At 39.7% G+C, this 288,358-nt stretch overlaps 1 protein-coding gene and 1 non-coding gene across 5 annotated transcripts; both read right to left on the bottom strand.

Annotated features, from left to right (window-relative positions):
* Positions 1-54,920: 54,920 nt before the first annotated feature.
* On the bottom strand, positions 54,921-233,496 carry SATB2 (SATB homeobox 2). 4 transcript variants are annotated; one of them, XM_031678076.2, is made up of 12 exons: positions 230,504-230,618; positions 230,154-230,306; positions 228,696-228,923; positions 207,369-207,545; positions 159,588-159,714; positions 158,354-158,477; positions 146,833-146,935; positions 126,079-126,551; positions 107,777-107,989; positions 103,507-103,662; positions 88,548-88,745; positions 54,921-56,130 (listed from the first exon to the last, which is right to left on the bottom strand). In XM_031678076.2, the coding sequence occupies exons 3-12, from the start codon at positions 228,862-228,864 to the stop codon at positions 55,669-55,671; spliced, it is 2,202 nt and encodes a 733-aa protein (XP_031533936.1). In that variant the 5' UTR covers positions 228,865-228,923; positions 230,154-230,306; positions 230,504-230,618; the 3' UTR covers positions 54,921-55,668. The 4 variants fall into 4 exon arrangements, with proteins under 4 accessions (XP_031533936.1, XP_072817626.1, XP_015095485.1 ...); XM_072961525.1 differs by lacking the exon at positions 230,504-230,618 and adding an exon at positions 229,085-229,266 and having other exon boundaries at positions 230,154-230,342; XM_015239999.3 differs by lacking the exon at positions 230,504-230,618 and adding an exon at positions 229,090-229,266 and having other exon boundaries at positions 230,154-230,342.
* A 34,157-nt stretch (positions 233,497-267,653) lies between these two features.
* LOC116280736 (U6 spliceosomal RNA) lies at positions 267,654-267,760 on the bottom strand. The gene has a single exon (XR_004190220.2). It is a non-coding gene; the product is annotated as a U6 spliceosomal RNA (small nuclear RNA).
* Between the last annotated feature and the right edge of the window lie 20,598 nt (positions 267,761-288,358).

Genomic DNA, 288,358 nt, shown 5'->3' with positions numbered 1-288,358 from the left:
AAATAAAAATCACGGTAAGAGAAAAAGAATACCTTCAGTCAGCTCTTCAGAGGCAGATTCCGAACCGCTGAGCATAGGAAAAAAGTGACTGCACTTAGATTAATAGAAATTACCCAACCTGAAACATTCAAGCAAAAAAATAATGAAAACACAGAGCAAAGAACCTAAGACCTGCAGGACAATGTTGAGAGGTCTAACACATATGCAATTGGAATCCCAGTGTAAGCAAAAAGAATGGGGTATGAGAAACATTTAATAAATAATGGCCAAGAATTTTCCCAAAATAATGAAAAACATCAAATCACAGAGCCAAGCTCAGAGAATACACTAAGTATGATATACACCACCTGCAATCCTAAAACAACAGCACACACCTGGACAAATCATATTCAGACAGCTCAAAAAAAAAGACAAAGAGAAAATCTTGAAATCAGTCAGAAAAAAAAAAAGATACACTACATACAAAATAAAGATAATAATTACAAAATATTTCCTGGCAGAAACTATGCAAGCTTCATAGAATGAGTTGGAAAGCATTCCCACCTCTTGCATGTTGTGGAAAGGTTTGTGTAGGAGTGGTATTACTTTTTTAAATGTTTGGCAGAATTCACCAGTGAAGCCATCTGGGCCAGGAGGATCTTTAGATAAAAGGCTTTCAGTGAGTGGGTACAACTCAGTGGTGGAGCACATGCAAAGTCCTGGGTTCAGTCCTCAGGACCTCCATTAAAAACAAACAAATAAACAAACAAAAACAGCCTCCCATCAAATTAAGATTTTTTTTAAGGTTTTTAACTATGAACTCTATTTTTTAAAAATACATAGGGCTATTCACATTACCTATTTCTTCTTGAGTGAGCTTTGGTAATGTTTATCTATCAACAAATTTGTGCATTTTAGCTAATTTGTCCAATTTATGTCCATAAAATTCCTCATAAAATTTCTTTTTCTCCTTTAACATCTTCAAGAGCTGTAGTGTTCTTTCATTTCTGGTATTGATAATTTGGTTCTTTTCTCGTTGTTCATGGTCTGTCTTACTGCTTTTATTAATCTTCTCAAAACCCAGGTTTTAGATTTACTGAACTAGGATGTGTAGAAGGGAGGGTGGAAAACGAAAGTCTACCCTGAAGAAATAACAATGAAGCTGAGACTTGAAAGAGACAGTGAATACGAGTGTCTGAAAGTAAACAGGACATAGGTGAGTTCTAGGAATAACAAAAAAAACAAAACAGTGTGATTGGAGTGTGGAAGACAGAGAGGAGGAGCCTGCTGCAATATGAAGTCTGAGAGAAAAACAGGCTGAACAACACAAAGCCAAATAGTCATAGTAAGAATTCATAGGAGGACTTCAGCTAAAAGCAAATGGAAGCCGCTGGAGGCTGTTTCATCACAGAGCGACGTGGTCAGTTTGTTCTGAAAAACTCCATCTGGCTGTATTATGGAGAATAAATTGGGTCAGGGAGTCGAATCAAGAGAACAACTAGGTGGTTATTACAGCAGCTCAGGTGGCAGTGAGGGCTTAGACTGGAAGATGGCAGAGAAGTGGAAAGACTAAATGATAAGTAATGAACGATTTAGAATCGATCTGTTGATTGATGAATTTTTTTCTTGCTGGTAGTAAATAACACATTTATTTAGCACTTACTATGTGCCAGGAACTAGTCTAAGCATTTTAAGAGACTTAACACAAGATCATGCAACTACTAAGAGAAAGAACAGGGTTTAAAAGCCAGACACGGGCTGTTTTCTGTCTTTGTTGTTACTGCATCTTGGATGATAAGATTAAAGAAAAGAGAGGATACAAGGATAAATTCTCGATTTCTGGGTTAAACAACTGGGTACTATTTACTGAAATAAAAACATTAGAGGAAGCGTTTTGGAGAAAAATAGTGAATTCAGCTGTAGACAAAACAAAGAGAAACATATTTATCACAATCTTAGAAAGAAATCTAACTGCAGGAATAAATTAAGGAAGTCCTGTTATGGTATAATGGTAAAGGGCCCCTCCAAATTTAAAGCACATTTAGTTCTGAATATATATATATATTTTTTAATTTCCAAGGGTAAACTGAAGACACAAGCAAAATACTTCTTTTAAGTTCCAGTTCTGGTAGTTTGTATAGAACTAACCCTCTGCAGATAACAATGACCTCTGAACAAGATCTTAAAACTTTTTTGAAGGTAGTGGAGAGTGGCCAAAAGAAAACATAAACTGGAGAGAGCTTGACCCTTGAAAAAAGTGGAACCACACTGAGGGGAATATATACTTATTAGATTTATCATCTCAGGGCACTCCTCAGTTTATGCTACATGAGGGCTAGAAATAAAGCAGAGATATTCAGTTTTTTAAATATGAAGAAGTCAAGAAAAGGTGAATGGTTGGTGCTTCAAGAGCAGCTGTAAAAGATATAGGAAATCCTATAAATAAGAGATAAACAGAAAGGGGAAATTTAAAAATCTGCCTATAAATTTTCCTCAAATCTTGGCTGACCCCTAATCTATGCATGCTTAGTTAAAACTCTGAGGAGTTCAAGCGGGAAACAATATCTGGAAGACTGAAAGATATGAGCAGGATTTTCACATGCTGCCCAACACAGGGGAGACAAGGCTTAGATTCACATCCTTCTAAGTGAGAGGGGCTTGGTAAACATTTCAGTCTTTCTATGGAAACCCCAGAAGGACCATGTCTTGGAATAAAAACTACTTCCCAAACTGAGATTCATTGTAAGACTAAAAAATACCAAAAGCAGACCCACTTTAAATAAAGAAAATCCTAACCTCCAAGGTAAGCTGCCAATAATTTAACTGCATACTACACCTTAACACTCTTCAGAGAATGATAGCAGCAAACAAAATCTGAATAACCCATCACCCAGAATAACCAAAAGAAAAATTGTTAAGCAGGATGATGTGCTGTAGTCCAGGGAAAAGTCAGTCAAAAGAAATTTACCAATAAATGCACAAGGAAGTTAAAATAATTATGATTAATATGTTAAAGAATGCACAGAGTATTATATAATGGGTGAAACTGTGGACATTTTCAGGAGTGATTTGAAAGTAAAACATAGGATTATAACTGAAAAGTACAGTATCTGAAATAAAATAATTTTAAGTGGGATTAATAGCTGAACAGGATAAAAGAATGCATTAATGAACTTGAAGACAAAGCACAGAGAAAAACAAATTAGAAAAAAAAATATTGTATCAAAAGCCAATGAGAAAGTTTCAGGGAGTCTTATACATGTTATTGGAGCCAGAAAAGGAGAGGTGAGAGAGAGTCTGGGGAAGAAAAAAAAAGGAAATAATGGCAAAAAATTTGTCCACATTTGATTCATGCAAAATATCAACATACAGATTCAAAAAGCTCAAGAAATTCTAAGTGGTAAACCTCTAGCTTGAGTGCTCAAAAAAAAAAAAAGACATATCAATATCAGCAATAATAAAGATCCACCAGGTAGTAAAAAGATATTGAATAAATGCTATAAACAATTTTTTGCCAATAAACTGAGTAATCTAGATGAATGGAATATTTCCTGAAAAGATAAAAATTATCAAAATTGAGACAAGAAAATTCAAAATATGTATTCGTTTTATAATGAATAAAGATATCAAATATATAACTAAAAACTTTTTAACAGAGAAAACTAAAGGCTCAGATGGCCTCACTCATGAATTCTAATGATTAAGGAAGAAATAATACCAACGTCACACAAACTCTTTCAAAAATGAGAGAATAAGCGACCAGTTCTAAACTCATTTTATAAAGCTGCCATAATCCTTATATCAAAACTGGACAAGGACATTACTAGAAAAGAAATTACAGACCAATACCTCTCATGAAAATTGATGCAAAAATTATTTTAAATATTATAAAATTAAATACATAAAATACACATGTGTATTGGTAGAATATTTTAAAACACTTATATGCATGTATGTTATATTTATATACAATGTAATAGATAATATTTATTAAGTATATATATGATAATACATAATAACTGAGTAATTTAATCTGAGTGCAAGGTTGATGCAAAATTCAAAATAATTAATTAATCATCTCAATAGATAAAAGAAAACTAATCCCAATTTTAATGCCCTTTTGTTATTAAAACTCTCAGCTAACTAGTTATAAAAGGAATTTCCTCAATCTGATAAAGGGTGTCTGTGAAAAACGTACAGCTAACCCTATACTTGATGATTAAAGACTGAATACTTTTCCCCTTCTAAGATCAGAAACAAAGTAAGAATGTTCGCTTTCACTATTTCTATTCAACATTGCACTGGAGGTCACTGATAACACAATAAGGCAAGAGAAACAAATAAAATGCATAAACACTGGAATGGAAAAGGTAAAATTATCCTTATTTTGTAGGCAACATAATTGTGCATATAAGAGTTTCTAATAATAATCTAAAGAAACCTAGAAATATACTAAGAAAATGTTTATTTTCAGGATATAAAAGCAATATATAAAAATCTATTGTATTTCTATATACTAATTACAGATTAATAAAAAATGTTTACTTGATGCTACAATAGCATCAAAAAAACAAAATAACATAAAACACAAAATGTAAAACACTTAGAGATAAATTGAATGACAGCTGTCTATGACATTTACATTGAAAACTACCAAACAATTATGAGAGAAAATAAATAAGTGGAGAGAGGAACCATTTCAGTAGGTATAAACAGTATTATTAAGATGTAATTTCTCCCCAAATTGATCTTTAGATTCATACAGTTCCAATCAAAATCCTAACAGACCTCATCACTCCTTTTTCAACATCATACTGGAAGCTCTAGCTAATACAGTAAGATAAGAAAAGGAAATAAAAGTTACATAATTTAAGGAAAAAAAAACTGTCTTTATTTGCAGATGGCATGATCATCTATATAAAAAATCTGAAAGAACCAACAACAAAAATTCCTGGATCTAATAAGCAATTATAGCAAGTTTGCAGGATACAAAATCAATATACAAAAGTCCATTGCTTTCCTACATACCAATAATAAATAAGTGGAATTTGAAATTAAAAACACACTACCATTCATTAAACACACCCCAATAATTGAAATATTTAGGTATAAATCTAACAAAACAGGTTCAAGATCTATTTGAGGGAAACTGCAAAATTGACAAATGAAATCAAATAAGAACTAAATAAATGGAGAGACATTCCTTGTTCATGGAGAAGACGAATACTCAGTATTGACAAGATGTCAGTTCTTCTCAAGATGATCTATAGATCCAATGCAATCCCACTCAGAATTCCAGAAGGTTATTTTGTGGATATTAACAAACGGATTCTAAAGTTTATATGGAAGGCAAAGACCCAGAACTGCCAATGCAATATTGACAAGAACCAAGTTGGAGGACCAACAGTACCTGACTTCAAGATTTACTATAAAGTTACAGTAATCAAGACAGTGCAGTAGTAGTGAAGCAACAGACAAATAGATCAATGAAATAGAATAGAGAGTCCAGAAATAGACTCATATAAATATAGTCAACTGAGTTTTGATGAAGGAGCAAAGACAGTCTTTTGAACAAATGATGCTAGGACAACTGACCGTCTATATGCAGGAAAAAAAAAAATCCAAACACAGACCTTATACCTGCCAAAAAAATTAACTCAAAATGTATCAAAGATCTAAATGCAAAACATATAGCTATAAAACTCCTAGAAGAAAACATAGGGAAAAATTTATGTGACTGTGGATATTTATTTTATGATCCAATGAAAGAATCCAATGAAAGAAATAATCAATAATGTGGACTTAAAGTTTAAAAACTTCTGCTCTGCGAGAAACAATGTCAAGAGAATGAGAACACAAGCCACAGATTGGGAGAAAATACCTACAAAAGACACATCAATTAAGGGCTGCTATCCAAAACATACAAAGAACTCTTGAAACTCAACAATAAGAAAATAAACTACCTGATTAAAAAATGGAGGAAGAGCCTTAACAGACACCTCACCAAAGAAGACAGACAGATGGCAAATCAACATGAAAAGATGCTCCACATCATGTCATCAGAGAAATGTATATTTAAACGAGGTACCACTACATACCTATTAGAATGGCCAAAATTTAGAACACCAACAACATCAAATTCTGGTGGATGTGGATTACATACAGAAAGCCTCGTTCATTGCTGGTGGGAATACAAATAGCCACTTTGGAAGACGGTTTGGCGGTTTCTTACAAAACTAAATATACACTTAAAATATAATCCAGCAATTGTGCTCCTTGGTATTTAAGGACCTGAAAACGTATATCTACACAAAAATGTGCACACAGATGTTTATAGCAGCTTTAATTATAATTGCCAAAATTTACTGAAGGACATCTTTGAATATTTGGCACAGAAAAAAGTTGGGGTGGGTGGCTATCAAGCCATGAAAAGACATGGAGGAACCTTAAATGCATGTTGCTAAATAGAAGAAGCTAGTCTGAAAAGGCCGCACACTGTATGATTCCAACTATATGACATTCTGGAAAAGACAGAACTATAGAGACAGTAAAATATAGTTGCCAGGGATTGGAGAGGAGGAAGAGATGAATATGCACAGCACAGGATTTTTAAGGCAGAGGAAATACTCTCTATGATTCCATAGTGATGGATATAGCCATACATTTGTCCAAACCATGTAATGTACACCAAGAGTGAACTCCAATGTAAATTATGATTTGGGGTGAATATAATGTGTCAATGTAGGTTCATCAACTGTAATAAATTACCACTCTGATAGGGGGTATTGATAATGGAGGAGCCTGCATGTGTGAAGACAGGAGTTATTGGGAAATCCCTCAATTTTTGCTGTGAATTTTAAACCACTCTTCTTACTTTTTAAAAAATCTTATGAGGTTTTTATAGAAATTGACAAGCTGATTTTTTAAATTTATATGAAAATGACTAGAATAGGCAAAATAGTCTTGAAAAAGTAGAATAAAATTGGAGAGCTTATACTTCCTGATTTCAAGACTGACTATAAAACTATAATATCAAGTTAGTGTGGCATAAAAATAAGAATACATAATGAAACATAATATATAGTAGACAAATAGATAAGAATACATAATGGAACAGAAAACCAAATCCAAAAATAGTCTCACAATTATACAGTAAATTGCTTTTTACAAATGTACCAAAGCAATCTATTGGACAAACACAGGAAAGTCTTCCCTATGAATAGTGCTGAAACAACTGGATATCGGATGGGAAAAATAATTGAACCTTAACTCTTACCCCAAATTATACGCACAAATTAATTTGAGATGAATCACTGACCTAACATAAAAGGTAAAACCATAGTACTTCTAGAAAGGAAATCGCAGTATATCTTCACAAACTTAAGGCAGACAAATTTTGCCCAGGACTCAGAAACTATGAATCATAAAACAGAAAACTGATAAATAAGACATCATCAAAACTCAAACCTGCTCATCAAAAAACACCACTCATAATATAAAGAGGCCAACCATTGAAGACATTCACAATATATATGTCTATAAAGGACCATATCCAGAATACTTAAAGAACTTCTATAACTCAGTGATAAAATGGACAACCAAATAAAAATAGTAGGAAAAAGACACTTCATGTAAAAAATATAAAAATGACCAATATACACAAAGAATGCTCAATATTATTAGTTTTCAGGGAAATGCAAATTGAAACTGTAAAAAGATACTACTACTCACATGCTACAATGTCTAAAATTAAAAAAGAGTTCATCCATCAAGTGTTGGTGATGATGTGGGACACTCGATACTCATGTATTGTAGGTAGGAGTGTGAAATGGTACAGCCACTTTGCAAAACTCTTTAGTATTTTCTTATAATGTCAAACATCTACAACTCTGTGACCCAGCAATATCACTTCTAGGTATTTACCCAAAGGAAATAAAAACTTATTTCTACAAAAGATTGTAATAGAATGTTTACAGCAACTTTATTTATAATAACCCAAACTAGAAACAACCCAAATGTCCATCAGCAAGTAAATGGTTAAACAAATTAATAAAATTCATGCAATAGAATACCACTCAGCAATGAAAAGAAACAAGTCACTGATGTGTGCAACATAGATGACTCTCAAAATCATGTTGAAAGAAAAAAGTCAAACACAAAGTAATCCCATTTATCTAAAGTTCTAGAAGAGGTAATACAAAAGTCTGGTGATAGAATTCAGAATAATGGTTGCATGGGGTGGTTGGAAAGGAGAATGGAGAATGATGGGAAAAGGTCGTGGTGATGGAAATATTCTAGATCATAATAGGGTTTTTTTTTGTGAGTATACATTTGTCAAATTCTTCAAACTCTACAATTAATATCTGTACATTTTACTGTACGTTAAGTTATAAAAATCATGAACAACTAACATCTCTTTAGGTCGCCACTAAACCAGGCCATTTTAGCCATGTTTGTAATAAGTTCTGGTAACTTCTGCTAAATCTATCAGGGGTTTACAAAAAATGTCTAGAATTTGCTGAACCTATCTAGACTTTTCTCTACAGTTTCAACAGAGAAAAGTAATAGATGGTAGAATATAAACTTTAACTAAACAGAAGCGGCAGGACTTCAATTATGATGAGGAAGTACTTCCAGTAAATAACTTCAGTAGAACTAAATGATTCGGGTATATTCAGAAAAAAAGAAAAAGACTGAGATGAGTGCATCAGTTAAACAATGGCCTTTCTAATCTGTCCATCAATTCTGTTAGCATTTATTTATAGTATATCATGCTTTCTGTATTAATACTGTAAGAAGATTAAAATGATATGACTAGATCATTTAAATTTCTAGAAAAGCAGTTTGCTAATGAACTCTAGATGATTTGGCCAAGAGATCACTCTGCCTGTAGTTATATCTGGACAATCCAAAGAACCAATTACACCATATTTTCTTGGGTTTGCATAAAGCTGGGTTTATTTGCAACCCTCCTCCCCTCCTTCTGGGAGGTAAAGGCCAGGAAATGAAAGGTTATTTTCTGCTTGGAAGGTCTTGTAAGAAGAACTTGATAGTTTCACACAGAGGTGCCCCATTCATAATCACAACACCTAACAATGAACTGGCTGTTCAGAGCTGCTTTAAATTCAAATGGGAAGACTACCGAACATCTCCAAAGCATTTCTAACCCCCAATCTCTTTTAAAAATCAATTGTTTTCAAAACCCCTACTTATGTTTCTATAGCAAACAGCTGCACAAGATAAACAAAGTGAAAGATCATACTGTATAGAAGCTCTGTGCGGAGCCTAGATAAAGGAAGCTACAAAATTAAAGAATTCTTTCACAAACAATTTCTAACACACAATGCAGGACAAGAGATTACACCACAAGGTCTCCTATCTGTGCAAATCATTAAAATTTGACTATAATTCCAAGGTCTTCCAGATCTTGTGATACAGGTATACCGCCATATCACTCAAAGTATCCTTATATATCCTATATATAAATTTTACACCATGTCCTCTTTGACAACTCATGCAAGGTATACTACAATAAATTCGAGGAACTGAATTGCAATTGAACATAATTGATACACAATTTCCTAATAAACTCAACTGAAGAGGTAATTTCCTGATATATTCTTTCTTTCTAAATCAGCAGTAAGAGAAGTCAATTTCTAATACATTCTAAATGAGGCATGTTATTACAGCTGAATTATTACGAAAGGCTTCTTTTCATGTAGTCATACTGGCTTGAGACAGCAAGGAATCTGTGGCTCACTAAGAAATGCATGGTAATCGCATGTTTTCTTATTTTCTAGATGACTTCATGGATTATTTAATTTTAAATGTCTTCTACACTTAAAGGTGATTGAAAGCCAAATACTGCAACAACCATGGAACAATGCATTCTATGGTTAATGTGCTGCAGTGACTTATAGAGGGATGTTTTGAAAGATCTGAGAAATCTAGAAAAAAGGAAATCTTACTGAAACTATGACTTCCTTAGTCTTGAAATAATCTGACCACAAAACCCAGTGCTATTTGAGGTAGTATAAGCTTAAATTGCCTTTCCCATCTCTAGTCATATAATGCCTACTTTTCTTTTTTCTTATTATTCTTTTTAACTTTTCATCTTCTACTTAATTTTGTTTAGATTTTTTAATTCATTTTTTTCCTCTTTTGTGTGTTTTAAGATTGCCTGCCTGAGAATTCTTTAGCATCATGTTCTCCCTTGTGACCATCTCAACTAGAGAAGACGGTGAACTTCAAATATTTTGATCTTCTGCATCCTGATTCATTAATTCTTTTAATTCAAGTTTTCCAGCAAAACTCCACAATGACATAACAGTCATATAAAATGTAACTATTATCAGATAAATAAAATGACCTCAGTGATCTTACACAACTGGCTGTCTAGAAGGTCCAAAGGTCTAGTTGCTTGTCGATGGTCGTCATCTTGTGTCTTCATGTGATCTTTCCTCTGTGCATCTTTAAGACGGGTTAGGTGCGTGATTCAACTTTGTATTCTCCATATACCTCATGTGGTGCCTAGCATACAGCTGTGGCAAACAAATTTATGTTAAATAAATAGATTTACACTTGTCTTGGATGCTTTTAATTTGACAGGCTCAGTAAAACCTAATAATTATTGTATCTTCCTCTTCCAGATGTTTTGTCTTTTAATTTAAAAAAATCTTCAGTTTTACCACATTATACTTCATTGTAATTGTTAATTTGAGCTCCTTTTATATCCTATATTGACAAATTAGTATCCACATTTTGCAAAGTCTGACGAAATTTTAAAACCTTTTCTTCTTTTTTACACACAAGTCAAATCTTTGTGTTTTTTACTGGTGCTTTTATGTTGTTCTATTTTAGTGAGGACTCTATGTTTTCATTTTTACCAAATATATACATATATTCAGCCAAATATATACATATATGTATTTACCAAATATACAGATGTATGTCTAGGTATATATATGAATATTTAAAGATTGGAAGCAGTATGTAAATCTTCCTTTTCAGCATATATTGTAAATATTTGGCAGACAATATCCCAATCAAAATTCTTACATGAATTCAATAGCCATTGACAATTATAAATCCAGGAAAATCATATTGTTCTATGTGCAGGTTGTTAGAAAGAGAGCTTTAACTAAGGGGCCAGGGACATTACTATGCATTTGTCTATTTAACCTTGATTCAAGCAATAAGAGCATTGTGAGCATTTCTATGGAAGCTCAACTACCCAACATAAAGCCTAGAAAGATAATAATAAAAATCCTCATCCACCTCTACAGGCCTCTTAACACCTGCCACCCAGTGAAGATTCCCGTGGAACCCTACTCCCAGCTCCATCCTCACACGCCTATTGTTACTTACGACAAGGTCCATGAACCATTCTGAAGATGCTGTCCACCCTTTAATATCCTGCACAACCCTAAATTATGCACAGCTGAGCCATCAGCAGCTAAGGGAAAGGTTCAGAGAATAGCTATTCACGGTATAGCTCAAGATGCAACATGAAGACCAAAGGGCATCAAAAGAATGAAAACTCAAAGAACAGAATGTTGGAGTGAGAAAAAGAGGCTCTTGAGAGAAAAGGAAACTTTGAGACAGCACTGTCACAAGAGGTTGAGACAAGTGACCCTGTTTACCTACACAGAGCGTGGCGTCCTTTAATTAGTGTCTTGGCAGGAAGAATTTATGATTCTGAGGACATCACAAAGGGCAGGTAATATTCAGATACATCTCTTGAGCATCCTGAAAACCTTGGAGTATCCAACTAGAGAAGCAACTTAAAAAAAAAAGAAAGAAAGAGAAAAAAAAAAAAAGAAAACCCTGACAGTTTGTCAGAGACTGACTTTCTGGCTGTTTGCATTCACTCAGAGGCAGCTGAAGTGTATTTAGGTCGTATTTTACCACATCTAGTCTGTTCCTGTATTGAATACTAGGTAATATTTTGTTTTGGAGGGATACAAAGTAGTTTAATGATAGTAGTATTAGAATTACACTCATCCTTCAAAAAATGTGCATGTTACACAAAACCTGAGTCTAAGTCAAGCACAGACCTAAATGTTTATGACTTGGCATGCAGTCCAATGAACACACAACTAATTGTCCCAGTGACAATAATAGGAATCTCTTTAATTCTTGTTATATTTTACAATTTAAAAAGCACTTTGAGTTTCATTTAAGCCACAATATTTGAAGAAATTTCACAAAATCTTACAATGATTACCTCTGAAGATAAAAACACTTTGTAAAAAAAAAAGAACATGGATACATTTAAATAAGATAATTAAAAGCGCTTTAATACCACACACGCAAACTGACAAAACCACTTGCTAAATTTCTTTTCAGATGTTCTTATAATATAAATAAGATACATGTATTATAAAACATACAGTATATACTTCGATTACCTAGTAATCCATAGTAGTGAGAATTTAGACTCAATTATTTGCTACTTAGATAATACTGGGATAAACACATACTATATATGTAACTATATACCTGTCTCTGATTATTTCTTTAGGAGTAATTTCTAGAAGTGGAAATGGGAGACTGAAAACTATGAATATGTTTAAGTCTCTCCCAATATATTGCTGAAACAGTTGCCAAGAAATAATGGTATCAACGTACGCTTTCATCACTAGGCTATGAGCATATTCAACTTCATAGCTTCCTCAGTCTTACCAGTTTTTAAAATTTCTGCCGAGACAAGGAGCCAAAACACAACACAACAACAACAACAACAAAATAGCTTGTTGTTCTCTTTGGCTTATCAGTTAAAAACTTAACAGATGTGAAAAATAAATTATATTTGTAATTAATTTATGATGAGGTTTTTCATTTTGTTTTGTTTCATTTTGGTTTTGTGGTCTGTTTTCTCCTGTAGACTCTCAATTCTATACGGGCAGGCCATCAAGCCTGTTGGAGCTTAGCACAGGGCCTGGTACATAATCGGTGGTCAAATGGTCCTTTAGATGCGTGAATGATTATATTTTTATTTACAGCCACTTTTGTACATCAGCATTTTTGCTTGACTTGAAATGACGAAGCTTCACTCCTTGACCGGACTCCAGCGGGGCTCCTCTGAGCCCTCTTCTTGACTAGGCCTCAACTTTGAGAATTGGGACTCTCAACACAAATGATTTCATCCATCCCTCTCCACTGACATCAAGTGACTTAAACAAACACTAAAACAGTTTCTAACAGTTCAAGGCTGCGTCCCTAGAACAATCCCCCCTCCGACCCCACAAAGTACCTGCCTCAGAAAGTGCAAGGCTACCAACAGAATTTAGTTTGTTCCAGCCAACACCTTATGGTGGGCCTCTAGCCACTTTTTCTTAGAACATTTTCCAAAAAGGGGCTTATAATTCTTAATTCTTCCTCTGTCACTTTCAGATGTGTACGTTTCTCCTGTAACTCAGGAGTGTCTTTCTCAAGGATCTGAAAGCCATTCCTGTAAAATGTGATCATCAGGAAGGGCAGGGCCTGTGTGTCGCAGCCTCTGTGGCAGGATGGACTCCTAGCTTTAGTAGTTGCCAGCTAATACACAACTGGCCCAGTCAGCATTGACACTGGCCAACCCTCTGTAACTTTTCACTTCCCCTGCTCTGCAGGGCTCCCACTCACCCCTCTCCCTGCTCCATCATTCTCTCTCTAAAATACCCAGTCACCTCTGTACAGATCGAGTTCAGTTCCGTCTGGACCCTCCTGCCGGTTGTGATAGTATATTACTGATTAAACTCTGTTCTTACCAATTTAACTAGTCTCCAGCTTCACTTATCTTTGAAGGAAGCTTATCTTTGTCTTCTCTACCATTTGATCTAATATTAGTGAACCAAATATTCTAAGAAAATTAGTTGCAACATGTTTCTGCAGGGAGTTTTATGACAATGGTACTAATCAACTGGCATTTTCTGTGTGGTTAGACACTTTTTTTTTTTTGCTTCCATCCTACCAGAAGCATTGGGCTTATATATGATTATAATCTGAATAACATGTTAGACAACTATTTCCAAGCACAAAATTCCATAGGCCATTAAAAGCTACAAAAATCTTTTAGCATGTGCCTAAAACTTTACTATCAGTCTTTTGGTTTATGCCCCAAAATGTATTATCTGTTCCAACTGAAAAAGTACCAAATCTCATGACCACATTTTTTAAAGGTTTTCCGTATTATAAATGTTTATTGTTTTCTACATCTGCCTCTGTGTTTCAGCAGTCCACGAGTAAAGAGTAATAATGGCCACCATCAGTGGGTGCTGATGGAGCATGAGGCCCTGCTCCAGATACCCTGCGGGCTTCCCCTCAAGACCTACCCACAGCATAAGGCTGACATTCTTACAGGTGAGGAAACCGAGACTCAAAGAGGTCCAACAAAGTACCAAAGATCACAGAGCCTGTAAATAATGGAGCCATGATTTGAACCATAGACTGTTTGGCTTCAAAGTCTTCTTTCTAACACACTTTACAACTTAAGCATGTATAGTCCTACATGGATTTCTTTCATATTTCTCATTTTTAATAACGACATGTAGTCAAAACAAAAATAAGCATGTGGGAAAATTATATCCAGAATAAATATTGTATTTATAAAGAAAGGAGAAAGAAAAAGAAGACAGTCAGGCTGTGGCAAAGCAAATTCCGAGGCAATCAAGGGGCTTCTAAACCCCTCGTTTTCTTTAAAGGAGCTATATTCATTACTCTGAAAACTCTAGCTTTGGAATGAAGGTGGCATACTGTGGGAAGACCAAGGAAATTAAACTTTTTTCATCTTATTGATTCCTATTTCTTTCATTCCATCTGTCTCCTTGGCATGGTGACGGGGGTGACGATCAACGCAGAGTAAGCTGGCTCTGTCAGTCAGAAGATGGGAACTGACAAACCAGACCCAGGCTTGGGAAGGCCTTCCATGAGGGAAGGAGTCTGTGCCAGATGACAGGACTCAACGGAGAGTCTGACAAAATGTTGCAGACAATCAGAAAGCGTCTGATCCAGATTTCATAGATAATAAGCAGGCTCTTTCCCGTGTTCATGCGCATAGATTTGAATATTTCTGGTCAAGTGTTTCATTTTTGCATAGGACAGGAAGTACATCACAGTGAAAAATAAAATGAAAGAAGGCAAGAAGGGGGATCAAACATAAAGGAAACGCGAACAACCGAGTCAGTAGTGCAGAAACCCTGAGAATTCTGAGTCCATGGAGTATAATACAGTGCTGCGAGGGGAAAACGCTTCACAAGTCAATGTTTCTGATAGCATTACTAGAGTGCAAATACACTGGAATTCTAGGATTTTCTATAGGTTAGAACCTTCGTTAAATCACACAGCATTCAGTTGCCGTTCCGCTGTAAAGAGGCCTATTTTGCAGTTTCTTTAAGGTTGTCTCCAACATAAATAAACTCCAAAATAGCCATAAAAATGATAATGTTTGTACGTGGAAGAATCTGAAGCAGATCACTAGACAGTCTTGTGATTAAATTCTATTAAGAGATATGAATCCTATCGTCCTTATTAAGAGATTTTTGCAGGAGAGGTTTCTACTCTGGCAGGGAAAAGACTAAGAGGGAAAAGCGGTTCATCAAAGGAAGCTCATTTTGTTGGGAGCCAAGAGACCCATATATGGCAAGGCTGGAAAATGAATCAATTTTACCATTTCATTGCTCTCCCCACCCCCTGCCATTAAGCTCCTATCATTCAGCAAAAAGCAAATATTTATGTCTTCATCTGCTTCTTTCTCCTGGACCTGAAGTTCTCACCAAAACCTTAGAAACTGACACATTGTAAACTGACTACAATTAAAAAAACCCAAAAACCAGCAGTTGAGAAATGTCAAAAACTATAATCTTCTGAAAACACAAGACTGAGTTAGAAAATCCACATGTGAAAAATTTGGTTGTAAAACCCTCTTGATTCAACCCTCAAAATTCAACTTGTATGGGTTGAGTTGTGTTCCTAAAAAAAAAAAAAAGAAAAAGAAAAAGAAAAAAAAAGTTGGCATCTCAACCCCCAGTACCTTAGAATGTAACCTTACTTGGAGATAGGGTTTTTACAAAAGTAATCAAAACGAGGTCCTCAGGGTGGGTCCTAATCTGGCATGACTGGTGTCCTTATAAAAAGGAGAAACTGGGGCACAGAGAGAGGAGTCACATAGAGAAGATGCTGTATGAAGAGACACAGAGAGTACACCAAGGAGACAGGCTTAGGAGAGCTCTTTCCCTCACAGCCCTGAAGAATCAATACTGCCAGACACCTCAGTTTCAGGTTTCTGACCTTCAGAACAGTAAGAAAATAAATTTCTATTGTGTAAGCCGCCTAGTTTGTGGTACTTTGATATGACAACCCTAACAAATTAATACAGATGTTGGTATTGGGAAATGGGGTGCTGCTATAACAAATACCTTAAAATGTGGAAGTGCTTTGGAATTGGGTGTGGATGGAAGCTAGAAGACTTCTGAGGTACATGATAGAAAAAGCCAAAAATGCCTTGAAGAGAATGTTGCTAGAAATGTGATTTTTAAGAGTGCCTTTGGTGAAATCTCAGGTGGAAATGAAGAACATGTTATTGGAAACTGGAGGAAAGATGGCCCTTATTATAAAGCAGTAGCAGAATTGGCCGAATTGTATTCTGTGCAATGGAAAGTAGAACTTAGAAGCGATGCACTTGGATATTTAGTCAGAGGTTTCCAGCCCAGCCTGGTTTCTCCTTACTGCTCTTAGTAAAATGCAAGTGGAGAGAGAGAAATTAAAGAGGCAGAAGAAACCACGACCTGAAGATTTGGAAAACACTCAGTCCATCCATGTTGCAAAAAATGAGAGCACACTCTAGAGAAAACTCCAAAGGTGTAGCTGGACAACCATTTGCTAAAGCAATTAGGCATGTGACTTGTGGATCTAGTCAACATCTCAGCAGAAACTGCCAATCTGGGCTGAAGGGGACAGAGCCATGCAAAATAAAGGAAGGCTATCAAACTTCTGGGACTCTACAGGCAGGAATCGGGCTGATAGGGTTATGTGGCTGCAAATGTGGGTTAATGTTCAAGCAAAAGAAGAATGGCTGCAAAGACTGTTCAGATGCTAGTGGCCATTGCCCCCATAGGCCCAGAGGACAGGCTCGGGGGGAGGGCCGTCTCGTCCTCAGTTCCGGAGGGCAGGGCCACCTCTTCCATTCAGCACGGCCTCACTGTCATTCTCAGCTCCCCACTCCTGGTTTCTCTGTTTCTATGGTCTCACTTCTAGTAACCCAAGTTCAAAATGTGTCATCAGTGACTCCTTTCCTTTTACTCATATTTAATTAAGACCTGGTTCTGTTGATTCTCCCACTCTTCACAATCATTGCTGTGGCTAAGGTACGTTTTTGTACTTTTAGTAACAAAAAGCATTCTTCACTAGTTTTATGATGTTATACTAAGAACTTTACATGGTTTTGCTTTTTAATATTTATAACAGTGCAATAGGATGGCATGCTATTCATATTCATTTTACAGGTCAGGAAATTGAGGCTCAGAGAGGTACTGAATGACTATGTTTGCTCGAGGTCACATAGTGATGAAGTGTTAGAGCAGGGAGTAGAACCAGATCTTCCTGAGCCCTAAACCACATTCTTCCCTGACATGCTCCTTCCTTCAAAACATCCCGGTTTTGTTTCCTCCTTTCCATTCCCACTGTTACCAACCTAGGTTTCCTAATCCCTTGCTCTTTTATTATTGCAAAAATCTCCTGGCATTTCTCCCCAACTCCTCTCTCCCCTTCCAACCTTTTTCATCTCATCTAAAAACATAAAAATTGTCTAAAAGTCACTCCTCAACTCAAAAACTTTTCTGCGATTTCTCATTGCCTGTAGGATAAAGACAAACTATGATAAATTGGCATTTCACAGTATCTTGACTCATGCTACGTGTTAAAATCTCGCCCATCCTAAATGCCCCATCTCTTTGTGAAAAATGTATCTGTTAAACTTTTATCTGAGCCTTTCATTTAGAAAAATGTTTTCCCTCCTTAAAATTCTGTCTGTGATGTTCATCTAAACTGACCCCAGGCTTGGTATGTCAACTACTGAGACTGGAATCATCATCTTGCCTCAAAAATTCCTCTCCCAGAGTCTGGCATTCTTTTTAAATTACACTTTGACTGTTATCACTGCTTCATTGGCATAGCTGTCTTCTCTGAACCCAGGTGGATATCTTTTTCAGCACTATATTCTGTACAATTTAGTTCTCAAATGGCTACTAACACTACTTCTGTCTGACAGCGGCTCTGAAACAGTGGCTCCAGCCCATCATTCCTGGCTGCCCTCTGCCTCCCAGGCCCCCTCACTGGGCACCTCCAATAGCTTCTTTCTCCACATGTGTCCAACCATGCTCTTCTCCCTCTGAAGCTGCCTACCTCCCACCTCTCAGAATCCTCTCTGTTCCTCAGAGTCTAACGGAAAGTGCCACTTTCTGATTCCCTCATCTGGAAGTGCTCTTGTTCCTTCCTTTGAACACAAACAATTCTTTTAAAAAAAATCTTTTTAACCCTGTTTCTTTTCTAATCCTCCTTGTCTCAAGCTGGAATATTCATCTGTCTTAACTTCTTACTAGAATGCACACAGCCCTGAAGATAAGGACCTAGGTTTGCTTATCTTGATACATCTAACCAATTATCTCACACAAGGTAGATACTCCATACATATTCACCAAAGCAAATGGCATTTATTTCCAATGGCCTTCCTTATTTTTGCCCTCAGTAGGCACTGAGATGAGTTGTCCACAAGGTTTTTGCATGAGAAAGCTTCTCATGGAAAATCTTAGCCTCTTTGTTATAGATGAAGCATCAGTTAAAAAGCACAAAGTGACACAGTCTGAACCTAGAATATATCCTGAGGCCCAGACCAAAGAAAGAGACAAATTTAAAGTTGTACAAACCAACAGTGGGAGGACCATCTATACTTAGTGACTAGTCTGTCAGAGTGAAAAACCTCAAGTGGGTTGTAAATATAGGGTTGATTCCTGGGGAGACTTTTCTTCTATTTGCTGATTCAGCTCCTACAATCAAGAGATTTTGTTGTTGTTCAGTTTTACTTAAGGCAGACTAAATCAACTGATTTCATGTTTATTCCTGATTTTTTGTTTTTCTTACCTTGGCTAAACTCTGTGTTTTACAAGGCCCTTTCAGTTTCAGTGATCAGAAATATCCTTTTATCCTTTTTATTTTTTTTTAAACCATTTATTTCTTTGCTTGGGTCTTCTATGGAAAGCCAACTAACTCGCTACAAAATGTGAATTTTTTTTAAATTTGTAGAAATCTACAGGACCCTTGCCTTCCAATGTCATGGCTGAGGATACTGATGGACTTTCTTCCAGCATTCATTAGGGCCCATTGTGAATTCATGTCTGCACAACATGTAGATCAAGGTAATTCACTACTGGGTACAAAATGGTTGTTTAACATTTTGCATTCCCAAATATACCAGTGTAACTCCTTTTGTGATTCTCATTCTCTAGAAAAAGAAGATAACATTGAAAGCATATCTTTCAAAGGACTGCTTATTTCAGAAAATCCAGACAACCCAGTGTTTACTTACTTATGATGACCTTAAATGGGGAAATTAGCAAAACAACAATGATTAAAGTTTCCCAAGCATTGATTGGGCAGAGGTTTTAAAAGGCTTTCTCCTAGAGCTACATGATATGGTCATTAGGCATTTAGGGGAATAACTAGAAGATTAGACAAAGCAGACCAGCACTACCCCACCACTCCCCACCCCCGCCAAAGTCCTCGGCAAAAAAAAGAAAGAAAAAGAAAGAGCCCTTTTGGACCCATTCTATATTAATTATCAGCAACTATGTTCTTCTTGAACAATTGCTGACTTCCCCACCTTTCACCCATCTTTCCAAATAACAGTCTTCCAAACCCAAGACTCTGGGGTTTGATAATTCATCTCCATTGTAGGCACTCACATATGGACACACATTCTCTCTCTCTCTGTCTCTCTCTCTCTGTCTCTCTCACACACACACACACACACACACACAGACTTTTTCTTTCATATTTGGATTTGCAGAAGGGTCTAAGGCAAAGGGGAGGAAAGCATTGGAAAAAAAAAAAAGAAAACCGCCAGTAAGTTTGATCTAAACAAAATGGTTATTCAAATGGGTCTCCGACTAATTTCACAAAGATGCGTGATAATATCCAACATATGGCTTTAACTACGTTTTTTTTTAATATTAGAAATTGAATGCACATTTTAAGACACAAGTTTTGCTGATATGCTGTTGATAATATAGGAGAACTATTTTCCATTTGTTTCTAATTATCTTAAAGACAGCCTGGGGATCATTTACCCACGGTTTAAGAGCACTCAGATAAGTCCACAGATGCGACAGGCGGGCATGTATGTCAGCTACTGCAGTGGGGCTACGTGAGGGTGGCTTACCCAAGACTATCCTCTTATGTCTGAAACCACTAGATACGGTTCCTAAGGTCAACCAGTGCTAAAAAATAAAATCCTTTCTTTGTCAACATTCTTAGGATGTGGGCTCTGGAGCCAGACTGCCTGGCTCCACCATTTAACTAGCTAGATGATATTGGGCAAGTTAGTTAACCTCTCCTTGCCTCAGTTTCCTCATCTGAGAAGTGGGGATGTGCCTACATCATATGGCCATCATGAAAATAAAAACATCCGGAATGGTACCCAAAACAAAGAAAGTGCCTGATAATTGATCTGGCCCCAGCTTAACTCTCTGCTTCATCTCCCTCTCTGCCTTCCCAGCCCCAACTCTTTTCCCTGAATCTTGCCAGCTAGATTTCTTCTAATTCTTCCAACATGAGCTCCTTTACCACTCTGGGAACTTTTCCTCCTCTTCTGGCTCACTAATGCTCTTCCTCCAGGTCTAGTGCAGACAGCACTCCCTCCAGTCTGAGTCACAGGGTCCTCACCTGTGTGCCCGCAGCTCCCTGGGTTTCCTGTTACAGGGTGAATAACATACCATTTTCATATTCATTGGTCTACCCCGACTGGACTCTAAGCTCTGAGGCAGGGACTGAATCTGTCTTGTTCATTGTTGCAATCTCACCTTGTGAAAAAAATACTTTGCCCTGGAATTAACTGGATTTTTTTCTTCGCAAAACAAACAAAAAAATCTTCCTCCTTCAGTGTTCTCGTGTAAAATAGATAATAATGCAGAGCAGGTAGGGAGAATGATATGCTTACTTGACAGCATTTTTAAATTTTAACCTATCTTGAGATCTGATGAGCCCTTTCAATCTGAAAATTCAAGTGTTCTTCGGCTCAGGGATTCATTCATACACATACACACATGTATGGTCATGTACATGCACACACTACCGTTCCTGCTTCACTTCTGTTTCTTCCTTTCTCTCCTTAGTGAATGGTTATTATTTGTTTATTAGATCTCCTGGAATTGTCTTCCTTGTTCCTTATCCCGTCTTTTCACTTGAGATTTTCATTTCTTTCACTTCACTTCTTTGCTATGTGTTTGAAATCGTTCTTCCATTTGATCTTATCGGTCACTAATTTTGTTTTCAGTGGTATGGATTCTCTTTTTTCTTCCACTAATGAATTATTTCTTTTTTGAAAAGTATGATTTTACTCTTCTCATCATTTCCTAAAGCATTGCTGAAGCATTCTCAATTCTTTGTTTGTTTTTCAAGTTCTCTTCCACTTCTTTCTCTACCTCTTCCTCCATAGAGAAATCTCTTCTTCAAGTAATTGAGATCCCTTTGCTTGCTCCTGTCATGCTAATGTCACGGAGTGGGTCCATGAGTACCGCGCAGCTCAGGCTTCTCGAGTCTGGGGCAGTGCTTGACTGGCCGGCTGTGAGCGAAAAGGTAGGGGTTCAGGGATTGGTCATGAAGTGCCAGCAGCCAGCTAGGGCCTCTGCACCCAGAGCAGGGACCCAGCCCAGCAGCTGCAGGACCCTTTCTCCTCTCCCCAGCCTCCAGCAGCAACGTGCCCCTCACCCCCTACGCGCCAGTGGCACGGGAGACATCAGCGCTCTGCACCTGCAGCCTCTCTCTGCCCTCCCTGAGGTCCTGACCTTCTTAGAGATCCCAGATCTGGGGAGATGGAGTTTCTTTCAACTTGAGTATATCCTGCAGGGTCCCCAGAGGTAGAAGGCAGTCATGGGCATGTGATCAGGCAACCATTTCCCAGTTTTCATTTTAAAATTATCTCAGGGGATGAGGGTAGTGGAAGGCTATGACAAAGCATTTTATATTAAAGAAAAAAATTTACACTCAAAAAAGTTGAAATGCTCAAAGATAAAACAACCAATTAGTAGCAATTTCCAATTTTCGAGGGAAAACTACAAAATTAAAACTTCTCTGAAGTTTAGTAAGATATCCTGTAGGACACCCCTGTTCATATGGGAAAAATTAGCCTCAAAGCTTGATGTACCCTTTGAAATACAGCATGGCTGTCCCCGAAGCACTGATAGAGTGGCAGCGCAGTGATTAAGAACATAAACTCAGGGTATGTTCCTTATCCTCATCGCCTCAGTTTCATGATCCGTAAGGGGCTTAAAATAGTAATTGCCCCATAAAATAAAGTAAAATAAGATAAAATATAATAAGTACAAGATTAGTATTTAAAGCTGTGAACACTGTAGGAAATGTCTGGTACCCAGGATGTCATTAATTTTTTTTGGTCTTTTAAAAATATCTTTGCCACCAAACTGGGTTCACTGCTGCCTATTCAAAAATGATCCTCTGATAGATACAGTAAGGACTATGGCACAGACAGTCCTGAAATGCCGAGTCTCCAGTGAGAGGAAAGAAGTGGAAATTTTTATTTTACAATGTTTCCTCAAGGCGTATGTTCTGATTACTGTCCATTCTCAGCTTTATGGTAGAATAACAGTATCTCTATTATTTAGGTAACATTAGAAATGGCCTTAAGTTTCACAGTTTTAAAGATCACTCTTGAGACGCGGTGTATCTCTCAGGGTACCCATTTTTAAGCACGCTCCACACATCCATTCAGTTGTCCGTTAAACTCTAACAGAAATGTGTATGCAAATGAACCATCCGCTGTCCCTTTCCTGCTTCTATAGCCACCAGGATGAGAGGAAAATGTCAGAATACTAACCAAAACACCAAAGGTCCTGGTGATTAAGTCATCATCTAATAATAAATAATAAAAGCTTAGATTTGTCAAGGCATCTTGATTAAGCATGTTACATGTGTTATTTCCCTTGATTTTCTATTAGTTGGGGTTTAACATTTTACTTCTCTGTTTATTGCTCGGCTCTTTATTGTCTCAGGGTATCTGTATCTTTCCCATTTCTGAAAGCCAGGAAACAAAACAACTAAATCAAATTAATTTAGTTTGAATAATTTTGGTGACCTAAATAACAACAAAGTTTTGGGATAAAAATGTGATTTTGATCTGTGCAGAGACGGGATGTTAAATGGCACGGCATAAATGATCGACTATGAACCACTGAATAAGCTTCAATCAGCTGTGTAATTCACGCAAAATATTCAGCTTGCTCCAGACAACCAAGGACAATGTGGGATTTATTCTCCTTGAGCCGGGGTGGAAGCACTGACTCACGACATTTATTGTCAGCCTTCTATGTTACTTAATGTCATATGGAACCCAGTTCAAAGATAGTCTTTTGGTAACATTTTTCTAAGAGCAGCTGAGGCTTATGCATTCGAGAGAAAACAAATGTATGTGACAAGCAGAGCCAGGGAGGAGGTCGAGTCAACCGCAAATTTGGATTTTCAAATCTACACCATTGCCCAGGTCTTGACCCTAACCTCCTGTCTCCCACTGGCAAAACCCAGAGTGTTCTGCCTCACGTAACATGAGAAGCCACTCTTCTGTGTGAAATCCCCCATCAATTTTGCAGAGGTTTTCTGCCATTATCATAGTCCAGGTAGGCAGTTGTCATGAAGCATTAGAGCTGAAAGAGGATGACAGCATAACTGCGGGCGAGCTCGGGGCTCAGCCCGGTCCAGCACCTGCCGCCTGCTCAGGCAGGAGTGTCCTCTGTCAAGACACTGCCTGGCAAGAGGCTTCAGGAATCACTTTGTATCAGTGCCCTTCATTGACAGCACGCTGGAGGGCAGCCTGTCTAGCAAAAGCAGGACAGAAACCTTTGCCAGCCACCTGCCTGCCCCCATATGGTGGCCATTTAAAAACCCGTCACTTTTATAAAGAAGCTCTCGAATTATTCATTCATCAAGTACAGTTTTGACTGGCCCAACTGCTTCACTGTATGATCACCTAATTGTGTGACTTGAAAAACTTTATTTTCATGGGACTTCATTCGGGTGAAGGAAGAGAATTATGTAAATCCTCTCAGGAGGGGATTGTTTAAATACACCTGGGTGAGCAAGTCAAGTCTATTCCCAGTGCTCTGAGGAGGGCATTCCTGGAGAGCAAGAGTGCTTTCACACCCTGGGATTCCAAAGACAGCCCGGGAGCCCCCCTCCCCGCTCACAGAAGGAGGGTCTGAGCAGTCTTATAATGTAATACCTGGTTTCCTCACTCTCCAGATCCAGAGGCAGACAGTTCATAGTGGAGGAGAGATGGGAGGGGGATCTGTTCAGAAACCGTAACAAAAAATGAAATGTACCTGAGTGTTCATCTTAGGGAATCAACAGATTCTAGAAAATTTAACCATAGAAATACACCATTAAGGGACTCAGAAATCCATTACTACTTACATGTCAAAATTCTACCAGCATTTTTTCTCTTTTAAATTAGATTCATGAGATAATAATGGCAATGTTTCAATGGGCATGCTAAAATTTTCTTCCTAATTTGTCTCTGTGTTTTCTGATGATCTCCCTTCACTAACATGTACACACCATGAGATTAGAGGGCCTTGCCAGTCTTATATACCACTAAAACTCCAGGGCCCAAACAGCGCTTCACACATGGGAGATGCTTAATTATATTTACTGGAAAAATGGACAAATAAATGCAAAACAGAATGAATGAGTGAATGAATGAATGGCATCTGGAGAAAGCACCAAATGTCTTATGACATGGCTTCCCAAATATTTTGCAGGGGTTGTGATAGAAGAGATCGAGTTGAGTGATGAGAGTAATTAAGATTTTTTGAAAAATTTTAATTAGTTTGGTACATTTTGGTTGAAGATTTAAATTTTTTTAAAAAATTGCTGGGGGAGGGTATAGCTCAGTGGTAGAGTGCATGCTTAGCGTGTACAAGGTCTTGAGTTCAACACCTGGTACCTCTATTAAAATAAATAAATAAATAAAAACCTAACTACCCACCCCCCCAATTTTTTATAAAAATTGCAGTAATAAGGAATAAATGAACCAATCACCTGAGGGTTAGGTGAAATTCTCTGCTGTTGAACATAAGTCTGGTTGTGCATGCCCCATCCAACAAAGGAGCAGTTTGAAGAAGGCAGGTAGGTCAGGATTTACATCCTTTTTTCTAAAACCAGCCATTAATCACCAGGTTCTTTCTCCTCACTCTCTTCCTGCCAGTCTCACCATCTATTCCTCTTTCTTCACCTGACACCTGTGCTCAGAGGATCTCCATCCTGGGGCTGTCTTGTGAGAGAGGGCTCTTCTAGCTAACTGTTTCCTGGACCACTAGCTCCATCTGGGGGTCCCACAGACCCTCAGATGCAACTACCCCAAACTGAACTCCTGAGCGCCCTCCCACACAAGCTCTTCCTCCCCTGTCTTCTATCTCAGTGAAGAAGCACCAACATCAGCCACTCCAGAAATCCGGAGATATCCAGGATCGCTCTCAGACTCCACCTCCCACACCAGATCCAGTCAGCCACCAAGCCCAGTAGATTCTAAACCCTTCACCTCTCCCACTTCCATTCTCTCCTCTCCTTTGCTACAACCACTCACTTACTTCATGCTTTCCTTATCTTCACTAGGATTACTACATACTCTCTCACTAGTTTCCCTGCCTCCAGTTTTGCCTGGGTGCACTTTATAAAATGACAATATGCACATTACCTTGCCTCTCCACACAGCTTGGCTTCAAACCTCCCCATTGTCTCAGGAGATATGACTGAGCCTCTGTAGTACCGAGCTTTCATGATCTAGACATGGTCCTACTTCTCAGCGAGAACATTGCTTCCTCCCCTTCAGCCATTTGAGCGACACAGAGTTTCTCAGTGGGTGGAGCTGTTTCATCCATGGGGACCCGGTGCTCCCGGATGCATCTCACTGTAACCCAAAATTCCACCTCTGCCCCCAACACCAAATGAGTTAGGCTTTGTAAAGGGAAGGTGGCACCCCAGAACTAAATCATCTCCTCCCCTAAGGTGTTGGGATAGGAGAGGTCCTAAAAGAGAAACTTGGCCAGAATTGGGACCACTTACTAAGAAACCCCATCTGGTACACTAATTCACAGAAGATCTAAGTTATTCTCCTAAAATTTTTCTGTGAGAAAGTATCTGTCAGACCCTCATGGCTTCTTGTTTGGACCAGCAAAATGCCTTTGAAATGTCTTCCCTTCACTCCTTCTCCTAATCCACTCTCCATACTGCTGTCAACCATCTTCCCAAACCTCAGATAAGTTCAAGTTCACATCACACCCCTGCTTAATGGGATATTAGCAGCTCCTAAGCTTCTAGCTGGTTCCTGAGAATGTCTTCCACATCTTTTCCCAGGGTGATACATGGCATACTCTACAACCTCCTGTTGAATGTAAGTAAGTAAGTAAGCCATTTTCAGACTGGTCCAACCAAATGTTTAATGTTCAAGGGAGGACAGACAGGCTTGAAACAAACAGTGAACATCAGTGAACATCAGCCTGTCAGAGCCATCACTCTGCTGCTGGGTGTTTGGAACCTGTGGTTAAGGTCGCAAGCCTTGCTTCTTTGTCTCTCCCAACTGTAAACAGCAGGAGATAGCTGGAAAACTATAGGTTTTCAATGCTATGGACCTTGGTTCAAATCCTGGCCCCACCTACGTGAGATCACGTACAAGTGCCTTCCTCTTTGTGGGTCGTGGCTGCTCGTCTGTTGGTGGAGATCATAATTCCCGTATCATGGTAATTGTGAGGATGAGTGGTAGGTATTCCCTTTTCAAAAGAGACCTACCTCATCTTCTTTAGTAATTCAATATGCCCACGTGTTCTGCTTGCTTACCACAAATTTAAAAGGAATTCTAGTTTCTTTCTATTAGAAACTATTGTTAAAATGAAACAAATAAGCAAAAATAACAACAAAAATGTTTAGTCCACAACCTGAGGGAAGATTTTGAGGCTTTGAAGGATAGGCTGAGTTTTTTTTTTTTTTAATTTGTTTGTGTTTCCCTCTCTTGTACAGATGTTGCGTTGTGAGAGATTGGCTGAAATGGATGCTAGAAAGAGATCACATGACAGAAGGAGTGGACTCCAAGGGAAGGAAACCCTGTTTTTAATTCTTTTAAATCCTTAAGGTCAGCTTCAAATAGGGATTCGGGATAACCTAGCCAAATTGGCAGTGACTAGGAAGTGACCCAAGCCAGGTAGCAAATTACTGGCTGATAGAACCAAGTCACCTTTATTGCGACCCCCAGCTGAGCTCCAAGTTTGTCTGCCTGCCATGGATGCATGGTGGAGAGTCTGTCCTCAGAGGGACCACCTCCCACAGAGGCCGGCTCCAGTTTAGAGTTTGAATGGAAGGTATTTAGATAAACTAATAATTGCACAGGGATGTGGTTTGCTCTGGAGAAGTCAAGACTGTGTTTAAATGTCTGAAATTCCTGGTGTCGCTAATAATTGTAACCTCTGCTTCAATAAAACACACAAATAATGTTACTGAAACGTTTCCAATCACAAGGTATTATTTTTGGTCTAAAACAGATGCAGCCCTCGGTACTTAAAAGGAGGATGTCTGGATGGATTTACCTCTGCTTGAAGGGAAACAAAACTCCTGGAACTTTGGCCAAGGCCCTAAATCTGAGAAGCATCTATTGGAGTGATGGCCGGTTAGCAGCGTGACCATGGTGCCATTCCCAGCACAACAAGTAAGGACCACATTGTGAGACCCATTTAAGGTGCTGGAACCAGTAGAGCCAGTAGCTTGAAAGGAAATGAGCTGGCATTTCTGAACACTTAATAACTGTCAGGCTGGGTATTAATATAGATGATCTCATTCAGTCATCACAGCAACCCCATTTTACAGATGATGAAACTAAATCCCAGAAAGGTTAAATGATGGTCCCAAAGACACCCACCTATTAAGAGCAGAATTGGGATTTGAACCCAGGACACACAAGGCCCATGCCTTTGCATTCTATCTTACAGCCTGCTTAGTGAATCATAAAGAGCTAACTCCAAACAAAGGGGTACCTGGAATCAAACTGCCAGGGTTCAGATCTCTGCTCCATCACTTGCTATCTCTGTGACCAAGAAGGAGAAGGCATTTAACCTCACTTTCCTCAGAATAAAATGGGAGCAAATACTAGTATCCACCTAGTAGCGCTATGAGGCAAATGAAAAGAGGTGGCACCATATAAGGCTCAGGACTGTGCCTTGAGCATCATGCCCAATCCAGACTCTCAGACATCGAGCCAGCAGGCAAGCAAACTGGCTTCTGTCTTCAGCCCAGCCTGTTAGGCAGGACTTCTGAGTTAGCCCAGACACCACTCTCCCGAGCCTAACAGAGGACCTACCCCCCCACTAAACACCCTGCTGATGCTTCATCCACCACAGGGTAATAAGTCACCTCCCACAATTCACATTGGGTTGTCCACCTCAGCATAGCCTGAAGATGCTGCAAACTCTTAGCCCAGTCGCAGTAATTCACGTTATTTCTTTGTATTTCACATTGTGTTGGAGTACACCAATAAAGATTTGCTGGGCACATGTGGAAAACATTAGTTATTATGTGGAGTCAGGCAAAAGGTAGTTAGTATCCAAATAAATCAGATTGATGTTTTATCTAACCACCGTTAAAGCAAAGCCTGAGTGCAACGTGTTCTGGCTGCGGGCAAGGCTTAATATAAAAAAATAATTAACCCAACTGGAAAGAACTGAAGTCTTTAGGTACGGCAGTGCTTCCTTCTTAGCCAAAAATACATGTCACTAGTGTTGTAGAAGTTAATATCTTGCATGGGTTATATTAAACAAAGATAAGGTATATAGCAATTGTATGGAATTATGAAAAATTAGGCAGTGGAGTAAAAGAAATTCTTCCTTTTCCAAGTTAATCATTAACATTTCTCCAGGAAACAAACAACTGAGACTATTGTCTTATTTCCAAAGGTTGCCCAGGGGTGAGCAAAAAAGCTAATTTCATTAGACGCAATACATAATCCAAGGGTGGTCATACAATCATTGCATGCATATGTGCCTGACCATAAAAATACCTCAAGGACTAGGAAGTTTCAAAGTAAATGTAAAAATAAGATACACGAGGACATTTTCACACAGTGTTTGAATATGTATATGTTTCAATCAAATGCACAAATAATGTGTTCATTGTTTAAAGACACCAATTTGCCATTATTCAATGCATGTCAGGTGTCATGAGGGCAGAAACTGACTTCCTTTTCAATGCTGTTTTTGGATTCTTAAAACAAGAAGTAAAGAAACTATACAAAAAATACATCAGACAAAGGAATTTTGAAGAAAGCAGCAAAGGGGGGGAATCAAAATAAGTTTTTAAGTAAACAAGAATTTAAAAAGGGAGATCTCTCTATATTTATTCTCAAAGTTACACAGTCAATAAAGTTATGAGTTATACGTTTTCCACCACTAAATGTTATTAGATTCCATTAAATTTAACAACTCTCAGTAGAGAGCTTTTTAAGAACACTTAGCACAGTGCCTGGCACACGTAAGAACTTGTAATTATTATTAACTATTTTTCCGTTTTCCTGAAATTGATCTTAACAATAGAGTAGGTCGCAGATTTTCCTGTTCTGAATGTCTCTTCAGTGGAAAGCAAATATTAAAGGAAGATAGTTGCCTCCTTGGGCTAAATCCTAGAAAAAGAGATTCAAATCATGTGACATCATCAAGATACAGTTGACTCATGCTCAAAGGCCTTCTCTACTTTTATTTGTTGAGGTTACCAATGAAATAGAAATGCTACAACCAGATTACAAAACTTACAGTGAATTCTAAGTATTTACCTTCTGCAAATTTACTTTTTTAATACACACACACACACACACACACACACAAACAATGCAGTGTGCCATTCACAACATAATGACAAGATTTACTTTTAAAAAATTGAAATGTATGGCCCTATGGTTGGAGAGAGATTTAAATTTGCCTGATAACTGTTGTCCTCCCTCACTTGCCATAACTTGATGTGTTCCTCAGAGACCCATCTAGTCTAAATAAGAGGATCCCTGGTGGTATGGGGTAAATGATATCCCCTCATAAAAATCATTTTACAAAAGAGATGTTTCCATGTCTTGTCTATTGTAAATAATGCTGCTATGAACACTGGGGGCATGTATCTTTTTGGACTAGAGTTCCCTCTGCTTATATGCCCAGGAGTGGGATTGCTGGATCATATGGGAAGTCTATTTTTACTTTTTTAAGGAATCTCCATACTGCTTTCAATAATGGCTGCACCAAACTACATTCCCATCAACAGTGTAGGCGAGTTTCCTTTTCTCCACACCCTCTCCAACATGCACACCAGAAACTTGCATAACATTGTAAACTGACTATACTGCACTTAATAAAAAGAAATTTAAAAGATTCACGAACTTAAAAAAAAAAAAGAGAGAGACAGTGAGAGATGTTGAAGCCCTCAGAATGTGACCTTATTTAGAAACAGGGCCTTTCCAGAGTAATCAGGTTAAAACAAAGTCTCATTTGTGGGCCCCAACCCAGTATGACGGTGTCCCTGCAAAAGGGGCAAATTTGGACCTAGATACACACAGAAGGGAGACAATATGAAAAGACACAGGGAGAACATTCTGTGGAGACAGAGAGTTAGACAATGTATCTACAAGACAAGGGACACCAAAGATTGCTGGCAAACCACCAAAAGCTAGGTGGAGGCGAGTTTCAGAGGGAGAATGGCCCTGCTGACCCCTTGGGTTCAGAGCCCCGACCTCCAGAACTGTAAGACAACACACTCTGCTGTCTTAAGCCACTCAGTTTGTGGTACTTGTTACGCAGCCCTTGAAAACGAATACAATAAGGAGTAGGAGGTGTTCCTGGCGACTGGCATGGTCTCCCGCCCCTGCTTCATTACTGACCTCAGGATTCCGCCCCTTAGACATGTGAGGTAGCACGTAAGAATTCCAGGCAATAGCCAGCCTGACTTCAGCAACTAGACTGGAATTTGTCTGCAGTGTTATAATGGTTTCTTCAGATGTGCTGTGCAGCTAAGTAGAAAGACTCTCATGAGTGCATTCTTGCGCGTCACAAAATAAAGATCCAAAAGGAAAGCAAGGAAAGGCAACAACCTGTTGCATGGTCATTTTAGTTACAGGGTTAAAAGTCATTCAGCTTTCTGTGATGATGAAACTTAACATAGTTTTCTAAGGTGACAGTAGTTGCTGGGGAAAAAAATGGCAAATGGAGAGTGTGGTCAAAATGTACAAAGGCACACATCCACGTCACAACCTGTACCAAACTAATATGCTAAGCGGGTTGGAGTATATTTTAGTATATGTTCAGCTCAGTTTTCTTCTTTTTGAATAATGTTTACATTTCCTTTTCCCTGAACGTCCTCTGCTCTAGAAAGAGTCCCTGGATCTAATCATAATAATGATTGTAACAACAATGATAATAGCTAACATGTATCCTCTGCCACCCATCGTGCCAGACCTTTAATGTACTTCACTTCATTTAAGCCTCATCCCGGTCTGTTAAAGCAGGTACTATTATTTTGGGAGAGGAATAAGAAGAATCAAAAGATATAAATAAGTCGCTCAAGATAAGAGGGTGAGAAAGAGGAACAGAGCTTGGGCCCTGGTTTGCAGACCCCAAAGCCCCATATTCTTCAGCACTGCACCATTCCCTCTCTGCTAGATGTTTCCACCTCTGGTGTAATTTTGGATAAGGCTGAATGCTGTGACAAAGATGCCTGGATACCTCCTGATTAGACTGACTGCTGTCATTCTCAAGTCAGCCTTGAGCTCTGTGGGGTGACTAGTCAGTCCACACACATAAATACCAACAAAAATCTTGATCGTCATTTGGTGGTGTTCATATTCTCTGCCTTGATTTGAAGTACTTCATTTTTAAACTCTTAGTGAGCCATACAGAAGTTATTTTCAACATCATTTGATAATTTATACATACTTAAAAGCACCCAGATTTTGACTTCAGGCCAGCTATAGTTACTAGTCAGACTACTATTCTCCTTACGATAAAGGGCTCAAAATGAAACTTAGAACAAAAGCACATTTGCACAACAAATATCTTACGGTTCCAGGTCCCTGGTGAGTCAAGACATCAGGTCAAATCTGGGTCTATTTAACTCTGTCACACAAATACTACGTCTGTTGGCAGTACAGCTTGATAAAAGATTCTTTAAATAGGAAGAAACAATTCAATAAAACAGCAGGGACACCTGGCATTCGTTGAGCAGACACTCGGCCAGTGTGCCAGACCCAGTACTGGGCACTCTGTATACAGAGCTGATCATGAGTTCCTCACTGAACGGATGAAGAACACGATCCTGAGGTGATGTCAGTACTTGCTGGTGGCCCCACAGCCAGGAAAAAGAAGCACCAGGATTCCAGCAGAGAACAGTCTAACTCTTTAACTGTTTCACTACCCTGATTCTCTAGGCACTTTGTCAGGGTGTTGACCTGGAAGACACAAAAGAAGAACGGTCTAGTGACTTGGGCAGAGTCTGGAGTCCTGCCTCTGATTCCATTTAAATCGCTTTTTTTGCCTGGAGACATTTTTTTTTTCTAGAGACAAAATGAAGAGAAGAGTTACTGTCAAATTTAGCAATTCTGATTAAGTAACCCTGCCTCCAGAAAACTTGTGAGTTTTAAATCCAGATTATCCAAAAGACCAGAATGTCACTTACTTCTCCTTCATCATCTGCTCTAAGCACAAAGTGGAGATGGACTTTGAGGGAGTCCGGGAGCCCATCCCTTAGAAGGGGGTACCAGAAGTAGTACTTTGATGAGTCAAAAGCAAACATACTTGCTCCAAGGTGGTCTTTGGTGCTGTAATCACATACTACGTGCTCACCAGTCATGTTGTGCGCACCACTGAACTCAGAGCCAGACTCAGTTATTCTCCTATCAGCTGTTACTCTGGGAAAGGCCTGAGTGTCTCCGTACCCAGTTTACCAAAGGGTGATACAATGAGAAGAGTATCTGCCTGTCAGGAGCACCAAGCAGTGCACACGATGACGCGCTAAGACCACCACCTCTTCCTTTTCCTTTTATTACAGTTAATAGCAACATGTCCCCGGTCGTCCACCACCAAAGACGGACCGTTACCATCTACCCAGATATTCTCTCATTTACTTCCATGAGTAGTACCTCAATTAGAAAAACTCAGGGATCGATTTATTGTCCTGGACCCTCACCCTGAACTTGGTAGCAGCCAGCACAGCACCATCCGTTAGCAATGTTCTAGCCCTACTCCTCTCTCTAGCTGGTCTACCTGGTAATACGTCCTACCTGCCATGGACACAGGATGTGTTCACACAGTGCCATTTGGGGCTTGCTAAACAATGTTATATGGTTGAATTTTAATTGCTCTTCACAGCCTCCCTATTTCTTCCATTTAACATGACTGATGGACATTATTAGCGAGAAAAACCAGTTGGCTCACTTTCTGCTCAACATGTATTAAGTGCATTACAGGGTTTTTTTCACTGATAGGGTCAAATCTCTCTTGAGCCTACTTTTACTTTTTCCCCTGTCTCTCAGATGGAAAGGTAAGAAAAGCTAGATCAGTTTCACCCTTTCACTCATCCTTCTTTACCCTGAGCAATTATTTTGATATTGGCAACTGGCTGCCCAATATGAGGCTTATTAACCAGCTCCTTAGAACACCAGTTCTCAAGCTTGGCTGCCCATTGGCATCACTTGGAGAGCTTTAAAAATGCTAATGCCCAGATCCCATCCTCAGAAATTCTGATATAATTCATCTGGAGTGTGGCCTGAACGCTGGGATTTTTTAAAGCTCCCTGCGGGGTTCTAAATGCAGTCAAGTTTGAAAGCTACTGATTTAGAGCTTTGGGAAGGCTAGTTTGAATAGATTTAGCCAGTCAGGGGGAGAAAATTATAATATTAGGGATAAAGATATCTTGATTTCTCTTTGGTGAAGCAGACTTGCAACTGGCGATCCCTGATATACTCCAGTACACACTGGTACAAAGCTCAAGGGTTTACACTCCCTCTAGAATTTCCCTAGTAACCTCTTTCTTTTGGAGTTTACTCCTTAGCTTTCTTTGATTTTTATTTAGAGTAGAGGTACTTTTTAAAACATGACTGAAATCGATTATGATCTTTCTTTTGCAATGCCACAACTTTTAATAAAGGAGATCAACTTTCAGACAGAGTTGAAACAAACAAACCTTTCTGTTTGAAGTTGCTTAGTCAAAATTCTAAATACCAATCCCAGCAAAGTAAACAGAGGACAACCTGAGGGAGTGGAGATCATTTCTCCCTGAGCAGTGACTAAGTTGCTGAGTGTCAAAGTGACAAGCCAAGAAAACACCAGGTGAAGAAAGAATCCTGGTTGGTAACACGTCAGTGTGGCTAAAAAGGCAGTGTGGTCCTAAATATTTGGCCTTAATTTGGAATTTCCTTGTTTTAGTGAATTTAAATCCTTAGCCTAATATCATGCAGTTTATTTTTGTAGAGTTCATTTTCTTTCCTTTTTTGTCATGTAATATTCAAAATGATGTGAAATGTACATTCTTCATCACATAGAGAATGAATTCAGCAACAACTCAAGCACATAATTCTTCTCTGCATGGAAGATGCTGGACATCTGCTCACCCCAGACCTACAGAACAATGTGGTGCATTCACATGGAGTCACTGAGGGAGGAAGTCTCCTTTGAGGCTCTTCACATACACCTCAAGAGAGATTCAAAAATGTAAGCTTTATGAGAGGCAAGGAACCAAGAAATACCTTGTTTATGAAAAAAGAAAATCTGTTTATTATTTGCTTGTCTGCCCCCTTGAGAATGAAGTCTCCATGAGACAGTATAGCCCATTCACATTGTATTCCTGAGCCTAAATAATGCCTGGCGTATAGTAGACACTCAATAAACACCTGTTAAATGAATGAAAGATTCTTCCTTCAAACACCAAATCATGAAGGTGAAGAAAAGTATAATATATTTCCTTCTTAGTCTCAATGCAAAGAAATGGGATTAAAATGAGTGTTTTTCTTTTAAACTCCATAGACAAGTTTTTGCATCTGTAAGGGCACACATTCTATCCTCTGAATACCTTCTGCAGGCATCCTCCCCAGGCCAGGCAAGCTCAACCACTCTAATGTTTTAGAGGGGTCTCGGAGCAGACAGGCGCCTATGAAGAGCTCCGGCTTGTTCCTCACTCACACTGTCAGGGCGAGCCTGGCTCCAACTCTGGCTCTATTCCTTCACTCCCCATCAGTAGCCCCAGACAGTCGCTTGAGCATCAGTGCAAATCGAGATCACCTGGAAGTCTTGTTACATTACAGTTTCTGGGACTCCACACCCACAACAGAATATACCTGTGTAATGAAAGTGCCTCTGCTTAGTTTCTTTAACTAAGCCCTGAATTTGCACTTGCATTAGGAAAACTGGTTCCTGGTTTTGAGCCTGTGGTCCTGAGTTCTTGTCAGGATGACCTACTTCCACTGCAGTTGCTCCCGCTTTGTCCTCCTCCTTCAGCATTGTTTTTGCTATTCTGGGTCTTTCACCTTTCCATATGGACTTCAGAGTCAGTTTGTCAACATCTACAAAATAACTTTGTAGAATTTTGACCGGGACTGCATTGAATCTATAGATCAGGTTGAGAAGAACTGACGTCTTGACAATATTGAACCTTCCTTGCCATGAACATGGACCATTTTTCCATTTATTGAGATCTTTTGTCTTTATTAAAAACGCTTTATTGAGGTATGACGGACATCCGGAAAGCTGTACCTATTTAATGTGTACAACAGGGTGAGTTTAGAGATGTGTATACACCTGTGAAACCATCACCACAATCTATGGCAAAAATCTATCCATCGCTTCCAAAAGTTTTCTCCCTCTGTCTTATTATTATTTATGATAAGAACACCTAACATAAGATGAACCCTCAACAAAATTTTAGGTATACAATACAGTATTGTTAACCATAGGCACTGCGCTGTACGGTAGTCGTCTAGGGCTTATTCATGTTATGTAATTGAGATTTTGTACCCTTTGGCTATTACCTCCTGCTTTCCCATTTCCCACCTCCTGGCAACGATCATTCCATTCTTTGACTATTTTAGGTTCATCATATAAATATTTATAGTATTTGTCCTTCTGTGTCTGGTTTATTTTTCTTAGCATTATGCCCTCTGGGTTCATTCATGTTGCTGCAAATGGCAGGATTTCCTTCATTTTTAAGGCTGAATAATATTCCATTGTATGTTTATATTTCCTTCATTCACTCATTCACTGATGGACATTTAGGCTGCTTCCACATCTTGGCTGTTATAAATAATGCCACAATGAGCATAGGAAAGATATATTTTTGAGATAAAGATATGGTGGTCAGGTGTGAGAGAGGGAATACATTCTATGATTTTATGATTAAATCTGTGAGTCCGTGAGGCTGTAACATTCAGAAGCGTTTCTTGGGTTATTTTCCTCCCATCATGTGAGACGGGACCTTATGTTGTCTGATTACTCTTCCTCCCAGTCAGGTAAGACTCTAGAAATGTAGTTTCTCCTGAGGGGCTGGTCTCTGATATGGGGACTGCTCTGGGCATATTACGAAGTGGCTACTTGTCCCCCACTTCTGACGAGAGTTTAGGGGGATTTTTCCACTATCTTTACCATGAGAACCTGGTGGAGCTCTTGGATGTAAAATCCATAAAAGTGTGTGCTCTCTCCCAAGTCTGGGTCTCCAGGAGTTTTGAAATAACAAGCCGGTCCACGCTCAGTGTCCAGCAGTTCATCAAGAACCATTAAAGTGTTCCCATCATTAGTGGCTCCAGCTGCTTCTGTTGCTAGTAAGCTCCTCTGAGCTGTGATGTTCTGGGTTTTCCTCTCTTTCTAGTTTTTTGGGGTGGCAGTTTCCCCTGTGACCTCAATTTCCTGAGGAATCAGAAAAGTCATTGATTTTTAGTTTGCTTGGCTTTTTTTTTTTATTATTGTGGAGATTAGCCTGACGACTTCCAAGTTCTTTAAATATTGGAGCTGAACTTGACATTTAATTCATAAGTTTATTGAGAAAACTAGATGGCGTGTGTATATAAAATGCCTACCATGATGCCTATCAAGTAGCAAATAATAATAATTATGAGAGTAGCTAATCACTTGCAGAAGTACTTTACATGTATTAATTCTCACAACATGTTTTGGCTATTGTAAATAGTGCTGCTATGAACATTGGGGTGCAGGTGTCATCCTGAAGTAGATTTCCTTCTGGGTACAAGCCCAGGAGTGGGATTCCTGGGTCATATGGTAAGTCTATTCCTAGTCTTTTGAGGAATCTCCACACTGTTTTCCATAGTGGCTGCACCAAACTGCATTCCCAGCAGCAGTGTAGGAGGGTTCCCCTTTCTCCACAGCCTCTCCAGCATTTGTCATTTTTGGATTTTTGAATGACGGCCATTCTGACTGGTGTGAGGTGATACCTCATTGTAGTTTTGATTTGCATTTCTCTGATAATTAGTGATATTGAACATTTTTTCATGTGTTTTTTGATCATTTGTATGTCTTCCTTGGCGAATTGCTTGTTTAGGTCTTCTGCCCATTTTTGGATTGGGTTGTTTATTTTTTTCTTATTGAGTCGTATGAGCTGCTTATATATTTTGGAGATCAAGCCTTTGTCAGTTTCACTTGCAAAAATTTTCTCCCATTCCGTAGGTTTTCTTCTTGTTTTATCTCTGGTTTCCTTTGCTCTGCAGAAGCTTGTAAGTTTCATTAGGTCCCATTTGTTTATTCTTGCTTTTATTTCTTCTAGGAGAAAATTTTTGAAATGTATGTCAGATAATGTTTTGCCTATGTTTTCCTCTAGGAGGTTTATTGTATCTTGTCTTATGTTTAAGTCTTTAATCCATTTTGAGTTGATTTTTGTATATGGTGTAAGGGTGTGTTCTAGCTTCATTGTTTTACATGCTGCTGTCCAGTTTTCCCAACACCATTTGCTGAAGAGACTGTCTTTATTCCATTGTATATTCTTGCCTCCTTTGTCGAAGATGAGTTGACCAAAAGTTTGTGGGTTCATTTCTGGGCTCTCTATTCTGTTCCATTGGTCTATATGTCTGTTTTGGTACCAATACCATGCTGTCTTGATGACTGTAGCTCTATAGTATTGTCTGAAGTCTGGGAGAGTTATTCCTCCAGCCTCATTCTTTCTCTTCAGTAATGCTTTAGCAATTCTAGGTCTTTGATGGTTCCATATAAATTTTATTATGATTTGTTCTAGTTCTGTGAAATATGTCCTGGGTAATTGGATAGGGATTGCATTAAATCTGTAGATTGCCTTGGGCAGTGTGACCATTTTAACAATATTGATTCTTCCAATCCAAGAGCATGGAATATCTTTCCATTTTTTAAAGTCTTCTTTAATTTCCTTCATCAATGGTTTATAGTTTTCTGTGTATAATTCTTTCACCTCCTTGGTTAGATTTATTCCCAGATATTTTATTACTTTGGGTGCTATTTTAAAGGGGATTGTTTCTTTACTTTCTTTTTCTGTTGATTTATCGTTAGTGTAAAGAAAGGCAACTGATTTTTGAACATTAATTTTGTAACCTGCTACCTTGCTGAATTCTTCGATCAGCTCTAGTAGCTTTTTTGTGGACCTTTTAGGGTTTTCTATATATAGTAACATGTCATCAGCATATAATGACACTTTTACCTCTTCTTTTCCAATTTGGATCCCTTTTATTTCTTTCTCTTGCCTGATTGCTGTGGCTAGGACTTCCAGGACTATATTGAATAGGAGTGGTGATAGTGGGCATCCTTGTCTTGTCCCAGATTTTAGTGGGATTTTACAATAGCCAAAACATGGAAACAACCTAAATGTCCATCAACAGGTGACTGGATAAAGAAGATGTGGTATATTTATACAATGGAATACTACTCAGCCATAAAAACCGACAACATAATGCCATTTGCAGCAACATGGATGCTCCTAGAGAATGTCATTCTAAGTGAAGTAAGCCAGAAAGAGAAAGAAAAATACCATATGAGATCACTCATATGTGGAATCTAAAAAACAAAAACAAACAAACAAACAAAAACAAAGCATAAATACAGGACAGAAATGGACTCATGGACAGAGAATACAGACTTGTGGTTACCGGGGGGGGGCCGGGGTAGAGGGTGGGAAGGGATAGACTGGGATTTCAAAATTGTAGAACAGATAAACAAGATTACACTGTATAGCACAGGGAAATATACACAAAATGTTATGATAAATCACAGAGAAAAAAATGTGACAATGAGTGTGTATATGTCCATGTATGACTGAAAAATTGTACTGAACACTGGAATTTGACACAACACTGTAAAATGATTATGAATCAATAAAAATGTAAAAAAAAAATTCTCACAACAATCCTATAATGTAAGCAACATTATTATTCCCATTTTACACTTGTGGAAACTGAGGTATATAAAGCTTTTATACCCCATTGAGGATTCGAACCTGAAAAGTCAAGCTCCAGGACACAGGCTGGCTTGTGCCTATCAAGCCCCCCATCCAGTCCCACCTTCACCAGACCCCGCCTTGTCCTGACCTGCTGTCCCAGGGACTGGACTCAGGCCTCTGTACCCTCTCATGGCTGAAGTCCTGCCACTGAAGGCAGATCTCCTCAACTCTGTGCAGCTTCTCAGCTGATGGATTTCAAGCCATTCAGCTATTGTAATTCACTAGTCTTTCTGGATCTGTCCATCAGGCACATCTGTCGCCGCCTAGTCTGTCTCACAGCCCTGACTGATGTTTTAGAGTTCCCATCCCGACCTCACTCAAGTTACAGACAGAAAATTTGAAGAAAGATATTGAAAAGATGAATTGTGGAATCGCTTCATGATTAACATTGTAAATCAACTATACTTCAATGAAAAAAAGAATTAAAAAAACGATGAGTTGTGGATTAACAACAACAAACTGTTTAACAAAAGGATACACGCTCATGCACACTCACTTAACAAAGTCTGTGAATGGTTCTCAGAGATCCCATCCTAATGCAGGGAGATGATCAGAGATTTGAAAACATTGTTCAATCACAGCTTTCCTGGGACCAGAAATGATAGAATGCGAATAAAGACAAAAAGGTAATTAATTTGACATAGCGTTAAATTAAGAGTCTCAGTGTTCCTGGCTAGTAAAAGCCAGCTCTCCTTTCCGCGGTGAGAGGGAAGACACTCTGGTTCAGGGAGAGGCCCCAGGTGAGGGTGAGAGACCACAAGCTGCCCCCCGAGACCAGCCGCACAGATCTAATGGCTTCAGCCGTTTTCTTGCTTCTGTCCTGGTGGAAAGCACGTGATTTCTGTGAATGTTTCTTTCATGGGAACTAAGGCAGTGAATGGTGTGGAGGAACTCTGTTTGTGGTCACTCCAAACCTTCCCTGTCACCTCTCCCTGGTACATGCTGTTTTTAGGAAGAACCCTGGGAAACACAAACACAAAAACAAACACAAATCTTGATTTCCCATTAGTACCTCACCCATTGATCTAAACAGCCCTGTTGAGGGATCAATTTACATCAGAAGATCAGTATTCTACCATTGCTGTTCATTAGAATTCATTAACAGCTAAAATCAATTTCCCATTCTATGCATTTTACTGCCCTGAAATCATCTGTCCAGCATAGATTTTTAACATGTTTGGTTCAATTTAATAGCTACTATCCCACTTTTGCACTAACAAAAAGGATCAGCGTCCAATCAGTGGTGTACTGGTAAGTGTTTGACAACAAGCTCTTAAATAAATACATGCATACATACATACATACATAAAGGCGAGGGTGCTGATTTATAGCATTTGCCAGTTCATAGGCTACGCATACTGCCACCATGGCCAGTTTTGAGCTACCGACTTGACATCACCAAACGCAGAGTTGGGCAGAGATGCAGGGTAGCACATCATTATGCAGTGTTTGCATCATACACAGGTGTGAATTGCTTTAAGAGCATAAACGATAGTAAGTTGTTGGAAAATAATTACATAGTGATAAGTTTTGAGTATTTACAATCTTTATTTTAATATAATTCACTTAATTCTAAGTTTATATGATTTAATGTTTAAAAATTAGCTCACAACATTCCCTGAAATGTAACAATCAGCAAGCTGGCTGGGGCGGGCTCCAGTGGGCTGTGGAAAGGCAGCCTGGTGGGGACATGGAACGAGCACTGCAGCCAAGATAGAGGGATTTTCGTTGAGACTGTAGGTGACGTATTGCACTTTTCCGGCTTCAGATGCTAGAGTAGGTCATCCTTAAGATACACCCTATTCAAGCTGCAGGGCTCTGATTTATTATTATTTCCGATGCCACCTCCAAGAATTCTACTCTGTTGCCCCTTGCAATTTACACTTGTAGATTCCTTTCTACCCAAACACAAATGAAATAAATGGATAATTTTCCAATAATAACAGCTAACACTTATTGAGCACATATCACATGCCTGGAATGTATTAACTTATTAAATCCTCACAACTCAATGAAATTGATACTCTGATCATTGCCATTTCAAAGGTGTGTAAGTGAGTGCACAGAAAGGTTAAATAGTTGCTGACCGTCTCACACTTTGGCCCCTTTGCATTTAATCATTGCACTCTGGGTATAGAAACCATACATTTCCATTATAGAGGGGCCATTTTTAGGACTATTTGGAATTATGGTTTCTGAAGGAAAACCTGATAAAATGAGAAGTGTGTCTTTGGAAGCAGATATGCAAAAGAAATTTTTCCAGGGTAAAATTTTTTAATGGCTCAAATTTTGAAAAGTTTATTACAATGATGCATGGCCCCTTCCTTTTTAAATCTAATAGTGATAATAGTTCCTGACAAAGGAAAGAGTTCTTCATTAACTTTTAAAATTAGTCGCTCCCCGTGTAATGAGAAAGATGGCAGCATTCAGTAACACAAACTTCCATAAACAAATTAGATACTCCCTTACCCCCCAATAAAATCTTATAAGAAACCACCAATTACTGTGAGAATTATCTTCATTTTAACCATCTGGTTCTCCTGAATAGAGAGACTGTATGCACATGAGCCTGAGATCAAGATAGAGAACTGCTGTTATCTTGGTGTATTGCAACATGTGAAAATAATTGCTTTCAGTGTGGCTAATACTCATATCACACACAACGTACAATACAACATTAGGGCAAAATTCTTGTCTGTGTTCCATATAAATAATTTGACTCCCGCATTCGACTCTCCTTATATGTGCAAAACTGACCAGACATTCTAAGACTGATTGAATTTTGCATAAAATTTTCCAAACTAACTCAGTGATGAAAAGTCATACACAAAAAGAATAGGGAGTTAGTTTGTCTTTTCCCACGAACATGTGATCTGAGTTTTCAAGAAGATAACGTGTACTGAGTGTGCTGGTTATTGTCTGGGTGGCCCTGGAATCTCTCCCTCCATTCTCTGCTCTGTGTCCAGGAGGCTGATCTCTTTTGTTTTCATCACCCAGCTCCCTTTGCCCTCTGGCTTCAGGTTGGTTAGGGCTAATGGGAGGAACAGAGCTGGCAGGAGATTACAATGTGGAGAGAAGAGATGGTTTTATGCCCCTATCCCGCTGTGGTTCTGAAGGACTTTGGTATTCTGAGGCCACAGATCGTGTCAAGCAGCCCCCCTTACCTTTCCGCCTCCTGGTGCCTTCCATCCTACGTGTGGTAACAGCTTCCACCGTTGCTAAATCTTTCGGTGCCCGGCATCTCTTCTTGGGTCCTTTACCACTAGCCACGCCTCCACAGACAGGCTCTTCATCAGCCTTGTTTTGGTAAACACTTTCCACCTGCCACCTGTTTCCTGCTCAGACATTCATGGAAACACCACACTTAGAAGAAATTAAATATGGATATGTTTTAGATGATGAGGCTGACTGTTACATATGATAACTTGACATACATACATATGTATATATTTCCCCCCTCAATGTTCTTTCAAACAGAGTAAGTCCTGAACTATTTGATTCAGGTAAAAGTGACTTAAAGCAACTTTTCAGGAGACACATCTGCTGTAGAAATCGAGGTATCCTGGCAATTGTCGTTTGATGCAGAAGGAAAGAAACGTTTAAGGATACCCTTGGGTGTCTAGCCGTGATTTTTGGCTACTAAACAGTGAAATCCAACGAAGTCCAGAAGAAAACAAGGTCCGTTCTATTCCAAGTTGCTGGGCTTTGATTTCAGTTTCTTTTATCACCTCCAAGATCTTAATTTTGTTACCTTCTGTAATTCATAGCTATAGAGTCTTTTCCAGTCAAGCACAAATGAAACGAATGAATAGCAATGTTAATAACAATAGTACTAGCTAACATGTAATTGAGCCAAAGGTTGCACGGGGCATACGTACACTAACATCGTCAGTGGTTTATCTGAAATTCCAATTTAACTGTATCTTGATTTTTAAATTTTGGGGGGGTTGTTTCTGCTAAATCTGGCAGCTACACGTGTGAGGGGCAATTAGAGGACACAGACGTAGAACATTTTGGTCACTGCAGAAAATTCTAATGGCGTGTTTGTTCTAGGTTATTATGAGCTCAGTTTACAGTATGTGATGATTAGTAATGAAAACCAACAATAACGCAGCTCAGCATGCTCTTGCTACCTGAAGGGCAACACATTTTGATAAAAACAGACGTTTGTGTAGTTGAAATCATGAACCGTTACATTTATTCTATTTGTTTCCGAGGTGACAGACTGAGCCTCCTGACATGAGCTCTCAAGTTAACATTTCAGGGAGCTGGATGGTCATTTTTCCAGATAATGAACCCTTTGAGATAGTCTCTTTTTCAATATCATACAAAGCATTGTTTTAAAAAAAACTTTTACTGCCATATGCGATCTCCATGCAGAAATGTTTAATACAGATGTGTACTGTTTCAAAAACAATCGTAAGTCTTGACATCCTTTGTTGTATGTTAGAAGCGGGTAACTTTCATGGGATCATTTCAATTTCTTCCCTTCTAATCTTCTAAATTTGGCCAGAAATATTTTTTTTAATGTTGTAAACGCCTCTTCAATCAGCACCTGGTAAATTTGTAGTTATAATCCTCAATAAATTACTTAGAAAATAAAGGACTAGATGACATTAAAGGAAGGTATTAAGAAAATTGACCTCTGTTTCTCTCATAAAAGTGGGAGAGACAGGATCCTTACAGCCCAATCAATGCCATTAATTGGTTATTGGAGCAAATGAATGAGTCTCCTTACCTGTCCTCCTGCCGGTTTAGGGGGAAATTATCTGGGCAATTACCCTTTGGCATCACGGATTTGAAGCAATTTGGAGGAAAGCTATTTTTCATTTGCCTGGGCTCTCCTTTTGTCCCACGCACTTTAAGAGAAAACTCTATCCAAGACATTCCAACAGATCCAGAAGGAAAAGTCCCGATTCCCCTGATGCTTCAGAAGTGAGAATCTCAAGCAGGCCGTGGGCCTTTATTTCTGGAGGGAGACAGCTGGAGCAAGCTCTCTCTGAGGGGCTAAGAGCATCTTGCTCTTTATTCAGCGTCTCTGATCAGGCCTTTCATTGGGCATCAGTTTACCCACTGGTAAGTGGAGTTGAATAATATATACTTACCACTCCATAGTAAATGAATATTGAAGATCTTTGGCTAAAGAGGGCTATGAATATGCAAAAGCACTGTGAATACAAATCAAGAATTCATGACTTAGTAAAAGCTCAATATGTTGATAAATCTTGAGTTTTTGCAAATGCTGAGATGTTTCGCTTTTATTCAGAATATATAACAGTCAGGGATTGAGGTTTAGCCAGCGAGGCTTTATGCAAAGGACACATATGTAACTGCATACAGTAAGAAGCTGTACAGCTGGCGTGCTGGGGGAGACTGGAGGCACCAATCAGTCAAAAGTTCTGACTAACGATCTTTCATTGCTTTCGGTAGCTCTCTTGTTTCTTGTCTTGGCCTCTTTACTAAGGCCTAGATGGGGGGAAAAAAAGTTGGAGATTTCACTTAGGCAAAACTGTTGTTTGCCCAGAGTCCACTGAAGCAGAGATGTAGCTTGACCTCACACCGCGCAAAGCCCAAGGCAGCCTAGGAGAGCTCCGTGTTCACAGATCGTGAGATCTTTACTTGAGGCGTTCTGACGTCAGAGGAGCAAATACTGACATGGACTACATGTATGCAGATGAACTGTGCATGAGTGTGGGCAGAGACACTCCTGGCCCGTTCTGCACCTTGGTGTTAATTAGAAAGAAGGACTCTGTTTTCAGGTCAGAAGCAGACCTCACACCAGAACACATGATTTGGTAGCCTCGACTTGACCCATTCCCTGCACACCTGTGCTGTGAAGAATGGCACAGTCATATGAGGTGGCCTCAAAGACGAACTTGGGAGAGGTCTTTGGTTTCTTCAGAAGGATGGATTTGTCTGTGTGAAGACATTTTATTACATTTAATTTTTAATGACTTGCTACTAAACACCCTGTACTTTCTAAACTCAGCTTTATGGGTAATTTGAAGTGCCACCTTTTTCCTCTTTAGGAGTACAGGGTTAATTCAGCAGCTATGAATACACATTAGAGTCAACTGAGCTTCCTAGTGGCCAGAGCAAAAAAAAAAAAAAAAAGGCAACTCAAGAAGGCCAATTGTTCTCATCAGAAAAAGTAAATAGCATACACGTTGCCCTGGAGAGACAACGATCTTTTTTACTTGCAACTCGAAAAGAACTTTCTCAAGTGGAGTTTTGCTTGGGAGCCCCTGAGAGACATGAAAGGCAACAGCTACATCAAAAACTTAGCAGCAAATACAATAGCAAGGTCCATATGAGTGTTCCTGTAACAAACCTTGACACCAGCGGAGTATGGTGGAGTCAGTTCTGAGAAGGCTGAGCTAAATTTGGCTTAAGTGTGGTGCTTTTTGATGTCTGAATTAATCAAAAGATAGGGCTTACGGTATCTGAGGAAGTAAATACCCAGCCTGATTCTCAGACCAGTGGTTCTCAAATATCCACCAGCAGTTAACTTCTGGGCTGTGGCAGTTTTCACTGCTCCCCTTGCAAAGTCTCCCTACTGTTCCCAGTGCTAGGCCTCCTCCCTGCCATCAGGGCCTCAAGACTACCTGCAGGAAGCTACGTTAGCCATGGGCAAGCATGTTGGCACAACTGATTGAAACTGCGTTGTTCCAATCGGAGTCTGGAGGCTTTCAGTGCTGCGTTATCTATGGCCTGTCTTGGATGTAGAGAAGCTTCTCTTATGTTTTGACCCTCCTTCCGATGACAAGCACCCCAACGTGATGCTTGCCTACCTTGGAATTAGTTACAAAATGTGTTCCCAGACAATCTAATGAGTTGGCCTGCCATCAGGAAATATTTACTAGATCCTACTAAATACAGAAAAGTGAAGAATGATTAATGGAGGTAATTGCACCTTTGACCAAGTTCACACAGAGTCACACTTATAGGAGTAAGACAGCAGGACTGAGCATGATTTCAGGCCACTCCGAGATTCTGCTAATTAAAGCAGGCATCAGTACCCTGGAGGACACTGACCTTTCCATCCACAGTAGATCTAAGTTGTTCCACCTTGGGTTTTAGTATTTTTGGGGTTTACATGTTACCTACCCACTGACATATTTTTCGTGAAGCCAAATACCATGCCTTCCACAAACATTCCCACATTTTAAAAAATTGACCACTGTGTACCAGGCTCCATCCTTGGTAATGGGGATATAAAGATACTGAGGGAAAACTATCATTTATAGGCAAGCTCTGTGCTTTAGGTGTTTTAACCCTGATCCTTAAACACAAAAACAGTGAGAAGTAGGTATTATTTTCCTCTTTTTATAAAAGTGAAAACTGAGATCCAGGTTAAACAATAGCCCAAAGTCACAGAAAGCTAAACAGTGGAAGAGTCAAGCTTCGCACTAGATCTTTCTGATTTCAAACCAAACACCGTGTTGTCTGAATAAGACAGTGTCTTTCCTCAAAGGGCTCACAGTCTAGCAATCCCGTTGCTGTTGGCATCTGGCATGTTTTTGGGCCCTGAGTACCTCTGACTATTTCTCCTATGTTTAGAGAATTTCCTCCCTGTGAATCCGTATTTCCCCAAGCCAGAGGCAGAAGTTTCCTTTCCCAGCCCTCCTTGTGTATGACTTAGGCTACTTCTATCAGTCGCAGCTACATGGGACGTTGACTGGGAAGGAGGTGGGATGTAGGGAAATGTGCCATGTGGATGGATCCCAGCCTGTCAAGGGCAGCAGCAGAGCCACTGGCCTTCAGGGGCAGCGTGGGTGGAGGTTCTCCTGTGTTATCCGCGCTGGGGTCAGGGGGCCGAGTCCTGATGCCTGTGCCTCGTGGGCACAGTGTGGCCTCCACTAGAGGAGTCTTAGGCCTTGATCCAAACCCTAAACGTGATTTTCTGACCCTCCCAGAAAAATCCCTTTTTCTACTTAACTGGCCAGAGTTAGTTCTGTTGTTGTCAACTAAGGATCTTCACTTTGTTTCCCAGTGATGTCAATACAATAGACATTTCATGAATTTGGTTTGTTGGCTGATGAGTAAGAAAATGATTGAATAGAATTAATTAATAGAAAATAAAGTTTCAAGGCCTTTCACCATCCTGATCACCCTCCGTCTTCTGAATATACCTCAGTGCATTTTCACAACGTGTCATCAGAACTGACAACAATGCCGCAACACAGCCTGATTAGTTTGAAGCGGGTAGGATGATGGCTTCCCTTGACCTAGGCTGTCTCTCTGCACGCAGCCTGAACGGCATAAGCCCTCTTTGTAACTACATCCTGTAATTAATAAAAGCAACCTAAGAACTTCAGGGGTTTAGTGGTCAAAATCCAATACCAATTCAAACGTGTGAGTTACCAGACGAGCCAGTGCAGTCCCAGCTGGCATCAGTGCCAGCTCAGGGACAGCAGGGCCAACCCAAGGTGGATCGGGCAGAGTTCCAAAGTCATAAGCTGCATGACAAAGGCTGCATGGCCTCCAGCCAAGGAGGCCTCTGACCTGAAAAGGGATTTCTGCATTGAATAAGAGGATGTGCTATAGACAACCAAATCCCTGGTTCAGGGCTTCTATCTCCCAAGATGGCACAGAATCCCAGACTACAAATTACCCCAGTGTGGGCTTACAGATATCAGCCTTGGTGAGGCCTCAGGTACCTTGGTCCTGCACTAAAATACTCAGATGAAGTTCATCTCTATAAAGTAAGGTAAATCCCTAATCCTGGCTGAAGGTGGGAAAACTGGACAATCCAATGAGATGAAACTGCTATGAAATGAAGGCCTCTTAAATATTTATTGATTAAAAAAATTAGCCTTTGTGACCTCCTGGTGTGAGAGAGCTGACAAATAGAAACATGAAAAATAAGTAAATTACAGATGTTAGAAGCTACGGGAAAAAATTATATTGAAGTAGGGGAGGAGAAAAGGAATCCGAAGGTCAGAGTAGTCGTCCCTGAGGAGGCACCGTCGGAGCAGACAGGAGGGAACGTGGGTGAGCGTGCGGCTCCCCGCGGGCAGCGCCCTCCCGGCGGGGTGAGGAGGGAGGCGAGGGAAGGCCCTCGGGCAAGAGGGAGCCTGTGCATTTCCGGGGACAGCAAGGAGGCCGGTGTGGCGGAGCCCGGCAGGCGGGCGACAGCGGAAGGGAAGGAGGTCAGAGGGGTCAGGTCAAGTAGGAGACACGGGCGGCTGTGACCAAGCTGGCAGCAGGATCGAAGGGGAGAGGCTGTACGACAGCGAATGCATTTTTTTTTCCCTTAGAATGTATTTTGAAGGTTGAGACAAAAGAACTTTGCTGACAGAAAAAGAATAAAGGATAAATTCAAGGTTTTAGGTCCAAGCCCCTGGAAGTTTAGAGTTGCCATCAACTGGGTGCACCAAATCTGGGGAAGAAAATAAGGTCATCTGGGGACACGTTCAGTGGAGGTGGTGAGTAGGCAGTAGAGCTGTAACGGTTTGGAGATCTGGAAAAGGTCTGGGCTGCAGGTAGGAACGGGAGTGTTGTTGTTAGCATACGGGTCCACTTAGTATCACAACAGTGGATGAGGGAGGAGTGTTGGTCGGGCAAGAGGAGGACCAGAGAAGGCCCCAGGCACTGAGCATTCGGCCTGCAGGAGAGCAAAGAGGGGATCCAAAACACACCAGAAACGAGCAGGAATGAAAAAGGAGGAAAAGCAGAGAGTGGAGGGCATTCGTGTTGACACGTCTAATACCGCAGACTTCGGAAGGCAGCTTTAGTAAATCATCTCTTTTTTTCCTTTCTTTCTAATTTAGAAGGAAAACCATATTATGCCTCTAGACAGGAAGAAGGAAGGAGGGGAAGGGAGGGAGGGACAGAAAGAGATTGTAATAAGAGTGGAAGAAAGAGAGGGACAAAGAGGGACAAAGGCAGCAAACAACAGCACAGCAGCCCTTCAGACTCAGGTGCTTGCAATCACGTAAAACAACTTTCAGAAACATCAGACGCGATCCTGCTCTGAAATTTATTGAAGCATTTTAAGTCCTTTGTAACATTTTACCATATCCTGCTTCTCTTTCTCTCTTGAAAGGAAGGAAGAAAGGATTTGTTCTAGGCGCTTCTACATAGTTGTTTGATTTAATCTTAACAACAGTTCTGAGACATATGAATTATTCACCCCATTTTATGAATAAAGAAACTGAGGATCTGAAAATAACTTCAGCTGCAAGACTGATACAAAATAGATACTAGGATAGCTCACTGCTTTCTCACAGTCAACTTGAGAGAGATTCAAGCTAGAAAGAACTGTCTCCTTAGCTTTTAATTAAGGTGGGCAAGGGTTCCTAGGACTGTACGGTGCAAAATTGCTGCTGAGCCTCCCAGGACCCCCTTAGTGCGTACTGTTCTGTGTTAACATGGGATTATGCTTGTTAATGGGTAGTGAATAAATTATAGATCTCTCTTTAATTAATCATTTCTCTGTACTATCCAGTGCTAATGGAATATTTTTGTAATTGTTTCTCCATATGTGAAGGTAACACTTTAAACCTCTTAAAATGTCGCCGAAGAAGCTACTTCTAGATTCATTCTTCTGGGATGGTTTTGCTAGCAGACCATGGTGTTTTTTAAAATAGGTTTTTCCTTCAGAACAAAACTCCACCAGAAATGTCATACTCAGACAGGATTATGGAAAAGTGTGTTAAAGAAGTCAAAAGGTCGTTTCATATAAAATATATTGGCCAATAAATTGATGTTCAGTTCATACAGTCTTTCTAGGACATTCTAGGACATGAGAAAAAGAGGTGGTGTGATACTGGGGGAAAATGTAAGCTTTGGAGTCATGCAGGCTTGGCTTTAGAGACTGGCTCTACTATCTCCCTGCAATAGAGTTGGCAGGATTCTAAGTCACCTGGCCCTTGTGGCATTTCTTGTTCTTCATTTCTGTCTCTGACTCAATATGCCAGTCCTGGACATGCTCCTCCAGGGGAAACATCGTTACACCTACCAGGCCTGTGCCACTTCCACCTGCCTACCCTGTTATTCTCTCCGTAGATAGATGGAAAGATAGATCTCACACTTTCCCACTGAGCAAACACAGCAACCACAATATGCCACGAGCATTGGGACGGCCCTGTGATGGTAGAATACTCTGGTTGCTATGTGAGCAGAGAAGGATCTGTACTCACACTGGCAGGGCAGATCAGTGAGGTTTCCCAGAAGAAATGACGTTTGCCCTGATTCTTAAAGTTAGCCAGGAAAAGGACTCAGGGTGGAGGACGAAGAGTTGCAAGGTACAGGGAGTAACAGCAGGGCAAATGTGCCATTTCACTTATCTTCTGTCTACTATCCTCAACACCCTTCTTGATACCTTCTCTTGCAGAGGCTCTGAGTTGCCTACCAAATATCCACTTGCATTCAGGTGTAGGACTTGAGTACATCTCCATAAAAGAGATGGAGTATGCCGTTCTTTACTCTTTCTTCCATCATGTTGTCTGAAAGGTGGGTGTGATAATGAGAGCTCTGGTAATCATTTTAGACCACGAGGAAGAGAGAACACAGGCACACAGGAAGAACTGGAGCTGGGAAATAGAAGGAGTTTGAGTCCCTGACAACCATGTAAAGTCAGATTATCTCAACAATTTCTACTATGTAAGAAAAAGGTAAACTCTTCCCTTGTCTGGGTCATTACTACTTTGCATTATTTTTTTAAATTATATGCAGCCAATCCTAAGTGATACACTTTTTAAGACCATTCTAGCTCACAAATAATGATAATTTCCTTCTCTAAATTATAGCACATATTTTTACCACTCACTAAACAAATAAATATCTGCCTGGAAACAACCATTGTGTGACATATTCACTTTTTCTAGATTTACATCATAACTTTTCAACAAGTTATTAGCTCTCGAGGGCACAGTATCAGGTCACACTTTTTCCTTGTCACCTCAGTTCTTAGCAAATTATCTGGCATATAGTACATGTTTACTAAATGTTTACTGTCTGATTATGCCATGATTGCTTTTAGAAAAAAATGTAGGGACTTCCAAATCTTTTTCAAAAAGCTTTCAGAAAGGGAAATAACAGTACAAAGAAAAATATCTCCTCTAAGGAAGAAAAAGACAATGATGGCTCTGAGATGTCATGACTTAATGTATGGTCAAGACATCTCTGGCTTTGCTTTCTTAGAAATAAAAGTTGCTAGCACATAGACCTCCTTCTAGGCCAAAGCCAATCCATCCGTGGGCAGAGCCTCCGTGAGTTTGTCACCTCCGGTAACATATGACCTCCCCAAAACACAACCTCATGCAGATGGAAAGCACGTGTGCTAAAAGTCAGATTACCGCACACACACTTTACTTCCATGTCTTTATCTCAATGCAGAATTCCTTTACATTTACATAATCATCTATTGAATCTCTAATTTTTCTTTAAAAACCTTCAGCACTCTGTGTCTTGGGACTGTCTTTCTGCAAACACCCAGTTTCCACAGACTGCCCTTAAAACATATCTATACAGTCCCTGGGCTGTTAACTATCATGAGGAAAAAGAAAAGCAAGTGAAACTGAGGAAGAAAGAAAAGAAAAGTTACATTTGTATGTCTACCAAATGTAAAAAAACCAAAAAACAAAACCAGGAAAGACAATTTATAGTATCAAAAGAAAATTAAATCACTTTTTAATTGACTTTCTCTTTGCTGGTTCTGAAGCTAAGCACTTGTTTTTTCCTTATTAACTTTAGTCTTTTGAGCAATTTTTTCCATTGTAAGCATTTTCTAAAAACTCATTTTCACACATTTCTCAGATACATCAATCCTTCCGGCATTCCTCTATGCACACATTATGGTACCCAGCTCTAAATATAAAAGACTTTTATTATGTCCATTAACCATGGACATATGTGCTCCAAAAGTTTCCTGACATGCAATCATTTGTGGTTTTTTAATTATAAACAGAAAATACTCGCTAGAAAAATAAAGAAGCAAGCCCATAAACATATCTTAATACACTGAGTTTTGTTTGTATACAACAAAACATTTAGATAAATGACTCCCCCAGTTCCAAGCTCCAGGATGTGAGCTTGCATACGTTTACAGACACACAGAGATGCACATGCATTCACATGTCCAGTGAAATTCTTGCACTGGACAGGACTCAAACGTCTGTAACTGCAGCTACTGCTGTCTTACTTTGTAAATCAGGGATGGACTTTCCTTACACTCACCAGGTCTCACTCCACGTGAAAAATTAAATGGGAAAGATGGCAATGCCCAGTAAAACACCTGACAAACACAGTCACTTTTTTTGAATGCTTTTTATTTTAACAACCAAAAAATTCTAACAGCCTAACAATGCACATAAGTTAAAAATTAATTATCACTTAGTGATAACAAAGATAGTTGATTTACATGGAAAAAAGAACATTTACAATATGTTAATCCTTATTCACATTGTTGATACCGCAATAAAACACAATTTGTTTTTTCATTTCACGAAAAAAAAAAAAGGCGGGAAATTGTGCTTTGTCAAGAGGCACTACAAGAGAAAGTTTCTTCTTCCAAATAGATATTATATGACAGATATTGAATAAATAGACATATATGCATTGTAATTCGCAAAGATCTGGCAAGACCACAGGCTAAAATGCCCACAGATTCACTTAGAACCACTGCAAACTTGGCAGTGAAATTAAAAAATAAAAGGCAAGACTTAGCATTGAAAAATACCTAATAAATTTTTGGTTGAAGTGTAAAAGATACCAAATGCGGATGCCATCGATCGATGAACCACCTTGTAAGAGCTTGGCAAAATCAGTTTCCATTACGTGTACAGAGTGACCTTCAGCAACAGTGTAAGAAGACAATTTGGAAAGAGTAACTCGGAGATCAGGAAGCAGCAACCATGGACTTTCTGATTAAAGCTGCAGCATACTACAGAAATAGGAAGGATGGGCCCAGGGCTTCACTGCAAACCACCATCCTTTTGCAAAGGTATATGACGCTCATGTCAAGATAATTTTTTAAACATCGTTATTTGAAAAAGTACAGGAAAATGTCCCTTTAAAAACTCCAGAGGTTACTGAGCAGCTAGAATTAGCTTGTATTGCAACATGTCTTCTCCCTGTAAATGGTAAGTTCTGAGTTATTATCTACACATAGAGGTTTTTTTTTAACTCCGACCTTTTATACCTTTCAAATATATAAATAGTATTAACAGTTATATTACAATGTTTGTGTAGTAAACAGAAAATAACTTTCAAAGTGATATTGCATGAGGTCTTTGACAAGGTTGCATGAGAGCACAACTCAAAACAAAACAAAACAAAACAAAGATCCAACCGCGTGGAGTGTTTGGCAGCCTCCTTGAAGCATGGATTCGGTTCTCTCGGCCAGTCCTGGAGGTGAGGTCTCCTCTTGCAATGACTAGGAGTGGACGTGGGAAGGGAGGCTACTGGTGCTCCTGCTGGGAAGCCAGGGGTGGCTGGGAGGACTATAGTAGATGTGCAGCTTTAATGCTCATTCCACTCAACAGCCAGACGGCATTAGTTCTGCTTTACGTAAGGTAATTGCTATGTAGGTAACTGGGACAATGTTTCCGTTTATGATGAGTAGGTGATTCCACTGAAACTGCTTCGCTTACTCTATTGCCCAGAGCTGCACAATGATTCAAAACCAGGTTCCTGTTAGGGCTGCCCCTAGACCAGGGAAGGGGTGAGGCTCGTGAGAGCAGGGACCAAAGACGTCTGGTTAGGTGGATGGGAGGTGTGCGGAGAAGAGGAAGCCCAGAGTGAAACAGACATGAGAAACGTCTTTCGGGAGACGGAGGGAATGAGATTGACTTGAGAGGGAGCCCCATTAACTGGGCAGCAACTTCTTTTCTAACTTAACATTACATTGAACTATTTTCTATTAAAAAAAAAAAGAAAAAGAAAACAGCAACAATAAACAACTTTAAAATGAGCAGGCTTATTAATTTCAAGATTTGAAGCCACGAGCAGGTAAATAAATTTCACAATAAAATGTGGCTCACACTATGAATTCCATACGTCCAACGTCAAAATGTCATTTTAGCGAGACTGCACTAATGGACAAGTTTCCTCTGTACTGAATTTCAGTTTGACTCATTTGGAATTCCACAGAAATTCATCTGTTCACTACAGTAATGACAAGTTGAGTAACGGACACATTGAGTCATTTTAAGTGTGCATTGTGTCTTTAACATTAATTTGACTTGTATCATTTTAAGGTGCCCTGATTTCTTTTTCACTTTACTTTCTTCTTTCTTTCTTTCATTCATTTTTTTTGGCAGTGTTGATTTATTTTGTTAAATACATACCTCAAAAATTACCCATCAAGCTGCCAGATAGGAAGCCATAGAATTAAAAAAAATCAGGGACAAATACAGAAAATAAATAGGAATTCAAAAATAGTCACCCCACCCTGAGAGCAGGCCGCAGTTTATCAAAAAGCCAAAGCGACTCACTGTGAAGTGGTTTTTTTTTAATACATAAACAAGTCTCTTCTTTAAGAACTCATTTCACAGTCTATTCTTTCAGATTGTAAAGTTCTCTGTCCCATGCAATTTAATATATATATGTAAATATATAGATATATACATATACATATACACACACACTTGTAGCTTCCTTCATTTACTTTGTAGGTCTTCTCATCCTGGAACTTGCCTGGTGTCTCTTCCATGAGTGCGAGGAAAATGAAGGCAGAGTCTCCCGTGATTTTAATTACTATGATCCAGTCAATTGTAAAAGCGTAACACTTAAGTGTCTTTGCCAAGGCGATGTCTGATTCGGAAATACTGAACTCATTCAGTCTACAGGTGTATCCTGTGCAACAAAGAAATATCAAAAAAGGTAAGAAAAACAAAATAGACCAAAAAAAAAAAAGACAAAAATAAAATAAAGCAAAAAAAAAAGTTTTTAAAGAAACTAAAACAGAAAATCCTTGGACCGATGTATTGCTTTGCCTGGTAGGAGTTCACATTATCTCTGGTCGATCTCGGCAGGCGCGGCCTTGCTCTTCTCAGCATTTTCCTCCTCAGCCTCCACTTTGTACATCTCCTCCGAGCCTTCCTCACTGTCATTCTCCTCGGACTCCGTCAGCAGCTCCTCGTCCTTATACTCGGCCACGTCCACCGCCGAGCCCAGGTGCTCCTTGAGCTTCCCATGGTGCTTCACATGGTACCGCTGGTTCTGGAAGAACTTGATGATGGTGTGTTTGGGGAGATCCAGCTGAGCAGAAAGCGTGTGGATCGCTTCCTGGTCGGGGTACAGGCCCACATCATGAATGAAGCTTTGGAGGATCCCGAGGGCTTCCAAAGAGATCTTTGTGCGAGACCGGGGCTTTTTGGCACAGCTGTCTTCAGTCGGCGGAGGCGGGGGAGGCGCTTCTTCTCTGGGAGGGGAGCTCTCCTTGGCTGGCTGAGACTGCTGCCGATGAAGGACCTGAGAATTAAAATTAAAAAAAACACACACACACACATTAACAGTTGATTCATTAGTTCACCTTTCAAAAGCCATCATCCCCCTGAAACATGTGGTATCTGCCTAGCACTGGAGTAACGCTGTACTCATTGTAAACTCAGGTCTTCTGAAAACTTAAAAGAATTTCTGGAGGCTCAGAATCCCATCTACAAAACAAGAGGTTAATAATAGTAATGTTTGCTAATGTTTCCATTCTGAAAGGCAAAGAAGTTAAGTCATTTGTTGCCCAAAGTCATTTGAATTCAAAGGATCTGGCTCCAGAGTCTTCCTTACAGTTAACCAGCATGATGTGCCACGTCTCTGAAGCCCAGTGACAAAGAAACTGGACCCAGAGGGAGTGTGCAGGCCCTACAAAAGAGATCTCATGGATTTAAGTCCAGACTCTTCCACTTAGCTGGGGGTCCTTGGGCAGGACACGAAAAGTCTTTAAGCCTCAGTGTCATCACCTGTGAAAGAAGGGTAGGACACTGATTTCCCAGAGATGCTGTAAGGATGAAATGACATAATGCATGTAGAAAACAGTGCTTACCTTAAATCAGAGGTTGACAAACCTTTTCAGCAAAGGTCCAGATAGGAAATAGTTCAGCCTTAGCAGGGCCATACCATCTCTGTTACAATGCCTCAACTCTGCCTTTGTAGTGTGAATATAAACAAAAAGGCACGGCCATGTTCCAATAAACTTTATTTACATAAACTGTGACCAACTGGCTTTGGCCCATGGTCTATAGTTGATTCACCTCTAGCTTAGGGTGAACATCCAATAAATGAGAGTCATTATTATCTCAGCCTCATAATTACTCAGAGTATATTTGGTCAGAAAATCAATTCTCCATAAAAATTGGAGCAACTTTTATTTTCTTTCAAGCCCTGTTCTTGATCCTTAAAAACTATTTTTTAAAAAAATACAAAAACTTCAAGTTAATTTAAAGATACACCTTCTTCTTAAATTATGAACTTTAAATGACCAGTTTATATGCAAATAAATGGACTTCCTCAATATCACTACAAACTATAAATCCTTTGTTTTGCAAAACACTTCCTATTTTTTTTATCCTTCATGTCAAAGTCTTCTGGCTGTTGCAATTAATTTAAATTTCTCTCTCATTTTATCTATTTCTCACTCATTAAAAAAAAAAAAACTCCAGTATTTAAATAAATTTCTGGACCCAAGATGGAGCCATCCCTGCCTGGAGAGCCCCATCAGCAGACTGAACTTTCGTGTTGCTGTAAATGCTCTGGCTTGACCAGAAACACAGCATCCAGTCAGCCAGTCCCCAAATGCAAAGCCAGCTCTGGGCTCTATACTCATTTCCTCGTTCTCTGATTTTTCTAAATAAGGGCAGGTATGCAGTCGCAACCAATCATGCCGTTTCCATGCTGCCACTTCTAATGCTCTAGAAAACCTGCCCAAAACCCCAGTGGCGAGCACCCTCTCAATCCATGGATTGTTTCCTTTGAATAAAGCACATCAGACTCTTTGCTGCCCTCTTTCAGTTTTGTCATCTGACACGAGTTAGGCATGCTTATTCCTGATCTTCCTAACTGTCTCTTCCGCATCATCTCTGCATGAAATAGTTTCCCATTTTAATATTTATTTATGAACGTCCTCAATCTGACTAAAGGAAGAAAGCAATGCAGAGGAGATTGTCAGAACAACTTGCCCCTGTCCTCCTCTGAGGGCTCTGTGCGAAGGGCTTCTGGAGGGGGAGAGGGAGAGGGAGCAGGGACCCCGGAGAGGAACTCAGCCACTGCTCACGCCTTACACCTTCGGCGGCAGTTCTGTGTAACTAAAAGACTACTCTGAAGGGTCCCGTTTACAAGTGTTACATCAACTCTGAAGGCAAAGCCCACATGTCCTACATTCAGACCAGTGTCTAACTTCCTGGATCCTACCAAGACGTTTAAGAATAGTGAGTTCACTTTTTAAAGATCACACATTTCTCTTTTACCATTCTCTCCTATTTTATGTGGCCTTTTCCATGTTGGAGTAACAAATTAAACGTTTTCCAGAGTTCAGGGGGCAATCAGTCCATCAATGCAGAAGAAAACATGTCCAGTTACACTAAAGAATCACTGGTACCACCACCACTACCCCCACACACTACCCATATGACCCTTTTTTTTTCCTTTTTAACTACAAAACATCAGCATCAAAGCAGGCATTTAAGGAAAAAATCTCTTTGCCATCTATCTTAGTCTCAGGGACTCTCTAATGAAAAACTAATTTCTCATCGATGTGGAAGTGTCGGTCTTTCCTGTAGAATTTAATAAACATTAGGGCAGATGAAACTGTTACTTAGGTAAGGAAACAGAAGAGGATGAAACTTTCTAAATAATAATTCATAATGGAGTAACAATCAAAATAACAATAAAAGGATAATCAAATGCTGATAAGAAAATCCACCAGAATACGCTGACGGCTGGTGGCAGAAAGAAATCAGAAACAGAGGACGGTAAAACAGTGGCACTGAGGTCCATATCATGTTGACCAATTAAAATGAATGTTCCTGGCATTTTCTTTACCACTTTCGACTACGAGTAAACTCCTGTGGTCTGCCACGGTAAGCTGGCATCAGCAAAACAGTGAGAGCTCCATTACTTCAACGTCCTAATTACAGCCGGCGGGGAAAGGAGGCTGCACACGGGTCTGCCCGGCCCAGGGCAGCTTTGATGGCAGGAGGACATTTGCTCTGAGTTTGTAATCTGGGCAGCCTGAGCACTGTAATAAATGAAACTCTACGTCAACAGGTGAGGTGGGTTTTTTTTTTTTTTTTTGATGAGAGAGAAAGAAATTATGTATGGTATATGTACTCACAGAACATGCATCTTGAAGCTCCAGGACCCCCTTTTAGAGCAATTGTGTTAATTGGAAAACAAAAGAGAATTAAAATGCCCCATTTTCTAAATTATGCTTGCCTTCTGTAGTAAAAGTCAGCAGAACGGTTCCATTTAATTAAATAATTAGATTGGTTCTTAAGGGGTTTTCCATTGTGCGTTGGTTAGATTTAAAGAGATTTTCCAAAACTATACTTTGAAGTGACTACAATCTTTCTGCTTGAGCAGGTCTGTTCTTTTCCTGAGGTCCCACCAATGGGCCGACTTCACCTCCCCTTCTGACTTAGAACGAAGCACTAGCAACACACGCACACAGAGAAGCCACACGTGGAAAAGAGACAACAGTGACAGTAGCCCCCACTTACGGAACACTCACTCTGTGCCAGGCCAGCCTAGGACCTTTACACACATTAACTCATTTAATTCTCACAGTTCCTCGGGAAGGTGGTATCTGGACTAAGAACAGCCCGGAAACACAGAGCATCTCAGGAGAACTCTCAAAATCAGAAATCATAAACACAGGGAGCTGTCAGTCTGAGAGAGTGGTTTCCAAGGATCAATAATAATGTCGCTGCCATCATAGGAGAGGAAAATGTTTCTCAGAGAAGTAACAGCAACAGAAATGATCGACAAAGTGAAACATCTTGTTTCAGGTCAAAGCTCTATAGTGAGTTGGGAGGCATGGCAATATTTGCATGAGGAAGGTTAAACACTATTGCTTGCATCTTGAGCAGGTGAAGAAAGAGCAGTGCAAACAGAGAATAACAAAAGGGGCCGCTCTAGGGGGAGGGGAGAGCGCATGCTTAGCATGCACGAGGTCCTGGGTTCAATCCCCAGTACCTCTATTAAAAACCGACAGCTCTAAAGTAAAACTGTCTCACAAGTTACCTACAAGGTCTGCTCAAGGTTTTTCGGCTACCCTACCACTTTTCTTTGGCTATAATGCCCTTTCAATCACAATATGCATAATATCTGAGACGAAAAGAGTCCCCAGGTTACCTATCCCAACTATCTTCAATACCCTGAAATGTTCTGATTACTCTCAGCAGAGAGCTGATTGTCTCTAGATAATTTTTAGCAAAAAGAACTGCATACATTTCCTCACTAGCCTACTGCACTAGCTTGTTATTATGACAATCAAGGAACTCCTCTGCGGTGCAGTGCTTCTCCTGGCGGAGTACTCTGAACAGAGAAAGAGCAGAGCCTGCTGCTTCTAAGACACTATTTCAGAGGCAGAGAGACCTATCCAAACCCTCTCCTAAAATCCTCCACCTAACGGCAGGATGAAGCCGTCTTTTCTCACTTCCGCACATCTTGACTGCATAATGTCAACTCTCTTAGCCTCTTCTTCACAGCATAGGTTTCTGAAGTCCCACTGAACTGAATTTTAGTTTTTCTTGAAATTCCTTGTTACTTAACTAGAATGACTCAAGTATGGTCCCTATTCCAAGCAGTTGCCCCCAGTAACTCCAGTATGAGGCCAAGTCACTGATTCCTGCTAGATGGACAACATGCCCTCCTGTTCCTCAGCCCGTCTGACAGTTCCGGCATAGATTTCTGGCTGATTGATTTTTTTGAAACCGCGAAATTTACAATGACTTCAACCAACACAGAGAACGTCCTGCCAACTGAACAGAGATACGTGCTTTCCTACCAAGTTCTTCCCACACCCAGATGATTGTTTTCTGATATTTTTAAAAGTGTAATGGAGCAACTACCCAGATATTTATGTAAATCTGCCCAGGTCCTCAGATTTTCAGCCTCATCCTTTCCCCTCTTTTTCTAAACAGACCCAGCAGTTGACCTTACTGTTCAGAAGGTCCATCATCTCTCTTCACATGATTTTCCCAAATAACAGGATGTATCATTCTGCAAAGACAGCCATCCATCCATTTCCTCTTGACCTTTGTAAACTGAAGCCTGACAATTCATCCTAGCTCTGTCTTGGTTTGGATTTTCCTCCATCACAACCGAGCTGAAATTAATCTGGTCAGCAATTCATTTCTGATAATTTCTACAAAGAGAGTTTTAAAAGGTTTATTTAAGAGCCTCTTTCTTTTTGTAGCTTCTATTGTTGATTTTTCAGTATGACAATTAGGGTTCACAGCAGCAAAATATCTAAGTAGCTTCAATAATAATAATAATAATATTAATATTAATAATAGGTGGTGGTATTTGTGTAAAGTTTATTATAAGCCTAACATTGACCTAAATGCTATATATTTTATTTTATTTTATTTTCACAGTAATCCTAGAGTAGGCATTTTAATCCAATTTTTTATGAGAAAACTGGGGTTCAGAGAGTGTAGGTAATTTGTTTGAGGCCACATAGTTTCTAAATAGCAAGACTGGGAATCTAAAACATATCTGTCTGATTTTAAATCCCATGCCCTTAAACATTATGTTCTCCCGTCTTCTAGGAGAAGACCACATAGGAAAATGGGGCAAAGGCTCTAGCTAAAGCAGAGGAGACAGACCATAAGTATCAGGTAGTAATAAATCCTATAAGGAAAAATGGAGCAAAGTGCAAGGAGGAGAAGTGGGGGCAGAGGAAGTTGTTTCAGACTTGGTGACCCTAAGGAGGCAGCACTCAAGCAGAGGCCTGAAGGAAGGGAGGACCAAGCCATGGGGGAGAGCATTCCAGAAAAGGGAAAAGGGCAAGCACAAAGGCCGCGAAGCAGGAGAACACTCCGTGTTTTTGAAGACCATCAAGGAAGGCAGCACGTTAAGGGCCAAGCCACCCAATATTGCAGCTACTAGCCACATATGGCTATTTACATTTAAATTAATTAAAGCTGAAAAAAGAAAAAACTCAGTTCCCTCCATCACATGAGCCACATCTGCAACGTGGGATAACCTCACTGTGCAAGACCATGTCATACGGCACAGATACAGCACGTTTCCACCACCATCATCATCACAGCAAGTAGTGTGGGACAGCCCTCCGCCAGACAGAGATGACAATTGAGGGGTGGCCAGGCCAGAGCAGCAGGGCCTTGGCATTCTACTCTCAGGGTGGGGGCAACCTGCACAAGGACCTGCAACCATATAATCTGATCTAGCCCAAACCCTGCAGGGCTTGAAACCGCTACAATCACTAGAGAGAAGAGAAACAGTCATGTATCCACATACCAAGTAAGGAAAACTCAGCTTGTAATGTATTACTGGACTTTCAAGGTAGCATCACAAACAGCAACACTATCATAAAAGCAATCAGAAGGATGCATCCGCACTTCTATCCTCAAGAGAATGGTTAATGTACATTTAACTGATGGCTGCCCTCTTTGTCAGAAGTGCTTATCATGTTTAAAAGAAATTATGTTTAAAACAGTTGACCTTGGGTTAAAAGAGTAAAGAGAAGAAAAATTCCATTTATCAAAGATTTATACAGTGTCTATAGTAATCGGACCTATTAACTTACAAAGCTTTCTAAAAAGGAGTCCTGTTTCCAACAGTTAGTGTTGATGAATAAGTTATGGGTAGGACATAATTAAATAGAAACTTAGAAGTTTGTTAAGTGTCTTCTTTATTTGCTGAAATCTCTTTGGGCTGAACTATGACATACATGTGTATAAATGAACACGAAGATGGAAATACAGAAAACAAAAGTGAATATATTCAAAAGAGACATCAACTTCCAAATAAAACCCAACACCTCTGTGCTCAGTGACAAAGCAGTCATAATATGGATACATGTTGTTTCTCTGCCTTCAAAACTGAACATTTTGAAAACACAAGGACAAAATGGTACCATGACAAAAGTTGAGCCAGAAAGATAAAGCAACTCTTCTTAAACTGCTCAGTGTTCAAATAGATTTTGAAGGCTTCAATGAAAACCAGCTGGGAGCCATGTGTAAAATATAATGGCTTTTGCCTGCAGGGAAGGAAGTGAGATCTTGAATGATTACGTTTAGGAAAGTATATAATTCACTGTATCATTATGGGGTGAACTGGATTACTTATAATATGCCAAGACTTTGTGGTCTTTTTTATATAGAGAAAATGAGAAATTATTAAGGAGGTGACTGTAGACGGTGGCTGATCCAGCGTGGGCACAGGTAATAGGTTAAAAGCATCTCCCCGGTGGCCGCACCCCCCTTCTCTGACGAGCCTCACCCGAGGAGCGAGCCCCACCAGAGCTTCAGGTCCTACGTGGTGCTGCACAGCGATAGGAGATGACGTTTGTCTGCATTTATTTTGAGTTAATGTCAGAATTATTTTGACTTATTTAATTTTGCCTCATCTATGACAACAGAATGTAAAATAGTTGATCCAAAGAAGGAAAGCATTCTTCCACTAAAAATTCTGACCAAATATATGTAACCGTCAATAAGCATTATTGGTTAAAACAATGGGAAAGCCCCTGTGCATAACTCAATTAGAATTTGTTACATGAATGAATAAGTGCCACTATTTTAAACATATACTATATATAAAATATCATGTAACTGAGATATTTGTCTTAAGTTTCAATAAACCTAGCTCTCCCCTCTAATGCTAACCCCCACCTGTTTTTTTCAAAATCAGCATTTAAGACTACTAATTTCGGCTCAAAACCTCAGCAGGGGAGAACTTGGCATTAGTGGTTAATAAGTAATGTAAATACCAATGTAACTATTATATCTCTATCTCACCTATTGGACTGTGAGCTACATACTGGCACACAGCAAGTACTCAGTACATCTTTGTTCTGCTGCACTGGATTAATTTCATATTCTCTCTGCCTTTAATTTCAGACCAGTAACTATTCTTGTTCTGTGCAACTTGTTTTTTCTTGCTGCTACTCATTTTTAGCAAAACTAGGTTTTAAAAGTAAAAAAGCTGTCACTCGTTATAGGAACTTACATCTAGTAGGTATCTGAGAGTAAATAGAATTTTTTTATGACTGTTTCTTGTGTTAAAAACAATTCCGGGGCATTGCCTAATCCTTAAGTTTGATTTTACATAGAAGTTGTTAGCAGGAGTTTTGGGGTCACAAAGTTCTGATTTTGAATCTAGTCCTTACCCGCCAAAGCAGCTCTGCTTCCTAGCCTTGCAACTCTGGGCAAGTTACTTTCTCAGAGCCAAAGTGTTTGTTAATCTGTAAAATCTTCCTTGCAGTTTTATGAGGATTAAGTGAGATAATGCATGCTAAGTACTCAGCAGAGTTCTTGTCATAAGTAAAGTTTCCGTAAGTAGTTTCTATCATTAAAAAATGAGAGGATTTAAAAATCAGTAGTATAATGCCTCATGTAGTTTTCTATCAACTATACTTACTATAAAAATCAGCAACAAATTCAGAGATCTGTCTGTCCTTTTCACTCTAAAGATCTGCAGGTCTACAAAGAGCACGCCCACCAGTAAGGTGTCCGGTTTCTTTGACTCGTATACTGCACACATCTTTGTTCTTTCACATGGCACCGAGCACATGGAAGTCGCCTCTAAAGCATCTGTCATGTGGAATGATGCCTTATAGTCATTCATAGCCCCGTTCCAGGTGACACCTTCTAAATGCACAGCCTGGGAGCCTCTTATGGGGACACCCTTTATCAGTGGTTCTAGAAATGTGGACCAGGGACCCTCGGGGGAATCCTGTTGCCCTGTAAAGAGGTCCATGAATCAAAATTATTTTCACAGCAAAACTAAGGCATGAGCTGCCTTTTCAACTGTGCTAAAATTTGTACTGATGGTACAGAAGCAGTGGGGGGGGGAACTGCTGGCCTGTTAATATAAATTAAGTCAGGGGCACCAAAGTTCACTAGCTGTTGTGTTCTTCACTGCCACATACACACAGTAAAAACACCACTTTCACTTAAGAATGTCCTTGATGAAGCAGTCATGCAGTGTTAATGATATGAAATCTCAGCCCACGGGGTATACCTCTTTTTAACATTCTGTGTGAGGAAATACACACATTGCACTCCTGCGGCATACACGTAAGATGGGTGTCGTGGGAAAGAGCCCTTGTGCCGCTGTTTGAGTTGAGAGCCGGGGGGAGCTAGCACCTTTGTCATGGGATAAATATCATTTTTACTTCTAAGAACAACCAACAGGCAAACTATGGTTTTTCAGACTTGTGTATGTGGCAGGCATTTTCTTAAAAATGAAGTAAACCTGTCACTGAAAAAAAAATCTGATAGTATTTGTTGCAAATGATTAAATTTTACCTTTCAGGGAAAATCGGAATATTGGAAAACTTGTAGTTTCCACTAAAAGCTTAATAGCTCCCCAATACTTAAAGACTTTCCTGATGATATTGGTGGTGATTTAAGAAATTTTTAAAAAATATGACATACAATGAAATGTGTCAAGATTTGGAAGATCTGTATAACTTAATATAGCAATATTTTCCAAATGACCAATGTACAGTATTAAAAAATTATGAGTAGGTAAAAGATCCATTCAAAGTGCCAGGCAGACCAATGAATTATGATGTATGAAAAGTATGAAAAGTTCATTGATATGTTTTTAGATTCCACTTTGCAACTAACCTTTAAGAAACTACCACTTGGAGAGCTTTGCTCTAGTATCAAAGAAGAATATCACAATTACCTGTAAAGACAATTAAAATATTCTTCCTTTTCTAATTACATGTCTGTGTGAGGCTTGATTTTCTTCCTTTATTTCAACCAAAACCACATAGAGTATCAGAATGAATGCAGAAGCAATTATGAGAATCCAGTTGTCTTCCAGTAAGCCATTTAAAATATTTGCAAAAATACATGAAAAAAAGGGTACTCTCCTCATTTTTTTGTTTTGAAGACATTGTTATTTTCACAAAAGTATGTCATTTACACATATGTACATATATTATTCATAATTATTTTCCAACTAATAAACGTTTTAAAAATTTCTCAGGATTAGTTCCTAATAAGGTAGATATTGACAGATATACACTTTCTTGGAGTCTCTAATAGTAAAAGTGAAGAGGAATCCCGACACAAAAAAGTTTTGAAAAGTCTATACCACCTGAGTCACATTCAGTATACAGCCCTGCCTTTCCCCTGATGAAAACCAAGAGCTTTACTATAAAATTCAAAATGGACCTTACAATTAGAGACATCTTCACTTGATCATGTCACCTAGGAAGGTCTCAGAGAAGAAGGGCAGGAGAGACCTCACATGTGTCATGATTCGCCCCTTGACTTTATCTCTCACAGACATTTTCACAGGCACAACATATTCGCCTAGACAGACAACTCAGCACTATTTCTAACTTCAAATGATGTTACTTGAGTTGGCTCTTATGGTTGTAGTTTCACATCCTAACATTATAAGACTTATTAAAAACCATGGTTTAGTTTTGTTGCTTTTTTTGGATTACACAGTATCCTAAGGTCAAAACTCAGGAAATCTGTTATTAAAAAAAAAAAAGTATCCATGAAGTGATGACAAATTGCAGACTACAGGTGTTAGATTACATTTTGACTCCAGGCAGGTTTAATATAAGTTGGTTTCCTTTTACAATTGCTCTTAGCACATACAGCTATGGGAAGGGGATTTAAAAGGGGAAAAGAGAGAGAGAATAAGAACAAAAAAGAGTAGTGTTCAATAAAAGAAGACCATGTCAGAAGAAATCAATACAAACAAGCAAAATGGTAGGAAGTCTGACATGGAAATATGTGTTCAATTTCATCCAGCCTTAGTCTGAGTTTCCTCTAATATTGTAACCAAGATGGTATTGGAACATCGTGTATGTTTTTAATGCAGTTTAATAATTGTTTCTCAAAATAAACACTTTGGTCAAAGATAAAAGCATAAAAACACTGTGACACAATAATCTGTTAAAATAAACTTGGGGGTTTGGAGAAAGCATAGTTCTTAAAACAGCCTTTGGCTTATATCATTTCCTCTTTGGTAACAAATTGAGAACAACTATACCAACAACTTTGGTATGGTTTGGGTAAAAAAAAAAATGTTGTAGTCATTAATTTGACGATGAGGAGGGGCCAGAATCTGCCAACTCCGAAGACATAAGCTGGGTGAGCTGCTTTTCCAATGTAAGGAGAGGAGCCGATCGTAAATTAAGCTGGGTCAAGACGAGTAACTGTATTTCAACCAAACAGACTCCACAACTCTTAAGAAAAAATCGTCTCTCCTGTTAGAATGTCAGGGAGTAAAACATGGTCATATAGTGAATCTAGTGCCAATTATACCTTTCTCTTTATCAGGTTTATTTGATCACTTAGAACCTAACATGACCAAAATCATTCCACAAACATAAGAGACAGAATCCAGAAGATTCAGGAAGAGGAGACCCTTCAGGATGGTCCAGGGCATGACTGTGTGTCCTTCTGCCTGGAAGAAACCATCTCCCAGCCCACCCGCCCCAATCCCACTTGCCTGACACCCATGAGCGATCACTGCCTCCCTGTTCCCATAAACCTCCACCTCTCAACAAGGTGTCATCTCAAAACACAAAACTGCCTAAAAATTCACAGAGAAGGCCTATCTTTTGAAGATCAGATTCAAGGTACAGATAATATTAAAAAGTCTTTAAAGACTTATATTTGAGTTAAAATGAGTAAAGAGTAACATGGACATGACCGGAGCTGACAGTTACCTCTGGGATTCTGATTTCTAAGTGATTGCATAACTTGTTTCACTGATGTAGTTGAGAAAAGCGTGGCTTTTGCACAAGCATGGGTGAAAGAAGAGCTTTTAAGTCAAGTTAAAGTTAAAGATAAAGAAGAGCACAAAAGGGTAGGATGATTTGAGTACCAGGAATTCATGATGGTATTAAAAGAACCAATCAGTAAATTATGTCATCAGTGGCAAAAGGGTAAGAAAGATGTGCAAAGGATTCAGGATAAGAGTGCTCCATTAGAATTCTTAAACAGTTAATCCAGTTGACTAACTCTTAAGTAAAATGTGAACCAAGCGAAAACAACTTCAAATGCCAGTGATACATGACCTAGTAAGTTCTGAAATTTGATTTTTTAAAACAGATCCAAGGTAAATTTAAAAGAACAGAATATGGGCACACCTTGCTTTATTGAGCTTCAATTTACTGTGCTTCTCAGATATTACCTTTTTTTTTTTTTAACAAATTGAAGTTTTGTGGCAACTGCATTGACAGATTATGGCAGAATTTTTAGAAGTATTTTTTAATTAAGGTATGTACACTGTATTTTTAGACATAATGCTATTGTATACTTAAAAGACTACAGTATAGTGTAAAAACATAACTTTTCTATGCACTGAAAAACCAAAAAAAGTTGTGTGACTTGCTTTATTGCTATATTCGCTTTATTGTGATGGTTTGCAACTGAAGCTGCAATATCTCCAAGTTATGCTTGTACAGAGACTGCTTCAGATAAATTTCACCCAACAAGCTTAACCGGAGCAGAGTTTCAATTCCTTTTAAGTGAAAACATGTTAAGTTAAATAGAGGTAGGGAATATAGATACATTTTACAAGAATAGATGTAGCCAGCCAAGAACTGTGTCAGTGAAGACTTAAATGATAATCCCTAAGGTAAAGCACTAGAGTCAAAATTCAAACCACTTCCAAGTCTCTTACTATTTAGAAATCCAGTGACAAAAATAGTAATTTGAAAAGAACTCTTGAGTGAAAAAAAAATGACTTAGAAACAAAGGTGATATGCAGAAAAAGAATATGCATATTTAAGTCATAGGTTCTCAATAAATTATGCAAGTTTCATTGAACTAAAGCACCATTCTTCGTGATTTACACAAAGATTACAGGATGTGACTTGGGGGTCATATGTGAAATTTAATTATTCAAATCTTATTAACTAGCATATATTTGAAGAGCTTTGTCATCCTTTGGATTTCTTTCTTAAAAATAATAACAAACTAACCTCATAATGGCCATGGGTCCTGTGTATTTATTCTGCAGATGGGGAAATGAATACATGACATCAAGCTCTGATCCCCAAATCACAAACCGCTGAGTCTAACATGTAACAAACATCCCCTTACTGCTGTTTATTGAGAAAAATACAAAAATTGTTCTGTTTAAAAGTCTTGGGCAAAAAAAAAATCCATTTTAGAGGGAATAAACATCTTCCAATTAAAACATAAAAATAACACTAAAAATGACAGAGGATACTATTCAGTGTTTCAAATTTATGGTTAAAAGTGAAGACAAACATGTTAGGAAAAATTATAATACATTATGGAGCAAGTTCCTCTCTCAAATGTTAATTTGGAGTGGGTTATAAAGGGATTTTAACTTTTTCTATCTTTGGATACCATTAAAAAAATAATATGTCCAATTTTATCAAAAATTTGCCCACACAAAAAAGAGACGTTTTCTGACAAAGACTCAGCCAAGACTTAGTTTAAGAGGAAACACCCCCTTAGTTGTGATGGCACTAGTGACATGGTAGTTATGCTGCAGTCCAGCGTCTTCAGGAAGAGGGTTTAAATTATTTAAGGAGAAAGGGCGTTTGGCTTTGAGTCTTTGCTGGGGGGAAAAGAAGAAAGAAGGTAGCCCATGTGTTTGAGGTCTCACATGGGGCTGTTCAGAATCCCATGATAGGCCACATTTTCTGTATAATTTTTACAGTTGGGGCCCTCAGAAGTCAGAACAATCTGACAGTTATGGTTAGTGAAAATATTAGATGTTCACCAATAAAATACTACTTCAGCATATTTTTCGCTTTCTGGATGTAACCACTTAATAACAGGACTTGAGAAAACGGCACTGTGTGAATCAAACACATAAAAGTACAAATATTCCTTTTATAGAAAGCAAGTTGTAGGCAGGACATTATAATCAGCCATTCTGGTAAACGACAAAATATCTAGCATTACCACATCACGGACATATGATGGTTTATTATACCCGAGAGTCCAAACTGGGTAAACAAAGTCAAATGATCAAAGAAGGGTCTCCCCCAGACTGTGAGGCAGAAGTCCTCCATCTCTAGAAGTGCCAGCAAAGGTTCCTTTCGGTCTAGCAATGAAAAGGTGTCACATGAGAGCTTATCAAACACAGATGTTAGTTTTCAACTTCATTTAATTTTATCAGAGACTGGCTTCCTTGGTATTATTTTCTCTCAAGAGAAAAGAAATTAATCTAATGAAGTAAAACTTCTCAAAGGTTAATTCTACAGTATTCTTTTCCATTTAAAACTACTTTTAATTCATTAGGAGGGTACTGGTTTTTACATTCTCCACATTAATGATGTTACTAACTGAAACCAGGCATGGAGAAACTTTTGCTTCTAAACTTTGTAGTAAGGACACCAGGTGAGGGACGGAAAGCAGACAGGGCCAGGCACTCTTATTCAGACCGTGTTTTCCTCAAGAAAAGAAACCTTTTTCTCCCAGGGCACCAGTGGTGGTCACTGGGAAGAGAAATCTCAGTTCCTCATTCCCCGAGGCGAAGTAACTGTATTGACGATTCTTTTTCCCACAAGAAAGATTGCAGTCTCCCAGCTGCAGATGAACCATTATATTCCCATGAGGCCAGTCAGGCAGCATCCTTATCTACTCAGATTCATAGAGCAAGTCCAATTTTGTCTCTGTGCCACGCTGCCTTGGCTTTTCTAAGCACACTTGCTTATCCTGTGTAGGTCGTCTTCAGAAACTAGAACTGTCAAGTCATTATCCTTCCAAATGTGCATTTGCTTAGGGGTGGATTTAATTTAACAGCTGAAAACTCAGTACAAAACAAATATACTTACAAATGACATTAGCATGGGATTAATCATTAATGCTCTCAATTGCTGTTCCAGGACCCCCAGATCGCCCCAGCTAGGATCTGAGAGCTCTCACTGACTCCCTCCCCTCATCTGAACCTCACCAGCTAGCCAGTCCCATGTGCTGCTGATTATTCCTCTTAAATAGTTCTTGGATTAATTTTCTCCTCTCCACTGTACTTCCACTGCTGATACTCAGACCTGTATAATCTCTTGCCTGAATTAGTATACTTCCCAGCAGGCCTCTCTTCCACGGTCAGCAGAGCATTTTGCAAAGGCCTTCAGTGGTCTTGGGATAGGTCAAGGCCTCTCGCATGTCCGAGGGAGCTCTGCGACCTGACTGCAGCGTGTGCCCCTGTCTTGGTTGCTGCTCCTCAACTCTGCCTTTCAGACTGTGCTCCAGCACTCTAAAGTTGTGGTCCCTACCCTCATGCCATTTTGTCCCCTGATCTCAGTGCCTCTGCCCACTCTGTCCCCTCTACCCAGAAAGCTCCCCTCCTAAGGAATTCTGTGAGGGACCCTGAGCAGCACAATTTCCTGGAAGGCTTCTGGGCCCTCTATCCCACTAGCTTTTGGGCACATGTGCCCTTCTTTTGTGCTTTTCTTTCTCTGTACTTAACTTACATGCCGTATTATAGTCATCTGTCTGCACACCTGTCTCTCCATGAATCTGTGAGCTCCTCAGGGATAGATTCTGTGCTACCTTCTTCTCCATACACTCACCACTTAGCACAGGGTCCGGCACTGCATTTCGAGTGAGCAGTTGAAATTTAAATTTATCCAAAAATTTCCAGAGTACTTCTGTATTGGTAATAACCATATTATATAGACCAACAGTCTTCTTAAAAATTAAAACATGTCTAATAATAGCAGCAAGTTCACTTAGGCACTCTTTAAAAAGGACATCTAGTACCGAAAAGAGCTAAATTACACTGACTTATTAGATTCACACACACACACACACACACACTGTACATAGGCTAACAACACCACACAGCACCTCATGCAGTTCTTTAATTCTCCCCTAAATTATATGACCAAAAGTTACTGACATCCAGAGACATAGGTTTAGGGTATCCCTGTTCTCAGGGATAGAAATTGACATGTTCATCAGTTTGTTTCACTCTCCCCCTCCCCAGTCTGCAGAAGTGTTTCTCCTATCAACAGGATTCAAAAGGTCTGCAGCAGACAGTTTCTATGACACGAAAAGCTGCTGGAGGCAAAAAAGCAAAACAAATAACAGTGAGAGAATCCATGCAACACAAAGGAAGGGAATCTTTAAAAAATTATAAACACTAGACGTACTTGCTTAAAAATGGATCACAGGTATCACAGTAAAAGCCTGAGACAGTCATGTCTCTCAACGGAGTAAAATGTGAAAGAATATGGAAAGCTCTGGAGGTCTTTTCCAAAACAAATATTAAATGCTGAAGTGATCATCCTTAGAGTAGAATGAATGACATTAACTCACGTGTGAGGAATCAACAAAGAAAGAAAGTTACAAAATTAATTCAGATATATATTTTTGCCCCCACTTTGATTCAACCACTGTAGTTCCAACACCATACAGTCCAAAGAGGGTAAAGCTAATGGTTTAAAGTTCAAGCCAGAAACTGCCTTTGCTGCTTCCTGCATGCCTTGGTAGCTTATTTAGATTTTATGAATCTTTTTAAAAAATATTTAACTAAAATTAAATAAATCATGAGGGGAAAATCCATGAAAAAAATCTAGAAACCAAATATAAGCCATCTCATTTATCCTTATGGAGACCAAAAAGCATTTCGGCACTAAAGAACATTTTTGTTCGAACGTGCAGTACTTTTAAGGTATTATATAGTTACCCTTACTGAGAGTATAGTTTTTAGCTTTGTCAGGTTCTCTGTTGGATATATCATTCCAGACTGAGCAAAGAATTCTTTCAAAACTCTACTATCATATTAAAACACTTGATCGTGTGTTCCCTCAAGATTCCTAACTTTCTGTTTCTGAGAAGAGAACAGATTTAATGAGATATTTTCAGAGTAGAGCTAGTAAAGGGAATATTTGTGAAAAGCGCTGCCAAAAAGACAATTCATTTAGTAGACACAGAAAAGGCAAATTTTACCATATATATTGGAGCAATGGGTATTAAATAATCATCTCTGAATAAACTCTACAAATCAATATGATCCTTTTGGTCTAAACGAAAGATGGCATTTCCTAAAGGAAATCTCTAAGGTCAACCAGTAATTAACTGAAAGGTTTTGATTGAAAATGTTATTGACTGCTTTCATATCAGACAGCTTCCTGGTTATTATACTTCACGGGCTAAGTAGGTGCCAAGACATTAAACTGTCAATAATCTATTAATACTGGACGGGTCCACTCACTCTCCTTGAATCTGCAGGCAAAGGTATTCAAGCCAAGCACCTGCTTGGAACTAATGCAAATTCCCCAACCCTGATATGGAAATTATATCTTTATCAACTCCCAGCTTAAGTGCCTAGGAGTGTTGACACAGTATAAGAAAAACATGCAGATAATAAATGCTTATTCGGATGAATTAAACGAACATTTGTGTTTTTTTAAGAAATTGCTAAAGGGATGGGGAACATGTCCTGGAATTTGACTTTCTTTCTAAGTCATATTTAACAGTTTCTAAATTGAATGTAATAAACATTTTACAAAGAAAAATGAGAAGTTACTTAAAGTGAGCCTCATAGGTCGCTGCCACTCAGTATCCGGAAAGCAGTTATACAAGTTGTGGGGTGGAGTGGGGGGTACTTTTAATGAATTTAATAGAGAAAAGCACTTTAATTAAATGCTGTCAAAGTGGATTGTATTAATGACTGTACACAGAGGAATTTAAAGCCAGCCAAGTTTATTTAGCAAATAGAAACGGGGCTTTCGAAGCCTGTGAGTATTTATGTTTCTGCAGCCGCAGTCCATCCAGAAGACGGCGATGGTGCCAAATGAAACAGCTGAGTTATTAGATATGATTTTATTTATTGTGTATTATTCAAGTTTCAAAGGCCTCAGGGGAATTAATTTCATTTTCAAAATGAAATACCACATCTGATCAGAAAGGGTTAAGGACAGAGAATATTGTCCCCCAATTGTTTCTGGGCCCTGGAATTCTGATGCAGCTGAGTGGTTAACGGGGACGACCTTTCCTAGGTCCACCCAGTCAGAATTCACATCATCGCATAGCAATGGCAAAGAGATCGATAACAGTATTTCTTCTATGACTTTTTCCTCTCTTTTTTTTCCCCCAGTGATTTGCCACTAGACATAATTCATTCTATTACACATAGCAATAAGCTGAAAAATGACCAAAGCTTCTAAAAATCTCCATGAAAATTTGCTTGCCATAACTTTTTTAATGAAAAACATGAGTAGCACTGACTTCTACAAAGGAAAAGGTATCAAATGTCTGACTTGGGGCAAATAGGGGAAAAGGGGGTCTTCCTCACTATCTTCTACTCAGAGGCTGGCCACAGAACAAACCTATTATTAGTGATAATATTTTAAAAATAAACAAAGAAAATATGAGCCTTAATGCATGAAAGCTGTAAAAGATTGAAAAGCTGGTCTGGCTGGAAACTACTATGTGTGTGTCAAAATGATTTTCTCTACCGTTTGTAAAAATGTAATTATCCATGATATGCTATTATCCATGATACGCTACAAGGGTGAGGGATTTCAAGTAAATCCACTGGAAGCTAAGGATTCGCCTTTGGTCTTCAGTCCCTGACACCACCATGCCTGTGAGATCACAAACCTCCACCATGATTTACCACATGCTTTTTGCAGTTATATATACACTCCTTTCGTTTGTCTTTAGATTTTAATTCAAAACATGAGGAAGGGGGAGGAGAGAAATGTGAGGATGGGAGGAAAAAAAAGACAAAACAGAAAATCCAGCACCTATTTCCTAGCAAGAACAGGGTAGCAATCACAAATGGAGACATTCAACCTTCTAAATAAATAACCTAATTTTTAATTCTCCCCCTCTTCCCATCCGAGCTATTTATTAATATCATATGTTTGATCTGTGTCTTTGTAGTTCTGGAACTTATAAGCAACTCTGCTCTCCCCATCTGTGCCAAGATGTTTCAGACTAGTCTTTGAAATGCTGCAAATGCAGATGACTGTGACATAAAATAGGAACTGATTACGTACACATTCTATATGTGAGTAATGGCAACACAGAACACAGACATGACATTCACAGAGTGTACTGTACAGCTCTGCTTCACCTATGCAAATATGAAGCAATCATCGAAGGACAGCATGTCATCTCTAGCATATCTGTTCTAGGAGCTCAGAATAAATTGGTTGATTTCTTACAAGTAATGTGACAAGAAAACTTCCCTGGTACAACAGTAGTTCTTAAATGAAGATATATCAAAGAATCATTAACTGATAGAACATATTGATGTACTTGATCCAGATTATGTTTTACAAGGAAAGAATCTGTCCGTTTGCTTCTCTCCTTTCATTACTAAGGACATGACTGTATTAACTCACTACACACACCTTTTGACTATTTTAGCTCTGTCTCTCTGGGAGGCTTTCATTTCACATGAAGCACAGACTCAGATAAGGATTTCTCTCAAAAGTATACTCCTAAATTACATCTACGTGGAAATATTTGACATTTGTCGACCACAATTCCCTTTTTGCTCTTTGAGTACCACACTTTTGAGTTCATTGTTGACATGGATTGTCAAAAAACTGAAATGAGAAAAACTATATTTAAGAAATCATTTGCATGCATATACTGCACTTAAACAGTATATGTTCACTTTAGCACATTCTGTTCATTCAGATCATAATAGAAATAGGAAGACCTTTCCATATCCACATATACTTATCTTTAAGCATTCACATCATCATAGATTTTAGCTCCCTAAGTTTAGAGCACTTCTTAAAAAACAAAAGACTCCTCATTTTGAAGTGCACTGTCTGGGTTCATTTTATCTTATCTAAGAAAATAACTCTGTTAAAATAACTTCCCCTGTTTTCTACACGAATCTGTTGGGTCTTTGGCATCGGGAAATTACAGACTATGGACTCATTATGCTACACGATTCTGATTCTGCAAAATAAATTTAACCAGATACATTTAAGTTAGCCTTGTATGTTACATACAGAATGAAATACAAAAACAAATGTCACGAACATGAAGAAATAAATTTAAACTAAAGTAAAGTATGAAGGGGAAAGAGTGGAAACAACTACTGTTTAAACATATAACTAACTTTGATACTGGGATGATCAAGTAATACCTATTAGCCATTTGGTTCTGGAAGCAACTAACCTTTCTTTCATACAATGGTTTTTGGCACATCTTGATTATGAAAAATAAATACATGGATATTCACAGAGCTTTAAAAAAAAAAGCTAATTGGAGTCTATTCAGTGTTGTGCTGGTAAATGTTTAACAACCAGCTCTCTAGAGAAAAAAGCCCCAATTGAATCATTTGCCAATTCTTGTAGTGCGGGTAATTCCACCATGGCCAGTTCCATTCTACTAACGGTGTTAACTGGCTTCCAAAATTCCTGAAACCTTAACCATCAGTTCCTGCTAGCTGGCGTAAGCTTACTCCAGCATACCCTGATCTGCTACAGAAAGTGATACATCCCTCCTAAGCTTTCCAGACTTGGCCACTGGAATTCCTTTGCGTGGCCCAACTTACCTGTCATTTTCCTAGCCCTAAAGGGATGAAGGATGACCCTGATGTGATATACAATTCCATAAGAGATTCCATATCTAAAGGTGAAGGGTTATATGATTCGCAGTGAATTAGATCTAGAAACAACTTGTGAGGAAATTGAACTTGTGACCTTAGAACTGTCAAATCTATAGTTTCCTTGATCTTCCATTTCTAGGGTTAAACCGAGTAATAATAAAATAAATGAATTTCAGAACTTTGGCAGTTTTCCTTTAATTGAAAGTGTGCTTTTCTATCATTACAAGGGGAAGTTCCAGACTTCAACTTAATAAAAATCAGCAGTAGTTTTCAGCTACATTAGATTTCCACACTAAACAGAAACAGCTGAGAAGCCACAGTAGGTAGGTTTGGCTGCAATAGTCTAAAACTCAGTGGCTGGCTTTCTCTTGTAATTGTCATAACTATCAATCATAAGAAAATCAACTGGATCTCTCTGAGCCCATCTAAGGTGTTCATAATCTGATATTCTATTGCCAATTTGTTTTTCAAAAATGCACTTAAACCTCCCAGGGGCAATGTGTTTTATTTATTTATTATTTATTTTTTGTTTTTTACATTTTCATTAAAATCTCAAATGGGGATCAGAAATAGATAAATCAACTCACAGAACGAGTGTTTCAGATAAAAAGAGTCTCTGAGATCACCTAACCCATGTTATAACAGTTACAAAACAGCAGAAGGAAACTCGAAGGGATAAAACCCCTTGTCCACGGTCACACGCCTGGTGACCAGAGTCAGTGTCACCAACAGGTCCCTTTTCTTAACCCCATCATCTTTTCTCCCATTTGGTCAAAGATTCACTGAAAATAGAAACAGAAAGTAGTTTCTTTCTTTCTTTACAAGATGCTCTAGTTCCTGAAACACTGACTAGAAAGGCATAGGGGTTAACAAACACACACAGAAAAATTGTTAATATTTGAGAACTTTTCAACTTTTTAACTATACTCAGATTTAGGCAAACTCCAGCCATCTACTTTAAATGTGATTTAAAAAAATATAATCTGATGGCCTTGCCTTCTAAAGAAGCATTTATGTTTGCTTCTATTATCATGTAAATGAGACATCACAATTTTTCAAAATTAAAATCAAATAGTTACATTCACCAAGTTCTTAGCTTTGTATCATTCAATCATGGAGCCATGACTTAAACATTTATTGTGAACTGCATTTTAAATAATTTGGTACCATCAATAGCAAAATTTGCAAATGTTTTACTTTTTTCCTCCTGTTTTTGCTAAATTAGAACTGATTCTATTCCTTCCACGATGACACTATTCACTCCTCTTTACCTGCATATCTAGGAGGGAAAGAGGTAGAATTCCAGGTGGTTACACCAGGAATTGAGTCACTTACATGAAACTCACCCATCATCATTTTCAGGACCCATTAAAAACTAAAATCTTGGCAAATTCTGCATCTTTGCTCAACCTACAAATACATTGCCTATTCTGCAAAAATCTGAATTTATTTCCCTGATAGCCTCCAAGCAACTTAAGACCAGAGAAAATTTCATTCCTCTAGTTTGAGTCCATGAAGAGGTCAGTACTGCTGATACAGTAGATGCTTATCTAACACTGGACCAGAGAGACTCAAACATCATCACTGCATGGCATCTTGACAACTTTGGACTCTAATATGTTGTGAAGACAGCAGAAGTCCCAGAGATTATCCAGAAGCTGAGTGGTCTTTTTGCCTTTTTGAAGCTAAAACCATCAAAAAAAAAATAGTAACCCACTTTTGTCATATCCAATGGCATTTTATTATGCCCCATGGGGATTTTATTCAGAGCTGAGAAGTTCTCACTTACTTTTAAATAACTTATAGTAACTTGTAATGACTTCTAAGAGAGCTTGGAAATGTAGAAAGATCAGATGAAACCAGATAGCTCTGAGTTTCTCAATCTCAAAAAAATTGTACAACACATACACAAAAAGGCAAGACACATGCTCATATCTTGCCAGTTATACAATTATATGCTGATACCACCCTTGGTTTAACTCTGAGAATTATTCACTTTATCTCTAACATTAATACTAAAAGTATTCAGATACTACTTATAATTGTTCAGGTGCCTTCCATGCTATCACCTTCTTATGTAAGCTTCCATATAGATTTGAGATTATCATTATTTCCAGAAAATTTAAGTGGCCTCCACAAGACCAGAGAGCTCTGATTGCAGGGGTGGCCCTGGAATTCCAACCCAAGTCTTCTGAAGGTCCAGTTCTTGTTCTTCTCTAGTCCTGCTCTTCCTCCTGCTTCTGGCAGAGCTACTGTCTCCATCTCCTAGAATAGCTCTTTGACAATTTATATCACTTACATTTAAAAAGGAAAGATGCAAGGTTAAAAGAAATCTAATTTTTATTTAAATATTTTACTTTCTATTGAAATATTTTTCAATCAGGCAGTCCAAAATTTTATAAAGATAGCTGTATTAATAAGTATTTGTGGATTGTCAGTTCAATCAGGTTCCCAACAAGTAATCTCATTATGTCTCAGAAAGGCAGCCAGGACCTGGCTTCCCAAGCTACTCTCATATTCTTTTTCAGCTGCAATCATCTCCCAGATTTATGAACTTGGTTGAGTGATAAGGCCTATATCAAAGCATGTGAAATTAGTATCCCTGCTCTGATGGACCAGTTGAACAATGAGAATGTCACCTATGTGGGGGAACCCTTCTCTGCAGAGGTGCGTTTCTGTTTCTTCTGCAAAGACAGTGAATACCTTTCAAATCAACAATTACCTACGAATGAGAAGCATTCCAGTAGGAAATGTAAGGAGAAAATGAGAAGCAGTCTCCCACAGTCCTAGAACAACACGTGTTTTTCTGCCACAACAGCTCATTATTAAGAAGGACTAGTTCACACAACTGACCCTCCAAAGGCCCCAGCTTATCAACACATGTCCAATGAGACAGGTGGTCCATTCAAGTACTAACAATGAATTAGCCCAAACCCCAGTGCCAAGTAATAAGGCTGGTGTTTAGAGAAATCACCTTGGGTGGAGAGAAAGAACACGACCAGGACAGAAAAAGAAGTGTCTGTCTGTGTGGTGAGGGTGAAATTAGGCGTGGAGTGGACATCCTTATTATCCACCTGTTTTCCATCAAAACTGTCTTTAAAAATGTCACTCAGGTCACTAATCTACATATGCAACTCTTTGTAGAACTATGTAAATCACTTTGGAACCTTCAAATAGCCATTTTGGTAAGGTAATATCATCTCTGAGAGGCTCAACATGTTTTAAAGATACTATTCAGTTCATTCTGGAAATAGCTAGAAAGACTGAAGCAAACAGATGGCACCCAAGGCCAGGATCGGAGAACCAAATGCCACCTATGGATCCCACTAAATCGTAGACTGAATTCTAGGCGAAGGCAAGGCAGCCAGAGGGAGAATGAAGTCTGCTTAAAATTGCCATTCTACGTGAGTAAAGAGGAAAACTGCTCAATATATGTGTGAAATTCTGTTTTATTTACTATATATACGTGGTGCCTAGAATAGTACCTAGCCCAGTAAAGGAGCTCAACCAATATTTGTTGAATAAGTAAGCAAAAATGTGAGAATAAAAATGGTCAACTCTCTCAATCTTGTTTGTAAGTTGGGGTCTGAAAACATTTTTATCAATCAATTTTAATCATCTTTCCCAAAAGCCAGACATTGCTGGGTATCTATGAGACTATAAAGGAATGTATTTTCCTTCTCACAGATGAAGTGTGACGAGACCCTTCTTTAGAACAATCACACATTAGTGTCTACAAGGGCCTTAATTTAAGTTTAAATGTATTGTTGTTTTTGTGGGTGGAGGAGAAGGCAGGAGATGCATTCTCTTAGTCTATTTTGCCTCTCTCTGTTTGCTCCATAATGCTCAGATTTAATCAGTTTTCCTCTTCACAAAACTTATTAGCCACTGCCCTCTGTTCTTTCAGCTTAAAAGAGTGTTTCAAATTATTGAAAAGAAAGAAAGGAGGGTGGAAGGAAGGAAGCAGGTACATAGAGAGAAAACAGCCACGCTGAGATGGCCAAGAGAACAAGAAGCAAGAATATTCCCTAACAATTCCATAGCCATATATATATATATATTTTAAAGACAACCCAGCTTTATGTTCAAAAGTATTATGTTTAATCTCATTTTCCTATCATAACAGCAAGAAAAGGCCAAGATACTAAAGGTTTTATAACATACCTACTTTCATTTAATATCACCAGAAGGAAAAAGAGTATGACGATGAGGAGTACCCTGCTGTCCCAAAACTTTTAAAAGTAGACATAAAGGAACATAATTTACGTTAGTGACTTTAGTGGTTCCCGAGCACTGAGCAGTACAGAAACTTGTATCAGTGAGGAGTATTTGTACCGATGCAAATGATAGCTAATTCTGCGTCTTCCCTTTACCTATAAAGTGGTGTTGGGCAAAGTGCCTTCCACGAAGTTTCAGGATCTAAAAAACATAGAGTGTTATCAGTAATCCACAGCATGAGCTGAAGGGATTGTGCTGCTTCTCAAAAAATGCAAAATATCAAAATCAGACCATTACTTAAAGAGCATAGCGATTATGGAAGAGCAAGCTACTCAAGAAACCAAAGCTCTCTCTGTTGCCCAGGACAGGAAAGACTGGGAGAGGTGGGACCCAGCTGCTTAACATTTCACTTCCAACCAATAGCTAATCCTGGATGTTTAATTTGGAAGATGGTGTGTTGTGCAGGTTTAGTTACTTACAGGCAAGCTCTGCTTGGCAAAAACACTGGAACAACCCCATGAAGGACGAGACGTAGAAAGCTAACTCCAATTATTAAAATGATAAGCCTAGTAAAATGTCGAACCCACTTTAAAGCAATAAATAGGCAGACCTAGAACAGATTTCTATAAAATTTTGAGTTTAATTTCTATCAGGATCTAGAGCACAGTGCCAGAACAGATGGACATTCAAGATAAATGTTAGAAAAGTTACAATAAAATAAAAAGGCACAATACTTTGGATACACACAAACTTAAAATCATTCTTAGGCATTCATTTCTTATTGCTTACCTGTCCACAGCACTTTATATTGAAAAGCCATATAAATCTCCCTTGATATGAAAACTTTATATCAGACTTGTTAATCTCACCTGCTACCATCTGCCCTGATAAATGCAGGGTCCTAGGAGCCATGTTCTACTAAATGGCCCTAACTTTCCAGCCCAAGGACAGGCTATTCACAGGTTACCTTCAGGTGGTCTGCAGCCAGTTAGATTTCTATTTCCCATTCTCCTTGAGATTATTCTAACCTGGTGCCCAAGAAAGCTCTTCCTCTAAAATGCAGTGACTTCCAGATTAAGCATTCACATTATTGGTTGGAAATTGTGTCAAGAAAGTTTGCCTTCATGGGGATAAGGTGGACCAATCTCTCTCTTCTACAAATTTAAAGTAGTGAGTAAAGGGTGGGAAACAGAAGCTGGATTTGATACAGGCATCCAGAAAAGTTATGAGGGGGTGAATCCATGAACTACACCTGCTGAATTCCCAGTTCCAGGTTCAGAGAAACCTAACTATATTCACAGGCCTACACTTGGATTTTCATGAAGTTCTACCACCCTCAACTTCTTTTAACATATCTCCAATAATTAAGCCAGAGTTTCCATGCCTTGCAAAAGAAAAAAAACCCAAAACCTTAAGAAACTTTAAATTTAAAAAGTAGGCAAGCAACTTGCCTAAATCTCTGGAGAAAACGAAGCCATAGTTAATCTATCGCTACCAATTCTAAGGAATTTCTTCAACTTTCTGACATCACCACCAAGAGAAATCTGTTCATTACACTTTGGAAAAAGGGGAATCCAAAGTAGAAATGTCCATTTCTTAGAGTAAAAAGAATTAATTGTAAATGACCTCCACATCTTTCTATATTCCCGATGATAAATTAAAAAGTTTGGACATGCTGAAAAGCTAACTGCTAACAAAGAAATGAGGAATGCTCTTCAAATTGAATAAATACATGTGGGATAACATAATATTAATACAAAAAAAGCTAGCGTGGCTCCTCATTGATGGTCAGGGACTCCCAAAGGTTTCCCAAGTGAGGACCTCTTTATACCCAACTGCTATAGTATTTCATTCAAAATGGCAAATGTCCATCTGCACATGCCCTCACGTCTAGGGTAGGACTTCAAAACTCTGGAGCCACATTCAGATAGCCATCTTTGAATAGGAACTTGGAATGAATCCAAAGTGGAAGAAATTCTAGTCACCTGGTAAGAGAATTTGCAAACATCCTTAATTGATTAATTAATTAGCTTATTTATCTTAGATGTCGTCCTTTTGGAAGCAAATTCACAAATCAAAATATATCCACAGCTGGAGCAGAAAGCCATGCTTGAATTCTCAGTGCTTACTCATAGATTTCAAATACCCTTAAACATCAGCAGTGAGAGAGAGTCACAGTCCAAGGCTATCTCAAAATGCCAAAGCAGCTCAACAAAAAGTGAAAAATTCAGTCATATCAGTTCTTTGACATCACACTAGTGAGTTACAGGTTCACTGTATTGAAAATATTGTAAAAAAAAAACCAGAACTCACAAAACTAGATCTATTCAGTAGAATGAGTAAAAATTAAATAACATACATAAACAGCTTCACATAGTATCAGACAGCTAACAGCAAGTATCCAGGGAAGGCTGGCTCTCCATGTTTAGTGGTTCTTTCTAGCACAGAGAAAAAAGTCAGACACTGAAAGTAGACAAATATGGAGTTATAGGCTCATTCTGAACAGGTTACTTAACTTGTCTAAGCTTCAGTTTCTCATATGTGAAAGTGGATAAAAATCACCGCCCCACCTTGGTTTTTTGTAAGGTTTGAGGAAGACAAGAGATGGAAAAATCTCACAGTTTGAAGCCCTGGCTCCCCAAAAGGCCAGCTGCTTCCAGGGAAGAAGAAGAACCATCACCATTGTTACTGCTGTTATTATCACTGGATTTTGAACAGGAAAAACTCCGAGTCAGTCTCAGAGATACTGAAGATTCTGTATCTTATACTGTGAGGCAACCAGTAGTGTGTCTGTGGCAGCTTTCTCAGCCCCAGCACTACTGACATTGTAGAACAGGTAAGTGTTTGTTGGGATCCTACCCTGTACACGTGTTATGGGATATTTGACAGCATCCCTGGCCTCCACCCAGAAGATACCAGTAGCATCTCCAAGTTATAAGCAAAAATGTATCCAGACACAGCCAAAGATCCCATGGGGGGCAAAGTCACCCTTGGTTGAGGACCACTGGTTGATATCAATGACAAGGATTCAGTAGCTTTGAAAATGCTGAGAATCCCCTGAGTGGGCATCAACCCAAACGAGCCAAGGTCTAACGCTGGTGTCGGCTGTCATCCACCGGGTCTCACATTCTTACTCAGCGTACGGCATGGAATTTTAAAACAAGTACTTGTCAGGAAACCACATAGCAGCAAGCTCAGAATTCCTGAACTTATAAAATAACCCATGGAAACACTGTGGTGGAAATATAATAAAGCAATAAAGCACAAACTACACAGACATGAACAATTTGGCAAATGCTCCCCAATCAGCCCCTCTCGGTGACCTAGTCATAGCATGAGCAATGTCCTTTCTCCTCCGCTGCATTAAGAGAGAAGTGTGGTCAGAGGAAAGACTGGATGCCAGAAACGCCTGTGTTTTCATTCAGCTGGCAATCCTGGCTTCAGGCAAAGCTCTACACTTCTGCTCCAGTTTTCCAATTGTAAAATGGAGCTGGTAATAATGAATACCCTAACCTAACTAGTTTTTGATTCTAAGTTGAGGCTGTCCACTCGCTTCAGGGCCTCGGGTCATAATAACCACTAGGGGGAAAATCGCTGCAACCACAAGAAACAATTTTGTCTCCAACCTTTTGGTGTGAAAACTGGAATTCATTTCATCTTTTTCATGGAACATTTTAGTCTATCATACCATCTCATCTCACTTATGATGGTCTTCTTTGTATTATGTAGACATGCACTGGAAACATTATGTATATTAGCATCTTGCAACATTTTTTTCATTATTATTCCCCAAAGGAGCCTTTTTAGGCATTTTTTTCCTAATCATTTCCCCCACGTCATGCAATTTTAATATCGGATATACAGAATATCCCTTTATGTACTATGTCCCTTTGGAGGCCCATAAACAACTGGAAACTGACGATTATTATGCTCCCCAAGAATCAGTTTTTACTCCCTGGGGCAGTATGGCCCCACTGAGAATCCACAGTGTAGGTGGATCTAGTTTACAAGGCGTGTTCAGAGCCTGCAAAGTCACCTCCCAGACAGCAGGGACTTAAATGGGGGTTTCTGAAGAAGCTGAGAATACCAGGAAGAAAACTGGAGAAACCGGATAATTCAATATGGCATCAAATCTATACCAGCTGGAGAGATTTGAATTCATAAGGAAAAAAATGTTTCTTTCTTCCAGGACCCCCAAGTCTCTGTGGCTGACAATACCTCTCAGGGACCCCAAGCCCAACTATAACCTAGCTTCACCTCTGAAGGGAAATGCCTTCACGTGTGCACTTCTTGGTAAGCATGGGAAGGATTCTGTCAGGTGTTAGAATTATAAAAATAGATGGCACACAGTGGCTACCATGGAAGAAATCAGAACCACAGGGCAAAGGCATGTACGGCTTTGGTGCGGCAGCTTCGGATGCAGGAGTCACGGGGCCAGCTGGCCTCACCGGGACAGAATGATGTGACAGGAGTGGCCTAAGTGAACTAAGTGGATGGGTGTGGAAACAGCAGGCGGCACGTGGGGCTCTTGCAGAGGATGGCGAGTGTGTGCCTTGCACAGAGTGTCAGCCCCGCCGTGTGGCCCAGCGGGTCACATCTTCTGATTTTCTGGATTGTCACCTGCAATCTGGATTTTAAGTGAAATCTTCTAATTTCTAAATGTGGGCTTAAATTTTTCAAAACTTTCATGGGCTTAAAAAAAGAAACACATCTGCATGCAACATAAGACTACCAATTAATAAACTATTTGCAAAGAGAAGGCAAGAATAATTTCCTTCCTTGGGTGAGGAAAGAGGCTGTGACTCTAAGGGGCATCTTGACATCACAGAAAGCACCAAATGGTGAGGGGGTGACTCCAAGCTCCTTTTGTCCAGTGGAGCTGTAATTTGACAGACCGACGTGGTGGCTAATTATGTGCAAAGGTCACTGCTTCATATCTTTATACTTTAAGAAACATTGGGGAATAGTGTACCCTAACTACTTAAAGAAATTTAAATGGCACCTTCTATGACCATAAATGGGATGGACTTCTGTGCATATACCAGAGAGTCTTAATAATCACTGATCTCACCTATACTTAACAGTTTAATAATGCCACATTTTCTGCCTAATTAGACAAAATGTAACATCACCAAACTAATATTACCAACATGCAAATTTTTAAATTCTTAAAACACGTAAGCAATTACATCTTCCTAAAATTTTAGTGGATGTGAGTGCACAGTGAATTCCAACCCTGAGTCCAGAGCCTTAACTTTTGGACAGCTGCAGGAATATTTTAGTAGCCTGGGATCTTTCTGAATACAGTCCTTCTCAAGTCACAGAGGCTGTGACAGCTCTACTCCAGTCTGATGGCGAGTTCAAGTTCTCTTCATTTTTCGTATCACAACTGTAATAAAGAACTAACCCAAAGCTTTGTATTTTACCGAGAAACATAAATGCAGCATTCAAAGGGGTATCACTGAGAGACAGGCACAATGTTTATAAAAAGAAAAAAAAAGGGAATGTACTGAAGAGTTTCACAGTAGTTGTGGGATCAAGGTCAATGGCTAAGACAAAGTCAACGTAAAGAAAATTACCTTATTTGTAAACTCTTTAGCTAAGAGCTGAGTGATAGAAGTAACCTTTTATAAAACAAGTGAATTCTCTTAGTGATGTCAGAAGTTAATGTTAATAGCCACAAAGTGCTTAAAACTGAAAAGGAAAATTACAGACTGACTCTTTCTTAGCCATTAAATATTGTTAGCACACTCTAGTTCTGACATACTAACATAAAACATAATAAAAATCATAAATAAATTGGCTGTCTGCTTCTAAGATTTACTTTACTCAGACTGGTCAGTTGAAAGGCAAAATACTCAAAATACTATGTTGAATATCCTTTTAGCTCCCTAAACGCAGGGACCTCACAGAGATGAGAATTTCTGGACAAAGAGTGGAGACACAAATATACAGGAGTCATCATCCAGATCAGGGGAGGTCCTCATTTTAATGAAGAATTAGGTATTAGTATTCTTATCTCAAACTTCTCTAAATTGTCAACTCTGTCATCGTCCTATAATGAAAAAGAAATGCTATTAATGTCTATGATAAATCAGCGTTTCACTTCTGCTCTGTTTCTACCTTGCCTGGATTGACTAAGATGGACCCTGAATGAAAAGTCCACACAAAGTCAGTGGTTTCCTGAAGCTAGTTGTTGGCCCTGTGTTGGTTCAACACAGAAGTTCTGATCAATTCACATCAAAATGAGAAAAACAGGGATGATAGTGGGTTTTTCATAGGACTGAATGTATATGTTTGCAAGACGTTTTTTTGTCTGAGGTTTTCCTTTTCATTAATCTGTTTGTTATTAAAGAATATTTTATCATATGAAACATGAATAATAAATGGGAGCCTCCCTTGAATTTTTTGAATAAATTTATTTTCTAAAATTAAAGGTTGGTGAACCTATAATGGGCCCCCTTTGTAATTTTAATTTTTACTAAATCTCAAAATCCATATGACTCAGCGTGCTGACCTAATTATCTATAGAGAGGTGCCCTGGTGTTTGGATGTGGCCCTAGCCAGGAAAGGACAAGAGACTGAAGAGAGAGGCTGATCCTAAAGCATAAGCTTGGGCTCACCTCTGAGAAATGAGTCACCCAAGCACTAGCCCAGAGCCAGGAGAGCGGGCTCTGCCACTTATTAACCAAGTACCCTTTGTCACCCCCACACTCTGAGTTCACTGTGTATATTATAAGAGACTCCTGTGGTGCTTATAGCTCTACCAACTCTTGAGTCTGATCTGGGCGATTCACTCTGTGACTTTGGGCAGTAACCAACAAGAGCATTGCCTGAGATGTCAATATCTGGATAAAAAATGATATAATGGACCCACTGACTTCTGGCTTTTCCACCAAGGCATGTGAGGGTAGAGCAACGGGCCAGGAGACAGGATAGCTCAAAGAGAGGATTTCACCCGTCCTTCACCACCTCTCCTGATATCTGATCAAGAAACCATGCCCTGTCCTTCCCTCATTCTCATCGCCCTTCTTCACACTCACATGCACACAGACCTGCACTCCTGCCTCACCTTTCCTCTTCTTGCTACACAAAAGGAGATTCAGACAGGGCCCTAAAGCAGCGTCCTTGGTGGCCGTTGGGATTGGTGATGTTGGGCGGTAGGACGAATCTCGTGGCCTACCGGAACAATTTGCGGCACAGCCCAAAGGGGCGTAACCTTAGAAACCCTCCTTAATACTTCTTCCCTAAAGTAACTGATTTTACAGCAAGAGTCAGTAGTTAGGCTCAGTCACTCTTAGAAAGAAATATTATTTCTCTCAATGATATCAAATCTAAGCAGAATCTACACAACCCAAATGAAGACAGATTTCTAAAAGAGAGGGAATCCAAAACAGCAAGAGCTCATCTTAAAATTCTAAGACTCCATCACACTTTCTCTCAAAGGTTCAACTGAGATTCAGTGGTATTCTCTAGCTCATGTGGATATTTCTTTTTCCTCAGCCTAGTGAAATATTCCTTGAGGAATTTTGTATCAATTCATTGGCTACTTCAGAGTTTTTTCTTCAGAAAGTGAACTGATGGGAACTATGAACTAGATTTTCTAATTGGTAGATTTAATTCTCCATCAAGTCTCTGGCTTCACAACCCCACAAGTAAAATGCTCTCAGGAAAGCAGCTGCCTTCAGAATCGATGCCTCAGTCATTTGTGTGTGTGTGTGTGTGTGTGTGTGTGTGCACGTGTACACATGCATACATATACACACATAAACACACACACACACACACAATATGCCCACTGTGAAAACGGGGCCCTCTGTCCCTGGGGACATGGCATGAGATATCTTCTGAGGGGAGATGGTGTGGTGTGCCCCTCTGACCCTCAACAGTTGCTGGCACCACCAGCCCTGCTCATTTTCGGAGGACAAGGGCATGCTTACCTGCACCGGCTCAGGGGGAAGCTGGACCACATGCTGCATGCGCTCGCTGTGATGATGCCTTGATTCCTCCTCGTAAATCACATCCCTCTCGTGCTGGGGAAGGTTCAGGAAGCGACGGATGGTACAGAGGTTCTCCCAGAGGGTGCGGTTTTCTGGGCTGGGGTTCTCCTTCCAGCGGAGCAGTTCACACAGCCAGCCCTGGAAACAGACACGGTCACTTGAGTCAAACTGCTGAGTGCAGAGCAGCAGCAGGGGCTTGAGTGCAGTCAGGTACCATCCCAGTTTATCATATTTTTATGTCAAAATTATTCCCACCAAACTGGGGAGATACTGAGACAGCCTGACAACTGTGAGAACAAACCAACGGCCCCATGGAGGTAGGTACACCAACGCCTGAGAGTCGTCAGTCTAGTGATTATCTTGTCACCCTTCCTATCGAACATACTCTCAATTAATTTACAGTTCCTTTGTGAAAGATACTCAAGGAAGATGGTAGCTGTCCAATCCTCAGAAAAATTAATTCATGTTGGTCAGCTACAATTTTTAAAAATTACCCAATTGGATAGCAGTCTATTCCAAGAAAGAGGTGAAATGGACAAACAGGTATTACAAAATGGCCAATTCTAAAGAAGAAGAAAAATGCCTATGTATAAACAGCACTGAATTCTCCAGGGAGGAAACAGCCTCACAGTTATCAATAACCCCTCCAGAACAACCTTAGCTAGAATGAGGAAAAGTGTCGATCTGCTCAATCTCTGAATGCCTCGGGCCCTGGGCCCTCCTAAACCATCACCTTCCCGCCACAGCCACACCTGCAGGAAGGTAGGCACTTGGACAGGTCACACCTGCAAATGTCTGCCTCCCAACTCTGGCATCCGGATGTTCTCTCGCTCGCAACTGCACGAGAAAGAAAATGTAATGCAAATAATGATGGATTATATGAAAATAATACAGAGGATGCTGTCAACATCGCTCACTGACTCATGTCAAAATATTTTACCCAGTAGCTTTCTAACCCATCATTTCCAAGCTACGTCGCTAATTTTAAAAATAAGAACTGTCCCACATCACGCCTCTCGCAAAAACAAGTAAGAATTTTTCTAAAAAAGGTGCATAAGTAAACACAAATGACTTTGTAAAAAATAAATCCCGAACCTCAACAAATTCCATATCATAACTTGTAAGCCAACGAAAGTTCCTGACATGCATTATAAAATCCCCTTATAATATCAGAAGCTGTTGTTTGTCTAACTCTCCACTGTGTCTTCTGCCTTTCCCCCAAAAAAGGCAAGATTTGATTATCTCCGCTGCATCAGCCAAGACAGCAACACCAGCTGTTCTCATTGTGCAGCCTCTTCCTCGCGGCCTCCATGTTAATAACCTGATCATTCCATTTTCTCCTTCAACTGCCGGCTGCAGCACTGCGAAGAGACAAAAACCCAGGCCCATCTGCAGCAGCTGTAGGCACTGAACTGTGAAGCCACTGGGGATTTATAAACTAATCTGTAACACAACACTGCCTTGTTTTTACAAGTGAGAGGCCACATTTGCGCAGACCTGATCTTTTCTTGCAATAAACTGGGAGCTGGGGAGAGTTAGAGGGTTAGGAAGAATGAAAACAAGATATCTCATCATTTGCTTGGAAATGTTTTTCCAAGTATTTTCATAGATTTTTTTTCCAGTTCAATTGAGAGACAGGTAATGGCTGATTTTTCAAGGTGCAAGCTATATGAAAACTGAAGATGATGGATTTTTTTATCCCTATCAGATAGTAAATAATATTAAAAACAAAACAAAACAAAACAAAAAACTCCTAGTCCCCAAGTGTTCCCTCAAGGGTTTCTTCGTACAGAGCAAAGAATTCTTGAAATGGAAAATAAACCATCTGTGGAAAAAATAAGCTCCTATTTCTCTGTCTTTTCGCAGATCTGAATAAGTCTCCAACTGAACTCTTTCAAATGTTTCAAACAGGTATGTTTAACATCTCCCAGGGGAGACTACAGCACGGCGGCCAATCATTTAACAGAAAATAAAAACAAAAACCTACATCTGTTAAAAGATGACGTTCTGAGCTACTCAGACCTTAAGGAGGACAGCACCTGCTGTTCCGCATGAGGAGTGAACTGCATTGTGGGAAGCCGCAGCTTGAAAGGAGACAGGTGACAGCTGAGTGGGATCTCCACGTATGAAACTCAGAATGTCTCGCACAACATGCATTGCCGCATTTGATTTATATGCGCTGTTATAATCTGCACTCATTACAATCACTTAGAACAAACTACAGGCCTCGTTATGGACTGTGTGCTGTCTGCCATCAGTCTTTAAGCAGTCTAGTGCTCAATTTGCCCACTGACATGCAGGGTCCTGACCCTGAAGCTATTAGGGAGCGGATTAGACACAAGTGTGATCATGTGTGCAGACATAAGCAAACCAAATTAATTTCTGGCACAGGAAGGTAGCCAACAAGACCCTGTTCTTAGGGCACCAGAGAACTTCCTCAAATCCCTGATGGAGCTGAGCTAATAGCATGTTTAAGGGAACCCAGTTTTGAAGCTGAAGCACATTCATGGTATTTAGAGGGTTATTAATCTAGTTTCCCCACAAAGTGTTTGCTTGGCTGATCAGATTAAGGGATGGAGCCTTCAACAGTGCACCCCCACCACAGCAGGCCCCAAGAAATCTGTGATACTTCACAGCCTTGGACATATTGCACCATGTGTACCCAGCTGCTTCAATAATTAGCTTATGAATGTATCAGCTGGTTCTGTGATTTTTATAAATAATAACTAACCTACAGAGCAGAAATATTGTTGAGAGCCTTACAGTAGCACAAAGCTGCGAGGTGCTCCTGACTCTGACTTGCTCTTCTACTAAATGCCGATATTCCCTACTAGTGGAGCTCCCATGATGTCACTTACAAATATTTATTTTGCATCTGAAACGGCAATGTATTTTTGTCAGTTTGCTTCACGGCAGCCATGATTTGCTTTCCATTCTCTCAGACTCACTTGCTCACTGCGCACATTTGTGTGCTTATCTTGCGGAAATCTATTCTTCCACCTCACTTGCCATCTCACCCTCCATCTTTTTCTTCACATGATCCTTCCCCCAGCCCATTTGGGATGCTTATCTCTGTTTTCTCAATAGGGTCTCTTACTAGCTTGTTTGGTGGCTAATGATTGTGTGAGAAAGTGCCACACTGTTACATGAACACACATGCAAGGAATTGGGAATGAACCCATCACAGAAGAGATAGAGTCCCCAAATTGGGATTTTTTTCATTTATATAATTTTTGCATGCCATCCAAGAAAGTTTTGCAGTATCAGGCAAAAAAAAAAAAGTGTAAATGTCAAATAAAACAGTGACAGATGACAGTATTCTCTATTGAATAGCACTGTTTCTGTCGTGCATGTTCAATGGGAACTCATGAATTATTAATAAACAAATCTCCTTTTTCTGTTAAAAATCTCAAGTAGGTTTTTTGTTGTTGCTCCCTATGTGTTATGTGGAGCATTCCAGGAGAATTATTTTCATTTCAGAGATGTTGATACAGAGGTACATCTGATTTCCAGCCCTGGCCAGCCTTGTGAGCGGGCACCAGGAACTGCGGAGTATGTACCTAGCTGTGATTGCTTTTAGTCTGATTCTAAGTTTTGACCAAAAGTTCGCTGAATATTCATATAGTCATTTTAGCTTTTTTATACAGTAAAACTGAGGCTAAGTAAATTTCATGTGCTGAGCACAGAATAGTCATTTTGGGGGCCTGAAACTGAACTGTCATGTTACTGCTCTTACATTAAGTAATTTGGTGACCTGTGGATAAGCGGTTACCCTCTTGGATCTTCTGGAAGCTTAACTATAAAAGGAGGGGTTTACAAAAGATGGTCTCCAAGTTATCTTCCAGCTCCCCATTTCATGCTCTGTTACCTTGTTATTTGTCAGAAACAAGAGATAATGATTAGCTATTAGGGTCAAAGTACAAAGGAAAAACCACCTTGGCCAAGTGATCAAGGTCAACATCACCAGCGATGACATGTTCACAACCATAAACCATGTGATATGATTTCCAGCAAAGGACACGAGATAGTATGTGAGGTAGTCTTGCCAAAAATGCATAACCTCAGGTCCAATCATGACGAACTCTAAATGAGAGATGTTCAACAACATAACCAATCAGTCCTCTTCAAAAGTGGTAAGGTCTTTACAAAGACAAAAAAAAAAAAAAAAGCAGACAAGAAAGAGAAAAGATAGAGGAATGGTCAAAGAGTGCAGGAAACTAATGATCAATAACTAAATGCAATGTGGTTCCTGGCTGGGATTCTGGCACAAAAATGGACATTAGTGGAAATACTACTAATATTTAGTATATATTAATAAATAAATATTAGTAAAATTAGAATAAAGTTTTTAGTTTAGTTAATAGTATGAAAACAATGCTAATTTCCTGGCTTTGACCACACTATGCTGATGCAGGCGTTAGTATTAGGGGAAGCAAGGTGAGAAATACATGGAAACTGTACTGTTTTGCAACATATCTGTGAGTCTAAAATGTGTTCAAAATTAAAAGTTAAAAAAATACATAGAATACCTGGAACTTACATAGGAAAATGTACATGGAGCCAAAGTGTAATGATGCCAAGGAATTTGTAATTAAAACTCTTTTACCTTCAAATTCTGAACCCAGAGAAGGAATATAAGTTCAAAGCCTGCATCCTTGCAATCAGTAGTTAAAGAGTTCCCAAGCACTCAGCGCATAAGCAAATAAGATCTATTAACATTTCATTTTAGCCATCTCATCAGCCTCTTAAACAAATATATTTCCCTCAGTAGAAAAAACACCTCTGGCCTCCCTTTCCCAACTATGCAGGTGAGGTGACACTCACACCAGTAAAGATATAGTTTGTTTACAATCCACGGGTTCCTGAAAAGTTGCATGTCAATCTAAATTTACAAAGCAAATAATGTTTTAAATGTATTAGGAATCCTTACTACTTGAAAAAATGTACTTTTATTTCTTTTTGAAAGATGAATAATAACCCCATAGTTTATCTCTCAGTAACTTGATGGTTTTGTTGAGAATTTACTTAAATGAGACACTTTTAAGTTCAAAATTCAAGAGCATTAGAAGAGGCAACAGTAAGAGCCACAATTTGCTCCTGTTTTTCCTTCATGGTTTCATCTCCCATCAGTTCCAAAGATCTTGTGCTCCGGCCACTGTGAATTACTCAGTCCCGAATAGGTTTGGTATAACTTCATGATTTTGCTCATGTTACTCCCTTTGCTGGAAAATCTCATACTCAACCCTCTGCCCCCTCCATGGAAGCTGTTACTTCAAGGCTCAGCTGACATGGTCTCACCTGATCTCCTGTAAGAACTAGTTGCTCACTTCTGCATGATTCCAAAGCACTGTGCTTATAACCCTTTCACAATCTGATGATTATTACTGCTGCTGGTGGGCATGCCTGCACCCCTGTCAGAACAGTCGGCTTCTTGATTGGGGTGGAGGTAAAAGGTGGATTTCTTATTCATGTTAGCATTTTCAGAGCAAGGTATAGTTCCTTGCACATAACAGATGATCAATAAATGCTCAATTGAATTGGAGTTATTACAGTGCACAGAAATGAGCCCAGAAGAATGTTTTACCACCTCAAACTCAAAGAGTCACAGTTGGAGAGGAGCACAAATTTTTAGAAGCAACACTTTCAATGTTCTGAGGGTTTTTTCCCTCATCTCCAACACATGAATATGATAAAGAACATGGAGTGATCCAAGGTACCCCATTATATAAGTACAAATAGTGACAGAGGTCTCTCAGAACATTAATTTAGTTTCTAACCTTGTACTGAACATTCACCTACTATGTGCCATGCAATGTGCTGGCACATTGCATATACCATTTAGCTTTCTTTTTTTTCTCCCAATTTTTAAAAGTTGAAGGATAATTGATTCACAATGTTGTGTTAATTTCTGGTGCACAGCATAGTGATTCATTTATATTTTTCCTTAAAAATAAATGAAATAAGAGAAAATATATTATGTATATATTTCTTCTCATAGTCTTTTTCATTGTAGGCTATTACAAGGTATTAATTTTCATTATTACTTATTACTTAAAAGGCTGATTGATTGAGAACAAGGAAGTAAGCAATTCTGATCATGAAGCTCAGGGGAAGTGTCCTCACAGAGAACAGGACTCATAAGGTGGACATTGAAAGATAAAGATGGATTGCACCAGGTGGGAAGAGGAAGTGATTAGATTCACATTCCAAGCATAGATAACATTATCAGCAAATGCATGGACTTATAAAATTATCACATTCGAGGAATCAGAAGCAACTTTATGGAGGTAAAGCACAGGCTAGAAATGGAGGTGGGAGTCACATTATAAAGGATTTTCATCCTGATCCCATGGTCCACAGGAGTCATTGAAGGCTTCCTAATTGCTATGACAAAGAATTCTCTTCTTTCTTCTCTCCTTTCCCTTCCTTTCTTTCCTCCTTTTTAATGAGTAATTCTTGAAGAAAAGACTATGATAAAGTCAAGAATACCACTTAACCTAGCCTTGATATCTTTTTTTTCCCCATAATAAAATCATGTTGCTGGGTATTAATCAGGGCCCACAATGGCCTGCAGTGGCAAAATCCATACTTCATAACCTTCATCAACCAGGAGTTATAATTCTTAAAACAATGACATTTGTCATAAGCACCAAACTATATCAATCATTCAAAAAATCCTTTCTTGTCATTTTAACCATTTTCTTTTCTTGCATGTGTTTGTGTGCACGTGTGCCATTGTTGTTGCTCAGATGAGGAGATTTAAAGCTTTCCCAGGTTGAAAACGAATGAGGAAGGGCCATATCTATTTCACTTATAAAAAATTTTAAAGGTTTAAAAATTTCAAGTAGACAATAAATGAGTGTCATATTCTCCAAACTACATACTAAAAGCTCTTGAGACTATTCAAATGACCAGGGAGGGCTTTCAGAAACCAATAATACAGCCCAGTGTTTGAGTTTGCACCCTGTTGGCTATGAGTTTGAATCCTGTTTAAGTGATGGGGGAGGGGAAGGAGATGGGAAGAGTGGGGTTCCTGTCCGTGGTACTGAAACATCATTGTGTACTAAGTTACTTCTTTTCCTGCCCAGGGACACTGGTAATATACTCCAACTTCTCTCAGCTCCCATATTTTTTCCCTAAAAATAAAATAAAATAAAATAAAATGAAGTGAAACAAAATAAAGTGTTCTTTGTTGGTGACAAATTTCCTCATTTTTATAATATTTTAGAACAAATACAAACCAGCACTCTCTAAGAAACAAATGCAAGTTCACAGCCTGGTCTGATCAACAAGAGCAAAAGAGTAAAAACTTTGTTCCTGTTAAGTAAGGTTGTACTCGCCTTGAAGGCAAGGCCTTGACACAGTCTTTACTGTTCCCTCGATGTGCCTAACACAGAGCCGACGAGTGAATTCAATCTACAAATAGTGAGAAGCCCCACCCCCTGTGCCCATCTAGGAACTCCAGTGAATGAATAAATCGGCAAATGAACAGTTCTTCTGGAGAATGACTCAAGGCTTCTTTGCAACAGAAATGTAAAAGGCCATTTACTCACCCACATCTTCAATACAGAAATGTCAGCATATGTAACCAAAAGGAAATGTTTTCTGAGTGTCTCCAAAGAAAATTCATATTATTAACCACAGACAGTTCACTTTCTAAATGGAAGCACATAAAGTCCCCAAACAAACTTTTGTAACTGTGAAAGAATTTCTCTTCAGCTGGTTGAGACTCTTCTGAAGTGTGAAATGAGCCAGATAATATTCAGCTCTTGTTTCTTAGTCACCGAATTCTCTTTTCATGAATCCAATAAGTGTCTATTAAAATAAATAAAACCCCTAATGATTCAAGATAACCTAATCAAGAAAGCTGAAATGGATAAAAGGCTAAACTGCAAGGGAGACTTGTCAAGGGCTTCAATGAGCCCCTGACGAGGAGGTCATCTAAACCTGAAAAAAGATCTGTGCTGAGCATTTGGTTACAGTTCAAGGTTAATTATTTTATACCTTGAATGTGGTAAGTAAAAATGATCTGCTTCTTTTTTTATTTTTCAAAATTGTACTCTAAGTTCCAAACTGTATTTTCACGGAGACCAATTTTCAGCTGTCTCTGGGCTTGTGTCTCACATTTCTATGGATGTGTTTGTAAGGATTGAATCTGTAATTGAGAGTAATGAAAATTTTATTTCAGAACAACTCCTTAAGCTCTGTTATAAAGGGCTCAAGTCAAGAGGGGATTTCATAAAATCTTTTTGCCTTCCTTACATAGAAATAAGGGCTACACCAGAGCTATATGATAGTACAGAGATTTGGTGTGACTTTATATAAAAATATGCACACATATACATATAGTCATATATGGAAACATGCACCTGAAAAAGCTATCCATGTTTGTCAAAAAGAAGAATGAATCTGCAATCTTCTCCACTTAAACACTGGAAAGATATTGACAACAAAATGTACTAGGCTAAAATATCAAAGAGAAAACAACCAAAATATTTCTAGTCCCTGACTTCAGGTCCAAGCTCCAGTACACCTACGACATAAGAGATTACAATATGCACACTGCCTCGAGAACTTAAAAGTACAGCAGAAAACCCGAAATGAGACTTGTCTGGAAGACCAGGGCTGGGACCAGAGTGAGGCAAGCAGGCAACCAATATGCACAATTTAAGGCGTGTGGCTCTGAAAGTGTGTGCCTCCTTAAATTTTGTACCCTAAGTCCTAGCTTGCCTCACCTTCATCTTGGCCTAGGAAAGGAATACGATTCAACAGCCTTTATAGCAAAGAGGTAGGAAGCATTCATAGGCACCAACATTCTCCATCAGTAAGAACCAAGGTTTAACTCCGTATCCTCTTTGCAAGAGGTCTGGGAGAGTTCAGACAGATGGCTTTAATATGTCAACCTGATTTGCTTCAAAGTCATAAGCAAGTGTCTACAGGTGCCAGGTCACGAACAGGCAAAATAATGCAACTCAAAGGTTTCTGCAGTAGATAAAGGTGTGCTCACAACCAGTACAGAAACCTCAGCGATGGATGAAGGTATCTGACATTTAAGAAGTGCAAATGGACTCTGAATTTCACTGGTATCTAATTAAGGGTTTCCATAAAGGCTAGTTTGAGGGCACAAAAGTTTAACATAATTAATTATGGGAGTGGTAAAAAGAACCCAATTCCTCACTATAAGATTGATGTAAAAACTGAGATCTTGAGGGAATTTCTGTTGATAATCCCTCAACAGAATTTAATGCCTTGAGTTATGCTGAGAGAAAAGAGAAGATGAAGGGCTTAACTTGACCCTTTGGCATCCTTGTGTTGACTGCCCTCTTAGTTTGGCATGTGCGAATATTGAGAAATCTAATTTTCTCACTACTTAGCATAGTAACTTTTTTTTTCAAATGGTAATTGTAGTAGAAATGCATTGATTTTTTTTTCATTTGAATTGGGTGGACAGTTGACACGAATAGAAACTGCTTTTTGATAGGCTGTCAAAATGACTGTGTTCCAAAGAAACCTGCCCATCACGAAGCAGCAGCCTCTCGGGTGAGGCCACATGCCTCATTTCAGCCTGCCTTCCACACTGGATTCAAGATGGCAAAAGCAAAAGCATTTGGAGTGAGACTGAGACCACCAATTCATTTTACATGGGGCATCCACATGGCCAGTTTTTCCCATCACACTGGTTACCAGAGAGATCAGGGTAGCCAAACATTTACTTCCAGTAGTCTGAGCTATCCCAGCCCCAATAGGGCCATCCTCATAAAGGGAACTTAATAAATAAGGCAAGTGTCAAACCACTTTTTGGGCAAAGTGGCAAAACTTTGATCCTTGTGCAATATTTTCCAAAGGCTAAGAAACTAAATAAGAAGACTAAAGACACTTCATGATTTTTAAATGTACTCTCCTACATGCAAAGTTGGCCTTGAAATAACTGTAGTTTTAACTTGTCTTATAGTTCTGTGTTATACAGTATGATCCTAATTAGGATGCAAACACACATGTGAAACTCATATACACACATACACATTAGAAGCACAAACTCTAAAATGTTATTAGTAACTATCTTTGGATTGTGGAGTTATGTGTGATTCACGGTTTTGCCTTTGTACTTTTCTTCATTTTCTGAATTTTCTAAAATGAGGATGCTATTACTTAAAGTCATCAAAAATAGAAGTTATTTCTTTAAAAAAGAAATATGTACAATTAACTTGTACCTGGGACATTTTTAAGAGGAGACACAAAAGCAATATGGTAACTCATGACTGAATGAAGAAAATATGTTAGCATATATACTGAATATGATATAAACCTCGACAGCAAAAAGCAATAAAAGGAAGGAAGCAAACCAAACAATATACTGATTATTTTACGTAAAGTTGACTGTCTTTATTTATGCTTTTAAAAAGAATCTGCTGTGGATGTTTTAAATCATTTAGCCTGTTAAGCAAATTAGATCATCTATAAGGGGATGTTTGATAATAAAGGAGAATGTCCATAAAATCTGACCTTGTAACCTACATCTAAAGCTTAAGTCACCTTCTACTTAGCAATACAATTTGTTAAAGTCAGTAGGTGCAGACATGGAACATTTTTTTGGTGAAACAGTGATAAGGAATAAGGGCCAGTCAGTATGCAAGCTCTGCTTCATCCTAATGTGCATAAAGCACGGAACACACTGAAACCCAATCACCACGAAGAAGCCAGCTCCTATGGAGGAAATGATTTCAGAAGTATGTGCTGGAGACCAGAAACTCATCTTCCACAGGTGCAGTGGGATCACGAATATACCTCCCTCTCTCTTGTGCAGTGGCAGTGAGGGCTCTGCCACTCCTGATCCAAGTGGGAGCTCCTGCGGCTTGTGGGCCGGGGAAGGTGTGCGTGTCGGGGAGGGGAACTCAAGGGTTGGCAGGGGTCTTTAAATCTTGGTGAGATGAGGATCTCATCAGAGACCCTTCTGGGTCCAGTCATTCCCAGATCACTCTTTTTCTTTTACCTCAGCAGACTCTGGGGTTGGCCCTTTCATTACCAGCATCTGAGGCTTACAACCACGTTGTCTGTTTCTCCTTTTGGCAGTGTCTCAGCTTTTCTCTACCTTCCTAATATAGAAAGCAAGATTCCCCTCCACCCCCCTCACCCGCCCAAAAAACGAAAAGAAAAAAGAAAGCAAACCCAGTGGCCTTCTAACATTTTTGTTCATTCATTTGTTTTTACTTTTTTTTAATAGGGGCAAGATAGAACAGCCCCTTCCCATCCCTCAACCTACTCTATTTTCACCCAAACCTAGTAGGAAAAGACAGTCACGTGTAGAGTTGGGTCTTTGGGCACACAAATAATAAAGATTCTCCTTGCAAAGGAAACCAACCTCAGATCACTCTCAGTATTCCATGAGCTGAATAAGCAACAAAAAATGAGAAGAGGGCAGGATACGAGAGAAACGGCGCATTAATGCCTGGGGAAAGGGGCAACTGATGTCAAGGGAAAGAAGCGTGGCTGATAATGCTGTGACAAAGCACGTGGCCAGCCCTGGAGGACTGCAGGGGGTGCCCACAGGTCACGGTGTTTGCTCCTTTCCTCCCTAGATTTCCACTTCCCAGGTCACACATCACAAGCTGCAGTTGGGAGGAAGGGGGACAGTAACCCTACAGAATCTGAGTAAGAGGGGTAAGGGAGATTACAAGAAGCTATCAAGGAACAAGGAGTTCCTGTGGCCATTCAGACGGCATGCTGGGGCGCTCATTCCCTGGTGGCCCTTTGTGTGTAAGGGCCACTCTGAAGGTGTGCAGAAAATCTCCCACTTACCTTTGCACTATGGCTCCTACTAAGCACCCCACACTCCTATTTCACAGAGAACAATCACTGACCATAGTACATCATATCCCAAACTCAAAATGAACGGAAAGTAAAAGATGAAATGTATAGAAGCATACCTTTTCCTCTACCCCTACCCCACCACCTGCCTACTCTTCCGTCTTTGACTCCTCTCCCATGAAGAAAGGGGCAAAAGTCAGACAGGAGGCACTCAGTGAAATCAGGTGATGGACTGGCCTGGCCATGACAAAGGAGCTGGAGCCGAACTAAAGGAACAGATGTTCCAGCACCCGACAAATGCACCCTGATGTAACCCGCACACCAAGGAAACACACACTTTCCAGCCACGTATTTTCACCAACAGGACCATAGGTACAACTGCAAAGGTCTGTCACTCTTTCAGTTCCTTTTCTGAACCCTCCTCCAATTGTGCCTGTTCCCTAAATACTTACACAGCCCGCAAGGACCACTCTTGCCCACTGCCCTTAATCTCTAAAGTTCTCCTACTCCTCATTCAAAGCTTGCCTAACACTCAGGCAGTGTTAAATATTATTCTTAATACGGTGACAGCAACTCACACGAAGGAGTGAATGAGACTTAATGGAGGGTTCCTTTCCATTTTAAAAGATACTTAAAATGGAAGGGGAGGGGTTACCCTGCATGGCTGAACTGGGCCTTCCAGACTCCAAACCCACTCCAGTTCACCAGAGTTTCTACTCAAGGTTCTCCTAATTTCACCTCCAAGAGAATGGAGCACTCTTGCTATTTATTGGCCTCCTCAGTCACTCCAAGAACTTCTGATCTCTCCAAAGGAACATAACAGAAGGAAGAGGAAAGGGAATGCAGGAGAGAAGAAAACTTTTGTTCTTCTAGCCTCCCAATCCAACGGAGAGGGTGTGGCCACATCCCACTGCAGCTTGGAGAGGTACTTTGGCCAATGTCCCATTCTATACACACACACCCCTTACAGATACGCACCAAATGCATGTGCGAAGTACCACTTCATGCAATTGATTTCACTAAATATGCTTTTTATCAAGCAAACTCTGGTAGTACTTACAAAATACAGTGAATATCTTATGTTAAATTGCCCTTGAAACTATCAGCTAAGTTCATTTTGTTTGGTGGGGCCATTTTTAAAAAAACTTAACACCTGATTTGCAAATCTAGTCAGCTATTTACAAATAAGATCCCCTATTCATAAACGAGAATGAAACCATTGTCCCAAAGGAAAAAAGAAAAAGTGCAAAATATCTGATCCTCATTTAGGCTCAATCTTACCCTTTAGCACATTGATTCCCAGAACTAGGTTTTCCTCCAGATTCTACAAAGACAGGGCTACTGAGTTCTTCAGGAGGCAACACAAATTCAGAGAGCTAAGTTTGGGCCAACTGGCAAACACAGTTTTCAATCAGCCACCTGAATTATTTGGGGAGGCTAGAGGCATCACTATTTCCAGCAGCCATAGTGCCAAGTCAACAGGAAGATTACAAGCGTTTTGAATCAAGTTCTCAGACTGTGGTCTTTAGTTTTTCTTGAAAGCTGCTTATAAAAGGGGTACTGAGTGAAACTTTGATATTTACGTCAAGTCACGACTCAGGGGCAGGTTTGCAAAATCAATTGTGTAGCTTTATACTTACTGCACATTTACCACATATGTCCTTTATTACACAGTGGAAAACCATTAAATGCACAGTAGTTTTGCCAAGTGGCATTATGCATTTAACAGCTTTATTCGTTTAACAGCTCCAACTCTCATTATATTTTGCCATGTGGTACATGGGATTTTATGCATTTAACAGTTTAAGAAGGCTCTATGGCATTTTCATGTATTTCATACTATGGTTGGACATCATATCTTAGCAAACTGTACTTCAATGATTTCATTGATGAGAGAGAGAATAATCTGGAAAAACAACTACACTGAAATTGAAAAGAGAAATATTTCAATCCTCTTCGAAGCTGCTTGATATTCTACTCCTCTCCCTTTATTAACATCTGAAAAATAACTTAAGGCAGGTTACTGCAAAACTATAGGTAAGAAAGGCTATTCCCCAAACCGTATGATCAGTTTAAATACAGCATTTAACTATACCATTTAAAAACCTTAATTTTTCTTAAAAACCATCTTGCTTAATACAGTATTCAGGAACTTCCTCTATAGCACATAACAGAAGATCTGTCAGGGAGATGATGGACCATTTTACCATTTACATATGTAGGGATGAAAACATTTGTCATGCCAGGCCACAGAGGAAATCAAGCTCAGAATCAAAGGACTCTCAGAATTAAGCTTCAACTAACTTTTGTTTCCTCTACTCTGCATTGGGTAATTGTTCAACCCAGGGATGAATAAGTGGGCACCTCATCCTAACTCATTCTAGGCCAGGGAGGTAGTTGTCCCTTTAAATGAATTGAAACAGATAGTAGATCCCATCAACTGTTGCTGCTTTCAGAAATAAAAACCCCAGCATCTGTCTACCCTTTTCCCTGGAGCATTCCATTCCCCACAATCCCAGCACTCTGAAAAACTGCACTGGGTAAGCGTCTATGTTTTCCTGTGAAAGATTTTAGCACTCATTCTGCCCTCCCCGATGTGTGTTTTCTCCTGGAAAAACAACTGTATTCTGTATGTGAAAGAAACACCTGACATGGCAAGGTGTCTCTGGGGCCGGGGAAAAGCAGTTGTCATAACAAAGTCACCCACTCCCCTGGTGGGAATGAGAGGCGATGAGACCTGGTGAAAACCTGGTCTCAGGAAGATGCTGTTTTGTACACGCTAAGTTGTGCCCAAATATCAAAAAAAAAAAAAAAGGTACATAGCAGGATTCAGAATTAGGAGAGAAAGCATTCAAGGCTGATGCTTTTTGAAAAAAAAATTTTTCTTTAAAAGAAAAAAATCTGGGTTTTGACTTAGTCTCTATTTTGAACTCTGAGGGGAGTAAAAGCACACCGCAGAGCCAATGGCAGAACGTGACAGGTTCCCTAGGGACTATTATTGTTATTATTGTTATAGGAACAGATGTATTTTTATTGGTGGGAGGAGAAGGGTCTAATTCCAGCCCTCATTCTTGCTCTTTTAAAAACCACTCACCTGACTTTTATTTGCAGCCACTTTGGCAAACAGGGCTTGAGACACCTTGGCCCTTTTCATCTCCTGTTGGATCTCGTCATAAATGGCAGCTGTGATGTTGACGTTGGCGCCGTCCACCTTAATGGGGAGGTCTGTTGTCGGTGTCGAGGTTTTGGCCTACCAAGAGACCATGAAAATAATAATTTAAAAAGTGCTGCATTCAGCCCAGCCATCTGTGCAGAAATTATCAAAGGATTTCAGTCAGCTGATGCCAAACTGCATTAGCTACAGAGGGACACTTCCTGTCCATTATTCTAATCAGGTTAATTGTGATTGGAAATAATTGCAGTGCATTCCTATAGGACATGCAGAGTCCTGTCAGCCCTGTTCTTTCCCTCATAGTAGCCGAGACAGTTCACAGGTAGGATAGCTTCTCTGGGCACCAAACTGTAAGCCATCACCTAACTGCAAAACGAGCATGCAGAACACACACACAGTTACCTTTTTCTTTCTGAAAATGGCACACCTTGGAGGAAGAGCCAATTCTTCCAGAAAAAATGAGTAAATGGGTAGAGGTCTCTAAATAATAAATTATTACTCAATTTAATGCGCTCCCCTGAGTCGCTCTCATTCTTTATTAAAGCTTTATGTGTGTCATTCGAGTATGTATGGTTTCCCACCATTATCATCATTATGCTACCCAGACAGTCACCTAATTTCACCTAGGAAATCAGTGGAAATGAAACAAAATTTCATTTCATAAAGCTAGGCTTCAGAATGCCTTTGATGCGCCGTTTTCATTTTCTTAAACTCATATTGTGGTTTTATGTATTCTGCCGTGCTCGTTTTAATTGAATGATTTCCCTTCAGCTTCAGAGACAAATGAAGGACAACATGGAAGGTGTCTGTACATCTTGGGGTTAAGATAACCCTAAAACATTTGCATCTACTTGATTGAAAGACTGGTGTGGAATTAAGGCGCTGGGCAGGCTTCTTGGAACCCGGGGCCACAGGACTCCGCGAAAACTCTGCTCCAACCCTTGGATTCCCGAGCACGGCCAGCTGACTTGGGTTTTTTTTTTTTTTTCTTTTTGTCCCCACCCCCCTAGAATCCTAAATCACTACTTTCCCTCTATGGATGCCCTGAGCTGTTCTCCCACTGGACTGAGCCGTATGCAGGTTTGGAGAAAGAAGGGCACACAGTGTGGACATCGTGGGATCATTCTTGAAGCCGGAGCTAATGTCCTAAGTTTCCAAGAGGACTTTGAGTCCTGCGAGTGCTCAGTGACTTCTGCCACTCTCCTCTGACCTCCTTGTCCCATTACTATTTTCTAATTACTACCAAGTAACAAAAAGGAGAATTGATGCTGTACTTTTGATGTGCCAGGCACTCCAGAAATGTTTTACTTCCTTTATCTCATTTAATTCTTCTAAGAACACGAGTCAGACATTATTCTTTTCACTTTACAGATGAGGACAACTGAAAATAAAAGAGGATACTTAAGTTGTGGGGAGGACACGCAGCAGCAAGTGAAACAACCATGATCTAAACTCAAGTCTCTGAGACTCCAAAACACAGGCTCAGGAACCACTGTGCGATTCTGCCTCCAAAACCTCCAGCCGACACCGGCGCTGTTTCACATGCTTCTTCTTGCCCTCCAGTCTGGGGTCTTCCCATAATAATCCAATCCTCCATCACCTTTTTCAAGAAACCTCTTTCTCTTCTCAAAATTTTTAGTTAAGCCACAGCGCTTTTCCTGGTAAGTCTGTTTTAGCATACCGTTTCTGCCCTTCTCAACTCAGGTTTCTTCCTGACCTCACTGACTATCCGTCTTGATTGCCTGGCCAGACCTTCTCCAGAACCCTGACGGCCAAAGTGAAAATTCTCAAGGCACTGAGATACATGGTTGGGAGCCCACGCTTTGGAATCAGAATGGCCAGAGTTCAAATTCTAGCTACCAGTCAGCCATGTAACCTTACACAAGGTATTTAACCCAACTAAACCTCCGTTTCCTCATCTATAAAATGGGAACAACAATGCAAAAAATGCAAAATGCCCACAGTACCTGATACGGTAAGTGCTCAATAAATGATCCTTCTTATCCTTGTATCATCCTGTTATTATTAAGTACATCCAGGAATACTGGACAAGTGAAGGACTGGGATGAGACTCTGGGGGTTTAATTTGAAATTTTAAATGTCTTCAATTTGTTTCAAACCAATAATAAAGTTCTGATGGGGTCTGGCAAATCATCTCCACGCACCTATGCAAGGCTGCGTGCGCGCCCTGCAGTGCTGGCTCCAGCTCGAAGGCTGAGTGAGTGTGGACCCTCTGACATTTGTTCTCACACTGAAAGCCTTACTGCCTGTAGATCTTCACTATTGAGACAGTTCTGCAAGGAATTCTGAGTAAGTAGGTAATCATGAAATTTTAAAAGACTTCAATAACTTTCTCAGTGTGTAACCAACAGAAAAAGGAAAATGTTCCGACATTTACAAGTATCAATGCTATGATTGTATTCTCAAAAGAGAAAAATATTTTATTATCAGAAATCTCAAAAGTGTGAAATTAAATGACCAATCTCCCTGTTATACTTGTCCTTACACGACATGTTTATCTAGGAATTCTCTAGATGGGATTTTCTGCTGTTCAAACAGCAAAATACTGACCTTAACTTATGTGGCGTTGTAAGCTGGTCAGGCTCTGAAAGCTACCAAGTCTTGGAAAAGATGCCTCAGATACAATCTTGTTAGAAAAATAGGAAGAAGGAGCAGAAAACAAAACACACCTGTGTGGTTTTTCTAACAAGTAGGAGTGACTTTTGGAGAAGAGTCACCTGGTTAAACAGCCATGCAGTGTGGTTGGACTCTCCTGTAATGGTTTAATGGGCTTCAAAAGTGGGAAAAATGTTGGTGATTTTAAAAGAAGTAAGTATTAGTGCAAATTAACAACTCGCCCAACTCAATAGCTCAATGGGTATTCCCCAAGATTAAAAATAAAAATAAAAATAAAAATAAAAATAAAAAAGCTTGGTTACACTTGTCCAAAGTAAGCAGTCAAGAGACTTATTTTTGGCTTACCAGTACTAAAACTCATAATTCACTGAAGTCTAAAGTCTAAGTATCAGAATTTGGCAGTGCACGACAGAAAATGGTCTTCAATTAGAAGTCTATTGCAGAGTGCAAAAATATAAAGAGTTAAGATGTGTGGAAAAAAATGGATGTATTTGAAAAAGCTCAAATATTTCTACTAGAATAAAATGCTGCTTCTATGCTTAATCAGTTCCTTAGAACTTACCAGAAAACAAATTCCTAAACCCAAAACTATAATATCTAAGCAAAAACAAAACAAAAACCAAAAAAAAAAACAAAACACCTCTCTGGTTTCAAAGCACCCATTTTTCTGATTTGTATGGATGTGCACCCATTAAATATTTGTTTTGAAAACTATCACTCAAGATGGAACTTGCAGACACGCTAGCAACAGCGAATGAGATGGCTTTATCATAAATCTGCTGATCAGTAAAAGTTTAGGGGAAGTAGGGAGTAGGATGAAAACGAATGGGCTCAGATCTGAATTGGAAATGACTCTTGGCTGACTTGAGATCTTGACCCTTCGGTTAGGATCTCTGAAGCACACGACATAAATAGATGTGTGCATCTGCAGGAGGATCTGAGAACAGAGTGCTTTTAAAGTGTGGAGAAAGGAGGGATTGAAAGCTGAGTCACTGAGTGCTGTGGGGACACCACCCTGGGAAGGGAAGTAATTGAGGCCTCCCTTCCTACTACCATGTTCTAAGGGGTCAGTGAATGCTCTCCCAGTTATTCTGACCTAGCCGCTGCAGATGCATGCTTCCGTCACACACAGCTTTCTCCCGGGTTATGTCTTATTCATATTGCATCAAGCAGGACTTGGACTACTCTATCTGTCCCCTGCCCCCAACCACTTTACCCCTATCTAAATAAATACACACTTGAAGGAAAACAGTGTGCTTGCCATGAAAATTCAGCTTCAACGCAAGGCCCCTAGCTATATGGAGACCTTCAGAGCTCACCGTCCACCCTCTCCTGCCCTCCTGCCCTCCTGCCCTGAGTGGAAGAACAGTTCTTTCCCAAAGGGACAGGAATGGCATATGAGCCTGTTTCAGAGGCTCCTGTCCTCTGACCGACAAGTTCAGTGGATTAAGAAATTCTTGTATTGTGTTTTCTCTTAATTTTTGAGGGAAAACCCAGTATCAGTGAGGCAAGATATCTCCAAGGCAGAGTGCAGTCAGTGGAGCGAACACCTCACCTGAGGGGTTCGGGAGGAGCTGGGGCTGCTGGAGGCCGACGAGACCATGCTCACATTGGGGTTCATGCTCCGCTCTCGCTCGTCCTGGTATATGCGATCCCGCTCCACTTCGGGCAGATTGAGGAAATTCTGCATGGCCCGCAGGTTTACTAAAAGAGACTGAGACGCTGTCCGAGGGTCTTCTTCCTTACGCAGAATCTCGGACAACAATCCCTGATTAAATGGAAAAAAAAAACTAGGTCAAGTTATATCTCCAGGTATGGGTGTGTGGTTTCCGTCTTGCACCCCTCTCCCCCTTTATTTGTTTGGTGTAAACAGCTGGCTGCGATGTCAAAAGCCTCAGTTGAATTCCTGAGGGTTCTCCAGCAGGAAGATTTTGTGAGAATGTGCTTGCCTTCGAAGAGGGGTGGGGGGACGGGGAGGGCTGTGCCTTATTTTGGACCATTCTATTCTGACACTTTATCATCACTGTAATAATCATCAGTGTACAGAGATGCCAACTAGCAAGGTAGGCGCTCGAAAAGAATTGTGAAGCTGCAATTACCACCAGGTGCCTCCTACAAGTATTTCAGGAACTGTTAGAACTCTCTCTGCTTGAAACTGGGAACACTTGGCAGTCCTGCTCAGCCTTACAAATCTGCCAAGTTTGGTAAATTTAGTTCCGACATTTAAACAGCATGGGAGATTTACATTGACTTAAAAAAAAAAAGTTTGGCTGCATTTCTGTGTGACCGGCCACTGTTTTCAATATAGATGTTTCTTATGGCAAAAAAAAAGTGGGGGGACACACAAAGCGAGTGGCTGTAACTTGTGTTAACCCTCTGATAGCTTCCCAACCATACACATAATAGATTTCCTTGCCTATGTACCAGGGGGCACCCAAATCTTTTTATGAGATGCCCTCACTGGGGCTGCTCCAATCCCCCCAGTCAAGGAATGGAAGTATAGTCACATCTGGTGAGGGATCACAGCACACCTCAGAGAATGTCACAATAGGCTCAGATATTTCCTTAAATGTGTGATTCATCCAAATAGAATGCTTTAAATAGGACATTAGTGTTTTCATGTGCTCTGCAGACAGAGAACTCACAAAGGAAAGAAAAATGCTGACGAGTCTAGAGAAAAGTAGTATGGACTCAAGAAAAAGGCTGGAGACCTGAGCTGGGACACTGCAGAACTTGAGGCAAAAGCAGGTGCACTTCCAAGCTGCACGCTTGTTAGAGCATCACACAGAGGCATCACCTTACACTCCCAGCGAACATCCCTCCCCAGGGCGGTATGAGATCAGGGCCTTAGGGTTATCCCCCAGAAAAAGCTGTTAACCTTGTATTTTAGAACAGATGGGGGTAACCCTGAATCGTGAAAAATAGATGCCAAAGACATTTCCACTTAGGGGAATATTAATGCAAAGAAACACTATCAGATTTGTAATATATGGCATAAATAGGCCAAAAGGGTGTTGGATACAAGAGAAATACACCATCTCTAGTTGGCCAAACATCTTCCAGGTAAGGTAGGCAATTTTTAAAAATAAAGCAACGCATTATAATACAGTGAAGCATATGTCACCCCCAGGACTGTGCGTCACACAGTTGTCAGCACTCCAGGAGTAATCACCACTCGAAACATCGTGTAGGACAATCTTACAAGGAACCTGCAAGAGGCATGCCATCTGACAGTTCAGCCAGTTTGGGTGTCATTACTTTGATTAGAGACGTCTTTACAAATGAGAATAAAATAGGCCAGAAAATGAAGCTACGAAAAACCGTTCACAAGCGTGTCTGTGTGTGCGTGTGTGCGTGCCCAAAGATCGGCCAAGGTAGGACGTGTATGTAAAAATACCCTACTGGTAAAATGATTCTAAGAAAATCCTGCTTTCCTGTCACGCTTTATAAGCAACAAACGAGATACTTGTCTTCCAGAAAATGTTATACAATCGAGGTACTGATTCTTTTTCTGAAATTAAAAGTCATTTCTGCCTTAAGTTACCCTACTTTCCACTTGCATTAAGCAAACTGACAGATTAATGGTGAATTTGTTTCTAAGATAAAAATCTCCAAAAATAATATGTGGAGAAGGAAGAGGGATGTGGATTTAAAATCAATACCAATTTCCAATTCTCAAAAGGCACATCTAAGATTGATGTTTTCTGAGCCTTCTTTGATGATGAACTCTGCACAGAAAGGATGAGTTGGTACCTGCCCTCCTCTCTCTCTCTTTCATTAGTAACTTTAGCATTTTAATAAATCTCAAATTACCAAGTTTGGAGAAGTTTTAGAGTCTACATGGATATATTCTTATCCTGGTTATTACAATTATACGTAAGATCCCTCAAAGGAAAAGTTTGTAAACTTCTCCTTCCCTGAAATTATTTTCACAAATTGTGGAGTACGTCATAGCAAAGCTCTTGCATACAAAATAGTGAAACCACAAAAAGTATTGTTCTAATGGACCAGGCTCAAAATTGTAAGTCTGTTTATTCCTAATCAATTTTTAAAAATCACTTCGAAGGATAGAGTGTTTCTGTTTTTTGTTTGGCTTGGTTTACCTTTTCTCCCCCACATTGAAATTGTAGAGTTCCTTCTCCTGCATTTTTTACGTGTTGGACAACCTTACAGGGAAATGAATCCATTGCTAAGAAAAATCAAGACAAAACATCCTTGTAAACGGCTGCTCATCAGGATCATTTCTGAAGTGAATGACACACAATATTTGCATTTTAAGGGGCCAGTGGAACATACTGTTGCCTCTGTTTCATTCGCCTAATTGAAGATAAAGTCTCAAACCAACAAGGTGGCCAGTGCCGCCTCCGTGTATTGCCCCAGAGAATGAGAACACTGTTCTAAATTATTTACTTAAAGTCTCATCTGTGTAGCCATGGTCCCAAAGCAGATTCTTTCTACCTCAGACATTTTCAATAACAAGTGGCTAACTGGTGGGCCCAAGAAGAGTTTTAGTTGTTTTGTTGAGTCTTTTTTTCATTTTGGTTATTTATGTCCTTTTAACTGTTTAAACTGGGATTTTGAAAAATATAGTCAAAATTCTGCAGGCTCATAAGTGTAAAGCAAGTTTATTTAGTTAGTTTAAAATCACTCTAGGGGAATAGAAAAACAGGCGAAAATGTATGGCATAACTTTCATATGCCACAGATCACCCCATCTAATTATCAAGATAAGGAAATGTTTATCATATTGAAGCTGTCTTGAATAGAACATAAATTAATCATTTATCTTACATAAATATTTCTAAAGCCCTTGCCACTCTTGTCTGGCATTTTAATTATCAACCAGCCAGGCAGGAGGTGTCACTTGGACACTCCCATTATGCAGCCTGAGATAGAGAGAACGTGGCATGGCACCTGGGCACCGAGAAAAGATGTACTTTTATGAATAGAAAGGTCATGAATATTGAGAGTGTGAAAACTGAGGGAAATTAATAAATTAACTAGGAGATGGCTTATTAAAATTTCATATCAGTAATCTTATTAAAACTTATTGCAAGTATAGAGTAAAGTGGTCATTAAGCATTTTCCCCATCATAGGCAACAGAGCCTTCCCAAGGGAGAGCTCACACCAGTTTCCCTCGTGGCATTAGCTGGGGTTATATACGACCAGGAAACGTGTTGACTGGAAAGGAGTTGACGGAACCTCTGCACAGGACAGAAAGACACCTTCCGCAATAGCTCTTGGCTTACAGGTTACTGAAAAGAGAAGAGGCTCGGGCAAAATGAGCCTCGAACTGGCCTTCTCCCTAGCCTCTTAATGGAAGATTTTGTAAGCTCCATGTTATTTCCAACATCAGCAAAGGACATACAAGGTTGGCTGAAAATTCAATAAAAGCAAAATAATTCAAAGCACAAGACAGAATATAAAGCCATCTAGCTTGGTTGCTAATACAGGCTACCTCTATAGACAAAATTAAGAATTTGGGCTAATTTTTTAAATAAAAAATTCATATGCTTATTATTTCTAATACTTTCATAATATTTATTTGCAACAACTTAAATGACCTTAGAGTTTCTGAACCTGCAATTTCTGTTGGTGAGCTTTCTTATTTACGTTATTATCATTTCCACATTTTTTCAATAATTCACATCGTTCTCCCATCCAAGTACTAACCAGGCCTGACCTTGCTTAGCTTCCAAGATCAGATAAGATCGGGCGCGCTCAGGGTGGTATGGCTGTAGACAACAATTCATATCGTTTGTTCCAAATTGTTAATGTGCAAAATACACACTGATACTCTCAGACAAGTTTGGGAAACAACGTGACTGGCTCTATAAAACTGACTTCCAAGTTTCTGCACTAGCCCTTGAGGCCTCATCTGAGATGGGTGAGAAACTGCTTTTGATGGGCTCTTAATCCTTTAAGAGAGCAAGAAGAGAACCGAAGCCTTGGACAGGTTTTAGGAACACTGAGCCTGAGCCCATCAGACCTCCCAGGCCTCTTTGGGGCTGAGAACAACTCATAAAGTGATTACTGTCTAGATTTAACAGGTATCTGCTCTTCACAGCTCTCAGATATTTGTAATTCTCTAAGATTAGGCTGTATCTCCCACTGATTATCTACAGGGCCCCCAAATGCAATATACCTATTACCAAAGAACGACAGATCAGTCTATTACTTCATTTCTTATTTACAACTTGGTACAAAGCTCAGAAAGGAATAGGAAGATTACTAAGACATAGATTCTGCTGCCAAGGAGTTTACCATATGATGGTTCATAGAAGCACAATGTAAAAGATGACAAGTGTCATAAATTTCAGATAAAACTAGTGCCATCTCAGCTTAAGAGAGGATGAAATTATTGCCAACTGTAGGACTCAGGGAAAACGTTTTGGAAGAAGTGGGACTTAACCTGGCTGAGATTCAAAATATACACAGTACATGGATATAGGGATAGTGGTGCGACCAGGCAAAGGGGAAGGGCGAACGAGTGATCGGACAGCACTGGAACACTGGAACAAAAAGAAAGAGCATGACTAATCCAGAACACCAAGAGAAGCTTCTGCTTCCTTAAGAGAAAGCGTAAAAACTGATAAAGTGGTAGAAGACTTTTTGAAGTGAAAATAATACAGTCCACATTAGTATAATTCTGAACTACTGGAGTATACACAAACTAACCAACAAACATTACCCCCCAAATGAAGTGATATTAGATAATCTGTTCAGCCTTTTTGTCACCTGCAACAAATTAGGCTTTCAATATGCAAAACATCTTCCTTCCAGAAAAACAAATGATTATGATTCCATTTAATTGTAATTTAATGAGGCATAATTTATTTTTTAAAGTGGTATACACCAGGTGTGTATGGAAAAAAATGGCCCAGCAAACCCAGTGTTTCTCTTTGGAAAAAGCCTCAAACTAGCCAGAGACTGTTTTCATTTTGTAATGTCTGTTCACATATTTATTGTAACATATATCTGAAGTAACTCACCCCTAAAATACTCATTTATCATTATTTTATATATATATATATATATATATATCTCATAGCATATTATAGTTTGAAAGTGTTAGCTTCCAATCTGAACAAAAGTGGATATTAGAAATAAAGTTACATCTCTTTAAGGATGTGTGAGTTGAAACATACTTACTTTGTAGTAGTCTGAAAATATACTTTAGTTCATAATTATATACTGCTTTAAGCAAGTGATGTCATAATCAATCAGCAAGGTTAAAAGGCACATATACCCTCATTTTACAGATTAAAATCACAGGGGGTCAGAGGTGGAAGGGACTTTGGCACCCATATGGGCCACAGAGCATGACCTGTCTATCACATAGTTCCCTCTAAAGGCACTCTCCACGTTTCAGCATCCATTTTGCAGGCTTATGGGTCAACCTAAACTTCTACACAATTCTGAAATGTCTGGCTCCTGCTGACCTGAGAGCCAAAAATTAGTATCCTCTTAAGAAAACCAGGTGATGCCAAATTCTTAAACTAATCATACAAAGCGAACCCTCTGATTTCAGTGGTGAATGCACAGTAAGTTGAAGCTGTGAATTCAGCTGCTTGGCTGAACAGACTATTGACATCCTACCACTGAAAGCTGTCCTAACAGAATCGGTTCTCTCCTAATCTCCAATCTCATTTCCTTCTAGGCACTCCTGAGAGGCATTTTCCCCCCTGCTCACGAATATAAACAGGTTTCCCTGGGTCCCCTATTCATAATGTACAACCCCACTATGAAGCTGACTGCTGAAATTCATTTGTGCTATGCTAAAAATACCCTTTCCCCCCATCACCCCCCAGAGCACCGCTTAGCCACAAAGCCAGAGTACTTAGTCTGATTTGAATAAAAGGTATACAGGGCACAACAATGACAATTTGATTTTTATTATTAAAAATGATGTGTTAAATCCTCAAAGAAAATGTCATTATTGCATTAGTTTAATAAAAACCTCTCTTTTATTACAATATTTCTTTATTAGGAAAGACAGCCTATGCATATAGCACCTTTGTAGGATGGGGGTGGATGGAACTGAGCATCTTAAGGGAAATAATGTCCTCTGCAAATATAAACGCATATACAAAAGTAACATTTGCAGACAAATGTTGCTGTAGAGATGTATTCTGCAATGCACTACGAGACTGTGTATATATGTGTACATGTATACACACTGCAGCCGGCAATAGTTTCTCCCTCCTTTGAACAGAGACGACACTAGTTCTAGCTCATATCTATGACACTTACCATCTTTTACTTTGTGTGACTATAAAACCCCTTCCTCCCATCATGTAGCAAACTCCTTGGGAGCAGAATCTGCACATTTGGTGCTAAGTGGTTAGTTGTGGATATACAGGAACATAGGACTCTAAAAAAGCACCAAAGGCATATGTTTCATTTTTCTGGGAAGTGGGAGTCCTATCTTTGCTCAGCAGCCATGAGCAAGCCCTGACAGACCGCATATTAAAAGCCTGACTCACATTATACTCAACATCTTCTCATTCAACCTATTGAAAACAATAGGTTACAATACTGAAATCTGGGGCCGTGTAAACTCTACTTTAGAACAAATATTCTACATACCCCACATTTGCAATTTATTAAATGAAACACTTCCCTCACAGACTGCTTTCTTTCTAGTATATAAAATAAAACTTCCCGTGTGCCACCGGACACATCAGAACACAGCAAGCATGCAACACAAAGTGAGTAGGTGCAATAGAACATTCCTGAAACCAAAGCAATCTGTGCTTTCGTAACTGCAGTCCCTGTGAGCATGCCACACGTGAGCATGCACAGTGGGGGCACTCAGCCCAAACCAGATTCCTGGCAACGTTACTCTTTTCACCTACCTAATCTATGCAATGAGAGACGCAATGAGCTGAACAGTCCCATCTCATTTTCCTTCTTATCCCTCCTTCCTTGTCTTTAGGAAGTCTCAGATACTGGAATGGGGATGCTGTGCACAATTTAAGTCAAAGTTTTCTAAACACACTAGCAACAAAAAGCAAAAGCAAATACATAATCGAACAGGTTCCTTTTGGAAGCATTTACCAGTGGTGTTCTCAGCTCTGGGCACATAGATGGTTTCTACTAACACCTCAGGTACCTGGCACCATGATCGGTGCATTCGCAAAGTGCTGGGCCCTGGCTACTCCTAGTTCCCATGAGTATTCTGTGAAACAACTGTTGGCAAACTTCCCCCAAAATTTACTAGCTTTGGCTACTTTGTCAAAACATTGGCAAAAACAATACTTTCAAAAAACAAAACAAAACAAAAACATACATTTATTGCCTATTTATATTACAAATGTATCAAATGTATTCAGATATAAGAAAAGTAATCTATTAACATATGAGTTGACTCTGTCTTAAAACAATTATAAAGCATTATTTTTTCTTGCCGAACATTTTCTGCATTAACGTCAATCACGTCCAAGGTCAAAAGCATCTGTTCTCACACAGCACATGTGATACATCACAGTACTTATTATACCACAGTGGGGTTACTAGTTTAAAAGTCTGTTCACTCCTTGTACCTCCTTGAAGGAGGGGTTATGTCTTTCATCTTCTGCTCAGTGATGGCAGAAATGATTGAGAATCAAGTGTTTATGAGTAAGAGTTCTGAAGTCAGAATTGCTGGGTTCAAAATTGGGCTTCAGTAGGACAAGGATTAATTAATCTCCCTATGGCACAGTTTCCTCACCTGTAAAATTGAGATAATTAATTGCACTTCCCACAGAGGGTTCCCTAGAGAGCTCGTCATTGTACCCGATAAATGTTAATTGTTCAATAAATGTTAGTCCTCATTATAAGCCTAGCATAGTCTCTGAATTCTTAATAAATATTTGTTAAGTGAACAGATAAATACAGAACTAACATCAAAGTATAATTCTTATTTTAAATTTGCAACTTCAAATACTCAAGGTCTTCTGCTTGTGTTTTGCTAAATGTCTTCCCCTACAGAAGGCAAAAAAAATAAATAAATAAATTGTAGGAAGTAGAATAATTAAAATTATTTGAGATGGCGGAGACAGTAAAGAAAAATTTAATAACTTATATAAAGTGAAATGACCATATGGATATTCAGGATAGCAGTAAACTAAGATATTCATTTACACGTCAGGAAAGTAAAACCATTTTCCTTCCATAAATAACTTTTAGAATCAGCCTTAATCTGCATCATTGTTTAAACATGGGTCATAATTATTACTGGATGATAAAATCAATTTAGCACATTATAACTAGTTTTTTATAACACAATGCAATTAAATAGATTAAAAATTACCACAGTGCTTCATACTTGTATTGCTTCATGAAGGTTTTTTTTTTCTTTCATGAAGAATATACAGATAATGCATGACTGGGACATTGTGCTGTACACCAGAAATCAACACACTGTAACTGATGGTACTTCAGTTAAAAAAAAAAAAGAAAGAAATACACAGATAGATAAAGCTATAGTTGGAAATGAGATAGAGCTCAAGATAAAATACATACATATATGCACAAATGTGTGAGTGTGTACCAGCTCATGAAATTATTTCTTACTGAGTGTTGCAGTTAGAGAAGTTTAAAAGTCACTACTGCTGTCTACAGGAATAATTTTCGGCACAAAACTTGCAGGTAGAATTTAAACAACCTTGTCATTTCCATTTGGCTTCAAATTGATTCAGTTTTATTTTTCTCACGGAATATCTGGCCTTTAAACTTAATTCACTTTATTGGAACAAACATGCACTTAATCCCACGCCAAATGGTCATCACTTCAATCAATGGCCGTGAAGGGACTCCTCTATGTATTTTTTATTATTATTTTGCATAAGCAATGGTGAAATGTATGTAAATAACGGGATCTAAAGCTAGTGTTTCCTTATATTTCTTCCATAAAAATTCTACCTTCAGTATAAACAACACTCAGGACTTGGAGAAACTAGTTAAGTCGTGAAACAGTAGGCTTCCCCACTAAAAGTGGAGGTCTCTGCTGAGACGCTCACTGGAGGTGAAATACCTTATTTAAGACAGAGACTTCTTGTCTGTGTGAAATGAGTCAACCACTGTTGTTAGAGAATAGTGATAAAAGCTTGGAAAAACCATCATCAAAAGGCAGTCTTTTTCAGTAAAAATGGAAAAACCTGAATTTTCTATGATAGTCCAATAACTAGTATTTAAGGACTTTTTCACACGGGTCAGGGATGAAAGGAACAGACAGAACAATGTTTGCTTCCTCTGATTCTCTGGCACAATCACCGTGAAGGGGAGAAAGGGAGTGTTTGTGTTTTTTACATAAAATTTTCTATTTCAGTTAGATTTAGGAACGGGAATAGGGTTATACACGCTCGACAGCTACTGAGTCAACCTACTCTTTACCCAGAACACAACCAGAGCCAGCATCTCCCCTACGCCTTTTGGCTAAAATTGCCTAAAAGGTGCTAATTAACAATAGTCTTTACACGCACAGGAGGGACTAAACTGAGGCCACTATCTAGAGGGCCCTCCTGAAGTCATCGAGTAACTTCGAGACACTGCCATCCTGGGAGATATTAATATTATTATAATCTTTAAATCTATGAACTCAATCCAGTGATTCTGAAATGAAAGAGTGCCTATTTTATGAAGCAAGCTGGGCCATCTTTTCCTACTTTATTAATTTAATGTTGAAATCAAAAGAGGGTATATTATTTGCTTCAAAACCCAATAACATGTTCATGCCTGATCTGCAGCATTTCATATTTACAGCCCATCTTTTGGTGGGTGGACTTCCTTTTTCTCACAGGTTTCCTTGTCATTTTATAACCAGTTCACTGGACCATGGAGTCAAGACCCCTGGATTTACATTGTCTCCTATTCCTGCAAGAACTGCTGAGTGCCTAGATCTCTACTGGATACTGAGAAATAACGACTGAGACCAGAGGTCAGCTGAGAAAGAATTCTGAGTAGCTTGGAGGTCAAGATTTCTACAAATATAAACTGTACATGTAATTAAATCATGCGTACCTTTGACTAACAATATGTATAAATCAAACACAAAGTTAAAAGAAAAGTTTCTCCTCCCCAGCCCTGACTCCAAAAAAAAAAAAAAAACTGGTAACACACTAAAGCCAGACTTCCAAATATTTTGGTTGCTAAAATTTTCATTTTATCATTACACATCTCTTCCTAACTGTGCCACTTCGAAATACAATGTTTAGCAAGTCCTTAGACATTTTTAACCTTAATAACATGGGTAGGCATATACTATAAACACAATGCCAATAAAGCATAAAAGCAAAATCCATGTCATTTCACACAAAGACATTTACATTACTAGCTGTTGACCTTACTGCCAATTTTTCTGATACATCATTCAATTTAATTTTCCAATCTGTTGAAAACATTCTCCAGTTGCTGAATGGCTTCATAAATTGTATTTATGACCCTGGCTTTAAAGTTTCTTCAAATGATGTAACTTTGATAAGTAAACAGCAAAGTCGCGTAAGAAATAAAAAGTAGTCAAATAAGGACAGGTCAACCAAATGAGTTTCCCAAGGATTAAAAAAACCCCTCTTCTCTATCAGATACGACCAGGATAAACAGCTTGCTCAAAAAAGGTCTTTGACAAAAGGTTGCAAATTGTGTACCTCTGATTTTTTCACCAAACCGAAGAAGGAGCAAGATACCAAATTAGAGGCCTTACTGTTACAGAAGAACAGCACATTTTGCAAAATACATATGGGCTTCTGCCGAAAACATGATTTGAAGAATTGGCTCAGGAGAGCTACCTGAGAGACAAAATGAGGCTGAACTTCCTGAGTTATGGCATAACCTGCCAGAAGGAGAAGAAAAACAACTATACTATGTAAATAATGAATGTGGCAAAGGTCTCGTTTTCAAATGATACACACTTCTTATTGCCAATTCCTTGTATAAGGATGCTTCCTGAACCCCACCTTCAAGGTAAGGGGGCTAGCAGTGCAGAGATGGGGCAAGAATCACACCTGAATTCCCTTTTCTGGCATTCTAATGCTCCCGTTCACATGCGGCAGGGATTTAGCCTAGTTTGGATCAAAGCTTCCTCTACTTCATTTAACAGATTTGCTCAGATGGAAGGTCTCAAAGGAGAAACAATGTTAGTAAATGGGGGATTTCTGAACATATGAATATGTAGGTCATTGGATTTTTAAATAAATCAGAGAATAGTTTATCTATTAAGGAAGATTCACTGTACATATTTCATGAAACCATTCTTATTATAGGTCAGTGGACATCCCACAACCCTCCCTTGGTAATATGAAGTCTTGTAAAATACTGTCATCAACCTTTGCATACTGTCATAAGCCTCCGATTAATTTTTTAAGTCCATAAAGTGACAAGGGGTAAAAGAATGCTTAAGGTCAGGGTTTATAACCAAGCTGTCAAAATGCAAAGATGTAAACACAGTAAAGAGCCAAGCAACTTATTTCATGTCTACAGGACTGATAAGTGCAAGTGTGCTAACACGAAAATAAATTCACGATAGAAGCAAGGGAAAATAACTGTGCAAAAAAAAAAAAAATCTGACAGAGCACTGGTCCTATTACTTCCAGAAATTATCAGTCTAACAGACCCACGTGCAGCACTGACAGAGCACTGGAGATGGGGCAGAGCCTAGAAGCAGAGCTACCCTGAAGCTCACTTAAATCACATAATTCACCTTTGGGACTCAGTAAGGATGGCTTTCATTTGAATCAAGTCTGAAAGATCTCACAGGGCCTCATATCCGATGTCTGTTTCCATCTCTCTGTCTCTCTGTCTCTCTCTCTCTCATCCCTTTAAACCCTCTGACCCCACATTCAATGTCCATAACTAAATCTGGCTAATATCAGTATCAGCCCGTTGAACTCAGGGGACTCAGTTTAAAGTAACAGTAGTGACAATATTTTCAAGAGAAAGTACTACAGTAAAAAATTCTATACTATTTCCCTAATAATATCTTGCTCATGATTTATGAACAATACTGATAATATTTTCAAAACAAAGTAATACAATAAAAACTTCTACACTATTCCCATAACATCTTGCTTTAGATTTGTGAAGGTAGTAGGCAAAAACTGAAGATACGTTTTATCCAAGCTACTGTCCTGTGATGTAACCAAATGCCAATTAGACTAGCAATGACCTTGGTCTGTAATCTGGCATAAAAAGCACATCCTGAGATAAAGATTCCCGTGCAAGTGATTTATCCAGGAAGTGCTTCTGAGGGACCATGAGGGAGTGGGAGAAGCAGGCCAGAGGAGGGAAGAAATCCAAGCAAAGCCCCAGCCTCAGCATGATCCTGCAGGGAGCTCTGGAGTGGAAGTCACACTTCAGCGCTGGCCCTGCTACAGAAGGCAGGGGCTGGGCTTCCACCCGCCTGCACCTGTCGGACGTCGACTGAGCGGTTCCGGCTCTCTGCCAGTGCGAGCCAAGCAAAACCCAGTAGCCTGAGGCGAACGGAGAGCCAACCAGCAGACCCATCGGCTTTTAGAAATTAAGTCATGAGGCGGGGGGTGGGGAGGGGAGGGGAGGGTCCTGTGGGAGGAGTGGGGCTTGGAAAACGGAGCAGGCTTCCTATCTGCCTCAGCCCCCTCTGGTGTACTGACCATTCCAAATCTCTTTGTGACCCTAGGTAATGGCAATGCTTAGAAATGTGTCATAGGATTGCCTGAATATTAATGACCAGGTCAGAAAACACCACTTTTATCTTTTTATTCTGATAGGGTCCCCTTTGTCATGAAAGTCTTAAGAGACATGAAAAGTAGTGCTAACCATTTCTTTCCAAAGAATAGCAAGGAAGAAAGTGATGGTGCTCAGAGAATATTTTATATAAGGTCATAATGACAATAATAGGCTCCTCCCCTGCTGAGGGTGCCCAGGATGTGACGCTCTGCAGCCCTCCCTGCATCTGGAACTACACTGGCCTCAGGCCCCTGCTGAAGATTCAATATTCTGACACGGCATGATCTCAGATGTGCTGTTTCCCTTGCCCAACAAATGACTTCACTTCTGTTCTTAGCTTGGACAGTATGTGTTTGTATTAGCAAACCAACAGAAAAATGTAAAAAGAAAAATTAATAAATCAGATAGGCCAAAGGTTGTCTATCTCTGACTCCGGTGGAAGTTATGACTTTGTTGTGAAGTGTGGGTGGGTGATCACTGTATCAAACAAATGTATTTTATGTCTTTAAAAGACATATTAACCAAAATAAAAATGCATTAAAAAGTAAGTTCTTGGAAATATAGCTCTATTCCCTTAATTATGTTATTTTACATCACCAACTGATACACTTTTTTTCCCCAAGTGTAACTTTTTTTTTTAATCAAAGTATAGTTGATTTATGATGTTGTGTTAGTTTCTGGTGTACAGCATAGTGATTCAATTATACATATAGATATATATTATTTTTTAGATTCTTTTCGCAAAATAGGTATTACAAGATATTAAGTATAGTTCCCTGTGCTGTACAGTAGGATCTTGCTGTTTCTCTATTTTATGTATAGTAGTTTGTACCTGCAAATCCTGAACTCCTATATACTTACAGTGGCAATGGATAAGACATAGAAAGTAATTTTCTTTTTGGAGAACTATTATTTTCAAATGCTATTTATTATGAATTTGAGTTTTTCATCTGGAAGTCTTAAACATGAAAAATGAGGCTTTTTTTTTTACAGTTCTAGATTTGTTTATGACTATTGTGCATGCGATTTTGGTTCTGCAGCACACACAGACACACACAGTAACTAACTGTTAGGTTTGTTCCTTGTCCAATCATCAAGCACAAATCCAGGAATACATACTACAGCGTGACAAGTCAAGCTGCTTAGTACTGAATCTGACAGTAAGTGAATAACAGAGATCATGAACTATTTCTGGAAAATATTCAGTGGACTGAGGATATGCTATGTATTCGTAAAGCAACTGGGAACAAGACTTAGGTGTCCATCTAAATAAATGGTTCTGATTCTGTTTGCTTTAAGAAAAAACAAATGTTGAGATTCTATTCTATCTAAAGATTAACAACTCATTTATATACTATCTATAAGGTTAATTTTTATTTGTTTACTATGGCTGGCAAATTATTATATCACCCATACATATCTGATTCCACTCAAAAAAGCCTAACATTTGGAATAGCCATGGTTGATTTCATGAAGCAGAGTACTCCACATTTTCCACTTAATGCTGCTGGTGAAACCCAGCTGTCCAACCTTACCGTTAGAGACTACAGTATATACAGCAGAAACAATCTGCCTGTTGACCTCCAGCTTAAGTTCAAACTATGTCATTCCGTCAATACCATCTACCTTGATTAGGTTGGGCTTTATACACAACAGGTTATGATCCCAGAGGGATGAAAAGCTTTCCCAAATTAAAAGCAGAAATTTAAAAGGAAATACTCATACATTCCTACGCAGTTTCCATTTGATATCCTCAAGGCTGGCCCATGAACTCAAGTTCATGTTGATTGAAAGTGAATGTTTCTTTCTGGGTGTAGCCATCTTACAAATTTAATGGCAAGAGGAAAATAGTAAAATGTGTTCCATGTTTCAATTAGACCTTTTATAACTTGGCACTTGAAAGATGGCAATGCCAAAGAAAAATCATTAATCCAAAAAAACAGACAGAAAGGATTGTGCAGAAGAAGACAGACCTCCAGGAGTCTAGGGCCCTGGCAGAGCATTTCCTCACACCAACACGGCTTGCCTCTTGTCCAGCCTCACTGTGAGTCTTGTCTCATGCTTCATGCTACTTGGATAAAATGTATGCTTTACTTGAGTCTAAAATCCAAAGAAATACAACCATGCTTTCAATTTTATCCTTATCCAAAGGAGCTGTATAAATAACCAGCAATAAAATGTTGGCCAGCCTTGAAATGCCTATTCCTGCACATGAATGAGAGATGAAAGAACACATACACATACACACACACACACACACACAACTGCAAAACACAGACTAAAAGATGCATCCTTCCACTTTGTTTTACGATAGTATGTAACAGATTTGCTCAAAAGGACCGGAGCTTTTCATAACCCTAGTCCAGATAACTGTGGACACAAAAAGGCTGCCTGAGGACTTTGAGTCACAAGAAAAAGTGGTGGAGTGATGTTTGGAACACGTGCAGACCTCTGTGAACCTCCAAACTCATTTCCAAATGATGTAAATAGACCCTGTCAATAATAGAATACATAAATTAGCTAAGAGTCAAGGGAGCAAGAGATTCCATCCCTCTTGGTCTCCTGCCATACCTGATCTGTCAGCACCAAACCTCAGACAACCCCACTGTGTTTCTTCCCTGCTCCTACTCCGGCAGCTCCAGTGTGGCCGAAGACAGTTACCAAACCACAGTGGTTGGTTCCATCACTAGTTCATGCTATTTGACTTTAGCTGAGGCCCCAAACTGCCTCACAAATTCTTCTGTCTCAAACTGACTCCCTATCACTTTCAAACTGTCAACCCACTTCTGGCCCCACTTTCAACATCAAATTTTAGAAAGAGTAATTTGCAGCCACTGTTCCTGTATTCTCATCAGTTAATCACTCCTTAACTCCTAAATTCGGGCTCCTGCCTTCACCACTCTAATGAAATTATACCCTAAAGTTTGCCAAAGGTCTCTCCCAACAATCGCCAAATTTCATAAGATGATTCTATGCTTCCTCTTCCCAGACGTCTTAGCCTCCCACACATGGACAAGTCTCCTCCGGAAACTCTCTACCCTGTCCTCTGTCCTCTGGCCAGCATCGCCCTCTTCTTCTACCTCTACCTGCCCTCATCTCTCCTGGGACTCCTCTGTCTCTTTTCCCGGTGAGAGTAGTCGTGGTGGTTTCGCCCCTCATTCCCCTGTCTCTTTAAATCCCAGGCTCTGTGAATAAATGCCTAATCTCTTCCCCTAACCCGGACAGCTCTTCTTAGCATTAACTCTTATTTTCAGTGACTGCTGCACATCTTCACTCAAGAAGTCTGCTAGCACTTCAAAGTCAAACTAGCCCGATCCAAAATAATCACTTTCCGCTTCCTCCAACCATCGAGTTATCTTGACTCCAAGTGGTTGCACCTTCTGTCGACTGTACTCCCATGAGGCTTTTTGACTGTAATCTCTACTCCATTGCCCCAGTCTTGTTCAAAACCTCTACACATTTCAGCTGGACACTTAAGGCAGCCTCCTAAATGTTATGCCTACCCTCTTGCTATCATCAAGGGGAGGAAAATCTTCCTAAGGTCCAATTCTGGTTATTGGATCATAGCATGTCCCTGCAAAAAAACTTCAGTGGGTTCCCGTGCCTATTAAATAGAGTTCTTAAGTTCTTGGCATGGCCCTAAGACCTTTTCTGATCTGCTCCCGCTCCACCTTCAAGTTTTATCACTAGCTTTGCTCTCAACTACCAACTACTTCTGTATTTTTCTGACTCAACTTTTCTCATGATTTTTTCAACCTAAAATTCCCTTCTTCTCCATCTCTGCCTGTTTAGTTTTACTTATCCTTCAAAGTATAACTGCCCAGTAACCTCATATTCAAGTCAGTGGTTTACATATGGACTCACCCATGATCCTTCTCATCTTTGCATCTGCACAGAGCTTGGCTTCTTGCCTTACATTTAGTAGGACGGCTAAACTTAAACCCACTGTCCTCTGAAGACTTACCATACTCATTCTTCTGTATGTATTCCTGACCCCCAACTCCTCATGAATGCCCACTGCAATCATTGCTTACTTCATCCTACGTTATTCACCTTACTTCACGTTTTACTTAGTTATCTGGGTACACATTTTTTCTCACTACTACATTGTTAGCTCCTTAAGTTTAGGTACTTTTACTTGTTTATCACTCATACAGTCGGCCCTCTGTATCTGTGGATTCTGCATCCACAGATAGAGAGGATTCACTGTACTGTGCCATTTTGTGTAAGGGATTTGGACACCTGCATGCGGACTTTGGTATTTGCACCTGTGGATTTTGGTATTAGTGGGGTCCTGGAACCAATCTCTCATGGATACCAAGGGATGACTGTATAAGAGCTAGATTAGTGGTTCTCAGAGTCTGGCCCTAGACCAGCAGCACCGAATCACGTGGGATCTTGTCAGACATGCAAGTTTCTGTGTCCCATTCTAGACCTAGTGAATCAGAAGCTCTGGGACTAGGCCCAGCAATCTGTGTTTTAACAGCCTTCCAGGTAATTCTGATGCACACTGATGTTTAAGCACTGGTAGAAAAGAACTTCTTACTTATAAGCAGCCTTCAATAAATTAAGACATACATAAATAAACTGTTTACCTTTTTATCATTTAATATTATACTGACATATAATTCTCTTGAGTGTAACAATGAGTAAACTATGTACTACCACTTTATCAATATCTTAAATCTAACTTGTATATTTTGAAGGGTTTATTAAAAATTACAGAAATGATGTACAGTGGTACTCTTTTTATAAAGTCAAAAAACAAAGTAAATGATAAATTGGGCATGAATAGTTTTAGTGCTACTTAAAAAGGAAAACAAGAATGATAACCACAAAATTCAAGATCAGGGTTACATCTGGGGGAAAGCAGATGGAGAAGATGCTGAGAGGAAGAACATATAAACAGACCCAAGTTATTGGTAACATTTTGGGTCCTGTGTTGGGTGGTGGGTTCACAGACGTTCATTACAGTACTGAAACTGATTAATTACAGCCAAGCATGGATCAATGGTGACAGTATTTCATGAACTAAGGATTATTAATTAATCTAATAAAATGTGTTCTGAGATCCATAAAATGTGTTTAAAGAGATAAAAAAGAACTAAGATCTGTCACAATCTGTCCCTAGTATTATTCTTAACCACTAGTTAGGATGTTCAATGTTAACTGTACCTGTGTGCGGTTGAAAGCCACTCTTGCAAAGACAGCTTGGGACACACTAGCCCTCTTCAGCTCATCTCTGACTTGCTGGTAGATATCTGGAGACACTTCCACAGAGGAGTTGGTGGGCTCCGGCTTGACTGCTCTGGGAATGGGTGGATGGTTCAGGAACTGCTGGTTGATGGCTTGAGGATGCTGGTGGGCCAGGAGCCGGCTAACGGCAATCTGTTGGTTTATCAGATGGGCCATGGCTATTTGTTGCCTGACAAGCTGCGGACTGAGTTGGGGAGAAAGAAGACCAGGGCTCATGATGGGCTGTAACGCGGGCACTTGGTTTCGGATTGGAGTACTGTGGTGGATTTGGCTATGAGGAGACTGTTCGTTGGTTTTCCCCAGGGATGCCAGCTGGTTCATATTTGGTAAATGCATTGGACGCTGGCCCAGAACACAATAGTCTGAAAGGTTTTCTCGTTCCACTCTTTCCACTGTTAAGAGATGAAAACAAGAATTCATCATTATTATCACCTGTATAATTTATTGCCGATATATGTAGCACCAAATTATATTTTTGGTATTTTAACGACATAGACTTTTTTCATACAAAGCTGGGAGTCCCAGAGTAAGCGTGAGTTACTTTACTCTGTAAACTGTTACAATAATAGATTTTTCCATAGGTAATATAAATGTAAAAATATTTACCACTTCAATCTTCTTAAATTTCTAAGATTAGGCATTTTATTGAATAGCCAAGACAGAAACCACTAACCATTACAAATTCCAAATCTTCTCATATTCCCAAGCTCAATCATCTCCCTCATCACCCTCTGTGATAAAAACACCAGCTGTTTTCATCTTCTACAGTTTGTGGTTAATGGTGTAGTTCATGGTTATCAGGAAATGACAAGGACAATATCTCCTGCCAAAGTACCAGCTACCTCCTAATAAAAATTCCACATAAATACTATTACTCAACTATGGAAACATTTATGGAAAACGACTACCACAGAGTGTATTCTTTTATCTTCTCATTCGCTATCTTTTTTATAGAAATATTTCTTTAAGAAATGGATATTTTAATGATTGTGACACGGATTAGGGTAAGAAAAAAGTCTCACAAAATGAACAACCTCACCTTGATTTGCCATTAAATAAGTTTCTCCCCTTCTCCAGTGTCTACCTTATTATGCTTTGTTGCACTTTAGTAAAGATTTAAGAAATAATTGAAAGGGAGGGGGGAAAAAGTATCATTTATGTTCAAATATGAAGCAGATTTTTTTCTTTCTTCAAGATTATTTCTCAGGAATGAGTCACGTCACAGTCAAATCCTTACCTAATTTCTGTGTTACTTTATTATGTAAAACAAGTTGGTCTGGGGAAAACACATTAGGTTGAAACAACCTTGACTCTTACTAGCTTTAAATGCTTGTAGATGTAAAAATCATTTTTAAAGCAAAAACTTCAGACAGATTTAGTCATTTTTTTCTTACAGTTGCAAATGTTGAATATGATTACGCAAAAGCCTATTAATATAACTTTAAAGAACACTGCTCTGGGTGATTACATGCTGGGGAACAAAAAGGTATCCACCTATAAGACAATTTTTTAAAATAACCACTCCCTTCCCCCACCATACACAAATAATGCTTGTAAATTGGCATATGGTTTACAGTAACAGAATCATATTTGATCAAAAAAGTACTGAGTCTCAAAAAAATTTAGGCAGAAATGATGTGTTCTGAAAAATTGGGTAAGATAATTCAAAACAGGGGATTTAGTGATGACAAAGTCCTTAGTACCAAATCACACATGAAGAATTTTAATAAAATCAGTCAATGAACTGTAAAGGTGGGGAAGTGATATTTCTAAATAGTTTATGTAATATGTGATTAATACACATGTGAAGGAAATGAATATATTAACAATGTAAATAGGTATCTGATTGTTTTAGCTGTATGTCTGAATGTTTTATATATTTAAAACTTCTCATTGTGAAAATAGATCAACATCCATATCTTGGAATCACCATATATTCAGACATAGACAGTATTTTTTATTGATTTTTAAAAAAACTGAATGATTGCTTAACTTTCCTATGAACCCTTAACTAAGTCAAAAGTTTACCTCAAACTTTTTAAGAGCTCAGTTTCTAACTTAATCCTTTCAGTGTAATTCATACAGTTTATATTCACCTTTCCTTCATAAGGTTCAAGGTGAACAAATTATTTTCACCTTATACTCTAAAGGCAAACATTTTTCAGTCATTGCAATAATTAAACTTCACAGTACACAATCTTAAAACCAAACCAAGTAAATGGTTAAGAGTCTTCGAACAAGGCAATCTAACACAGTTTCCACAGAACAGATGTTACTATGATAATTTCCTTACTGAAAAAAGAGTAGAGACCACAGACTCCTTCAAGAGTAAAGGTGTACTTTATAGGAAGAAATATTTGCACTCAGGTATACATTTGACTCACTTTTGTTTGTTTGTTTGCTTTTTTCCAGCCAAAATAAAGGCACATTCAAATATCAAATTATGTTTTCAGGTACTTAAGAAGCAGATGTTTTATTCATTTCTTCTTCTACTCAAAAAACAGAGAAACATCCTCTGAAAGCTTGCATTCTTTGACCAAAAGTTAATTTTCCCAAAGGTCATTATTTTCATTTTTCAGAGATTTAATTACATTTGAGTGAGTTACTTTCTTAAGATATATCTAAATCACATCATTAATTTAAAAAAAAAACACAAACAAACAAATGTCAGAGCTCCATGAAACCTAGATGAAATTGTTGCAATAAGAACTGGAATAAAGTCAGTCTATATTCCTTTAAGATTATACATAATAATTCTCCCTTTTCTTATGAGTTTCCATATCCTTGTAATTCCATACAGAACAGTGAGTGAGGAAGCATCCTTAGAGACGTGTAGTAACACCACAGTACTCACTCATCAGTCAGCCGTGATGAGGGAATTGCAAACACAAATGTCTACACACCCAGGCAGAGAACAACAGCCAGAGAGGCCAGCCACAGAGATATCAGGGGAAAGCAGAGAAGGCCTGCCCAGTCCAAAGAAAGCAGCCACTCCCATGACTCTGCCAGCTGTCTTTCTCACATTGTCATTTCTTTAGATTTTTTTTCCAAGAAAATGAAAAACCTGGATTTTTACAACATAGCCCCTAATTTTTAACCTAATTCCATTTTCAAAACACAACTGAAGCCAAATGAAACATTTATGAAAACTAGATCCTGCCCATTCATGGGCTACTGATGTTAAAATTTTGCCTGTAAGACTAAAGACACCCCCTATGTTGTTAAAGAAAAAAAAAATCAATGATCTTTGTTAAAGATGGTAAGGCAGATCTTATTCAGGACCATCGCAATAGATACAAGGATTTCACAGAGGGAGAGAAAATGGACCCAACTCCAAAGACAGATTGGGAAAGCGAGAATTTATAGTCAAGGAGCAGGGTGGAGGTCAGGGGGTAGAAAATTACTAAGAGGAAACTTCAACAGTAAGGGGGATTCTAGCGAAACCGACCCAGCAGGATTCTTTGCTGAATATAGGCCAGGGTGATCAGACATCACCTGGGGGATGGTGGAGGATGAGGAACAGATGAGAATGAGATAGCGAGGGTGATCAGATATCAAGGCTGAGGGGTTCTGGTTAAACTGACTTAGCAGGGCCCTTGTAAAACTGGACTTTACAAAGACGTGCACAGATAGGCTTAGGAGAAGGTTCAGGAGCCTGCCTAAAGTTTGGTCAAGCAAAGAATCTTTGTCAATGTTTTCCAGTCCTGGACAGCTCCATCAATAGAAGCCAAGTTCTTTACTTCCAGTAATATAGAAAAAAAAAAATCATCATCCCAACTTGAAGAATGCCTAAAAATCAAATGCTTATCAACAGAATGAATCTCTACTGACCAAGGCAATGCATGGTTTCAGGAATGGTTTGTACAGATTTTGCCAAATGTGAAAAACTTCTTCAATTTTTTCTGCTGCCATTCATATACAAAAATATCAGAATAATATTTTAGCCTCTTTCGTCACAGCAGGTGAAATACACATGCTCAAAACAAACAAACAAACAAAAACAAAACTCAGAGGGGCACCACAATGTACCAGACTCAATATGAAAACTGAGCTTGGGCATTCATTCTTTCTTTTCCCTTTCCTTTCCGGCTTGCCTTCCTTCTTCCTCCCCCCCCCCTTTCCTCCCTTTTTCTTTCTTTCTTTTTAAATTACTTGAAAACAATCACAGGGACTGAAATGCAGAGCTAACAGCAGTGTGTGATTTTGTGTTTTGCTTCTTCACTCTAGTAGAAAATATCATATTAAGTCTATCCTAAACTAAACCAAAACCAAAGGTAACACCCTGGCTCTGAGGGCCCATCTTATCTCTGCAATCCTCAGCCACAGATCAGAAATCCTAAGAAACCTGAAGGATAAAAGGCAGTAAGGCCTCTGATGAAAGCAAGGTTCACATTCACAATAGAAAATATGTTCAATAAAGCCAAAGTGCTTACTTAGTAAAGAGACATTAAAAATACATCTGCTTGTGTATGTTCATCCTTAGCTAAAAAAAAAAAAGTACCACTCTGGTAAATAAAAATAATGACTATGCATATGTGTGGAGAGGGGGTATATGGGAAAATTCTGTACCTTCCTGTCATTTTGTTTTTGGTAAATCTGAAACTGCTCAAAAAACAAAAAGTCTTAAAAACAGGAAAACTCAGGGAAGACATTTTTGGCAAAACTTTGGTTTCGGTTATATACATATATGTGTGTGTTTGTTGGATCGTGATGACGTAAAATGTACTTTTTTAGGTAAAAAAAATTTGTTAGCCACTGGAGTTAAGTTACACTGGCAAATAAAAGCAAAACTTAATCTCAAAAACAACAACAACAACAACAAACAGCTTCCAGGGCTTTATATCAAAGCTGCAATTTAATTCACAATGGATTTGATTCTACTGCTGCCAAAGTCCTACCGGTAATCTGGGGAGTGGGAAGTGCCTGGGAAAGAATGCTGTCCCCAGCTTCAAGTACAAGGCCCCTAACAGAAGGTGGCTTGACGCCGTTGAGGCAAACGAGACTGAAGCATTTCTACGTCTAGTAGCTGAGCAGCTTTCTTTGCTATTTCAGCCTCTGGAGAAGGGTCCCAGCCCTGGGGCCTCGTGGGTGAACAGTTCACGTCTGGAGTCTGCTCAGGTTTCTGAGAAACTCACAGTTTCAGAAGGATCTAGCCAATTCTTCTGAGCTTTCTGGGATTGAGTGAAAATTGCAAAGAATGGAAAACCATTCTTTAACCACACCCCCCACCACCGAGCTTCTGGGGTTCTCAGTAACTTCAAAGTAGAAGAGGACTTTGGAGCCCTGTATTAAATCCTAGGGGCTCCGGAAGCCTTCCCAAGTTCCCAAAGTTGATGTTCTAACCAACAGCACCCTGTGACTTCAGCTATTCAATGCCCCAAACTGCTGGCAGGGTGTTCACAGACAAGAGAGTTACACTCCTCTCCAGGGATTTATCTGCATTACAGTGAAAAGATATTTGGTTCAAAAATCTATTTTATTTCATGCAACTGTATAGTACATCCAGTAAGTATTTATTTTAATAATCACAAATCCCTGATATAGATATATATTATTTAAGGTGGTTGCAAGAACATTTTCAATACTCAAAATATTATTTGTATATAATATATATGTATAAAATATATATGTGTGTATATATATATACAAAAATCTTGTCTTATGTTCCTATCTGGCACTTAATTTTTTATTGTAATTTCTTTATTGCAATTTTGGGTAAATATCTTTTCAGCTGTTGGGAAAGATGTATGGTGTAATAGTTAAAAAGCAGAGACTTCTAAGCCAGACCGCCAGAGTTTAAATCCCAGTTCCACCACTTGGTAGATGTGTGACCTTTAAGGTTCCTTAACTTTTCTCGTATATTTAATGTGGGTTAATAATTATGCCTACTCTGAAGGATTATTGTGCGGATTAAATGAGTTAATATATGTTAACACTTAAAACAGTACTTGGCACTATGTAACGTTTAACATTACTAGTATATGCACCTCGTCTGTGTGTGTGTGTGTGTGTGTGTGTGTGTGTGTGTGTGTGTGTGTGTGTGTGTGTGTGTGTGCGCTGACATGGAGGGATGGATGTACACATGTCTGTGCTGTGTCAGAGATACTCAAAGTATGGTCCCTTGAACCATCAATATCCATATCGCCTAGAAGGCTGTTAGAAATACAAATTCGGGCTCTCTTCAAGTTCTAATGTATACTGAAGTTTCAAAGATTCTCATGTACACAAGTTTGAGAATCAATGCCTGTATCATTTTTGCTTTTATTTATTGTCTTTTGAGACTATACCGGATACTTACGGCTGCCAGGTGATTTTTTATGTATGTTAAAGTTGGAGAATCACTGTTCTATATTGTCTTCACTTTTATATTCTTGTCGTCTGAGATTATACCAGACATTTATAACTGTCTTATTCCTTTTTTTTCTAATCCCTAATGACATTAAGGAATCAATTTTACTGAACGTTCACTATGTTATAAATATATCTAAGCATTTACAAATTGTTTTCTCTATTATATATCTCTAGTTTCTGTTGTTGATTATGTCATATTGAAGAAGCATCGATTGGACTTGGTATTAGAAAACTATATTTAAATCCATATTCTAACTCCAACTAGCTACAGGGCCTCCTTGAGCAAAAGCTGGAAATTCTCTGGGTCTTAGTCTTGCCATAGGGAAAATATTATTATCTTAGAATTGCAAGAGTAAATAAAATAATCAGTAGTTACGTGAAAGATCTTTGTTAAAGTGCTACTGGAAATTTCAGAAAATGACTGTATAATTATGATTAACAGATTAAGCTTGCCATTTCAAAATTTCCTGGTTGGGACATTCTGACCAGTGTCTGCTATTTTCCAAAGGTCATCTAAAGAATTGCAACCCTTCCTTTGGTTCAAGTAACTATGCCATATTGCAACATATTACTTCTTAAAATAAATCCCTACAGTTTAAAAGAATTCATTGTTAATTTAAAATCACATGCTTCATGGTATACGCAGGCATATGTTGTATTCAGCTTCTCATATTTTGACCCTCAAATCAGGAGACAGAGAACAGATGAGAAATAAAATGACATAATCTCACAACTCTTTAAATTTATAGGAATGCTACACAAATATAGCTTTAAGTTTCAAAAATTATTATGAATTTAAAACATAGAAAACTTAAGGAATAAAATATGCTTTAAATGTATACATGTTACATTTACATTAACCAAAAGAAAGAAGAAAAGTGTCCTCCTATAGTATTTTTTTAATTAAAATAGTTGATTTACAATATTGTGTTAGTTTCAGGTGTACAGCAAATTGATTCAGTTACACATATATATGTATATATCTACATTCTTTTTTTTTCTGATTCTTTTTCATTATAGTTTTTATAAGATATTGATATAGTTCCCTGAGCTATATAGTAAATCCTTGTTGTTTATCCCACAGTATTTTTAAAAAGCAAATGTTTAATGGCTGTTTTTATTTCCCACGGAGTGAGTAGGCATCAAAAATGTTCTAACTAAAAGAAACACACATGTTTTTCTTCTTTAGCTTAGTGCTGCTCTGTTAGATTTCATTATTTTTATTACATCTATTTGCTATATATGCTGCATAAAGTAAACCCAGTAAAATTTCAATATTCCAAATAATATACTCCAGTGACTAAGTGCCCCAAAGTATAATTTCTAAAGAGAATTTATGAGCAAGAGGTGAAGCATCTGATTGGTAGAGACATCTGCCAATCAAAGCAAGATGGTAAAGGATAGGTAGAAAGAAGAGCAAACTGGGACTTTTAAAGCCTGAGTGCCAACTAACTAGCTGGGAGATCTTGGGATTATCTGTAAAATGAGGAAAATCACCTGTCAACTGGTTTTAAAGCAACCTTCCAAATTACTTACCTAATCGCATTTTAACGAGTACTGTTGCTAGGATTTTAAAAACAATTCCCTTTCTCAGAATACCTGCTTCTGCTTTTTGACTCTTTGGCAAAAATTTAAGACTTTCCTAAGACATCTCTCCTTGTGGAACCCCTATTGCAACAAGAATAATGGTAGTTTATACAGTGGCAATGGCAGCAGTTGTAGTGTGGCTCTTGCACGTTAATCTGTCAATACTGCTTAAAAGACTGATCATTTTTTCCAGAATTATGAACTTAGCGTTTCAATGTAAACCTTAACACAACTGCCCTTGTGAAATAAGCCCTGAGGTTTATCCATAGTTATAATGAGTGGAAAGCAATGAACTAGGTAAAAGGCATTGTGCTTAAAAATTTCTGGAACTTTTGGCCTATGGATTTGTTCCTTAAACCATTAAGATGCTTATGCAAATGTAAACAGATTAGCATGAATGAGTGTTAATGGATTCTTTAATAAGATAACACTCTAGTATTCCCCAGAACTAATCCCAGAAACCCTGGATAGTAGAATAGAAGCCAAATAAAAAATAAAATAAAATAAAAAGATAGTGCATTTCTCTGTGACTCCTTCGGCCTCAGAAAATACTCTGGAAGTGATTCATTCTACAAAGGTAAGACGTAGGCTGTCCATTTGGCACTCTTGGTAGAAAAGTTCCCAATGAAACAGATCATTTTGAATGGGTACCCAAACCTTTGAGCATAGGAAGAAGATAGTCTTGAGTATTCAATTGCTTTGAACTTCCAAAGCTCCACCCCAAGGCCCTTGCTCCTCCAACCCTAACCCCAAAATCTTGGGTCCCAATTTTAAGGATAATGACCCTTTCTAATACCAGAGAAGTCAGATAACTTGTTTGAGGTGGAATAGCAGTCCAAAGGTAGACAAATATTTAGGAAAATTCAAACTGATTAGGGCTCCTGGCTCTAGCCTCATAAGCATAATAAACAAATCACAGGGCCAGTGAAAATGAGCATTTTTTTCTCTTCTGTGTAACTCAAAGCTAAGTTCTCAGGACTTAAATGTTTCACAAGAACTTCTACTATATTTACTTTAGAGGAAAGCGTTTTTATTTTAAGCGTAGAAATTTTCATACTTTTCTTGCTAATACATCTCTTAAAATGTGTTAGCGTTGCAGGTAACAACAAGCCTTCTACCATTTACGTAGTAGCTGAGGCACTGGGCCAAACCGTGTATATATATCACTGCCATTCAATTCTCACACAACGATTGTGTGGCATAGATATTAGCATGCTCACTTTATTGAAGAAGCTGAAGCTCAGGAAAAAAACCCCCCAAAAAATCAATGTCACAAACCTATTAAAGGAAGTAACAGAATTCAAACCTGTCTTTAGGGCCTTAAAACCTTTGTTCTACTGCTTATGCTAAACTGTGCAGCTTGGGGAATGTGGTTGTTAATGATTTTAGTGTTTAGAGTCAGAACGAATCAGCTTTCCCACAGGTGAGTCCTGGTTTCTATTTTATATGTGTGTGCACATGTGGTACGGACGTGCACAGGTGATGTGCTGTGTGCACATGTGGTACGGACGTGCACAGGTGATGTGCTGTGTGCACATGTGGTACAGACGTGCACAGGCGATGTGCTGTGTGGAGGAGTTACCTGAGCAGTGACAGCTCAACCCGGTTCCTCCAGTCAAGGCCCTGTCAACCTTCCTGATGTGACAGACTGCAGAAGCTGGTCGGTTCTAAACAGTGAAGAAATGCCTGATTCCTCAACAATTGAACGAGTTAATCTCTGAAACAGATTATTCACTTTGGCTGTTTTTATTGTTTTAATTTGTACGCTAAATATTTATTAATCACCTATCATGTACCAGGAATGAGGCCAGCCCTACAGAGACTGTACTGAATAATACTAGCTTGAAAGAACTCCACCTATAGTTTTGCTTCAGACAATTAAACTGTTTGATATACACAGATGGGCCTGTAACATCCACCTAGGATTTTCAATGCATTTCTACTTGATGATAAAACGTAGCTCCTTTTAATCCCTATTTCGTTGTGTATTAGCAGTTCATTCCAGTCATCTGGAACACCAATTAACACTCACTATATTTTTATAAATGCTCCCATTCTTTTATTTTCCTTGCAGCCAAAAAGCTTTGTCCCCAAATGAGTGTCATCAGCGTGGATTCCCACTCAACTGATGGAAGACACGAATCACACAACTGAGAGCTTTTGTAAGTACCCTTTATAAACGCTTTAAAATATGAAGTGTTTCTTTGAAACAGGTAACCAACAAAAAATAAAATGGTGTGTGCACACTCACATAACACTGTAATAACCTGAAACTCTCAGGCAATCACAGTAAATCATATAAGATTGAACTACCATATGATATTGGCAACACATAATTTTGACCTACCAAAGTGGCAATTTCATATGATTCAACCTGATATTTATTTTGACTCCTCTCTCTGAACTGGGCTACATATTAACACTAAAAACCCTACTGTTCACCCGAAGTCTTTCACTGAGCTAACTTCTTTTTACAGTGTAAACATAACACTAATTTTCCTGACAAACCAGAACAGCATCCTGTCTGCCAATACTGAGCATGCCCAATCACTGAAAATACTTCTGATTTATTCTCTCCTGGTCAATAACTGTAGGTCCAAAGTCAGTTTGTTATATAAAAATCATTTTTCTGTTAACACAAATATAGATAGACATGATTTTAAGAGCTAAAGCCAATATTCCATATATACCAGATATAAATCCCACACCATTGGAAATTAAAAACAAAACTATAACCAGAAGAGTTCACTAAATATAATTAAAGAAAATATTAGGAGTCTGAAAGGGCTGAAGGGCAAAAGGGGGAAAAAAAGCTAAGCGAAGTCTTTTAGGACTATGAAACCTAAAGATTTTTTTTTCCTCTAAATTTGTTAAAGAGAATCTGTCTCTGGGTTGAGAACTTGCTTGCAAAGCCTCTGCCTAGAGCAAGATATTCAGAGCCAACTTGTTAACTCCTAATAAAACAAGGCTTGGAAGGAAAATGCTTCCAGCCCCATAAGCGAAGTCTAGCAGCAGGCACTGTGATAATACCATACGACTGTTTGATTTTTTTTAGGTATATTTTCCCTTATTATCAACTTCCTTTTTCCATCATATCAAGATCCACAACAGCATATATATCTATCATAAAGCAACTTGAATCTGGACACCTTTGTTTTTTGACAATGAAAGCTCATAGGACCCATTATTTTCCACAAAAAGCGTGAGCATTATTCACCTTTACTGCATCTGAACATTATTGTCTCTTTTGGTTTCAAACAATGCCTTATCATAATTTTGATAACACTGATCATTTCAAATATTCCTATAGTTTTCTATATAGGTTAAAACTACTTATATCTAATAACATCTTACTTTTTATTCTGTGTTTTAATCTAAAACTATAATTTCAGGGGTGAATTCAGACATGATTAAAAAATCACATTTCAGAAACTTAATATTATTGTTCAAGAGCATGCTATGTATATTAGTTCTTTAATTCAACCTATTAAAGAAAAGTGAATCAAGGAAACCACTCATAAATCATTCTTTTTCGTTGGCCATTCTTTCTGATTTCATAGGACTTAAATATTTGGGGTCATTATTTTAAGGAAAATACTCAATAAACTAGCTGGAAAAACTTCAAAGAGATGTTTTTCTTAGGCTACATAAATGGTCTCTAATTTTTACTTAAGGAAGCTGTTACTGTCTCTTTTAGTGGAATTGACTAACAATTGCTAAATCTTTAGCTCAATAACTAATTAACAGAATAATTTTAACCGATTACTAAATTTGCTAAGGACATTTGTAACATGAATTAAACAAGCAAAGATTTTCTTTTCTCTCTCAATTGAGACATCCAATAGCAGATAAGATTAGTCACAATATAATATGAGCAAAAATAAAACTGTTCTAAGTACATATGTTCAAATAAGTTCATGTATATTAAATTCAATTTTATTAACATTTACTAAGTATCTACAATATTTGAAGTCCTTTGTTCATAGGGCCCTAAAGTGGATGAAGGAGGGCACAAAATAGACGAGTTCCACAGAAGCTCTTTCAAGGAATTGTTGATCTAGTAGGGAGATTACTCAAGAATCAAAATTACTGTGGAATATGCAATTTAAAAGGTGACAGCCTGAAAGGTGAAACTAGTTTGACTTGTGCTCCGGCTGATTCTAGATTTACGTTTATTTCCTTGGGAGTTTAGGAGTCCAAGGTCAGATAATCTCAAATTCTTGCAAAGGGTAAAACGAAAGCCTCACACCAGTCAGGCAAACAGCTGGTTAAACAGCTGTCTACCAGAGACAATTACCATGTTAGTCCTAGCAACTTACATAGTACTGGTATTTAAAAGCTTCAAGCACCTTACAAACATAAGGGCTGTTCAGCTTTTAACTTTGTAAATCCTCTGAGGAAAAACCAGTAATAGCTTTTATTTAATTGATTAAGGAACGAGAGAATTCTCTGATTTTAACCTACTGATTTCCCTCAGATAAGAAGGTGTCACCACAGTCATACCAGATTTTAAATAAACTCCCTGGTCCACCGACAAAAGCTCTCATTTCGAAACTCTAGATTCTTCATCAGGCACCACGGGGGTCTATCTTTGGTTTTGACTTCTTAATTTTGTTTTTCAGCAAGACAAAGGGAAATCTGAAACTAAGAGAAATCTAAAGCACATGGTTAGAAACAGCTAAGAACTACAGACCTGAACCACAACCCTTAACTATGTCACCTGAGCTCAACTCCCTGCTTCTCTCACTGTTTCCCAAACATAGTTGGTCCAGAACCCACTTTAGGGGGTTTCCTCACCAAGCCCCATCCCAACCACTCTCTCCTTCACTGCTAGATAATCACGACATCCCAGCCCACCCCTACCATGGGGCGTGAGCTGCCTCGTTTTTTGCCACTCACTGCACCTCCAAAACCCATCTCCTTTTCCATCTCCAGGTTCTGAAGAAGACACAGCTATTTCTCTTTCTTTCACAGGCAAAGTATCATCTGTGCCTCAGGTTCCACCCCTTCCTAGTTTGTGAACTCTTGTTCATCATCCCTCTTCCTCTTCAGAGACTTCAGGTGGGGTAGATGTATGTGTTAGACTTAAACTTAATGCTCCAGCCAGCGGTTTTTCTAGCCTTTCCTCCTAAGTCAATATCTGCTACCCCCATTTCCTTGCCACTTTCCATCTCAGATGGACGCAATTGTCACACTACAGGGAAATAGCTTCCTCCAATCATTCCTCCATTCATTCCTCCAAGTCATTATGGTCCCTTTTAGCCAAAGCTAAGAGCCTCCAGTCACCTCTTCTCCTCCTGTCACCCCGATAACATTTCTCCACTGATAACCCATGTTCCTTTGGCTTCCATGAAACCTCACTTTCTACCTAATCATGTCGTCTTACCTATGTCCCTCTTACCTCTCAAAGCTTTCAGCCCCCTCCTGTTCTCACTCTCTCCTTCAGAGACTCCTCCTTTAGTAGCATTTTAACTATTTCGTCCAAAAAATTGGCTCCACAATCTATTCTCCAGTCCCGTCTTTTGGTCAGCTGGCTCCACATCTTGAATGGCCTGGTGGATATTTCTGCCCAGTTCACCAACTCTCACTGAAGCATCTGCAAATTCCTCTCAGTTTATATTGTCCTATTTCTGTCAAAACCATCAAGAGTCACTTAAGCTCAGAATCTTGGATTCTCCCTTGATTTTCCTTTCTCCTCCCACACACGTATCGCATTAATCATTTCTCTCTTTCTCATTCCTGCCACCAAAGCCAAGGCCTCACCTCCCTCACCATCTTCACTTCCACATATCACTGCAATAGACTCGATTTTACCTGCATCCTCCAGGGTGTACACATATCCCCCTTCTCCCCCCCCACTTGTCTTCTCTCCTGTCATAAACACACTCACATCCATCCGTAGTTTTACATGGCTTCTAGGGGATGTTTAAAAAAAACCAAACACCATTTTAATTATTTCACTCTCTTGCTGAAAAACCTTCAATGATTTTCAAAATGTCTCAACTGGCTTTCAGAGTTCCCTAAGGTGTGATCCCTACCTTCCCAGCCTTATTTTTTGTCATTATAACACAAATGCTCTCCACGGTCGGGTCCCAAATGTTCCTGCTCATTCACCAATATTTGATGTAATCATCAACCCCACACCCAGCCATGCTCTATCTTTTCCTTTTCACCAATGAAAAATCTTGGCCCTTCTGGGCATGTTATATTATAGTATTGTGGTAAACACACAGTCATTCTAGACATACTGAACAACCACCCAAAATTTCCTAAACACATCCTGCTTCTGAACCTCTGCATCTATACTCATGAACTTGCAAGTTGCCTGAAACATTCTTTCTTTTCCTTTTGCTATTTAGAAAACTCTATTTGTCCTTAAGATATAACTCATGTGCTACTTCTATTCAAATTAACCCCCATCTACACCAAACCTGACACCCAGTAGGTAGAATTTATGGACCTTTCCACTGCAACAGTTTATACCACTGCTATGTATTTGCCAGATATACTAATAGGGCCACCTCCCTACCAGGTCGAGGGCCACACAACCAGAGGTGGGAACCAGATCTTACATGTTTCTGAATGTCTCTCACTGCTTCTAGCACTGACTATCCTGTAGTAGAGACACTCACTAAACATTCACTTAATTAAAATTATTCACTTAATTGTGCCTGTAACCTTCTTACAAGGAGGGACTGTGTAATGATCCCTACTTAAAATCTTGCCAGGTATACACAGTAGATGCTCAACTTTATTTTTGAATGATAATAAAATTATGTTATATTATTAGTTATTTCATAGAGAATATAGGCTTTTTGAAACCAGAAGCTTTGTCTTATACTTCTTTCAAATAGTAATTATATATAATGGATGGATGGATGGGGAAAGAAAGGAAGGAGTCAGAAGAGCAGATCCTTTTTTCTTTTCCATCCTTTTTTAAAAAACATATATTTAAAATGGCTTATAAAGAGTATAAATGAGAAGACTGCAAGTTTGTTTCTTTTAATCTACAAACCACATTGTTGACAAATGATTGTTTTTAATTCTGTAAACATTTAGGAATAAACACATTCAAGCTAATGAAGCGGCTACCAGAACAGCTAGAATGAGCTTCTCAAGATCCGAGTAAGGACTGAGTCCACATCTGAGCTTAGGGTCCAAGGCATTCATCACTCACCAGTCTTCACTTGCTGACACTACCAATAAGCTTCTGATCAGAAGTCCAGGTAGTGTAAGGGGATCGATTGATAAATGTACATCAGTGATTATCACTGTAAATGTACAAGGCTCTTTCAAAAGTTGGAAAACCAGTAAGATGGAAAGTGCTTGGTTATGGAAATGATGTTTCTACTTCCATGAATCTAATATTTATATAAAATTCAAGGATTTGATGTTGTCAAAGCAAGGTACAATATAGGCAGAGGGCAGACAAACTTCCTTGCCAAACACCTTCGTTTTGATCCAAAGCTGAAAGTATATTTCTTTCGTGACTTGGAAGAATTCAGGAGACATAAGTTAAGTTACTTTTACCTCATCAGAGCTAAACAACAGCAGGGGCAGAGTAAGGGCAGTTGATTAAAGGCATTGTCCTGACCACCAAGGCTAAGCAAGGGCCGCCTTATGGAACCAGGTTAGGGGACACTGATTTCTCTATTCAACTTCGAGGCACCACTTTGTAAATGACACAATCATTTTTGGGTACAAGAGGTGCTTTAAATGTGGTAACATTATATCATTTCAGCTATAATGATCATAATTACTTATTTCTTTTAATCACAACCCACTTAACCACTTTAGTACAGAGGACTAGTTCAAGGAGTTTAATTTTCATTCAACATCTAATCTTTGTGTTTACTGAAACCCTTTCACAGGCTTTGTTTACTGTCTGCTTGCTGGCCTGGACGTTTGATCTTGCAAGACTAGATCAGACAGGGTCAGATAAAGTACTGATTACTAGAATAAACCAGGCTTGGGGAAGTAACACTGGTTTTTAAAATCCTCATTTCTCCCAGATTTTTAATATTTTGCAAAATAAGCTCAAATAAACAAATAAAATTAAGACAATTAGCAATCAGGGGGCTCGAGCAATGATTGAGAAAAGGAAAGTGATGAAGATAATTTTGCTTTCTGGCCAAAATATGGGGTTTGGTTAGGTCAATTCACCCTAGTGGTATTATTTTACGACACAAATAATTTTGTGATATCCACTAGATTTTTGTGAACTTTCACTGACCCCTTAATTCTTGTGACATATTAAATGCTTGAGACTGACCTGACCAAAGGTGACAGTTCATTTTGCTTTTGGTGCCAAATGAAAAACAGTTTAAATGTAAAATTATTTGCTTTTAACTTATTAGTTTTTAATTAAGAAACATTTAAAATATACGAGCCCTTCTTTGTTATGGTACTTTCTTATTCTTATAAGATCTCCTACAAAAGTAGATTGTGTAATAGTACAATTTCTAATAGTGTTGCACATAATTGCACTTAGTTTCATAAAAATAATGGGGCAAGTTTATGTCTAAAATTTTTTTAAGTTTATGACTTAACACAAAAGAAGAGTTAGGTTAAAAAAATAAGTGTTTCATTAAAATGTGTAGAACTTATGAAAGAAAAATTGACGGGTAAATATCCCACATAATCCTCCAAATTCTTGCAAGTAATTCTGTAATAACTTGTACATTTCTAGGTTCCTGTGGATTATCATTTTGTCTAACACAAAAACTCCTACATATTAAACATCTACTAATATTGGTCTTTTTTGGGTTTTTTGCTTTTCCACAAAATGCACATTTTCTTCTTAAATCTGGGAGTTTATGAGCTCTACATTGTAAAATTTAGGCCAGACACAATTATAGTATGAGAGAAACAGCGATTAAAAAAATGCCATCTAAACCAGCCAACTACCCTATCCATCCACTTCATTTTCTTCAATATCAAAAACTGCTGGGAAGCAGGTTCATGGTTCTGGACTTTAAAACCAGAGTACACAAGCTGTCTCCCCATCTATCCTGAATTAACACTAATGTTAACTTAAATATGTCTATGTCAACTATGATTGTCTTTGAAATTAAAGAAAAAAGGTAAACAGAATGTGCTTTGCTGTGATCATTGGGGAAAATAAAGTTAACATGCTAAGCCAAACCAACGTAGGACTTTTAAAGAATAAAGTATAAATAGTTTAGCTATAATAGCAACAAATTCAAAAAATGCACATTAAAATGTTTACTTCAAAACTTAGACAATTCCATTTGTATATAGTTTTTCCATCTGTTTCTAATGATATCAAATTATTGATTATTCATTTTTCTCATATTTGTTTAAGCATTAACTGTAGAATTTGCAATCTGATCTTTTTTTTAATCCTTCCAGTAGACTTTTATTTTTGCCAGCTTTTAGTCATATTTACTTTGATCTTTCAGAGTATATAATTATTTTACTGTTTATTTATTTCTATGAAAAGAGAAAAAAAATTGACCTAGGAGATCTATATGTGGCAATTTGTAACAGAATCACATAGCTTATGTTTAGGAAATCATGGTTTTGATTAAGAAGCAACCATTTAGTTCCCACTGTTTTATTAAAACAGACATTAGGAGATAATAAGAAACATATTTAACAATGTAGCCCGAATTTAGTTTGGAACATCACTAAGTCAGCTTGAGATTTCTTCTACACTGAGTATCAGCAATGATACGCATAAATTGGTAACTTCAGAATGGAAACAAGGTGGGGAGTGAGGAGGCAGGAAAGGACACAGAACTGGCTCCCCAGCTCTCAGGAAGAGCCTTTGGTAGGATTCCTGCTTTGCTACTCCTCATTTCCAGATTTGAAATCCATTACTTCTTTTTTTCATTTTGAAAATGGATGGACACAAATAGAAATTCTGCAAACAAAAATCACTGCTTTCTCATGAGAAATGGATTCTACTAGATACGCACTCCCACAGCGACATCTATTCATAGCATAAAGTTTCTATCATATGAAACGTGCCTGTATCGGTCCAACATTTCTTTTTCTCTGAGGTCGAAAGTTAATAAAACGCACTTCTCTGGGGTGTTTATTTTCTGTACACCACTATACCTGTCAAGAATTCTTTGTTTTTCCTCCCACTCCCTTGGCTGATGAATCAACACCACTTGAACTGTTTTACGGCAGCTTGTGTTTACTTCACACATACCTTAACCTTCCCTTTTCTCCTCCTACTGACACACGCACACATGCACACACACACTTTCCAACAGCAATGACTAGCTCCATCTCTTTGAACAGTATGTGTGCACAGTGTCTGGCAGCCTCTTCAGGTGGGGATCCTTGACCTCCTTGATTGAAATCAAGGTCTCAGTCTGCTTTTACGGCACTTAAAGATTTAACTGTGCATTTACTATCTTGAAGAAAAAAATAGAGCTTGGAGAACTGAATCTCTAAGAAAGAAAGGAGAAAAGTAGAAAGAAGACATAAGTGCTAATGTGTGTGTGAACAGATACACACACACACACACACACACACACATCCTGTAGTGACAATTCTGAAAACACTAGAGTGAAGGGTTTCCAGTTTTTCTGAATCTGGAATTATACTCCAGCCTATTATAAAAGGACTCTCTCTTCCGTACTCTTACAACACCAAGTAAATAGGATCTAACAGATGACCTTGAAGCTGTGAATTCTTTTGATTTTAGCCGAAGAGGATACTAGTCAAGCACTTTAACAATCTAATCTTAAAAGAAAAACTTGGAGACAACACTCACAGAAAAGAAACACTTCTGAACCACACGATCATATCTTATAGTGAGAAGGAGTTATCCATCTTATCCTGTACAAGAGTTAATATTAGTAACATCCTAAAGCAAATATCCAAACCAGAAACTGGAGGTCCTAAGAATTTTAGAATATGCTGAAAAGAAATGGATCTTAATTCAGTTTTCATTAAACTTAATTTCTCTTGGTTAGTTCAACACCTTGACTTTCTTTATAAATTATCTATTTAGCATAAAATGTCTTCATTCCTTTGTAATCAGAAATGTGCCACCAATGCATATAAAGCTCACTTCCTCAATAGGTAACCTCATAAACCAACTCTCAAATATTCAACAGCCAAGAGGCATTACTTAGACACTCTGTCTCCCTAGAGGAAACCGGCAGGCAGCAAAACAAATAAATTCATCCTTTACTTTTACCTGCCCACCATAAATTGTCATTTAACCCTCTCAGACGGGGCAGTGAACTATCGGCAAGGCTCTAAATACCTATAATAAAACATGATGGATGATGTCATGATCATGCAAAATATGGACTTGGGAGGATCCTCAAACATCCTGTTATGTTACAAAAAATTCCCCAAATCCCCTCAGGGGCTGGTGGCATCTGAATTGAATAGCATTTGAATTGGGGTGGCAACAGCAGAATTTCTCCAACACTGGCAAATTTGCAAAGGCAAAATATCACTGATATATTTAAAGGGCTGGATGGCCTACATAGTATGCCATTTATTACAGAAGAGAATTATACATTTAGGACCAATATAATTTCGTATATAATATAGCACTGCTAGCAGAACTACTACTGTTAATTATTGCTACAGTATTATAGCTATTGTTAAATAAGAGACTACTTTGTGCCAGTATTAATGCATTTAGTCCTCACAGCTACCAGTGACTTACTCTTATTACTTCCAATTTTCAGATGAGAAGACTGAGTCTTAATGAAGTTAAATAATATGTTCAAGCTCACACAGCTAGCAAATGGAAGACCAAGATTTAAATACAAGTCTGCCTGACTGCAGAGTCCCTCTGCTTTAACCACTGCTCTGGAATTGTCTCCAAATAAACACAAAAATCCATTTCTGACCAGAGATTTCCTGATACCACATAGTCATTTCAATTTGTTAATTGGCATGTAAAGTGCTGATTTAACCTAGAATGACTGCTTTTAAATATTCATTAATAAATTAATGACAATGATTTTTTGATTGAGCTTTTTAAATAGATATGCCTCTCTGAAATATACCACTTCAAAATATCTTTAAAGATTCTAGCCTTCATAAACATCTCTTGTGAAAACTATAAACTTCACACATTATGCTAAGAATTTTACTTTGGTTCTAATAACGTCTTAGTTTTAAGAGGGCCTATATATATATGTATATGTGTATATATATATATGAATATTACTCAGCCATAAAAAAGAATGAAATATTGCCATTTGCAGCAACATGAGTAAACCTAGAGATTATCATACTAGTGAAATAAGTTGAACAAAGAAAGACAAATACTATATGATATCATTTATATGTGGAATCTAAAAAAATAAAATAAATGAATTTCTTTGCAAAACAGAACTCACAGACAGAAAACAAACATGGTTACCAAAGGAGAAAGAGGGGAGGAGATAAATTAGGAGTCTGGAATTAACAGACCCACACCACTATATATAAAATAGATAAGCAACAAGAATTTACTCTATAGCACAGGGAACTATATTCAATATCTTATAATAGCCTGCAATGGTAAATAATCTAAAAAAAGTATATGTGTATAACTGAGTCACTTTGATGTACACCTGAAACTAATATATAAGTCAACTAAACTCCAATTAAAAAAGAATCCTACCTTTATAAAAAATTATACAAAAATTTTATGAAAAATTATATCTACATTAGTATACATTTCCAAGAATCAACAACTCATTGGCCTAAGGAACTGAAAATAGGCTTCAAAAATAAAAGTCACTTTACCTTTAATCTTCTTGTACTTCTTATACCATCTCCCAAACTCCTGGCACTTGGTTGCTGACACGTTGGCATAATATGTGCTATTTACAATGGATGAAATCATACTCTGTAAAAGAAAAAAAAAAGTTATTTTTCATAAATATGAGTATTCCTTTTTAGGGGCAAGAAAAGGCACATTATAATCCACACCAATCTCCTTTGTCTTTTAAATTTGAAGTAGTCACCCTCCTGCAAACTATTAAATAACAATTACTAAAGTTTACTAGTCCTTTAACTGATACTTGTGTGATGACAATGCTTTCTCCAAAAAAAACAACCCTCGGGCAATGTCAAGAATGGAGGGAGCCGGGCATACAGACTGAATGCGAAGGGAAAGAACAATTGTGATTTAGGAACCAGAGCAAAAGGTGAGATCAGATGCTCATGCATCTGTTATCCAAATAATGCCTTTCAGATGTTTCTGTTCCGCTTCCAACTGCAACAAGCTTACACAGCCAAGAATCTGAGAACATCCGTGCTACACACTGCAGAACAACATTTAGGGAAATAAGTTAAATTAATATAATTTATAGAAACGTGTGATTAGCACTTGTGCGAAAATTCACCAAATGAAAAAAAAATTAACAGTGCTATTTTAGAGCAGGGGAAACTAAACATAACACTTGTACTGGGTTTCAACCAAAAATGAATCAGAGCTAAAACTTTATGAGTGCTTATGTACCTGACTACTTCCTGCTCTCCATCCTCCTCTCTTGCCTGAGCTCACCTCCCTTAGCTGATTTGTTTGTAATTGCAGTTAAAAGGAAAGAGAAGGGGAGCATAGCCTGACTTACCACAGAAAGATTAACAATTATAGCTGCACAACTTACATTAAATTTCAAACAGAGATATGTTTTCAGTCAATATGGCACGTGTGGACCAACATTCTTGGCAGATGTTGACTTACACCTGAATGACTGGGCTAGTACATGTGTATGTTTTATACATAGGTTGTCTTTCTGCAAATTCTGTCTAAAAACAAATGGACATAAACAAGTCAAAGGCTCCAGATGACCGACATAAGGTTTTTTTATTCTGCCTGGAAATCTCATCTTTCTTAAAAAAGGAATCCCCAGATATGGAACAGTTGAGCGAAATCTTAGAACTTCTAATGGCATTTCGACAAAGTAGTCAAGATAAAAAGGATAACAATAAATCAAAGGTATTGGCAAGTTATTTACCAGGAGGTTCAAACGCAGTCAGACAGTCCTGCATAGACTCGCATTTAAGACAGGTCCCTCTGTGAGCCCACAGACCCTCTTTTTAAATCACTATGCAGTACTGTTGGGGGAGGGGGTACTAATTCAATTCACAGAAACCTCTTTGGCCCTTTCTGCATAGCAGATGGCTTTCCTCCCTCCAGTTGCTGCTCTCTAAATGACAATTCTGTTCTCTAAGGGGAGACAGTAAGGAGAGCTATTTTAATCTCAGGATCTGAATGTAGCCCGGAAACACAAAGAACCTGTATCACCTGAGTGTATCACAGAATTTTCAGAGTCTTGCCTGCTGCCTGGGAGGATCCATGGAACCCTAAGCTTCCTGAGGCAGGTTCTGCTTTATCTGTTAACAGAGGAATAAAGAAGGCTCTTGGCTAGCTGGGCTAGTTCCTTCTGTCTCAGGGCTGAGCTTTTCTCTCTGTCCCAGTCTGTGAGACCCTTGAGGACAGTGATTATGTCTGTTTGTTTTTTTTTATCTCCCTCATATCTAACACAGTTCTGATGTGGGATATCTGAGTCACTAAAATGTAACAGATGAAAAGGGACAAAGATGAAAATTTAAAATGCCAAACTGAAATGTCATAATAATGAAAAATTTAACATGAAAGCAGCCTAATAACAGATGCATCCGCCACTCTGGTGTACGTGAATAATTGCAAATGTACTTGTCATCTCTCTCTGCTGTTTGTATGAATGTTAGCCTCTGGAAAGACACAGAATATATAGCCATGGCAGGAGTCAGAGCTACACCTTCTATTGCAAAGTGGTCTAGAAAGCAGATCAAAATGGAAAGTGTTTCAAGTACTGCCTGGAGCTGTCCCTCAACTCTTCCTGATCCATAAGACAAGGAACAAACCCATATCACTCTAGCCCCAGATAATCCACATTTCCCTCACTTGGTGGACTCCCTATTCTGTCTTTGTTCCAGATACATCTTCATTGACACTGTTGTGTTAGTGGCCAGTGTCCATCTATGTGGCAAGGAAATGAATATCTGGGCTTCTATTGGCTCCATCACCAGATGATCTTATATTAGAGTCAGGTTCATACTGATTTGAAAAATAGGAGTTGGTAGATGTGGTAAATATACACAGTGGAATACTACTCAGTCATAAAAATAATTAAATGCAGCCATTTGCCACAACTGGGATGGATTTTGAAGCTATTATGCTAAGTGAAATGAATCAGAGAAGGACAAATGCTATATGATTTCACTCATATGTGGAATCTAAAAAAAAAATACCCAAAACAAACAAAAGAAAATGAAAACAAACTCACAGATACAGAGATCAGATTAGTGGTTGCCAGAGGGGAACATGGTTGTGGGTCGGGTGAAATGAGTGAAGGGAGTCAACTGTATGGTGATGGATGGTAACTATACTCGTCATGGTGGTCACTTTGTAGGGTACACAGATGTTGAATAGTAATGTTGTTCATCTGAAACTTACATAAAATAAAAATAATAAAAAAGATAGGGGGAAAAAGGAGGAGTTGGCTACCCAGAGGCTCAATCAGATTTGTTCTCTTCCGCATATTATTATAAATGACTTTTTACCTCACTAACCACAGAACAAAAACTAAACAGGCTTAAGCTATAAACTGAGCAAAGAAACTGGGTAGCGAATAAGATAGTTTCTTTAAAAATGAGAATCTTTAGTCACCAGAAAGGTCTCTTTGAATCTGTGACACCTTTTATTCATGTTAATTCCCTGCAAGTCTTTATACTTAGTTGACCCTCAAAATAGCTTTACTGATACAAATTTTTATGATTTAACTTGAAAGCTTTAAAAACAGAAGAGGTACATCTTGGGAATACTTTAGATGAAAGGTCATGTTATGTCTTATTATTCCAGTTTCAAATACGAATACTCTCTATCTCTAAATTAGACTGCTTTATTCCCACAGACTGAGTCTAAATCACTAGACCTCACTGGACTACTCTGGACACATTCTACAAGATCATCTTAATGTTAGTATCAATTTATTTTTAAAATATCAAAGCTTAATTCATTCCAAACAAAACTGAAAGGGGCTAACACAGTGCCAGCAGATGCTGACTTTTTCTCTACAAGGAATAATGTTCTCCAGAGGCCCGGGGCACAGAGAATCTATATTTACATTTCACCCATTTGAGGCCACATTTTTAAAATACAGTTGTTCCCACCACCTCCCCCACCTCAACCCTACCCCCTACCCCCTGTATCCACTTGTTCCACATCCATAGATTCAAACTGTGAATTGAAAATACTCAGAAAAAAAAAATTCTGGAGAGCTCCAAAGGAAAACTTGAATTTGCTGCAGAGACTCCAGCATCTATTTACATAGCTTTTATCTAGAGAGAACTTAAAGCATATATATAGGTTATATGCAAATACTCCATCATTTTATACAAAGGACTTGAGCATCCGATGATTTTGGTATCTATGGGGGTCCTGAAATCAGTCTCCTTTGGATACCAAGGGATGACCCTATTTTAATGTCACTGAAATTGAGATGCACCTTACAATCAAGAGAACCTTAGACCTGATGAGACACAGTTGCTACAAAATGGAATGAGTAATGATTAAAAATCTCTCCCACCTATGACCTTGCCAAAAAAATACCTAATTTCCATTTGCTGCTTTTAAAACTATGTGTATAATTTTGTAGTCTACATTGCTCTTTCATGTTTTCCAATCATTCTAGAGCAGCTATACAACTGGACTTTTTAGAAGGCCCACATCTTTTTGATAAGTGAATGAGATCTGATTCACTTTTTCTATTCAGAATACAACCAACTCCCATGTAGCCATGTTAATATAAAGCAATACTGATACAAATAACCCAAAAGAGATGTGTATTGTTATTTTTAACACTTAAAATATGTTTTATTAAACACTAATATACTAATATTATAATTAAACAGACTAACATAATTTAAGTGACTGCATTTACCGAGCATGCTCCATTTCACATGGTGGTGGGTTGTGAGAATGAAAGGGGGAAGACATGTGTGCGATGGGCAACCAAGGCAGCCCCCTCAGACGCTAAGTCACAGCTGTAAACACCACCTGGACAGTGACTGTAGACAAAGCGATTTTATGAAAAATATTATGTACTAAGATAAATAGGAAGGTTTAACATGTCTTCCTAACTACCAAAAACTTTTTGCCAGTTTCAGACTCCTTTGTAATTAATCATGAAATTTTAAATATGAAGATTGCAGGTGGGGGATAAAAATCTAAGTTTCCTCATCTGCAGTCACTCTGACACATTTGCCATTTATATTGGAAAGTATTTTTTTTATTAAAATAAGGTATTTGAGGACTCAAAATATATCAGAATTAGTTACTCCGAGGTTTACTAGCTGATTTGAATTTGCTCCAAGCCAACTGTAAGAGAGTATCATGGTATTGTTATTAACACTTATTTTAGCTAAATAGAAATTACAGCTAAGAAAAATAAGTTTTCTTTTAGCTTCCTGAGACAAATGTTAAACTCACATGTTTGTTTTTTACTAGCTCAAAGGAGAGATGTCACCTGTGATTATAAGTGTGGTATAGTTTTTCAAACTGAGGGCCCAGAAGCTCAGAAAAAAGAAGCATCTTGTCTAACTGCAGCAGGAAGCACCACAAAGAGACACTACCACGGGGCCACACTATTTATGGGTCTGTTAAGAAGGGAAACTAATTAATGAAAGTAAGGAAATATTCACCACCACTGTCATCAGCTACTACAAGTTCAAAGTGGGTGCTGCAACCAATTCTTTAGACAAAGCAAGAAACAAGGTGACAAAAATATAAAACAAAAAGTTGTGGCTTCTTATATGAGTTAATTACAGAGTTTAGAGTCTGAAAAAGCTAAGGAACCTAAAAGCTATTTAAAACTTTTTAGGAAAAGCAAAACACACAGGCTAAGATGATTTGTACAAAATATTTAGAAAGACAGTGATCTGAGCATCCCCTTTCCTCTCCCAAAAAAAGAATGATAAAATAACCGAATATCTTTAACGCATTCTCTTTGGCTTAGTGAGATTTATTTGTTTGAATAGGAACATTATACTAAGAGTGGCTAAGTTGCAGATACATAATACACTTGCTGTAGAAAGAACATTTTAAAACCAAAGTGAACAGTTACCCGGCCTGTCAGTGAGCAGGCTCTGTCTGAGCAAGAAGTAGGGAAGGAAGCCGACATCTCACGGCTGCCCCTTCCACTTTAACACAGAGGCCAGAGCACGATGCAGGCAATGAAGGATATGTGCATTCTTCGCTTGTTTTCAGCCTTTTCATTCTGCTCTGTGATATGCTAAATAACATACTGAACATGAGAGTATGATACTCCAATTAAGAATACAGTAAAGAAAAAACAAATGATTTGGAGGAATTACTTTATCATGAAAAATTTATTTAATGTTACTTGGTAGCCTTCTACTATCCCTTTCCGTCCCCATTTCAGAGTTACACTACAGGATTGAAAGCTTTTGCCATTCTGGTTGAAAGAAACACTTCCTCTGGGCTGTGGAGTCTGGGGAGGCTCAATTCAAGAGCTCCTTCCCTAGGGGGCTGCCGAACGACTTGCTGGTCAGACAGGGGCACCCTCATCTGTGAAAGGGGAATATTGACATCACCTCAGAGGCTGTCAGGATTCAGAGAGATGATCTGTGTAAAAGGCCTGGGACACAAGATGTGGAGTCAGCGAATGCCAGCCCTCTCCCCTCCGTGCAGTCAGTTCATATGGTTGTCACAGTCATTGTGTCGGGAATTATTTTGAAGTTGTCGCTTGTGAGCCCCCTTCAACAAGAGTCCCTGAGGCTGGGCCATGAACTAAAATACCCTTGCATGAAAACAACTGAAACAGACAGCTGGCACCTGGTTAAACACAAGACACGATACATCCCCAACACGTATGTGAATTTAAGATTAAATGAAATGGATGGTTGGCAACTAGCTAAGACAAAACTGGTCCATGTAGCTGATCGGCCACTTGTCTACAGATGAGCACATGATTGATTTGTTTTTTTCCTATTGACCCAACTGGCTGCTTCATTTCACTGTCTGATTATTTTAGTATACTGTACATTTAAGTTGGTCCTTTAATGATTCCCCCAATGGGCAAGACTTGCTTAGAATGACAGTTATCACTATCCTACAGTAATGTCTTTAAAATACCGTATGAACTCTACATCACCATCATACTGGAAATCTAGTAACATTTTCACAGTTCAATAACTTCCATCAGTCATGTTATCCCTCAAATATTAGACTAGAGGTATGGGACTGAGCTGCTTTGAAAACATATCTAAATGCTAAGTGAATTAAGCCAGTAAAAAAGGACAAATATTCTGATTCTTCTCTTATGAGATATCTAGAATAAGCAAATTCATAGAGACGGGGAACAGAATAGAGGTTACCAGGGACTGTTGGGGGAGAGAATAATGGGTAATTATTGCCTAATGGTTAGAGATTTTCTGTTTGGGGTGATAAAAAGTTTTGGAAATAGATAGAGGTGATGGCTGCACAACATTGTGAATGTAATTAGTGCCACTAAATTGTAAACTCAAAAACTGTAAACTTAAAAATTGTTAAAATGATAAATTTCATTTTATGTATTTTTACCACACACAAAAAATTTTTAGCATGTCTCCATTCACAGAGATAATGTTGGAAGGGGGAAACGGGATCATTGGAAAATTCCTGCATTTGCAAATCATCACTCCATTTGATCATCATAATAACAGAGGAGGTGGTCAAGGTTGGTATTGTTAGCTCCTCTTATGTTAATAGAGTGAAACCATGAGGACCTGGGGTTTTGTCTTCTAACTCTTCCTCGAGTAAAAAGTAAGGAAGCCACAGAAAGATGTATTCATAACGTTTTCAAATTAGAACAGTTAGAGAAGACCATTTACTAAGAGAGACCTGTGCCTAAGGTATGGTAAATTAGGACACTTGGGACAGACTATGTGGCTGAGGGAAGAGGAGGGAGTGGTGACTCAGGGGGACATCGGAGGAAAAGGAAGAGGCTGTCAGCACTTAAACACATTTTGAAAGGTGAAATCAAAAATAAATACACAGACACACAAATACAACCTACACTTTCCAAGCATCTGGCCAGACAGAGAACAGCTAAATCATGACTTGCCTCCCTTTAAATACATACGCCTCAGCCTACAATTGTTGCCCTTTTATGGACTTTTCCACTCTTTTCTTCTGCCTTCAAGGCTGCTCTTTTGAAATGTAGACCACTGGGCTGGTCAAGAAAATATACACTAGCCACTGAATCATTCCTTTATGCAACTGCCAAACTTGAGTGAGGAAATAGCTAATATGGTTTGGCTTCAGGGTAATAAGGGAGAATTATTTTAAAAACAGAAATCTTTTACTCATGAACTGAACCTATTTTAAATAGCTCAACAATCTACCATTCTCCTTTGAGGTGAGTAGCATTGGGTGCTCCATTCTCTACTTCCTGGACCAAAAGCTTAACTCGCTCTCTCATCCTCACCACTGTGCCCCAGCCCATTGTAAGGTACCTGTCTCTTAACTGGGACTCTGTAATGCTGGTGAAATACATTTTTTAGTTACAGTTTCTCCTTGTTAGAACAAAAATTCATTCTTTTTGACACTACATAGGTTGATCTTCAAAAAAAAATGTACGCACCTGTTCTATGACAACCACCACCAAGATGAGTGAGCTGATCTCCACACTGAAATGCAATCCAGCCGTGCAGTGTAAGTGAATAATCTGGAATGTTTAAGGTAGTAGCCACATGATTAAGGCCGCTGCCCCACTACATGTCCATGCTGGCTGAGAAAGACTACCCCAGTGAGATTTTTCCATAATCACCCAGCATACCAAAAGCCTAAATCAAATCCTCCTCAAATCTAAGCAATAGAACTGAACCCCGGTTTGACTGAAAATATATTGGGCATCAACCATCAAAACTGTACTCACTGTTTCTAGTTTAAAACATTTTAGAGCTGCCAAGGACACTGTAAAAATAATAAAACTTTACATTTCATAGCACTTTCTAAAATTTTTTTACATTTAATTGACTAAATACATTAAAGCAGTGCTTGTCAACCAAGAGTGATTTTCTTCCCCTCACAGGACACTTGGCAATGTCTGGAGACATTCTGGTTGTCATGGGGAGAATGGGGAGATGGCATGCTACCAGCATCTAGAGGGTAGAGGCCAGGGATGCTGCTAAAAACCCCACAGAGGACAGACCCCCATCCACAAAGAACATCTTGCCCAAAAGGGCAATAGGGCCAAAGTTTAGAACTGTTGCATTAGAGTGACAACTACATGCAAGATATACATCGTGCTGAATGCTGAGGACAAGAGGGTAAGAGATAAGAGATGGACTCTGCTATTGTGAGCAGTCCCTTAAGTGATGAGAACGGGCAGATAACACAACAGGCTGTGATAAGTGCTGTGACAGGGATGTGTAACAAAGGCTACCAAGAGCAGGGGAAGCAACTACGTTTGCCAGAATGTCAGGGTTCGTCATCAGCAGTGACTTTCCAGCTGAAATTTGCAGGAAGATTTCATCCAGTAGAAGAGGGCAATGCATGCTGGCCAGGAGCAACCACACAGCAAAAGCAGACTAGTGTCCAACTGGAAGGCTCCGAGGCCGGCAGCATTGTGTGCAGGGGCCACCAAAGCCAGAGATTAACATGGTACACCTCCCTTGAGGGCCAGTCTTACATGGACAGGGAAGGTTAATAATTGAACAGGTACAGTGATTTGTACAGATTTTTAAAAGTACCCAAAGCACAAGTATATGGAATAGAATACATACTTCACATGATTTTTAAAAATTACACAAGAAGTTGCTTTGTTAGGCTTGTAATGCAAAGGGTACTAGTTAGGTTGTAATTAGGAATATTGTGGTAAAGTTTAAGCAACAGCAAATGTTTCAAAATAATTAATTCCATGTGTCTGGAGTACAGAGTGGATGTAGCTTGAGGGAGGAAGGTGACTGATAGGAAATCAGGCAGGACAGGGTCATCTTGCTGGTTCCCATAGGCAGTCTGTACTTCCTACAGGCTGAGCAGAAGGAGTCACTGGAGGCTTGGAGACAAGGAAATGGCACGATGTTAGCGATGGAGAAGCAGGTGGCAGGGGAAAGATTATGATGTAGAATGACTTAAAATATTTCATGAGAGAGGTGATGAAAGTCTAAACAAGGCAACAGCACAAAAGAGGAAGATTTTAGATACGGAGGTGGTAGAGTCCACAGGACCAAATATGAGAGTGACAGAGAAGAAACATTTTAGCTCGGGCAACTAGGTGGACAAGCAACGAGAACAGAAAATGGGGAAGCAAAGAGGACTTTTACGGAAGGGTAAAGATGCTCTCATTTGAACCTCAAGACAACTTTGCAAATTCTGTGAAATATGTAGATACAATGGTGCTGAGCTGACAGACAAGTTTAAAGAGGCTCTGAGAGGGGATGGGCTTGCCCAGGACCACATATCCCACATAAAGGGACTGAGAGCAGAGCTCAGGGCTCTCAGCTCCTAATGTGGGTTCTTTCTGCTAGGATGTCTCTCTAGGTCACGTTTGATAGTCATAACCAACCCTAATAATCGTGAGAGATCAATTCTGACCAAGTTCCCACAGACCTCAAAAGCCCTGGACAAAATTCTGATTTGGGGATGTGAAGTTAGGACTCATCCACTTCCAGACAAAGCCCATTTAGACTTCCATGTGAATCCAAGAGAAAATTAATTGTGACTAATTGTAACATTTAAGACAAATTGAATTTTTTTCCTAAATTGTTCTTTATCCAGTCCCCATATATCATCAAGATAATTCAAAATACTTATTTTTAGAACTTCATAAGCAGTCACATTGGAATAAATCAAAATTCTAGCAACAAGTTTTAGCCCCCAGGTACACACCCACAGGCAGGCACTGAAATGGCCTGTGTGAAAGTGTTAAGCCCCAAGAGCAGAGTTGTAACTGATAGGCAAGAAATACTAGTGTGTCTTGCTGTCTACTCCCTACCACTCAGGTGCATGACTTCTTGATTTCTTGGAAGCAAAAATATTAACAGTAGGCTCTGCCTCCCCTCAGAGGATCTACATTCCAAAACACTCTCGAAGACACACATAAGAAACATCCAGTTCACACCAACAACACCATGTCTTGATAACAACGGCTGGTACCATATGGAGCAACACTGTATGCCAGGTACCAGGCCAAGGGTCTATGTGATTTATCTCATTACTCCTCATTAGATGACTTAGAACTATCACTCTCCTGGTTTTACATATAAAGATGAGGTCCTAGTGGCTTAGGAGCCAGGACGTGAACCCAGATCTAGCTGATTCCACAATCACAAAGCTCCCTGCTTCCCCCAAAGACTCTGTTAGCCTAGAACATAGCTCAGAACACATCAAGTTTCTATGGTTCTTGTCACCTTCCTTTGAACTTGATAGACATGCAATTAGTCTATTATCTTAAATCAAGTGCAGCAACTCACACCAGAAATGAATTTTCACCCATGGCTTTAAATAATGTCAACCTGAGTTCATTTCACTGCACTTCTAAGCCACTGCCTATAGCCACCAAAATATTGTCTTACCATTTGAAACAGTGGGGCCCTCACTCGGGAACACAAATGGAAACGGAAGCCCTTTCTTCTTCTGCCGCTCCTCCCTTTGATCCTCTCAGTCTCCTGTTGTGGCTTGTTTTAGTTGATGATCAGCTCAGTAAAAACGGACAATCATTTTTCTCGTGATGCGTTTTCACATGGTAAATACACTACACAATCTCTCCGAATGTGTATGATGCAAAGATCACCTCTCTACTAGACCCAGAAGAGGCTCAGTAAATAAATAAAATAAATTAAGATGGGTTTGGCATGGCTGACTCATTTCATCGGCCAAGTCACGTACTAACTGGAGCCTGAGCTTTAGCAGAGGAAGTCTGGATTAGGGTCTCAACCCATCACTTGACCAGCTGAGTAAGCTTAGGCAGGTAGAGCGTTTCTCTCAACCTTGTTTTCCTGATCCATAAAATGGAGACACTGATACCGACTTCCTATGACGTATGTTAGAAGCTGAAGACTGTGAGTGTAAAATGTTTTAACATGACTCCTACTACATCCGACCTCTCACTAAGTGATGAGTTCTACTCTACAACAGAAAGCACCACAATCTCCATAGTTTTTTCCACCTAAAATGTAGTGTGACTGTAAATAAGAGAGTTGTCTGAGCAGGACTGCCCCTCCTGCCAGACAGCACACCCGTGGCTTCCCCGTTTCCCCGGAAGACACTGACCTGGGAGAGAGGGCATTCTTTGGCTAATGTGCTCTGGTTCATCTCTTTGAGCAGTTCCTTTAAGGCATTGCGGACCGTGGCATGGTTCCACTGCTCCGCAGGCAAGTCTTCCAACTTCGAACAACTGGAAAACAAAGCAAGAATGAACGATGTGCAAACTTTAATAATGCCACGTGCAGCAGTCTCCCCCGGTCCTGTGCCAGCATCAGGAGAACTGCCAAGGAATGGGTCACACGTGGGCCCAAAACGAGGGAAGGAGAGCAACACCGCTTCTCTAAGTCCTCGACAGAGCCCCTTCCAGTCTCTTTAAGGTAGTTATCATGCTAGACTAAGAGAAACAGTCACTTCAGATATGAAGAAGAGCTGATTTTTAAAAACACGGTTTCTCTAATCACCTGACGGAAATGGTATGGCAGTATGATTATCAACTTCCACAATACAAATTAAATCACTGAATATTCCTACGGTTAAATGTAAACAAATGCTTCATCAGTTTTGAAGGCATACTAGCTTTCACCCTCATAGAACAATCCAGAGATGTGACTTTCTTAACCAAAACATAACTAAAGAGGAGACATTAAAGCATCCCAGACAAAGACGAGAATGTTGGGTTCCTATTTAAAGTGTAAATTCTCCAAAAGGGGCAAATTCAAAACCTTTACAGTAAAGGACAACATTCCTTGAACCACATGACTTGCAGGCACTTGGCAATACAAGACTCTGCAGAGAAACTTTAGATTCTTTAGAGGCACAACTTGTTCTGGATGTTGTATCTGAAAAAAAGAAGTCATTCCCAGAACTTCTGCAGGCCACCAGAGAGGAAAGCGGAAGACGTCCAGCACCAGTGCCTTCTTGGTAAGCCTGCTCCAGGGGCACCAAACTCGCCCCTCACAACACAAGCTTGAAACGGCAGGGGTGTTTATTCTTCAAATACTATGTGCTAAGCTTTTAACCAGGGGACTCATTAAACCAGGGGCTGTGGAAAGTTCCCCTTTAAGGGCTGCAGATTTTTAATGATTTATCAAGCTTCCTCTAGGTTACCACTTCACTGCTTCTGAAAACAAAACATAAAACAGTTGGAATGTGGACTATAAAGATGCCTGGTGCCCCTCCTTCCCTCTTTTTCTTCTTTTTTCCCCCCATTTCATCCAATGTCTAGAAATTGACAAAGACAGGATGAGCTGATCTCTGCAGCTCTGAGAGTGAGGAAGGGCAGATGTTCAGAGACACCCACCTTTGTAATTGGATTTTCAGCGTCACAACGTGATAGACATCTTGCAGCATGTCGGCCACTGTCGCGTCGGGTGCATCTGTCACATAACTGAGGGGGAGAGGGTTCCACCGCCCCAGCTTGATTATTCCTGCACAGGGAAGAAAAACATAATAAACACGTATCTGCTATTTATTAAACCTTCCCATGTTTGTTCAATGTTAAGAAGGTCATCCAATAGTCGACACTCAAGGCCCACTCAGAGATATTTTACAACCCAGTGCAATAACCTATTTCTTTCTGGCTGACAACTGAATTAACTATACAGGAAGATGAGAATGAAAGGATGAGGTTTAATCACGGACAATCAGGGTTTTTTATGTTTTCCTGTTTCTTAAATTACTTAGAAAACCATACGGATACTTCCTTCCCCCAAAGTCTTGTTTCACATTCTAACTTAAGACTGATGCTAAGTATACCAAACTGCTGATTTCATAGACAAAAAAAAAAAAAAAGAAAGAAAGAAAGAAAAAGAAGAAGAAGAAGAAGAAGAAGCAAGCCTTAAGTAAATACAAGATTGGAGTTCGAATTGTACAAGAAAATTCCTGTGTGTGGACTCATCCTAACTGTGGTGCGATCCCCAGTGAGAATAGCATTTGGAGCTGATGATGCAGTTAGAATTCACTTCCAGATTCACGTTTCAGCCTGCAGAGGGGTTTGTTTTCCAATGGCACAATTATTGACCACAGATCAGAAATAGCAGAGATGCCTTTGACTTCCTTTTATTTTTCTTTTTTAATTCCTCAGCTCTTTTTACAGTTTACGGTAGCAGCTACCCCTTTCCCTGTGGGTTTCCTACTACATATGGTAAACACGGATGACGATGAAGAGAGAATTAAAAACCCCAGTCAAACCTGGGCAGATTTGTGGGACAGCGTCAGGAACGCATGGTGAAAATGCTAAGTTATTCGTAAGATGGACCCATCTTACTTGGTGCATAGGGCACACATAACATTGATGAAGAAAAACAAAGAGAAACCCATTTTACAAACGACACAGACTAACAAAAATTATATTTGTATGCTATGAAAAATCCAATGGTCCCTAGGATGTCAGAAATTGTCACACATCAAAAACAGCTATGTTTTACTGATAGAAGAGAAACAGTATTTTTATTTTAATTTTTGACAATAACAGGTGAGTCCAATCATGCTGTTCTTTCAAAAAATATATTTTATCATCAAAAAGAGAGATCACCTGTATACCCAAGTGAACTTTTAAAAGCTTCACAAAACGCTGCCTTGATAGTTATGGGGCGAAATTCCAATAATAGGAAATGAACTTTCTGGTCAGGGCACGTCCTGTCCAAGATGAAATAAATGAATGCGCAATGCTTGACATAATGCTTGAAAACAGGGAATAAACAGAACAAAAATATTAAAATGATGCACTGTTTCAGTATTAAGATTTAACAATCTGGTGCTGAATATGCTGCAGTATAAATAGTGCCTGGACTCGGATCCAATAAAGTAACACAGCTCTCATTCATAGTACCGTATGTCTCCAGTTCTGGCTCCTTAAGTCATATTTCACTTGCCAAGAAAAGCTGTTTTCTTGTGGGGATAGTTTTCCTAACGTTCTCTCTCATGACAATGAAAAGTGCACAGCACACAGCATGTCATAGTCACAAAATGAACATCCTGGGCCCACTGGACGGCCAACCAGGAGAGACTGGGTCGGCTTCCTTCCTTCTATTACCCCTTTACTCCCCTGACATTTGAAAGTGCTAAAAAGACACCATGTAACATGTCTAACATATTTCTTTTTTAAAAAGAGATTATAAATTCCATTAAAAATTTTTTTAATTCCTTAAAAAATTTTTTTAATTCCACAATTTTAAATTCCTTTAAAGAAATCATTATTGTGATAGCCTATAAGTTGAATATTAATTGACTATCTTCTCAAGATGAGATTTTATTATAAGAGATTAGAGGGAGAAAACATGAAGGCAGCAAGTGCACACTGTGATAGGCCAGAAGCCCATTGTGTGGGTCACTTTGGTTACTAGGAATACGAAGGTAGCACGAAGCACATGAACCCTGCAAACTTCAACACGCAACTCTAAAGACGACTCATTGGTGCCGTTGCGTGTCATTGTTCGTTCTTGTTTATTGTCGAGGAGTGTAAGAATATATCACGATGCAGACACAGCAGAGTATCTCTGAGTGCTTTCACTGATATAAAACACAAGCACAGGCAAGGCTAATGCATCAGAATAGAGGTCAGAATGTGGTCCCCTCCAGATGGCAGGGTCATGACTGGAAAGGGACATACAGGGGATTTTCTAGTTTTGGCTGGTGGTTGCATGGGTATAAAAATTGTCAAAATTCGTGAAACTGAACACTTAATGTGCATATATTTTACTGTATGTAAATTATGCCTCCATTTTTTAAAAAAGGGTGGTGGGGGAGGAATCTCTACGGGGAATGATAGACAAATCACTCTACTGGAAATAATTATCTCCATTTAGGTAAATTCTGTCCCCATTCTGATGAGCCGGAAGGAGACTTGTTTGGGCTGGAATTAGACACACACAGGTGTCTTCACAACACTTAATGCCGCCACAGAGAGCAGCTGCTCTAGGTTGGTTTCTGCATCTTGGAAGAGAGCTGTTGACACGTGCTATTTTCAGGCAATGGGAAGCCGCATGTGCTTTTCTTTTTCACACCATATTGATTAACCTGCACGGTCCTAGAAGTCGTGTTCTTTGCTCAGCTATCTAGCAGGGTCTGCAGGTGCAAGGTCTGCTGGGGCAGCGCTGTCCAGAAGGCTGCTCTCCTCTTGCTGGGAGGAGGAGAATAACTCTCCTTAACAAGGCCTTCCTCCAAACATGGTCTCTGTCTCTTTGGAAATACCTTCCTGAGATACGGTCTTCCTTCCCTGACATAAAACAGACAAAAATATGCCTTGGGCTAGTATCAAGTGTTACTTGAGGAAATCAAATTGGGACACAGTTTATCATAGTGATTAAAAATGCCAGCTTCCAAGTCAAATTGCCTCTGTTCATATTCTGGCTCCTCCACCTACTAAGCGTGTAACCCTAGCAAATGACTTCATTTCTCCATACCTCAATCCTCTCACCTGTAAAATGGAACGATAAAGGTACTGACTGCTTAGGAATATTGTGTAGATTAAATGTAAAGCTCTTAGGACAGAGTCTGGATATAATTAATCTCAAAGATTAATCATTTACAGTAATTATTTAGACATTTACAATGCTTCTTAAGAGGAAAATAAGTCAGTAGCTCACAGACAAAAAAATGTGACAATGAATATATGTATGTTCATGTATAACTGAAAAATTGTGCTCTACACTGGAATTTGACACAACACTGTAAAATGACTATAACTCAATAAAAAAAGTTAAAAAAAAAGGAAGACAAGTCAATTTTTTTCAAAAAATATTCACTGAAGTATGGCTTCGTTATCATTCAATCTTTAATTCAGGCAAGTGCCTGTAAAAGGCTCTCATTAATTAAATCACAAAGGAGAACCAGGCATTAATTATGTCCCTCCTTCCGTTCCACCCCCTCCCCACTCTCTTCCCCCATTCCATTCATTTCTTACATCCTTGCTCCTCAGTACCTCCTGTCCTCTTACCTGTAAGCAGGTTCAGACCCTCCCTACTTTAAAACTAACAAAAACATTACAACAGTCCTTTTCACCTCCATCTCTCATTTTTTTGTACCACAAAATGTACTGGAAGTGCACTTCTAATTTCTCCATCAGAACTTCACCCCTAGCTATCTATTTTCAACTCTTTTCATGAGGAAATAGGGTTCAGAAGACTTCGGCTATCATAATTCCACTAAGAAATAAAAGAGCCCATAAATGACTATAACTCAATTTAAAAATGTTAAAAAATTGCAAAAAAAGAAATAACAGAGCCCAGATTCACTGCAAATGCCTTGCTTTCGCCCTTCGGAATAGCCTTAAGTCACACTGGTTCAAGTGTGAAGCACACCAGAAGAGAAGACTGGAAGGAGCTTGGCTCCACGTTTGGAAAGCCTTGAATGCCCAACTCAGTAGCACACTGTTGGGTCAGAGGTCAGACACGAGGCCCAGAGTCGAAAGGGAGTGTATATCCAGCCTCCTCTGCTTGTCACCTGTGAGACGTGGGGTGATTTTCTAGTCTCTCCAAGTCTCGGTTTCCATTATTTGTAAAATGGGGATCATAACAATGTCTATCCTTCAAGGTTGCCATGAGGCTTAAAATAAGAATGAGAATACAGCACTGGGATTGGCACAAGATGTAAGTGTTCAGTAAATGTTAGGGGAAAATAGGTCCTTGAAAGTTCTTGGATGCAGATGTAACACCATCAAAGCGAGGTTTCAGGATGATTAACCTACACTGGAATTCAGGTGGATTAAAAGAGGAAAGCATTTTGAGGGGAGAAAAAAAGAGCTGAAATAATCCAGATAGGAGTGTAATTACAAGCATCAGAGTCTCTTTCTGGTTCCCTCCATGGCGGGACACACACACACTGCAGTGCAGTGAAGGACAAAGAACAAAGAACAGGCCATGTGCCCACTGGGGACATCTGTCTTTCAGTGTTGGAGAAATCTCAATAAAAACAGCGTAACTGTAAGTACACAGGTTATTTCTAATGCTTACACTCTTTGAGTAGGTTTTATAGCCCCAATCTGAAAAATGAGAAAAACTAATGGTCATTAAAGTAGATAGAACCCCCACACAGACACCCCAAGACCCACCAGGCACATAGTACATGCTCAATAAATGGCAATTCCCAATTCCTCTCTGAATACATATCACACTCTCTCTCTGTCTGAAGTGTTGATTCCATGCATTCACTTCGAGAAATCATACACATTCTTCAAACTCTGCCCCAAGAATAATTCCAACTCTGATCAACCCAGACTGAAGTAATTTCTTTCTTTATACAGCTGCACAATAAATACTCTTGGTTGATTTCTTATAAGAAACTTACTTTATCACGATATCCCTTTATGTTCCTTTACAGTTTACAAAGTGTTTTTTCCCACCCATCAGTTCATCCTCATGAGGGAAGCAGGGAAAGAGTATTATACCTGGAAGCAGGCTGAAGGTCAGAGAAGAGTGAGTTTTCAAGGATACCAGTGGGTACAGCCAGGATGAAGCCCTGGGCTTCATCTGACAAGTTTTCTAAGTACTGGACCCACACCCTTTCCACTCAGCTCTGCCCACGTGCCAACACCCAAACACACGGTCACACGTCACACAGAGGCTTGATATTGAACACCAAATAAAGGAGTATCTGAGACCAACGAGCAAACAGAGGGTCCTGAAGAGCCCGCTGCACTTGAGACTTCTCTGGAAAGAACTGTCTCCTACAACAGGGCCACTTCAGACATAAACATTGTTTCCCAAATCATCTTTCCTATTTCCAAGGAATTTATCACCTGCAAACATTTACAAAATGCCTGGTGCTGAGGACTGTTAGAGATGCAGTTTCAAGGTCTCTGAGTCGCAAATTATGGGCCTTTATTTGGAGGCTGAAATTCATACAAATGTAACATGATTGAATTGAGCATAATATAAATAAAAATGTTCATATCCAGACAACTCTGTTCACTGAAATACAGAAAGTCAATCCACTCTCTGCTACACTGTGTAATGCCTTTAGACCAAATAACAAAATGCAATTGTAGGTAAATTTCCCATCAGTGACATAAAATTAGGTTGGGAAGAGAGGCAATTTTTGTCTAAAATTAAAAAGATGCAATAATGGAAACCAATTTTTCACTCTCTCCATGCAGGATTCTGCCAGAGTCAAAGAGTGGACATATCACAAAAAGAAACAGCAACAGCTGTTTGTGTTCATACGTATTTGTTATTTTTATCAGCTTATGACCTATCTCAAAGAAACCAACTACTCTTCACAGAACTCTTCATATGAACTATATTCTGCATAGTTCATATCATTAGTATTATTTACCCTCTAACTATGTGAAAACAAGAGTGGTGATAATACACATTACAGTTCATCAATATTTGAGCCAAGTTTAGATGATTGATCACTTCTGAGAATAAAATAAAATGTGCTGATCATACAATAAAATCAATAAAATATCAAAAGGGTCTGTATTAAGCATCAATCATTCATTCATTCAGCAAATGTTACTTTTGCATCTCCAGCATAAGTCATTAAGATGCAAAGATAATCCAGTACACACTATCCCTGCAATTATGGCGCTCACAACGCTAAGTGAAACCATAGCTAAGTGAAACCATCCTTAAAATGCCCCCTGTACCACACAGATGAAAACTAATTACTTCGTAAACGCCTGCAACTGATCACCTATGAAGTACAAGGGAATAGTTCTCCCCGTTTGTGGCGGCATAGAGACAGATGCTGATACATTAGGCACCTACTGGGTGCATTGTCCACTAAAGCCCACAAATTACGCTGTGAGGCAGAGAGGAACCCAGCCAGATATCAGCAGTATTCCTGCAGCACAGCTCAACGAATAATTTTCTTTTATTCCAACTACATTTTAACAATCAATTTTCAAAGCAAAATGAAAACTCAGCCTGGGAAAAAATGAGACATTAGCCTCAATTTCAAAAGGCTAGGGTTTGTACACTTCATAACTCCCTGGAAAAGATCTCAGCAAAAGAGTATCAGTAGGAAACCCCAGCCTCAGAGTAACTAAGCCTTGGGGCTTCTGGTTAGCAGTATTATTCCTCCAATACACCAGCCGCTCATGAGGCCCCTTTCAAAAATAGAACTCATGACACTGATCGCATCTGTTTATCCTCCTCAGAGTGGCCATGTCCCTACCGTATAGCATACAATTTTCTGTTGTTCAGCTTATGCTTTGTTAAAGAAATTAAAAACTATCTGTCCTATATAATAAGCACATAGAATTATTTATCCATAAATCAGTTCACAGGAAATCACTACCCAGCAGTCTGTAATAACTCAGCCTGTGTTTCTAACCTGTGGCCTGACTGTGGTATATCATCAAATTGTAGCAGCATAAAGGCATAAATCGTAGTTATTATTGTTAAACCAGTGGTAGGAACGACTTTTCAATGAGGAAAGAGAAAAAAGACCAAACAAAGACAACTTTGGAAGTGTACATATTTTCCTTGTCAACGCAGCACTTAGCAGTGCCCCAGTGCAGCTCACTGAAACTCTCTCACACATTCTGCTTCGATTTTACACACTGCCTGTATTTCAACTGTCTTGCGTTGAAGTAAAAGTAAATGGTAAACGCAGTACCATTCTTACAGCATTTTACATTATTCAAACGCCATTGTAACTTACACAAATGAATGCAACCTCAACACATACTTGTCTGGGAACCTTATAAGATACTTCATCCTGTATTTATAACAATACAAAAGAAAATACCAGACAAAAATAAATAACTCAACAATTGGGAATAAGTGTTGAGGCTCTACTGTTAAATGAATTTATCTAAAAATACACACACACACACACACACACACACAAACACACATGGGCGTGCACAGAGAGAGAGAAAGAAGGAAAGCTCCACTTGCTTTAACAATTCAGGTGTTATCAACAAACACAAACAAGGTAGGTTTTTCGAACACTGTCTTAAATCATATCTGTATCAGGAGATATTGTCATCAAGAACACTACCAGTACTGAAAAACTGAACTATGAATTTTAGAGCCCTCTCTGAATAAACTATAGTGATATACAGCTGTCTGCCAATCTTTTCTTGAGCTGACTACCCCCCTTACACTACAAAAATTTTCTACTTAAATATATACACACACGCACACACACACACACACACACAGTACCATTTGGTGCCTTGTAATTCTATACATGGTTTTTACATTTTGCAGCATAAAGATTTTGTCTCATGTAATATATGCTGCTTCACATTTGGGAAACGTTATGTTATAACTCTGACTTTTATTAGATTATTTAATATAAGCACTAAGTAACTAGACTAAATTAATAAAGACCCTATTGAAAAAAAAAAAAAAACAGACAGAGAGAACAGAATTATTCCACAAATTAAATAAAACTTTCTGAAGCTGGTATTTTAGAAACCTTTATTTAATTTTCAAAATTCCAATTCTTCTGAAAAACAGCCAAAATATTGGTCAGGATATGAAAAAAATATGGTTGGCGTTTAGTTATTCATTTCATAAGAGTGCCATTTAAAACTATTACATGCGGGAATAAGACAAATGAGAAAGAAAAGCGTTATGAGAAATTATTTGGGATCAGTTCTAAGCTTCTGCCACTGGTTAAAAGCTATTTCATCTGGTATATATTTTCTTATTATTGTTCTCAGTTTAATCATTATCTGAAAAGCGTTTCAAATTAAATGATTAATTTTTGGCAGGTAACACAAACAAACTTCTTTCTATTCAAAAATACATTTGCACGAAGAGATTTCCCGCTAACATTTGCCACCCCCCCCAAAGTATCTTCAACAATCAAAGACACAAGGGAAACAGTATTTTGTAACATACTATTAAAGATAAAAGTACTCTTTTAAGCACATTTTGCTGTGTTCTAGCAGATGCTCTTCATAACATGTTTAGCCAGTGTTTCTGCATCCTCTGGGGTAAGAAGTATCCACTGAAGATCTAAAAATACAGTTACATATTTCCCATCCTAATTAATTACATGTATTCCTTTCAGATGGAAGTTCAAATGTTGCAACAAGTTTCCCCAGGACCTAGTTTCCAGGTACCCCATCACTGGGCTCAGCACCCTTGGAAACTCTTATCAGCTGCATGTCCCCAATTACATATTACAGAATTGTCCTTCAGGCGTATTCTGTTTCCTATAATTTAAGGTTACATAATATCTGATCATAAGGGCAATATTATGAGGGCATGCTGATTATCAAAGAAAATGTTGCCATATAATACAAAGGCCAAAGTATAATTATTTATGTTGTACATTTATTCATGTCCCAACTAACCTGATTTCACAGTAATTTGTTAAGAAACTAGAAGACACGGAAGCAACTGTGACTATTACAAAATGGCCAACTGCTGTTAGTTTGAAGTTTTTTGTTTTGTTTAAATTTTTTTTTGATTCCTTTAAGAACGTTTCAGTAATTTTTACTTTCGGTACATCTTCATATATACTCTACTACTAAACCTAATGATGTACATGGCTTGCAGGTTTCAGATGTTTTATATTCAAAGAAGTTCTGATGGTTTCTTGATTTCCATTTTTTTTGGAAATGTCGTATTTAAAGTCAGCAAACCAAACTTTAAAATATGGCACTACCATATTAATGATTATAATAAAGCAGCCAAAGGCCCAATACACAGGAGATGCACTCTCATTACATAAATATTTCTTGAATTGAATAGAAGCTAGATCTACAGTTACAACATACATGGTGATGAATAATGACAATGGTCTCTATGAGTCCCTTAAAATAATCAGCCATGTCAGAAAAATGCCGTATAAATCAAAGGGCAACTGAACTGTGGTAGAGACTTAGCAATTATTCCTTACAGGATGTCTTGTTATCCCATGGTCACTGGGATGAACAGTTAGAGATGATCTGGAGGGTAGGAGATGGTCAGAAATGGATTCTCTTTCTCCCCATTCCCAGGAATTTGCAGTTTATAGAGACTGTGCTGTTGAGAGTGGTCATACTAAGTCAGTGGGCAGAGCATCCATCAAAACCAAGTTCATCCCTAGAGCAGCTGTGAGCCCCACCGGGGCTTGTGGAACAAAAGCTCCAGGGGTGGATCCTCGGAGACACGGAGGCTGAGCTAGGTTTGGGACGCACTGCCCGGGTGTCCAGGGAAAAAGAACCTGGAGCATAAAGAAGATCAACTCACTAGCTCTCCTCAAAAGAGGTACAGGAAACCAAGAGATTCTCAGATTTCTTTTTTCCAACCCACCAGCAGATATGCTCACCATGGCCAAGGAAGATAAGCAAAGAGAAAGGAAAAGGTTACAGCACGAGAGAAAGAAAACAGGGTTAGGAGTCACTGTAACAGTTTCAGTCCTTCTCAGGTTTGTGGGATTTGGCACGGGCTGAACAGGCAATAGAGCAGAAGAAAATGGTTTCCTGCATAGGCACGAACTTTACGTTACTTAGATTATAGGCCATGTCAGTTTAACTGTTTCATGCAACCCTAGCTACAGCTCCACACACATGAGGACACCTACAATACAGTGTGTGTCTGACAGTCAGGAAACAAGAAAGCCACTTTGTCTGAAAGTGCAGCGGACTGGGAATCAGGATATCCAGGTCTGGGCTTGGAGCTGTCCCCTGTTGGCTGAAGCTCTGCGCCTATGGGCAACTCACTTAACCTCTCTGGGCCCCTATTTTCTCTTCCATAAAATGGGGATTTAAAAGCAAAACCAGAATACAACCACTAATAACAAAAACTCCCCTGCCTGACTCACAAAATGGTAATTATAATAAAATAATCTGAGCTAAACAGCACTGAAAATTATAAATGCTGTATAAACATATACTGGCATTCATGAATTGCAAGTTAACATAAAAGAGGTAAGCATTACATTTTTAGAAATGTTTTTACTTAAACAAAAACCTGAATCTTCTGAAATGTCACTGACCAACATGGCAAGTCACCTGATGTAGTCTTTAAAGCACCTGGGCTGGGAAACTGTTCTCTCAGTGACTGGGGCAAGTCGCTGAATTTCTTTGAGACTCCATCTTACCATCTTTAGACGTCTGAGAGGAAATGTCAGGAACAGCACCTCAACCATCACCCTCTGCTGCAAAGCATCCCAGAGAGTCTCTGCACTTGTAAATACTTATTACTGTCTCTATTCCTCACTAGACTGTAAATGCCCCACAATAGCATAGTTCCTGGCAGATGGCAGAGGCACATAGCTGTGAGATGGAGAAAGGGAGGGAAGAAGGGAATAAAGAAGGCGGGAGGAAGGAAGGAGGAGGAAAGAATGGAAGGAATGAAGGAAGAAAGGAGAGGGGAGGAAGGTAGGAAGATGGGTGAGGCAGGAGGGAAGAAGGAAGGAGGGGAGGAAGCAGGCAGGGAGGAAGCTGAATGGAGGAGGGGAAAGGAGGAAGGAGAGAAGGGAAGGGAGGAAGGAGGGGACCTGCCACTCTGTCAGGGCCTGAGGGCAACACTAGCTCACTTGGCAGGTTCAGCTGATGTTTTCTACCCAGACTCCATCCCCAGCATCCTGTTAGCCCCCAACAAGCAGCAAATTGAGCTCCCACACTCTGGACATCCAGGAAGACCAGCACAAGAAAGAGTCTAGACAGCTGTGAAGGCACAGAGAAAGGCCTGAGAGGCTGAAACCCTCAGATCAAATCTGCTCAAGGAATCTGGCCACCTCCAGAGACTTGCAGCTCTGATATTCTGAATCAAAACACTGACCGAATACTTCTGGGCCCAGTAATGGCGGCTTTGATTCCTGTCATTTAGAAAACACATTAAGCCTTCAAAACTGTGAAAATAAACTCAACATTGAATTGGTGGATTGATTTTTCTTTCATTAAAATTCGACTTTTCTATTTAAAAAAATGGCAAGCACCCAGCTTTTTGTTTCTCAAGGAGGGCTCATTTTTAAACTTTCAAAGTATAGTAAACAACTTCTAAATTCAGGATAATTGAAGGTCTGCCAGTTGGTGAGCAAAACAACAATGGCTTTCATATCAACCAAAAAAGTGAACGTGGCTCAATCAGGATTTTTTTTTTAACTGAATATCATTCTGCCAACGGTACTTCTTACTAAAATAACAAAAGCTGCTGCCTACAGACTACTAATGGGTTACTACCTGCATAAATATAACTGTGCTCATTACCACTTTACATTAAAATTATTAGCTAAGAATGGCTTTCCCCAGGGATCTTTTTATGTGAATGAAAGACAATAACACAATTATTAGAAAAGTAAGATACTCTCAGATCAATTTTGCATTTCCATAGCACAAAACAGAAGAAACAAAGTGTTTATATGCCCCCACAAGTAAGTAATTTCCTCTCCTTAAAGATGTATTTGTATTGAACTAAGCCCCTAGCATAACCCACATCAGTAAATAAGTCTAATTCATTCAGGAAGTATGATTCTGAAAATTAAGAAGAGCAATGTACTGAAGCCTCAAAATTATCTAATTATAAATATGAAAAATTCCCTAGAAATTATTGACATCCAAGACCCTCAAAATGCAGACAAGACTTATTTTTATTCAGGTTATTAAAGAATTAAAAACTGGTCAGAAAGACAAGAAGACTGGGACTAGAGGAGAGCTAATACTATACATTTCTGTTGTGTTCCATTAGAAAAAAGTCTGGAAAGAAGCCTCCAGGGGCTAGATCAGGCGGATTTTTTCAAATTCAATCATTCTTGAAACAACTTAAGTGGTTTTGATTCGAATATCAAGCTACCATCAGCTTCCCACCTCTAAAAGGAAGGAGAATCACAAATCTTAAAAACATACTCAGTCACTCAGGTCACTAAGTCAAACATTAAAAAAAAAATCAGTTTATTTCACTTTTTGTTATTTTATTTTGCTGTTTTAACATATAAATTCTACAATATATGAGTGGGGCATAGAAAGTATTCATTACATGAAGATTTTCTTCACGTCTAATCTTTTACGTACCGATGAGCAGCATGTACCTTCATGGGCCAAAATTTTCCTGATACTCATTTTCAGTTGTTCAACAGTGTGTTATCACATTCAGTTTATAATGACCCATCAAGAAACAAGGCGTCTATTTTATGTTTATCCTGGTATTGCTATGCTGTTACACTAGAAGAAAGCAGTTAACCAAGTTATCCAGTATCACATTACAATTAATTAGTACCAGAAACAAAGAATAAGTGACTATATTTTAAGTTATGATATAGCACTTTTCCACATGATTCACAGTTAGTTAAATGTACTTAAATTAAAATGCCCATGGACATTTATTTACTAACTTATAGTTTTTACACACTTGGAAACATCTCTGAACCAGTCGTAATCAGAGATGACCACATTCATCTGAGTGCCTTCACCTGATGACTGACATTTAACAGCAGCTCAAAAAAAAAAAAAAAATGCTGGCACAATAATATTCAAACACGATTACGTTCTAAAAACTATGAGCCAAAAATGATGGCAAATTTCTTCCCCAATCACATCTATATGACTATTAATTTTAGCATTTAATTTGCATTTTGCCGAGTAAAATAAAGAAAGTAGAAGCAAGGGCTTCGTAATTCTTGTCCCTGCTGCTGAATTACTGGATGGCAATTATTTAATTACTCAAAATATTGCGTTGGGGTGGTACATGTAATAATGCTTATAATAAACCAGAGTAAGAGCCCTAAAAAACACATTTTTTATTCATCCATAAACCATTCCATGTGAAGCAACCCCATGTAAAGAACTTATTATGGTATTTGGGCCACAGCTACTTCTCTCTTTGCTCTACTCATGGTGATGAATATGCCAACTGTTTAATATATTTCTTGCTCCTCCACTGGCAAAAAATAATTTGGGTTGCAAAATGACTCCACAAGAGATATTGCTCACATTAAATATCCAGCAATTTTTAATATGAGCTTGATTTAGACAACTGACAAAGCTGACTCTATTTTCTGTGACTCTTTATGCACCCAGACCTGGAGATATGGCTCCAATATTTTTATCCTTGAACTTCTAGCCCTTGTTTGGTTCATATACATTTTTTATTTTTTTCTCCATAAAATGCAATCATTAGTAGCAAAATATTTTCTTAAAATCTGCTCTAATAAAATCATAAGATGCTTGAGATTTCCATATTTGCTGTCGCTTATCTTTTTGGAAGATAATTAATGCTTAACCCTGAGGCACAGGAAATAACTTGCAATAATCCAAAAACTCGATTGCCCAGAGTGGGTACACTTCAACAGTCATTCTGGACAATTTAAGGTATTTTGCTTTTGCAAATATAAGGCCTACAGATGTGTTTTACCAAAAAAAAAAAGCAAAAAACAAAAAACATTTTGCATTTAGAATGCAAAAGAAAATGACCTTTCAAAGCCACCATAGCACAGTGAGAGGGTATAGCTCAATGGTACAGTGTGTGTCTAGGATGCACGAGGTCCTGGGCTCAAACCCCACTACCTCTGTTAAAAATAAATAGTTGAATAAATTACCTAATTACCTCCCTCTCCCCCCAAAACAAAAGTATTTAAAAAAAAAACAGTATTAAAAACAAAAAACAAAGTCACTATGGCACTAAGGGAAGTCACGGTCCCACTAGTCTCTGGAAACCTCCAAGTCCTCCGGGAGTAGAAGCCAAGTGAGAGTGGAGGAGATCATAAACGCCCAGGCTAGTTTGCTTCATCTCCACTGAGAAACTGTCCAACTGTAATCTGACCCATGGTTGTCAGTAAAAGCATCACCTCTGTTGTTAACTTATTCCCAGCAAATACATTTCTATTTCAATGGAAAGGAAGATCTGGGTTCACACCAATCAGACCCAACTGGAAGGCCATATTAGCAATTTGGCAGGTGCCTGAGGGCCATACCTAATCTGCATAAAATGGAGCAGATTGCAACCGCCCTCATCTTTTTTATTTTTAAACTGGTTTTTGAAGCCGAGCATACATAAAATCTCAGAGGGAGAGACAAGGAGATGGTACTGCATACATTTTCCTTCATGCCTTTATTTTCATTCTTTTTGTACAAACCATCTTCCTGAATGGTTATTTACTGAAACAGAGATAACAAAATAAAAGGTGCTAGGAAAAGGAGTGGGTAGGGATCACAAACACTAAAAAAAAGTCTTATATCTTGTAATAGATCTTCACAACCCTTATAGTATAATTTTAAATCAGTTTCAATTTGAATATAGCATTTTTATATTTTGTAAAGACATGCTAAATGGAAATATACCCTGAATGTGGGAAACAAGTTGCAGCTAGCAGAGATTCTAAGACTAATAATAATTCGTAAACCTATGATCTGCCTAATAGAGAAGAACATTATATTAAGTGTCACCATTATCATCTCAACACTGGTTTCTGCTGCTTGTAGAATAATTTAAAGTGACAGTGTTCTTTATAGCCTAAGAACTTAAAATCTAAGTCAATCAGTTCAAGTCTGAGTGAATCTGAAAAATGACTCTACCAATAATGAATGGTGAGTAATGAAAACCAAACAAGATCCAGAAAAGAAGAATAAACCCACAAAGGTAAGTGTATCAGATTTTTTTTTTTTTACTAGAGTCAGTGTAGACATGGAAGCCCCAAAAGAGAGCCATCATGTAAGAATTTGATTTCTGTGGTTTTAGAAAGACATATGGAAGGTGCTTAGCAGGGTGCTGAGAAGCCAACAGATGTTACAAGAAAAATGGCTCCACTGCAGAAAAGCCACATCTTAAGTACACTCCATATCTCAACAAGATGGTGGAATTAAGGTCAAGAAATGGAGAATGATGGGTGGTTTCGAGGGAGAAGATAAGAGGATCTTGAAGATGTTTCACAGGGCAATTCAAAGCCACTGTAGAGCATTAAGAAATGATGGAGAAATACCAATCTATCAATATCAACAAAAGGCAGGCAAAAGTTTTCCTAGAGCTACAGAATCTAGGTCATAGGAAATTGCTGCAAAACCCAGGTCATACAAACTAAACAAGATGGCTGCAGTCTAAGGAAAAAGGAGGATGAATGCTGGCAACCTTAGAAGGAATACTGGAATCTGTAGACAGGCAAAACAGAAAAGTAGATATGGTGTCAAGTTAAAAGTACTGGATTAGAATCAGAAGACCAAGGCACTTACCTCTCAGCGCCTCTCCATCTGCCCCCCTGTAAATGAGATTATAATGGCCTCCATCTCAAGGGTTGTTGAGAGCACTAAACCAGGTAATATGAATTCAGGTTCTCTGTAAAGTCTAAACTACTAACCAAAGTAAGCAGCCATTGTTGTTGGAGTTATAAAGAGTAAACACAATGACAAAGAGTTTAAAATTACTGATTCTTATTTAGACTCCTAGAGGAAGGAGGAAGTATTTTCTCTGACAGTGGGTAAGAGTGAAACCCCTAAAGAGCCAACAAACTGAGTTTGAAGTGGTGATGAACAGCCAATCTTCGAACTTTTAAAGACAAAGATATAAAAAAGATTTAACCAAATGAAAGAAATTTATGTTTGATCAGGTAAAGACATATAACTATGGGCTCTTGGGAGTGAAGATCATTTTGTAACTTCCTGACCAAATGAAAGAAATTTATGTTTGATCAGGTAAAGACATATAACTATGGGCTCTTGGGAGTGAAGATCATTTTGTAACTTCCTGTATATAGAAAAGAGGACAAAATTCCAGGTGACTGCAAGAATCCATATTTACAAATCCTCCCTATGAGCTGGACATTTTCTCATTATATGAATTTTCATGAAAATCCTGTGACATAAATATGAGTGGCTCCATTTTTATTTGTCTAAATTAATTTTTTTTGGAGGGGGGTAATTAGGTTTACTTATTCATGTATTTTTAGAGAAAGTACGGGGGATTGAACCCAGGACCTCACGCATGCTAAGCATGTACTCTACCACTTGAGCTATACCCTCCTCCTGAGTGGTTCCATTTTTAGAATGGGCTATTTAACTTGCCTAACATCACAAAGATGTTCAATAGCAAAGACTGGAGGCCAGGAAGTACCTGACTCAAAAGCCCGTATTTTCCCCCAATTGTGGCACCTCTTACCTTTTGGAGAACTCTTGCTTAGCCTTTGAGATCCAACTGAAATACCTCCAGAGAGAATAGCACTTCTTCTACCTCCGGTAAGATAATTTGACTGTACTGTATTTATTGATGAGGTAAATTACTAAATAGTTCATGTGAAATTCCCTTTCCCCATTTGACTATAGGCTACTTAATGAAGCTCCATCTTAGTCACCTTTGTAGCTCCAGCATTGAGCTGAGCACCAGGCATAAAACAGACATCCAATAAATTTGTACTGAATGGATCAACAGAATTTAAAGACTCCAAACTGCCACTAATAACTCGATCCCAACTCTTTTATGCTATTATTTTTACTAACTACCCTTATCCATTTATGGAGAGTCAACTATGAGCCAGGTGGGATTGTTCTAGGTGTCCTACATCAATTCACTCATATATTATATAATTTAATCCTTGAATTATTCCTACAAAGTAAGAATGATTCCCATTTTACAGATTAAGAAATAGTAGCAGAAAAAGATTAAGGAACTTGCTAGGGGCACATGACTTCTAATAATAATAGTGATAAAAATAATATCACAAATTAAGTGCCTATTTTGTGGGAAGCACAGTGGGGAGATTTAACATATATTACCTTCTTTGACCTTCACAAGAAACCAATAAGGTAGATGTTATCGCCACATTTTGTAGATGAGAACACCAGGGGACAAAAAGGTTAAGTAGTTTCCCAAGATTACATAGCTAACAAACAGCATAAGTACTATTTAAACTCAAGTTTTTATGACTCCAAAGCCCACGTTCTTTCCATTATATCTAGATCACTTCTGCTATATTATGTTGCCTGAATCTTTCTATTTTAAATAACTGTGATAAGCACTTGAGATAAAATAAATCTCTAATGGGATATTTAAACATAAATTGGTCACATTTAATAAATGGGTGAGTCAGAATTAAAAATAATATATTTATGCAAGCAAAAGGAGGTCTAGGAATGTAGGTCTGATTCAATGAACTAAATTAGTTGTATTTTGTTGAACCCAAAATAACACATATTACTTTTGAACATGAAAAGCTCTTTAATATTAATATTCTTTCCAAATGCATTAAAGTTTTTCATTCAATTTAACATTTATGGAGTGTATACCCAGGTACTAGAAGTATAGAGTGGTAACCAAGATAGGCATGGTGCCTATACTCAGGAAACTTGGAGTTCACTGGGTCTAACCAACAAGCAAAGACATAATCAAAAATTTTACAAGTGCCAAGCACAAAATAAAAGGATGCTACGAGAAAGAATAATCAGATAGGGAAAACGGCTGAGGGATGAAAAGGAAAATTTTCACCAAAGAGTGGTGAAAACCAGGTACTGAGCAAAAGACAGGGAAAGAACGTTTGATGGTCATGGAGCAGGAAAGGTTTAGCGTGGCCTTCCGTAAAGAAGGCCCGCGTGGCTGAGAGCAGAAATGTGGAGAGCAAGTGGTTAAGGACGGAGGCCAGGACAGATTAGAAAGAGCTTTGCAGGTCACAGTAAGTATTTGAATTTTACTCAAATTTAAACAGAAAACAGGGGAAAGGCTTTAGGCAGATGAATGGCATTATTCAGTTTTTGTATTTAAGCCATCACTCTGGCTTGGGGGAGGGGGTGGCGACTAGGGGGAGTGTTGAGGCCTTGAACTGAAATGCATAAGGAATGAAAGGCAGAGAAGCCAGTTTGGCGGCTGTTGCAACAGGTTAGGTGAAAAGGGAGGGTAGCCTGGACCAGGTGGAAGCAGTGGAAATAGAAAAAAAAATCAGACGTTTAGAAATCTCCTCAACCCAGTATCACGGGGGAAAAGCCACTACCACAAACAAACACAAACACCAGTTATACTGAGGCGGACATGAAGAAGTTTCAGACATACCGGGAACGTCCTATTTCCAAAGCAGAATGCTGAGTACAAGGGTGCTTGTTTTATCATTTACTCTTTGGTGTTAAGCATATACATGACATATTCTTGTGTAACCATGGAATGTTTCATAAGAAAACATTTAAAGATTACGAATGCTACACATTTTAAATGACATATCTAAGGACACTCAGATATAGCTGTCTTGTCATTTCAGGCATGCTTTATAAACTCTTCAGTTTGACCCTTAAATTAGGACAGTAAAGCACTACATCAGCTCAAATTCTACTGAAAGTATTTTCTAACTCCAGGTTATCTGTAATAACAACAAAACTTGTTAAATTTAAAGTCTAAAGTTTGATAATTTAACATCTTAAATATCAGTGAAAATTAATCATGAATTTGTCACCTGGGAATATAGTCGAGGTTTTTAAAAAATTGTTGTCCATGAACCCAATTAGCCATAAACATAGAATGATAGCAAATACAAAAGTATCTATTAAAGAGTTATCTGTAAAAATAAAAAAACTCTGAGCAACCTAAATGCCTAAAACAAATGAGATGGTAAAGTAAATTATGGAATACCCAACACCACCAACCGTTAGGAAGTCATTAAAAATGAATGCCATGGAAGATGTTCGCTATATTAAGTGAAAACAGTGTTATATAGATAAAGCACAGGGTCTATGAGGAGGGAAAGAAAAACAAACTAGGAGGGATGTAGAAAAGTCTTTATCAGCAAAATTTTTAAGGTAAGAAGGATATTGGATCACAGGTGACATCAAAGGGGAATTGGACTTTTATCTTTCATTCTGTTTAACATTTTTCAAACTTTCTAACAATGGGTGAATTTATTACTGTAAAAATGCTGTGCTTTCCTTGCAAATTATTAAGCAAAACAACCCACACACAAAAGGAAGCTATATGCATTCAGAAATCTCTGTTCTATTACAAATTCTTGACTATTTTCAGATGAGAAACCCTTCAATTTAGAAACCTTTAGAAAGAAACATGAACAGCTCTGATGTTGCCTAAAAAGATACTAAGCAAGAAAGCCCTGATAGTCAAAGTGTCTGTGTAGGAACACCAACAAGTTAAACCAGTCTGGTCAGTTAGCAGGAATTAAGTCCTCTCCAATCCTTCATCATCTATCTAGCCAGCATCTACGCAGTGCCTTCTAGGATGGCAGGATACCAAACCACAGCGGGGCACAGGGAGTCAGAAGACCACCTCTGTCAACAAGGGGCTTCTTATCACCTGGCTAGAGAAAGAGCAGGTAAGGCAAGGACACCAAGAACAAATGAGCAAGTAAATGAGCCCTCTGCAGACGCCGAGGGATGGCAAAGTGAGGGAAAGACTGGCCCCTGAGTGCTGGGCTGAGAAGCTGTGCTGGATGAGTAAGACCTCCCCTTCTGACATACTAACCAGGATTGCCAAACAGGACAAGCAGCCAAGGCCTACTCAGTGGAGGCCATGGTAAGACCATGACAAGGAAGGAGATCAGAACTTTCATACAAAAAACAACCATCTTAAAGGCTAGAACTCCTGACTCCCGATGTGGACCTGCTCGCTCTGATATAGCTCACTTCCCTTTGTGCGCCGCCTGAAAAATGATTATTATGTTAAAGATAGCAGACAAAATGTAAGTGGCAGCTCTAATAGACATAACCAATAATTCTCAGTTAATGGTTACTTACCTTAATTAAAATAGTGCACATTATTTAGAAGAAAGTTTTAAAATACCATGGCAAACAGCAATACAGGATATAAAATGGCTCAGTATAATTTGAGGTGAAACCACAAAAGAAAAATATGTCATTTAAGCCAGAGATTATTAATTTACCATGTATACTTAGCATAAAGAAAGTATATTCATTTAAGAAATACAAACACTGTGAATAGTGCTTTAATGCTATGTGAGTCTTCCTAGGCCTCCCAAAATAAATAACATTTATAAAAACACTACTTTAAGCTAAAAGACATTTTAAATAAAATCATGCAAAACCCAAACATGTATTTTTTTAAAAAGTAATCCGGCATTGTTTATTTTTGCCTTCGAAGTATTATATTTCATCTACTAGAATATTGGACTATCCTTTTTTGTTTTCACCTTTTTGGTTATGCCCTTAAAATAACTGTGATGCTCGCATAGTTCAGAGCTTTAAACTTGTAAATAACCCCTCCCAGAAGCCCAAATCTCCATATCTTAATATCATGAAAGCTGGAACTGTAAAATAAAATCTGTTAGCAGCTGAAATCTTAATGAGGTTCTACAAAGAAGCGGCTTTTCTGCAATGACTCAATGCATGGAAACAGTTGAGTGATTATAAATGCATGGGCTGAATGTGAGTTGGCAAATATAATACCACAGAATGTACCCAGAACTAGGGTTGTCCCAGTTCAAATGAGACTATATTCCTTTACCAGTGCAGGCACACGACTAACCTGAAATGTCTTTGGCTGAGAGATAGGTGTGAGCCCATAAAATTATGTCCCTTGACACCCCATTTACATGGTGACAATCTGTTCTGGCCCACCAGCAGCCTGTTCTTCAACAACAAAGCACTTCAGAAGGAACACTGCATAATGTGGGTTTCATCCGACATAATAGAAGCCAGCGACAATTGGACTGGAGAGGTGGTTCTCAAAACTTAAGGACATGAGACCCCCCCAGTCAAAAACAAAGACTTGAGGAAGATTCTGGGGTCTGCCACCACAGGACTAGAGGCACCAGGTCGGGATGTACCCAGGAATCTGTACTTGCCGAGGTGGCTCGCAGCCAAGCAGGCCTCTCAGGGAAACACTAGCTGAGAGCGTGTCTCCCCAGGGAAAAGCCAGAGGGGAAACGCAAAAGGCAGGTGCGGAGAGGGGAGCCACGTTTTTTTTAAAGTATTCCATCACTATCATTTTTTCAGGGAAAACGAAAGGAGTTTCCTCAAAAGTATTCTCTGAACCTTCGCACATATAACTGCAAACTTAGAACATGTCCTAGAAATATTTCAGTACAATTATTCATGGTAAAGAAATTAAACTCCACATGCTTATTTCTATATATAAATATATACTTAAAAAGGAAAAAAGAAGAAAAAAGCTCTCAGGGCCAAACACTCTCAAATCCATTCTTACTTAGGAATTCCAGAAATTTAGGAATGCTTAATTATATGAATATCGCATGGTCTGTGGTAAGTACTATTATTATTTATTCTCTGCATACTACAGATAAAAAGCAGGCAGAGGTCTGTACAATTAACACACCTAACAAGGTAGGAAGCTAAAACGTAAACACGATGAAACCCTGTATTTTCGTAATTATGTCTCCACAATTCTCACTTATTTTTCCCTAAGCCCATTAAATTCCAAGCCCTATATGCTAATAGTATGTTTAGTTTTCAGCATGTGCAGTCCTTTGTGAGAAAACTCAGGGAAATAACATCTTTGGCTAACAACCTGCCCCCCTTGAAGAACAGAGGTTTCCACAGTCTTCGTAGTGCTTAGGATCTTAAGAGCCGTGGGCTGCTCCCGTAAGTCATCTGGCTCATGGTACCCACCACAGAAAGAATATGGAACATCTTTATGAAGCTGAACTATGCTGAGCTGAAATCAAAACAATGAACTCGAGAGATATAACATCATAGAAGTCTACAGGTACAAAAGTCCACATCTCCTACAACTAAGAAAGCAATGGCATTCTTAGAAGAGATACTTAGAAAAGCAGACATCAAAAAGTTGAAAGAAAATATGGGTGTGATTCTGCACATAGTACTGTTTTGAGGGAGAAGGTTTAAAAAAGATGTGAGGCTGTAAAAATGCGAGGCTGTAAAAAATGGTAAAGAATATGAGTGGATAATCAGCATGAGAAATAAGAGTAACATTGAGTATGATGCTACTTACTGGTCATTAAAATAGTATCTCACTTAATTCTTAAAACTGTCCTAAAGTAAGGAGGGATTTTAACCCATTTTAGAGATGAAGTGTAGAGAATTTAAAGAACTCTCCTAAGGTCTAGTAAGAAATGAGACCAGGATCTGAACACTATACTAAAAAGCCTTCTGTGTGACTGCTTAGGAAGTTCTCCAATGAGCCTAAAATGTTTATCATTTAATTATTTAATTATTTTATTTTGGCAGGGGCAGGGGAGGTAATTAGGTTTATTTATTTTTAGAGGAGGGACTGGGGATTGAACCCAGGACCTCATGCACTAAGCATGCACTCTACCACTTAAGCCATACCCTTTCCTCCTCCAACAAGCTTAAAATTCTAAGACTACCAAAAAAGTGTGGAAAGTAAAGTGAAGAAATCAGTGGGAATCCCTAGAAGAATCTTAACCAGGAACTCACAGTCCAGAAAGACTTGATACAAGTGAAACCTGCTAACTTTCACAAAGGTGTTAAGGGAAGTCAGGGGCCAAATAATGATCTAAGAAAAGGCAAGACAACTGTTTAAAGGAGATGACGTCATATAAAGATTGGAGGCAATACTACCCAATTGCCCAATGGAGTAATTACAATTACTCCATTTCACCTGCTCAAGCAAAGGAAGCTTCAAACTGGGAATGCTAGAACAATGGCTGAGAAGGCCCTGAAAGCGAATACAGGAAACAAAGTCATAAAGAATACCAGGCAGCTGTAAGCGAGTGTAAGTTTCCTGGCCCAGAGAATTCACATCCCAGGGTATAGCAGGAATTCGTAGAAGTGATAGCCAATCATAAAAATAAATAAATAAATACATACATAAATCATGAAGAAATAGAGGAATTACAAAGACTATGAAAAGGAATATGTGTGTATATATATATATATGTGTATATATATATATATATATATGCACACACACATATGTATAACTGAATCACTGTGCTATACACCAAAAATTAACATCATTGTAAATCAACTATACATCAATTAAATAAAAAAATCCAGAACAAGTCAAATTGTTAACTCAAAATTCAAAATTGTATTTAAAAAAAGTTCAGTTCAAAAATTTAAAAAAAAAAAATCAAAGTAAAATCATGTCCTTTGACCAGGCATACAGGAATGGCAGAAATATTTGAGAAAATCTTTCATGATACCTTAGAGGACCTGACAGACAGTGCAGTCAGGTAGTCTGTGCCTTGCTGAATAGTAATTAGTCTCCAAGTAAATAGCCATCTTTGAAGGTGTTCTTCAGGGCTATGACCCAGCACTATGTGTCTGGCCCTGCCCACTCAACATTTTGCCAATGATGTGGATGAAGATGCTTATCAAATGTTTAGAGTTCACAAAGCCAATACAGTGGATAACATAATTTAGACAAAAAGTTATCTCAATGGGCCATTAACACTTGAATAGATAAAGCAAAATGAAATTTACCAAGAAGGAGTACATTAATGTCTTTATTGTCTTTATATATATAAAATATATAAAATAATTGGCCCTTGATTATGTTAAGGTGATTTAATGAGCCACGACTATGAACACCTGCCAAAAATAAGGCATCTACAGAAAGTCAAGATCACATGTGAAGTAATGAAGTGAGTTCATTTCAAAGGGATATGGACAACTAGAGAGCAACCAGACACAAGAAAATACAGAGAAAGGACAGAAAAGGGACCAAATGTGTGCACAGACTTCTGTGGTTGCTTAACCTACAAAAGAGAAGGCTTAGAGACGGGACGATCATTACTTTTCAAGTCTCTGAGCTCTCCCACAAACAAAGGAAGTAGTATTAGTGTACATTGTCTGAAGACTATTTCCTTCTTTCTTTTACAATCTTCAGAATGATAAAACTAGAGGAACTGGTGACAGACATCGACAGCCTCGAAAAGAAGTGAGTTCCCGGTCCCTGGGAAGCAGCCAAGCACAGGCTAGACAATGCTGCCCCAGAGAAGTCCTGGAGGATATTCCTGAATGTGGCGAGGGGTAGGGGTGGGAAGAGATGATCTCTAGTCATGCTTTATGACTCAGCTGCAATCCTAATAGTCCGTTCCAGTTTGTTTCTTTCCATAGCCAGCCCTATACAATACTCAGCAATGTTATTTTAATAGGATCTACACTGCACTGGAGGGGAGAGAATTTATAGTAGATTTATTGATGTACAAAAGGAATTGAATAAAATAATAGGTAGTAGGTGGAATTTATATCATGTGTAAACTTTCAACATTTTACAGAGAAATATTTGGCTGTAAGACATTGCATAGTTAATATCATTTCCCTGAAGAATAGCTTTTTCCATGGACAAGATGGTGAATTAACACATTTATCATGGCTAAATTAATCGGTGCCCTACAACTCTGCCTACTTTATATTTTCAATACCTTACTTTAAAAATCAAGACTAGATTTTTCTATACCATGGTGTCATAACACCACCTGCAACAAATATCAAGTTTTATAAAGGAGGAATCTCTGCTTAGAATATGCATGCTGTTCAGCATTGTTTTGTTTTTAAAAGTCTGGCCACTGCAGTGCAAATGTTCTTTCTACTGCAGGCGGTAATGTTAGGAAATTCAGCTTCAAAAGAGTCTCCAGCTCATCTTCACAATGTAATGATACCGCTGCTAAGTCTGGATTTAATCACGGGAGCGCAGGAGTGCAAAGAATGAGGGAGAGAGGAAGTTTGTCAGCACGGCTCCCCCTCTCCATCACTGCCACCCTCCTTCACTGACTTTTTTCTTTTTGGTTTGTACACACTCTATAGGCCAGAGTCATTAATAACCTGTGCAAACAGACTATTATAGAGATTATGAACTGCCTCTTTCTGTGCGTGTTAGTTTAGCAGTTAAGGGTATTTGAGGGATTTTAAAAGCCCTGTAGAACAAAACCTTTGTTTAAAAAAGTATCAAGAGCAGGTTGTCTTCCCTGCTCCCTGAAACTTAACCAGGACTCCTTGAACTCTGACCTGAAAAGACACTTGGTCAGCCAGACCTAATCCCAGGCTCTGAGATTCATTTAATGATGTTTGAGACAGCGAGAACCAACCACGCTGAATTTTGTGGCCACTTTGTAACATGAGCCATTGTTCCTCGGGCAGAGTACCCTCATCCCACTTGGCATTTGAGTTAAACTGCTATCATTGGTCACCCATTCCTCAGTGTAAATAACTTGACAATTGCAACAGGACCATATTCATGCCTCAACAACTGGAGTTCAGTATTTTCCAGTATTATCATCCTCCCCCCAAAATTGTACAAAAGATGCTGGGAATTATAATCTTTACCCATTTCCAATCTGGAAGGGAGATTACAACTCTGAAAAACTGACCTCCTAGCGCACGTTGCTACGGCTTTAACTACGGAATATTTCAGGCTGCAGTTCAAGAAGAATGAATGCTCCATTATTTTAACCGACTGCTCAGGGTGGTCACTTTCTTTTTTAATGCAATGTACTACACAAGAATGACATCATAGGGCTATCATAAAAGCAAGTGTTAAAACCTATGATGAATTTTCCTACTATAACTAAGCAGTTAATAAGCGTAAAAGTAGATCAAAACATACACTCAGGGCCTGGTAAAACATTTACATTCACCTTTGCAAATACAAAAATAAAAAGTTTTTTAAAAAGCCATAAAAGTCCTTTGTGCCCCTTACTTCTAAAGCTCTCTGAGTGATCTTAGATGCCTGGAGGCTTTTTCTAATTAAAGAAGCCCAAATGGTAATTGATAATAAATGGCATTTACCGGTCATGTGTAGTTTCTTTCTTCTTATGATAAAGATCTCATCCTTACTGAGCAGAGTGTCACCCAGAAGCTCACGAAGGAATATGTATGCGTGACAACCCCCCTTTTCCTTGCTTATATTCACATTCAAACAAAAAAGTGAAAGAGAAGGTAGACCGTATTACCAACAAATCAGTATCGTCCTATTTATTAATGTATTTTTTAACAAATATTCTTTAAATATGAATACCTATCATGCTAAGAACATCACTTGGATGTCTTATCCTCACAACGAGAGTGGATACTATTTTTATTGACAGATAAATGAGTTGAAGTTCACGAAGGTTTTCTCATTTTTCAATGTCCCAAAGCAAGCAAACGGCGGTTGACACACGAAATCTGGCAGTGTGACTGCAAAGCCAGTGTTTTAGCAATGAAAGTGGTTCTCGTGTAGTATGGACTGTACGGAAAGCAGTGGGTGTGGACAGGACATGGTCTCTAGACTAGAATCTCTCACAGATCAGGGAAGAAAAGATAAGTAAACAGATAAACTATAATCCATTGTATTAACTGCTGTTGGTGCTACAGGAACATGGAGAAGAAAGCCACTGGTGCCACCTGGATGATCCTCCCAGGATGATAACTACACTTGTAATGAGTCTTAAGTGTAGCAGGTAAACTGGACAGAGGGCAGGCATTTCAGACAATGCATAAAGACAAAGATTTAGGAAAGAACGTGGTGCATCTGAGGAACAATGAGAAATTCAGCTCCAAATGAGGGCAGAAAATGCAAGCAGTCCTGTGATTGGAGGGGTCTGTAAAAGAAGGCTTACATTCAGACTGTAGGACCCCTCAGTTTGGTGATTAGAAAAGCACTGTTGATCTGAGTGTGAAAAAGCAACTTGAGATGGATGGGAGCTAGACAGAAGAATGGAGTGATGTACACTTTGAATATATTTAACAAGGAAAAGATAAAGTATGGTAGTGGTCTGAGTCAGGGAACAAATACTGAGAATCTCCGTTTCAGTTTGGGGAGATGTTGGCTGAGCATTTCTGTAGACCAAACAGAATGAGCTGATGTGAAGGGAGAAACTGAAGCTTCAAGAACTCTGAGGACAATTGATGAAGCAATGTCCCCAAAAAGGTGAGAGTCAGCAAGTGAGGGAGCCGGGAGAGGACCCCTTCTCTAGCTGCAGCCCCCACTGACACTCCAGAGACCACAGCACCTGCCCCAGCACCTCATCTGTTTGTCTTTTGTGCTGTTCTGTTTGCTCTGTGAGTCTTTGTCCTCTCTTGTCAACTAAGTAATAAATTCCCCAAGGGTAGGGGTCAGACTTTCTATTTCTTTGTATCTCCCTCCATCCTTAAAACAATGTGGACACATCTGAGCCAGGCATATGTGCCTTGTCATGGTGGGTCGAGGAGGAAATCAGGGATGGAGCCAAAGAGACAACAAGGGGAACAAGTCACAGATGAAAAATAGAAACTGTGCATCTCCGCTTTGTATGGTACGAGCTGCCGCAGATGGAACTGTAAAATACATGGAGAATGTAATTGAGCTATTTATCAGGAAAAGACCGTGTAATAAATTGTCACATTATAAATAATCCTGTTAGAGCAGGGGCTTGAGAGAGAATCTGTTATCTCCTACTTCCCTTACAGTAACTAAATGCAAGTATAGTTGATAACAGAAAACACCAGTGCCAAGGAATATTACAGAGTTTTTTTTAAAAAAATGTATTTTAAATTAATACATGAAATACTTTTGCTAGCTCTTTGGTTCCTCAAATTAGGAGAAAACATTTCTAAACAAAATTTATATCTTCTCATAATCTGTATGTTTATTTTTATAACTTACTCAGTGTTTACTCAGAAAATAATATTCAAAAGCACATATGCAATCGTTTCTTAGCATCATAGGTTTTGGCTCACAGGTTTTGAAGTCCTCAATCTTATAGATTAAAAAAACTGAGGTTCAGAAAAGTGACTTCTTTAAACACGTACATGATTAATAATGATGCTAGATTTAAAGCCTAGTTTTCCTAACGCATTGCCCCATAGTCTGTCATTAAACAAACCTAAAATTGAAACTGAACTCGGAAGTTATTCTTTCTGAATCTAATCAGAAATCTTTGCTGGCACGATTAGCTTTCTGCTCCTCTGCTCTCTGTCTTCCCTGATTTCCCACGATAGATTCGCAGACAAGCTGCGGCCAACACTGCTACTTATCTACCCAATATCCACTCTCCCTTTCTTTCTTCCTAAAGAATCCCCCCTTTTTTTTCTTCTGAGAAGCGTTGTGGCAAATAAAAAACTTGATTTCCCAGGCTCTCTAGACCTGAAATGGAGTTAAATGACAAAGTCCTAGGGGATAAAATCCCTTCCAGAATAATAAAGACAGACCTTCATGAGGAGAGGCATTTGGCCTTTTGCCCTTCTTTCCGCCCCCCTCTTCCTGCCTGGAATCTGCACTGGATGTCTGGAGGTGCAGCAGCCATTTTGTAGCCATAAGAAGAGAAGCCAGGAAGAGACCAGAGCCTGTGTCCATGGCAGCATGGGGAAATACTGCATTAGCCTGGCTTAGTCACTGTGTAAGACAAACAAAGCCCTTATCTGGTTAAACCATCACTGTAGAGTTTCTGCTACATGCAGTCACTTGCAATTCTAATTGACTAATACCTGAACCTTACCATGCACTGACATAAGCCTAACATATTACTGCCCATACTCAAAAACCTTTCCGTGGAGGTCTCAAGCAGGACACCACTGAGTAAAACATTAACTCTTAAACCTGGCATCCAAAGCTCTTTACAACAGATTCTTGAGTCCTGCTACTTCCCCTAAACACATCCTGCCTACCAGCTAAACAGAACTCCCTGCCAACTGTCTCTCTCACCTCCTCTCTGCCCATCAAAATCCTGCAGTCTTGTCAAGGCCCCTCTCACACTTCACTCCCCTCAGTAGTCTAACGGGATCCCTCCATCCCTCCAGCGTGGAGAGATTCTCCCTCTCCTGAACGCTGGAAGTACTTCTGTTTCCCTGCGCTGAGGTTACTCTGCGACAGCCACCACACTCGTTTGCTCTCCGAGGCAAGAGGCACCTTGAGGGCAGGACCTTGTCACTCTAGTGCGGAAGCCCCGACTCCCCACCCCGGCCCAGAGCCTGACACACAGCAGATGATTAATAGCTCCTCTTAAATTGAATTAATAAACACTTCTGCCTCTCCTAATGCAGCTCTGACTGCTCCCGGAAAGGGTCCACGCCAACACTCTAATGACTTCTGAGGGAGCATGTGTGACAGCAGGAGTGAGCCTGAGCTGCACTTCAAACTGCGGTATTGTTTTGACACCAGAGCAAGTGATAATGGGCTGTTACTCGGTGTGTCAAAGCGCTCACTCAAGACTCCTGCGCCAGCCTCTCCTGCCTGTCACAAACCGCAGCCTGCAAAAGCCTTTCCACTCGAAACACCATGTGGCTTCTGCTGAAGAAAAGCCTCTGGCTGGTCACTTCTCTCCCCGTGGATCACAAATAAAACAGGATGGTTCCAGCAGGAGCCGGGACTCAGTGGGCTCCGTCAGCACACACCTGTCCCTCCAGAAGCAAGCCCTGGCAGCAAGGGAGGGGTGAAGAGCAGGACGCGGTGGCAGGCACCCAGCCACAGCAGCAGAGCAGCGTGTCCTGACTCAGGCACGGCTACCGCGCGGCAGTGCCGAGGAAGCGCTTAGTTCAGGTGGCAAACAGTCGGGAACAATGAAAGGAGGAAAAATCTACAGGATGAGAGTCTGTGCAGTTTGAATACAATCTAAAAAGCAAAATAGCTCAAATAAGAATGAGAGCCATAGCATTTACATATTAAAATACAGGGCCTGAAGTGGGAAACACACGGTCCACCCTCCCAGTACGGGGTTATAACTCCTACCAGCTCCCGGACCACAAGTCCTGAAAGGAACTGTCATCTTCAGTAACAGACTACTTCCGTCTGCCATCCGCCCAATGGCCAAGGTCGCAAATAAAGAAGCGTTCAAGATAAGCTAAAACAAAATGACTGCTACATACACAGTTAATTGGAATGGAGACGAAGTCAATATTACTGTAAATCCCTGAGAAAAGATGCTAATCATTAGCCATATGAATCACTGACAGTGCTGTACAGTATTGTTTTAACTTATTAGAGACTCTGTACACTATAATTAAATATGATAGTGCTTTAACAAGCATTTAATACTAATGATGCAGGCTGGTTAAAAAAATAACTGAGTGAACATTAGTAACAAACACTGATATTGAAACTGCATTAAAATGCTGCACATAAGTTATTTGACTTGAGGGGAAAGGTGACTCCTGCATTGATGAGAAATTTGATTAAATGAATTCATCCCTCACTCCCCAAATGAAATTGGGCTTGTTAGGTGCCCAGTGACCCATTACTTCTCTAAAGCCTCCCCACACAGGTGTAAACCTTCATGGTTAGAAGCTGGTCCCATGGCACCTGCACTGTGCCCCTCCTGGTCTAGCCTGTCTCCTTCCCAACGTGATGCTCCATCCTACTCTCCACGGCCTTTGAGGGCAGCCTCCAGGCCCAGCACCACTCCCTGTGAGCTGTCCTTCTCTGCAGGGCTGCTCCCAGTGCCACCAAGCCTGCCTGCCTGCCGCCTGGTAGCGTCACCATTCTCCCACTGCCCTGCAAATGGCCACGGGGTAAAGAGGTAGCTGTCATATGCACAGGCCTCAGCAGGGGTGAGCCCTCGGGAAAGTTTAAAATAGAACAACTGGATCCAGAAGGGAGTGGGCACCAGGACTTGGCAGGAGTCACATCATAATATTTGGCAGAAGAAACATTATATTTCTATTTTAGTGTGTTTCAGTTATTTCGATATAGGTGTGGTTCTATTATACCAAAATGGGTTATTTTGCCTCAAATCTAGTGGATTATACTTTGTGGGAAATTGAATGAATTTTTAAAATATGCAATTTTAAAAACACTACCTTATGTATAAATCTATGAATGGATAATTATCAAATAGGAGACTATCCACTAATAATTATATTTGACTTTGAGGTACACCATGCAATTTTTGATACAGATTTACCTTCATAATTATACTTTTCTTAGAGTATTATTAGCTTTCATTGGTAATTCTAATATTAAAATAAACACATACCAAAACACAGTGGGACCACACATCTACTAGCTGGCAGGAAAAAGGTCTTCAAATGCTGTGTTTCCCCACAGGTAATTTATGCTTAATTTTTTTCTTTCAATAATAGAATATTGCTCAAAAAAGAGCACTGGGGAGACAAGAATATTTTAAATACTAAGAAAAGGGAGAGAAATAGTAAGAATGGAAGATGACAAAGGTGAGAGGAAAGAAATTAATAAATTAAAATAAATTAAAACTGCTACTTTGGAGTTCACTGCTGTATCATTTCTCATTGCCCTTGTTTACAAGCTAACTGCATTATGCTACAATGTAACTGAATATAACATAACGTGACCTAATGTCTTCATCTCGTTGGATTTCTCCGCTTTAGTCACATAATATCACCATTTACTTTTTTTTCCCCCTTAAGCTGTGATCATTTAGTCCAGGTAAAAGTGTACCAAAGTAAAGCTCTCTCCTGTGAGCTGCTCCAGGAAGGAGAATAAAAAGAAGAAGGAGCCGTGATTCAAAGGTGACATGACATTCAAATTTTCTGGGACACAAATACCTATTGACAATGTGTCCCCAGGGAAAACATTTACGTTCCTTCTGCTCCACACGGCCCCAGATTTGCTTTGAGGCAGTTCCAGAAGTGGAATCACATCAGGAGAAGAGAAAAGATATGAACAATCATTTTGGAAGAGGAATGAGAGGGAAAATAGCCCATTTTTCAAAACAATTGTGGAAAAGTTGTGTTAAACTAAACGGCTTCACTGTAGTCAAGTTGCACTTATATTTAGGTAACTTGTTATTTAGAACTCCATAGAAGGAGAAGATTGAACAGATGCAAAGTGTTTGTCACCTGAATAAAAACTAGCTCATTTAATTACAAAGCTGTTAGTGAAATTTTTAATTTTCATTTGTTATTAATAAAGACTATTTCATTTTTTAATACACAATTTCAACCAGATATGGGGAAGCAGATTTTATTACATTGTCAGTGTATATAAAATATACATTAAATGCTTTCAAAAACAGTAGAGTCAATGTAGTATAGAACACTCTGTCTACAAAAAAGAAATCAACTCTTTCCAAGTTGTTGCAGAGCCATGAAATATGATTTTGTTGATCAAAATACAATGAATATCAGAGGATTTATTCTTCCTATACTGTAAGAAAACCAAAATGATTAAGGAAATAATATTGGTAGTTCACATCCAGTATCTCAGCATGAGGGACTATTTGTGAATGGAGACTACAGAAAACAAAAGAAATTAATGCTATTATATCTAGCTTCTGCTTTGTAAAGTAGTAATAGCAACAACTGTAATTGTAACAGCAACAAACACGTACAGCCCTTACACTGCGTAAAGCACCTGATCTGGATTGTTTCATTTAATCTTCCTACCCTGCCCCAGGAAGGAGGCGATTATTGCCACAGGTGGGGACACTGAGGCAGAGTCACAGAGCCGGGATGTAGTAGCACCAAGATTAAAAGCCCAGCAGTCATATTTCCGAGTCCACCACACCTAACCACCACACTCTATTACCCCGTCCTCAACAAAAACAGGGCTGTGGAAGACAGAACAAGGGACCCAAGGCCCTGTCCCACCATGTTAAGTAGAGTTCAGCTGGTCTGACAGGAGATGGGCTAAGCCAGCATGATCAACTGCTCACCACGAGCCATTCCTAACAACGTCCTAGAGAAAAGAAACCAGCAAATCCACATGCTTTTAACCACTGACGTTCCTTATGTTGGAAATTAAATATTTTTTTAAACTCATGTACAACTGTGAAATATCATCAGTGACTCTGACTTTCAAGACAGCCTGGTTTAACTTGTATATCCTCACAATGTTTTACAATACTATTTGTTGTTCAGTTTGGTTTGCTTAATAAACTCTAACATCTAAATTGAACAACCATTTTCAACCAACTTTTTGTTACACATAATAGAAAAGGTATCTAAAAAGAAAACATAAAATAAAGCATCTAATAAAATCCCAGTGATACAGAATAACATCTCCTGTCCATCTGAATTCATCCATAACCCTGGAATCTGATACAAAATAGACCAAGATCTGCCTTACGGAGTTCTGATTTTTGTCTTTGACCCAAAGATCTGATCTCCCCTCCTGTTCCTGCCCACTCATCACAAATCAGCTGCCATGGATCACAAAAGGGACCAGGTGAGTGATTCTGGCAGACTCAGTGAAAAATTCAACACCGCCTGACAAAACCAATGCGAGGATCCAATGCTCCTGGCAATCAACCCGTATCAATCCCTCTCACAGAGAAGACAACATTCTTATTTTCCCAGAATCCCTAGTACTACAGACAGAACTATTTTGGCTCCACACATTTCAAAGCCTTTTTTAAATTCTGGACAAACAAATGACTGTGGCAGCTTGGGGACACAGGTCCTTTGAGAAGCGCTTAAATTCATAACATCCATATTTTGAGTTTTTAGCCTTTCACCACCACAGAGACCTACAACACACTCTGTTTTTAGTCCAGTGGGAAGAAAAAAGAATTCTTACTCAGTCTTACTATGAATAAATTACCCTCCAGAAGAAGTCAACACATACCTTCCAGGAAACTATTAAATGCACTTAAGGGAGAATTTTCTAAATGCCATCCCCCTCCCAGTGCCCTGAAAATGGTCCCTTCTCTTCACAGGATAAAACAACTTATTTCTGAAGAGTAAATTAATGTTAAAGAAGGTCAATTAGAAAGATATATCTGGATTCCATGACTTTAGAAGTTCCACCTGGGCTTTGTCTGGCAATGTGTTTTTAAAAAAATGTTCAGCATGGGTTGTAAATCACACCGGGACGCCCGTGTGAAAGCAGTGCCGCCTGGGAACGGCTCCTGTCTCATCGCAGCACCCCCGGCTGCTCCAGCCCCGCGAACGGCACTTGTCATGAAAACACTGCTATATATCTTGATTTGTCAGAGAACAAATCAGTTTTATCTGTTCATTTTGTGGTTTAGTGTCATAGGTATTTTAGAAAACATAATTTATAATTCCTCATGCAATTATATATGAAATTAAATCATCTCACTTTTCCAGAAGCATCAAAATATTTCAGATTAAGTAGAATGCAGTCGTAATGTCTTTGAGGTTCTTCTCCCCTCATCTACTACAAGAAGAAAAGATAAATAAATAAAGGAAAAGAGGGGGGCGGTGGGCAGCATTTTTAGTGAGCTAGTCTAGTTGTCTTAGCTCAGGCCTCAGAGAGGCTTTTATTTACATTCACTGTCACAACAATGTCTAATCATGCATAGAGAGGCAGGGTGTAGGGACGAAGCCACTGCCTCAAGGAGCAGAAAGCCTGGGTCTGAACATTCAAATCTTGGCTCCATCAGTTACTTGCTGGGTGTCCTGGGGTTAACTCACTTAACCTCTCTGTGCCTTAGTTTCCTCAGCAGTAAAATGTAGATAATCATACCCAGGCCACACATGGTTTGGGAGCATTAAATAAGTTACCATATGCCTGGCACAGAGTAAGCTCTGTGTTCGCTAGCACTGTAATGAGCAACAATATGCACATGACTTGTTTTTAAGGACTAAACATACATGGAAACATAACAAGACTATGTCTTATTGACTAATGCTGAGGTATTCCAATGAAAGACACGAGAAAAATATCCTACTGGTGTGTCCTTGTTGGGGTGATGAATTGGTTATTTTAGTAAACTTCTAGACAATGCAGCCTAGATCCCTATCGAGTACTGAAGGACACCTCAATTTCCTGAGAACGCACCACACCCACAGATGTTTTAATCCCCCTGATTGAAAACAGAGTTGGGCTATTCTTTTTGATTTACCTGGATGAATTAGTATCTGCTGAGAGATTCAAATTTGTGATGTTAGTATTAGCCACAACAGTAAATGTCCCTTTAATAGGTGAGACAAAAGAGCCGTTATTGATATCAATTGTGTTAGTTTAAACTGCAAACGGCACATTTTAATATCCACTACGGGTTATAAGTAAAAAAAGAACATAGCAGCAAATTATAACTTAATGTGTTATATAAGATATCTCATGATAAAACACTGGTTTTTATCATTAAAACTCTTTGTTCATATGAATTGATATTTTTGGTCACATGAGTACATTTTAACAGATAATTGGAGTTACATAAATCCTGACCAATCCTTGCTACACCCATTATGAAAACCCACCTAACTATTTATCAAAAGCAAATATTTCTATCCACGGGTCACCAACGCGATCACACAGAAAGAGTGTGACCCCTCTGGGGACAGACCTCAGTGTGCGCTGAATGACTCCAGAAAAGCACACAGAAGGGAGATGATCAGAATGGCACCAACGGCGCTGTTAGGAAAAAGCGCAGTGTAGGTGGCCAAGTACATCTGACTTCTAACTAGGATCGTCCCATACTTGCTAAGCTCCAGGGAGGACTACGAAAAGAAGTTGGGTCAATCTTACTACTTTAAACTACAGAAGGGAGACGGAGAGACGTTCAACCCTTTCCCATACCCAGCAGGATCCGAGGTCCCCGAGAAACAAACCACCAAAAAGGGATTACAACTCACTGCGCCTGCAAGCCTGGGAGCTTTCATAATTTGCCTGACAAATTCCCTACCTCTAATAGTGGGCTGTGATCAGTCAATTCAAACACAGGAAAAACCTTCCCTAAGAGTTTCCTCCAATGGCTCTTTCAGAAAATCTCCATCCGACTGCACACAGCAAAAACCAGAGGCTAAAAAACAGACAAACTGTCATCAGTTATTGATTCCTGGGCCAAGGGACATCTTTAACATAGGACTGTCATTGTGAAACTAGTAAGCACTCAGTAACTAACCCACACAATGCTACGTGTGTGTTTTTTAAAGAGGAGAAAGACCAAAATGCGGTAAGAACAAGACTGTTGTAAAAACAAAATATGCCATCAATTAAAGTTTCCCGAATGATACAATGTTTTTTAACTCTTCTCCCACATTAAAAAAGTTAGCAGAGGTAAGAAAGAAAGCAGGTCAATGCCAAATTATTTTTTAAATAACTGGCCTTTCACCATCAATGAACTAAATGAGAAGGAACTTATTTTCTAAGGATAACTACATTCTCACATGAGTCAGTCACTCCGATTGTCTGCCATAGGCTGTCAGCACAGCATCTGTACTTAACACGTCTTAATTTACTGACCACTCCTAAGTCCTTCTAGATCATCAAAAGAAAACTAATCCTTCACATTTGATTTGAAAGCCAAAAACTTGAGTATTATGTAATATTAGAAATAATAATAAAGAATATGTAAATTATACATTATAATGTTAAGTAAAAAACCACAGATGAAAATACTGTATACATAACCTCAATTATGTAACAGAATGCCTAGCACTGTAACTAAAGAGAAACGAATGCCTTAAAATGCCACCTCTACACGTCTTCCCAGGCGGTTGATCCATGGAGGGGGAGGTTGTCTTCTTTCTACTTTTTCTCTGTTTTTTAGTTTTCTATCATTAACAAACACTGGCTTATTACTGGAAAAACTTGTTTTTTAATGTATAAGTTTACAAGGAACTTAGATATACAAAAATGTGGGGTCTCATAAAATAAGTTCTCGTAAAATGCCATCCCAAGACAGCAAGTTCAATTTTGTTATTTAAACTCAAAATAAGCTCTCCACTCAATTTAAACATATATATATATGTTCAGTTGCCAATCCCAAAATTTCAATCTTTGGTTTATGCCTGTAAAATATAGTTACTATTAATTCGAATTCCAGGCTAAATTGACAGACATATATAAAGCGACTGAATGGGATACTGGTTAAATATGCATTCTTTGGAGCCAGTTTTTGGTGTCGGCCAAGCTATTTATCTCTTTGAATCTGTTTCCTCATTGGTAAAATGTGGACAATTATATCATGTTCTATGAGGAATGAATGAGTATATGTGAAGCACCTAGAACAGTACCTGGTGTATAAGAAGCACAAATAAATATTAGTGCTTAATATTATTAATTATTAATATTATCTTTATTAAATATATTCACATGTTTATTATGAAAAATTTTTTCCCTCACTAAAACCAAACCTTGGTTTAATCTAAGCTAATTCTGACAACATTACATTTATTCTATTCTAAACGTGAAATAGTCCAAATAGGTAAATTTTTCAGAAAACTGAGGCTTACCCTGTAAAGCACCTACATCATTTCATTTTTAATCCTCAAACCCCATTCAAAACCTTCCATTTTGTTCAGGTTAAATGGCTCCTTTCCAGAACCCTAAATTTGCCAAAACCTCCTTCTAGACAAGTTGGAGAGAACAGGGTCAACATAAGCATAGTTTATTGCCAGGTCCTACCTGACATTCTGTTACATAATTATAATTTATTTTCCATCTCCCCTGCAGCAATGTATCTGGAGGGCAGGGGTATTATATGCTGGGTTCTTTGCTTTGTCCCCAACACCTAGAACAAAGCCTGGGACATAACAGGCACTCAAAAAATACTTGTTAAGTGAATGAATGATGTCATAGTGTGGGAGAGAACTAGAGAATTACGGTATAATCTTTAAAAGTGTCTCTGTAGTGTTTCTCTCCATAAAAAGGGGACAGTAAAACTAAACCACATTTCCTCCACTGATGCTCCGAAAGACTAAAGATTCTTAATAGAGTACCTTCTTTCCAAATAATGCTCATACTTCTTCATTGTAGCATATCTAAAGCAGACCCCCATTCAAAGAAGCCTCCTCCTCCCGTGAGGAACCACTGTATTCATAACAATAAAGCATGACACTTAGAATTGTTATTTATGACTGTGGTTCTGAAGCATATATGCTCAAGAGCCACCATCTTAAGTTGATAAACCTGGTCAGAGCTTTTGATAAAGAACAGATGGATTGTGCTCTTATCTTGGCTCCCAGGATGGTGGGCCCAGTTTTGACCTGGGAGATTATCAGGCCTCATACAACCAAATCATAGAGGACAGAGGTTTGACTGTGCTATGAGTTCCCAGCATCTCATTCTTTGATTTACAAAACTGACAGAAAAAATATGTTGGTTGTATTTCTCTGCCGAGCTCGCTGGAAGCTGAGAGAAACCTCGGGCACTGCCTATTTGCATATAGCCTGCAGCGATCTTTTCCAACCTGAGTAATGAGCTTGTAAAACAGGAGCGCAGATTTGCTGTTCTGTCCTGGGTGATATTTCTTCAAACCAAAAAGGGGCAGGCAGATAGGGAAAAGCCTTTGTGTTTTCTCTCATTGACATACAAAAAATTTTGCCAATTATTGCTTCTGAGCAGCAGAACCCTGACGTAAGACCCTTTGGAGCTCTCAAAGCTACTGTCCAAGAAAAAAAAATGGCTTTTCAAAGCACTGCTCATCACAATCCTGTGAAATCTATCTGGCATCTCGGAAACCAAACCAAGGTGCCTGCGAGTGACCAGCCAGCTGAATGCTCACTGTGCAAGCATGCAGTCTCCACCTCCCACAACCAACGCTAAGCCCTGACACACCACAGACAGAGAGGCCCCTGACACTGCAGGGCTCCCCTTCATGTGCCAAGCTACCTCAATAAGTCATAAATAAACTGCCCACTAACCGACACTCTGCAGGTGAAGGAATTATTATGAAGTTGATATCTCATAAAATATTTAAAATATAATAACATTGTATCTGAGAAAATTTGGACGAAGTATAAATGTAAAACGTCTACTAAGATCAGAAGTTAAAGATCTACAATTCTGAAATTTAATAACTTGGCAAAGAATTAACTGAAATAATAAGATTTAAGTGACAGAGCTCTTATCCATATAAAAAAAGGAAAAAAAAAAAAAGAAGAAGCAGGGAGTTTTTAAAAAGCATTTTAACATTACAACATGCTCTATGGCCAGGAATGATTTACTGTCTATCATGAGTGTCAAAATAGACTCTATTCAGAGTTGGAATATGACTGGTACAGCACCAAGACTTAGAGCTGTATCAACGGGGAGCTTTAAGCATAAAAAAATCTACCCAAAGGTAACAGCACTGTCCACGGCAGCATTTATGAAGATGCTTTTTACCCAATGTGTTCCTTTAATGGAATCTCTACTGCATCTTCTTAAAGCACAAAAGACCTGGGTCTTCAGCAAATGACTCTATTCTGCATTTAAAATCTATACATTAGTAAAAGACAGTTATACTTTTGCAGGGAATAGAATAAAAAATTAATCACAATATAAATTGTATCAGAGTATCACCAATTTTAGATGGTAGGTTTCCTAGTCATAACTCCTCAAAAGCTATATATTTTTAATGGGACATACTTTAATTATTAAATAAAAGTTGTATATCACTGTGGGTCAATCTGTTTAACCTGGATCATTTTACACGAATGCCAAAAAGCAGAACTCAGCTCATTAGTCCCCTCCAGGTCATGGGCATTAATGCCTAAACTCCAAAAAGAAGGATTTTAAGCAGTTTAAAAAATACACCAAAAAAAAAAAAATACACCAAAGCTAATGGCCACCATGGCCAATTGCCCCAAACAAAATAGATAACTGTAAATGTCACTAAAGACTCCCCTCATTATAGAAAAAATAATGAGCTAGTTTTTTGTAATGAATTATTTCCACTGATAGGATTTTTTTCAACTGGATGTTCAGGTAGAAATTGTAAGGTCAAGTGCAAAGTGAGATCAGACTTTTTTTCTTTTTTTAATTCACTGCCCTGAACACTTTTTATCAAGTACTTCCTACTTAACTGCTAGGCATCCTGCTAACAAACTGGATAGGGTCTTCATCCTCTACATACAGACAATAATTCCATCAGTTGGCCTTCATGTGAGCTATAATTACATACCAATATATTTTAAATAACATATATTTATGACAATATAAACAAAAATAAGGAATACAGAACTATAAACATTTCTATTAGCTATTCATTTTTAAGTATATATTAGACAAAGAAATAAGATGAGCAGTATTTTTCCCCTGGCATTCAGTTAAAAAGTAGTGTTTCAGATTTTGCTGTGTGTGAGTGAACAAATATATGTGCACACATACATATATGAATATTTAATTTTATATAGCAGAGGAGAGAAGAGTATGGGGGGCTTGTTAGAGATTTGTGTCAGCCCAGCCAGTGTTTTACATTTTGGCCCGTCAAGCTCTAATGAGGGCTGAAACATGGTTAACAGCAATTTGGGGTAGCTTTTTTAGCTCTCTTTTGAGAGCCACAGAATTTTGTTAAAAGTAGCTTGTTTGTTAAAAGTTTGCTCCAAGGCCTAAAATTTCTAAATATGCACCTTTTTTTTTTTACATTGCCCTTATAAAGAAAAAACTTCTGAGAGTCTTTCAAACATGAGAGTTTAATTAAAGAATAAAAAGTCAGGGAAAAAAAGAGAAAGAACCAAAGAAAGAAACTAAGAAAGCAAGACAAGGCAAGAGATCATTTTAAACATTTTCAACAGGGACAATGCCAAACTTTCAGAGCATGAAAAACCTTTCAGCTCTAGACAACATATGTCGTTCAATCATCCTCTCTCAAAGAAAAAAAAGTGTGATTTTTCTGAATTTCTTTCCAAGGTTATGATTGAGCTTGTTAATTGTTTATTTTAAATCCTAGTATCTGCAGGCTTTTATAGGATGAGGATTTTCATTAAGTTTAGCAAAACAAAAATAATTCTGAATTAAAGCAACAAATGTAAGTTTTAGAATTGTTTTAAATTTAAGAGGGTGGCAAACCCATAAATTCAAAGATAAGAGACATACCAACTGAAGTGCCATATATAGATTTGTATGGCTCCTGATCTGAATCAATGAACACACACACACATAGATATATATATATATATATATATATTCCATATATATATATATATATGGAATAATTAGGAAAATTTGAAACTTGACTGGCTACTTTATGATATTAAGGAATTATATTTTTTAGGAGCCCTGCTGATATTGTGGTTATGTTTCTAAAATAGTCTTTAAGAGACACTTAGTAAAATATTTGTGAATAAAATATGAGGTCTAGGATATGCTTTTAAATGATCCAGTGAGTGAGAAGTGAGAAGTGGGTAGAGGCAGAGTTGAAACAAGATCGACTGTGAATTGCTCACTGCTGATCCTACATGACGAGTTCATGAGAATTTAATATGCTAATCCCTCTACTCTGTATATATTACATGTTCCCATAATAAAATATTTTAGAGAACTAATTTAACAACAGAGCATTTCAAGCACTGAATTACTTAAAAAGAAAGTGTATTTATTTCTAATGGTGAAATTTATCTTAAAAGTAGCTCCTAGGTAAAATTCATCCCAATATGTGGTATGGTATAGAGCTAGTTCACTGGAAAGTATGTGATAATAAATAAATGAATAGAATACAAAACAATAATAAATAAATAATAAAGCCATTGCATTCCTTTGTATATAAATATTATCACTACTTTAGTTTTAAATCTTACTCTATTTATCCTTATCATTGTTTCTAGTTCACAGACCAAAATTATTCTCCCTACATACAATGCCTTCGAACAGATGAGCACTGACACAATATCTCTAAGGTTTGATCAGAAGAACTTGGATCCCAGCAATCCCTTAAGTTCCCTTTGAATAACTACCTCTTTGAGTCTAGAAGTTATTATTGGAGTGGTTTGCCACCATGAGCTTAGCCAAAACATCACTGACTGTGGAATGATGACATGGGATAATCTGGAAATGGTGATATCTGATCAACAAGGAGTCACATTATATTTCACTTCTGGTAAAAATAGCTAATTAATGAATGGGAGCCAATGTCACAGTGCTCCACAAAGAAAAAACAATTCTTCATGGATAAAGTTTAGCAAAAATGTACCTTAAAAACTATTTTCATTTAGTCAACATTTATTGAATTCCTGTAGAATTCACATTGTGCGGTTGTACCACTTAGTTATAGGGAGCAAATAGTTTCCCGCTCATGATTCTAAATCTAATCATTAAAGACAGTAAACTCGCAATTTTTAGGAATATTTCTCCATATTTCTCCAGGGTAATAAATATCTTCAGGTTCATCTGTTCATCCTGCTAACATTGACTAAATGCCCACAAGTGCCACCCTTGTGTTCTGAAGAAATGGGCCTCTGACAGCAGAGGAGTTTCACTAATAAAAATCAGAGCCAATGTCAGGGCCAGTTTTAAAATGGAGGCAACAGTGGACAGAAGTGGCAAATAAATAGCTTTCCTTTAATGAGGCAAAGCAAGGATTTCCTAGAAATTTAAACCCATATTTCCCATCTTGTCATCTCCTGCTTAAAGCTAATAAGAGGAAGAGAACTTTTAAAGCACTTTTCAGGAATAAAATGAACAGTTAGTCATAAATCAGCACCAAACTTGTCAACAAATTTTGTATGCATTTCTACTCTCTGAGACTCAATATTTGAAGTTTCTGAGCTCTGAGTGTAAAAATCAACTAATAATCCACATTCTAAACTTTTCTGTGTAACCTCCATGAAAGCAAGATTTTTTTTCCTAGTTCTTCATCCCAGGACCTAGAACGGTTACTGACACACAGTAGGCATTTAATACTACTGAATTAATTAATTTGAAGATGAGAATTGCTAAGGAATATGCCTTATTTGCATATCAGGAATCATTTTGGCTTCATAAGCAAGAACTGTATATTTGAATTATTCAACCAGCTATAGGCCCTCTTTTTAGTTTTGGGAGTTGGCTTCAATTAACAATTCTGTGAGGCTTGTCTTTTGTTTTTAATGAATTCTGTCTCAGGTACTTAAAAAAAAAATCTCTATATATTTCATCATGGAAATGAAATATGACTAATTTATCATTATTGAATTGAATATATATAATCATTATCAAATAAATAAAATCATTATGTATTTAGTAAGCACCAAATCCAAAAAAGTCCTGCCTTTTAGAGCTTCAGTCAAAAAATAAGAGAGCAAGCATTAAATAAGAATTGACTCCTACCCCAACTCTAAACTCCCAGTGATGAGGTCTGTCACAGAAGAGCCCTGTGCTTAATGACCCTGATTCTGGAGGGGGAAAACAAGGCTTCAGATCCCAGCTCCTCCACCCACCAGCCCTGTGCACCTGGGAAGATTCCTTCCTCCTCTTTATTTGCCTCAGTTTCCTCATCTATGAAAGGGGAAACATGTAACTTCAAAGAGCTGTTACGAGAATTAAATGAGTCAGTACATGTAAATCTCTTAGAATAGTTTCTGGCAGATAGTAATTATTCAATTAATACTACCTAGCACTATTAAAACTCTTATACATCAACTATACTTCAATTTTTTAAAACTCTAAGAAAGCCCTTGGTTTATACATCACAGAGGCTCACTAATGACTTTTTTTTAATCTTAAACTGAAAAAAAAACAGAAATGCATCTGTATCATGTACAAGATTTCATATTTACGGATAAACTTAGGGACAAAGTGAACTGCTTATCAAAGTTGGGTAATAAGGTAGAAATAACAACTTCCCACTCATTCAGAGAATTCATGGAAGAGGCAGAATTTCATGCTTATACATTTTTTTCCGATTAGAAAAAGAAGAAAATTCCACATAATCCCACCACCCATGCTGTTGGCATTTTAATATATTTCTTTTGTCTTTTTTCAGTGCATATGTGTAGATTCTTAGATAATTGAGACTGTATTTGGCACTGTGCTTGATTCACATAACACCGTATTATTAAATGCATTTTGTGTCACTTTTTAAAAATATCATCTTAAATGACTGCATAAATTTAATTATTCTAATACAAATAAGAAAAAGTGGTGACTAATACACCTCGTTTTGAACCCATAATTTCTACATACTCATGACCCCCAAAATAACCAGCCAGAAATGACTTTTGGCTTATTTATTGTTCAGCATGTTTGTTTTTAAATAAAATTTTCTGGTCAAAAATAAATTTTAATATAAATTAAAAAAAATTTTTTTTTGGTGGGAGAGGTAATTAGGTTTATTTATTTATTCTTAGAGGAAGTACTGGGGATTGAACCCAGGACCTCATGCATGCTAAGCATGTACTCTACCATTTGAGCTATACCCTCCCCCCATAGAATAAATTTTTTATAGGAAGCTGAAAAGAGACAGGATGTCCACCTCCAAATTAAGTCCAATGTACACAGGGAGGAATCACATTGCCGTCACTGCCACCTCCCAAAGTCCACCCCAACCTTGGCCAGTACAACCAGCTACCCAATCAGTGGGATAAAGAGCTCTCAACAACGTGGAGGGGCCAATGGCTATTACCAAAAGTCTTCTAGGGCAAAACTGAAAGGATGAAAAAGAAGGAAGAAAGATGAATAAATGAGTGTAAAGGTGGGGTGGGGACTGTTACTGCACAGCAGTTCCCTAGGTTAACACTCCTCTTCCAAAAAGACTAGAAGACTTGTGATCCAGAGAGACTGACTCATAGTTCAACACATACAGTAAAACATGCTTGTTGTTCATTAGACTTAGGCTAACTATTCTGGGAAAAGCAAAGAGCCTGTAATCTTTAGGCTTTTTGCATATGCAAAACAGCAGGTCAGATGAATCCTGCATCTCATATCTGAGAGAATCACAGAGAGTTAATGGTATGTGTTCTGGGAAATGGAGGGTTTGGGTCAGTTAAAAGCATAATGCTTGTGATTTATGACATTATCTTATACACTTTATCCTCTCTTGGTTCCCAATATCTGGCTTCAAATAAAGGAGGTTACTGTAAAATGTCAGGGGTAGGGGTAGAGGGGGATTGGAAATCCCTAAATTCCAATTTAGTGGAATTTCTATCATCTTTTATAAGCAAATATTCTTTCTTAATGAAATCTCTTCAGCTCACCTGGAAGGAATGCCCTCTCAGAAAAAGAAATTGACTATCCTATGCTCACGAGAGCACGGGTATGGTGCCTTGTCACTGGAATGTGAGTATCACTCCAAAATAACGCCATTGCTCATGTATTTTCTCTTCTAAAGGCAATCTGAACGCTATTCCAATTCAATTATTGAAGCTCTTTTCTGGTCATGTCAAAATGAAAAATCACATTTCAAGAGCCTCGATTTTCAAAATAGGCTCAAGAAACCAGCTATCCTTGCAGTTTAGTTTGGCCCAACTTTTCCAACACAGGAAGAAAAGATTCCAAAACACTCAGTTTCTCTGTTGCAAATACATTTGCTAGGAGGTCACCCAATGATTTCGCCATTTGGGGGAATTATCTAAACAAACAAACAAAACCAAAACTAAAAAGAAAACTAAACACCTAAAACCTCAGGCCTCGAATATGCAGTCACACTGTGTTCTGCTTCCTTTTCTAGCTTTCTCCCGCTCTGCTGTCTGTCCAACACGTGAATGACCTGTCTTATCATGCGTTCTGTTTGGTCTATAATAAACATGCAGCTAACTGCACAGGTGTGATGATCCAAATGACAACAAAGATCTAATACATTCATTTCAAAATAAACAATTCTAAGTTTTCCACTTACCCAAAACAGGTCTGCAATCTAATTTAAAACAAAACAAACAAACAGATTTTTTCCTCCCTCTATGAAATTACAGTACAGGATCTAGTGATAAAACCTTTGTTTATCTACAAAATAAAGTATATCTGTGATCTAGAGCACCTTCAGAATGTCGATTCAACTTTTTAAAAGTGTAATGCTTAGTCATTTTTAACCACAGTCTTCGAAAACCTAGGGGAAGAAAATATCGCTTTCAACTTTTCTCCTGTCCAATCCACCACCGTAGACTACATTTCTTGCTAGTGGATCTCACCTTGGTGAGAACTCTCAGTCCACACAACTGAATGGAACAGTGTGGCTCCCTCGGGCACATTTCCTGAGAGCCCCTTCCCTGAGCATGTGCCAAGAATCAAATCTTGGCCACTTAGTGCTCTGGGCTCCACATGTGAGCTCACGGCGCGTTGAGCAGCCATGCTAACTGAGATGGATAGCCCTGTCAAACAGGAAGCTGGCACACCAGGATGCAAGCAGTGGGATACAATGACCTTTACATTCAGAGAAAAATATCCCTAAAATGGCATGAAAAGTTTATGGAGGGGAATGGGGAGGAATTCTTTTATTTCATTTAGGCACATAGCATGAAATAAAAGCAATGGTGCCCAGTATGCAATTTGCTAGAGACCAAATCTTGAATCCCTCGCACAGAAGGAAAGTGGTCGGAGAAAGGAAATGAATCATCCTTTATCATGCTGCTTTGAAAGCAGCGGACTCTACGCGATTTAGCTGTATGTATTACTGCACCCGGCAGGCCCGGCACTCTGATTCAGACTGCACTACAGCTCATAATAATCCATGGCTCTGGGTAAATATTCTTGACCCGCTGGTTCCAGATGGGTTGCTATCTTGGTAGAGCTAAGATATAATTTAAATACTTAATTAAAACATCTTTTAAAAAGTAATAATCCGCTTATAAGATCAGAATTAAGAGCTTGGGAATTTAATACCCATGTTCTTCATCAGCATATTTGTAACTTTGTATAAACTGCTTAATCTCTCATAGTCTCCTTATCTGAATATATAGAGGCTCTGACTGATAGTTCTTAGTAAGTATATGAAGAGGACTTCATTAAAAAAAAGTAGCAAAAATCCATGGCACATACACAAATGTTAAGCAAGGAGACTAATATAGGAAATTAACATATGGCACAAGACCTGGAAGCCACGTCTTTCTGTCCTTTAGTTATAACCATTATCATAAAATATACAATCCAATCATTTCAGCTAAAAAACAAAAGTAATCATTCCATTGGGTCAAAGATCTATTTTTCCATTCTTCGAGGTTTGAGGGTATTTTTGTTATTTGTTTTTCAGTTCTTTGGCGTGAAAGGACAATGAGCTGTGCTTCAGAACGAAGCAACACAAGCTCACAGTGGGTTCCCCAGAGCCGTACCACACAGACTGAAATAATGATGCAACGTTAATGTTCAGTTAAACAGGTAAAATGAACTGATCACAAAGACACTGAGCATTTTTTTTAATGAATGGACTACATCAAAACTACAGAGCAGTTTTCAAAGATACAAAAGTACAGTATGTTAAGAGGTCTACATTTTTTTCTATTTGACTAAAAGCTGATCATAAAGTGCAGAAGCTACAGGGCAAAAGCAATAAATAATTTAGAAAACTGAAAGCTTATGAATCATGCACTCAAGTTTGGGTAAGTTAGGAGTCAAATGTCTCAGCACTCTGAGAACACTGATTTGGGGACTTAAATAACAGTTATCAATGCAAAAAAACCTGTGATGATTACTTTGAAATGTAAGTTGATTTTGGTGGCTTTAGAGGTGCTGGTCAAATGCTTCCCAAAGCAACCAGAAAACAAGACTCTCCACGAAACATTCTGCTGCTCACTGTTTGGAAAAGATGCTAAATCTGACCATTCTCCTCCAATCCTTGTTTGGAGAAGTATTTTGGGGAACACATTCTTCCTCAAGTCATGACACACTCACGAGGCACAGGGAGGAGAGGGGGGACGCATGAATACCTTGTGCTTGCGCCGCGGAGCTGTGGGAGTACCCCAGGGCCAGAAGCGCGGTCTCCACCAGCTGGCTGAAAAGCACGTCTTTTCGAACCAGGACAAACTCAGCGTGTTCTTCCCTGTTGTCATATTCAAGAGAACCGTCCAACTGCTCCACCACACAAAAGACAGGAATCATCAAACCTGGAGGGACAAAATTCAAGAGCGAAACACAAACATTATAAAGCAAATCTCAGTCACCATGATGAGAAGGGAAGAGACAGTTATAAAAGTCATTCATCTGTGATCGACAGTGGTTTAGATAAAACAAGCCTCTTAGTCGGATGGGCCTAATGGGAAAGCTGTGGATTTTTTTTCCCCTCCATGATTACTATCAGACTGCAGCAGAATTGCCCCAAGCAGTGGCAGAAGCCCTCAGATTCCAGTCATCAGAAAGTTAGGGCACCAATCAGGGGTGCCCTAACTGAGAGACCTCAAGTTCAAAGCCAGCACAGAGGTGAGATCAAAGAGACCTTCTAGACCCTTGTATCCTTGTGTCCATGGTTTTATCATTACCTGTTAATCAGGACTACTATTTTCAGATCAGATCTGCTTTTGTCTAGAAATGTTGTAAGACACATAGTAGGAAGGCCTATTTGATTATTATGTGACTATGTACAAGAAAATCAGTAGGAATTTAAAAGGAGCACCTCTTATACCTTTCATTGTTCTAAATCCTGGTAAATAGGTCATCAATTAACCTGGAAATGCCCTGCTCATGAAAGTCTTAACTTATGTTTATGTCAAAATACACATACAAATACAAAACTTCGTCTTTTAAAAATTTATTACTTTATGCATTAACAGCAGTTACCACTGGAAAGGAGTAGCTCTACTTATGTTTTCAAAGAAAAGAAGTAAACTGCCCCAAAGAACAAAGCAAATTAGTTGAGTTGAGAATCTGCTGAAATCTGTTGTCACTGAAATATTTCTCTGCTTTGTTTCAAAGTGTGAAAAGCTAAAAAATGTTTAATTTGCCGAAGATTTTTTATAAACTAACTGTTTTTCATTTTTTAAAAAAAGTCATACAGACATTTAAATCTAAACATAGCCACAGCAAAAGAAGATCAAAGTTTTACCAACATACAAGTAATAAACATGGACTCTGTCCTACGTAATTCACACAAATAAGTATGTTATGGAATAAGGATCTGCTCTGGGTCTTCTCTTTGTGCAAGAAAAATCAAAAGTTATAAAGGATGAGTGGGCTGGTGGAGAGATGGAGGAGGTGGAAGATGAGCTGGTCGCGATGATGACACTTCACAGTGTAACATGACATATGGGAGTATGGCCTCTGACACACACGCTGCACAGAGGTTTTCTACAAGCCCCTCCCTGTTGCCCAGACCCTAGAAGCCTCCTGACTCACTCTGATCTGGAAAGCAGAGGGTGGGAGCAGACATCCTACAAACTACCAGGTCACAGATTTAGATTTTTGTTCTAAAAGATAATACAATGGTGCAACTGGTTCCCATGTGCTAATTATTATTATTAAAGATAATAAGTATTGGGTGTAATTATTAAATATAATCATTATTAACAATAATAATACTCATTAAGAATTGTTATCATTAAAGATCATGATAATTATTATTAAGTCTGCACAACAGACTAACAAGTCACACTGTGCCATACCCGGGACAACTATTAACTCAAGGTTTACGCTTAAGAGCAACAAAGCAGCATTACTGTCCATCACACACACTATCCATAGTAGAGATTTATGAAACATAGGAAATGCGGGTGGAACAGACTGGTTTAGACAAAGAGAATTGAGCCTGGCCACATGGTACCATACAAAATACTTTTTTAAAAAAAATTATGACCAGCACTGGCATATCAAATCCTGATTTATTTATGTCCAGTTTACTGCCAAATGCATGTGAGATATGCAATGAAAAATATAAACTAGATTTCCTCCAAATTATCTCTGTAGTCATTCATTTCTCCATCTTTTATTCCCTGAACACCTACTGTGTGCCTGGTATTCCCCATGGTTCCAGTGATACAGATGAAAACAAGTCTGAAGTTGCTCCTGCCCTCAATACAGTTGACAAGTGTTGTAAAGCCTTCTTCAGCGAGCATAATGGCATTTATAAGACTCATTCACAAGAGTCCTGACCAGCGGGGAGTAGACCCCGTTTAGACCTTTTAACTCTTACATACTGGCGTGTGAGCTCTGTCCGAGGAAGCAGGTTGATGTCTGTTTTTAATGATTTCAGCGTACGCACGCACAGGGCCAGGTAGTCAGTGGTGCCATAAGCTCCTTCGCCACTAATACCTGTGTGTACATAAGTTTCAATGCTGAAAACCCATGTGCAGTTCCTAATGTCAACATCTGAGTGTCACACATCTGGGAATCACAGATAAGACCTTTAAATGTATCCAGTTGCTCCACAGGCTATCATGTATTCATTACTTAGGAGCCATAAATCTTCCTCAAGTCTATGATTAACTGAGAAAACTTAAGACCCCTGTTAATTTTTTTTAAAAAAACAATATTAAAAGTTCAATGAGTTAAAGATGAAACACATTATTAAAGCACAAGGGTCTGTATCATGTAGGAATTTATGTTTTGAAAAATGCCAATGGCTGAAATATTTCCTAAACATTTTAGTTCAGTGATTAAAGGAAGCAATTGTTAGCTGATATAACAGCAATTACTCCTCATAATCAAAAAGCAAGCACCCATCCCTCATAGGCATCGCCTACTTTCAAAAAAAAAAAGGGGAAAAAAGGACTTGATGTCATTTATAAAATAAAACAGTAATAAATCAGAAGTGTGTGATAATAAAATTTGTTCTGAAAGAACATATATGTGAGATACCAAAGACTGTCATAAATAGATTACATTTACCAACCAGAAAAATGTACCTTTTCAATAGAATTTGATCAATCTAAACAATTATGAAATTTTTACAATGAAATGCAATTTTTACAAAAGAAGGGGAAGGCAGGAAAAATAGATGCAGTTACTAATGACAATGACAAGAGAAATGAAAACTAGTAAAATTGAGGTCAAGTCTAGGGAAGAAGAAAATTAAGGCACAGAGTTTAAAGCCTTTAAACACAGCAAAACCCTGGGAAAGAAAACTACAAAATGGTAAATAGAGGTATACCTCAAAGATATTTACCCTTTTGGTCCCCACATTCTCTCCAAGCAAAAGAGGAAAAAAAAAAAAATGAAAAAAGTGAAAATGGATGGAAGGATAGGGAAAGTGTTTGAAAAGCACTCAAAAAGTAAATTAAGAATTGGAAGAATTAAAAGATAAGTTCCAATAAATGAATAGCAAGATAAAACTAAAATGCATTCACAACAAAATCTGGAAATGATAAAGGAGAAAAAAGAAAGACACTCTCGTTTTAGCCCTATATCTAGATCTCATGGTAGTATTTTTCTTTTATTGTCACACAGACCCATCTCCAGATGATCAAGTAGAGAACTTTGAACCTTTTGATTATAAGCCTCACTAAGCCTTTTACAATTGCAGGAGGTAAGCAAGTGGTTTAATCTAGAGGACAGGCACACAGCTCCAGCCATTTGCTAAAAATTAAGAGCTGTTCTGATAATTGGGATAAATGGTAAATTCTATTGTCAGAGAGGCAAAAGAAGCAATAGGACTCTCTCTACTAGAAAAGTGCATTTTCCCTCTTGTCATTAGTTGCGATGCTCAAATTGTCATTTTCATTATGACATTATTTCTGAGTAAGTGTGCATAATTATAAAGAGTTAACCTGATCTTCACCACCACAGCCATGCAGACAGGCATGTGTAGGGAGATGGTTAAATGTGGTGGTGACTAGCTCTCCGTCAGGAGGCAGGCAACTCTTAGACGGAATCCTGGCACTGTCATTACTAACGTGTGGGAGTGACCTTGGACAATTAATTTGACCTCTCTGAGGCTCAAATTCCTCCTAGCTAAAATGTAAATAATAACATCTGCATCCTAGAGTGGTCGTGAGGATTAAACAATGTAATAGTTCAATTGTCTGACAGCCCTCAAACAATGAAACCCATTTGTTTTGGTTTTCTTTTTTTTTTCTTCCAAAATCGGTATTAATACCATTTTACACAGGGGAAAAAAAAGAGAGACCAATAATTTTTTTCCAGGTCCATAATCAATGCTCATGATACTTACTAGGAAGCACTACTTCAGAATAAAAATTATACTAATAATCATTGAATGGTCTACTTACTTAAGATGCAAATAATAAAGGTTTAAAATGTTCAGCGTACCCCACAGGAAAAGGGTGAAAGTTAAAAGCACCACATTTTATATTCTATAATTGCCTGTCCAGGAGGGGAAGGATAGCTCAATGGTAGAGCACGTGCTTGGCATGCATGAGGTCCTGGGTTCAATCCCCAGTGTCTCTGTTAAGGGAAAATGACAAAAATTTTTTTTTAATTTTAAAAAATAAAAATAAATAAAAATAAAATTGCCTGTCCAACACAGTAGCCACTAGCTACATATGGTGACCGAGCACTTGAATGCTGACTAGTCCTGAACTGAGATGTGCTGTGAATATGGCACACACACTCAATTTCAACAATACCAAAAAACAGTAAGTAAAAATAAATACAACATGAAAAAAAAATTAACTGCATGTAGACATAATATTTTGGATACAACTGATTTAAACAAAATGTATTATTAAAATCAATTTTATCTATTTCTTTACTTTTTTAAACACAGCTATAAGAAAATTTTAAATTATACACGTGACTCTTACTACGCTTCTATCAGACAAAGCAGCTCTAAGCAATCTGCCAAAGACCAACATACACACAGGTTCTTCTGGCCCAGGAGAGAGACACCACAAACTGATAACCAGGACAATAGCACGATTGTCCTGAGCATTTCCCAGATGCCCCTCACTTATCTTTCCTCTGTGTTCCAGATCTTGGGAGACCTGAGGACAGACGTACTCTTGGTTAAACTCTAATATTTAACATAGTATCTTCTCTGCATCATGGAGCAAATGGTAGGCTATTGTTTTATTCCTAACTATATTAATCTGACTTCTTTAATAAAAGAAAGGCTTTTTTCCCTTTCCCTTCATTTTAAAGAACAACTACGGTGCTCAGGAGATGCCAAAGCAGTGGCAGGAATGTGACCCAAGGAACAAGGACTCTTTAATGCAGTGGATGTCTAACTGTCAAAGATGAAGGAGGGTCCAGAGGCAGGGGTCTAGATGACAGGGTTCTACCATCTGCTGTCAAAGCTCGGACACAACACAACCCTCTCATTTGCACAGCCCCTCCTAACTCAGCACGTGCTCTAACTTACACGGGTACCTTTGTTTTCTCCCCACAATGACCCTGTGGGAGGGTTATTTTTCTCATTTAGTAAATGAGGAAACTGAAACTATAGGAAAATAAGTAAGATGTTCAAGGAAACCAAGAGAGGCAACAGACAGCAGGTCAAGGTAGCCAACTTGAAATCCCAAGCATGCAGCTTTCTTAGGGGAGGAAAACAACACTCCAAAACCCACATGCACAGAATGCTTAAAGACGTGGTCTTTTAGTAAAGAACCCTTCACTTGCTATACCCAACGGGCGTCCTGCGTTGCATGTCAGCAAATTCACCTTGGGACGGCCTACCACATGTCAGGCACTGTGCTGGGCACAGAGGAGGAATCACACACAGGTCGTGCCCTCCAGTCACTCAGACAAAGAAAAGCTTGATAACGGGTCCTTCCCTGGAGTGGGTGAGCCTGGCTCCAACCTCCTCTCCAGCCCCTTTGCCTCCAGGATCCACCCTCATTCCTGGTCCTGCCCCCTGAATGACAGGAGCCAGTCTGAGATGATAGGAGGCCAGCCTTTCCCCTCCCCTCTTTCAAAGCCTCTGTTTCCAGAAGAAGCAACTACGGGCCCACTCCCATCCCTGAGGCTGGCTGTAGATCTGGTTCTATTACCTGGGAAGGTCCCTGGGCTAATAGAAGATTGCAAAGGCTTGAGGGCAGAGCCTCTCATATCTGTTTTTTGTATAAAACTGAACCTGGAATAAAGCAACCACCACAATCAATAAATTACAGAACCCCGGAAACACTGAAACTAACTCTACCGTGGAAACTGAATGAATACACTGTCTTCCAGAGGACTGGGAGAGAAAGAAGTCAGGGGTGGCAATTCTCTTACTGAAAATTTAGTAGTAAAACAAAACCATGTACTTGCTCTACAAGCTCATATTCTCTCCTTATCTATCTGTGTTCATCTCTCACACATGCACAAGCACACATTCACACACACACCCTAAGTCAGAGACAAGAGTAGAAGGAACTCGACGATCCTAACCTCTTGATGCTTCCTCCCATCCTAAAACAATAAAAGCAAGCTTGTGTGCCAAGAATTGCAACCAGAAACAGAAAGAAAAGATGGGGTGCCCCCCACCTCCTTCTTGGGGTCCCAGGCAAAATTGCAAAATGGATCAATCGTGTCTTTCCTACTTTCCTCTCTTCCGCCCCTGCAGGCCACTCCCAGGCACCAACCTCAGGAGCACTGGTAGCCTCAGGCTGCACATTCCACTCCAGCCTCCCGGGCCCCCAGGGGCTGAGCTCAAAAATTCCAAAGAGATTCATAGATAAAAAGATGCTACACTTTGCTGTTGGAATGGTTTGGTAGTCCCTTAATCTCCTTAGCTATATTCCCATTGTAAAAGAAGTACACTGCATCTCACATTAACTTCTAATGGAAAGAATTTCAGGTACTGCGATTAAAAAAAAAAATTAAAAGAATAAAAAAGGTTTTCACCAGTCTTGGGGCAGAGGGAGAGCAAAAACATTTGGGGATTCGGGGGGCAAGGGAGCTGCCCACAGGTGGTTCAGGGGTTCTCCAGGCTCCCCTAAACTGCTCTACTTTCTTAAGTTCTTTTCTGTCCTTTGTGAACTACAGATTCTCAAAAAGATTAATCCGTTTGTTTTGTTTTTTGTTGTTGTTGTTGGTTTTGTTTTTAACTCTCTTTCTGAAGTGGCAGCAGAAGCTGAGACAGAGGTGGGACAGCTGAAAAGTCCTGGGTCATTCACAGGTGGAGAAACAGTCAACCCTACAATTATGGGAAAGGCAAAATGCACTTCATAATTACTGTAAGGACAAACTAAGTCACATATGCAGACATCGGATTTCATGTTCATCCATGACCCAGCTGTTGAGAACTCGGAAGGAGACCTCCAGGTGAAGTTTCAACAATATAGCTCCTTGATGCCTCTTCCTCTCTAGGGAGGTGTTGGGGGGGGTAAGATTATCAAGAAATGTTTTATTTTCAGAATTCTAAAACCAGACACTACTTTGCAGCCCCTGGGGCAGATCTTAACTTTGGAAGATAAGACAAATATGGGCCAGGGGTAGAGATGGCCGAGCAAAACTCTGGTCCCCTCTCACTTATCACCTCAAAGGCTCAAACTGGGTTTAAAAGTGGTAGGAAAGGGAGACGGGTTCTGGTCCTCCAGACCTCTAATTCCAGGCCTGTCCCCAAACTGAGAGGTCACAATTCAACCTGAAGTTGGATCTGAAGGCTGAAGGATAAACTCCAGGTCTCTCAATATTCTTCAATTACAGAAATGCAGTGGCAGGATCCAGGCGGCCCGGCAGCTTGCAAAACAGGATTTCACAGGCACACAGGAGGCACAGTGTGGCTACTTATCTAAACAAAAAAGCCAGAACTACACCTGGGAATTCAGCCATAGCAAGCCTGACCCAAGGAACTAAATTCCCAGATGTCAGGAATGTCTAGTTAGAGTGAACGAGAGGCTGGTCTTTTCCTTCTCCAACAGGGACGGGACTTAGGTAAGTTTTCACTCTCCCACTCCCTTTCTATTCCCCAGGCTGACCTAGAGCAGGCCCCAAACTAATGTTCGTTTATTTTAATAAAATGCTCTTTACACCTAAACATTAATAACCACCATTAATTGGCAGTGTCAGTTCTGGAAGTCCTGTGACTCCCCCGCTGCCTAACTTGTCCGCATCACTTTGGCCCTACGGTATGGCATTCAGCGTCGGCAGACAAGGAAAGCTTTCGAGGAAAGGATCCACAGAAGTGGATTCAGGCCCACACTCCATGTTCTCTGAGGGAAGTGCACCAGACCACTGGGCCTGCACGATCACTGTTGGCAGAAATTGTTGGTTTATCTCCACGAAGGCATCACAGTCGATGTGCTCTGTGACTATACACACCCTGGAACCCTGGGCGTCTTATCTGCAGTCCTACCCACGTCCTGCACTAAAGGACTGCAGCATCTTTTCCAAATTTAGCAACTGCAGGGAGACAAAATGTTTACTGATCCCAGAATCAAAAAAAAAAATTTTTTAAAGGAAAAAGAAAAGAATGTGCAAGTTTGTGCATCACAGAAGAGTTCAAACATATGTCACATTGTGTAAGTAACCCCCAGCTCAGAACTGAATTCTTGAGGTTCTTTTCACAGTAGGTTAGAAATGCACATGTTGGTAAGCCTTGAGACTCAATGGCATGCTAAAATGACTACACCCTAATTCGTTAACATCAGGATTTCTGTCCTCCATTAGGTAAAACTTTATTCTAGGTTTCTGGGAGGATACTTTTTAAAGTAGTATTTAAGTAGAGATGTATTTGCCATTCCCTTCATTCTCATTATCCTCTCTGGAAAAGTGATTTGCAACTCAGAGCCCCTTGGAGTCAAAAAAGGAGTCAATGAAAATTATCTTTATACTAACATTTGCTTCGTCATCTCAGGTTTTGAGCTCTGCCTAAATGTTATTTTACCTAATTTAACAATTAAAATAAAAACCCTTGATTAATTTCTCCAGTGTAGTGTTAAGGAAAGGTTAACTGTACTGAGGTTCTCTAGCAAGGAATTAATAAAGGAATCAACCACTCGGCTCTCAATAAGACAAGACTACCCAGATTTCTAGTGGGAATATTTCACAGCACAAGCATGTTTTCTTTGGGGAGTTTAACTCACCAAAATTATTAAAAATTGAGATCAAACACTGGTGCAAAGCCCCAAAGGAAATCATACTAGAGTGGAGAGATTTTTATCAAATAAAAACCTGAAAAGGTAAAGTTTTTATAGTGAAAAATAAAAGGCTTCTCCCTCACAAGAGGAAATCCTACTGTCTATGTTTAGGGTTCAAACAGCAAAACACATGGATATATAATAGATGTGTAAAAATTATCACTGTGAAATGAATGCAGACTCCACAAAGCCACGCTTAAGCAGACATGCAGCCATTATTTCCTTTCCGACTACCAAAAGCCACTCTCATTCTTGTACCCAACAAATGCCTCCACGGAGATGTAATAGCCAGGTTCTTGAAATGGCTAACACTGGGAGGAGAAAAAGAAAAGAACAGGAGGAAAGAGCAAGAAAGTCAAAATCATACCGTGCATTCTGCAGTTCCCTGAGGGGACACTGAGATCTCTGGATTGCAATACATAGGATACTATTATTGTGACCGAGATGAAGTTAATAAAACCCAGCACACAGACTGGGGAAACTCGGGTCCCCACTGATAGACTACTTCCCAGACAAGACATTTTAAGCATATGTGTACCTGTGTAATGTGTAGCAATTACTTAAATAAGAAAAACAGAACAGAGAAAACTACTATATTATTTTTCACATTATGATTCTAAGACACCCTCTTTATAATTTATATTATTTCCAAAAGATAATATTAAATTTGATATTAAAAAAATCTAAGAGATCATTTCAGCCATGACCTGCAAATCTACTGAAACTCTTATTCACATTCTTAATATTATCCAAAGGATACCATCCAACCAAAGGAGGAATGTTATTCCACTTCTGTCTTTAAGAAGTATCACTACAGCCCAAAGTGATTTGTTTCTCGAGAAAAAAAAAAAAAGTGATACATCTTTATCCTAAAGAAAATATGTTTGTACCTTCCTTACAGCACAAAAACCCTGCAAGAGCACCACATCTTTTTAAATTTGGGATAATCCCAGATATGAAATATCTCACCTCAGAAAGATTTCATTCTCCCTAGATTCTTAAGTTCTTTAACTCTAGAATAATTTCTGAGCCACAAAATGAAGCATATTAGTGTAGTTTCTCCCCGTCCCTCAAGAGGCCACAGCTTCAAAATTGTTCTAATCTCACAAGCTCAACACAAGATAACAGAAAGACAAGTCAAAGCCCGAATTAAAGGAGAAAGGGGCTCCTTTTGGGGTTAACCCAGAGGTGTAGTTTTCGGCTTGTGGATGAACTCCAGTGTGGCCAAGGAGGACGTACTTGCCTGCCACGCTGACAGCGGCTGTTTTATCTAAACGCCATCGCTGCCCGGATCTAGATGGAGATGATAAAAGAAACTATACCTAACAGTTTCCAGGAATATAAGTTCACTTCTTTATTTTGCTAACAGAAGTAGGATCGACAAGCAGATATGTTTTCAGAGAGCAAGTCTGTGTTTATTATATAGCTGAAAGGCTGGCTGTGAGAAAGACGACTTCACTGAGTCATATCAGAGGAAGAAAAGAGCTGCCTCTCAGAAGCTTTCCTTGGTTAAAAAACTGTCTCCCTCAAACTGGCTTTCAAGCTATACATCAATCTTCAATATAATTATGTTTGACAGAATATAAGCTCTCGGCAGTTAACTTGTTTACAATAAATGCTTAGTTTGGGTACATGGACTTCATTTCAGTCTTATAAATATCAAACGCAAACCTACAACAGTCCCATTATGGGGCTGAGAATTATTTTGCTATAAATCTTTTTATTGGGGGGCTGAGGGAATTACTTTGCAGCTTGTTTTCCACTAACCACTTGGAACAGTGTGAAAAGAGGTGCATTTATACCCTGGCCCAGTGCTAATTGGAATTCTATACATTTCCATGGGAGACCGTGCGGTATCAATCCTGAAACAGGAAGGTCAGTCCCCAGACAGCTTTGCCATGGTGGCAAAAAAATAGTTCTTACTAAAGTAACGGCATTTTCCTCCAGTTCTTTCTCTCCTCCAAGTCTCTTGGGAACTAACGACCATTTGTGACAGCGCTGGCTAGCTTTCCATGGTAAGCTCCAGTTTGGGGGTGGTTTATAAGTTAGCTATAAAAATGTACTGAAGGCTCAAACTTACTATATGAATGGGCCTGTAAACGGAATGAGTTTTGCTGAACATTACCTGGAGATTCATTTGAGAAGGGGAAAAATCAGGATCGCCTTGTTTACCCTTGTAAAATGCCTTACTTGGGTCCTAAATGTGTAATAACTTCCCTTTCAGTGAACAACTTGCTCCTCTCGTACTCTCTCCATAATGAAGGGTTTTGGTCCTTTAATACCGTATTGCCCAAATATACAGGACAAAATCTTATCTGCACGGAGCCTGGGAAGCTGAGAGCCGGCAAAGCCTCAGGAGGACCCTGGCTTAGCCCCATCTCCTCCACGAGCAGTCTCTCTGGGCATGCATTCTCCCTAGCGTTCTGAATACCTTCTGGTTTTCAGGTCTTGACAACTGATCATCACAGGGCTTCCTCACTTGTTTCTTAATTTCACAGCTGCCTTGTAACCAGATTCCAATAATAGCTCAACTTTTAACATAGCATTAATATACAGAAAAGATCATTTTAAGAATTCCAGCTTAAGTGCATTTTCCAAAATAACTAATACAGGAAATTTAGTCCCTTTATTAATTTTAATAGTGAGATTTGTACTTCTTTCCTTCTAGTCAATGTTAAAATTTCAGGTGACATAAAAGAAAGAATTTTTTAAGTCTCTCAGTTTCTAATAAAGGAGACAAGTAACTGATTTATATGTTTCAAGGGCCCTCAAGTATGATTTTATTTTTTAAAAAGTTGCCACATGACTTTAGTATGAGAGAGAGAAAGGAAAAAAATATTTTCATTGCATTATCAGCCTCATGGATCTTTTTTTTATCAATATCAGAAGCACTAGTTTGCAATGTGAACTAATGGAAAATTGTTAAATTCACCTAAAATAATCACTTCTTTTTTTTAATTAAATAACCCCTTTTAAAACCTTGACCATTTAACTGCTATTTACTTAGGGGAGGGGAGACATGGAGAAGGTGACTGTATGAAAAAAAATAAGTTTTTTTTTTTTTATTGTACAACAAAAATTCCCTCCGAGGCAAAAAGATATTATGCCAAGTTCCACCCAGAATTAATGTTTAGGTTTAAATTATAAAGCCCAGAAAAAACGGAACCACTAACAGACCCTTAAAGCTTGTGGCATTCATCAATGATGTTAGGTTATGTAAATGTTAAAACTGAAAAACCCTTTGCTGACAAAAGTATTTTAATGAAGGCACCATTAACTAGACTCTCTAAACTGAACTTTTTAAAAAAGCCTTTGAGCTGTATGACATAAATTCCACTCTGAAAGGGATGCTGCATGGGACAGTTCTGGGATTATGAGACCTCCGCCAGGAAGGGTTTACTACCTCTCCTGCTCTTTTCATTCTGCCACTCTCAGAAAGGTTTTTAAATACTGAACCCAAGAAAACTCTTAGCTACCGATCAAAGAAACATTCTCTAACTCTGTCAACTGAGTCCACCCTTGGACTCCAGCTGCTCTAACAGCCAACATTACTTGCGGTCTGAGTATCCCCACAATGAGCAGGGGTTAACTCCACTGTCTGGGCTAACTGTACTGTCATCACCCAAGTTTCCAGGGGCACACAATTCTATGAATAGAGTAAGAAATACAGCCTAGAGTGAAAGAACACTAGCCACTGATTTCAGCTGCTGCCAGCCGGCTCGCTCCAAGTTGCTGAAAGCTCTGCCCTGGGGACTGAGGGCTGGAGTCTCTGCAGTGTGGAGGATTATCGATTCATTGGTTCCAGTGATCACAGATGGAGGCCAGAGCCTATGGTCTCAGCTGTCATTCTATGTCACCTAAGTGAACATCAGGTGATGTGTCCATGTGGAACCTCAGGGTCCCCCATACCCCACGTGTGCTGAGAAAAAATAAGGGTGCTCATTATTCACCCTCAACTCTCTCCCTCCCCTTCAGCCAGAAGAGGAAGAACACCAGGCCCAGGGGCCAGACCTAACCCTTGCTGCGTAGGGTTTTGTAACAAGAGGAACATTCATTACTTTTGACTTCCATTTACACAGGTGAAAAAAAGAGAGAGAGTGAGAGAGAAGGTAGAATATAAGAAAATGTGATTTCCCTTCTTAAACCGTATACACGAAGACAAATCACTGAGCACTTTTAGTATCTCCTGAGCAACCACTTCCCAGGGGCTCCTCTTTGAACTTCCCAGGGAGGAGCAAGAACCAAATGGTCTCTCCCCAAAACAGATTTTAGCTAATAAACATGACAAAGTAAGTGAAAAGCACTTCAGTCATTCTGCATCTTCTCCAAGACTAAAAATTTGTACATTGTGTGACAGGTCCACCTCATTTTTCTTAATGATGTTTTTATTATTCTTTCACTCAATTAAAGCAGAAATGGATATTGCATCTTCTGACTGTATAATTGTTATTGTAATCTGTTTTCGATCACTGCTTGGGAAATGGGTCCAAAACAACATAAACTCTCCACTGCCTCAGAAAGCAAGTCATTTTCTTTTACTACGACACTTAAACAGACATTTATCATGCTGTTCTGTTAGCATCTTTGGGTTATGACTAAAGAAAGTTCTTATTCTGTTAACCAAAAAAATAATGTTTTGAAAACACTGCTATTTGAAGAGCTTTGATAAGAGTGCATTTTACTAATAAGCTATCAATTTTTCCTTTTCTTATAAGTATATATAAATAATTGCAATAAATGCAGTAGAAACATACAATTTAAATACAGGGAACAATCAGGAAATTTAAAAGTCGATCTTATTCAGTTATAAAAGAACGGATGCATTGGCTTTCTAGACAAATTGAAAAAAAACAGTGAAAATATTTTTTAAAAGAATGAAAAGATATCTGTGTTTAATGTATGAAATTTAAATTGTTACTACGAAAAAAATGTAAATCGTCCCTGTCGGATCTTATTCTTTGGAAAACATTTGCTCTAACTAGAGTCTCTTATTAATTTTGTTCATATCGGTGCAAGTCTTTAACAAAACAAAGAAAGTCACTGAGCTGCTGTACACATTCAGTAACTATGTCACCATCAGCAGGCACTGAATAGTTACTCTGGTGTGAAATGCACCCCTTTTCATAAATGGTAGCTTGCAGTGTTTCCCCTCAACTTTTTGATCTTTTTTGTTATATTATGCTGCAGTTTAATAGTCCACTGAGCTAAGATAAAACTCCATTCCAAAGATAAGGCAACTAGTTAAGGTTAGAGCCAAATCTGCTTCGCACACTAGCAAATAGTAATAATACTGGGAGCAATTAAAATTGAAATATACATCCCCCAGAGAGTTTTACTATCCTAATGCATCGTAAACACAAATAAAGAATATTCTTACTATAATAATTTGCTCATAACTTTATTGCAAGTTTCAAATTCTTAAAATTTCTATTAATGCTTTTTTCTTCATTTTAAGTGTTTGTCAAACTAGTAACTATAATATTAATTGGTTTATTTTTTAAAATGTTAAAGGTATATATACACAGCACTTAAAAATGGGAAAAATATACACCATAAGCCCAACTGCCGTAATACTATATATCTAAGGCACATTTACTCCGTGATAGGTCATTTATACCTAGTTAATAAAAAATCTGGAATAAGTAAAACTTTGCAAATGAGAAGCAAAAGACATAAGTTGTAGAAGACAATTTCTGATGCAGTCTTTCACTGCCTCTTGATTATACTGGTTTTACCACAATTTTTAAATCACTTGCTATTAAACAGCAAACAATTCTGTTAATTGAAAACAAAAAAATTATATGTATAGATAAGAGTTCCATGAATTTGAAAACTCCACCATAGAACATTTTTACATAAACATTATGTAGCATGAAGTGCTTGTGGGGGTTGTTTCATGTAAAAGAAGAAAATAAATGTTTGGTTGGTCACTGACTTCAGAAATACAGAAAATAACACACTGTAAGGGCCCCGTCTGTACTTTTTTTTTCAAATCTGTAAGTCCGAAACTGGCTTTTGCTTTAACTCATTCCTCAATTCCACTTAGGACCGTCTATTTTGACTTTGAAATATCTATTACGTTATCCGAAAGTAATAGGATGATGAATCCTTTGTATATAAAAATCCATTTTTAACACACAGACATTTCCAAACCACTACTGCACTTTAAAAGAAAAGGAATTCTGTCTCTCCACACTGGCACCCTAAATTAATGCTGGAGAGCAGTGGTGATTGGAAGTGAGCGAGGCCCAATACAAAGTCAGTAGAAGGAAATCACTCTTTTTAAAATTGCTACAAAGAAAAGAATAGAAACAAAAAGGCAAACTCTCTCAATTTTTGAGCTAAGCATAAAGGTCTCCTACTTGAAACCATTTTATGTTCTTTCCCTTTCTTTCTTTCTTCCTTTCTTCTTTCTCTTCTTTCTTTTTTTCCAAAAAATAATGAGTTAAAACGTATGGGTTAGTTCCAACATTTCACTGCTGTTCTTATTCTTGGGGAGTTAGTGGGGAGGGGGAACTTGCTGCCAAAGCTTCTTAAAAGAGTTTGGGCTGCTAATTTTCCGTTCACAAAATCTAAATTCCCCTTATGCATCTCACACAACTCATGAAATAATATGAAACAGTATTATATCACTGCAAATTGAGACATTTTTATCAAAATAAAGAGTGATGATGCCAACATTTCATTTGTCATTTCCCACTTGTCACTTTTCACTGACAAACTGTTACACATACAACTTTTGTCAAAAGCTCCATCCTTAAATATGTTCCAAAATGCCATTGTATCTCAGCATTCATGTAAGGAAGATAGTAAAAACTACTGTGTTGCCACACATTAGTTATACAGGTTTAAAAAAAAAAGCCTACTTATTAGATAAAAAGAGTATCAATAACTTTTTATTTACTTACATGCTACACAAGATAAAGTTTGGCTTTCTAAAATAAAACTGTGCATATTTTATGTACCTAATGGGAAATTATTAATTATAAAAAAATTTTTTAATGATGAGAAATTAGATCATTTTTATTTCAACAGAAAGCTAAAAATTCTAAAAAGATCAAAGAAAACAACACAATTTGAAATTTGTCCAACCCTATCAATTTGTCTTTTTTTATATACCATATAAACTATCTCTACATTGAATCTTTTAAAAAAAAAATAAGAGTTTTAAATTATCAAAGTAGAACCAACAAACTTGACTGCTTATCAGATATACCTTGCTAGATATACCAAATAATTACTGTGTCTTGCCTGGAATAAAATTGATTCCCATATTTTTAAAATAACCCATTCATAATCTTACATATCTAACAAATGATGATTAGTCTGTTTCCCTCCCAACAGAGATAGATGGGCAAAATACATACACATATTCACAAAAGGAGAGAAGAATTAACACAGTATATCGAAGATGTACAGGCAGATACTGTTAGTCACAACCCACTGGGAAAGATATTTCCTGCAGGGGTTAAAAAACAGATGCCTTAAGGGACATCCATGTAGTTCCAATACACACACATACACACATTTCACTGCAGATGATCTTGAATATATAATGGTCAGTGGGTTTCTGCTGATGGAATATAAGGCTTCCAAAATTACTCAAAACATCAAATTATGCTCAGGACTTTGAGGGGTGGATACCCTATGTTCTGTTTAATGTGTATGTTCCATTGCATATATTTTTTTTTAACCAAGTATATCTTTATTTTAATAACAGGCCAAGGACTAAAAACACTTTAGAGAGGGCTATTTTTCTACCTCAGCAAAACTACAGAGGACATGCTAGATTGTTGGATGACCCTAAAGCCTAAGTTCATTCTATTTAAAAGATCTTAAACCCTTAAAAAAAAAAAGTGGAGTGGAAGAGGGAAATACAGTCTTTTCTCTTTTAAAGAAATAATGAATCTTCCATACAAGCATAATGGTGTTCATCCTCGGCTAAAATGAATTTAATGAGTTTTCTTCATTTTGCCCAAGTTGACAATATATTTCATATTTCTAAACATTTTATACATTTCAATAGGTCAACACCTATACTCTTTCCAATCTGCACTTCTTTCAAAAAGTAAAACGTCTCTCGACAACTGCTAATACGGTGACAATACCAGACCTGAACAGCATTTCTTTTACTCTTAATCTAAAAGAAATGTTCTACTTGCAGACAATTAAACTAACTGTTGTTGTAGACAATGTTCTGCTCTAACTGAGGCCCTGAACAATTATGATCACATTTGCTTCCCTATTTGAGTACATCAGCGTGTATTGCATGATTTTTTTACCCCTTGCAGTAAGACAGTTACGTTCTTGAAAGGGCTGCCTGGTGGCCAGAAGACTAGGTCTACTTTAGGTCAACTCGTTATAATAAAACTTCAACAGACAATTCTTCAACAAAATTAAGTTGTTATTTTAAAGGCTAATTCTTCTTCCAAAAAGAGCAAATTTTTTTCAAAAAAAAAAAGCAAGACATCCCCAGTGTTTAAACATTTTCCCCTGAACTCTTGAACATTTACGACCAAAAAGAAAAAAAATGAAAATTCATAGGAAAATGAAAAATATCAAAAAGATTTCTGATGTTTAATGCTTCCTATCAGCAAATACACCATCTGGTATACTCAAGCGCTGTTCATTCAGTTTAAATAAAGCTGTCTAAAAGTTCTTCTTTAAGCCAAACATTAAAAAATGAAAATGCTTATGTTAACAATGAATGAAGCAGAGTAATTTATTGCTATTAGAACACAACTGGCCAGCGCCTTTCAGCAGTCCAGGAGAAAAGCAGGATGCCTTGCTTCTTCTGGAAACTTAACTGGCATCACTTTCATTTTATGCTGTAGGTTGCGTGGCTGAGGCATTACATACAGCAGAACATTTTAGGTACTTATGCTAATGGTGATAAAAGGATCATCTGATTCTTATTTTCATCATCCTTAATAATCTTTTCTTCTAAATCTTCAAATAGATCTGTAAGTTTTAATCAACAATTTCACAAATATAAATTTCCCCACCATTAATCATCCTTTTTCAAAATCCTTATGGAGTGAATTACTAGCTGAGAGGGGATGCCAATTCTAGTAAGTGAATGTTACCCAGCAGGGATATAAAGCTGTCAACACCATGGTGCTCTTGCTTGCTCTAAACTCTCTCCCAGCCTTCATATGTTTTTTAAAGAGATATTAGCCTTTTTTTTTCCTGACGACCTTCTATAAAAGCTGACTGTCATACACATCTGAGCACTTACATTTTATTACATACATGCTTTAAAACACACTGCTTAGATAAGAGCAAAATATCCTAGAAAGTGTTAGAAATACAAAGCAAAACTGATCTACTTTCTAATAATCGTCTAAAGCTAACCACATTGTAAACAACACACTAACTTTTAAGTCCCCTATTAAAAACACAACCCTGAAGACTGTGATAGTGTTTCTACCAACCTCAACTAGTTAAATCCAGACACGAAAAATAATATATTTTTTAATGAAAAAAAAAAAACTTTCTCTCCCCAAAAAAGCAGAACGGCAGCAACAGAATTACTACTGCAACCAATGCATTTAGAAACATTTATTCACCTACTTATCAAAAGCAGTAAGATAAATTGCCACTTTATTGGGCAACCAATTAACTTAATGATTCCCCCTATTTTAGGGGGAAAGCACTTAAAGAGAATCACTACAGAGTGACAAATACATCCTCCCAAATTTTGAGCTCTGTTTTTAAAATATATATTGTAATAGCCATCTTTACAACATTGACAATACTGTGATATATCTGAAAATGGTAATAAATGATGCAGAGCTATAAATATTTTTGTAGCTATCTATGCTTATCATATTGCTTCATAAAGAAAATTTAAACAAAAGGAGGCAGGGCAATAGAAATATAATCTATTTTATATTTACTCTATGTTACAAAAAAAATTCTTTCAATTATAAAAGAACCACTAAATAGAAATATATTTTAAATTTAGAATGTGTATTTTTAAAAGGCTTTCCTTTCTCCAATCTATACACATGATTAAAAGAAAAAAAAATTATTAACATCTCAACATACATTTGGAAACTATATAAACTTAAACCCACAAAATAATCATTAACATTCAATATGAAAATTTGTACTAGCAAAATTTTATGTTCTTAGTTGTTTTATTTTAAAGCTTTCTAAATTAAAATCTTTCCAAACAATCTATTACATCCTATAGAGTAAAACCTTTCTTTAAAAAAAATCTTTAAAAGTCCACCATATGTAAACTATTTTAACCACTTTATTACTAACCATTATAAAGGGTACTTATTGAGACAAAATAATGTCATCTTTATTTCCAGTTTGGGAAGCAGCTAATAAGACCTTTGATATTACTAAATTAAGTCAAAGCTCAGAAAAAATGACTAAACCAGCTTGTTGAAACAAATTTATTATTCCTTACCAAGACTTAATAATATTTGTCTATATCAAATTTACAGTAAGTGGTCAAGTGTTAATTATATTCTCAGAAAATATGAAAAGCAACTGTTTTACACTGAAAGTGTCCCTTGTCAAGAAAATTAGGCAGTTTCTTTCATAATTCTATACAGTATAGGGGAAAAAAAACCTTGTTTTAGGAAAGTACAATTGCTAACTATTACATCCTAAAACATTTAGGGACTTCTTTCAATTTAGTGAGTTTTATGAGGTCCTCAGAAAGAAACCAAAATTTCAGTCCCCCCAGGTTTTGTTCTTAATGCATAAGGCCACTTTGAGAACACGTCCTCTCCAAGGATTTCCAAAAGTTTTTCAATCCAATATTACCAGCACTTATCATATCATCTCAAATTTAGTTCCACCTTATTCACCACGTATTTTTCTTTCTTATATGTATATACCAAAAAATGATATGAAAAGTCCAAGGTTATTGTTTTAGTCTTGAGACAAGATACTAATAAACATCATTTCTAAAAAGTGGGTCACAGAACTACCAAGTTCTTTTGCTTTATTAAAAGTATATCTTCAAGTCCCTAAAATGGAAGATATATAAGCCACAGTCTACAGCCAAATAATTTTGTTAAAGCTTTAAAATACCGCGAGAATGAATGCTTCTCAAGGGAGATGATTAATATAAGGGACTGAGGCAAACCATCCTCTGTGTCTATCACGAAGAAATAGTAATAGCAAAGTAAGTAAAAATAAAAACCTATTCTTTTGTAAAGTGTCCGCTGTCTATTTATAAAATGCCTTTACAAGGGAGTGGATATTTCGAGTTAAGACTTTACTTTAAAATACATTCTATGGCTATTTAGAACCTGGAATTGGAGCTGATCACTAACTTTTGCCAGGGTTTTGTTTCATCTCAGGCAAGCTAATATAAGAATTAAATTAAATAGTCTGTTAGTGAAAATATTAGGGAAAAAAACCTTTAGAAGTCACAAAAAATGAAACTAGTAATTTATCTCAAGCACACAAAAAACTACATGCCATGTAGAACTGTGCATTTTTTATGTCAAAACAACTAAGCAAATTGCATATAAACCTCAAAAATATTTTAATAAGGTTTACATTTCTTGCATATCTTTATTTTATAAAATTACTTTTCCTAGCCACTTTAAAAGAAGGTGATTTTTTAAGTAGTAAAAACTACAAGAGATTTTCTTTAAGTAATATTAAATTCCTGGAAAGGGAATCAGCATGTAGCCAATAAGACCACTACACTACTTTTACCTGTAGTGCTATAATCCAAAACAAAGCTACGAATGCATATGACTTTGAGCTTTATTTTTTTTTAAAGGTAGCATTAAAGCCTCTAAGGCCCTGACAGATTCGTGGTGATTCTTAATTTCCCACTTGAAATGTGGCTGGAAATATTCCCAGTTGTTAATCATTTGTCTCGAAGCACTGTCCCAACTACAAAGTAACACCAACACTCTTGCTCCAGTACTAGGCTGAGCATTAAACATCAGTCCACAAAAGCGAACGCACCTAAACTTCATCCCTACAACAGATACTCTGAGGCAAGGCAAAATAGTTAAATCACTGAAAAGCTCTCTAGGAAAATCTAGAAACAGTTAGCTGGCTGTGACATAAACCTGCCAACACCTCAGCACACAGTGGCAAAGTGCCCAAAAAATGCCACCCTCCGGGTAAACCGCTTTCTTGTTTTAACTCGGGATGAAGCTACCAGTTGCAGATGAGAGGCGACGGGGGCATTATTTGGCAACCTGGAATTCACTTCCTGTAATCCTACACCGCAACAGCGACTAATCAACCTGAACCCTGACACCCGGCCTTTATCACCCGGCCGCGGGCTGCGCGCGCCTCCCTGCTCCGGGCTGTTACCTCCCACGGCCTTGGCCACGGCGCCGTTGGGCCTCCCGCGGGCTCCCATGGGGCTGCCGTTCTGCTCCAGCCGGGCCACCTTCACCGGGGGAGGCCCCTTGACGTCGGGGCTGCCGCTCCGCCGGTCGGGGCTGTCCCGCAGACACGGGCTCTCGCTCCGCCGCTCCATGCTGCTCCGACTCGGAGACAAAGTTCCCACCGGCAGGTCGCAATAAAACGCGCAGGGACCTAGGGAGGGGGCGGGGGGGAGGGAAGGGGGAGGGAAAAAAAGAGGGAAAACCGCTCACACACGTGATAGACGTTCAGGCCAGTGGCAGAGCGCTACACCACTGCCACACAAACTTCCTCCCACGCTGCCCGAGGGGCCCGAACCGCGAAGCGGTCCCAACCTTACACTGGGCGGCTCAAAGGAAGCCCAGAACTTGGGGTGTTGAGACTCTGCCCATTCGCTGCTCCCCAAGAGTTAGCCCTCGGTGACGACGTCCGGCCTCTCGCCCGGGGCGCCCAGAAGCAGTCCATTCATTGGGACAGGGTTGGCATAAACCATTCTCGGGTACAACGGCCTTGCTGTCTAGGGGTCAGGGTTGCGGCAGAGAGAACTTTATAAGAAGACATCTCATCCATTCGAGATGGGATGTACACAACTCGGTAAGAAATCGAATTAACCACGTGATAAATGCGCTGTGAATCGCGGGGCAGCAGGCAAAGGCCTGGCAAGAAGACCCCTTGAATCCCCGCTTTTTACCTTTACCAAGCACACACAGGGACACACAAACACTTTGCACAAAATCAACCCTAATTCCACATTAAATAGCATCCAGAAACACTTGGAAGTATTCATCAGAATAACCTCCAGAATAACCTTCCACAAGGGCGGGGGCTACAAGCGTTATTATTTTGGAACGTTCTTTTCTTCATCCAATCTTAAGTGATTTTTTTAAAAGCACATCATCACAAAACACAAAAGCAAAAGCATTTAAAATTATTAGGTGCAGGAGAAGCCTTCGTCAACCCCAATTTTAAAATCTCTCCAAAAGTTTTCCTCTGGGTCGTTTGGCGGACAGCGCGCACTTCACGGAACCCGCAGATCTCGGCACCCTGGATTTTTGGGGGGCAGAGGAGGGGGAAACACCTGATGAAACGGCACTCACATTGTCACTGACATCCCTGAGAAGCAGGAACCCGGCACAACAAAGTGCGCTGGGAATCCTCGTGGGCGCTCTCGCCGTGGGAGAAGCCGCGTCGCCACGGCCCAAGGCGACAAGGTGGGGGTGGCAGAGAAGAGGTGAGTAGAGAGATGTAAAGACGGAGCGGGAGGGCTGCGGGTGAAGGTTCTGCCCGCACTCCCTCGGCTGCGCTGTCCGAGAGGGCGAGAGCTGCAGGGAGGGAACTTAGCCGGACCCGGGGCTTCCCCGAACTCCCGAGCTTGGCGCGGGCGCCTTCGCCCTGCGTACTTACTGCTCACGGTTTTTCTGTAACTTGGCTGGCTGGGGCTCTGTCCATGGAGCAAAAGTAGAGAATCCAGGGTGGAAAGTTTCTGGTGCTTTGCCTTGCAGTGTTCTCCTAGTCTTCCTTTCTTTTTACTCCTTTCCCTTTCCTCTTCCCCAGGTCCTAACGTTTAAGGTCCTGGGTCAGGGTGTCTTCTTAGTGCGGAGATGGTTGTTATGATGATGATGGAGGGGGGGTGGGTGGGTAGGGGGAGGAGGAGAGGAAAAGGAGGGCTCCTGTAAAGGGGCACCCGAGTGAGCGGGGGAGGAGGCGGCGGAGGAGGGGAGAAGAGAGAAGGAGGCTGAAAAGCCTTTTCACACCTTCGGGAAGGAGACGGGTTCTGGAGAGAAAGGGCTGAGAACTGGGAGGCGGCAGAGGCGGGTCGGGGCTGCAGCTTCGCAGGGCTGCTAGCTCGCGAGGAAGCGCGGCCGGAGCCGTAGGGCCGGTGCCACCGAGAGTCGAGAAGGCGCAGGGACCTGGGACCGCACGCGGGATGAAAGCGTCGGCCGCCCAAGCTGTCACCTCCAGCCTCTCCTCTCTCGGCCGCCGCTGCTAGCAGCCGAGCCGGACTCACTGACAAGCCGCAGAGAGAGACACAGTGAGAGGGAGATGATTATTAGTTGCGTTGAGTCATCAGGCAAAGTGAGTCCTTTTGGGTTGTCCTCGGTTTCCGATTTCTCCCCCTCCCCCTTTCTGTCCCCAGATCTAGCGCCTTCAAAATAATAATTTGGGATGGGGGTAGGGGAAGTCTCTGGGTTATTTCGGGATGGGGGTTGAGGGGGAAAGATCTAAACCCGAGCCAGACTGGTCCACCGCATTGAAGGAGGAGAGTGGGGGGCGGGGAGGAGGACTGGGGAGGTTGCGGGGGGAGGGGGGCCCCGCCTGGCAGGAAATTAAACATCAATCAATCAATCGCTGTGAGCCCGGCGACCCAACAGCGGCAGGGCTGCAGAGGAGGCAGAGGGACTGGCGAGGGGAGGGTGGGAAGCAGGGAGGAGGGAGGAAAAGGAAGAGAAGAGTCGGCAGTGGGAGATCGGTGTGGCGAGGACCGCGCGCGCGGGGCGGCGGAGGACGGATGGCAAAGAACCGAGTGCCGCGCGAGGCGGTGGCTGCGGCTGGCGGATGGGTGCGCCCGGGAGCAGGCGGGCGCCGGGACCCGAGGTCTCGTCCTCCTTCTCGTGTCGGGTCCAGGGCGCGGCCGCCTCGCCCAGCCCCGAGGCGCACTCTTCTCGGCGCGGTGGCGGCGGCGACACGGCAGGCGCTGGTTGCCTGATCTCCCAGCGAAGGCGCAGACCCATACGCAGGAGGCAACCACGGTTGCCTCGGCCCCGGGTTCTGCTAACTGTGAGGAGTACTTTCGACTTTGGAGATAGGAGGGCTATCGCCTCCCCCACCCACCGCCTCCGCCCACCACCCACCGCCTCCGCCCCTCCGAACAACTTTTCCCGGTGCCTGCGAGCTCCCCCTCCGCGCGGAGCCTGCCGTCCGGGCCCGCCGCGCCGCAGCAGTCCCGGGGAAGGCCGTTTCTCCCTCAGAGCCGGCACGGCCGTGGGTCCAGAACAATAGGCCGGGCGTCCCGAATGGCAGGAGCACCAGCACTGTCCGCCGGGCTGCGGGTGGCACAGGAGAGGGGACTGCAGGGGGGGCGAGGGGCGGGGGGCATCCCTGGACGACGTCCCTGGAGCGCTTGCAGCGCCGGCGACATCTCGAGCAGCGCAGCCCGGGCTGCCGGCAGGCCGTGACGCGGTGGCAGCGAGGGCGGTAGGGCTGTCTGTCCTCTGGTTGCGTGGCTGGGACAGCTGGGACCCCAAGCCGCTCTGGCCCTGGACTCCGAGCGTGGGCAGAAATGTGCGGTGAGGACCTGGCCACCCAGTCCCGGGGGAGGCCGTGCGGGGGGCGTCCCCAGCAGATCCCGCGAAGGCGTAACTGAGCCACAAACTTTTGCCGACTCCCGCGGCCGCGGCTGCAGCCGCCCGTAGCCCGGCTCCAGCCGCGGTGCTCATTTAAGGTGGCGCGGGCACTAGCGGAGCAGGCCAGGTTCTAGCCGCGCTTTTGTCCCTAAGATCCCTCTGGGACGCGGGGCCTCCTTAAAGAAAGCACGTGGGCAGGGGCCGCGGCCCCCGCGAGACGCCTAGGGAGCGGGCTGACATTCGTGGTCTCGACCTGCGGCGGGAAAATGTAGGCGCGTCCACGCCTCTCTTGAGTCCAGTGAAGTCCCCCTCAGCTAGCGGCACCTCTTGTCCCTCTCGCACACCTCGTTCTCCTTCCTAACCCCTCCGGACCCTGAAGACTCCCCACCATCTCGCCGCCTAAGCCGCCGGTCCCCCTTAAGAAGCGTTGACTCTACGGCGGCGCCAGAAGGCCAAACTAAATTCAGTTTCGGGAAACGCGCTCGGGGGGCAATTATGAAAATCCTGATCTGGTGCACCCCAGGTGGGAAGCCGCATCAGCCTAGTAGTGTACCCCCGGCTAGGCCGCCATCCACTCGCCGCACCTAACCGATGGGCGGCGTGCACGAGGCCATCCCCTCAAAGCAGGGGACTGGGAGGCGACGGAGGCTCTGGAAGAGAAAGGGTCCCAGAAGCGAAACCTGTCCCCGGCCTAAGTCTCAGAACCCGGATCCCGGAGAACCCCGCACCCAGGCGCCGCCCACCAAGTTCCAAAGGAGCCCTAGGCGACCCGGGACGCGGTCGAAGCGGAGCCGGGAAAGGAAGCGAGAAGGATAGAAAACCTTCGGGGAGCCACCCTGGGAGTTTTAGGTAGCATTTCCTTTTCCCTGTTTTTTTTCCCCCCCTTACAAACCCCATCCTCTCCCACCTCCCCAAATGAAAGAGTTAGAGAAAACGCACAACTTGAAGTCTGTGAGAACAAAGTGATTCAAGTAAACCAACTCGAGGTGATAGCTAAAAGGTTTGGGGCTGCAAAGAAACAAACTGTAAGTTCGATCGACAAACTTTTTTTTTAATCTGTTATATCAAGTTGGAATGAGAAGGAAGGGTTGCAAAAAACCAACTACTACCACTGTCCACGTTTGAGCCCATTTACAAAATGGGGAAAGGCGCATTTCTTATTAATATCTTAACGATAATAATGCTGTTTCTTTCCTTACCTTGGTGTTGAACTGCAGAATCCTCCTCCGGATCAATGTCCAGGAACTTAGAAGAATTGGTGATATTAGGACTTCAGTACTTCTGGAAAAAAATGCAAATGGTTTAGCCAGGATCTTTCCTGTCTGATTCGTCACTATTATTATATCTGATGATGTGAATGGTTGGAGCGATTCAATCTTAAGTCATTAATGAGCTATTTTATAAACACCACTGTCTGAAGATCTTCATTTACATTTTGCAAAGGATCACTTCGCTAACCTTACAGGCTTATGTCAACAGCATGATTACGGGACTTCAGTTACACTGTTATAAACAACACAGCCGTATTGTTAATCGGTTAATATTTTATAAAGTGTAAATATTTTATTATGTTTTGAAGGGAACTATTGATTCTAAATTATTAAACCCCTAAGAAGGGCGATTTAAATAAAGTTTAGAATTAAGTGCAATTAAATGTACATTATGGCTAGTTTTCAGATTTTGCACACTTTTAAATTCGTTGATTTTCTCTTTACTGGAGTTTACTCTTGTTCATATTTGATAGTGAACAAATACATCATTTTGGGCAAAAGAATGCAGAAATTTTAAATTGCATTTAACATAGAAGAAAATGTCAAATACTGTGAATTATTACCGGAAATGTATTTTGAATGCTTGTGGATTTGTGTTTAGAAATTTTACACATTTATTTTGATTTAAAAAAGGAGAATTCTAGGAAGTTTTGTGATATATACCCGTTATGTTTTTTCCCTTAAGTTTTGTCCCTAATAAAGGCCTTTTCTGTTTCAAATTACATAAGCTTTTTACTGCACAGTTTTTGTATTGACCTTATTTCAACTGAAGTGAGCAATTATTTCCAGCATGTTTAATTTTGACAATAAAATTTTAAATAACATTTTTACCTTTTGCTAGGATATTCGACTTTAAAACAAGAAATAAATTATGATTCAAAAGTTTTGTTTGGTTTTATTTTGTATTCCTCAAGTGGTTTATTTCCAAACATTTTAAAAACAAAATCACACTCAAGAAAAGAATTGGCTTTAATTACTTTTTTCCAAAATAATTTGATCCAAAACGTATTTTTGAGCATTATGTGACAGTTTGCTCCAGTGGTCAAAGCATAAAGTTCACACTGGGGGACATTTTTATCCTTCAGATTGCTTCTCATTGACGTTTTTGTCGGGAATCTACTCAGCCTTTTCCCCCCTTCCTCCCCTACAACCAATTTTTTTCATATGTTATTTAGTCAAAGGTCGCCTGTCTTTCATAATCACACTGAGATTTGTTATTTTAAAAATCAACGAGTCTTTATACGCTGGGCTTAAACATGCATTTTTTTTCTTATTTCCACGTTCTCCCTTTTTCTCTCTTGTCAGGCCTTTCTTCTCCTTTCTTTATGGCCTGCACTTTTAAGGACAACATTTCTTGATTTTTGCGTCTCACACCAAGTTTTGCTCTGTGCTGGGTCTCTACTCTGGCCAACCTTCCTCCCCCAATGCCCGTGCGGGATGTCCTAGGCCCCACTGCCCGGGCTTGGGGTGCCGGGTGCGGGGCGTAGGGTTCTGGCTCTGGGCCCGACCTCAGTGGCCTCTGAAGGCCCAGCAACTATCGCCAGGCTCCCAGGATTTCACGTCCGTCGGGTCACCCAAGCAAAGAGGCCCTCCTGGCCGTGCGCTGTCTCGTAGAGAACATGAGAAAGTTGTGCCGCGTTTTCCTTCCACTCCCGCAAGCACAGGGAAAATTCAAAGGGAATTGCCAGCGTCTAAAGCCTTCGACGGCTCCTAGGAACCCACGCGGGCCTGCCTCTCCCCCACCCCCCCGCCAGGGGCTTGCTCTGCTGGGGGTGAGAGGAGGCGGGAGGGAATCGTTCCTTTCACATGAAGCCCACACCAACTCTGAAGCCAATTTCCGCAGCTGACTGTCCGAGGAGAGTTGGGCGACAAACATTTTCGCGGACCGCATAAATGCCCGGGGCTTGGATTGGAAATTGGATGCGCAGAGGGGACAAGGGCCCGGGGCCAGAACGCCCCTTGAGGAACGCGCCTAGAAGGACCGATCAACTAGGGTGGGCTCCTGCCTTTTTCCCAGACTGCCCCGGGGCGTTTGGGGACTGTCCGGAGTGCAGGGGCGGGGGACACTTACTTCGTTATCCGCACGCCGCCTTGTTGGCATCAGAGCCGGACAAATCCCAACCCGCGCCAGGCAAAGATAAATTCCTCCTGGCTCCAGGGGCCTGGGCGGGGGCGGAACGGTGAGGAAGCCGTCGGGCCACCTAAGGTAGGGGCAGTGGAGGTCCTGTTCCCACCCTCTAATGAACGAGTCCCTGCGGCCTGGACAGAGAGATGAGCCCCAGGGAGACGGCTGACTGGGGAAAGGTGGTGGGCGACTAGCCCGCGTTAGACGGTGAGCCTAGCACCCAGCAGGCCAGAGGGCTGGGGGTCAGGGGAACGGACAATGCAGAGCTCCAGAGGGCGGGAGGGGGACTCAGGAAGGTCGGCCCAGGAGTTGCCTCAGGCGAAGACGGGGAGCTTTAGTCCCCAGGGTCCCGAATGTAGGGGATGGGAGAGGGCATCGGGGGTGAGGCTGGCTGCCCCGAGCGAGGAAACCGAGGAGATAGGTTTCCAAGCCAAGAAAAGTCTTTGGGTGGAAAGGTTTGGGCGTGCTTTTGCCGCGGCCGCGGGCTGGGAGGCCCGGGAGGGCGGAAGGCCTGCGGGCTCTAAGCACTACTCTAGGGACACAAGACAATGCCCCCAGGGCTCCCAGATCCCACCATTCTTTTTCAGAGTCAAAAGCTTAATAGCTGGATCTCCTTCTACAGCCACGCAGCTAGAGCTTGACTGCCCTGCTAAGCTATTTATTTTTGTTTGTTTGTTTTAATAGAAATCGACTTTCAGCCACGGGTAACAAGGCAAAGGGGGAAGAAAACGAAACGCCAAAGGAGCCGCCACTACCTCCCAGCCCCCACCCTGGGGGGCGGGGATTGGAGCCGAGAGTCGCGCTCCCGGACCTGCTGCTTTTTTTGTTGGGAAACATCGAACCAGGAAGAGAGGGGTCGATTCCATCTGCAAATCCCGGGCCCAAGGGTGCGGCTAAGAACCCCGCGTCCTCGACTTGTTATCACGGCCCCGTCACCCTCAAGCCCGGGTCACAGCCCGTGTCCCATCCGGAGCTGAGACGTCCTCTCCCGACAGCGCCACCGCGTGGGCTGCGGCTCGAACCTGCGGAGCTGCTTCAAACCGCCGCGTTCGGGAGCCGGTCTTCCGCGTTGTCCCAAGTCCTGGGGTTCAGGATGCTTCGGGGAGGCGCAGGTCTCCGGCTCGGGGCACAACCGGACCACCCAACACTAAAGCGCGCCTCGAAGACAAATCATCGGCCCTCTCTGCCCCAACCCCTTGTAATGAGAAGTAAACCTGGAAAGCCCAGGCCACGGCGCCCCACCTGCACCCCAAACTTCAGGCAGGCCAACCGGCGTCATGAAATCCGCGCCCACCACTAGCAAGGACGCGAGATCCCAGGAAGCCGGGTCCGAGGCGGCCCTAGTACTAGTGGCTCCCTGAGCCTTTTGAGGTTCTGGGCCCGCGCCCGTCTCAAACCGCGCCCAAGAAAGCGAGAACGCCTACTATGGGACCCAAGGTCCCAGGCACTTACTGGGACCGAGGACTAAGCGAGTGTCGTTCTATTCGGCGGTCCAAAGCCGTCCGGAGTGGCGTGGAACCTGGAGGGCTTTCTGGACTGGCGACTCGCCTGTTCTCTTGATCTCACGAAGCCCAACAAACACCCTCTCAGTTCTCCCAGGCTTGACCCTCAGGCTAAGGCTCAGGTGGCGTTGACAGAGTGTCCTGGGGCTCAGTTCTTCCCCACCCGCGGTACCTTGCCTCCGAGCCCAGCGGCCAAGCTCCGCTGAGCTGGGCATCACCTGGTGCTGCCCCCGCTCCACATCAGGACTCGAGAGCCCCCACGTCGGCTTAGAGGACTTCAGTGGGTAGGTTGGGGCTTATTTTAAACAAATTCAACTGTCCCCCCTCGCGCGCACACGCACACACACATACACGTATTTTGGAACTGTCAGCTATGGAAAGGGACAATGAGGCAGAAAGGTGGAAATTCACCTGGTGCCCACCCAATTACGAAGCTCCCAGCCCCATACAGAACTGGAGAGAGCCCTGAACGCCCAAGCAGCCGCACAGCGGGCGGCCAGCAGCCGCACTCTCTCAGGGCGCCCAGCCAGCCGCGCCTGCTCGCGCGCTCCCGCCCGGCCGGTGCCCAGCGGCTCCCGAGGGGAACGGCGCTGCCGGGAAGCCGAGTTCTAGCCCTCGGCGTCCGTCTGGCCTGCTCATCCACGCCTTATCACGGGCTGCGACCTGGCTCTAAATTCTAATTTCTTAATTCTAATCCCCGTAGGCCACGCGGAGCTGTCTCCGAGCGGGCCAGGCCCGGCAACCCTGCCAAGTGGCTCACCTCCGCTCGCGTCGCCTGCCTTTGCCCCCGGTGCCAAGGACCGAGCGAGGGGCGGCGGGTCAGAGCGCGGAAGCCGTCTGCTCTCCTCCAGGAGCCGACAGCGGGTGCCTGCGGCGTCGCTCGTCCAGCCCTGGGGCTGATTTAAATAACTAATAAGCTCAGAGAAATTTTATGAGGGGAACTTTTCCTTTTAGTATCAATAAAGCCTAGTAATTGGGTTTGTTGGTTACCTAAGCTCGAGTTTCCCAGTCTCTCTCTCGCTCCCTCTTTTCCCTCTCTCTCTCTCTCTCTCTCTCTCTCTCTCTCTCTCTTTCTCCCCCCCCCCCTCATTCAGAAGCTACGTTTTAAAAAACCAGCAACTGCGGGTGCCACGGTGCGTTTGTGTCGGGAGTGTGTGTGTGAAAGTTGTCTGTTTCAAAAGTCCTTCGCCTGGAGAACAATCATCATTGTCGCTCTGTGGTGAAGGGTTTTGAAGAGTGAACTGTTGTTATTTCAGAGAAGAAAAATGTTAACAACAATTGAAGTCTCATAATACAAGTGTAATATAAGGGAAGGGGGTCCTTAAGATTTTTCCCTTTGGATGTGACAAAGACATTTGCAGTGCTTCCTTAATAGTTTGCATTTTAATTATGTCTCACTATATTTTAACTTCAGCTCCTAGATTGTAGTGATACCTTTTGTTTTCAGTAAAAAACTTCTATACTGTGATGCCTTCTGATTTTTTGTTTTGATTTTCTAATCTTTTTGAAAGCATGTTCTTAGTCATAAAGAATTTTTGCACCTGGGAACTATGCCTCAATTAAAAAATATAAAAGACCCTTCATGAATAATTGCAAATATCCCATTCGCTCGTGTCCACAGTTGTTGGCACCTATACAAAATCTCAGAAATTTAAAGGCAATTTAAGCATGTTTCTCTACAATCACAGTGATATACAGTTTTTCATCTCAGTTGTATGGAAGTAAAAAAAAATATTTTAAAGTACTTTTAAGAAAAGCGTTATGCTAAAATTTACCTGAACTTATATTCCCTACCAGATATAACATAGCTTGTGTCTGCCAATGTCAGCCTAACGAAATGAAGAGTCTTTCTGAATCAGATTATTGTTGGGGTCAGAAGCTGGTCAATGAAGAGCGATGAAAATTCAAGTTTGCAAACCAAGAGGGTGGGGGAGGGGGGATCAGCTCCTGAAGTTCCCAGGAACACACCTAAACCTGTGCACTCATATCTTCAGTGTTTACATATTGAGGAGAACTTTTCCTTTCCACTTTTAGTTTAAAAATTGATGCACTTTCCTTAGCTCAGCTTGTTTTAGTCTGTGAGACTCTAAGTCAGCCGAGGATTGCTTCTGCCAGGTAACTTCCGGAGGCCCAGAGTTATCTGTAGATAGAGCCCTTTGCATGTTCCCAGCAGAGATGGCGTCTTGCCGACCCTTCTCAGTGCTGCCACTTCCCCAGCTTCTCCTCCCTACCCATAGGTTGAGGGCATCAGAGCATCCGACCCTCTTTTCCCTTTTCCAGATTACGCCCCAGTGTGTGCTTGGCTGCCGAGGGAGCGTACCTTGAGCTGTGGGTGTATACACCCCGTTCCTGCTTTCCCAGAGGGTTATAGTCAACTTTCTGTACCATCTGCTCCAGGCTAGGCTCCTGTTCCCACCCATCCTTCCCAAAGTTGCTAACTCCAAGCTCCTGGTGCTCCTGCCACAGTGGCCAAGTTTTCAAGGCACTCACCCAGGTGGCCAATTGTCCCCCAAGCTGGTCATGTTAGGGAAGGACCTGTTCTCTTGGTGCTAGCCTCTGAGTGACAGGGAGTCAAAAACAGTATCAGAGAAAGATGTAAAGATTGGGAAGGAAATTGCAGGGCTAAATAAGGTAGTTAAAACTCAGAGCCCTGACAATGGGCAACTCAACCTCCCCAAAAAGCCTGGGGCCTCTCCTTCCCTTCCCTCCCTTTCCTTGCACTCAGGTCCCACCCTGAGCTGCAGTACCCCTACAGAGCTGCTCTGTGAACCTAGGTTATCCCCAGGCTTTTAACTACTGTAGTCCCATTACTTCCCTACAAGCCTGTGTTTTGGTTTCAGCTATGCTGTTTTCTGAAGTTGTGGAAACTCTACTTTTTTCTTTTCTCTTTGACTCATTCACACTCTTTTTTTTAAAGAGCATCCCCCAATCCTGGCTCCTGCCAGACCCTGTGCCACCTCCTAGAGCTCTATGTCCAAGAGGAGAAGTGATTTGTCTGTTTATAGCAGGTTTAATTAAGATAGTTATATGCCATGAACTCTTTGGGCCCCAATCAATACATTTTGATTTGGAAAGTCAAATAGAATCACATCTTACACTCCTGGGGCCCTGGTTGGGCCCCACCCAGGCTGGAGACAGACGTTGTTGTCTGTCTACACTAGCCCCATAGGACTTGGATGAGTCCCCCACAGAGTTTGTTACCCTGCTTGTCCCTGTGACCTCCAGTTGGGTTTTCCCCGCAAGACTGAGGCCTTCCTGGCAAGGGTGTGAAAAGCTGAATAACCAGAGCACTCCTGGTGGCCCTTGGCTAAGGAGTCAGGAGCCTGACTTCTGTGGATCTGGCTTTCCAGTTGCAGAATTGCCTCCCCAGCCCCAGGCCTTAGTCCTCTGCCCTCCCTTCCCCCAACCCTGCAGTTTTAGGGATAGAGAAGCCAGAGTGGGCAAGTATCTCCTTTTTCTCCCAGTTCTGCATCTAGTAATATCCCTCCCCCCAACTCTCAGACATAAGTGCTGAGCTGCAGCCGAAGTGTTTTTCTAATTTGTCATCATGGGAAACCTCAGACAACTGCAGTGTAAAACTTCAAGGGCTTCCAGGGATACGCTGACTTCAGACACTCAGTGGAAGGGGTGGGGGTGGGGGAGAGGGTCTGGGACAGGGAAGCCCACGACAGACATCTCAACCTTTTCAGCTGGACCTTCCTCCCTCTGTAGCCCAGCTGCACCCGTGCACGCACTTGTCCACCCTGCCTTCCCTTCTACCGGGTCTTCAGAGGCATCCCTGCTACTGCTTTGGCCCTCAGAAAGGAAAGAGACTGATCGCCTCAAGGTGTCTCAGCCTCTGCCTTTACCCCAACTTTGTCCTGAAACCCAGAACTCAAGGGCCAGGGCTATGCTGTCTGAGGTGTTCCTTACGACGCCTCCTGCAGTGTGTGCACCTCTACTGTTCTCTCAGACTTCCACTTCCAGCCCCCAAGGCCAGCGCCCATATCCCCACCGCCCCTGCTCATCTGACCCCCGGAAGCTGCAGATCTGCCAGTAATTTCATCATACCATTATAGTCGATTCTCTCGGTTTTTAGTAGATTTGAAATTTAACAAGGGTAACCTTATCTTTCATTTTAAGATTTCAGGTGCTTGAACAATTCTGAGCATGCCTGCAGGAGGTCTCAGAGGAGTTGTTCTGAAAGCTGCTGGGACAGCCACCTTGGCCTGACAGCTTCGGGTCTGGAGGACTGTGCGCGCTGTGGCTCCCGGGGCATCTCCCGTCCCCACCTCACCCCCGCCCCTCCGTGGCCTCCTGCAACCGCGGTAGGAGGGTTGGATTGGAGAATAGAGTTAGGGGAGCTCTCTTTTTTAAAAATCTGTCTTTATTTCTGTGAAGGACTAATCCCTGAACTATAAGGGTGCAGTACTTGGCCCCAAAGCGGCCTGTGACTCGCCCCTCCCCCGCGTGTCAGGCAGCAAGGAATGACAGTCTGGCAGTAGCTCTGAGCACGCAGCCTGGCAGGGCATTGGGCCTCGGCGTCCAACTGAGGCCCAGTAGCCCTGCTCCCATGTGCATCTTGCCTGGGGTGTTTGTGCGTTGGTGTGGGTGTTGGGGAGAAGCTGGGCTGGTGCGGTACCCAGCCTCTCACCGCCTTCCCGCGGGGGCTCCAGTATGAATGCAATGAATGAATTCATGAATCAGCTCCACAGCGGAGGGGTCGGAGGAACAGCCTTCTCGATTAAACGGGCTGTGGGCAGCTGCGGTCGTCTGCCCCCTCCTCTCCTTCGAGCAGGCATGAGGTGGCCCGGGAGCCCCGCCAGCAGCCCCCGCCCCTCAGGCCGAGCTCGGGCCCTGGCAATCTCTGCACTTTGTCATCACGCCCGAGTATTTGACATTCGCAATTATCTGCAAATACCCTGATCGGTTTGTATATGAAACACTTTTTTTCCTGCCTAAAGTTTGGAATCTGGTAAGTTTCAGACAAGTGGTTGCGGGGGAGGTGACCCGGGGGGCCACGGGGGATCGGCCCGGTGAACCCTACTCGGCGAGGTGGGCGACGAGAAGGGACGGCCCCGCGCACCACCCCCTCCTCTCCCAGCCCCGCTCAGAGGACAGGCCGCTCGAAGGTAAGGAAGGGCCCGTTCGCGACCCTTGGGTCCTCGTTTGAAAGGAGCGCGCCCTAATCCGTGTGAGGGGGAAGCTGAAAGGGGAGCGGAGATCCCACCAGAGGCAAGGCCCGGAGGTTAAACATCTTGATAACCGGAAAGGGCGCTGCCCGGCCTGGTTGCCATCACCCAGAGTGTCAGTCACCTGCTCTCGACCCCGCCGCAGAATTACCTGCTCAAAGAGCCATCCCAGAGAGCCCTCTTCTCTGAGCTCTTCCCTGCGCCGTCTGGGGGAAGTAAACCGCGTCCTCGTTCAAAAGAAGCGGATGTTCCTTTGACCCTCCTCCGCCCCCAGACGATTCCTAAATCCAGAGGGCAATGCCAACCCCGGGATCGCTCACCACTCCTACGTCGCAGCTTCGGGCTACCTGCCTTATTGCATAGCCCGTCTACAAAAAGAAAAAAAGAAAAGTGGTGGGGCGGGGGGGAGGCGGGGGAGGATAAAGGAGCGAGATTACTTGTCTGATTCATCTGCTGCCTTAGGAACCTGATCCTGGCCCCTGGCTGAGCCTAGGGGCCTCGAGCCCGGGGACTGGGCGGCCAGACTGTGCCCTGGAGAGGTGCACGCAGCCATCTCACCCCACCCACCCCAGGGCTCGAGTTTTACTCGCCAACAAGCGGAACTCCTTTGCAAGCCATATATCTGCTTTAGAAAGAACCATCTAACCTTTCGCTGAAGCCCCCTCCCCACTCACTAAGTTTGCGGCTGTGCTACAGACACTGGGCTGAGCTGCCTTTCACACGTGTTACTCACATTTTCTGCGAAAGTGGGAGGAGGAGCAGGTTAGAGAAAAGTGTGTGTGTGTGTGTGTGTGTCCTGGGGAGGTGGTGGATGTATTGCAACACCTTCAAGAAAAACTGGGAGGGGAAGGGGAGTTTAGAAAGTCTGTCTTCAGTAACAGCCCAACCGCCAAATCGCTGGCTTATTCTGAGGAGAGAAGAGAGAAACAGGCGGGAAACGAATCCCTTCCCCCTCCCCGCGGGCTCCCTCCCAGCGCCCTCAGCCTAAGTTCCCTGGGCTGAGAAACGAGTGTGTCCTGGGGAGGCCGTCAGCTCTTCCGGCTCCAGCTCGGCCCCAGGTGGGCAAGAAAGCGCGGGGGGCTGGAGAAGGTCTTTACAGCCTCCCGCGGCGCCTCTGACCCGTGGAAGCCCCACGCAGATAAGGTGGTTGAGGCGACTTCTCCACTCACCGCTCACGCGTTGAAGCCCCTGTCTGAGATCCCCCAGCGGCAGCCCGCAATGCCCGGAGTTTGAGCTTCCTTTCCCCAGACTCCTTGGAGCTTGGCCTGTCGTTTGAGTCGGGCAGCCGACACCCACCCAGGGCCTCGCTTCGGCAGGGGGATGCCTAGATGGGGTACAGAAGCCCTTGGCTGCCCTGAGACTGGCGGGTTCCTGCCTGGATGGGGGGTGGGGGTGGGCGGGGGGTCGCAATCTCAGCGCCACCGGGCGCGGTCTTGGGGACATCCACTGCACCTTGTGCTGCCTCCAGGGAGACCCTTGCTAGGCCAGCGGAGGGGACAAGGGCAAAATGACCCGTGCCGAGTGACACTTTCACCCCTGTATTTCGTGTTGTTTTTTCATGTCCCTATCTTTGTTAGATAGGTGTGTGACTGCTATATTCCAGCGGCTTACACTTTATCCTACATAAAATGCCCCAACGATTGGGCTAGGCTTTGCAAATCTGGCTTCCCAGGTGACCAGTCTTCAAGATTCTGCTCTCTACCCACCCACCTCGCCCTTGGGTACCCAGAGCAGCCCCCATTTTGGCAGAGTTGATGGCTGTTCTGGTCCAGCCGAGGGCGCATCGCTCAAATCTGTGCATCCGAAATGCACCTTCGCCGGAGCTCCCGCACCGCGCGGCTCCTAAACCAGCTGGCCTTCCCGAGCACGTGCAAGCATTCTCCCTCTTTGAAACGAGTTCGCCCCCTCGTCTTTCACTCCAAAAGGCTTTGCCTTCCGGGCGCTACTAGAACCCAAGACCCAAAAGAGAAGTACTGAAGGCGAGGACCAGAGCTTGGGGACTCCTTTGCTCACCTGAACTTGAGACATTCGAAGGCCCCAGTTAACTACCGGTTGTATCAGGGCCGACGAGTGCAAAGTGTCTGCACCCCGGCGGAGGCCCTCGATCCCGAGGTCCGGGTCTCCGAGGGGATCTGGAGTCGGGATGGGCTGTGCTGACTAACTGCAGCGCGCGCGGATCCCAGGCCGGAGAAAAGGGCGCCGTGTAATGAGAACAGTCGGTTACCTCTCCAGGGATGGCCCTGGCTTAGTAATTTAAGAAGTGCCTCTGAACTCAGGGAGCGCGTGTTGGGGTACCTCCCTGCACACGCGTACACACACACACACACCACACACGCACGCACCTCCTTTCCGGGCCTCGCGTCTTTCCCTCCACTCTGCTGGCCTACGCCCTCGCCGTCTCCGTCCGCCCACCGCGGCCACACCAGTGAGAGGCGCAGGGCAGTCACTTGGTTTACAGAGCCATCGTTTCAGATGTTTATTCACAGCTACTTGCTGATGCAGGAAAATGCTCGTTACCCGGGCCAAACGCTTCCGCCCTGCGCGGGCGGACCCAGCTGGCGGCAGCTCGATGATCCCACACGCGAAGGCATGAAGGAGCCGGCTTCAGGGAGGCGGTTATGCCACCCTGGGCCCGGCCACCGGCGCTGCTCCAGATTCCCGGTAGAGGGAGCCGCCGCGGGCGCCAGGCCAGCCCGGGTCCAGGCCTCAACTTGGCCCTGCTGCCGGTGGCAAAACTAACGCGGAGCGCGTGCAGCCTTCTCACCTGCCCTCCAGGTGCGCGCTGCCAGCAGAGAAAGGATCACAGGGCCGAGCCACTAATCCCCGGTTGTTGCACAGCAAAGAACATAGGCGAGGCGGAAGTATATTCTTTAGGTCCAAATAGAGTTAAGGAACTTCGTAAGCGAGAAGATCACCTCCTTTGCCCATATCCGGTGAGAAATACACCCAATATATTTATTCCACCACCACTATCCCCCTGTCCCCTGCCAGTGGTTAAGAACTGCCCTTAGTTCCACAAATTTTGAGTCTTATTTTAGAAATTTTATGTGATCTAATCCCTTCTCATTGTTTCCAAGTCCTTTCCAGGAGCTTTAGACCGTCCCCGCACAAAATAGGAACTCAGAGGAGACCAGCTGGTTTTGCTGCAGTAATATCACAAGAGATTCTCTTTCATTCTGACTCCACATGCTTAAGTAAGGGTTTGGAAGCTTTCATTTTAAGATACAACCAATATTTAGAGAACAATCCTAATCTAGGGGGCAAGCAGAAAGCAGTTAGCTGGACTGTGAACCCACAGACCACCCTACTGTGCCCAGTGTGGTTGCACACCAGTGCTACGGGGCCAGACTTCCTGGTCAATACTCCCACAGATAAAAACCTACAAGCTCTTCTTTCACAAAAATCCATCCTTCCCACAGGAACCCACAACTCATAAGAGCTCTCCTAATGTCAGGTCCTCAAAGTTTCTTCAGAGAATCACAATAGCAAAGAATTTCACATTAATAAGGAAACTTAAAAGACTGTCTATTCTAACAGCTGTAGTTTACTGGTGAATACAGGCAAAGGATCAGAAGTCAGGTGAGGAAGCCCAAATGCCCAGTGGTGACTTCTGACCCTCAGTCCAGTACACTTTTGACTACAGGTCACTAGATATACATTTTACTGTTGTCATTATCCGTGTAATTATTATGTTCCCACATATTTTAGGGTTCTTAGGAAGGCATACTCCTTTAACAATAATATAATAGTAACAAAATCTACAAGTTCTGTGTGAAAAGAGAATTGGCTCAAAGGGAGGCTGAATTTTAGAAATGAAGTTACACATAGCTTTGAAGCGTTTGGGGAAGGACTAAACAAAAATAGTTGTATTGTTTTATCCCAATTTAAGAACATTGGATATGTTCAAATATATGTCTAAATGAATAAAACAACAAAAAAAGGGATTGTTGGTATTATAAAGGCATTCTTTCAAGTTGTATAGTTTTTCTCCAAAAATCAGAGCTAATTTAGTGCATTTAAGTGTTTGTTTATAGATTTTTAAATGTTACATTCTGGTGTCATTTTTAAGGACCAAGATGAAAGAATATACACATTTCTAAAATCAGATTTGAAAATAAAAATCTAATTTCTAAGTTGCTTTAGCCACAGTAGGGAAATTTCTTGAATGAAATATTATCAGATAAGCCTACAGAAAACACTCCCAACTATTTTTATAATAAACCCTGAGATATAAATGATATTTTATCACTTTCCATGATTACCTTCTTATTATTTTTTGATAAGGTCATTACAAAAATTATTATTTACAAGGACAGGCCACTATTCCTTTTTGTTTCTGGTTCACAAAGGCAAAAAGATGCATTATCAAATGGAAATGTCTCGGTCTCTTTCCGTAACTAATGTTGGATCTTTAGCAAATGGCGCTGTGATGTCATTGAAATGGGTATTGGACAAGGTACCAATTGATTTATTGATTTCCCTTCTTCAATGTCCTTTGGGAATTGGGGAGAAGAAGGAAAAGCACAGGTTGGCTGAGATGTGCAATACTTATTCTATCACATACATACACAAAAATTATATTTGGCTGATAAAATTGACAATTCAGAAGTATTGCTTATAGAAATTCATAATGGAATGACATTGAGGCTACTCAAGCTCATCAACCTGCTTCTCCCCACCGCCCACCCCCACCCCCCGGCCATTTTATTTGCCCACCCAAAGGCAACCGTTTAGAAGTCCAAAAGCACCAAGTTTTCGAGCAGCCTACATACAACAATGGGAGCAAGAGAAAAACAGGAGATTCTCTAGGAAAGAAACAGAATTGACAAGTTTGCTTTCAAACACAAAACCCCTGCTCTGGTTAGTCCTGCTCCAGGGCCCTGTGAGCTCCACCGGATCTCTGAAGACTGGCACTCGCTGTGACTCTCACAAGGGGTCTCCGTGGTCCGTGGGCTGGAGTAACTTCCCACCTGGGGGGTCTGAGAGCTTCCTGTGGCCTAAACCTGTGATGGTTCACAGCAGACTCATGGCAATAAAGAAAATAAGGCTGCTCTGATTGTCTTTGGTTTTGTAGAAGAGGATTTCAAAGCCAGACTTCTTTCAACCTCAATCACTGAACCGGTTTTTGAGGAGAAAGACTTTTAATCCAAGTCCTGTTAAAAATGCCAACTAAACCGCCTGGAGAAACTCTACATTGTAACATCTGCCTAGGAATTACCACACACAACAGTATCTACAGCAAAGCTGAAAATATATGAATAAAAACAAACCTCAGACTTCCTCTCCCTTGGCACTCCGTATGGGTGAGCTGCATTGAGTAACAGGGAAGATTTACTATGATGCATTCTCAACACAACTGCATATTACTTTGTTTTGCCTGCTCCCTCCCTTTATGCAAAGAAGAATTGAAACTCTGCCTTCCAGAGCTTTCTGTTCATTTAGCTCAGTTCTCTGGGTTTAGCACCATGATCTAGGAAATCCCTACACACTGAGTCCAGTTTTCTCCACCTGTATCTGGGGGAGTGGGCAGAGAGATATGGTGAAGAGAGTTTCTCTCTCCTGCCCCCTAGTAGAGGGGTGTGCTTCCAGAACAGGTGGTTCATTTCATGCCAGTCAGGCCCCTCTCTCCCTTCCTGAGGCTGGATTTTAGGCCTTCTCCAAGGGAAATTGGATGGGGATAAAGAAGGATCTGGAACACTTTCTGCACTCCTCTCCTCACCTGGAAGACTGGAGATGAATAAGATGTTGGGTAGGGAGTATGATGGGAAAAAAAGGAGAACTGAGATCATTCTTAGGGAGGTTAAGCCAGTGTGTGCCAGGAGCTAGTGCAAGAAGCAATTCTTTTTAAAAAGATTAAATGTACTTAAATAATAGTACCCATCTTCCTGCAATGGTAACCTTAATGACTATTATAAATTCTTAATATTAATGTAAATATTGGGAGTGGGGAATGAAGCACTATGCTTCAGAATCTTAAATCTACAGTGTTCATCAATTCTGTCTTTGCCACCTAACTAGCAGTGTAAACCCGGGGAAGTTAACTTACCTCTCCAAGCCTCATTTTTAAAAATTTTTTTTTTAATTGAAGTATAGTCAGTTTACAATGTTGTGTCAATTTCTGGGGTACAGCATAATGTTTCTGTCATACATATAATACATATATTCCTTTTCATTATGGGTTACTACAAGATACTGAATATAGTTCCCTGTTCTCCACAGTATAAACTTGCTTTTTAAACTGTTTGGTTTTTTTTATTTGTTTTTGTTTGTTTGTTGGGGGGAGGTAATTAAGTGTATTTATTTATTTATTAATGGAGGTACTAGGGTTTGAACCCAGGACCCCAGTGCATGCTAAGCATGCACTGTCTACCACTGCACCTCAGCTCCAAGCCTCATTTTCATATCGATAAAATGGACATGATATCAACAGCTATCTCATAAAGTCGAGAGGATTAAATGAAGTACTGTATGTAAGTTGTTTAAAACTGTTTTGGAAACATAGTAAACACTGAAAATATTCACTATATCATTATGGTATGGAAATTGCTAATCCAATTCGTCCCCTCTCTTTTTCTCTCAATTCATACAGAAAAATCACTGAAAGTGAGTGAACAAGGAGTTGAAAGTTGAATCAGATTGTTCTCTTAGATCGATTTGTTTTAAAAGACAGACTAATGTAGAAGACCTTATACCACTTCATCATCAATGCAGTTTTTTCTGAATTTTATTGAGCATCTGTCTAGATCCTTTTCCTCGGCTGTTTTGTACTCTTTCTTCTGCTACACCAGCTGCACCTCAGCTGGGCAAGACGGGCAGAGATAGCAGGACCATCTGCCAAGAGGTCATTTTAAAGTGTCCCATAGAGGACTATGCTCTGACAGGTCGGACTTTTCATCATACGGCCCCAGAGATGTGACATTGTATTGGCTCAGGGGACAGAAAAAGAAACGCAAGAAACCACGTCTTTGATTCTTGCTACAGGGACACAGGGTATCATACAAAACGGTGAGAAGACTTGAGAAACATCTCTTTCATCCTTCTGCATTAAATTTGCCCAGGGACCAAAACGGTTTTGTCTGGTGTTGAGAAAGAAAGAAAATATTGCCATTTTCCTTTCCATTACAATCATCTTATTTTATAAAAGAAAATGATTATATCATATTGGGTTGGGCAGACTTCTCCATCTAGTTTATAAATTCCTATACTGTTCTCACTGTGGTCAGATTCTTCTCCGGGTTGCTACACTGAGACCACTAACAGCCCCAGAAGGGGGCAGTGAAAAAGCAGAGTACTCAAGAGCAGCAGTGCTAAGTCATTCTCTTCACTTACCTGAAAGACCAAGCGCAAAACCGTGGGGACCATGCTTGAAGCCTCAAAGGAGCTGCCTCTCTGGCCTTTCACAATAGCTGAGCAGGTTGCAGGAGCTACCGCCAAAGACCTACTTCCTTCCTCCTGTGGCTTTATGTCTCTTTTCTTGAAGATTTCCTGAAGTCCAAACACTAAGCCAAGTCAGCTTTCGGCAGGACAGGTTGGTTAGACACCTGGTCTACCACCGACTTGGCATGTAGGTGTTAAAATGCAGAGACAGAGCCATGAAGCCCAGGAAGAGGCTTTCAGAAGGGAAACACCCATAACGCTGTTCTGGCTGGTTCTCTCTTGGATTCAATGTTTTGTCCTTTGTGAGCTCTGTCTAGATATTTACATCAGTTTGAAACATTCATACAATAAAATTTCAATGACCTTCCAGACGTTGATCCCTCCCACAAACCAAACACAAATGGATTGCTTTTTACCAGTCAGTTCTCTACTGCAGCTTAAGGGAAGGCACCACTTACACACTGGGGACCCTCGTCCAAAGATGAGAACCCTCAGGCTATTTGGAGTGGTTGGGTTATGATAAACCAAAGCCCAACTATGGAGCCTGAGGTAGCAGCTCTCACTCTTTCCCTCCCCATCTGCGTAACAGCCATTTGTTTTTATTGCTTCTTCACTGTTTCTCTTGTCAGTCCTGGGGAAGAGAGAAGGAGAAGAAAAAGGGGATGGATCTGGATACAGTCACTAAACTACATTGGCTGAAAAGCTCAGGCCTCTGCTGACTTCAAACACAGGACTCAGAACCATTTCAATTCAACAAATATGCTGAGAAGCTACGGATTTGGACATTCTACTGCTCAGCTGTCTTCTCTCTCAAGGAATTATGGAAATGACTACAAAAACAGTAGCTATGAATGTTATTAGGCACTTTACGTGCATTATCTCATTTAATCCTTAAAACAATACCGTGAGATGGGTACTATTATCATCCGTATTTCACTTTCAAAAGGAAGGGGTGAAATAAATGGTACAAGGTCACGCTGCTAACAGTGGGGTTTACCTTGCAGCTCTGAGCTACTTAGACTTTCTATTTGGTTCTGTCATCAGCCTAGGAGTGAGAATTCAGACATGAGTTTTTACGCAGGTGACCTTGTTTAAAGGTACCACGTAACAATCATTTGGAAGGGTATTTTCAGGCCAGGAAATGCCTCAGGCGTGTTAAAAAATACAACACGTGCGCTCTCTAAGAACTGACAATCTAAGATCAATAATTAATAGAGCCACATCCTGCTTGACCCCGAGGATGATGGACAAAATAACTGGGTAAGCAAACAGATTTTACAGCCAAATGTACAGTGACACAAGTTCCTGCTTTTGAGTGACAACTGCAGAGGAGTACCTTATTTAGAAATTCAGGCTTACAGGAGGTGTGATCACTGATAGCATTTAAAGCCTGCTTCTTGGAGAAAGGGGCACTTCAGATGCTGATGGAATTGAGAAAAATGAGCCAACTTGTCCATATGGTGGGGGCAGGAACTTGTTGTAGACAGTGAAGTTCACAGTCTGCTGAGGACATAAGATTGTCTCATCAGGGCAGTGGTCAGAACACTCCAAGAGTCACATGGAGAGTGATTGGATTGCAAGTTAGGGCAAAGGTGATGTTTTCCAAGGCCACACAGTCACGCTGTTACTGATACCCCAAATCCCCCCATTAGCTTTTTATTCTTTTGTATTTGTGGTTACCGTCCCTATGAAATCCTCCTTCAAATATTTTGTAGGAAGTGGTGTGACACATGTTAAATCATTTAGCTAAGATGTGAATAAAGTTCTCAAAATATAATTATCAATGGATTACCTATTATGTATTTAGAACTATGCCAGATGGTGTGAGGAAAGCAAGGAATTTACAAGAGCTCACCCTCGTCCTCACAGAACTTGGAATTCATATGGGAGACAAATGCAGGTAAAATAGTTGGCAACAATTAAAAGGGCATCTCCAATTTTCTAAAGAATGTGGGACAGACACAAATAAAATGGCAAAGAAATGATAGATAAGTTTTAGAATTAAAATAGTCCAGGAAGGTGAGATTTTAACTAGCTCTGTGGGCTGAGCTTAAGTGGGCTGAGAAGACAGAGTGTGACAGTATAATATGAGGAAAGAAAAACAGCCTATATTGAAGAAGTGGGAGAGAGTATGTGTAGTAGCTAGAGTAGGACCACTTATGGAGGCCCCAAATGGTGCCCCAAAGAATATAGACTTGATAAATAAGAAACGAATGCCACAGTAGCTCCCAACTGCCCTCTTTTCAACTTTAAAAACAATTTTTTTCCCAGGCCTTTTTTCGGGGGGGAGTAATTAGATTTATTTATTTGTTTGTTTGTTTGTTTAATGGAGATACTGGAGATTAAACCCAGGACCTCATACATGCGAAGCATGCACTCTACCACTAGGCTATTCCCACTATCCCCTTTTCCCAATTTTTGAGGCATTTAAAACTGACTTTGTCTTTTCATTATTACAAAAATTATACATTTATTATAAAACTACATGTAAAAAAACTCCAGCTCAACAACAACAACAAAAGAACAGAGACAGAGAATGATGAAACAACCCTAGTAACTCCTCCACTTGGCAAATTCTAAGTTACAGAAGGCTTATAACGAAAAGGATTTTAGAGAATTGTCATGGCAACAATATGCAGGTTGGCTTTGAGGAATGAGGGCTGAGCAGCAAGGAGACAAGTTAGACAGGATAACAAGCCTGTCCCAGAATCCCGAGGGCCGAGCCTAGAGCACTAGCAGAGGGAATGGGGAGGAAAGGCTGAATCTGAGAGACCTTCCAGAGGAGGTCACCATCAGGCATTCTTCTGATAACTGAAACGGCACAGCACGTCCCTCAGAGCCTATTGGAAGCCCAGCCCCAGGGCATAGCCTCTGGAATCCTTGCCTGGATTTTCCCATCTCAATCATTTTCTTCCAGAGCCTGGATCACCAAGCATCTCACAAACTGCTCTGTTCCTGGTTAGGTGGCCCCAAAGCAGGTCAAAAGGGTGTTTACATTCTAGAAATCATCTGCTTGAGAGAGATACTGGAAACTATTATCTAGCATTTCAGAAAAATTTTCCTGGATCCAGACTCTTAGACTGGCCTTCAGAAGCCTTCTCCAGACTAAGCAGGTGTAGAAGGGGAATTGCTCTGGGTCGGCCATGCACTGGATGGACACCTCCTTCCCAGAATAGAACGTAATCCTCTAACGGTTAAAGCAGCATCCGTATTTTATAACACAGCACATCACTTCCTTGTTTGTTCTCTCCTGCTCCAACACATTTCTCGGTTGCTTCATGGCTTTTCCACTCCTTTTTCAGCTCTCCTTTGCATTAGTAATCCTTTATCACTCTTTCTAGAACCACCAGCAAGTGCCTTGCTTCTAAATTACCTTTTGATCACAAACCAAGAATCAAAGGATTTTGAGAGAAGAGACTTTCCTAGGCTCTGCTGTGAAAAGTAGGGTGGATAGATCTTCAGAGATATCAGCCCTTATTTCAGCAGCAATTTCCCTGGCTACAACGGTAAGGACCTTGGGACAAACTTCAGGTTTTAGTCTAATATTGTTCTTTTTCTCTATTACATTATTGCCCAGCAGAAGCCTCTATTTCCCAGCTACCATTAGGTGTGACCATTAGGTGTGACCATGTGACTGAGTTTTGGGCATTTAAATGACAGAAGTGAGATGTTGGGGAGGATGTGGAGAAAAGGGAATTCTAGTGCACTGTTGGTGGGAATGAAATTTGGGGCAGCCACTATAGAAAACAGTATGGAAGTTCCTCAAAAAACTAAAAATAGAACTACCTACCATATGACCTAGCATTTCCACTCCCTGAGTATATATTAAAAAAAAAAAAAGAAAAAAAAAGAAAAGAAAACCCTAATTCAAAAAGACACACACACCCTACTGTTCATAGCAGCACTGTTTACAATAGCCAAGATGTGGAAGCAAACTAAATGTCCATCAACAGACAAATAGATTAAAAAACAGTGGTATATACATACAATGGAATATTACTCAGCCATAAAAAGAACGAAATTCTGCTATTTGCAGCAACATGGGTGAACCTGGAGAATATTATGCTTAGTGAAATCAGACAGAGAAATACAAATGCTGTATGAGGTCACTTATATGTGGAATCTAAAAAATAATACATATATATATATATAGCAATATATAGCAAATATATATATAGCAAAACAGAAACAGACTCACAGATACGGAGAACAAACTAGTGGTTACCAGTGGGGAGAGGGGGGAGGGGAGGGGAAAGATAGGGGTAGGGGATTAGCAGATACAAACTACTATGTATAAAATAGATAAGCAACAAGGATATATTATATAAACACAGGGAATTATAGCCATTATCTTGTAATAATCTTAACACAGTAAAAACTTAAAAACACTGAATCACTATGTTGCACACCTGAAACTAATAAAATATTGTAAATCAACTACATTTCAATAAAAAAATAAATGAGAGAAGTGGTGGGTGCTACTCCTGGTCATAATTTTGAAAGGATCAGGCAAATACCTTCTGGTCCCATTTGCCTGAGAAAATGTAAGAACTGGAGAAATCACTTTAAACCTAAAGATGAGATTCAAGTGTTGAGAATGGCAGACCATCCTACCAGTACTGTATTGCCTACCTCTGGTGTGTTACATGAAGGAGAAACAAGCTCCTATCCTGCTTAAGCTACTCAGTTTGGGGGTCTTTTTGTTATATCATCTAACCTAAGCCCGCATGGTTTTCTCTTATTTTGTATGTAAGGAAACTGTGAAGTCAAATAACTTCCTTAATAACATTCATACAATCTTCTACAAAGATGTCACAGCAGACATGTATAGTCACTCCAAAGACTTGAGGAAGATTCTGGGAGTCTTCCTAATAAAGAGTGAATTCTGGCCTGAAAGTCATAAAAACTGATTATTATTAAATTAATATTATCCATAACCATTTATTGAATGTTTGCAAGGAGCACATACTATGTAAATACTTCACGTTTACTATACCACTTAATACCTTTGAGGTGGATACTTTTTTTAAAATCCTTATTGTTCAGTTGAGGAAACTAAGATCAGAAAAGTTATATAACTTGCCAAATTACAGAACAAATAATTGTCAGATCCCAGATTTGAAGCCAGATCTGATTCTACAGCCTGTATTCCTGACCGTGATGTTGATACTTCACCATGTCTAGTTCTCATTCAAGGTCACTACTAGCTATGCAACCTTCGGCAAGTTACTTCCCATCTCTGGATCTCATTTTCTTAATTATAAAATGAAGGCAATGGACATCACCTGGGTCCCTTTTGATTCCATCACTCTGTTGAATAACTGTGGTTATTCTTGGAACTGTGGTTCCAAGTTTGGTTGTGCAATGATTTGTGAGGATCTGGATAAGTGGCTGAAACTATTTGCCCACCATGGAGCATGTCAGTGCTCAACGTGATCTCTAAAAATATCACAAAGGTGCAGTCAAGACCAGTGAAATAATCTGAGGCATTGACACAGGGATCATTTCTACTATTCCCCTCAGCTTTCTGATTCCGTAACTTCTCTGCCTCACATTTCCTGGTGTTGTTGGCTGCCATCCTAGGACCAAGTGCTTTAACTCAAACACATGGTAGAAACTGAGTACTTGTTCCAGACCCCCTAACATTTTCAAATCACACCACACCCAGGTGAATCCTGGCCACTACTTACATCATCATCATCATCACTACTATCACCATCGCTCTACTGGACAGAAAAGCTCTTATACCCATTGTTTCCTTAAGTTCTCTCCTCTTCCAGCATCCACCTCTGCAAAGCGGACAGTTCTCGCGCCTTGTCTCACCCTGAAGCAGTAGGCTCTCAGCACCCTCTGCTGGGCTCTGCCTGCAGCTCAGAACCTCTCTCTGCAGAGGAACCAGTTAGGCCTTCTGGAGTGCTACCAGGGAGGTCGCCTGAGGGAATTAAACAGAGGCACTGACTTCAAAGGCATTCCTGCTGAGTGGAAGGCTGCGCTCCAATTAGGCTCCTTCCCTGGATTCCAAATGGCATCTTTCCAAATCTTGACGTGCAGGCTCTGTAAATTACTTTCCTGATCTTTAAGGGGGCAGAATTGCTTGAATTCAGGAAGCTGTCTACTACTCATGCCCTGGCCCACCTCAGTGGTCCTCTGTACACCAGGCAAAGCCACTTAAGTCCAGAAGCCAAGGTTTTCAATGAGGTCACCCATTGTCCATTCCTAACTCTGTCATTTAACAGCTTTCAAATGCTGGTCAAGGCAACCTTTTTTTTTTTTTTTTGGTTTCTTAGCTATAACATATGGATAAAAATCTATACATGCCTTGCCTGCTTCACAAGATGTTGTGACAATAAAAAGTGATAATTTGCTGAAAAGGACATTCAAAACTGTAAACCACTATGAAAAATCCAGTTACTCCTGCTTGGATATCAATGTCTATGCACTGATCTGCAAAGTCAGTTTAGGAAAACAGTAAAAACAAGTCCTTATGATTAAAATATATTATTTGAAAATTTTAAATCAGTTGAATTATTGGTTTTCCCAAGCCTGATGGAAATATCAAGCTCATAACTAACACTTCAGTAACCTACATGTAGAACCCAGAATCAGAAGGTGATCACCCCAGAGGCTAGTCCCAAGCCAAATCTGTTTAGAACCATAGCAATCAGCCCCTCCTCCTTACTCCATTCCCCTGACTTAGGAGAGAAATCAGCCAACTGATTTAACAACTTTGGGATGGGAAGGGATGGAGAGAGTCCCTGTGTGCTTAGCCAGGCTGTCAACCAGATACACGGGAGTCTTTGTTCCTCCCCCTGCGTTGAGGCCACCTTTTCCCCCTAGTGACATTTCTGCCTTTGCAGGGCCTCATTCCACTGGCTCCTCTGCCCATGCACCGGACTTTAGCGCCCTCTAGAGTGGGTCTTTCCTTCTAGCCACTAGAGTGGTGCTGTTCATAGCAATACAATACCACATATATCATTTTAAAATTTCCAGTAGCCATCTTTAAGAAAATAAAAAGAAACAGGTAGAATTACTTTTAATAATAGATTTCATTTAGCCCATCTAGCCAAAGTACTTTCATCTCAGCATGTAACCAATATAAAAAATGACTAATGAGATATTTTATGTTTTTCCCCCCATGCTAAGTCTTTGAAAACTGGTGTCCTTTTTATATTTACAGCACATCTCAAGTTGGACTACCGGAATTCTAAGGGCTGGTGGCTACCGGGTTAGACAGTGCAGGACTCAAGTTCATCACCAGTGCCATTTGCTTTTTTTATGTCCACACAGCCAAGTTTCCAAGGCTTCCAAAGTGCTAATGAGATAACCTGACAGAAATAGTCTGTGGCTCAACGGTAATAAAAGGAATTAGAGACACCCAGCCTCTCCACTCTTCCTTTCCCTTAATAACCACCACGCACCACACATGTGCATCCCTCCACATGTTTGAACCACGTGTCCCTCCCACCCCTTCTAGTAATGTAAGTATTCGAATGGGAACAGTGGCTTAACCCCTCAAAGTGGTATTAGCTGAGACTTTCAGGTCAAGTTGGGGGGAGATGTTCTGGGAGTATGGGCAGCCCTTGTAGGGCTCCTTAGAACAAAAGGTATGGGCAGCCACCAACCTCTTTTGAGTGCAGTGGCCAAGACAAGGACTGAGGGTTCTGGGCATTTCAGGACGGCCAAGTTGGGGAATATAATCACCTCCAGTGTTTCTTGGCTCTCAGTTTAATTCAACAAGCATGTGTTAAGTATTTACCAAGTATCCTGCTAGACAGTGAAATCTCTGAAAATAGGGCCATCTTTTCCTCATATCCGTATGGTCAACGTCTCAACTGGCGAGTTTATGCAATTTCAGCCAAAAGCAAAAGATGTTTGATGTTTTCATTTTCCTGCGCAGCTTTATTTCAGATAACTAAACATTTGGGAGGCTTTCTGGAACATGAAATCCGTTAGTGGGCCCTTCATGCCTACGTGGAACTCTCCTGAGTGTGTGGGGAAGGGAGTTCCAGGGTGAGGACCACAACTCAACCTCCATTGTCTAACAAAGGAGCAAACTGAGGTCATCAGATCTGGAATGTACCTATAAAGAGATTTCTACAGTCAGGTCATTTTCTTGGGGAGAGGGTGGGAGGGCGCAGTAGTGAGGCAACTGCTAGAATTTCAACAGAGCTTAGTTCACTACATCTTTAAAGATCCCAAGCAGAGCTCCAGGCTGGGCTGCAGGGGAGAGTAAGAGAAAAGGAGAAAAGGAAGACCACCAACAACGCCCAGCAGGAGAACCTGGGGGGTTTACAGCCCAAGTGGCCAATGGGAATGTCTGTACTCTTAGAAATGCACGTTGAGCTTTCAATCCTTGCAAGCTGCCAAATTTCATGGGTCATTTTGTAAACTACAAAGTCACCAGCTTACAAAACAACATAATTTAGCCAGGCCTATCCAGAAGGCACCCCACATCCACAGAACGATGTAGCTTACTACAGAGTAACCTGGAAGAAAACACTCCCTGACCTGGGACACTTCCCAGGGAATCACAAACTGGAACTTCCTCGGAAAACAGAAACGTCTGGTCGTCTCATACGTGGTGCATGTGAACAGCGTTTAGTCGGGAATGGATCGTACTCCAGATGTTCATCTGTGAATCCACTGCTGGAAACCCCAAAGTGTTTTCCCATAGAAACAGTATAACTGATTAGGCCCCCAGCCTACCCTGCAAAGATTGTTTAGCCCACAGTGCTGCTGAAATATGATACTTTAATGATGAAAAATAGTAAGGTGCAATGTCATTGCCACACTAGAAATCAAACACTAGAGGAAAATGAATTAATTGAAGACAAGCTTGAAATTCAGAATAAAAGCTGAGGTCAGAGAGAAAGCGCAGCTACCGCCTGCCTCCTCATCTCCACAGCAGGGTGTCTGTGACCCGGAGGCCCCGCCCCACTGAGCACTTGGGTCCCTCCAGGCCCTCTCTGCCTTTCGTCTCCTCTCCCAGATGGCAGAAGAATTTTCCCCCGTGTTTGCCACCTGACAAACGCTGTCCCTTCCCTAATACTGCCCCCTCCTGGAGAAGGGAGCTCTCTCCCCAAAGTGCTGTCCAAGTTGAACTTGCCTCCTTCCTGAAGAGGAGCAGAAAGGAACCCCCTTGGAAAGCCCCCTCCCCAAAAAACCAGGGAAGGGAAAAAGGAAATTTCTGAATGAATCTGTTCCCTGAATGTGGGAAGGACAAGCCAAGAGGGCTGGCTCTGGTCCCTCCCCCAGGTCAGGGAGAGAACTCAGGAGAATTGCAGGGTGCTCGATAGGAAACATTTATGAATACTAAGTCTGCTATCACTGAAGTCAACACATGCTACATTTTATAATTATTTAGTAAATCTGTGTTTAACTCAATGTTCTGTTTTTCTTTTCATATCTTGAAGCAGACAATTTTTTCAGATCTCAAACCTTTTGGCAGCCCCAGAAAAGCCATCAAGCCCTAAGAATGGTGCCTGGGGCCCAGGGTTCCTAGCCTTCTGGGCTCCTGCACAGCTGGCAGCATGTGCGTTGGGCTTGTCCCCGGACTGACGTCAGCCTCAGCAAGAATCCTGTTAGGATACAACTGACATTACAGTCTCAGGAAGGTTTCTCTGGAAGCACTTAATAAGATGGAAAAGGAAAACTGGCAGCCTCCAGCAAAATTAAAATGGAATACCTTTAGGACTGCCCACCAATTCTACTTCCAGGGATCCACATTAGAGAAACATTTGCAAATGTACACAAAATAGAGTGTACAAAGATATTCATTGTAGCACTGTTTATAATCTTGCAAACTTGGAAGCAACCTATGAATCCGTGAGAAGGGGAATCATTAAATGACAAATATATACATCTCTGCCATGGAACATTATTCAGTAGTTTGAAAAGAAAGAAGCAGATTTATATTTACTGATGTGAAAACCTTTGAAGACACATATTTAAGTGAAAAAGTTTGCAATATAATCTGAGCCCAAATATAGCATACAAAACCATATATTATTTCTATATGTATATACATATGTATGTATGTGTGTGTATATATATGGGGGGTGTGTGTGTATGTGTAATAAAGGACTGAAAAGAGACACATCTTACTCCTAAGAGGAGGAGCGTACTTTTTAAAATTTTTCAGTGAAAAGGAGCTCTCAAGTCTTTGTGTTCTTCTGTATTGTCTGCAATTTTAATAATGGGAAAGTATTCATGTATTACTTACATGATTTAAAAATTGCATAAAATAATAACAGAGGTTCAATAATATTAAACACGTACTTTGAGTGGGTCTAAGCTCGAGCTTATGTCTTACCCACGTTGAGACTTGGCATGTCTGAGCATGTCTTGTGGGGCAGATTGCTTGGAATCTATTTTCCAGAGAAAGAGCCACCTGGGAGAGGTTTTGTCTCAAGGGAAGAGAGAGGCAGGCACATATGTATGACCTAACAACTGAGGCTCAGTGGGTGGAAGGGAGGAGCAGGGCTGGGGCCAGCCCTGTGCAGTTTGCTGCAAAACAGGGGCAGGTGGGCACCCCCACTAACTGGATGGCTGGAAAGTAACAAATGACTGCTGAGGGGCTCAGAGAGGAGGAACACTGGGCAGACGTGGGCGACAACTATTTCTTTTCCTTACTCCCCAAACTTAGGTTTCCTTCCAAGTTCCTTACCAGGATAAATGTCACCAAGTGGCTCAAATTTAAAAGCCTGTTCCCCTCTATCCCTTGTCCCCCATATCTAGGTCACCAAGACCCCGTCCATGCTCTCTCCAAATGCACCCCCGTAACCATCATCTTCTCTCCATTCCCCCTGCCATTACTGTTCTGTCTAGGAGAACAGCAAAGCTTTCCTGCCTCACACTATCCACCACACAGCGGCCAGGAAACTGTGAACCACTGAAGATTATTTCATCTTCTTCAACTCCAGTGGCTCCTCGAAGTTCCTTGGAAAGTCATTTCTGGCTCTGAGCTGATCAATTCACCTCTGCCACTCTCCTCTCACATTTCCCTCTGCCACATGTTTGCACATTCTGCTTTCCAGGCACAGTGAAACGACTAGCTTCCCCCCATGTTACGTTTTCACATCCAAGCCTTTGCACCCACTATTTCTTCTGCTTGAAATATCCTCTGCAGACTTCTCCATCTGATGAACCCTTACTCATCCTTCAAGATCCAGGTGAAAAAACTCTGGCCCTGCCCTCCCTAAGCAGTCAGTGACTCAGTCCTCCCTTCTCCACAAATACCATGCACACGCAACTGTCACAGAGTAATCACATCGCATGCCCATGGCTGTATCCACGTTTGTCTTCCAGTGTAGATCCGAGCTCTGCCAGGATAGGTGATCATTCATTCATGCATGCATTCACTCAACAAACACTTGTTGAATATTTACTCTGTGGCAGGCACTGTTCTAGGCATTGGGATGATTACAGTTAAAACTGACAAAGCTCTTGGAGTTTCATTTCAGTGAGGAAGGAAAACAAAGACAAAGATAAAGAGTTAATGTGAAGGGCTAGGAAGACAAAAAAAAATTCAGGGTAATAGGACAGGGTGAGGAGATGGGAGTCTCTCCTGTTTTAGCTATGATATTTTAGGTCAGGGAAGGTCTCTCTGAGGAAGTGACATCTGAGTAGAGATCCAAATCCAGTGAATGTCTGGGGGCAGGACAAGTGGAGGAAGTTTCCAAGCAGAAGAAATAGCAGTGCAAAAGACCCAAACTGAACATGAACTCGGTATGTTCAAAGTACAGTGATCTGGAGTGAAGTAGCAGAAAGTAGGAAAGATGAGGTAGGAGAGAGGCAGAGGTCTTGACCATGGTTAGGAGTTGGGACTCCATTCTGAGTGCTGGAGGAGCTATCTGATTTCATTTTTAAGGACATCCTGGCTGCTGAGAATAGACAGTATGGGGTGGGGTGGGGTGGAGTGGGGTAGAAGAAGGAAGAACGGTTAGGAGGCTCCTGCTCTAGTCCATGGCAGAGATGGTGGTGGCCTGGACCAGGAAGGCAGCTCAGGAGTTGGTGGGGTGCATCCGGATGCATCTGGATTAAACATATTCGGAATGATCGATTTTATAGCAGTTACCTGCAGCTTTGAAAAGAAAGAAGCCAAATGGGAATTTAGGTTTTGGGCCCCAGCAACTGCGTAATAAGAAGTGAATTATCTTCTTTCTTTTCATACATCCTCCTCATATGTCCTCATATGGTGCTTAATATACAGCTTGTCAAGAAATTTTTGTTGAAATTTGGTCTGTGACTCATAAGACGTTAAGACTTTCATCTCAATAGTGCTACTAATTCAGGCAATCTTATAGAGCATTTTTGGTGAACGCTTTTATCTTGATATGGAGTTTTATGTCAGAAATCTGGTGCTGGGACTTAGCCTTCATCGGTGGCACTCGAGTTCTGAGTGATAAGTTGTGTGTGTGTGTGTGTGCGCACGCGCATGTGTGTGTGCACATGTGTGTGGTTTTATTTCCACAGAGGATGTGGTTGGAGGAAAAGTCAATATCTTAGCTTCAGTTGTAAATGGGATTTGGTGTCTTTGCAGTGTTCTTGTGTTTTGAAAAGTACTTAACAAAAGGGTGATGAGGGGGCAAGTAGGCACAGAAAGAATTCAACAGAGCTTCTGAATGACAGATTGGCCAGCCTCTCTCTCTCTCTCTCACAGATACACACACATACACGCGCACACACACACAAATTCCTCTGGGCATTATGCCAACTGAAGGCTTTACATGACTTCAGCTAAATTTGCATGTGATTCTCCATCATGCCACACGTGTAACAAAGTGCTTAATGACTAAAACAGAAACAACAATAATCTGAAAAATCACTTTCCCAATTGCACCTTGAAGTCAATCTCCATCTTCTTCACAGAAGATCAGTTTTTATTACTGCCTCTTCTTGGCAGTTTCTGCTTGAAGAATGAGTCTTGTTTGATGTAACAATGCACTTCTGCATTGGGATCAAAGGTTAAAATAAGAAATTGGGGCTTCTTAAGAAATGCTGAGTCTAAGCTGAGGCTCGAAACACTCAGTTAAAACCCTAGGACGGTAAGCACACACATTTACAGGTGTTTCTGCTGTAATGGGGTGTATGAGATATATGTATTCCTGAAAATGCTGAGTTCTGTGAAATCTCGTACTCAAAACAACAAAGTTTGTGGACAAAATACAGTTGGCATAAACCATTCAAAATCTATAGACCTTGATAATTAGAGCACCACCAAAATAAATAACTAGCCCAATTAAAAAAGACATGGCAAATACCTAATAAAAGGACTATAGTAAATATGGGATTAAAACAAGTCAAACTATTTTGATGAAAAGGACTTTTGATAAAATATGGTCACAGTTTTTTTTGTTATTCCTCCCATTTAGAAGTAGAATCTAGCTCCCTGTCCTTGAATCTCAGCTGGCCCTAGTAACTTGCTTGATCAACAGAATGCAGCAAAAGGGATGTTCTAGTACTTCTGAGGTTAGATCATAAGAAAACTTGGGGCTTCCACCACAGACTTTGGGAATGCAGTGGTTGAGAGACGTCAACTGCTCTGTATGAAGTTCCACCACCTTGAGATTAACATGCTATGAGGAAGCCTGAGCTATTCACATAGACAGGACAGAGAGAAACAAAAAGAGTGAGAAATAGAGAAACCCAGCCAGTCCTCAGCTCTTCCAGCCCCCAGTCCACTGTAGTCATCTGAATTGAGGTTCCAGATACTGTGAGGCAGAGAGGAGATGTTCCTTCTAAGCCCCACCAAAATCACCAGAACAATGGCAAATTACATATTTATGTTGTTTTAAACCACTAAGTTTTGGGGTGGTTTGTTATTGCAGCAATAGATAAATGAAACATAGCTGAAAGGAAGAGTTGTGATTGTTGAATTATGGCAAAGAATGCAAAATCCACAGTGATGGGGAGAAGCAGCCAATCAGATAAACGGAGCCAAGGAGAAGACTTTGGGAGGATTGTGTCCACACCCGTAGCTTTGCTGTCTTCTGCTATATTAAGTGTTTTACTTTCAGTTGATGTTACTTGTTGGCACAAAATATTAAAATGGTAGAAAAAAATCACATTTAACTGAACACAACTTCTGCATTATATTGATATCCTTGCTCTAATTACTAACAGCATATAAGGCTAGTTTCATCACACAGACCCCACACGCTACCCCTTGATAGCCACAGCCACCATTCTCCTCCACTCTCCTGAAAGCTTGACAACCACGAAACTGTTCTGTATCTATAATTTTCTCATTTTGAGAATGTCATGTAAATGGAGTCATGTAACTTTTTGAAACTGGCTTTTTTTTTGATTTAGCATAATTCCCTTGATATACACCAGAGTTGCTGCATGTATCAATAGTTTGCTCCTTTTTGCCTTTTTGTTGCTGAGCAGTATTCAATGGTATGAATTTACCGCAATTGGTTTAATCACTCACTTGTTGAAGAACATTTGAATTGTTTCCAGTTTTTGGAACATTTGGGCATGGGTTTTTGTATAAACATAAGCTTTCATTTCTGACCCATATAAACTATGAGATAATAAATGTTTGTTGTTTTGGCTACTAAATTTTGGAGTAATCTTTTATACAATAATAGATTAATTGTCTTTGTTAGTTTGGGCAGCTATAACAAAGATACTACAGACAAGATGGCTAAAACAATAAATTTATTTCTCACAGTTTTGGGGGCTGAGAAGTCCTGAGATCAAGGTGCCAGCAGATTTGGCATCTGGTGAGGGCCACTCCCTGTTGGCCATCTTCTTGCTATGTCCTCACATGGCAGAGAGAGAGAGAGAGAGAGAGAGAGTGTGTGTGTGTGTGTGTGTGTCCACGCGCGCGCTCTGGGCTCTTCTTTTTATTACAAGGGAACCAATTCCATCATGGGGCTCCATCCTCATGATCTCATCCAATCCTAAATACCTTCCATAGCCCCATCTCCAAATACTTTCACATTAGGGATTAGGCTTCAATATGTGAAGGGGGAAGCACCATTCAGTCCATAGCAGTAATTAATACTACTAGTTACATATTTCTCTAGGACATACTATACAGTATAATCAAATGGCTTTTTTCAGCAAATGGGTAATGTGAGAGAGCTAAGCAGAAAATGATTTAAGTAACTTTTTCTGAAGCTACTAGGATGTACACCATATACATAGCTATTATTATTCCAGGTGCATAGGCGAGAAGGTGATTCATTAGGCACAATGGATGTCCTAGAGTACTAGGGTTTGATTCTCTCAGTGAACTCTGGGTGAGAAGAGCTGGAAAGTGCTTAATTGCACAGACACTGGAGCTAGATTTTATAGGTTCAAATCCAGGCTTTACCTGTACTTCCTAAAAAACCAGGGACAAAGCACTTGCTCTTTCTGTGCCTTGGTTTCCTCATCTGTAACAGGGTACAGTAACATTACTTACCCTCTTCTTAAGAGTTGTTCTGAGAACTAAATGAATTAATAGAGATAAGGCATAATGTCCAACCCATAGTAAATGTTATTTGAATGTAAGTTATTATTACTATAAAAAATGAACTATTAAAATGTTAAATCTTTGTTAACAGATCACCTAAATCACCTTGCATTATATTAGTGTATATTCCAAACTAACCGAGATGATAAATGACTCCCTTTCCCATGCTACTTCCCTTGACTGAGGTTCTTCAAAAAGCTGTGTTAAATCTTTTAAGCTGCTAGAACAAAAATCAATTAGAAACTGCCCCTGCCTAGGAAGAGCCTTAGTAACTGCCATCCCCCAAGCCTGCAGGGGTGAGTGGGGAGAATAATGGGTTCGCAATGGGCAGCGAGGAAGGGGGACCATAAGAGAGCTTGGTGCCTAGAATTTCTCACCGACCCCCACATGAGCTCTTGGGAGGAAAAGCAGCATAAAATGTCTACCTCTTTCTGTCTCCATTTTTCCTTAGCACTGCTTCCAAACTTCAAATTAAATAGAAATTAAACTCCAAACTGAATTGACCTTCTAAACTTCCAAGTTTATAGCACAAGTTCATTGTAAGCTTGAAAGAGATACTAGTGCATTGCTGAGAGCCTGACTCCTGGAGGGCAATTTTATACACAGGGGGACTCTGGCCCAGGGCCCTAATATAATAACGATTATACATTAACTGTACCTAGTTATCTGTAATATAAGAATAATCCTATGATTTAACTCTGATAATACTTGTTGTGTGGATGGGAGCCATGTTACAACTGTGTTTGCAAAGAATTTTAAACGAACCCTACTGTGGGCAGGGCCCTTGGTGGGCGCTTGAGTGCTAGTTTGAAGGGAAAAAATGTGTGTAAGAAGCATGTGATGTTTTTGCAGTGGTTTGAGGGCTGGGTTTGGTAATTATACTCTCCAATGCGAAAATCCAATGTGGCATAATGAAAAACACACCTCTGTTCTGCTTCCAAAACTAATTCCAAATACAGGACAGTCTTCGCGCAGGCTGATTGTATTCCATAAAGTGTGCATTTGCTCCATTTCTGTGTCTATAAGAGCACAGGGACAAAAATGAGATGCCACAAAAACGGGTACCATCTCCTCCCTTCGATTCTTGTTAACTCTCTTCCTCTGAGCTACCCTCTTCATCACTCTTATTGCTCAATCGACTTATTCGAAAAACACATGCAAAACCACTTTTAATAGAAGGAAAAGTAGTCATGTGGGTAGCAAATCAACTGTGCAGTTCAAATCATTATTACAATAAAATATTGTTTATTAAGTATCCTGCAGAGTTATAAAAAGGATAGTTTGAATTGGGTAGGAATAAAAGCCAGCAAGGTAGGGGGAGTATATAGCTCAAGTGGTAGAGCACATGCTTAGCATGCACGAGGTCCTGGGTTCAATCCCCAGTACCTCCGTTAAAAACAAACATAAATATGTATCCCCCTCACTGACAAAAAAATAATAAAATACCGCAATAATAAAAACCAGCAAGGAATTACACAGCTTAATGTGCAAGTCTTTTTTTTTTTTTTTTTGCTATAAAATTCTTGTCCAAGCTCGCTCTGCAACATTGAAAATTTTACAACAGGAATTCAAAGGAACACAAATTTGTCTCATGGACTTTGAACCAAATGTTATGAACATTTATAACATCTTTTTTCCCTTATCTAATAGGATTTGTTAATCAAGAAAGGGAAGACATTTTCAATGCTTTTTGTACAAGAATCAATGGGTATAAAAATATCAAGAACTCCCCTTAGCTGCCTACACAGAGGGCTCATATTGTTCACTGTTTATATGTTGCTGAGGGTCTTATCAACTAGGTTATCAGGCATTATTGTCTTAATGGTTACTCAGTGGAGAAATTTCTCTCAGAACTCAGTATCAGGAGTGATTGAAAAAAAATGTTTCACTTTTTTTAAAAAAAAATGTTGGGGGGAGGAGGTAATTAGGTTTATGTATTTATTTTTAGAGGAGGTACTGGGGATTGAACCCAGGACCTCATGCATGCTGAGCATACACTCCACCACTTGAGCTATACCCTCCTCTCTGGTTTTACTCTTTTTGCTTTTGATGCTAGGCAGCTCAAATTCCTGGCCTTATTTCACAACTTGTACTGAATTTCTGAGTATGAATTTTGTGTAATAAAATTATCCCTAGTTTTATCTTATTCGTCCTACTCTAATTTTTCCTTTTCCATAATTTCTTCATCTACTCTTTTTATCTTGCACTACAGTTTTGAAGGCAAGCAATCTCCAATCCATGGCTTGAATTTCTAAATAATGTGTCTAGAAAAAGAAATGACTGTTATTTCTTCAGCAGTTATGCTGACCAGAGAACAACCATTCACTGCTTTCCTCACCATGTGACACCCTGCAGAAGATATCAGTGTTGTGTCCTGAAATTCCCACTAATGCTAGGCAGTCAATGAGACTGACAGGCTGCTACATCTGCTTTCTTGGCACTGCATGACACAGACCCCAGGATTTAAGTCACCATGGCTGGAACCTACCCTGGCTTCAGTGCCTAACGAAGACTATCATATGGTATAGGTGAGCAAACGGTAGATACAATCAAAACAACATCCTGGATGTATTTCGGTTTATCTTTTTTTGCCTCAACAACTATTGCCATTTATTGAATTCTTACTGTGGTCCAAATACTTTTTCCCCCAAAATATGGAACGCTTCATGAATTTGCACATCATCTTTGAACATGGGCCATGCTAATCTTCTCTATATCGTTCCAATTTTAGTATACATGCTGCTGAAGCGAGCACTATTTTGGTTTATCTTAAACATTCCAAGTAGGTTCTAACATCAAAAATTTGTTTTACAAATACAGTTGCCTTTGGTTTGGTTGGTTACTTTCTTCCCTGATATGCCTTGATAGGATTAATGTTTCTTTTAACCCTAGTCTCCCCGTATCCTATTTCCCTTACCTCTTAATAAATCATTGAACTAGAAGAATTTTTGCTCTTCTTGAGTATTACCTCCAAAACAAAACCATGAAAAGGCAGCTATAAGGCCAAAACCAAACCAAACAGCAAATAGCAAACCCAAATTCCCCTGTCACCACCAGCAGCAGCATCATAAGCCAAGTTAAAAGACAAATAATAAAATGAGAAAAATATCTGCAATATTAGAACACAGGTCAATTTTGTTAATATATAAATATTTAAGAAGAGTCAATAAGAAAACAAAATCCCAGAAGAAAAATAAATTAAAGGCGTGAAATGGCAGTTGACTAAGAATACAAATGAACAAAGACATATGAAAAAAATTTAATTTTGCTAGCTATTTTTATTTTTAATTTTTTTAGTTATTTTTAATTACAAATTAAGATGTATTGAGAGTTTTCTTGCTTATCAGAATGGGGGAAAATTAAAAGAATTCTAAAATTTTAGTAAACAGGAGTCCTATAAAAGGGATAAGGTCAAACGCAATAATCATTTCATTCTTGCAGATCCATACAGTGTAGACTCTCCCTGAGGACACCTTCTCTTGCTACTCATACTCCAGGACTGGCCTGTTTCAGTATCTACCTTCCTCCCTTTCCTGTTCTCATCTCCTTTGTCACAGTGCCTCCCTGCACTCCTTCCTTCACCCCTTGCTTTGCCTCTCCTTGCACTTTCTTTCTTGTTTCTCAGGCTTCTCTCTTGATTTCTTAAATTTTCCTTCCTTACCCTTGGCTCTTTTCTTCACGTGCTCTGCCCCGCATCTCCCTTCCAACCTTGGTGCTTTTTGGCAGACAGATCCTTGCCTGATCCCTCATACAATCTCTGCCTAACCCTGGGCTCTTATCTCAGAACCTGGAACCCCACCACCCAGCAATCCACTTCCCTTGTTAGGATATAAAGACAGGCAGTTTGTTCCCTTATTGAGAGGGATTTGGGGCATTAGAGGACGAAGCAGTTTGGCAGACAAGCTTTTCAATCTCCACGTGGGTACTGTGAACAGGGATGGGAAAGCAGGGGTTTTAGCACTCAGGACTCTGTCTTACGGCTGAGACAGGATGGTTCATTGCTCACTTCTGCTTAGCTTCCTGTCTGGGACTTGTGGCTAGGCTGCTCAGGGTAATCTGCTTCTCCATGAAAAGAAGCAGCTCTGCATTCATTCAAGCCTTTAGCAAAAATGTATCTAGTGCCCACTGTGAACTGAGCTGTTAGGGGTGGTACAAGGTAACTGCGCAGTCCTTTGAGCAGCTCAAAGCTCTCTGTGTTTCACGGAGAAAGAGAATTGGGGTTGCCTCTCCCTCAGTCCAATGAAATAAGCCTGGTGCAGAGAATGATGCCTTCCAACTCGCAGCGATGAAAACACCTTCTCCCTGGATGTCTCAGCCAAGAGAAGGGAGCATGTGGACTCCACGTGGGGACTAAGTCTGAGGTCTTCAGAAGAACTTCCAGCACCAGTTAGTTCCCTGTCTTCCTCCCTATTCTCAGTTGATCCTGAAAATGCTAGGTTTGGCTTTTTAAAAGACTCAGTGCTGTCCTTTACATGCACTGCTTATGCATTTATATCAAACCAGCATGCAGGACAAAGATGATTATGCACAACATTAAATACGTGCCAAACTAACCTTGTTTATACGTTATATTTTATTTCATCTCTCAGCTATATTCTCCTACATTCAATCATTAGACTTTTTACTCATGTAGTGTGCTTTGTACTCAAGTTTGAACAATTAGAAGAGACAATAGTCTATTGTGCATTAGATCAAACAGATTTCAGGAATAGTAACCACAGAATAGTATATTTTATATTCTTGGTTTGGTTCTCTGAAAAGAGACTCTTTTACGATTTACGTCAAAAGAATGAATATATAAACTATTCCTTCTACAGTTTCATCACCTTTGCCAAATTGTCAAATGCATGCCCTCGATAATGTGGATAACTTAGTCAACAAGTTTCATTATGCTTCTAAATGGAAATGTTCTGGAAAAAAAAATTAAAAAGAAAATCTATTCCTTCTAGGTACAATTTACTTGCGTAGGCATTTAATAGAATACCTGCTCTCATAGATAAAGAATCACTAAATGATTTGAGTTATGTAATTATACACTATACATATATATATACATATATAAAGAAAAGAGAAAGGAATGTACCAAAACCCAGTTGCTACCACAACTGTATATGATCTAAACTTTCTTGAGTCTTGAATATTTATCCTCAAACCTAGTCTTTACATTTGAACATGTAACTACTTCCATTTCTTTATGGTTGTGGAAGAATTTTAAAACATATGTTTAATCACTAGACTCTATTACACAGGATTTTTAGATATTGTGAAAAAATTTTCCTATTTCTCTTTCACATAACTGAATTTTTATTTGCTTGTCACTTAGTAAAATGTGGGGAGAAGATAAGATGAGGGTTTATTTTTTAAATTTATTTTATTTATTTATTTTTAACAGAGGTACTGGGGATTGGACCCAGGACCTCGTGCAAGCTAAGCACGTGGTCTGCCACTGAGCTATACCCATCCCCCAAGCTGAGGGCTTAGTCTCTGCTGGAGATCTATTGTGCTTCTTAAGATGTGTTGTATGTTTGGTGAAGTATTTTGGAACGTTTATACAACTATGGCTGTAAAGTTCCTGGGGCCAAGGACTGGATCCTCAGTGCATAGCCCCTGGGCCCAACATACAAAAGTAGTTCAAGATATATTTCTTGAATGAAAATTCTACATAGTGATTCATTCACTCATGTAGCCAACCAAACCAGCTTACCCAGTCAGTGTCATTGATTTTGTTGCCTTATTTAAATATAATTTATATTTGCAGATACTACTATATATGAAATAGACAAACAACAAGTTTCTATTGTATAACACAGGGAGCTATATTCAATATCTTGTAGTAACGTATAATGAAAAAGAATTTGAATAGGAATATATGTATATATATATGTATGACTGAAACATTATGCTGTACACCAGAAATTGACACACTGTAAATAGACTATACTTAACTAAAAAAAGCAATAAATAAAAGACTAAATATAATCTATAAAGTGGAAAGTCAGAATGAGGGAAGGGATAGAAAGATTATCACTGTTGAATTGTAGTGAAAAGATAAAAACTTTTGGTACTATGAAGAGCATGCTTTCTAAACTTTTGAATCCCTGAATAGCAGCAAGGAGGGGTAGGTGGGTGGAAACTCCAAAGACAATAATTTTAAAACAAAAAACAAACTAGTCCTTTAATTATAGCATAATCACCAGATTTCAAACTGTGAATTCACTTTTGCTTTGGTCTTTTAAATAAATCATGCATGTTTTCCATATGGGGCCCCACACCAAAACTCCTTTTTAATCTGGGAAAACATTTCCAAAATCCAAGTTAGTATCCAAGCTCTGGGATATTAATTTGATTTTGGATTCCTCCCTAAACTTTCCATGTTTAGCAATCTTTTTGAACTGTCCCTTGGGAAACACATGTTTGTATTACACATATTCCATGTCTTTTAATAGTAACGTTTAGAAATTCAGTAGGAAAAAAATAATGCCCTTGTAAATTTGATCTCTTTTGCAAACATCAGAACATGAAATGTTCATTGGCTTACTCCCCCTCTAGGTTTACATTAATAAACCATCAATTGTAAGCCCAACCACCCAATTCCAAAGAAACTTCCAACTTTAATATTATATGCTGTTTTATTCTGTTGTACATTTAACAAAGGATTAAGGCATAATACATTTTTAATTAACTGAAATATTAATGGCAAAAGGCTTTTGAGAGACAAATTTTAAAGAATTACTCATCATAAATATGGTTTCAATACAATTTGTTTATAAAGCTGGGTAGAGAACAAGGAACGGATAATTACAACTTTTAAAAAGAGTTTTCCTTTTAAATGAAATGGTTAACTCATAGATAACAGCAAGAAATGTGGGAATATTCTTGGGGCTATGTACTAATTCACAAGCACTGAGATTTTCTACTTTTTCCCCAAGTTTTTGTGAAACGGCTTATATTAAACATGTAGAGACTGGATTGTGTTTCGCCAGCCAGACTCCTTAATGGGCCACATGTCACCACCATAAATGCCTCCCTCAGTAACCACTAGGAATCCTGAAGCTAATGAGCTCGTGAAGAGTAATGGACCTGAAACACAGCACTGACCTATCCAGTGCTGTCTTGCTCCACTGTCTACTCAACACAAAACAAGGTCAAGATTTTATGCTTTGTCCTTAATAGTATTTCAACACTGACAATGGACTAATTTTCATGGCTTTGAAAATTTTGAAGCTAATCAATCCAATTAGGGTTATGTTTGGCTAAATTTAACAGAAAACGACCAACAGTGGCTTAAGCAATTAAGTTTTGTTTCTCAAGTAAATTAGACGCCCAGAAGGAAGCACTACAGACATTAAAGAAGTCATCAAAGATTGAGGTTCCTTCTAGTTTTCTGCTCCATCTTCCATGGTGTTTGATTTCCATGATGACAAGATGGTCGCTCCATCTGTAGATGGAGCCTCACATCTGAGGCCTTACCTGGAGGAAGGACATACATAGGACCAGCGTGCATGCCAGCTGAGTCTGCCCCTTGTTTAACAAGGAAAACACAGCATTCCTAGAAGCTCCGCCAGTAGAATTCTGCTTGTATCTCAATGGCTGGAACTTTCTCATGTGGGCCACCACTAGTTGAAAGGGTAGTTTGGAAAATCTACTTCCTTTTTGTTGAGTACTTTGCTTCCCCCAATAAAATCAACTCTCCATTGGTAAGGAGAAAGTGAGGAAGAAGAATATTGGGTAAGCAAGTAGGAGTGGTTGAAACACCTGATGGGGCTTGTTATGGTGACCAAATAAATGACCTGTTTACCCCATGTTGTATAGATTCAGCCTCAAATGTGCCCTCCTACGGCATATTTGGGTTAGAAGATCCAAAAACATTTCACATGACAACAACAAGCTTTAGCTCTCAGATCCTTCACTTTCCTGCAGGCCTAGCCAGAGCCTCAGGGTCTTCCCATGTGCTTCCCATGGAGTTAACACGTGGGCAGAGCTTGGTGGAGGGGGTCAAAAGGATGGCCTTGGCTCATTTGTCTTAGTCATTCTTTTCACTAATGTAGACTGAATCCCATGTCATTTTGGCACAAAAAACTGAGAGCTGACAACCACACCCTCCTAATTTCTAGCCTACTTCTATTTCTGCATTACATCAGAAAATCCTTCTTTATCCCTCAATATTTCTACATCAGGTAAGTCCACAACACTCATGTGATAATGAATGACCTAGGTTAGGAGTCTGTCCATAGTCAAATCTGACCAGCTGCATTTTTGTAAATAAAGTTTTCTTAGCACATAGCTGTGCTGGCTCCTTTATGTGTTATAGTTGGCTGCTTTCACGCTGCTGGAGCAAAGCTGAGTAGTTGCAACAGAGACCATCTGGCTTGCAAAGCCTAAAATATTTACTATGTGGCCCTTTACCGAAAGAGTTTGCTGATCCCTGATCCAGATAGTCAATATATAAAAATGAGCAAATATTTGTACTGTGTGAGGATCACTTCCTCCTAAATTCGTAACAAATTCTTTTTCTTTCTGTTTTGTCCCTGAGCCTTAACCCAGGAGTGAAGGCAAAGGACTCTGCTGCAGAAATCTTTGAAGGAATTGATAAAAATAATGGGAAGTAAAACACAGGAATTAATTAGTTAGAGAATTTTGAATGTGTGAAGCAATAAAGTGAGAAGATTTGAAAAGCTGGCCCTACCCATATCAATCACTAGAGTATTGCTGTCAATCCTCATTTATAGATTAGGAATATAATTCAGAGGTTAAGTCATTTTTCAGGATAAAGATCTGATTTTCAGGATAATAATATCAAAATAATATTCTCCCGAAGAGAAATAATTTAGCTTTTCCCTAAAATTTCAAGCAAAATTAAGTATTTTTTCCATTGGGCTCCTAGAAGACTTTGGTGGATTGTACTGGAATTATTTGTCTCAACATCTGTGTCACCCTAGTTCATTAAGCGAGGTACTGGCTTAGTAAATTTTTTTTACCTACACTGCCCATTAGGGTGCATGGATCATAGTAAGTGCTAAAAACATAATTTTTATCAGAGAAATTAATTAATTATTAATTAATTTTGAATGTGAGATACTCATATTTACTCCAACTCATTCACCTACTTATGTCAAGCACAATTAATCCCATACCATCTGAGAATAAAAGGCAGATTCAAAACAAGAGGACACAGTAACAGCTATTCAGGTAGCCTGAAAAGGAAAATGTGGGGACCCTGATTTTTATATCCACTTACAGATATAATTCACTCCTTGATCAAATGGATTTCTCCTCTGTTGTCACACTGTGATTCAAATATTGGACATTTACAGTATAAATCTATGTGGCAAATCTCCATTGTCAATATGCCTGAGCAGAAATTTGATCTCTGGTCTCTGCTTTTTCCTGAATGGATCTTTTCTAATTATCTAGGAAGAAAGGTCTTTGATTTATTAGAATTGGGTCAGTCAAATAAGGCCTAGCAGCCAAGACAGACACAGGCCCACTGGATTCCTATTTGAGATGGCTCCGAGGGCTGACGCGTTCAGAAGCTGTCATCAGATTGGCATCGTTTGGACAAACTTTGCCTTGAGTCATCCTTCAAAGCTTTTATAAGAGTTTCTTCAGTCTTTTCTTTGTGCCCCTAGAACTATTTTATTCAGTTTCATCTGCCCAAAGCTATGGGTTTGTCAATCTCAGCACTAGTGATGGCTGGCCTTTGTTGACATTCCAGAAACCTGAGATTGTAGAAACACCATTTTTACTGACTCTTGCAGTGCACATGGGGTGGTCTCAATCTAAGTCGCTGGTCGCTATGGGTCAAACATCTGATTTTTTAATATTTTTTGAATTATACTTTTAACTCATGCGCATTTTTCAAAATGGCATAATTCAATCAAAGACAATTTGTAATTACGGTGGCCACTTTGGAGAACTTTGGACATGAACAGAAAAAGAAACAAAATCTTTACTGTCCATTGGTCTTAATTTTTTAATTGACGTAATTATCTCCCTAAAAGATTTGCCAATAACCAGAATTTTAACAGAAACGTTTATTAAGTATTTCAGACTTATCATGGGCATGTTCTTCAAGCTGCTCTGAACTCCACCAGACAGAAAAAGAAACTCGAAGCCTCTGTGGAAAAATGAAAATGCTTCAAGCAAGAGTTTAACACCTAATTTCCAATGAGCCTCTAAACCAGTAAGGAGAATCATCTCTAATGATAGGACAGAAACAAACCTTTTAGTAGATTCAGGCACTGCACTTTTAGCCAGAAGCCCTACCACAGTGTCTACACTTGTACCCTGGACTTGTAAGACTGTTTACTTATGGGGTTTTTAAATCCCTCAGACTCTCCCTTTCACCCAATCTGTAACTATAATTCCTTCCATATTTGTCTGTAGCTGGCTTTCTCCCATTTAATTTTTCCCCCATGTCCTTGGAAATTTTAAATATTAATTACTTCTAAACGTTGTTTTTATGTGTTACTCTAGGAGTATCTAGCTCAGATAGACAGATCTAACCAAAAGGAAAAGATAATAGAAATTAAGTGTAACGGAACAAGCTCTTGCTCCAATTGGCTTAAAAACAACATTGATGAATTTAGCTCTTGAAAAAAACCCTAAACTATACAAGATAAGAAGGAAAGCGAAATGCCAAGAGGGGAGCAGGGGAAGGTAATTAGGTTTATTTACTTATTTACTTTATTTTTAATGGCAGTACTGGGGATTGAATCCAGGACATCGTGCATGCTAAATGCTAAGCATGCACTCTACCACTGAGCTATATACCCTCCCTGCCATCAAGAGCTTTTAAATATGGTTTATAGTATTTAAATTTTTGGTTTATAAGTACACACATGTATAAACTATATTTTTTAAAATTTCATGTAATATACCTATCAAAATAATTCCTTGGACAAATAGCTGATTTAATAATTAAAGGTTAAAAACTACTTTATATTTTTCCCTTGATTTTACCACCATATTAAAAACAATGTTAGCAAAATATTTTTGTTTATGCTAGATTTTACTTTTCATAAAAAAAGTCTAATTTGGGTTTCCTAAATTTCCTTTATGGATTTTGCTAGTTAATCCTTTACAATTATAAAATTGAAAATTGTATGTTTGAGTGTATTATACTGTAATAGGTAATGGCTTTATGAAAAAAGATAAATTTACATAAAGCTACAAACCATAAGATTTGTCAAGACCCTCAGTTTAAAATCTTGAAAAATATTATTTTGAGTTAACTGAGAAATAATCTTTGCATACTTGAGCACAAGATTTTAATATATCTATGTTATTATTTAGTACATTTTAGGGTCAATTAAGAGGTTAAACAGATGTACAAATACATTCAATTTATTTTACTATAAGTATTCATTTTCAAATAAAAGTACATGATGGAAGATGTTTCTGCAGAGTAATGGATATATTTCAATTTCCTATTTTTTAAAAGAAGGAATAATTTTTTCTTCAGGTAAAAAATATCTGGTTATGTCAGGGTAAAAAAATAATAAAAGACAAATTTTACCATATTTTTAAAATGTAGAATATCTCTCTGAAGAATAAACTTTATTAGTTTGGGACTAGAATATCCATAAATAAGGAGTTGGGGGGAAAGTGCTAAAAGTTTTGACCAAGCTGTTTAAATTGATAGGTTTATTAAAAAAAAAAAGACTTACAAATCTTTATCTGCAAATTGTTCTTGATGACTTTTTAAAAGAGTAAACTAGAATGGGTTTTCTTTCTGTTAAAAAATGTTTAAATTATTGTACCTACATAATAAATTTATTTAATAAAAATAATGGAATAAATTATTCTCTTTACTTTTGACATATTTTAAATAATTTTAAAAAGCTTTTTACTTTTGGAAAAGTTAAAGTTCTTAAAGATGGCCTTCACTAATTGCCATTTTAAACTAACTGCCTATGACTATTTCTTGCCTTAAGTGTATCTTGTCTCCTATGACAATTCTTTTTGAGTTTGTCTTTCTCAAATTTAGACACCAAATTTAGAATAATAAAAATGTTATGAGAGCTTTTACTCCTAAATACCTTTGTGTTTCATAAATAGATACAGGTAACACAAAGATTTTCTCCTTTATTTTATGAAAGAAAAGGCAATAGAAATGATTCCACTTGCTTGCCAATTTTAATTTTGATTAACTCAAAATTATTGTGAGAATGTTTTTCTTTATTAAAGTTAGGATAAATTTCTTTTAAACTGACAGATTCAAAGAGAAGTTCAGCATTTCTACGTTAATTATGTATAAGTACAGTGTGTTATAAAAATGCATCGATTATTGTGTACTCTTCATATTAAAGAAAACATACAGATACAATGTAGATGTATGTATACACCCTACACAAAGATTTTGTCAGATTTACATATGAAATGTCAATTGGTGACTTTCATAATACCTATTTTGGGATAAATTAGAATACTGGATATTTAAAACTGTCCTTACTGTTCATATGTTCTTCTGAGGAAGACTACATCTCTATAGGTTAATTCTGTGTGATACCTCAAAAGAGAATTCTACTCTCCTCTCTTCAAACGTGGTCTTGTAGTGTAATTAATTATCACAAGATGTTCATTCTTATCACCAAAAGATAAGAACAGCTTTCCTTGCCAGCTACCGAATCAACTTCAACATATTAGACCAGGTGATTAGATATTTTAGAAACACCATCAGATAAAGACTCCACTTAAACCTCACCAGGAAAGAACTTATCATGTACTGTTAGCATATAACATAGCAGTAAGATTTCCATGACACATTTTCCAGATAAAACAGCATCATCCATTCTCCAGCATTAAAAAAATCTGAAACCTGTACTTAATGGAAACATGAAGCTGAAGGCTCTCAGAAGCAGATGGTTCGTGGGAACAGCTAGCTAGCTCAGAGTCCTTGGCACAAGCACATGGCTGCATAAAGGAGACAGGTTTGGTTCAACACCATCCCTCCCCACCGAACCAGGGGCCAGAAACCACTCGTCTTGTGCTTCTTTACACATTTGTTCTTTATCCTCTAAGTCATCTCATTCTTCCTTGCTGGTTCTAGTCCCTCCTTCATGCCAACACCCTTACCCTCAATAACTTCCAGATAATGAACTACCACTTCAGTTACTGGCAAAGCCAAACAACCCTTCTCCAAATTAAAGAGGAAAAAACACTTGACCATCTAAGGAAGATCCAAATAGTTTTTAGGCCATTTGGGACATGCGTCAACCATTAATAATGACCCTTATGTCCATGTCTCCCTTTGTTATGGTTGCCAAGCGCATAATCACCAGAGTCTTGAATACTGCTGCATAGTCACTGTCATCCAGATGATTCAACAAACAATTATCCAGCAAAAATAGCCAGAAGGCATAATGCCTCTAGTTATCAAAGCAACTACCATTACTGATGTTCAATCCTTTTTAATAGATTCAGACCCTACATATTCTTTTTTATTATTTTATTAAAAAATTATTTTTGTTACACTTTCTTCTTAAAAAAAATCAGTATAACTGACCAAAGTGTGTGTATTTAAAGTATATAGCATAGTGATTTGATACACATATACATGGTGAAATGATTACCACAATCAAGTTAATTAATGCACCCATCACTTTACGTCATTTTGTTTTGTTTTTATTTTTTGGTGAGAACACTTAACATCTGTCTATCCTCTTAGTCTCTCAGCAAATTTCTCTTCTTCCTTTTTTGAAGTATAGTTGTTTTTCTTAGCAAATTTCAAGTACACAATACAGTGTTACTAGCTATATTCACCATGCAGTACATTAGATCCTCAAAACTCATTCATCTTTTACCTAAGGGTTTGTCAGGTACTACACTTTCAACAGAAGTGCAGCACTAAATTGAACGTATTCACAAAAGAAAATGATCTATCGCCAAGAAAGTGAAAAATGTCCTTACTAGTAGTTAGGCTGCAGTAGAGGGAGGAGATACTGATAACGGAGACAGAAGGCACAGCTTTTAAAACTGCAAAACAGACAAGCAGCAACAAAGCATCATGTGCATCATAGAGTATCGGAGTTCAAACTTTTTTAACGTGAGCTTGTTCAGCCTCATATGTTCTGAGATCAGATCATGGACAAAAGGATCCAGCAGTAACTCTGCACGCTCATGTGTTTGAAGACCATGAGCTGTTCCAGCAGCTTACCCGGTCAAGGCCATCTTTTGACTGATCCAACCCCTCAGATGCTGTAAGTACTCTTCTCTCACTACTCCTTCTTGAAATACCAAGGGTTCCTCTGGAGTACCTTCTTCCTTGTGCACTAAGCTAAACCAACATTGGCTTCAGGTGTGTTCTTGGTGGTCCTTGCTTTGTAGGCTTTTAAAACCTTATGAAATTAGTATTACTACTCTTTCATATTTCAAATTTTGTTGAAGAATTTTATCCTTAGAGTGGTACTGTCCAAAGAATTTCCTCTGATGATGGGAACGGTTTATAATCTGCACTGTTGAGCATAGTAGCTACTAGTCACATGTGACCACGAGGTACTAGAAACATGGCTAGCATGACTGAGGAACTAAAAGTTTTAATTTTGTATAACTCTAATTTAAATCTAAACAGTTGCATGTGACTAGAGGTCATCATATCAGGCATTGTAGTCGTAGAGCACATATCATTCCTTGACCCTGTCAGTACACTTAACCTAAAGGGACATTCTTCTCAGAGAGTAATGCACCCTAATCACATCCCTTTTTTACAAAAAAAACATGTAATAGTCTCTGGATGGATTGGAACGTGATGTGCTGGTGCAGGAGGGAAAGTAAAACTTAACCTTTGGTCTTTTAAGGGAAACATTTTGGTTGTAGGGACTATAGTTTCTGCCTTATTTTCGGATTGAACTAGCTTCTGCATCACTGAACAGAGGTTAACAATAGCATTCTTCTACCTACTCAACAGCCAAAGGTGTTATTCTGACTCAAAAGTGGGACAGAGTGGGAAAACCAGTGTTTGTGAATTCAGCCCTATAGCACTCTTACTTGTGGAAATTCCATGAAGATTCTAGCAATGTGGTAAACTTTTGAGTTCATTTTCCTTTGTAACATGAGTTTTCATAATTTTAGAGGTCCTAGTAAGTGTTTTAAGTGGACGGTTGGTAGACTGTGAACCAGAGGCTGCTTAGGTTGGCAGCATCTTAAACCACAAGTCCCACTGTCACTAGAACGTTGATTGCAATATTTGATGGTGTACAAGAATGTCTCTTGCTCAGTGAATTATTTTATTGTATTTTTTCAGTTTTATTGAGCTATAATTGACATGTAACATTGTGCAAGATTAAGATATTCGATGTGAAGATTCGATACGTGTATATATTGTAAAATGATTATCACAATAGGGTTAGCTAACAACTCCACCATGTCCCACAGTTATCTTTCTGTGTGTATGGTGAAAATATTTAAAATCAACTCTCTTAGCAACTGACACATACATAATATGGTATTGTCAACCATAGTTACCATGCTGTACATTAGATTTCCAGAACTTATTCATCTCATAACTGAAATTTTGTATCCTTTAAACAACCTCTTTCCATTTCCCCTACCCACAAGCCCCTGGTGACCACCATTCTACTTTCTGTTTCTACAAGTCTGGCTTTTTCAGATTCCACATATAACTGAGATCACAAAGTATTTGTCTTGTTCTTTATAACTTATTCCACTTATTATAGTGCCCTCAAGGTCCATCTGTGTTGTCACAAATGGCAAGGTTTCCTTCTTTCTCGTGGCTGAATAATATTATATATACCTCACATCTTTATCCATTCACCTGTGGATGGACATGCAGGTTGTTTCCAAACCCTGGCTATTGTGAATAATGTTGCACTGAACATTGGGGTACAAATATGTCTTTGAGATCTTGATTTCATTTCTTTTGGATATATACTCAAAGGTGGGATTGCTGGATAATATGATTTTTAATATTTTCAGGAACCTCATTACTTTTTCTACCAATTTACATTCCCACCAATAATGCATAAGGTTTTCATTTTCTCCACATCTTCCTCAACACTTGTTAGCTCTTCCCTTTTTGATAACAGCCATTCTAGCAGGTGTGAGGTGGATGATATTTCACTGTGACTTTGTCTTACATTTTCCTGATGAGTAGTGATGAGTACATTTTCATGTATCTGTTGGCCATTTGAAGGTCTTTCTTGGAAAAATATCTATTTAGGTCTTCTGCCCATTAAGAAAAATGTTTGCACTATTGAGTTGTATGAATTCTTTATATATTTTGGATATTAACCCCTTATTAGATATTTTCTGAACTAATATTACAAATTTCTTATGTAAAATTACAAATATTTTCTCTCAGTCCATAGGCTGTTTTTTCATTTTGCTTAACATTTCTTTTCTGTGCAGAAGCTTTTTAGTTTGATGTAGTTCCACTTCTTTATTTTTGCTTTTGTTGTTTGGTGCTTTTGGTGTCTTATGCAGGAAATCACTACCAAGGTCATGTCAAGGAGATTTTTCTATGTTTTCTTCTAGGAATTCTACAGCTTCACATCTTATGTTTAAGTCTTTACTCCATTTCAAGCTTTTTTGTAATTAGTGTAAGATAGGGATTCAATTTCATTTCTCTGCATGTGGTTATCCAGCTTTCTCAACATTATTTATTGCAGAGGTTATCTTTTTTCCCCATTAAGTATTCTTGGTTCCCTTGTCAAACATTAGTTACCATATATGCAAAGGTTTGTTTCTAGGCTCTTGATTCTGTTCCATTGGTCTATGTTTCTATTTTTTATGCCAGGACCTTACGTTCTGATTACTATAGCTTTGTAATATACTTTGAAATCAAGAAGTGTGATACTTCCAGATGTGTTCTTTTTTAGAATTTCTTTGGCTATTTGGGGTCTTTTGTGATTCCATACTAATTTCAGGATTATTTATTTCTATTTCTATGAAAAATGTCAGTGGAATATTGATAGGAATTGCACTGAATCTTCAGATGGCTTTGAGTAGTATGGACATCTTACAATTCTTCCAATCTACAAATGCAGATTATCCTGGCATTTATTTGTGTTTTCTTCAATTTCTTTCATCAATGTTTTATAGTTTTTAGTGCACAGATCTTTCACCTTGTTGATTAAGTTTATTCCTAAGTATTTTGTTTTTGATGTTATTGTAAATGGGATTGTTTTCTTCTTTTCTTTTTCAGATATTTTGCTGTTAGTGTAGAGAAATGCAAATGATTTCTGTATGTTGATTTTGAGTTCAATTATTATAGTGTTGATTCTCGATCTTGATTGCTATTCGAATCGCCTGAGGAGATTTTAGAACTCCCAAATGCCAGGTGAAGTAATTCAGAGTTTCTGAGTGTGGGACACCGGCATTACTATGTTTTAAAGTTTCTTAGATGATCCCAATGGGCTGCCAAACACTTATTTTTACTGAACAATTTAATACAATTAATGACTTCATACTAGAAATAAAATGAAATATCTCTCTATTAGACGAAAAAATCATCATCATCATCATCATCACCACCACCACCATCATCATCATCTCTGCTCAGTGACTCCCTAGCACATTGCAGTGTCCTCAGTCCCACAGCATTTCCACCAGGTAGGCACTGTTATTCTCATTTATCATAGGAAAAAAACAAGCAATTGATTAGGGATCTAAATTTCTAAACACTTGCTTTTTCAATATGCTTTAGTGCCTCCACAAGTCATCTGAATCACTGATAGTCTTAATGCCATCAAAGTTAATATTCTGGGCACTTACAGCATCTCACTCCAGCCTCCTCTTTGAAGAAAATGTATTTATTTTGACATATATTAAAAGGCACTATCCTTTGTCAGAGATAAAAGTTAAATACCATGTGTTCTTATTTTAAGTAGCTTCTTTCTTTTCACTAATGAATGCTTCTTACTGCAGATACTCATTGAAAGGCATGTGATTGTTTTTCTGAAATTTTACGTTTAATTAATTTAAGAATCTTGTGTTTGAGTACCTTAAGTTTAAAAGAAGGTATTTTAACTCTGAATAAAACTGTAAAATTGAATATATAAATTTCAAGACACTATATGAGATAAGGAAAGTACATGCTGGCTTTGAGGAAAAATAAAAAAACAAAGAAAACAAATGATAAGGCTGAGGATGCCACTAAGTTTCTGTGTATGGTAACAGAGCACTCTGTGAGATACAATAAATTTTGCTCTAGGTTGAGATAATTTCTTACATTTCCTGACTATGGACAAAATCCAGCAAATACTTAGTGGGGACTTATTTTGACCAAGGCACAGTGGTGTTTTACATTAAATAAAACCAATGGCAAAGCTGTCTATCTCCCATTGTACTAGATGCAGCAATGCTGGATATATTCAAGGAACATTTATTATCTTGTATTTTTACAAGAAATTTGGCTGTGGTTTGCATCTTAGCTTTATACGACAGATGTTAGGGACCTTGAAATTATCCCCAGATTAACTAAAATGATGAAATTTGGGAGGAAAGTACAGTTGTTAAGAGCCCAGACTTTAATGCTAAACTGCATGGATTCAAACCCCGCCTTTCTCAGCTATGAGACTTCAGGAAACTATTCAAGACTTCCTTCTAATCTGCTAATGAGGATCGTGATATTAATAGCACCCCTATCTGATAGGGCTGTGAGCTTTCAGTAATTGATATACACGTTTTATGGAGAACAGTGCCTGATACAGAGTGAGCATTTACTATTATTATGCTCTAGGCTTTGACTCTGAAGAGCCTCATATAACTGCTTTCCACACAAGAGTTTAGAAAAAGAATGTGAACGCTGATTTGCATTATGTCCTGTCGGGCATCACGTCCATCAAGGACTGTGAATCTAATGCCTATTTGGTGATAAAACTTTCTAAGACTTCACTATCTTATTAAAAGAACCCAGAGTGTTGACAATGTCACAAGGCACCTTAGAAGGTATTTTTGCTTCTCTACTCAGGGCAGCTGTGTATTCTGAGACCTCGTTCATTCAAGGTAGATCCATGCATTCACACAGGGGACACAGAACTTAGCTCTCTGTGTATCTCTCTGTGAATAATACTGACAGAAAACACAAGAAGCATGTTTCAGGCTGTTTAAAGGACAGACATGCTTGGCAGAATGGATGGAGAATTTAGGCATTTATGAGACGCTTTATTTGACAATGAGCACCTTGGAGTATAAGCATTAGTGATTTGAAAATTTTTCAGTTATTACAAGAAAGATCTCCAGCAATCTGTTTTTCCTTTTACCCACACAACTGTACATTTGTGTAAAACTTCGCAGTTTTCAAAGGAGATCCATTGGCATCCTGATCTTTCTTTCCTCCTTCCTAACTTTCTTCTTCCCTTTCTTTACTCTAGAGGAGTTTGAGAAAAAGAATAGAATGAAGAGAATGATAAAAGGACCACTCCAGGAAAAGGTGGTCCCCCAAGATGGAACCCCAAGAAAGCAACCTTCATCCACAGAACATGAGTAAAATTGAGCACCTTTTGTGGGGATTTAAATTACTCGCATCATTAAGAATTTCTGAGGCAAACAGAATTCTGGCCTCTAAACAAGTAGCTAAGAACATATATTCTCTTGTTGTTTGAGAAGAAGGACAAGGACTATGTCTAGCATTTTGAAACTTTCCTTTGCAGTTGGGTCAACTTGATCTAATACATACAACCCTTCATGCAGGGCTAGCTCATGGTATGTCATGAGATATGAATTAAAAAAAAACAGACCTGTGGGGCTGCCTGGAGACTGTTTCGTGGGGCCAACCTGAAGGTCTGAGGCTTTACGTTTGCCACGCGTCACAAAACCTCGAAAGGTTGGCGTTTCTCTGCTGTGCTATTCTGGTGAAGTTTCTTTTTCCTTTTTATATATCAACATTTAAAATACATTCATTGACATTTTACTGTATTTGAAGTTTTATGAGACCTCTGTTCGGAAAATGCTTTAATGGCTCAAAGTTGGATTATAGCTTTTTTAGGGTCCCAAGTAGGACATCATTGCCCAGTCTGGGTCCCTCTTGGCTGCTGTGACGGCCTTTTGTTTCCTTGCCCTGGACTCTCTTTGTCCACGTCATCTTTCATTCTGTTATCAGAGTCCTGAAGGACAGATTTACTCACATCACTGCTTTAAGAATACTTATTGTCTTCCTGGGGGCCTATAGAATGAAACCCTAATTCTTGAGGAAGGTATACAAGGACCCTCTCTTTCCAATTTTCTCCAGGAAGTCTCTTACTGTCTGTGCCCCGTGCAAACAAAAGCAGTGCCATTCTGTTCCACATTCTACCCTAGTGACCAACAGGGTCAGAGGTGGCCGGGCACATAACAGGAAGGGGAGAAGACGGCGGGGTGGAGCCGGGGGTGGACTGGCAAGCACACGCCTCTTTCACAGAGGGTGGAGGCACAGGAGCTGCGCCTCAGCTCCAGTCATTTGTTGCCATGTGGGAATGTGGGCCCAGTGTTGCCAGATCTTCTGATTTTTTTTTTTCAAGAGAAGCCAGAAATCTGGAATTTTATGAGAAATCTTCCAATTTTTAAATCTTGGCAACTAATTCAAAATATTTTTAAAACACCATGTGGGCCAAAAAGAAAAAAAAGTGTCTGCCAGCCATGACTGTGACCTCTTTGGTAAGAGCCAGAACGTGTTTGTCACCCACCTAGCCTTGTGTTCTACCCGCACTATGCTTCCTGCCGTTCCCCAAACACACCACGTGCTCTGTACCCCTCTTCAGCTGTGAACCTGCTGCCGGAACGCCCTCCTCGTTCTTCACTTGGAAACTCCTACTCATCCTTCAGGACCCAGCCCAAATGTCATCCTCCCTGGGGAGGTTCACCTTCCCTGAGGAGGTGCAGTCAGGTTCTGCCCAGACTCTGTTGGAACACGTACCAGGTATATGGCCATCCTTGCAGACGATTCCCTTAGAAATCGTCTCTGGCACACAGAACAGGGTCTGGCACATAGTAGGCTCTCACTAACTGTTTGTTGAATGGATGTGTTCCCATCAGAGTGAATATATGTGATTTCCTGAGGAAATAAACACTTCTCATTTCCTCTCCTCTTTGCCATGTTGATTTCAATGTGGTAGGCAAACCCATCTGTGGATGCTGGTGTCCTTTTTCAGTTCTACACTCCGTGCAGACTGCACTCTTTTTGGAGCTCTCCACTGTTACCACACTCATTGGCTTAGGGTTAAAGCATATCTAGGCAGATGGCTATATAACTATTTGTCTGAAATGGGCTAAATTACTCAGACTGGTTTTCAAGAACTTAAGGTGTAGAAGACTTGTTCTTCAATACCTGAGAGTCAGTTTTGTAGACACAGAATTCTTACATGCTGGGCCACGTATTTTCAATTAAAAAAATATACCCACAAATTTTGTAGTTTTGTAAGCGTAACTTGTTTGTGAGAATTTCATTTCTTAAAACTGTTTTGAATTCATGTTTGATGTATATTATGAGAATAATGCCAGCTTAAATGATTTCATATGAAAAATGAAAGCCACTCCAATCCATCCTTACCTCTGTTAAAGTAAAACCATAAGGGCTTCTAATTCCTAATTTCCTTTATACACCCCATACTTCCCAACAAACAAGCCCATCCACATAATTTGACCACATATCCACCCACACAAAAAAGCCCACAGATTCCATACACATACATGCATATAAACAGAGACATATACTAAGGCATTCGCATATGATCATTCTGTCTACACAATAATATTCAAAGTAGACATCCGTCTCTGGAATTCGATGCACTCAAATGTTAATTAAGAAATTACATTTCTCCTGTCTCCATAAATCCATACACTTGCCTATTTTATTTTTCTGAAATTTTCTACTCATTCTAGGATTCAGACATAACTTGTCTGAAAATGTGAAAGGGTTCTGAATAAAGGGCAAAACATTTTCCTAAAGTTATCAATAAAAGTGTTCTCTCTTACTCAGTAGCGACTAATCAGCTGAATCAAGTAAGATCTGAAAGAATATCTCCTTACCATGACTATCTTTCTTACAAAATGTCAAAGATAGTAGAAAATCAGTTTTTAAAAAAAGGCAAAATCTTTTTTTTAAATAAGACAGTTCAAGTCTGACATGATCCAAAGGATGACTAACATTCATGAGGTAGAAAATTCCAAATAGCAAAAAGTGAAAAGAATAAAGCTTTCAAATGATTTGCTTTCCAAGTCAATAAGATATATCATTTTTTTGCATGATGATTGACAATAGATTATTATAATATTAAGTTTATTCCACAGGATTATGGAATAGTATTTGTTCTTTCCTCTACTCTATTTTTCCCTAAAAAACACCACTAATAGGATTACTCAATTAGGGTCTCGAGAACTCCAGAAAAAGGTCAGGGTAACACACAATGCTATGCTTGGCAGTGAGGCCCAACCACAATCCCAATCTCCCTCCTCTGCCCCCACACACAAAGCTCCAGAGGCCAAAAATATGCCAAGTCATCAAAGTGTAACAATTAACTTAAATGGCCTCTGCAACTGTAGGAACCCAAATGAAGGAGGAGCTGGAAGCGCCAGGCAATGAACTCCAAGGTCAGAAGCTTGACCTCTAGAGCTGGTGGAACCTTGGCCACTGGCCCGCAGCGAACATCAGTCCCCCTCCCTGTTAGTTTATGTTCTCTCGTAGTCGCTGCGGATGCAAACATGACTGAGATGTAGGCTTTCAGAATACGGGGCTCCTAATCTGCAGCCAGGGAGGCCAGGCCCCGTTGCTGGGATTTAATGGAGCCCAGACTCTCTGGAGCTCTGTCCTTTCCTAATCTCTCACCAAGGGCTGGTTCACTGTCCTAAGACGCTGTGCACCACGCTTCATGTTGGCAGCTTCCTCATCCTTTCTGGCTCTTCTTGATTCCTACTCACTCATTCTGGGGCAATTTCAGGAATCATTGTGACGGCAGAAACATTACTAATGCCTAATGCCAAGGAGAAAATATAATACTGTACTGCAAGTCAAGGGTCAGAGGGAGCAAGGAGGTAGTGGCCATTTGGATACAGTTAGCTATCAGTGAAAAAGGAAAGTACTTCACTCAGGAATCTTTTGGTCTCGTTCAGTGGAGCTTGTCCATAATTTTAATTTTCAGAGACAATAGGGAAATACCAGACAATGAAAGTAGTTAGAATTTCCAGATGGGAAACTACAGCGGGTCATTTTTAGACTAAAAAAATTCCTACATCTTTCCTTTTAAGGAAAATAAAAATCTTTTGATAAGATGCAGTGAGAGGCATGGTTGAGTATTAGGTTAAACATTTTAAAAACCTTATTAGGTTACCCAAACCAGGAATATCAAAATAGTTTATTCCTTTCTCACTAAAGACATTTATTGGCATCTACAATGAAAAAAAAAAAAGACTTCTGAAA

Source organism: Vicugna pacos, chromosome 5, assembly GCF_048564905.1.
Source record: "Vicugna pacos chromosome 5, VicPac4, whole genome shotgun sequence".
NCBI lineage: Eukaryota > Metazoa > Chordata > Mammalia > Artiodactyla > Camelidae > Vicugna > Vicugna pacos.
This window is presented reverse-complemented; position numbering and strand designations above follow the sequence as displayed.

Excerpts from the sequence above, each read along its gene's own strand:
- SATB2 (XM_072961523.1), bottom strand. The coding sequence starts at position 228,864 with ATGGAGCGGCGGAGCGAGAGCCCGTGTCTGCGGGACAGCCCCGACCGG. Across the intron at positions 103,663-107,776 it reads GCTCCTCCCGAACCCCTCAG|GCCAAAACCTCGACACCGAC; the intron begins GTGAGGTGTTCG and ends GTCTCTTGGTAG. Across the intron at positions 88,746-103,506 it reads TGGCTGCAAATAAAAGTCAG|GGCTGGCTGTGTGAACTGCT; the intron begins GTGAGTGGTTTT and ends GTCTGTTTCCAG.